Genomic DNA, 288,358 nt, shown 5'->3' on the forward strand with positions numbered 1-288,358 from the left:
GAGTGTGGTACTCCTTGTCTCTGGTGCTTGAGCGGGGAATACATACTTGATTTCTACCTCCTTATTTTTCAGTTGTGTAGTGTCCTTTGTATGTTATTGAAGTGTTTCGGAAAATTGGTTTGCTAATTCGAAATCCAGTAGCTACTGCAAAGTTTTTGACTAGATCCAATGATCAGAATGCACTGTGAAGCTAGCTGCATCCTCTCTATGGTGAGATATCAAATGTATTTATTGTACAGTGTGCTTGGCAATAGCTACAATATAAGTCATTTAAAATAACTGAGCAGTTGTTTTACAGGGGTAAATGTGGTCATTATGAAGTAACGTGTTAGGACATGATATTCAGTGGGACTCTACCAAAATCAACGTTGGAAAGAATAAAGCTGAAATATGTAATTTATTTAGCTAAAAATGCATGTTTAGCATGATAAGGCATTCACATATAAACTACAGATATCATAGATTAAAATATGTAATAATATGTAAATATTTAAAGTTACTAATAACATATTAGCAGTTACATTCCCCCCCAATCCAACCCACTCACTCACCCATGAAACCTCAAACGTGTGATCACCTCATAATTCTGTGACCGCAAACACCCCGATAATCAAATGACGATGTAGTCTTTACTGAGCAGATACAGTACTGCGTGTGAATGGAGTGCGTGATTCATTCCCCTATATGCTAGACTTAGCATTCTCGTTAAATGTAATACATAACAACCACTCTGCAACTATTCTCTGAATGGGACATGGGAGGGAGGGCATGCATCAAATAGTTAAATAAAATAACAATGAGATTATTTTGTGGAAAGGCCATATTATGTGTAGGTTATTGTGATGGCTGTCAGCAAGTCAGACGAAAGCACTGCGTGCTGTTAGGAGCTGTGTGTAGGCAGGTCTCGGAGTCAGATCCTGTCTTTGTTCTATGTGGCAGCGAAGAGAGCAGTGTATGGCAATGGGCTGTATGCGTAAACGACTGGGTAGAATGGTGACTCACAGTCTCGCTGCGCAGAGCCTGAAGCATCTTACCCCGAGGCCCTTTCCCTCCCAGCACCAGAACGCACACGCCAACTTACCGACTGAGCACATCCCGCGATCCCACACACACACACACACACGCGCACTCATACACACACACACACGCACACACACACGCTAACTTACCGACTGAGCACATCCCGCGATCCCACACACACACACACACACGCGCACTCATACACACACACACACACACACACACACACACACACACACGCACGCTCATACACACACACACACGCACACACACACGCCAACTTACCGACTGAGCACATCCCGCGATCCCACACACACACACACACACACACACACACACACGCGCGCACGCTCATACACACACACGCGCACGCTCATACACACACACACAGCGCTCATACACACACACACACGCACACACACACACACACACGCGCTCATAACACACACACACGCACACACACACACACACACGCTCATATACACACACACACGCTCATCACACACACACACACACCACACACACACACGCTCATACACACACACACACGCATACACACACACACACACGCCATACACACACACACCGCTCATACCACACACACACACACGCTCATACACACACACACACACACGCTCATACACACACACACGTCATAACACACACACACACACACACACACACACGCTCATACACACACACACACACACACACACACGCCAACTTACCGACTGAGCACATCCCGCGATCCCACCCACCCACACACACACACACACACGCGCTCATCACACACACACACACACACACACACGCCAACTTACCGACTGAGCACATCCCACGATCCCACACACCCACACACACATGCGCTCATACACACACACACACGCACACACACACACACACACACACACACGCACACACACACACACGCACACACATGCGCTCATACACACACACACATGCGCTCATACACACACACATGCACATACATGCACACAGACACGCGCACATGCACGTACATACAAACATACATACACACACACGCATGCACACAACATGCACTCATACACACACACATACATACATGCACATGTGCGCACGCATATGCACACACACACACATGCACACATATGCACACACACATGCACATGTGCACGCACGCACATCACGCACACACACACACACGAACATACACACATGCACGTACATACAAACATACATACACACACACGCATGCACACAACATGCACTCATACACACACACATACATACATGCACATGTGCGCACGCATATGCACACACACGTGCACGCACACACACACACACATATACACACACACACATGTACACACACACGCAAATACATGTACACACGCATGCACACACATACATGCACACACGTTCACACACACATACTCATACACAGACATGCACAAGTGCACGCACACACACACAAACATGCACGTACACACGCGCACGCACGCACACATATACATACACACACACACATTCACACACACATGCACATGCTCACACACACATACTCATACACACACACACACACACGCATGCACACGTTCACAACTACACACGAACGCACGTACACACACACGTGCACACACACACACACGCACGCGCACCCACTCACACACAAGTAGAACCATACACACATCCACACTCAGACAAATACAGTGTGTATGTGCTAGCCCACATTATGCAAAAAATAAATAAAATAAAAAACCTCACACATGAGTCACCCTACATGCTGGCCCTTGCTCCCCATGCTGGTTGGATTCCGACTCCGTGTTCAGGTTTCTCTTAAGCAAGGGTCCCTACTGCAAAACACAGGAAAACGGCCATGTCCCCGCTCCCGCACAGGCACTAAGCGGACAGGCTTTAACACATACAGACCCATAACAGCGCAGGGGCTATCACATATATGCATTTAGCAGTGGCTGCCATGCTGCCATGGTAACACAGTCATATTACGGATATGTAATGCAGTCGCATGGATTCCTTGGAAACATCTCCCCCATTGCTACCATCGATCTCCGTTTTTGTATTGGTCCTTTATGAACCTTTTTTCCAGGGATGTGAACGCTTGTGGATCAAGACCTTAAAGCTCCGCCCTCTATCCGCCTGTGACCGACCACAAGGTCAAGCCTTCGAGTCGAACCCTTAGCCAAGGTGAGGTGGCAACGAAAACAGATCCCCTTCAAAGAAACACCACCGCAGGCCTCGTCCATTAGTGCCTTTGAAGCAATCTCTTGACTTCTGTTTGTGAAGCCAGCGACCCTAACGCTTTGGTTAAGAAGTGCAAGTGGCTTTTGGATGTAGGTGTCTGATGCTTTTTCTCAACCTCTTCCCTTCTAGCGCCTGCACTTGAAGACAGGAGAGAAAATCCACACCTTTGTGATTTTCAACTGTCTCGCTCTTCAGAAGCACACAGTGTCCAGCAATCTCTTGTGATCCACGTTCTTCCCTTTCCGTGGTTTTCAACACACCTTTGACATGGGGCTACCTCATAACTTCAGGTCCATATTTAGTCTGGCTGCAATGTCTTTCCCATATGGCAAAAAAAATACATAAAATCAAAAATAAATGTGCATATATTGTTATAATATATTTTAAGCTGCTAATACTTGGCAAAATATGTAAAAATTGGTTTCATAAATATTTCATATTATTTCAGTAATGTATTTCCAATGTATGTGACATATATGATAAATATAATCACAATTTATCAGATATATTCCCAAGTATTCCAAATATATTTCAAAATGCATTGAAAAACAAATTAGGGTTGTTTCGTGATTTGTGGATTTTAAAAATTAATTCTGGAAAACAGAACAGAATTTTGTTTAAAGGAATAAAACTACATACACACACACACATATGCACATGCACACACAGACACACATATCATTTTATTTATGAGCCATCTAAAAGAAAAATCAATTTCAGTGTTTCATGTTTGACTTTCAGAGTGCAAATGATAGGAAGTATTAAAATTAAACTTTGACTGTGACTCCTGCAATATTGTCTGTAAGTCTTTGTCTATTCTTGTTATTTTAACACTAGCTTGAAGAGCTGAGAACATGACTCATTTCATATGATCTTGGATAGGTGCAGAATGAAGTGAGATTACAGAACGCGTGTTCTCCATTGTCTTCGCTGCTTCACACAATAACACAAGTGCACGATAATGCTTTATTGGTGTGGATACAAACATTGCTAACTAAAATCAGCGTTTACTTGTGTTCTGTGTGTTTTTTTCTTCTTTTTTAATACGCCGGTTTCGTCGGTTGAGGTGTTTATCCATGAGTGCCAAGGCACAGCATTTAAAAGATTGTTCCTATTGTAGCCTGCTATAAATAGAATAGAACAATTCCTGCATTTGTCAGTTAGGTAGAGAGCAGTCATGTCGTATCTTCTTTGAGCAGGACAGCCTTTTAAACCGAACACAATCCTCTGGTGTATTGAGACGTTTTAATGTATTAAGGCAAATGGATGTTAAGCACCAAGTCGTATTAGGGAAACGACACAATTGTATATTTATCAAATAACCTGCCTACGGCATCGTGATTCCAGATGAAGGTAAACAGTCCATCGAAGCTTTGCCAGCGAATGAAATGTTGGAGAAAATAAGCAATAACCTGTTGTTCAAACTGCATCCTGCGACGCGGATATGTGAATGTCAACGGCAACTCTGCCGCTGTAGTTCAGCACCAAAACGCTTTCCACTGAGCCAGTTTGCCACACAGACAGCCCCTTAAGCAAATCTGACGGAGCCTATGCTTACGATCCTAACTGAGTCTCCGTAGCCAATATCTCCTCAGAGCGTAGAACAAAAAAAAAAGCGCAATCCTTAATACACACTTGGCCATTTTATAAGTTTCAGTTAAGTTTGCTTATAATTGGAAAGCAGCGAGATAAACCAACACACACATAAATACGTGTTGTTGAATAATAGACTGTATGATGTACATTTGAACAGAAAATTCTTCTTAAAAAAAAAAAAAAAACTGAAGGCGGATAATTCCATTGAAAGTATCGGAGATAAACACGCATTTCATCATCCCGCGCGCCATCTGCAAACCTCTGCAAAACACCAAGGTAGTCCCAAAAAGGCGGCGAACAAAGTGCTGGCTCGACGCGATAAGTCGAGTAGGATGTAAAACCGGAGGGTCCAGTTCATGGGAACATCCCTCTGCCTTGATTTTCAATGAAATGAAGGCGTTGGATGCGAGGCAAAGGGGGGAAAAGTGGTACCAGACGCAGGGAAAAACGTCCATACGTGCTTTATCTTAGTGGCTGTGACGTGATATTGCAGCCCCAGTCCTGAAGCTCGGAGAGCGAGCAAGCGAGAGAGCGGTTCCTATCTCTCTCTATACTCAGTATTCAAACATCTTCCCTCCATCAGCTAAGGATTTTTTGTCTGCCTGCTGCCTGTCTCTAATATCTCTGGAGAGAGGAGAAGCTGGGGGTAGAGGACCCATCTTGATACCTTCACTTTCATTTTTTGTTAGGGTATTTTGGTGCAACCCTGTGTTTTCTCGTTCTGCTTACTTTAATTCGCGGCGCAGTAAATAGCTTTCCAACCCTTTTTGTATTTCTTTTTATCGCGGTATTGGTGTGGCGTTCGCTCGAACTGGTTCCCTTTTTGTGGGAGAAAGAAGCGAGATGAGACCGACTGGATCCTAACGTATTTTTTCGTCTATTGACCGTCTTGTTGCACTGGACTTCAATCGTGGGCAATGGGAAGTATTGATTCGCAAGAAGGCAGCACATTTTGTTGTTATTTCTGAAGGATGTGTGCAAGTATGTTGGAAAAATAGCCATAGTTTCCGGAGTGTAAGGTAATTATTATTATTATTATTATTATTATTATTATTATTATTATTATTATTATTATACTGCATCGTGTCTGAGAGAAATCGGAGACCTGGGAGATTGAAATAGACAAGTGCCCAAGACACCAACCTACACCGCGTCGGTTTCTGGCATTTATTTAGCTGGAAAGTTAATATGTTGCATTAATATGTAACACAGGAACATCTGTGTTGCATGGTTCACTGTTTCGGGCGAATAGCTTTAAACTATGGCGATGCAGTGTCTGGGAGTCATACACTATTCTAGGGTTAATGGGAAGTTAAGAGGTGAAATTCTGTGCGTTTTATATAAAAACAGCAAAGAATGGAGTTCTGGCGCCGACTAGGTTTCAACAATTTCGAGCCAGAATGAGGTTTCCTTTCATAATTTTAATACTTATTCTCTCAAAATAACTTATCAGTGATAACATATTGTTCAGCCATTCACCATGTTCTCTTTTAGCTGTGGTGATTCCGTGCGATTTCCTATAGGCTGTGTCCGCGTACACGATTTCAGTGTTGCTAAAATGTCGCAGTAGTTTCAAGGAGCATTCTCGCTTCCTACTCTCAATGCACGCTGAAAATGTGAAGCGATAAAGCGCAACGGATGGATTCGTCAGAATGTGCTGGGAGGCTGCGTGTTGCGCCCCATATAAAACGCGTCTCACATAAAGACGAGAATCGGTCGGCATCGTAATATCGGAACGCAAGAGATACCAAATGTAGACCATTACATTCCATCCAAACACTTGTGCCTCCTGCAAAAAATGCTCAGTTCTCAATTTTTAGAATATCTGCACTTTAAGACACCTTCCTTACACATAATTTCAACGCCTACACGACACAGTGACACTGCGCAGCTGCATTGCCCGCAGGATTAATGCAATCAGGACATCGCATAGCATTCTCTCTCTCTCTCTCTCTCTCTCTCTCTCTCTCTCTCTCTCCCCCCCCCCTCGGAAAAATGATGGTACTTGTCCAAATCTATTTATCAGACTGAGGAATGATGACCAGTAACGAATATCATGAGCTACCTGTTAATGATGAAAAATTCTCCATTATTTAAAAAAAAAAAAAAAAATCCATGCGTGTGTACCAGTGTGTGTTTGTCAAGGGGGGGGGGTCTGGGCGTGAATTAGCACACTACTCGGTGAAAGGGTCTACTTGGTGACTGTGTGAGACGTACTCCAAAATATCTGACAAAATATCAGAATGGAAGAGCAAGAGCAGCTGTCAAATGTTCGTGAAGACAGGCCGAGGGTGGTTCATACATTGCAGCAACAGACAACGGGCAAAATCGGTTTTAAAATCCGAGTTTACATGGCATGGGCACGGACCTTTTATTATTATTATTATTATTATTATTATTATTATTATGATTATTACGCGACGTCAACCCGTTAAAGTAAAAGTAGTGTTCCTAGCTTCGATCAATCAAGCCTAACAAATAACCAGAAATAAAGCTTTACTGTGTTCGTAAAAGCTAATTGTCTGTTTTTATTTATTTTTGTTTGCCTGTTTATTTTTTACATGACAATATTTACTGTACGTACATTTGCAGTGATATGCTATATATACATATATCAATGCCTTCGTGATCTCATATAAAACATCTCTGCCTGGGTCCAGCGGTGGTGACTGTCGATATTGCCCTGCATTCAAATAAGACAGCAAGTGTATTTCATCGCCCAAGCGCTCTCTCTCTCTCTCTCTCTCTCTCGCACACACACTCACACACGCACACACATACATACACGCGCACACTCACACCATTCTATATATGCAGTTAAATTTCTCCTTAAACGTTCTTTAAAAACCGCACTCTCGGCTATATAAAGTTCTCCTGTACAAATGGTAGCTCACAAATCCGTTACTCCCCCACTGGTGGCATGTTTGTGCCCTTCAGACAAAAATCACTGGGGCAAATAATTTAGTGAAACAAGCTATATTGATCTCTTGTCTGGAGTTCTTGAAAATGGTTTGTAATCTTTTTTTTTTTAAAGATTGGAACCACAAGGTGGCAATGTTTGCCCAAAATTAGTTATATTCCTTCAGAGGGAAAAAGGGAGACGTTGGTTTCTGCTACACTGCAGCTTACCTGAGACCCAGTAATATATTCTGTCTAGTAATTGATGGTTTGGGCTGTGGAGCTGTAACATACTAGTGGGACTACGGGCATAAATTGTCTACGAATTAGCTGGTAATCTGTTAAAGGAGCACGAGTTGAATGCAGCACGACTTCTATGCGTATTTCTTGGAAATCCCTTAGTGTGTTACTTGCTTTTTTATCTCCCTTTTGCAGGCCAAATGACATAGGATGAAGGCTATTCGTAACCTGTTGATTTATATATTTTCCACCTATCTCCTGGTAATGTTTGGATTTACTGGTGCCCAAGACTTCTGGTGTTCCACTTTGGTCAAGGGGGTTATCTATGGATCTTACTCGGTGAATGAAATGTTTCCCAAGAACTACACAAACTGTACTTGGACGTTGGAGAACCCTGATCCTACCAAATACAGCATCTACCTGAAATTGTACAAGCGAGATCTGAGCTGCTCAAACTTCTCTCTGTTGGCTTACCAGTTTGATCATTTCTCGCACGAGAAGATCAACGAGCTTCTGAGAAGTAATGAGTCTATAGTATACGTGTGTGATTCCAAGAATATTTATATATTTTTGCAGTACGACAAGAATTTCGTTCAGCTTCGCCGGGTGTTCCCATTCGATTATACTGGATTGATACAAAAGAAAACGGAAGAGGAGCAAAAGTCGGTGTTGGAGTTCTTGGTTTTGAACAAGGCCAGCCCCAGTCAGTTCGGCTGTCAGGTGCTGTGCACTTGGTTGGAGAACTGCCTTAAAACGGAGAAGGGAACCGCGGAATCGTGTGGAATAGTGTATACAAAATGCACCTGCCCTCAGCATTTGGGCGACGGAGAGTCGGAAAATGCGCTCGTGCTCAACAATGTTGTCTTGCCTCTGAATCCCCAAACGGAAGGATGCCTGACTCCGCAGCTACGAACTGCGCAGGTCTGCAACTTAAGCGCTGAAGTGAAACGACCCCCAAAGGAAGGTGAGTACGTTCTCCTTGCCGTTGAGGTTACTTTTTGCCTCTGGTTCGGGCAATGTGTGTTTGTGTGAGGAACAAATGTTTATTGTCTGACTTAACTGTGCACGTCATTTAAAACGCTTCCAACCCCCCCCCCCCTTCTCCCTCCTACCCCTCAATAATGAGTCCACTTGCGAACTGACGAACAAAGAACGCAATTGTCTTTTGTAGAGTGAAACTGTCAAAGGCCTCGTCAAGAAGAGGAGTGGGCGTATATCAGACTCCTGCAGCAGTCCTGCACAGTTTAGCTCGCTGAATATGAACCTCTGAATTTGAATGTTATATTGTGCTTTGGAATGTGACATTGATTGGCATGTTAGCAGCATCATTTTACTCATGATGCACAAGCCCCAGCCCCCTTCCGCGTATCATTAGCTACTCGCCTCGTAGTGCTGGAACATTCAGAGTAACCAGTTTGAGAACTGATGCTCGTATGTGCTTTTACATAATTTTGACGGCACTGCAGCTGAAAAACGGTCCAGCTAGGGCTCTCTACGCGATATCAGCACGGCTTAATACGTCTGTGGAAAGAAGATGCTTATTTCCAAGAGAAGAACATGTTGCCTTTCTGTCTCAGCTGACTTGACACTGACCACGGCCCAGATTCATTACAACCGCAACATGCTTTGTAAAGAATGTCATTATAAATAACGGATAGGATTTTATTTTATTTAGAGCAGCAGAGTCGAGGCTTGATTAAATGAACGCTACATGTTTGGAAAATGGAAAAGATAATAGCCTAATTGCTTAAGCTCTCTCCTCTACTCTAAAGGACAATTACATTGCAGTCTATGTCTTCTGTTACAGTATGTGTGCTATGCCTGTGTGCGTGAGTATTCCACTTGAGAGCGACATAGCAATACTAATAGCTCTACAGACTAAATTTCCATCCACATTGTGAGGTTGACATGTTTGTTGTGCCATATCCAAGTGGATTGCAACAGACCGTTGATGTCATTGTAGAAAACTCCTAAGCACCAATACGCCTATGTCGGATGCATATGATTCGGATACAGACGACTTAGCCTATTGACGTATTAAGCTGTAGATTCTGCAGCCCAATGTATATAAACATCGTATCCGTTTGATGGGCTGTAGATTTAGTGGGCCACAACAATGCTTTTGTTGTCGCTATTGCTCAATACTTGTTCAAACATGTGGGGATGTTGACCAGAAACGCGGTATTGATTTATCATCAAAACTACAGTTCTTTGATGAAGAGCGTCTAATTCGGTGTTCTGTCATTGTGCATGCGCAGTAAAATGCCCAGTGTTAATGCAACTCTAACGGAGTAGGCCTACATGAGTCCAATTGATTTAACACTAAACATCTTACTCTGTACCCGTGTGAAAACATAGCACTCCAGCAAACTTGAAGTAGGCTTGTTTCGCTAAACCTTTATTATATTTCAGGTATTGTAAAATATACTGTAGAGTATAGCCAAAGCATCCTCCTGTTGAGTCAAGGCATGTTCTCGCACAAGCTTGTGCATCATTCGATTTAGGCCTATAGGGCAACTAGGCCTAATATTTTCAACTCGTGGATCAAATTATCACTGTTCAAGTAAGTAAGTAAGTGAGTAAGTAAGTAAGTAAATAAATAAATAATTGCAGACCACACACTGCCATATCTGAAGCTGGGTCATTAACCTCTTTCATTACCGCAGTCACCCGTTTCTTGTGTTTTTGGCGACTTTATTGTGGAACTCTCCAGCCCCCCTCTTTTTCATTACCTGAGACTGATTGGGTCATCTCGCGCAATCACACATGCTCTCCAAGTGTTTAGTATTTACATGCCCCGTAGTCACCTCTGACGAGTACTAATATAGGAGAGGATCTTACAAAGTGGCCCAGTGGGACTGGTAGCCCAGTAGACGTAGCCAAATAAATCCGGAGTTAAAAAAAAATAAATAAATGAAATTAAAAAGTGATTGAGTGTTCTTGTAGAGTTTTGCGGATTGCAAATACAAATGTGTTGCTGACTGATGCGATCCAACGATAATTAACCGCACCTTTAAACAAATAAATAAATAAGCAAGCCCACACTCGCAGAGTGATTACTGTCACGCGGTTTCCCTACTCTGTCTGAATAATGGCACCCTTGGGAAGAAGTGACGGCTTTGTGGTCGGAGGAACGTTGAACCTTACAATTACTCAACTCCAGTTTAGTTAAGGCAATAGGAAGTTCCTCTGTCAATTCTGAATTGAGCTTCCCGATGAAACAAGATTAATAGTCAAGATTATAGTCTTGTAAATTCCAGTCGACGTCGCAATAAATAAATAAATAAATAAATAGTTGCTTATAATTTAGTTATGCGTTGTACCTCTTAGATTTATGTGGGCTAAACATCCGTAGTTTATGCAAATTGTTTGTATCAGCTTAAGAGAGCCAGATTTATTTATTTTTTTTTATTTTAGTATATTTTTCTTGAAATATTAATTGGGGTTTTTTCTTCTTTTTTGTAGTGGCAGGGTTTTTAAATCCGTTTTTCCGACTAGACAATCACTACTGTTTTAAACGAACAGAGTTCATCCGCTGTGACGTATAGCAGCAGCGGAATGGGTGCTTACAGCGAGGCACCTAGAGTCGCTCAACCCTGAGAAGATCTCCATGACATTAAAACAATCCCAGCGTGCCAGCAAGCTAGCTTTCTAAAACGTAAGAATTAAAAGCGTAGTGTAACAATACTCATTTTCCCGGTAAGTCAAAACGACAAATGTCAAATGTTTCATGGAGCGTTTTGACTAATCAAAGGCACTGAAGGTGGACCCTCGTGTTTACTTGCATTAAGATCTATTCAGATAACCGTTCCTGTAATAATAACTCTAAGGCAGCGTCCCTATAATGTGTGACCTTTCTTATTAGTGACACCTGAAATGCAGCTTTCGAATATTGAAGGTCATTTCTCTGGCAATTCTGCAGAATAAAGCCGTTTGATTGAACGAGTGTTTGTAATAGTGGCGCAATTATTGCGAACCGTTCATGCGTTGATGCATTAGTGAATTCATCACTTCAGAGTTATTTTTAGGGTTAATAGTCCATAATGGAGAATGGCTTAGTGTTGCTGATGTAGTCTTACATGATGGCAGAATTGCTTGCAGATTTATTTATTTATTTAAAAGCGAAATGAAAGGCTCCATGTAAATTGCAGAATAATTCAGAAATGTTTGTTAGCCATTATAGTTCAATGCAATAGGCTTTTGCCATCAATAGGAAATCGTTGGGCCAGTTGTCATACGGTGACACATTTAGCTACATTGGCCATTAGAGCTGGCCTTATTTCTGACAGGCACGCAGGCTCTTCTGTGGAAAGAATAATTCGCTAAAAATAAAAAATGAATGCATTAGTAATAATAATAATAATAATAATAATAATAATGATAACAAACCATTTTTAATGGACAGAATCAGCATAGTCCAAACCAAAGGATGCCATGTCTGTCAGACCATGAAAATACGTGTGTGAATATACGAGCCATGACAATACCTATGCTTTTACCAGCCCTGTTCACAAGAGAACCTCAGTTTTGCAGATAACTTAGAATATCATGGAATACAATAACTTAGAATAAAGAAATCTAAGCAGTACGATTGGAGAAGAAGAAAAAAAGATTCTTCTACAGAGAAGAATTTACATTATGTGTGTGGGTGCATGTATGTGTGTGTGTACGTCTGCGGGTGTAAAATGTATTATGCAATTTCTGCAATAAGGGGAATGATTTGTGTAAACATATCAGATCAAAGCAAGGAGTCAGACACTAGCTCTGGAAACCATACCGAAGTGAACAGCTCCCAACTACATTTGACAGCCAAACTTTAGTGGCAGATCCCCAGCGAAGTGAACCAATCAACCGACCAAACCTGTCTTGACTGTATGACTGTACACGGTTCTGTAGTGAACTTCTGCAGTAGATGCTTTTCATGCACCACCATTTTTGTATGTAAGGTGATTGACATGTACTGAATGTCCCATGAGTCATTTTAAACTTCCCCAGATTACTCAGACCCAATCAGTAGCCATTGGGGTCGACAGCAAAACAAATGCTCTTCAATGAACATATATATGGAAATGGGTAGGATTTAAGATTCATCTGCCTTTCCTCTGCATTGTTTTGTTCCAGTGGTGGAAGATTAGCATACAGTGCTGAAGCAGATTAATGACAGGGATACAGTCTCTGACTGAGACTACACTAAATTGGGATGGCTTTTTATGAGGGGTTATTTATCCATGAAACAGAATGTGCACTTTTTTAACGGGGAGGGGGTGGTACCCACAGCCAAGAAGAATATTTATTCTCGATTCTGTTTCTTTCTGACACCCAAAAATAAACCCAAAATCCAAATGCGGCATTTAAAAATCTTGAAGCGACCACACTGCAGGAATTTATTTTGTGTACTGCAGCCTCTTACATTATAGGTTCTACTGTGTTGGCTTGAAAAGATATGGAACACATGGTAAATATAAACTGAAAGTAAGTGAGTGAGAGAAATGGCACTAAAAACTACTTGTGTATTGGATAGGTATTGGATGGCAGTGCTGCCTTATTGACCTTATTTATGATAATTCAAAATGCAGTAATGTGAAATTGTGTAATCTGTTGAATTCTCACTTCTGGTCATACAGTAAGCTCCATAATGTTTGGGACAAAGCCATGTTTGTTTATGATTTGGCACTATACTACATAATTTTAGATTTGTGGTCAAACAATGAACATGTTGAAGATTCTCAGCTGTTAATAAGGGTTTTTTTTAAAAAAGATTTTGGTTTCACCATGTGGAAATAACAGCACTTTTTATACATAGCCCCCCCCCCCCATTTTAGGGCACCATAACGTTTCAGACAAATGGCCTCACAGGTGTGTACTGAGACTGTTATTGGCATTTGTCAGCATAAGAACCAAAGTTGTGCCAATGAGAGTCAAGGAAGCCATTATGAGAGTGAGAAATATGAAGAAAAAAAACACAGTCAGAGACATAGACAAACCTTTGGCTTACAAAAACAACTGTTTCGAACATCATTAAGAAGAAAGAGAGCACTGGTGAGCTCAGTAATCATAAAGGGCCTGGTAAGCCAAGGAAGTCCTCTGCAGTTTATGACTGAAGAATTCTCACCACAATGATGAAAAGCCCACAAACACATCCTATTCATTCTGCTGCTGTTATCAGCAGTTACATCATCAATGAAGACAAGTGAGCCAGTACATGAAGCAGCCATATATGCCCAAACGGAACACCCCCGCCACCATGTTTCACAGATGGGGAGGGGAGGGGGGGGGTGCAGAGCGATCTTGAGCAGTTCCTTTTGGCCTCTACACTTTGCTCTTGCCATCAGTCTGATACAAGTGAATCTTGGTCTCATCTGTCCACAAGACCTTTTTCCAGAGCTCTGCAGGCTCTTTTAGATATGTCATAACACACTGTGACCTGGCCATCCTGTTTTTGCGACTACCTATTGGTTTGCATCTTGAATTGTAGCACCGTTTTCCATACACTGACTTTATTTAGGAGGCCCACTGAAATAGATTTGCCCCCACCCAACAATATTTTTTTGTATTTAGTTATTTCTGTAAGCAACGCCCACCAATTGTCAACAGTTTCTGGTTTGCCGAAATGCAAATGCGGTTCAAAGCGAAAACGCGTTATGTGCTAAAAACAGTTCACTTTGCTTTAGCATAGAATCATATAATAGGTTTTCAGAAGAAAAATCCGGAGCTCTATGATTGTTATTTTGTCCACGAAATGCCACTTTATATCATAATAAATCCATCCAGGAGATTGTTATTGCTGTCGATAGCCTAGTCTAGTTATGGTGTTCACAGGACCGCGGCGACGCTGAACACGTTTTGTTTTAAATTCAGTATTCCTTTTTTCCCTGAAGACTGCTTTATATTCCACATGCCTTATCTCCCCCCCTCCCACCCCCTCGCCACACCACCGCTCGGTAATAAAAATGTTCTATGGGAAACACTGATTGTAGCCTCTGTAGTTCTGTTTGCTAAGTCTTCTGCAGGCAGTAGTCACTGACACATGAAGAATGTTTGATCCGTTAGACAGGTATTTGGGGGGGGTGTTTCTTTATTATGGTGAGAATACCTCAGTCATAAACTGTAGAGGTCTTCCTTGGTCTACCAGGCCCTTTGCGATTACTTAGCACAACTCTGGGTCTCATGTTGAGAAACATCAACAACAGACTCCAAAGGCAACCAAAAGCCTGAAATCAAGACTAGGTACTGAAAGCTTTCTTATACCTGCACTAGGGATAAGAAGCAATTGGGAGCAATTGAACACACCTGACCAATCAGAAACACCTGTGAAGCTATTTTTTTCCCAAACATTATATTGGCACCCTGAAATGGGAGGGGGGGGGGGGGGGGTTATAAAAAGTGATGTTATATCTACATGGTGAAACCAAGATGTATTCAAATACCAAGATGTATTAAAACATTATGGAGCTCATTGTATATTTGTAATATAGCCTGAATTCCCCAGCATTGCTCACAAGTATCAGACCAGAGAGGCCAGATCCATGCAGTATGTGTTATTCAGTCCCACAGCTGATGGTGGTATTGTTGAAGGAGGGGGCTGGGTGGGGCGGCAGTGTAGGATCATGGTTAAGGAACTGGGCTCGTAACCTAAAGGTTGCCAGTTTGATTCCCTGGTGCCCTTGTACCCTTGAGCAAGGTACTTAACCAGAATTTTTTCAGTATATATCCAGCTGTTTAAATGGATTATATGTCAAAAATTTAAGAGCTGTTTTAGTCACTCCTATAATGTGATGTAATGGTCCTTGCATTGACTGCAGGTCTTTCGACCTTGTGTGCTTTATTTTAGATGAAGTTATCGTAATGCCTGGAGAAGGCACAACACATTCTAAATGACTAAATAGCTGGCTACTATATAGTAACATGAAATTGAACATCAAAATGTTAGTAGTTTGACAGGCAATGTAGTAGTAGTAATAGTAGTAGTATCACTAATACTAATCTTAATAATTATTTTAATAAATGGATTATTGTTTATTATTATTCATTCAGTTATTATTACTGTTTGTCATTAGTGAATTTATTTTCCTTAATATAGTTATTTGTATAATTTTTCATTGCTTTTAGAACTGTGTATTATTCAGTTGTATGATGGATAGTGTTTGTGTGCTTTCCTTGAAAATATAAAGGATTAACTCACATTAAATTAGTTTTTCCTCTCAAAATTCATTCACTAAATAACTCATTAAAAACCACATTTACCACATTTGTGTCATAATGGAACTCTATTGGCAAGAAAACACACTGTCCTTGACAACCATACACTGTATTGACGCACTCATTTAATCTAACAGTGACTAGTCTGCTTCTTTCTCTCTCTCCTAATAGAGTTTTCTCTATTACTTTCATCCAGAACCCACTTAGATGTGCACAAGCAAATGTTTCGGCCAAGAGAAATCATAATCTAATCTACAAATCATCCCTTAAAAGACAACAGGGGTCAACTGATGAAAAATATATAAAAATAATAGAAGAATTCACCTAATTCACGGAGTAGCATTATTGTTAACCAGACAGTAACTGTTTCATCTCTCTCTCTCTCTCTCTCTCTCTCTCTCTCTCTCAGTCTCTCAGGCATATACAGCACCCTCTGTTTTGTGAGGCAGCTCCCACTGTACATTAAAATAATACACTTAATCTAATTTTCCTATTAATGGTTTCTGACTAAAACAAATCCCGTTCTGATAGAAAGCCTACTGCAAAAGATGCACGTATGCACCAACCCCCCACCCCCCTCCCCCCTCACTACCCCAAATCCCCTCACCCAGCCAGCCCCTCTAAAGATCCAGCCTGGATCACTTTCAGCTCTTCACGCTGTGCAGTTGGCTGCTGGGATTTAGGAGTTCGGTAAGCTGATCCGAGTCCAGTGTCCGCTGTTCACGCGGCGCAGTCGGACGTCGTGACTGGGAGTTCGGCGAACTGATCCCGAATCAGTCAGCGAGTCGAGGCGGAGGAGGGGCCCCGAGTGAAAGTCGCAGTGGGGTGCGTGAGGAAATGAAAAGGGTTTTTTTCGAGTGCCATTCTAATGTCTGCCGTCCTCCTCCTCCTCCTCCTCCTCCTCCTGCCCAAACCGCCCTCTTCCTTCAGCTGCTCCCCTGCATACTAAGGGCTGCAGCCCGGCCGCGAGCTCTGGCAGCTCGCAGAGCAGCCGCGCAGAATTTAAAGAGCGATGCACTTGCAGACAGCCCCTTATGTATCGCCTACACGACACTTCGTTTCGCAACATTTTACTTTTCAGACATTTTGGATTTTTAACATTTTTTTTATTTTTTGGTTCTGGTCTTACTATTTTCATCGTGGAATGAACTGTGGCTAGACACTGATCCCTTAGCATTAACTGTGTGTTCCTAGGTCATGGTCACAGTCTTGATTTATTCCAGGATCATTACCCGCCTTTACAGAGAACATTATTTATTAATTAATTAATACATTTATTTATTTATTCAGATCCTGATAGATGAAAAGATAAGAACAGATATGAGCGGTTCATATTGAATTCCCCAAACAGCACAGGGTTGTAGACCAGCTTTGGGCCCTCTACAGAATCACCGGTCTTTAACGACTAGCGTACAACGTGAATCTTCCTCCAGTCTGTGGGCGTTCGTCGGGCGTGAATTCTGTGTGCCGCGCGACTTGGGGGGGCGGGCGCGGGGGCGAGACGGCGGCACGGCGAGCCGCTCGCTGCGGCGCTAACCTCGAGGCCGACACGGCCGCCGCTGAGCGCGAGCGAGAGGAGCGTAGACGGACGAGCCGCCGGGACCGGGGCGGAGTCTGTCTCGAGCCCCGCGGGCGTCTCCCCTCCCGTCCCGGAGCGGGCCGCGGATGTTTCCGGAAGCCCGCCGCACGCCGCCATCCATCCTCGCCGCGGTATGTTTAGACTTTCCCAGTGGCTTCCGTCGTTAATATCCATGCATCATGAGAGTTATTAATAGGAGCTGGGGGGGGGGGTTTGGGAGCGGGGTGATGCAGACAACTGAACGCAATCATCGACGACTAGTTTCAGTGCTTAATGGCCTGTGCCGGATGACTAAATTACCCTTCGCTTCGCCGACCGTCTCCCCTGGCGTTCTTTCGCATTTCTCACGCGAGGGCGGGCTCCGTGTGCCGCCACGTCCCGGGCCACGTGGCAGCCGCTGGGCGCCGCTGTGGCGAAGGATCATGGGTATTCGGTTCTCTCGACTAAGAGCCCCCTCAGCCCTTACGTCAGGCGCAGGTCACGGCGTTAGCACGCGTAGCTCTTTTTCAAAAAGTCGTGTTTACGACACGGTGCCGATTTGAATAGGCAGTTTTGGTTTTTTTTTGCCATTTTTTCAATCTCAAATTAATATAATTTATGGAAAATGTATGAGTTGTTATTTACTTGTATGTAACCATATTCACATTTTTTTTGTAGATATCACTGGAATATGTACAGTTTGTTAACTATTTATTTCATTGTTTTTGCTACTTAATATGTTCATGAACACTGGGAAAATGTCAAGCTTGTGGAAATCTGTTGCTTTAGGCACTTTCACACATGCACCAGCACCGCATAACATTATCAGCAGATATTGACATAGCTTGGAAAGAACTAGATTGCCTCATGCTTTAAAAAAAATAAAAAAAATAAACTATTTACTTTATTTATTTTTAATAAGCTATTTTGTGTGTTTACAAGTTGCTTCAAAATAAAGCAGTTAGCTTTCTGAAAATGCCAGGAACAAGCAACAATTTGGCCATGTGGCTGGTTTAAAAGAAAAGGCTAAATGTCACGCACACACGGTAATAAACAAAGGTCATCATAGCGCTGTTCTGTTTAAACTGTCAGGTGCCGCAAAGGGTCCGTATAGTTTACGCCGCCAATTATTTTTGGAAAATGTCCCCACAGTGTACACAATTTACCATTTGTCTCTTTTTTTTAGATGGTTGTTTGCCAAGTATAAGCCTGAACTTTGGAAAATCTCAACAAATCACACTTCTCCTAAATTATTCATGAAGGAATAAATTCAGGGCACACAGCTCAGTGTACATAAACATTGTAAAATGCATAAATGGTTTCAAATCCAAGTGCAGCACAAGGAGAAGTCTACCCTACGTTGCATGCCGTAATTTCGCCTCGTAACAGCTTTTCCGCATTAAATTATGATTGAAAGTTAAAAGTCAGCCAACGCCTTTAGCAGTATTAGGCCTTGCAAGTGCGTCGATGAAGCAGTGTTTGCCTTGTACAAACTTAAAAAACAGGAATGGCGTCTTTTTAAAGGGCTGTGTTCAGAGGTGCTAAGATGCCAGTTACCTTGTCAGCAAAGTATTCTCCCGAGCATTTCAAGATGCTAATTATGTAATGCCAACTGCTTTGTATTTGCTTTTGTGGCAAAATAAATCAATTTCACTTTAATTAAAGGTGTAAAAACTCTGGGGGATATGATTTTTTTTTTTTGTTGCAAAATTAATATTTTTTGATATGTTGATGCAGACCTTTTTTAACAGGAGGCTCGTGTTGATTTAGCCTCTGTGGATTCCCAGTCAGATTGACTAGCGTAAGAGGAAAACAAGCAAGTACTCGTGGTCTTTACCTGTCGCTTGTTAAAATCTTGGCTCGAAATCTAGCTTGCGTACTTAAAAGCAATCTGCAAAAAGGAATTAGATTTAAAAAAAGCTGGTCATCAAGAAGACCAGGTAGCAGCCTCTAGTAATGACTATAGCACTGGCTCCACTGATATTCCCATTAGACCCCGCATATTTCTTTACATTAAAATGTGACATAATTTAACCAAAATATAGGTGCTCATTCATCATTTTGGAGATTTAGTGCAAACATTTTACAGGATATCAGCATAGGATAAAAGGTGTAAAATTAACAGTGAGTCTCCAGTCATCTCCCAACAGCATTTTTAAAACTGGAAAATGAAATAGGAAATACAGTAAGTTTGCATACTGTAAACATAATCTTTTGTACAGGAATTAGGTTGTACTCTACTGTACAGTGGGAACTTTCTAGTCCTTGGTAGACTATATTGTATTGCGAATGAAAAGACAAATACTCATTATCCCAAGAACAGGGCACGGCCGTTTGAATCAGAATGAGCGGGTTAGCCATTGTGAGCAGCCGTAGTGTGTAGTAAATGGCAGGCCCAGAGGAAGGTGGCTTCATATCCACATCATATTCCTACACACACATCGGCGGTAACGGCGACGGCCGATCTAAACATAGAAACGGCGGTTCTTTAATGGGGACAGTCATACCTGCCTGGTTTGATAGATGCTTCACTTAGGCACACCGCATGACACAGGCGACAGGTTAAGATAAAACACATTTTCACCGCATGAGCATAAGTGACACTACGTTATGAATGGCTTCTCGTTTGGGAATTCGCGGGTCATTTTTCTTCCTAAAAATTCACTCTGTGAGGCCCGTATACACCCCTCCCCCCCCCCCCAAAAAAAAAAACAGCATGCCTGCGTCACATGCTAGTTTGTATCAATATACGAATTAGTTCAGAAATGACTAAGCAAAATCCACCCAGGTTTTTAAAAAAAAAAAGTCCAACGGCGTATAAAACAAATAAATCCTTCGCTGCATTTTCAGAATAAGCTGAAGAGGGTGAACGACTTTATAAAACATCTTTGGCGCCATTGAGAGTCTAACAGACAATTTCCGTGTTTGCTGTCGACGCAGACTCGGGTCGGGTCGTAAAATAAAGCCGTGATCTGATCCCGCGGCCCCGGGACAGATGCGTTAGCGGCACTTAGGCAGTAATACCGCACGCAGACCTTCGTTTACGCCGGTATATCTCCTTCCTTCTTTTCCCATTTATTACCGCGTAAATTCTGCCCGACTGAATGGCCGCCAGGGTATGTTGTATTGGCGGCGCTGCACGAGTTTAACTGTGGCTAAATTGCGTCGATGAGTGTGCATTGTATTAATTAGGCGCTGGTTTTCACATTATACTCGGTCTGTTGGGGGCTTTCTCTTAGATGTTTAAGGAAGACTAGGATGGCTGTGATACAGGTGGCATGTCAAAGCCAGGAAGGGCATTGCATTAGGAATTCTATGTGGCATCGTGCAATGGCATCAATGACTGAGATCAATTACTGACACTGTCATTGACTTTTGACCTTCTTACTTAATTTAGCAAGGTATAATATGCTAATATATTTCAATTTAAAAAAAAAACATACAGGAAAATTATTTTGCTGATACTTTTCAGTTTCTGTTATCCTTCACAAATATGCTTGTGTTTGTAGTTTATATTGACAGTCCCTTAGATGAATCCAAGCAAAAACCTCTAATAAAAAAGCCCCTCAGTTTCATTTGAGAGAAAAAGCCTTATAAAAAAAGCCAATGCAGATATGCGCTCAAAAGAGTCCTGCCGTTTAAGGGTTTGCTTGTGGGATCCAGTCAGATCCATTCTGGAGGCTAATTTCTCATGCCGTCTGACCTCAGTGTTGGTATTCATTTATGAAATATACATTTCTTTCCTGTATGAACGGAGTTGCTTTGAAATTGTGAGGAGGAACACCAATATGTTATGCTTTACAGTTGTATGACAAGTTAAAAATCAAAGCGAATCAATATGAAGCGCAGCGAAGGAATGATAAAAAAAAAACAGCGTTTTAAGGTTGGGAGACGTCCTCTGAAGATAAACGCAGTCATGAGAGGCTATCATTTGCAGCTCTCAAAAGGCTGTTAGGAAGATGATGGAGATTGGAGATTCGGGGCTTTTGAATGTAAAAAAAGGACTCTCGAGATCCACACTCCGTGCCTGCTGACATCATTTCAGATTTGCGATTCGCGCTAAGGCTAAGGAGACTTAAGAAGTGCTTCACCTGTGTCTGCTAATGCAAGGGATTAATCCTTAACCCCGGGATCTCACTGTATCAGCCAAACTCGTATTTTTCAAATGAGGTTATCATTTGATTATCTGGAATAGATATAAGACAGTTCTGTGGGAAGCCCTAAAAAAGTGCCAAAATCTCGGTGCTGTGTATGTGTGTGGTATGTTAAGATGTTCTGCCAACCAGTAACTGGTTGCATATATACCATCCCAATGAAGGCGAAGCTGTAATTTTAGGAAAATGGATATCCGCACACTGGATTACAGCTCCCAATACTTTATTGACTAAAAAGCAACGTTTCGACCCAACAGGGTCTTCATCAGACAAAATTTTGACCCTGTTGGGTTGAAACGTTGCTTTTTAGTCAATAAAGTATTGGTGGCTGTAATCCAGTGTGCGGATATCCATTTTCCTTCAATCTTCACATGTACTTTTATCCTGCACCTGGCCTCAAAACAAGTTGGATGTGCACACAGCTACTCTACAAAGCTGTAATTTTAACCTGAGATAAAATTCTGGGAAAGGGTGACTTCTGTACACCATTCAACATTTGTTCTTAAGTTTCGACTTTGTTTTTGCGACAAAACTTCTAGGCTGAATGTGAAGGAGAACATAAATCGGAAACCTGGAGTTATTAATGTGCTTAAAATATTTAAAACGGTCCCTGCGTGAGGTCTGAATGTTTAAAGATGTAAAATCTATTTTTAAGTATGTCGATAAATAAAGAATAATCCGGTGAACTCTGGCGCGGGGGGCACTTGAGTTTAACAGATGTGCCACCACATCTGGCGATTTCCCTAATCTGAGCTTTTCAGGAGCGCAGAGCTATTTAAAAAAAAAAACTATTTTATGTGCTCAAACCTAACCTGTTAATGTCTGGTAGCTTCCTCTTTTCACAGTCTGAATGGGGGGAAAAAGTATATTTATTTATTTATTTATTTATTTAGGCCAGTTTGCTGGCCTGTGGAATAGATAAGTAGTTTCAGTTGGAATAGTATTAATTTTTATTTTACTGTCTGTGTCTGGCCTAAATTTATGCAGTTCTGAGTGTGCTTTGTATTTTAGGTTTAATAATCAAATGGAAACACCATGTGCTTGCTTGTGTTGTATGAAAATGAAAAGGAGCATTGTATTAAGGCCAAACATCCTGTATCATTTTAGGTTGTGCAAACATGCAGGCAAACAGGGGTGCAGGTGCCCTTTTGCAAAATACCATAGAAAGTGCTGTTCAGCCAGAAGAGCCCATTCTATCCCCTCCACGTTGACACGTTTCTGCTAATTCTGAGCAGCCAATCAGGGCAAGGCAGTGCCGCCCCCTAACCTACAAACCCAAACAATACTACTACTACAAAAAAACATCTGTATTAGCAGTGACTGAATTTATATATTACAAAAGTCAGCCCGATACACAAAGACATTCAACTGCGGCAGTTCTCACAAGAGAACTACAGTCCCATCAATTAGATACACTTTGAAAGTGCGTGTTGTATTACATTATTCAGATATACAAACATCTACTTGGACTCAGATGTGACTCTTTTAGTCAACGAGGAACAGAAGTGAACAGCTGCATCATTAATGCTGCCATGAGCGTGTGGAATTCTTGCACGTACTATAATGCGCTAATGAATTTTCCCTCTATCCATCGCGGACATCATTTTTTGTAAATTCAATTTTATATTTTGAACCACGAGCGTTCCCAGCGCTCCATATGAATCATGCCGTACATTATTTAAGCGCGGTGATAAATTCTTCATTAATATTTATGCTCAATTATTTATCTGAAATATAAGTAATGAGCCTTTTTTTTTTTTACATCTGCAGAAGTCTTTAATTCACCGCCCTCTCTCCTGTGGCCATCACGTTTTAAGTATTCGGCGCAGTTAGCCTCTTCAAACGGCAGTAGAACAAACCTGGAGTTTTCTAGAAACCACGGTGCTGTGGCTGTGCCAGCTATGAGAGCCATTACTGCCACCACTGTCTTTAATCCAGATTATAATGCAAATTGATCTCTTAAATTACAAGTCCCGGTGATATATTACAATTTATGAGTCTATTTATTATGCATGAGTGCTAACATCACGTCCCTCCTTAGGGATACCCAGAGCAATCACATTCACCTGTGTCTGAACACGCACACACACACACACATGCACACATATGAACACACACACACACACACACACACATGAACACACACACACACACACAAACACACACACTACATAAATGATGTGCAGCAAAAACCAACAGAAGCCGCATGTAAACTTGCTGCATACTATTTAACTTGGCTGGACAAAGACAATAAGGGTATATTAGCACAAAAACTATCAACATAAATCAATACCTGTACTATATCTATGCAGCTATTTAGTTAATGTAACAACGGAAGAATGTTTGTTGAACAAGCCATTTACCTTTATGTATGATCGTCATTTTTCCTGCTGTCTAGACTCTAGAGCAGCTGATCTCAACCCTGGTCCTGGGGGACTGAAAGGTCTGATGGTATATTTGTTATTAATCAGAGTTTAATTTATTGATTAAAGCAGTTTATTGGACAGTTAACTTGCCTGACCTGGTTCTTGGATTGTTTGAATTGTTGCTGATTTTAAGGAGAAATCAAAGATCAGCAGACTCTGTGGGCCTCCAGGATCAGGGTTGAGAACTGGATGTATTGTTGTAAGTGTACCTAACAAAGGTGACCTCTTTATTTTTGCTTCGTGAGTTATGTGTCAGAGAGCATCTATGTATGACGTTTGGGACAAGGACACATTTTTTTTCTTGATTTGGCGCTGTACTCCACAGTTGTAGATTTGCAATCAAGCCATTCACCTGTGCTTGAAGTGCAGAATTTCAGCTTTTATTAATGGGTACTTTTATACATTTTGGTTTCACCAAATGTAATTTCTCTTGTAGAGAGAGATGTCCTGTCACTGCCTTGATAGAGTGTTTCTCTTGTAGAAATTACAGCACTTCGTTTACATAATCCCCCTCCCCCCCATTTGAAGGCACCATAATGTTTGGGACAAGTGGCTTCCCGAACATTTCTGATTAGTTAAGTGTTTTCAGTTGATACGGGTATACAAGCTTTCAGTATCTAATCTTGATTCTAGGCTTGTTATTGGCTTTGGAGTCTGTGATTGGTATTTCCCAACACAAGGGCCAGAGTTGTGCCAATGCTTGTCAAACAAGCCATTAACAGCAGCAAAAATAACAATCAGAGACATAGGCCAAGCCTTAGGCTTGCCACAATCAACTGTCTGAAATATCATTAAGAATAAAGAGAACACTGATGAGCTCAGTAATTGCAAAGGGTCTGGTAGGTCAAGGAAAACCTTTACAGTTGAAGACCGAATTTTCACCATAATGAAGAAAAACCCCCAAACACCTGTCCAGCACTCTTCAAGACACAAATACGTAACTTGAGCTTCAAAGACTTGTAATAAACGGCCGATCACCGAACCCGTTGAAATGTCTGGCTAGTTGCTTTGGCAGTTTTAGTGAAGAAACTGCAAACCCCAGACCACGCTGGGTAAATCAATCTAACCTTGAAACATTCATATTCGTCTTCTTTAGCCCAAACGCAGCTAATTAGCCACGTTGACAGGAAACACGGATGAACTTTTATGAAGTGACAAACAGGCGGTGGTGCTTGCTGAATGCTCTAACTGCCAGCCAACATCCACGCTTTACAAAACGCAAAGCGGCTGTCCTACATTCCCGAATGAATCAATTCGCAATATAACATCCCTAATGATTAAATATGGTTATATCTAGCATGCGGTTATTCCACGTATTATCAATTAGGCAGAACGTTAATTTGAACCAGAAAACTACTCTCAGGTGTTACACTGTCTCATCTCGATATTGCATCATCACGATCCTTCCCATCAGTCATCAGTAGTGTTCTGTCACTGACTTGATGTATCGTGTGGAAGTTTTGGACTTCAGAATGCAACAGCAGGGGCATAGCAGTGCAGCACAGAAAAAGTGTGCCAATTATATCAAATGAGAACACGAGAGAAAAAGCACTTGTATAACGGTTGAATGTGAGGGTGAGGCGCATATTGATTAGCGATGCCTGATTCCTGTCAGGGGAAGCCCTAACAATCCTTACGCGTGGTTACTGGGGTGAAGGTCTGTGCACTGTTTCCTCAGTGCCCTCAGAGATTAGTATGCAATTTACTTTCTGGTTTAAAGTTGTGACGTTCTTCTGGGAATGCATCTTTCTCCCCTTTTAAAACTCAGTCTTAACGTTCTTTGTTTCTGAGCTTTGAACAGATCTTTTGCACAAAAGACAAACGTTAATTGGGCCAGCACAGAATTAGAGACAAAGAGCGCACAAGCGTTTCTGTGGCAAGTGCGTTGGAAACCAGATTAAGTGAGGTAATGGAGTGTTGTACTGCATTGGGAAAAAGGAAAAAGACTTTGAGAGAGCCCGCGCGTGTGAACCGCACCTTGTTTGCGTATGTTTCACATGCATGTTATCACACTGGCCTTGTCGTCCAACTCACTCCTGGAACAGTCGGAAGGAATTTGAGTCATAGTGTTTATGCAGTGGTTGTATGGGCTACAGGAAGGCATTACCATGATAATAATGCGCAGATGAGAGAATGCATTTTCATATGCATATCCATTTGTGATATCACACGCTTCCCCGTCCTTTTCAATTTATGAGCTGGGGATGAGCTGACAGTCCAAATCAAAGAGAGGGACACGACTGTTGTGTTCTTGTTATTTTTTTTATATTTATTTATTCATATATATATATATATATAATTTCTTTTTTTTTACTTCAAAAGGGATGGTGGGCTGTGTGATTGAGCCCATCTCCACTAACGAGACTCTGAAGATGAAGAGAGCCTGTTCCATCTTTTCATATAAATGAGATTCATTCATTGCCCCTATGTGCATTATGCAAAGCCTCTGATTACAATCAATCTATTTGGATTTTTCAAGCTTTTGTTTAAAACAAAAACAAATTGTATCACACGGGCCAGCCCCGGACAAAGTAACTGTGATACCAAGCTGTGCTGTACCTTGATTTAATGAATGAGACAGTCCAATCTTTTTTTTTTTTCAATGAGACTCTGGGGTTCATTGGTGTGTAAATGAAATCTTGACACTCGTGGTCTAAAATCTTTTTTTTTTTTTAAATCCTTCCCTAAAAAGGAGTTGTTTATTATCCTGAGTCTTCGGTACATATTCCGACTCCATTTTAAAGGAAAACAACCAGTTTCCTTGAACACCTGGAACCTACAGAATCTCTTGTCAGGAGTCCACCCATTCAAGTCCATCACTGTGCCGGTGGACACATCCAAGATCCAGCCGAAAAATGACTCGCGTATTTCTGTTTGAAGTGCTCGAATCGTCCGTAGTATACTGCAACAGATCTGCAACTGGCTGAGCTTCCATGAACAGCATTCGCAATCATTTAAACGGGAAGCAGATAACGTGGGTGTGGTTTCCACGTCAGGGTTTTTAAGGTAGACGGGCCATGCGATGGGCTTCCTGGAACCACGGGCCATGTCAACTTTATGCGTCAAGGCGTAGCCCAGGAAGGGAAAGAGCATTTACATGAACGTCGGCCCAGGAGAAGAAGCCAGTCTCATCCCAAGGGCTGTTTCCGTTGCCATGGCGAGCACGAGAGCCAGTTTATGTTTCAGTGGGCTTACTGGTGCAACTGTCATCATGGATGTATTGTAGTTTATGTGAAACTTTTTTGGGATATCAGGCCTTTTACACACACAAACACACACACACACACACATACAGAATACATTCTGACAATTAATTCATTTAAAGCAGTTAATTTCAGTGACTAACTCTCCCGAAAAACATGAGACATTCTTGCTAAGTATAAGTTAAAAAATGGGTCTGCTTTTTTTATGATGAAATGATGATGAAATGTACATAAGTTTTTATTTTAGGCACACATTTGTGCAGCACACAGAGACTCAAAGATGAAGCTTTGCCTTCACTCTGAAATTGTGTAGGTGCAAATGTGTCTGTAGTCCCCAAACATCGTGAAACACAGCAGTCTGAATATAGCTGTCAACAAGCAAAGCAATCGCAAAAACTGTAAATTCATGACTTCGGCAGTGTGAAAATTATATTGTTATATTATTAAAATACGTAAATATGTGGTTATGAACCAAAAAATAGCTTACAGTCCCTCATGACCACAGCACTCTCAGTATACCTACCAATAGAAATAGCACAATAAAAGTCAGCTTTAAAAATTTAAATTAAAATGGCTTCCTAATCAGTGTAACTGAGGGAATCCCCTTAAAACTCACTGGATTTTAGTCAGTTCGATTTCCTGAGCTGCCCTCTGACCCGTTTGGGTAGTCATTAAATGAACACGTCCGCACCGCCGGAAGATTAAATATATCCCATCACCGTTGCTCGTATTTCTTCTCTTGTTGAGCTAAATTTTATTTATCAGCTTACATTGAAGGAACAGGGTCTGGAGATAACAGGCGAACGCAGACCAGACGGCGTGGGGAGGGGAGAAGGGCGCGGCGGGTCCACCAGACGCACGTAGCTGACGTGGCCGGCGGCCGCGGTGCCCTGCGGCGTCTCTCCGCTCGGTGAGCTGAAGCTGCTCTAGAGGGGATGTTATGCCAGGGCCCTGACTCAGTGCGCTCATTAAGGACCGCCTGCTGAGATACCCATCGCAAGGAGCAGGGAGATCCTCAGCGTCCTGCCAAAGCTCTCATCCGGCCACCTAATCGCAGCCCCCCCACCCCCACCTGAGGGGATTAGCAATGTAAACTCCCTCTCTGCATCAGCAGATGTACTGGGAGAATGTTTAAGGTTTTTCAAGGGTACCGTATGAATGCAAACTAATACTACTACTATTACTACTACCATTACTACTGCTACTGCTACTACTACTACTGTTACTGCTGCTACTGCTACTACTACTTCTGCTACTACTATTACTGCTACGGCTACTACTGCTACTGCTGCTACTGCTACTAATACTACTACTACTACTACTACAGCTACTACTACTACTGCTGCTACTACTATTACTGCTGCTACTGCTATTACTACTAGAATTACTGCTGCTATTACTATTACTGCTACTGCTACTACTGCTACTGCTGCTACTGCTACTACTACTACTATTACAGCTACTACTACTACTATTATTATTAGGGGGCCAAGGACCCCATTATGTTTGCTTGGATTCTTCTTTTGTCCTGCTCTCGCTAAATTTTCGCCACTTTCCCATTCTGAAAAAAACTCCACAATATTTGGCAGTCATGTCTGGTATGGCTGCCAGTTTATTGTGCATTTATTATGCGTGACGCCCGTGCAGCTGACACTCCTGGTGATGCCGCAGCGCCACCTGGAGACGATTACGCCCATCCCGTTTCCCCACACGCACGCACCATGCGTCTCCCTCCTCAATCTGCACTAATCATATCACAGAACCCATAGCATCCTACACACTGGACCTTCCGCCATTTTGAATTTTTATCAAAGCAAAGGGTTTTTGTACTTGTACAATACCCGATTCTCACCAAATTCGCCTTTTGTGATCTACAGCACATTGCTGTGATAAATTGTGAAGGACATTTTCTTACGTCAAAAGACGGCGACTGGACTGTAATTTATTTAGCTAAAATGCCTGACCATGCAAAATATGCGTATGATCACAAATTTTCATCAACTGCAGTGATACTTCGGAGGATGATAGATTGCCATATTGTGGACGATCATGCACTGGGAGCTCTTCTCGCAAAATACTCATTTGCATAGGCTCCATAAGGCCAAAGAATGCTTCCCTCCAAGAGTCCTGAACAGCATGTGCCCCACTGTCCTAGATTCTTAAAGATAAGTAAATATGAATATGCATACATTATGCAAAAGATATCGGAGCAGACCTCCTTTAAATTCAGCCTCTTGTTAATTTTGTTAAACGTACTAATTGAAGAGGGACTCATGTAGGTCGTGTATCAAATTTCATGCCACTACCACCATTGGTGGCGCTACAACTCCATTTGTTTTGGATGGTATTTGGATTAGATTGGATTAGATGACGAAGTACCCCCCTATGTGCTACAGCATACCCTTGGTGCTCGGCCCCCGACATCGCTGCTTTGCTGTTATTATTATTAGTGTTATTATTATTATTATTATTAGAAGTAGTAGTAGTAACTGTTGCTGTTGTGGTTAATGTAACTATTAAATATTAGTAACAGGAATAATAATAATCATTATCATAATACTCATACTAATAAATGTTATTGTTTGGAAATTTTATTTGTGCTGAACATGTAATGTCCCATCGCATGTTTTTATTTCTTTATTTTCCAAGGCCAGGTTCTCCTACATGATCTCAGGGAATCTAAAAAGCAAAATAAAACCTGAACGGAATGGATTTAATCAAAGTGTATTAGGAGTAATGAGCGTATTAATATTTACCATTTGAACTTATGCAGTTGTGCTCAAGCAGTCACTTTAATATGGAAACCAGTGGTATCATTGTGACGCAGCAAATACAGTGACTGTGTATGTTTTATTCATTTCTACAAAATACTAAGTAACAAGCCATAACACATAACATCTTCAAAATGTTTCTTAACAAACAAGCCAATGTGGACAAACCACAAGACGAATGCAAACAAAACGACCTAGGCCTAATCCAAGGCCACTGTAGAGTTAACCCACTTTCCCCTCACTGTGATTAAAATTATTAGGCACTAGTGTCTAATTGCAGGTTAAAAGAAAATAAAAAAAACTCCAGAAGTGAACTATCCCTTTAAGGTTGAATTTGTTTTTAAAAAGGCCAATGTACTGTACAAAATGCGGGACCCGCTATCGAGTCATTACAAAAAGAAATTAATTTGAAGTAAATAAATAAATAAATGAACGAATGAAAAATGTGCAGCCCCCATCGGCACGGCTTTGTTCCGCCCGCTCTCCACGGTCGACTTCACACTTCCTTATCCGGGACGACTTACAAGGCTTGCATTTCGCATTGTGCCGTCAGAAAATTAGGTTAAGTACCTTATTCAAGAGCACAATAGCAGTGCCTCGGAGCTGCCGAGAAATCGGGGTTCAGACCTGCCGCTTCCGGGCCCTGTTCCTAAATGGCTAACTCACCCGCCATTTCAGCCCCTTACAGTTTGCTTCATCTTTCTCATTTTCCCCTCTTACCTGCAGCAAGACAGATGGGTATGATATAGCTATTGGCTTTCAAGTTTTTCAAAGCACACCGTGGCATCGTTGGTTTTATGTTGTATTCGTTTATTTTTTCCAAGAAAATCACATGTATAGGGTAGCGTACGCTACTCTCAAACTTGGGCCAACAGCAACAAGACTACCGGGCTGGTTTCATCCGCAAGGACGTCCTGGCATTACTGCTACAGCTGTCCGAACAGAGCAGTTCACTGTCAAATGACTTTCTGAAAGCTTTTTATTGTAATGAAAAAGCCACTGCTTCTAATGTAGATTATAGAGGTGCGCACAGAGTAATGCATTACTGTACTAGACTGCCAGCATTCGAAGGTTACAAACGATGCAGGATTTGGAAATGGCTAATGTGCCAAAAAGTTCCCGCGGAACTAAAAAGCGCACGGTAAATGTTGCTTTAGGACTGAAATGTCTGTTGCGACTGTAGTCATCCCGTGGGGCTTAAATGACTGGTGCGACTGTAGTGCCTTTTTTCCCCCTGAATGCAGCAGCCACACCCGGTCAGCTGTGCTGCGCATCACTGCCTTCCATGCAGCTGGGAACATGTCTGCAGGTCAAAACTGCCATTAAATGCACAGAAACTGGCTTTCAGCAGCCATTAGGGCTCTGAATCGAGCTGATCAAACCCCGAGGGGCTTATTACCCACAATGCATGAAACTTAAGTCTCAATTTCAGCAGCTGAGGAAGGAAACGCACCAGCACTTTACTGTTGTCAAGAGGTTCTTAGCGTCAGCTCAGGGACATCGAACTGGCTGTGAATAAGTCGCTCAGGCACATTTACCTTACAAAGCCTCTGCAATGAACAGAGTGGCTGAAAACTACAAAGGTATGTTCTGCTATACAAAAAAAATAATAATAATAAAAAATGAAGAATAGATTCGTGGAGGCAATTATAATTCGACCTGTTAAGGGCCGTTCAAGTTATCTGTCTGTCTGAGCTTCTCGCTAAGGACATTTTCAAATGCACTTCTCTTCCAAGCTGATCTTTCATCGCGAAAACTCGAAACTATTACAAAGCATGTTAAACGACCACTTTAAGGTCAACTACTGATCATTTATCTGTATAAAAAAAGACTTCTTTGTATTTAATTTTTCATTTTCACAGTTAGCTTGACCTGAGGGCTGTGCTTCTGCACATCGCAGGCACGTGATTGGCCAGAGGCTCTGCTATTGAGTAATGAGACAGGGAATAACCTGCAGATTTAAACCCTCCCCCCCCCTTGGGTAATGCTGTGGTGATTTAAGGGTCCCTCAATGAGACTCCATGTCACAGAGGGCACTGATATGGTCAAGGTTTGGGTCATGTTTTACTACATATTTTCTCTCTTCCCCAGCGTATATGGTCAGGCAGTCATAATGGCTATGCGGGAATGCTAAATGGATTTTTGTGAGTGGTAGAACGCGACACCATAGCCATTTCCATATTTATTAGCATGACAATGCTATCAGATTCAAGAAATGAAAAGCCAGGCTAACAGCTCAAATCCAGTCTCGCACTTCGGCGAAGGCTCGCGGAGGCTTTGCGGAACGCCTCTTCGGTCACTGACAGATGCATTGTTTGGAGAAAGGCGGCGGTCATGAATTAATGTGATGTCGCGCGCACCTCCAGATCGAGGATTCGTCTGATCGAACCCAACGCGCGTGTGACAGCTCCCATTATCCCCCTCAAACGCTGTCAGCGTGAAACACTGGCATGAATTTGTGAATTCGTGCTTTTTTTTTTCATTTAAGTTATGACCGGGTTAATTATTTCCCTTCCCTTTCATTGATTTCTGTGGTAGATTGTAGAATACCATAGAATACTTCTTTTTTTTTTTCCTTTTTTCCCGGGAGGCTCTGCTTAAACCATTGACCTAAATGTGCTGGAAAAACACATGCTGAAACAATGCAATCATTTCCATTCAGGCAATCAATGAGGTCATCTAACTGCAGAAGCCTTGGAGGTATGGTTACCCATTACTGATAATTTTCCTTGTGAAGGTCCATTATTGGCTCTGTTATGTATCGTGGGCAGTCTTGCTTTGAGTGTTGCCGAGCTAACGATCGGAAGGGGGTTTGGAGTTGTTTTGCCCTTTTTCAATAAAACCTAAGCAGGATAATGAGAGGTTACGGAGGCGGGTTGTCAGGAATCCTTGCCTGCACAGTCGAGTGGCGCGTTGTGTAAAAAGCTCTCATGACTTAAAATAACCTCAAAATCGCGCGCTTGATATGATAGGTGCCCGATATCAGGAGCTTTTCGGTGGGCGTTTTGAGCACCGTGGTTTTGCGGTGGGCCCACGTGCAGTTTTATGTTGTTTTCGTTTCTGGTTCAGTCGTCGGCGAAAGTCTCTTTCGAGGCCTGCGATTCAATCCCGGCAGACTTAAAATGGTGGCTTTGCTGGAGATGTGGATAAGAGCTCCGTTATTTCTCCTTTCCGCGGCCTGTACGGTGGCGCCTCCGAGTATCTCACTCCCGCGGTTTTCGCCCGCGTTCACGGCGTGGTCGTCGCAGCGTATGCTGACGCGCGGAGCCAGATCCGGAAGTGCGAACGCGCGGCGGTGGCGACGGTTTTGAGCGGAACTGTCGCCTCGTTTTGATCGCTTTGTTCGCGGCGCCGTGATGTTTATTCCGCCTACAAATCCTTCAAGGCGAGTCGCTCTCACCATATGGCTAGGGAAAAGAAGAAACACTATAGCTTTGACTTATGGGCGCTATATTTAGCAAGTCGCGTTAAAAACAAAAGGCCCCAGTAAATTCCTTTATTGTGATTCGTGTGTTAAATATGTATGTACGCATTGCAATATACATGGCAGGATTTCTGTTTTTCCCACAGAGGCAGGGATGTCGCAAACATGCATTCTCAAGGGAAAGGTTTTCCAATTCAAGTGACTTGAACCAGTTTGCTTTTATTTTGATTCTTCAGTGAGACGATTAAAATGACTTTTAATGAGACGTGTCGCCCAGACACACCTCCAACCTTTGCCACATCCTACCTTTTCATCAGCCATTTCAACAAAAAAAGCGACAGGGTGCTGATCCAATCACAGGCTGTGGCACTTTGCATTGTTCTCATGTTAGGCCATGTCAAGCCATCTAAATGAATGAATGAGTAAATAAATGAATGTCTTTTGGACCAGCATTGGACTTCAACTCCCATAAGCCCCTATGCTAATATCTTTTGGCACTTACCACCATGGGCTGCTGTAATGCCATTGCTGCCGATAGGTGAGGTGTGACTGCAAGACAGGCACGCGCTCATTTCTTCACACCACACTACATCAAACTGTAGTCTGGTGTGGCGGATAAGGAACAAGGAGCCTAACAGAAGCAATTGGCGCTTTGATTCCCAGGTGGGGCAGTGCCGTTGTACCCATGAGAGAGGTACTTAACCTGAATTGCTTCAGTACGTATTCGGCTGTGTAAATGGATAATGGGGGGGGGGGAAGCGGCGACCTGTGTAAGTTGCTCTCGATGAGGGTGTCTGCTAAGCAAATAAATAACACGGTGGGAAAAAAAAAGAAAGCCTGCTTTTGTCAGCAATAAATTCTTTGTTCCAGAGGCTTCCTCGGCCTGTTATATTATGAAGCTCAAGGATCCCATTATTCCGGTGTGTGAGGAGCCGGTTTAGGGCCCTTCCGCCATGAAACATTAATGGCTCCGGAAAAAGAAACAAAACAAAAAAAAAAATGGAGGGGAGATCAAGCCAGCTCAAACCGAAATTTTATGAAACATAAATAAGTGGACCAGGGTTACGGGAAGTGTCCAAATCAGACTGGAGTTTTGAAAGCACTTTAATAACTAACTAATAAATAAATAAATAAATAAAGTGTTCACTTCTCCATTTCTTCCCCTGTGTCAGGAGTACATCTCTGGAATTTGTAGTTGTTTTTATCACTTTACATCTTTAATTTTTTTTTACCTCAGGCTTTACTCACCACTGACTGCGATTGTAATAAAAATTCATTCGTCTGCTCGCTTTGTGCATTTTTACTTTTTTTTTGGGGGGGGGGGTGGGAGGGCGTAATGGACTGTCATCTCATCTTTAGTTTTATTCCATTGTGTGCTCTCTTCAACGCTACTGATGGTTTTATAACTGGCTTCTTTTTGATTTATACAAGGTCAGACAGACAACAATAACTTTCCTAACTGCGGACACTGTAATTAACAGAAGTGACAGCTTGCTTCAATTCCATTTTATGTATTCATTTATCTGGCAGTGCGATGTAAAATTTGAACAAACATGCTGATGCATATCATGCACAGAACCACACTGAGCTCAGGAGCTAATTTCCATCTGTCATCCCTCGGAAGGGGACATGACAGAAATATCACAAGGAACCGGGATTCTTCACACGTGCAGAACACTCTGACTATGCGTGCGCATGATAAAATGTGAAGAGTATAAATAGGTTGTATTTTTTTTTTTTAAATAAGGGGGACAACACAACTGGCTGTTCAAAATAATGGAACAAAAAAGAAACAAAAAATATATGAGCATATAAATATATTTACATTTTTATTTCATCCCCTTGCTTACAGTTTGAATCAAAGTCCACTGGGCAATATGATGTCATACTGAAATGTACTGTTCCATGTAGAGAGTAATGTTATGTTATATTAAGAGATATTTTAAAGAAATAGATTGTATTATTGCATCATAGTGTGTTCATGAGCGATGTCTTAAAAATAATTATGTATGCTTGCTTCCACTCCCATGCATTGAAATCTCTACAGGTTTTTATGCATAAGATCACCACCAGAGCTCTGCTGTCTTTCCAGACTACCTTGGGAATATGTGGCACAACTTTCTACTGGTTTGCTTCCTACCTCATTCCAGGTTGCAAGGGGGGCACAGTTCTGAGGCCTCCAAACAGGTGTCCCCCAGGATTCAGTCCTTGGTCCTCTCCTCTTCTCTCTCCGCACCAAGTCTCTTGATTCAGTCGTCTCTTCCCTTAGCCAGTCTTATCGTTTTTACACTGATGACACACTGCTTTCTCTCCTTCTCCCCCTCCCTCCTACACTGGTCTCGACACACATGTCAGCTTCCCTGAACGCATCTCAAGGCTGACGGAGAACTATCACCTAAAGCTCCACTGAGCTAAAACGGAGATGCTGTTCTTCCCAGCCAGGTCCCCCTTCTCCTTGGCCTGTCCCTCACCATCGACGACACTGCAGTGCCTCCCTCTTTATCTGCTAGGAATCTTGGAGTGGCGCAGGACAACAAACTGTCCCTCTCTGAACACGTCACGGCAGTGTGTCGGACATGCATATTCTCCCTGTGCATCTGGAGAATCCGTCTCTTCCTCACCACCCACTCAACCCAGCTCCGTGCAGGTGCTGGTCATCTCCTGTCTGTACTGCTGCCAAGTGCCTCTATGCAGGCCAGCTGCATTATATCTGCAAAATATCATCAGACCCTACACACACTAGCCACCGCTATCCCAGGGCCCCAGGCCTCACTCACTCCCAGATTACTAGCCTTTACAGTCAGTGTAAACTTGTAATACAGGTGATTAAAAGACCACTCTGTAATTTTGTTTGCTAATTACGAAAATTAGCTCTGGCTTATTGGTAACCTGGGAAACAATTTTACTCAGCCTCCTAAGCCTTTGTTACTGTCGCCTACTGTGGCGATTTCCAGTGCATCTGAGCCAATTAGGCGTGGTTTATTGGGCAAAGTGATCACTAACTATTCCTCTCAATATTGTACCGAACCAGTGAGTGATGCATTTGTTTCCACGGTGATAAGCTGCACAAGGACAACAAAAAGGCTCAGATATAAAAAAGAAAAAAAAGAAAAAGAATGAAATGCAGAAGATGGAAAATGAACGGGGAGGTTGTGTCGGTCCGACTCTTATTTAAAATACCTTTTTTTTTCTTTTTGAAGTGCTTTTCGTGAGGATCTTTATCATTAATTTTATTAGGAGAATAATTCTGTACTTTAGTATCATATCCTCATCTTCTGCTTGTTGTAAGCCATTAGCGTTTTATTAGCAACCAAAATTAAATAAAACCACAAAATGGGGACGGATACGTGCCTACTCAATCTTTTTTATTTCCTCACAAATGCTATGCATGTATAACTATACGTTGGAACTTCACTCAATTTACTAATTTAACACATGTAAAAAAAATAATAATAATTACAGGAGTGGATATTTCTTCATTTAATATTTAATATATATATATATATATATATATATATATATATATATATATATATATATATATATAATATATATATATGTTGAGTATATATTATACATATGTATGCATGTTTTCATTACAGTTATGCTTGTAATTGGTAAGTTGTTGTATAAGCGGGATTTGCATGCAGTAGGCTATAAAATCAATAAAACAGAAGGATCCTGTAACAATTATAAACTCTCTTTGCATCGTTTACAGTCCCATTCATTACTTCATTGTCTCTGAAACCCTAAACACATTCTGATGGCGCATCTGTTCCCCGTAAATTACTTTTATTTGTTTGCCTTCAAATGATGGGACTGCATTTCGTTTATCACTGACGAAATTTCTTACTCTTCATCAATTATGATTGCGGCGTGGCGTTTTTACGGAAGTCGCGGGGGCAGTGGGTTATTTTAGTCATTTTTAGCTGTTCTGTGACTTTCGCCGTTTTCATTTTGCAGATTTTTCGGATCGTACTTTCTGTGGATTTAAATCGGCAGTTCTTTGATTGGTGACGGTCAACCTTAATGTAGCCTACGGTGAGATTTGTACAGAGAATGAGCATTTTAATCATATTGGTTTAGGATAAAGATTCCTGTCCTTGTCAGTTGTTGCAATCAGATTTTTGATGCTTGTGGAGTGCCAGAGATGGTCCTGGTTTTTGCTCCAACCAAACCTATGACTACATAACTTGATTAATTTGAATTAAACAGATGTAATGAATGCAAGTGAATGTTCACCATTCAGGATATTCAGGCTCCGACTTTTAATCATCCATAAAACTCTTGTTATCAAGCTCAGATAGACCAAAAAAGTGCTCCAGGACCTGGGTTGTCTGGCTCTACAGTGCAGACCAAGGTGCAACTCAGTAATCAGCCCACCTGTTTCACACATGCTTTATTCCAGGAGCTCACATTTCTCAAAAAAGACATCTTTTCTCGAAATTACAAGATTTGTTCTCGAAATTACGATATCTGTTCTCAAAATTATGAGGTCTTTTCTCAAAATTACAAGAAAAGATCTTATAATTATGAAACAGCTAGCGGGGGGCGGGGGGATTCAGAATGAATGCAGTATACTTCTGTTTGAAACAATATAGTGAGGTTTTTGAAACAATGACAAGTATTAAATTGAAATGGAATGGAGTGCATTTGAGAGAAAAAAAACTCCTAATTAGCATGAAACATAAGCTTAAGCAAAATTTAAAAGATGAATACATATGAGCCAAGTCAGTCTTCACAGTTACAGTATGCGTAGGCCTATGAACTCTGAGTTCTTGTAATACTTAACACACCATATGGTATGAATTAAAAATGCAAAAAAAATAAAAGCATAAATAGGATTAACATTGAGTGTAGGCTCTTCACATATAAAATTGTGCAAAAGCTTTACTAGGTCAGTAAATAAATAAACAAGCTAGACTAAGTGAAGATGCAAAGGAAACAACTAAATAAAACTGATTATGTGTTTGTGAATGTGCATGCTTGTGTTCCAGAATGTCACTGTGCTTCTAATGGTCTCATTAGCAGATTGAAAGCTGTGACTCGAGATACTGTATCTATAACACCCTTCTTTTATTTACACAGTGAAAACAGCCATTAAATCCAAGTTTTTTTTTGTTTTCCAGAAAATAGATTTGTCAGAAAATAATGCAGCAAACATGTATTTAACACAAAATTTCACTAAACCCTCCACACCCGTGTACAATATCAGATATTTCAGTCTTTAGTGTGTCTACCCTTGGCCTTTATTACAGCTTCTATTCTTTTTGGGAGACTTGCTTTGAGATTTTTTCAAATAAATCTGCGGGACATTTTCCCATGCTTATAGTGAAACAAATCCAAAGTTCAGTCTTCTTAGGTGTTCTTTGTAGGTTCTGCTTCTCTCACTCCAGGTAACCCCAAACACATTCAGTCTGTTGTTCTGAGAACAGCAGCTTGATCTTTTTAGCAGTGTGCTTCAGGTCATTGTCTTTCTGTAAAATGAATCTTCTCTGAATCGAACGTTGCCCAGAGGGCATTTTGTGATATGTTAAGATTTGTTTGTTTTTACCAGCTTTGACGATGCCTTCAATCAAAACCAAATCACCGACTCCAGATGTTGTTATACGACCCCAAACTTGCACTGATCCTCCACCATGCCTGACCGATGGTTGTAGACATACGTCCGAGAATCTCTAATTGTTTCCACAGGGTACATATTGCCTTCACTTACTTCCGATAATCTCAAATTTAGACTCATCAGTCCATAAAACCTTACTCCACATGTCACGTGTCCAGTTTTGGTGTACTAGTGAAAATCTTCTTCTCTCTTCTTTAATTTCTTTTGTCAGTAGTGGCTTTTCCGCAGCTACACACCTTTCAGACCCATAGCGCTAGGTCGCCTTCTTGCAGTGTTATCTCTGCAGCGGTCATTATTTATCGATAGCTGACCTCCTCGTCGGGGATTATCCTTTGCTTAACCTTCGCTGCTTTTGCCTATCTGTGCAGATTGAATTGAGAAACAAAATTATGATTGTGCTGTGTAGGGTACAACACCAGTGACAAAAAGGATGTTGCGAGCAAGGCTGTTCTTCGAGTGAATATATGAAAATCATTTAAATACAGCTGGCATTACTATATATAGATTATAAAATTGACAATGAACATCCTAAAATCAGAATGCAAGTGACTGATAGTACTCCTGATAGTACTGAAAGTACAGGTGTCTCGTCATGAGCTTTGTACAGGCTACTATACATGACATTTACAAGCTATTTTGTCGTTTTAATTGGGCTGACCACTTGCAAGCTCTGTGATTAGCTGTGAGACTGTTTGTGCTCTTGGCAAAAAATAACGCTAATGACAAGGCTATTTCATCAATAGCTTGCGTCGGCATTGATGACCGAGAAGCAGATAAGCTGTCCCATTGTCTTCACGCCTCTTCATTCTCTCCTTTCCTCCATTTATCTCCTCCCCTCCTTTCCTCCACATACTTTTGGGTAGGAGATGAGTGGTAGTGGGGGAGTGGAGGAAAGGAGGTGAGGAATTAAAAGCACTGTGTGTCCAGAAAACATATAAATCATTTATTAAGACATTATGCCATAGCTGGTTTAAATATTATTCCAGGGAAGTTAAAACATGTTTTTATAGTATGGGCATACGCATATTTTTGTCACATTTGCTACTAGTTAGTAATCACAATCGTAAATGATAGTGGGGAGGCAAAATGTTTGTCTTTCTTTGATTAGGCTACAAAAAGTATACTGAGTGTACATGGTGTACTTCATGGTGTACATTATGAGACATATATTACAGAGATTTCTTCATAGCTAGCTAATGTTAACACATTTAACACATTGGTTTATTTGGTGCATTAGATGTCCATAACACCACAGCAGTAGAACTGCAGGGGATAAAATGTGAACCCGTAGCTACACCTTCTGTAAAATCAGGGATATTAGCAAAGCAATGCTTGCAATGCAATGCTACTGCCTAGTTTTTCCGAAAAGTCATCAAAGCCAGATTTCACTCTCCCTCCGTGGTCCGTGAATAGAATGTTGCCTGCCTGTGAAGCTCGCTGGACCGTCCATGTCAGCCTCATGTTTGGAAATAGCAACTTACGGTATTTACAAAAATTCTGTTTATTATGGAAAGTTAGACTTTGTAAAACAAGTATTTATTTATTTTTGTCACTTCCTTCCAAATTCTCATTGTTATATTTCTCGAAGTTCAATGGAAACAGAAACCAGGTTCCCGATAGAGACCGAGTTTCCTGATAGTTCCAGGTATGGATGGTTCCAGAGCAGTTTTGTGCAATGGAAATGGGGGCTTTGGTATATTTATTGCGTCTTCTGAAAAATGCACACCTATTCAAAAGTTTGCATTTCTTGAATCAGCAAAGTTTAATTTATTATTATACATCTCCAGTCAATTTTGTGGTTTTGTACATTAGTCATCTTCGAGCTTTGTTAGTATTCAAATCAAGATCAAAGTGTGAATAGTATAACAATTTTCCAGCTTGGGAGTTCAGTTCTGTTTGATTTTAATTATCCAAGTCATTCTTTGTTCCATTGTTTTTTTTCTTCCATCTAAGACATCACCAAGATGAACATTCTAAGTCTCATTGTTATGAACTTTTAGGGGTGATTTTTGCAAAAATACTTTCAGTGAGGGGGAGGGCACCTACCATGTATGCCTATGTGCATGCATGCATACACTGCATGGCCAAAAGTATGTGGACACCCCTTCTAATTAGTGGGTTCAGCTACTTCAGGCGCACTCATTCATTGCTAACAGGTGCATAAAATCAAATATACTACATGCTTGATTTTATGCAATCTCCATAGACAAACATTGGCAGTAGAATTGGCCATATTGAACAGCTCAGTGACTTTCAACGTGGCACAGCCATAGGATGCCACCTTTCCAACAAGTCAGTTTGTCAAAGTTCTGCCCTGCTAGAGCTGCCCCGGTCAACTGCAAATGCTGTTATTGTGAAGTGGAAACGTCAAGGAGCAACAAGAGCTCAGCCACAAACCGGTAGGCCACTCAAGCTCACAGAACAGGACCACTGAGTGCTGAAGCGCGTAGCGTGTAAAAATAGTCTGTCCTCAGTTGCAACACTCACTACCGAGTTCCAGACTGCCTCTGGAAGCAACGTCAGCACACAAACTGTTCGTCTGGAATTTCGTGAAATGGGATTCCATGAGCGAGCGACCGTACACAAGTCTAAGATCATTGTGCGCAATGCCATTGTCGGCTGGAGTGTGTAAAGAAACACCCCCACTGGACTCTGGAGCAGTGGAAGTGCTTTCTCTGGAGTGATGAATCATGCGTCACTGCTTCACTGTCTGGCAGTCTGACGCATGAATCTGGGTTTGGCAAATGCCAGGAGACCACTACCTGTCTGAATGCATAGTGCCAACTGTAAAGCTTTGTGGAGGAGGAATAATGGTCTGGGGCTGTTTTTTATGGTTTGGGCTTGGCCCCTTAGTTCCATTGAAGGGAAATCTTAATGCTACAGCATACAATGACATTCTGGATAATTATGTGCTTCCAACTTTGTGGCAACAGTTTGAGGAAGGCCCTTTCCTGTTTCAGCTTGACAATGCCCCTGGGCACACAATGAGGTCCATGTAGAAATGGTTTGCTGAGTTTGGTGTGGAAGAACTTAAATGACTTGCACAGAGCCCTGAACTCTACCCCATCTAACACCTTTGGGGTCAGTTGGAATTCTGACTGTGAGCCAGGCCTTATGCCCAACATCAGTGCTCACTAATGTTCTTGTAGCTGAATGGAAGCGAATGCCCGCAGCCATGTTCCAAAATCGACTGGAAAGCCTTCCCAAAAGATTGGAGGCTGCTATAGCCAACTTTGTAATGTTAGAATGCTAATTTCCCAAGATTTGTGCTTTCAGCAAACATGGACTTATTACCAGGGAGCCACTTTCTCATTTTGGTATAATTTACCAAATGAATTAAAATTGATTCCACAATGTCAGGGGGTAATTTCAGTTTCTGTTTTAATTCAAATTGAAACATAAGCATCTTTTTCTTTTATTTTTCCCCCCATATGATATTTATTGTTTGATTTTTGTTCAGTTAATTTTCAAAGACTCTTTTATCGGAAAAAAGTGTTTGTTTTTATTTGATTATTTAAGTTGACTTGCTTTTATTTTAAAGCTAACCATCCCTACATCAGCAAATTTCAAGTAAAAGCCTTTATCGTATATCAGGAAAAAAAGCATTTCTGTGACTTTCATGTTATTTTACTGCTATTTATTAGAAATTCAGTCATCCCTACACCATCATCATTTTTGTCTTATTTGCTTTATTGCTGTCAGTTGCTATCACCCATCACAGCTATTTTGTTCCTAATCTGCTATCATTTTTTAGTCTCACTAAAGCCGAACTCTTTTGTTTGCTTAGTTGTGTCACTGTTGTCATTGACTGTCGGCATGCAATGCAACTGTCCTTTTATGTCACATTTTTTATGAACATGTAAATTGATCCACAAGGCAACCCTCGTTGAAGAAAATTGCTAAATAATGGAGAGCGACGATGGACAGAAGGGCATTAGAACACATGGTGAACTCAAGCTGGATGTCTTTATACTGCAAAACATTGAAAGACAAATTGATAACACCAGGGTCCTCGCTATGTAGGTAAAAACCAAAACTTGGTCAGGGTTCTTGGGCTTGGGCACTGAAGAATCGTGGTGCTAATGTGTAGACTGATCCTTGAGCCCTGTGGTCATAGTGATTACACATTTTCAAAACAAATGTGTATTAAAAAGTGTCAGACAATGTCGCCGAGAGATATTGGCAATTTGTATATTTGTTTTTGTTTATTGAGTGTGAGAGTGTGAAGCAGTCTGTGTCCAATCATTATCCCATATACTGTATGTGATCCGATTACACACAAGTCCTTCTGCTCATGCAGGTGCAACAGTACAACTTCACGTCTTTTATTTCGTTTTTTTTTTCTTTCTTCTTTCATGACTGCGGAGATGTGTCCTGATGAGCTTTTAGTATGCGCCGTGCAAGTCGTTCCTCGGTACTGAGAGCTCTTGCGACACATCCGACTTAGCGGAAATATGTCACGGTCCACCCGGCTTCAAATTTGAGTCCTCTGTGCGTTCCCTGCGAGATTCTGATGGGCGATGACGGGACGAACTTGCGGACGCGTTCCGAAGCGGTTATACAAAGCGTCTGAAGGTTCATTAGGACGAATAAATTGACTAAATTCCTACACAGGCAGGCTGCAATCGTAATCGTCAAAGCACGCGTCACTGGGGGTGGGTAGTGTGACATTTTATTAGTTTTGAATTAACTGGAAGCCTGATTCCTCTACGTGCATCAGAACAGACGTTAATTTAAAGCGCATACATAAAGGAAATCAGAGTATCAAGTACGAAATTATGGCTATGAAAATGGTTATTTTAATGGGCAAACAGTGGCTATTAATGCAAATCTTTAGACAATTATTCAGCAATGAATTAGAAATTAAATTTCTGTAATCTACATTCATTTTGCTAAGCCTATTATACTTTTTTTGGTCTGAATTGGATCTGCATTTTAATGGCAGATATTTGCACAAAATCACTGTATGAATTTGCTATTTGTTCTGTTCTTCCTGAGCTTGGTGGAGGTTTACTCATTCTGACGCATGTCTTTTTTTTCTTCATCCGAAAGCTTTGATTTTGTGGCTTTGAAACCAAAAAATAGTCATGTGATCTTCACTTTCTGTGTTGTGACTGAATCCCAAATGAACCGAGTCGTTGATGTTGATAAAAATGAATAGCACCATTTCAGATTGTTATTAGCTTTATTCTCTTCTGCCATCCAATAATCAGTCACACAGTTAGGCAGTGCATTCCCTCACCAGCTTGACAGTCTCATCTGTGAATGTCAGAGGTATAATTACAAAATCATAACCTCGAGATAACATGTGATGTTCTGTACTGGGTTCATGTAATTCAAAATGTAGCAGTTTTTTTGTCATTTAAATTTGATATGGACATGTTAATAATCTTGAAACCTGATTACCCCTACTGCATGCACCCTCACCCTCACACACATTAACGCACGTGCATATGCACACACACACACACACACACACACACATGCACACACACGCACAGACACACACAAACACACACGCCTTCACACACACATGCACGCGCACACACACACACACAGAAACACATAAGATGCGTACTAAATGTTCCATACCTCCACAGAGGACTGCAGTCACTGCTCTTGAAAAGCTGAAATCAAACCTGATTATCTGGTTCCGTACTTCAGATACCACACACTTGCTTTTAGGGGACAAACAACATATTGTATCAAAGATTTCCTGTGGTTTGTCATGTTGCATAGCAGCACATTTGTGTTTTTAAGGAGGAGATGATTGAGGGCATAGGGTGGCTTCTGTGTCGACCCTTTTATCCTGCTCTCTGTGCTGCTGTGGGTGTCAAACACCGCCCCCTCTCTTGCCCAGATGGTACTGCAGGAGATCTTGAGCGAGATCACATGCCTCCTAAGGATTCTGGTTTCTATGGCAACCACAGCTCTGATCAGAACAGGCTTGCAGGGGAAGGGGGGGAAAAAGGAAGGGAGCAGCCTTTCAGCATGCAAAATGTTTCAGAATGCTCAACGCTTCAGCCAAATGGGGGGAGTGATTGTGTCGATGGTGTTGGTGCACCGGTACATGTAGTGTCTCTCCAACTCTACACTGGGACCATATTAGAGCACTAGAAGGAGAAAATCTGTAGGCTCTACAAGTTTTTTTTTAAATTTTGTTATGTCTTGACTGGACTGTCCAGGAACTCTTAAGTATATTGCTACTGTCCATATTTCAAATGAGGACTTGTCAGACACCTTACTGCGGGGCTACCTTGAAGCGCATTGCATTTTGGAACACATGAAAACCTGCTTTGTGAAGCACATGCATATTGATACAAACTTGTATTATTATTGATTACATTATTATTACTTGCTGAAAAGGCTAGAGGAGGCTTTCCCCCTTGGCTCTTCAGGATGATTTGGCAGGGTGAGCATCACTGTGTGTGCAGAGAGAATCACTCAGGGCAGGATGAATCTCCTACTAGTCTCCACAGCAATAATGGCAGCAGTTTTAGTGCTTAAGTGTTTCCTACTAGTTTCATTCTTCCCTAAAGCGCACCCCGTAGTATAGTGGGACCAATGACATACACAATGTAACATCTGGTATGGATTTAGAAGTGGGTTTTGCTTTTATGTCCATGCTGCTAAACAAGACATTGAACTGAAATTATATAGTTAATAAATGCCTTTTTATAGGTTTGTTTTCAATTTAATGTAATGCATGACCTTCCCACACAGCACAATTACTGGCAGTATCTTGATAAATCTATATAATGTCACTTTTTTACCCATTTTTACTTGCATGGTTTCAAATTTAGTTAGTTCAAGTCAATATTTCATATCTCAGAGGGGCAATCAATGAAAATCAACAAAATAAACATGCTCACTCAAGCGTATTAACGGATAATATGGTGCTGAATCCCGCAAAGTAGGCAAAGTGTATCTCAGAGGGGAACATGAGTCTGGGAATTCTATAGCTCTGGTCAGATGACAGAAGCTGAAATTTCAAAATGGCGGAGGTGTGCAGCATCCGAACATATTTACATTTGCTTTCTTTAGACCTTCAAGTCAGACTGGTTTGTTCATTGTTATCTGATTATTTTTCCATCAAACAACACAATTTGGTGGTCATGGCAATGCTATAAAATCATGGTAAACGGTGTTTATACATTTTAAAATGCAATAACAGATGGTATGTGCATCTTTACCACCACGGAAAGATTCCTGCAAGTTTGTGTGGCTCATGGTTACAGCACTGCATATGGTACCTGGCTCTTCCTCACAGCACACAGAAGCCATTTATCTTGAAAGGAATTTTATGCCTTGAATCTGGAATGTTCTTTCCAATCAAAAATGTCATAAACGTGCTGGACGCTTGCCCACTAAAGAAGAGGTCAGAGTTCAGTGGGGAGAGGTAATCCAGTCATCGTCCTACCTCCGTTTTCTGCTTGAATGTGTACTTTTCAGAATGCACTTTATTAGTTGTCTTCCATACTCCTTTGATGTGTGAGGATGCCAAAGGGTCAAGGGTAATGTCATAGTACGAAGATACTGAAGTTGGGGGTTATATCGCAGGGTGATGATGCTGATGTCAGGGGAAATGTCACGGAATGATGACGCTGAGGTCAGGGGAAATGTCGCAGAGGGATGATACAGAAGTCAGGGATAATGTCGCAGAATGATGATGCTGAAGTCGGGGAAATGTCGTAGAGTGATGATGCAGCAGTCAGGGGTAATGTCGCAGAGTGATGATGCTGATGTCAGGGGAAATGTCACAGAGTGATGATGCAGCAGTCAGGGATAATGTCGCAGAGTGATGATGCAGCAGTCAGGGGAAATGTCACACACTGATGATGCCGATGTCTGGGGAAATGTCACACAGTGATGATGCGGCAGTCAGGGGAAATGTCACGGAATGATGATACGGCAGTCAGGGGAAATGTCGCAGAGTGACGGTTCTGAAGCGGGGGTAATGTCGCAGCGTAATAACACTGAAGTGCCCAACATTTTCTGCCCCCTTTATGTGTCTCCCTCGCCTCCCTTCTGGTGACACCAGCAAACTGTCACTAAAAGTGGGAGAGAGAACATTAGTCTTGTTTAGAAGTGTTGTCACAGAGTCGGTCCTGCACCATCTTGTGTTGCTCTCAGCACAGTAGTAGAGAGCTTGGCAGATTCCTTGTTGTGTCAGCAGTGATTGAAGTGCAATAATTGCAGCTTTCTTCTCTGGTTTGTGGTGACAAAAGTGGGAAGGGGTGGATAGCAAGATTAGCAGTAAGTGTGAGAGTGCTTCTTGTCATTTGGCAGGAAGAATGCTTCGGCGCGCTAGATGATATGGAGACAGTCATTGAAATATCTGGCAAAATACCATTGTTCGGTTGCGCTGCGCTTTTGTCTGAAACGGCGCCTCAACAACTGGGTTCAATCAGGAATCCGCGGTGGGAATGAAAGGCTAAATCAATTCAGATAAAAGCGAGAGAGAACACGCGGCGGTACGCGGACAATGCGCTTTGATTCTGTGCGTTTATTTGAACATAAAGACGGCGGTGCTAATTATGCCCGGAACGAACACTGCATTATCTTCCGGCTTCAGCTTGCTTCGGGCCGCTCGCTGAGGGCGGAGCGCAGTTTATTTTTCATTAGATTTTTTTATTGTTTTTTTTTTTCTTCCCCCACCAACACAGCGAAGCGAGGGCCTCTGGGTGGGGCGTTCGGTGAAAGCGCTAGTCCTCGTCTCTCTCCACGTTGGAGGCTGCGCTGGTAGACCTGGGTTTAGCCCGTGCCAGGGGCGTGAGTCGGTTCTGCGGTGCGGCGACTGCGCGGCTCGGCCGAGGGGCTAAAGGCTGAAGAGGAGGAGCGGCAGCTGGCTGAACGTGTTTCAGAGATAGACTTACCGGTGCATGTGCTCTCCTGAGCTTAAAGAGGAAATTGCAATTCTGTAACAGATATGATATACATATATGACCTGGGATTCCAATTAGGAAAAAAAACTGTATGATAAGAGCAACAGCATCCCCCCCCCATAATAATAATAATAATAATAATAATAATAATAATAACCTTTTTATTTATCCATTCAATACTTACCTTGTACAGTAATTTTGTGGCTAGGGAAAATGACGTCAGAGCTGAGCAGAGGGTCAAAGTTCACTTTTAATTGTGATTTAATCTGATTTAATCCTTACACTAATACCGGGAGCCCCCACAGAAGGCCGTTTAAACAACTGTGCAGTTAAGACTCTGCGCTCATTTTACGCTGAACTCCTAAAACACACATCTCCGCCCCGGAATCCTGTAAAGTGATTTTCCATTCCACTGAATGCCCTCCAGTGAGCCTGCCACCCTCGGTAATCTAATTTCTCACTGGCTGCCATTTTGAAACACTCCTTTGAGGTGTATTGACTGCAGAACTGGTTACTGGTGAAGCACCACTAAGTAGACGAGAAAAGGTTCGTTAATGAAGAGGACTAGTCATTTCCCACGCCGGCAGCTGTTGATGGCAGAGGTTAGGCCCGGGGAGCAGGGGGGCTGAGTTCGCGGTGATGCCGGATTACTCGATTGGCGCGAAACGGTGTTTGCTGTGCTGCGTTCTGCCTTGTTTAAGGGCAGGCAAACGATCGGCGATGTGGAGCTGATCTCCTGCTATATGACAGCTAGGTTCTTACAGGATAGACGCCTTTGGGGAAAGGGCCTAATCTAATAATACTCATGTGAGGTAGCAAGGTGGTGAGTCAGTGTTAGGTGGTGAATCACTTTCCCCGTGACTGTGGTTGGGGTTCCGGAACAAACTCATAGTAATTTAAGTCTCACACAACCCTCGAAAATATATATTTTTTTTTTGTCTCGCTTTCTCTGTCTCTGGATAAATAAAATACAAAAAAAAACAATAAAAATTCACCAGTGAATTTCTTGATTTATTGGTTAAACATGTTTGGTAAAAAAAACATGCAGATGGCAAACCTCAGACTGTCAGTTGCAAATATGAATCTTGCAGAATTATAGAGAAGCATAAATGGGTTCATTTATCCTCATTGTTTATGTACTGTATCATCTTTTTATTCCACTGTGAATTATTATTATCATTGCTGTTGTTGTTATTAGAGCAGTACACCTACATGTACACAGACCATTAAGATGGTAAAAACACTGGTCCCCTTTAAATCCTCCAAATATGCTCTCTTCACTGAGGGGATCCCCAGTGAGATCTGTATCTCAGATTTGCAATCTTGGGCCATGCCCGAATCAGCCTCCTAACTTCAGTACCCTCAGAATATTGTCTACTAAACATACTGCCTGCTGTAGTTTTTAGTACGCAGTGGGCAGTATGCAAAAAACATCCTCCATACTATTTTCCAAAGGTACCGCGGAAGTGTTGTAAGACGTCCTGCCTTTGTAATAAATAGGCCCCGCCTCTTCCTCTCTGAATTATGGGACCCAAAGATGGCTCCATCTCTTCCTCTTTGATTTATCGGACCTCCTAAAAATTATGGTTTACTTCCTGAAAAGTGTGCTCCTGAATACTCTCAGAGAAACTCTGGAAATAAAAATCTTCTGGGGATTTTAAATACACTGAATTTAGAGAATTTTTGCCTACTTTCTCATCCTGACCTGTATACTCAATTTGCATGCTCAATAGTAGTCAAGGAAGCTGTTTCGGACACAGGCTTGGTGTCCATCCCTGGGCAGTGATTTTTTGAAATAGCTTCATTATGTTGCCTTCTTTTACAACCGCTCAAGTCAGCTTGAGCCCAGCTGATTCTCCTCAAAATATTTACCATCCATTTGTGAGTATTAAACCTCATAATTTACATAAATAAAAATACACATTGGGCTTTGTGTATAAACTTTACTTATAATGCCAGAAGCAGTTGTTTATTCTGGTGCATTCTAACTTAAGTAATCATTGAAAGGGGAGGATTACTAAGCATTTTGTTGTTTTTTTTATTTATTTATTTTTAGAAAAGCTCTTCAGGAAAATTATATTTGGGTGAGACAGGATGGCAAGGATTTTGTTTGAGCTATTTGGAAAATTGGTAGAATTTGTGTTCGGAGTATCTTGCTTCGGTGGTAAACAGTCTGAACAATGCTTGACAAAAATCACCCAAAAATCACCCTGTCAGTGCTGATTCCCATCAAAATTCTGATGTCCCTTTCAACGCAGGTTTGGCAAAATGACATGGCAGGCATTGAATATCTACCCTGACTGATCTCTCATCTCAAATGCGTTTTCAAATCCCCACGTGAGCTACAGAGTTTTTCTCTCTTTTTCTCCACGTCTTTTCTTACTGCGAAAGGCCTTCTCCTCGTCTTCACCATGTCCTGCACCCCGGAAGCCTGTCTGGGTGCATAACTCACTTCGCAGGTCAGGATGTGCGGAGTATTTACAGTTCAGATCACTGCGTGCTGTGAGGGAACGCCCTCAACGTCAGTACCGAGGCTGGCTTTCCACTGGGAACGCCATTATGATACGGCTCGTTTTCCCACCGAGGGTCACAAAGCATTGGGAATTTTGGGCTCTGGTGGGCTTCTGGTCCAGTCCGATTTTGCAGTGGGATCTCTTGTGGTGGATCTGGCCCAGAGTTACGTATTTTAGTGGAGAATATGTATCTAGTAAAAAGACAATAAATTGTTTTGTAAAATAAGAAGAGAAATTAAGAAGAAAAACAGATATTAACAGGGTCCGTTTTTATGATCGCACAACCACGACAGTAATTGAACGTGGTTGCAGGCTCTCTCCGATAAATCTCCTCAGTTTAGCCGACCATTTTATGTCACGGCCATATAAATAAAATGGCACGGGTCAGTGCTTTAGTTCGGCGTGATGGAGGTCATCCAGAGGATGCGACTGTTTATGATTTACGCCCTGAGCGCATCCACGTTTTGATCCTCACCTCTTACCTATCGGAAAAGCGAACAAGTCGGATGCCCAGAACTGTTATTTAGACATTGGAGAAAGAGCTGTTATTTGTATCTGTTTTCCGATGAGCGTTTTTGGAAGCTGTCTGCTTTGGCCAGGTTGTCAGGTGCGAGGCCTGGGGCCGTAGACCCCCAGGGGGGCTACGTTTGAATGGGGAGGGAGAGGCAGCGGCGTTCTGCTTGGCTGGGTCTCCCCTGCCGCCGGGGCGGGAGGGCGGGTGGGGCGGTGGGGGTTCGCCGTGCGTGAGCGCGAGTTAGCCGCGAGCGCCGCTCTCGGACGACCGCGAGCCCCCTCCCTCCGACGCGGTTTTATTTCAGGAGCTCTCCCCCCCCACCCGACGGCGGAGACGCTAACGCGCGGAGCAGGGGCTCGGCGCAGTCTACGCCCCGCCGTCTCCAAAATAAATAAATAATCCGCAAACGAAATCCGTCTGTAAGCAGCAATTATGCCCTCCGAAGACAAGGAAAATGCTCAACTGAGGAACATGAGAATAAAAAAATATTCTGGAATATAAATACACATATATACCAAATGTGGGATTAGTATATTCTTAACTGGAAGTTCTAATGGTGATGTGTCGATCCCTACTGGTAACAGATTCTGTCCGTGATGCTACACAGGCATGTAGGCGGAGTCAAGCAAGGGTGAACAGAATTCCGTGTCTGTAATTTCTCTGAATAGGGACACATGATAGGTCAAGCTAGGTAGCGTTGCTGTTTCATCATAATGTCACCAAATTTCATTGGATTGTTGTTTCCTAAAGACCAGCAAAGGTATTTCGACAAAATAATCAGAATAGCACTCGTGTTCCGTCCTAATGCCGTTGCAGAGTGCACCTGTAAAATGCATTCCGTACATAGTATGCATGCAACAGAAAATGAAGATAATTGTGTATAATTGTATAATTGTAACAATAAACTAAGCTGATTTCTTGTAGTAAGCCAAAATATTCCACATTAGTAAATGGGTATGACTACAAAGGTTTTGGTTGCCTGTGCCTTTAATAATGTTAGGAAGGGCGTGGCTGAGCAGACTGTGCCCCGCCCAGGCTTCCATTTTAAAAAAAAGGTGTAGCAGGTAGTAGAAGAGGAGAACAATGGAAAATGGCTGTTGTGTGTTTTTTTTTGAGGGTGTTTGTACCAGGCCTCAAATGTCAGCTTTCTCAAATAATCTTGAAAAGGAGATAATTTGGAGCCAATACGGATTTGGGTTTTTTTTCTTCTTCTATTCATTGGAACATTGGAATTTTTGGGAATCTTTTTTATTCATATTTTTTTCTTTTTCCCTTGGATTACTCAATTGATGCAAGTTTGTGATTGTGGGAAACTTCCAAGCAGGTCAAAAAAGTGGACTGGTAGGAAAATGGACATGGTTTCCTTATTTTTACAATCTATGATTTTTGTTTATGTGGACATTTAAAAGAAAAACCTGGCTCTTACAAGATTATTTCCAAAAAAAACTGGATGCTGTATGTGTATATATGATCCAGCTCTGTGGCCTGAGACTTCATTCTCTGACTTGTATCTTGTTGAATCCCCCAGTAAGGAACCACATCAACTACATTATGGTCTATGGCTGTGAACCGTTGTTGAACATTAGCTAGCCGACCATGATCAAACTGTTTCGCTTCACTTTTCACTGTTTTTCTGCTTGACAGTAGTCTAGAATCCCCCCCCCCCTCCAAAAAAAGAAAGACCCTGCTATGAATGAAATAGAATGAATGTGGAAGAAACGATAAACTGGGAGGTTTAGTGAGTCACTACTTGTGCTGTCAGATGAAAACCCTTCTCTTTTGTGCTCTGCTTCTTTAAATTGTGAGCTTGTCTATTGTTTAGTAACGTGCACTCGTACGTCAGATTGAAAAACAAAAAAGGTTTTACTTGAGAGAGAACTCCTTGACCCCGCCTGTCTATTCCACTATTGCATTATTATGAATTTTGAAATGAAACTGGTCGTTCAGTGAACGTTTATGTTAAATGTGAACGTTTCATAAACACAAGTCATCATTTGAGTTTTTTTTCAACATCATGAAATCCTTTGAACACGCTCTAATCACATCTCATTGTAGCTGACTGGTTTGGCTTTCTTTTGAAACATCTTTAGCTGATGGAAAAAGAAAATGCTATCGCCTAAACACCTTTCCCTTGAGAACTGAAGCCATTTTGTCTCATATGTCCCAGACGAAGACTGTCATTTTCTTGACGTTAATCGATTTGTATTTCAAATGTTTTTTTTTTTTTTGTTTTTTTTTTTTTATGATCTGCTTCCCTGCATTTGAAAATAAAAAGGCAATTATTCGCTATTTCGCCTTAGGGGAATTGCACCAATGGAAAAAAGGGATAGCAGCTAAACAGATTTTAATTTGCGATTTCTCCTTTAAACTAATGGAGTTCTGAGTCAGTTCTGAAATGGGGATAGAGACTTATACTGTATGTGAAGCCTGATATATAGGTTAGTCGCCGTATACATTGTTTTAGTCTCATAAATTCATTCATAAATAATGTGAGCATGCCTGAAGCAGATGCTGGGTATCTTCTCTGGTGATGCTCTGCCAGGCCTGTGCTGCAGCCAACTTCAATTCCTCTTTGTTTCAGGGGCTTTTTGCCTTCACTCTTGTCTGCAATAAGTTAAATGTGTGTTCAGTTAGATTCAAGTTCTGTGATTGGCTTCAGTGAGCCAAGTCAAAAGCATTAAACTTTTTGGCCCTGAAAAACTCCTGAAAACCAAATTGCTTTAGCACTGTGTTTGGGGTCATTGTCTTGCTGCAAGGTAAAGCGCCATCCATCCCATGAGTTTTGTGGCATTTGGTTGGATCTGAGCAGATTAAGATGTTTTTTGTACACTTCAGAATTAATGCCGTTGCTGTTGTCAGCAGTTACGTCATCAACAAAGAGAAGTGAGTCAGTTCCAGTGGCAGCCATACATGACCCAATCCATAACACTACCGTCTGCATGTTTCACAGATCATGAATGTGTTTGCGTACCATGGTGTGGGTGTGTGTGTGTCCGTGTGAGTGTGTGTGGATGGGTGGGTGGGTGGGTGGTCTGGTGTGTGTGTGTGGGTGGGTGGTGGTGTGGTGTGTGTGTGTGAGTGGGTGGGTGGTTGGTGTGTGTGTGTGTGGGTGGGTGGGTGTGTGGGTGGTTTCTCAGTTTGCCTCTGCACCTTTTAGTTGCACTTCATGGTTGGCCTAACCGCTCTGCTGAGAATGACTTGCAGCTGTTTTCTTGCCTGTCCTTACAATTAATAAATTATGAACAGTGTTGTGTACAGAAATGGAAATGCTGTGAGCCAAAACCACTTCCTGCCAGGCAAGAAGGATTGGCAGATGTCTCTCCTCTCTCCGAGCCATCAGGCCTACAAATCAGAGCCCTTGTGACAGCTGTACCATAATTTAGAAAAGTTTTTTTTATAAATATATATTTATGAAGACAAGCCGCGTTTGCCGCACACAAATCTTTCTGAATAGAATGTTTGAGGCAGCGAAAAGGCTCAGAGGTTTTGTCAGGACGTGCGGTGTGTTGTATATGAGGTGTAGAGGGCGCGTGGTTCGAACCTGTCAGGCATTAGACTGAGGGGATTTTATTGCTGAATAAACAGCCGCATACCCCTGTGTACACCATAAGCTTCTTCCCTCCAACATAAGACACAACCGTAGGACTAGATGTGCAGTTCTTTATGAAACTTTCATCTGACAGCAGCGAAAGCCAACTTTGAGAAACATACATTTGTACACTGCCCTGTGAAGCAGTGACAGGGCTTATCGCCAGGCAGTGTAAATACTCAGCGATGGGCAAGCTTTTTCAGAGACGGGTTAATATGCAAGCGCAGCAAGTTCTGCCACAGTTCTGCAAACTGGCATTTTAATAACTTCATTGCTATTTCATGCGACTCGCGCGCTGATAAGATCACTTTTCGTATCCCGCGTTTGAAAGTTTTTGCGACGTGCTTCCCGTTTGAACCCAGGAAGAACGGTTCACCTGGAACCGATGGGTTTTTAATTGCGCAAAGAAAAGGCCCAATGCGATTGCCACCTTACAGAATGTGAGATTACGTGTCGAAGAATAAGAAAGAGGGGGGGCTCTCAAACATCAGCGAGCAAAAGCTGTTGTGTTCGTCTGGCGCCAGGTAGTACCGAGGTGCCAGCGTTCAGGCGCAGCGTTCAGGCGCAGCGTTCAGGCGCTGCATTCAGGCGCAGCATTCAGGTGCAGCGTTCAGGAGCAGCGTTCAGGCGCAGCATTCAGGTGCAGCGTTCAGGAGCAGCGTTCAGGTGCAGCGTTCAGGTGCAGCGTTCAGGTGCAGCGTTCAGGCGCAGCGTTCAGGAGCAGCGTTCAGGTGCAGCTCAGGAGCGTGTGCCGTCGGAGAGTCAGGTCACGTTCAGGCAGCGTTCAGACGCAGAGTTCAGTTGCGAATAGTTCTGCGCGGCTTGTTCCGGTTTTGAGCTCATTCTTGACCTGCTGGGTTAACTGCATAATGGTGAGGAGTCAGAGGACCCCACACTTTGACAGGCTGGGTGAATTACGTGTCTGTGGGGACTCAGGGGACCCCACTTTGACAGGCTGGGTGAATTACGTGTCTGTGGGGACTCAGGGGACCCCACTTTGACAGGCTGGGTGAATTACGTGTCTGTGGGGGGTCAGGGGACCCCACTTTGACAGGCTGGGTGAATTACGTGTCTGTGGGGGGTCAGGGGACCCCACTTTGCCAGACTGGGTGAATTACATGTTTGTGGGGGTCAGGGGACCCCACTTTGCCCGTAACCGAGCTGTGGAGGGGTCCCTGTCCTTTCCACCGTTCTAACTGAGCGGAACAGAATGTGAAGATCTTTAATTGTTAGTAAATGGCTGATGGAATTGTACAGTAATTACCACTACTTATTTATTTATTTATTTCAGATTTAAAGGCATAATACAGGCATACTATACAGGGTTTTTTAGCCTTTCTGTGGTCTTGTGTTTACAATCAAAGAAGTCTCCTCCTCCGTCTTCCACCCATCGTAAATGCCCCGCCTGATGCTGCTAGCTGGGCAGCTAGAGGTTACATTAATACCGTGAAATGAGCAACAGCGAGTGACAGTAAGAAGGTAGATTCAATTATAGCTGAATTATTCCATAATTCCATTATGCTGAACCTAATAATGGTTTTATCCCTGGGGCTTTTATTTTAAAAATTTCAGACACGGAAGTCCTTATTGTTGATAGCTTCACCCTGCAGGTAAGGTTACTTACAGGTCCAACAGAAAACAAGCCAACTCCACTTCGCTTCTCATCCCCTTGGCAAACTTCAGCTGATGCCACAGAGGAAAAGCAATTACAAGGTTGACTCTAGTTCTTGAACGAGCCATGTCGGCTTGTTTTTTTTGCTTTGCTGCATCTGGGCAGCTTCGCTAGCTAGCTAGCTAGCGAGCGACAAACACCCTCATACTCACCCCTCCCCATACAGAAAAGAGAGCCACGCCCAGCAACATCCCCAACTCATTTTTGAATGAACAAGACCAGGTTAAAACCTAGTATATGGCTCGACTCGACTTCATCACTCAGTCACAGACATTCGCATTTGTAGGGCTGGCCCCGCTGTTGCGGTCTAGCCAAAAATACAGGTAAAAGCACACAAATTTGACGAATGTGCATAAAGACAGAGATTGCCAGTGCATCTTGGATTTACATTAGCATGGTTGTTGTATAATATTTTCAAGGTAAAAATCCTGCATAGTGTCTTTAATTAAAACTCAAATGTTGGTGTGTTTTTGATGGAGAGGCACTTTGAGAGATGAAATTGGTTCATATTAGTGGAAATGCACACCGTGTTAGTTAGGTGGTAATGTGTTTATTGTTGTTCTTTCAGCAGGCTGTGTGTACTGGTGTGTTTGCGTTTGCGAGGGCTACGTTAATTATCTGGTACAGCAGTATTCTATCCATAAATTTTCTCTCTCTCTGTGTAGGTGTAGTCTGGCGTGGGGGGCATTTGAATTAAGTAACATATTGAATATTACGCTGTGCTTTATTAACGGAAGGAATAGAAACAATGCCAAAAATGTACGTAAATCATCAGCGATTCCAGCCAATGCGCGCTCATTTAAAGCAAATCACCGCTCCAAAGTCGTTTTCGAGGTCTGCATAGCCGCGTGCATATGTGTGAGATAATGCAGTTTGCGTACACCAGGCAACAGTTAATCTGAGCAGTTGGCACACTTAATTGCAAAGATGTTCATGGTGTAGTGAAAAAAAAAGGATTAGAGGTATACTGTACGCAGTCACAGTTCTGTTAAAGATTTTCATTTCATAACTCACCAAACTAACAACTGCTATCAACATAAAATGTGGCTCCACTTCATGTATACAAAGCAAACAGGGAATCATAAAGCTGTGCATATAAATTAGATTTGCTATTTTAATATACCAGTGAGCATAGGCGAATGCATATGGTGCACAGGGTAACCAAGACAGCATTTCAATTTGTAATGAGTTGTAGGGGTGGTAAAGATGTAAAATCCCCTGGCCAATCAGGACACTTTTCACGTTCATTTTTAAACAAGCGGTTGTGTAACGTATCTTTGCTTTCTTTTTCTGATATTTATTTTGTATTCTCTCTGCTCACCAGCTATCCTCACTTTTACTCTTTTGTTGTTATTTTGTTATAGGAAACAAAATGTTTAATTGCTTCATTAACGGAATGCTTAATGATGTGGTTGATATTCTTCTTATTCTTATTACTGTACATTAATTCACGAATATATTTGGGGGTGTTTTGTAATTCTATGAAATCCTTAAAACATATTTTGGTCATAGCAGGAGAAACTGCACGTTAACCATTTCCTACGTTTGTTGAATAGCGCAACAGAGAGCAGGAAGCCAACGACCTTCCCAAAGACCAGTTTCCTGTGCCATTACTTTACATTTATTTAGCAGACCCTTTTATCCAAAGCAACGTAGAAAAGTGCATACCAAAGGTCAGTGGAGCAACTACAAAACACAGGTTCGATAAGCTACAATACTCGTTTTGTACAGTTGTTCATAGCCAAGAACACAAAGTCCAGTTCACACAGTGAACGTTACTCATAATGCCCATAAGTGCTTCCCTTAAACGCGTTGGAATGTGTGAGTGGCGTTGTGCGGCGTTCCGCCGCAGCCGAATGGCGGACCCAGGCCCGTTCCGCCCGGCCGGCCCGGAGACCTGACACGCGGAGACGAGAACAGCCTGCCGGCTGCCGCGAGCGTCTTCGGGCGGCTCCGCGCCGCTCCCAAATACCAGCCTGCCCTTCTGCCAGCTGCGCCCGTCCTGGCGCCCGTCCTGGCGCCCGGCTCCACCGCGCTCTCAGAGCGGAGCCAGCCCGCCGGTAGCATTCCCCGCGCCCCGCGCGCCTCGCCGCATTGCGCATGCTGCGCGTGTACGGCTGCGTATGCGCAGCGCATGCGATGCGTTACGTGCGGTGCATGCGCTGCCTGCGTTTACACTGGTTCGAGTTCCAGGGCTTTTGAATGTCAGGGGTCGTGCGCTTCGATTCAGGGGAAGGTTGCGGTATGTCGTGTGGCAGGAGTGCTGTGTGTTTCTCATCTGTTTTTCCGACCTCTGTTTTTCTGGGGGTTTTTTTTACATTACTTTTCCTTCTATAATTAGCATTACCTGTGGCACTTCATCCTGATGCTGTACAGAGAGGAGGGGTCTTAATCGCTCGGCTGGCTCTCTCTCTCTCTCTCTCTCTCTCTCCTGTCTCCCTCTTCTTTCCTCTCTCTCCCCCCTCCCTCCCTCTCTCTCTCTTCCTCTATGTCTATCTCTCCCACTCCTACCTCTTTCCCTCCCTCTATCTCCCTCTCTCTCTCTCGTTGAGTTAGTAGTGTACTACGGCATACTGTCCTCCTCTCTCTCTCTCTCTCTCTCTCTCGTTGACTCAGTGTGCTACAGCGCACGCCTCTCTCTCTCTCTCTCTCTCTCTCTCTCTCTCTATGTTGAGTCAGTAGTGTGCTACGGCATACTGTCCTCTCTCTCTCTCTCTCTCTCTCTCTCTCTCCTCGTTGAGTCAGTGTGCTACAGCGTACTGTCCTTTCTCTCTCTCTCTTCGTTGAGTCAGTAGTGTGCTACGGCGTACTGTCCTCTCTCTCTCTCTCTCTCTCTCTCCCTGTTGAGTCAGTAGTGTGCTACGGCGTACTGTCCCTGTTGGCCGGGGCCCCCGCTCTGATTCCGCCTCATTACCATAGACGTCGCGGGACTTGGAGCGTCCTCCTAGCCTGGCCCGGAGTGCCGACCTGGCGCCTGACCCGCACCAGCCCCTCCGCGGGTTCTGGCCCGGGCCCCACGCGGCGTTCGGTGATGCGACAGCAGCGCGGCACGCTCCTCCGGGGGGGGGCGGGGGGTTGGCCGCCCGCCGCTCGCCGCCTGCGGTGCCCGGAGCGACGCGTTTCCCCAGCGCGGGGGACCTCAGCGTCCGCTCGCGGCGGGCGGGCGGGCGGGCGTCCTCACGCCCAGCTTCCTCTCAGCGGCGGAGCTGCAGTACCCGAGAAAATAAAAAATAGGCGCGAGGAGGCCGTGCGGTAGGATTTCCAATTTGTCTCGGTCACGCCGTATGACCAGGAGCCCCCCCACTGCTCAGCCCAACCCTTGGAGGGAACGGGCAGATGCTTTATAAATCCACACCGCTGGTCTGTGTGTGTGTGTGTGCTTTTGTGTGTGTGTGTGCCTGTGTAAGTGTATGTGTGCGTGTGGTTGAGTGTGTGTGTCTGTGTGTATGCGCCTGTGCTTGTGTGTGTGTGTGCATGCATGCTCACTAATACTGTATTTCTTTGCGTTTCTGCCTCACTGTAGGTCACCTTTATAAAAGAGTGTGAGTTAGTACCTCACCTTATAAGCAAGGTGCTAAAATTGGAAATAAGAATAGACACAACATTTTCCAAAGTTAGGCTGAATGCTGAAATGTTCTATTTTTTATATTTTTTTAATGAGTAAATCTTTCCTGGTGTGAGTGTCCTTGTTTATTTGTGTCTGTGATTTAAGATGTATGTGTGTTTCATGCATGCTCAAAGAGTTCGAATAATCTTAAAAAGGTTTACAGATATCCTGTTTGTAGACATGGTTACTTCATCATGTTCAAGCAAGGTTAAGACTAAACCTTGAAATAAAATTTTACAAACTGGTTTTCCAAAATTGAGGCTCTGAATGCTTAAATGACTTCATTTTTATAAAAATTATTTCTGGTAAGTACCTTTTTAAAATACTCAAAAATTGTGGTAGATAGTTTGTAACATGGTTCTTTTCCGCAAAAGTGAACCATTTACAAACTGGTTTTAAAATTTGAGACTCTGGCCTTTCTACATAAAAATTCATAGGACGTAATCAGGAATAAATTCCAGTTGAGGCACTAAAGCTTCATGGACTCTGTTCTAATAATAAATGCAGTTCAATATTCAGTTGGCTTAATTAATTCTGTTTAATGAATAACAAAGGCTTCTCACTTTATTACATCTTTCCTTTTGCTATCTTGGTTAGTTCATTAATCACATTATACTTCCTGTTCCTCTTGTGTATGCATTTCAATAAAATTGGATTACCTCGGAAAAAAAAGCTTCCACGTAAATGCAGCTCATCCATAAAATCAGATGTCCTTGCACTCATAAAGAGAGCATTGAGGCGAAGCCCCATTCGGCCAAGAGACAACTGACAAAACATACGTGTTTTTTTTTTTTTTTTAAAGAATCCATTAGATGTATTCAGTGACCATGAGGCTTTCAAACTAAATATTTCATGAGTTGTGGTCAAGAGCACAGCTAGAGGCTCCCTGCAATAATTTGGCAAATATTGGGATGTGGGAACAGCTAAGGAGCTAGGGCAAGGGTGTCTGATCTTGCTAGGGCAGGGGTGTCCAATTTTATCCGAAAAAGGGCAGGTGTGGGTGCAGGTTTTTGTTTTAGCCCAGCACCGAGACACCTGCTTCTGCTTGTCCAGGTCTTGGCTGAATACCAGGACTAGTTGATTAGCTGAATGAGGTATCAAAGTGCTAGGCTAAAACAAAAAGCTGCACCCAACACAGCCCCTTTTTGGATAAGATTGGGCAACCCTGACCTGGAGCAAGGACCGGCGGTTTTCGAACACCCGCACCTCATGTTGTCAGAACCTTTTTACTTGTTAATGACGTGTTTGTTCACCCTTGTGAATACAGGCGATGACCTAGCGTGTGTAATTCTGTATAAAGAAATAAAGCCTCGAGATTAGCAATAGCTAGATTACAGAATATCTGGTTGCCAAAAGATTAAAGCAGTGTATGATTGTAAGAAAATTGCGTATTATAACCCATGTGCCAGTAGAAGAATGACCAAGGTAGGGATTATCAGCAATTTAAAAACATTTTTTTTAGGTACCATAAGAATTGCATTACGTTTCTGTACTTCCATATCCTTGTACATTCCGACAACTCCTAGAACATGCAAACTCCATTCCCACAACTATTTAAAAAATAATTCGTTTTTCAAATCTTTTCTGTAGCATGACAAATAATGACATGTGATATCTAGCGTCTAACACCTAAATCATACCCAATGATAACACCAGTGAGGATGCCATCACTGTAATTGACTGGTTCTCTTGCTGGCAACTCGATGAGGTATGCGCAGAATGAACGAGGGATGCACATTTGGTCAGTGGCCGACGATATTAATATTTAAAGATTGTTTCGGGCTCGAAAAGCGGGAAGAGAAATGGTGAACGAGTCGGCGCGGAGTGCATTGTCTGTTTATGGCTTTGATAAATATCTCAGTCGTTGGGTGGGGTCCAGACTTCCTCGCGGTTCTAGCATTTGTATTTCTCTCTGTGTTTTCGGTTATAGCTTGTATATTTCCCATTATCCCTCAGCGGTAGCGTGCGTGATTTCCCATGATTCATTCTTCGGTGACACGCCGTGCGTTTGGAGTCGGGAGGAAGGGGCGTGTCGGAATTTACCGGGATTTGTAACCGGTGAGTTATGCGGTTCCCGGGGCCGCTCCGTACGATGTCAGCGCCTTCGCCAGGATTCCTTTGTGACGGGGAACGTGTTTTTTTTTTGCGGTTGCATAATGCCCAGATGCGCTCCTCCCTTCCATCCGTTTTTAGCTCGGCTGGGAAGCTGCATTATTTAGCCGCGTTTCATGCGGCGTGATCCATCATGCGTGCGGCTATCAAATTTCAGCACTGAACCGAAATGGCCGGGATGAATGCGCAGAGCTCAGTCGATGGAGGGCGGCTGGTAGGGGCTCTGGGATCTGACGTCCGCTTCGCCAACCTAGCTTCTCTCACGAGCGCGGGAAGTCGACAGTCACCGGCGTAGGTAACCGTGACGACCAGAGCACTGGGACTGGACAACCATCTGCGTAGGGAACCATGACACCTAGAGCACAGGGAGTGAACAGTCGTCTGCGTAGGTAACCATGACGCCCAGAGCACAGGGACTGGACAGTCATCTGTGTAGGAACCGTGACACCTAGAGCACAGAGAGTGAACAGTCGTCTGCGTAGGTAACCATGACGTCCAGAGCACAGGGACTGGACAGTCATCTGTGTAGGTAACCATGACGCCCAGAGCACAGGGACTGGACAGTCATCTGTGTAGGTAACCGTGACGACCAGAGCACTGGGAATGGACAACCATCTGCATAGGGAACCATGACATCTAGAGCACAGGGAGTGAACAGTCGTCTGCATAGGTAACCATGACGCCCAGAGCACAGGGACTGGACAGTCATCTGTGTAGGTAACCGTGATGACCAGAGCACTGGGACTGGACAACCATCTGCATAGGGAACCGTGACACCTAGAGCACAGGGAGTGAACAGTCGTCTGCGTAGGTAACCATGACGCCCAGAGCACAGGGACTGGACAGTCATCTGTGTAGCTAACCATGACGACCAGAGCACTGGGACTGGACAACCATCTGCGTAGGTAACCCTGACACCCAGAGCACAAAGAATCAACAGTCATCTGCGTAGGTAACCGTGACACCTAGAGCACAGGGAGTGAACAGTCGTCTGCGTAGGTAACCATGACGTCCAGAGCACAGGGACTGGACAGTCATCTGTGTAGGTAACCATGACGCCCAGAGCACAGGGACTGGACAGTCATCTGTGTAGGTAACCGTGACAACCAGAGCACTGGGAATGGACAACCATCTGCATAGGGAACCATGACATCTAGAGCACAGGGAGTGAACAGTCGTCTGCATAGGTAACCATGACGCCCAGAGCACAGGGACTGGACAGTCATCTGTGTAGGTAACCGTGACGACCAGAGCACTGGGACTGGACAACCATCTGCATAGGGAACCGTGACACCTAGAGCACAGGGAGTGAACAGTCGTCTGTGTAGGTAACCATGACGCCCAGAGCACAGGGACTGGACAGTCATCTGGGTAGCTAACCATGACGACCAGAGCACTGGGACTGGACAACCATCTGCGTAGGTAACCCTGACACCCAGAGCACAAAGAATCAACAGTCATCTGCGTAGGTAACCCTGATAACTGGAGCACAGAGACTTGACAGTTGTCTGTGTAGGTAGTAGGGTGGGCGTTTTGATGATTTTTAGTGCTCGAGTACCTTGGGGGAGTGTTTTAGGGCTCGTTTGCCCCGAGGTGGGGGGGAGGATTTCCATTTTTGCCAGTTCTACCATTTCCACGATTTCCTCCGTTTTTACTGCTTCCTGTGACTTTTCATCAGTTTGAACAGGAACTGTCATCCTTACCGTAGCACTTTCACCATATTATCCCCAAATGCCGAGAGAATGAAATGTTTGACGGCCCGTCAGACGTCAGTCAGAATTGTTGCCGAGCTCTGCTCTCCCCGTTACGGTAGCGCGTCAGTGACAGTGCGCTTCATCAAAGACTCGAACCTCGCAATGTACAACATGCTGTTCCAAAACCAACTCTAACGCAATAAAAACAGACACACGGTAGCTCAGCCCTGTTTTATTGTTTTGGTAGGCCTAATGTGTGTTTTTCAGGTTGCTAAAGGCAAACAGGCATGTTTTCTTTCTGTGATGGACCAAAGTTATTAAATCTGCCCTGCACTGGTCTATCGATGTATCTTACTGGTATTTGTTCCTATAGCAGCAACATCCCACTGCTTTTTGAAAACTTCAGTAACACCTGTTACTGTTGCCACGTTTATGCATGTTATTTCAGTCATTTCTTGCATGAGTTTAATAAATTAATTTTTTTAAACACTGCCACTTTTTTTAGTTTTCCGTGATTTTCAACAACTTTAACGTGACAGACTTTAACCAATATTTTCTGCGACAAAGACCCAGCCTTAATTATATAGCCTGTATTGGTACTGCTTTTTTATTGTAGGCTATATTATAATGATCAACAGCGGTCAAATAACATCGGTGTTGATCAGGTTTGTATCATGAGGCTGACAACGTTGAAAACTCCACCACCACTTTAAAGTCACGACACCTGATATATCTGACATACCTGTGTTCTTGTGCTATGACTAACTGTACGAAATGAGCATGAGTTATTCTTATCGAACCTGCGTTTTGTAGTTGTTCCAATGACCTTGATATGCACTTTTGTACATTGCTTTGGATAAAAGCATCTGCAGTAGTAGCATTGCATCTGCAATGTAGTGTAAATATAATTAGACTGCAGAGTAAGAATAACAAACTGCTAAAGCTGACGCGTAAAAATAAAGAATGAAGCTAAACGGGTCAATTTGCCTGAATTTATTTTCAAGTAATCCCCCCCTCCTGTATAGTGTATAGTGCTCAAGCAGTCCTGGTCTTTCGAGCACTTGCATGCTCAAGCACTAATGCCCATCCCTAGTAGGTAACACTGACGCCCAGAGTACAGGGACTTGACAGCTATCTGCGAGGGTAACCCTGATTCGGACAGTCGGGGGCGAGGGCGAGCTACGTCATTGTGACATCACACCGGCCTGACGAGGGAGGGGCGGAACCCTGCAAGCCGTGCGACAGAAAATGAACCAAGCTGACCAATCACGTGGCGGAATGACAGCCGGGGCGACGGGTGCAGCCGACCAATCGCATGGCAGAATGAGAGCCAGGGCGAGGGGTACAGCTGACCAATCACGTGGCAGAGTGACAGCCGGGGACACGGGTGCATTTAACCAATCGCATGGCAGAATGAGAGCCAGGGCGAGGGGTACAGCTGACCAATCACGTGGCAGAACAAAAGCGGGGGCGATGAGTGCGGTGGGGGTTGGGGGAACCGGGGGCTCCAGGGACCGCGCTATGAACCGTGGCTTTGCGTCGGCGTGGTTACGCTTCCTGTACACGCTCGCCCTGGAGCTGGTGTGGTATCGGGCCGAGCCGCATCACGCAGGCGCGCGGGAAACACTCTTCCCGCCCAGCGTTCTCTGGCGGGACGGCCTCCCCGCGGCGCGGGGGGGTCCGCGAGGGGCGCTCCGGCGAGTTCCGGCGGCTCCTCCCACTCCGGGACGGCTCGGGGACTGAGTGATGGCTCGGCGAAGCCCCCGCCGCCGCCGCCGCCTGTAAATCTCCATCAATGGCCCCTTTCTGCGCTCCCGCCATCCGCCAAGGACGCCCCGCCGAGACGCCCCGCCCCGCCAGATAAATAAAACAGAGCTGTCACCCCGCCCCGCCCGCCAGGCCCCGGGGGCCTTTTCTGGCTCCCCTTCTACCACTTCTTTGTCTCCCTCACCAAAAAAAAAAAAAAAAGGAGATTCCAGTTCACAGTCCCTGCCTCTGGGACCGGGGCCAATTCCCTCTCATCCTTCCCTCCTTCTTCTCTACCCTCCTTCGCTCCTTCTACCTCTCTCTTTCCTGCCCCCCTCCCCCTCCCCCCAAAAAAAAACACGCACTCACACCAGTCCCTCAGTAAAAACCGGCTCTGCTCCTCATTATTCTTGTCACACCCCGCTCTCCTGGCGGGATGGCACCCATTTCTGGTCTTCAGTCGTTAACCCAAAACTTGCAGAGCTTTCCGGAGCTACGCTACACTACGGATTTCGGGTGCTGCTCTCAGTCACGCATCCTGCGCGACAGCTCATTTCCCAAAAAAATAAAAATGTTAATTAAAATGAGTAAATACTAAACTGACAAATAACCCCTTTATCCTCACCCCACTCTTTTGTGCCGACGGGGACGGAATACACATGCTTGGTGGTGGTTGCCTGGTAACAGTACAATGCACAAGTGGCAGTTTTTTTTTCTTCTTCTTTGTCTTTTTTTTTTTTTTTTTTAGGGACCGGACCACAACAACTTACTCTGTCAATTAATAGAATTAGCATCGGTTTGATAACACAAGGAGCTGAAATGAGAAAACAGAGGATGTAAATAAACAAAGCTCCAGCTCCAGCTCCAGCTCTCACTCTCTCTGTCTCTCTCCCACCAGCTCTCTCTCTCTCTCTCACACTCTCCCACCAGCTCTCGCCCTCTCACTGTTGACGCATTCGCTCTGCCATTCACAAACGAACCGTTTTGATTGATGCGTTCGATTATTTATTCATGGCCATCATAATTGCTTCCAATGAAATTATACCTTTCCAACAGTTCTGTTTTGGCATGCACTGGTTGAGTATGATTCATTGATACATTTTAATGCAGTATTTTTTATTCTTTAAAAAATCAAACCGTTCAGTTCTCCTCTAGGTGTCTCATTTATCGTGTAACGTGTCCTTATTCTGTCAGGTTTTTAAAATAAATAAAAAAATCATACAGTGATAATGACCCTAACTTCCTGTGCGAATACCATTCCATAAGCTCATGCCCTGTACTGAATATGATAGACATAAATAAATAAACAAATAAATTAGGCTATGGGCACTGAGGAAACCACTAGGTGGCGCTCCGGGGGGCATGTCCATGAATAGATGTGTGACTGTCCCCTGGTCGGCTCGGAGAGCAGGGGGTGCGATGTCCTCCACGCACATAGAGGCAGCGTAAGACCCCGCAGCGATCAGTTAAAGGGGGAGACGGGCTCAGCTCTCGATTGGCAGGGCATCGCAGAGATCAGCGGGGGTGGGGCAGGCCCGATCCTTCCAGCTCGGAGACACATTAAAGACCCAGCGACACCTCCCCCCCCACCACCACCACCACCACCACCTGCCATTGGCTGTTCTGAGCCACGTTAATAATTTATTTCCACCGCCTAGTTTGGAGGGAGAGAGAGGACCCGCCGGTCGGGGCACACGGAGGTGCCGGGGGATTCGGGGACGGGGAAGAGGCGGGAGCGGGGGGGGGCAGGGGAGGTGGGGAATAACGGGCAGGTGTCATGGAAACGGACGCCTTTGATTCGGCTCCAGCTCAGAGTCCCCTCGGACGCCCCTCTCCCCGCACGCCCCTCTTGGCGAGGGAGAGATGAAAGCTCAACTCTTGGCTGACAGATAAAATGCAAGAAAGGAAAAAAAAAAACAGGGGGCCCCGATTGGCTGATATCGATCCAAACCGGACGTGCCGGTCTGTGCAAGCTGTCGCGTCGGCGACGGGCGAATTTTGGGAAGAAGGCATGAGATATGTGGAGGGGGAAAAAAAAGAGCAAAGCAGTGACTCACGAGGAAGGCACTTTTGTAGTCGAGCCCGGTGAATAATTGAAAGAGACTCGTAATGAATCTGGCATTGATGGGCAGCCCAAAGACAGTGAAAGTGCTGACCGTCCCTGCCTTCAGGTGAATGCATTACATCCCGTCTGTGTTGCAATGCAACAGAGGGGACTGCTGATGAGGCTTGTTTTTTTTTTTTTTTCAGGAGCATTACGATGCTTTTTTTTCTCCGCCCCAGTTCTGACAGGAAGTGAACCCCCACCTCCTGGGACGGAGCGCTAGCGGTGACGGGCGGTGAGCCGCGCGCTCCGACGAGTCGAAACCCAGAACGTCGGCGTTCCGTTACGGGCCGACGGGCCCGGGAGGCGTCCGCGACGGTCACGATCGCGAGCGCTGCGGAGAGCACGAGAGCGAACGTTAGCAATTTTGGCAACCGATTAGCATTCTGAAATGAGGAAATAAGGTGTCACACTGTTTGGACAGGACGCATATATCAGTGTTGACAATGTATTATTAAAAACGGGGAAAAAACACGAGACCACCAAATGCCAGGATTGTCAAAGATGACTCTTAACTGTGAAAAATGAATAACGATTTGCTCATTGATAAGTCATTAGAGACTTAAGAAAGATGAATAAAGCCTGTTATTTGTCACGGATTTCAAAAAAAGTACGCTTCAGAAATAGTTCTAGAGAACAATGTGTCCCTTTTAACTTTCAAATTAATGTAAGGATGGATGTGTTGCCTTCTAAAGTAGATATGCCGTTGAACAGAATCAAAACTAGAGCACATTTGGAAGAACTTTCAAATCCGTATATGTCACGGACTTATATGTATGCATGCATGTATGTACGTATGTATGTATAGACAGTATGTATGTATGTGTGTATATACAGTATGTATGCATGTATGTATCATGCATATGTCCATCCGTACTGTATATCTGTATATCCTCAGCCATTTTATAATTGCATTTAGTGCATGGCAAGTGGCAGAAGACCTAAATAAACCCACTTAAGGGTTTATGTGCGACTGAATTACAGGACTAGTCAGCTGTGGGAATCAGAGCCGGGCCCGTTTTGACCTACTTACTTAAAATAGGTCTTCCGCCAACTTTCATAACTAGTTACGGAGATTCACTGTCAGAGCGTTGAGTGAGGCGGCCATTTTTTTTCCAGCGCAGCCTGTCACAGAAAAGCTTTGCTGGGGATTTTCAGGCCGCATGGCATTGGCCTTTCATCACACTTAAATGCCCCGAACCAAAAGCAATAATTACTGGGGGGAATATTCAGAAAGTGTCCGAACATGCGAGGATATTAATTCTCACCTTGGACATGTTCTCGGGGGGAATAAAATAACGGAAGACGGCGTGTTCGAAAAATAGGTAGGAGGCGTGGCTCGCCGTATCTCAGAAACCGAACAACATGCAGCGAAATGTGCGAATTGGGCCACTGCGCAGTGAATGGAGACAGGCTGTTAAATGGATGTCATTATAATTGTGATGTCCCAATCCATTTATAATTGCTCAGCTTCCTACGATGAATACAAAGTATGCATTTATTGGGCTAGTTATGACAAACAGACAGAAACATTGATATGTCGTGTTACTCCTTTCGATGAATGACAATTAGCGTAGATGTAAAAATGGTGAGTACAGGCAGTTATGACTCCTGGTTTCTAATGGGCTGGGCTGGGCTAGCAGAGCGGTATCCACGTAAGCCAGAAGACTGTGAAGCGCTGCTTGGTCGTGATCTTTTTAAATCGTAGCTGCTTACGCAGTTAGCCTCTCGCTATGGCTATTTCAACATGACCGATTCTCCGGACCAATTAATTCCTTGCTCTTCCAAATCTGTAACGCGGGGAGTCACATGACTGTGACCTGTGTGTGCTGTATGCAGTCACATGACTGTGACCTGTTTGTATTAACCAAAGTCACATGACTGTGACCTGTTTGTGTTGTATGCAGTCACATGACTGTGACCTGTTTGTATTAACCATGGTCACATGACTGTGACCCGTTTGTATTAACCATAGTCACATGACTGTGACCTGTTTGTGTTGTATGCAGTCACATGACTGTGACCTGCTTGTATTAACTATGGCCACATAACTGTGACCTGCGTGTGTTGTATGCAGTCACATGACTGTGACCTGCTTGTGCTGTGTGCAGTCACATGACTGTGACTTGTTTGTATTAACCGTGGTCACATCACTGTGACCTTTTTGTAATGTGTAACCACATGGCTGTGACCTTTCTGTGCTGCCTGTGGTCACATGACGGGCTTGTCACATTTCTGTGACCCTGGCTTCATGTCGTCCCTGCTGTTGCCCTTGGCGACAGTGGAGAGGTGGGGTGGGGAAGGCGAGGTTGACTCATCTGTAGGGCAAGGATATCAGCCCCCAGTTCTTACCTCGCATAGAGAAAGGCACTATTACCTCAACAGATACATGCATTATACTTCACATATACCAATTCATTTTGTGAGTACATATTTAATGTGTGCATGTGTGCGTGTGGGGTGTGATGTGTGCGTGTGGTGGTGGTGGTTTTGTGTGGTGTGGTGTGGCTTGTATTGTGCGTTTGATGTGTGTGCGTGCTGTGCTGTGTTGTTGTGGTGCGTGCGTGCGTGTGTGGTGCGTGTGTGTGTGTGTGTGTGTGTTGTTGCTGTGTGGTGTGTGTGTGTGTGAGTGGGGGGGGGGCAGGCCTCTCGTGGAGCAGTGGTGGGTGAGCAGGACGTGCAGACACATGCTCTCTCCTGTGTGACTCCCTTTGATGTCGCAGCAGGACGGGAGGCTGAAATCAGCATAATCAGCTCTGTGGAAATGAACAGAGGAACATTACAATAAAACTCACCTTATGCCTTTAAGTGATTACAGGGGGGAGGGAGGGCAAAGCGGGGAGAAATTACTGGAGGAATAAATCAGAGAAACGTTGTGACCTGCATGCTCTCCCCCCGAACGCATTAACTTTCACGATCAAACGCGCACATGCATGCACAGGCACACACTCACACGCACACGGACACACACACAAACACACACACATGCGCACAGACACACAGGCACACACACGCACACGGACACACACACATGCGCACAGACACACAGGCACACACACGCGTACATGGACACACACACAGACGTACACACACTCACGTACACACAGACACACACACACACTCACGCACGTACACACAAACCCACGCGCGCACACAAACCCGCACACAGCGATCCCGGCTGTGTTTCTCCTTGACTTAAAGGTCTGCTGTCTGGCCAGGTTCTGAAATAGGTATGTCCTGAAATAACAGCTGCTATGCCTCATTACAGCAGACCCACATCATTAGCCTGGGGGCTGCTACTCTGCCCGAGTCCGACAACTTTGCGTCTGATAAACTAAACTCGCCGGACACATCTTCTCTGATGTTCTCCTTTCTTAAAACAACCAAAAATCTATGATTTTTGCTTCTATGATGGAAGACATTAGGTGGGAAAGTGAGGTTTGGAACTTTGATGGGTATGAATGGAGTGGAAGAAGGCTGTATGTTGGAAAATTGTAGTAGTAGAAAATTGTAGTCATATAAACTCAATCAGACCTTATCTACAACTGCAATGGCTGCAATAGACCGGTCTGAGGAGAAATAAGCCTTGGCTGGGGTGTGTGGTGTGGAGTGGAGCGCTGGAAATGCAGGCGCCGTATGCAGGACGCTGTCTGACACTGGCTGCGGCTGTTGCAGTGGATTCACTTCAGTGCTAAGGAGCATGCTGCTCAGAACCCCAGTTTAACCGCACACAGAGTCACAGAATCCACATCCAGTGATCCGTTAGGACGCCTCATTCTACACGACAGTGCCGGGGATTCAATTGAATGTTTTCACGTGAGAACGAATCAAATCCGATGTCAGTCGCAGCTGGGGGGTCCTGTGGGAGAGGGGGGGGGGGGGGGGATGGGGCTGTTGGCCCAGGGAGGGTGGGGTTCCTTGGCAGGGTGCTCCTCGCCCCGTCCTGACCTCGCTGCTTGATCGGGGGCCTGTTGCCTCTGTGTCTGAGGACAGATAGTGAGCCAGACTGATTGGAGGGGCGTTGTTGTGTTGTTTTAGTAGTAATTGCATTCTGAAAGGCGAAACAGGAAAAAATATGGATTAAAAAAATGGTTGGAAAATAAATGTGCATTTTAAGATATGATGCATTATGTGCTTTCTTTCACTTCATTAACCCGATTGGGAACCCGCTAATTACTCCCCTCCGTAACGATCATTCAAATCGCAAAATACATAAAAACATTTTAAGGAGTAGCGTGCGAGGAAACACTCAACGATTTTGCCGGCAAACCGAGCGGCTCGCATTTGCCGCGGAGTTTTTCAGTGGGCTAATAGCGACTGTATTTAATTTGGGAAAAGATTAATGTGCACAAGAAGCCAGAATGGGTTCGCAGTGATTTCCATTTTGTCTCGATTTGATTGTATCAATTTATTTAAAACAAGGACAGTTTCCCATGCAAGCAAATCTGAGCAGTCGGCGGCTATAAAACATACGCATTTATTACGGTCCTGATGAGAGGAGAGAAATCATACCGAAATTTCAGTTTGTTCCCCCTCCACTGGCCCTGCTGCGGTAGAGGGTGTGAGCGTGTGTGTGTGTGTGTTTGTGTGTGTTGGGGTGGGGGTGGAGGATGGGGGAGCAGTCAGCAGCATTGCCGTCCTTGAACTTGTACAGTTTAATAAATTCTAATTAGGCTTGGTTTAGGGGGGCGGGGACGGCAGGGAGCTCACGAACAGACATATTTTACACTTTGCTGATTGGTGTGAAGATGTACATGCGCGGGGACACTTTCGCATGGAAGGAAGGCTCATTACCCTCTCCTTCTGTGAAATCCCGCGGAGCTGTGAAGGAGGGACGGCAGACAGTCGTCCGCCGCGCGGCGAGGTCTCAGACGGGCGACGGGAGCTTAGCGAAACGCCACCTGTTTTCACCCGAAATATAACGTCAACTCATCGCCCGTTAGCTGAGGTGGGGGAAATGCTGGTTATACTGCTTAATGGTGAAATTGTGATGGTAATGAGAACGAAAAATGATACATATCAGGAGTGTGTGTCTGTGTGTGCGTGCGTATGTATGTATACCTATGCATACGTGGGTGGGTGTGTGTGTGCCTGTCTATTTGTGTTTGTGTGCGTATGTGTGCCTGTGCACACGTGGGTGGGTGTGTGTGCGCTTTTACAGCTGTGCACACGTGGGTGGGTGTGTGTGCGCGCGCCTGTCCATGGATGTGTACAGTACGTGTGTGTTTGTGTGTGTGTGTGTGCGTGTGTGCCTGTCAATGCATGTGTACAGTACATGTGTGTTTGTGTGTGTGTGTGTGCCTGTCCATGCATGTGTACAGTACATGTGTGTGTGTGTGTGTGTGTGTGTGCGCGTGCGCATAAGTATGCACACCTATGCACGCGTGGGCGTGTGTGAACAGAGTTCAGCTCGCTGTCTATCTTCGGTTTGAAGCGGAGGCCCGCGGCTCTCCCTTTATCTCCGCGCGCGTCTGACGGGGACGGGGGGGGGGGGGGGGCGCTAGCTCACTGACAGGCTGCTGATGGGGGAGTGGGGGTGCTCGCTCGCTGACAGGCTGTTTGAGCCTGGATGCTGGAGGGGGGTGGAGGCCACGATAGCCTAGCGCCCCACGCTCTCTCTTCCACGCCGCCCCCCTCCGCCCCCCCGCCCAGCAGCCGTGCACCCCCCCCCCCCCCGTGCGGACGGCACCCATTGTGCACCCGCATAATGCGCTTCAATCTTCTTTAATGTCAGCGTGACAGGTCTGGCTTGGAATGTGAAGAAGAGCCTCTCCGTTCATCGGTATTTTTCCGCCCTATACATTTTCAGCCTGAAAGGAGAATGCTTTCATTCGGCTGATGATGCTTCGCCTTCTTCGCCTTTGGTGTTTTAATGTTTCTTCTTTCATACATGAAAAAAAAAATAAACAAAAAGATTTCAGTTCCAGTATATTTATTTATTTCCGTTCCAATAGTATGCATTTTATTATACATTTCTTCTGCAATAATCTGGGCCTAGTACTGCATTTCTGCTTAACCCTTTGAAGAGTAGGTTTTCTGGAATGTTTTTCTTCCAGAATTCTAAGTCAGTGTTCTAGAACTCCGTTGCTTACCAGCAGCGATTGCTACATCAGCATTTAGAACGTTCGGATGAGGGAAGTTAAAAGGTTAATCTCCCAATTAAAATCGAGCGCCACCAAAGCAACAGTAATGACTCTTTCATTGTCAGCAGCTGGTAACACAGTTTGCTCTTTGACTAAGGAACAAATGCGAGCATATTTGTGCCCGTAATGAGGGAAAGCAGTTGGCTGGAGAAGCGCGGGTGTTCTTCGTCAACTCCAATTCCGAGCGCGCGCTTGCTGAGCGCCGCTAGCGCTCTGCCACACACACATATGGCAGAGCAGCACCGCCGAATCCCGGGGAACACCCTCACCTTAAGTCTGCTGATCCGAAGGCTGATCCGGTCCAAGAACCTGGATAGATGCTGCAGCCGATCGCGTGGATATGGTTCTGAAGCCGGTGTCGTCTTGACATAAATATATCAAACGTGCCTATCCTCTTTTTTTTAAATGTGGCAGTCATTCATTGGCTACTGTTTTCTGACTCGCTCGCACTTCCTGATTTTAATCGGGGAAACGTATAGCGTATAGCATCAGACATTTTGTGCCATACAGCGGTATCCAATCAGGAGGGTGATTGTGGAATCTGTGCGTCGCTCTCCCTCATGGCGACGAGTGCAAACGCTGAACAGTTAATTGAGTGAATTAATGACGTGTATCTGGCGTAGGGCAGGCGTCTGAGATCCGCGCGTTATCAAAACAATTAATGGCCCGTGCTCACACTGCCCTATGCCATCTTCCTCCTCCCCCCACACCCCCCCACCCCGTAATAACCGGGGACCGTCGGCGGGAACTCGTTTCGCGGTTCGTTCGGCCGAGCGCGCGACCAAGGGCGGCGGTTAGGGTCGCGCAGAGAGCGACAGGCCGGGAGGACTCAAACCGTCCTTATAACTTTCACCTTTGACCTTTCACCCCCGTGACCCCCAGCGTCGGCGGCAGGGAAGGTTAAACGGTATCCGTGCGGCACGCGGACGCGCGGTACGTAGCGTCGCGGCTTTTCGTTTATTTTTTTTTCCCAGACTGCTCAGCTGCTCTGACCGATGCGGTCCTGGAGGGCATGGACGATTGTCTGATTATTCTGCATTAAGCGCGGCCTATTTGAGTACACTTGCTGGCGAGGCGGAAGACGCCCTCTCTGTCTCTCCCAGACGTCTCAGAGATTCGCAAATGGTGCGGTTGACATGCGTCCGCCACCCGTCAGCGACTACGCGTCTGCCATTTTGTAACCCACCAATAATCTTGTCCGCTCCATAGCGCTGCTTTGTCTTTGGTTTTACCATAAATTGCACCTGAAACCATATAGAGGTCAATGTGCATTCACATAGCAAAATGCACATTGACAGGGCAGTATTCATTGGCCAACAGCCCCGCAACCCTGTAGTGTTATCCATCCATCGGACTGCATGGTGAGAGGGGCGGGGTTTCACTGCTACTTTGATGGGGGACCTCCCTGGATCTAGGTTGCTGCTGCTGCTACTGTCGGTGAACTGTGTGCACACGTGCACACACACACACAAGCATGCAGATACGCACACAAATGCGCACACACACTCGCAAACACACACGTCCAGCCGCCTTGAAATGTTGCAGGCAATAAAATCCACATGAATGTCCACAATTAAATTTTTTTTTAGCAAATAGTCAACAATACGTTTGTTAGAGTAGTAACAGTGGCTTCGCGTTGGTTAATTATACAGAACACTTTACTCGTGAATCGCTGCCGGTGTTGATGGGAAGCATTGCGGTATATTACCTTGTTTGCATACTATAAAGAGCCTGTTCAGTGGAAAGTTTAACAAGGTGTAAACTGAAATTTTAATGGCTTGTTCACTTGTGTGAGGTGCGCTGCACTTTGTGGGAAACGCAGGCACGAGCTTGGGGAATATTAACCACCCCAGGGTGTTCTGTTTCGTGTGGCACAGGCATTGTGTTTCGCGAAACGCCACAAGGTAGAGCAGGTTGTTTGCGGGATACCAGGGGAATCGGGTTGTGCTCCGGTGGGATATTAAACATGTATACCACATTGCAGCCATTTTCCAAATGACAACGAAAGCATATATTCAAGATTTGCAGAAATAATGAAGAATATGAACAATAAATTAATAATGTTATCTTATTCTCAGATGCAGCCATAGACAAAATACCAAATGTGAACAAACAAAAATAACACAAAGACATACTGAATATCAAATTTAAATATTTTTTCTTCTTTTTTTACAGCATACATTAATACAAGTAGGCATAATATTCAAAGGTATGTTCTGAATAACCTAACTTTGCTTCATAGTCTTCGCATAGTTTTCATTTTAATGACGAGTACTGTGAGCGGGTATAGTCAGTTCCAATGTAGCGTTCCATTCCTCGTGTTAAATTAGCACCCAGCTCATTAATCGCAAAATATGATGAAAATAAGACAATTTATCACATCCAAACTGGTTAATGTTCTATAAATATTTCAGTTGTCTAAACTTTCTTCCTGAGGATAGAGATTTAATGAAATGTTTGGATTTGTGGTGTCAGCGTTTTTTTTTTACGGGCGTGAGCCGAGAGTTTTAATCTGAGAGCATGGAAGGTTTGTTATATTTTCATACATATTTGATGTACTCGGTTAATTGTGTGCTGTCTGCGATATGAGTGACGGTGCCCTTGTTCGCTGTCCTTTTAACTGGCCCAGGGATTGTAAAGCAGTGTCATTTTCATCAAAACTGTTTGGGGACCAAGAGAAGAGAGAGAGATGTAATCTATTATATGAAATAAGTACTTGTTAATGGCATTATAAAAAGCGGCTTTTTTGCTACAATGGGAAATTTCGCTTTGAGGATTTCATTAAAATGCATGAAATTTCAAGATGGAGCAAGATGTCCTTGTTTTTTTTTTCCCCTCTTTTTTTATTTTTTAGCTCGATCCTTTTTTTCCCCTTCTGATCAATTAAAATGCAATTACGTGCTTTGCGGTTGGTTCAGTTCCCTTTGCTTTGAGCTCCATATACTCAATGTTTCGTTTTAACACAGACAGTGAAGCGGCGAGTGAGCTAGCCGCTAAACATTGCCTGAGCTCTAAATATAACCGAAGGTGTCATCAACATCGCACCTCCTCAAATCTATGCTCATTAATGAAGCATGTGATTGATAATGAAACATGTAATGAAGCATATGATTGATAATAAACGCTCTCATGTATTTAAGGCAACACACAAACATTTATGCTTTTCAGTTTCTTTTTTAATTATTCATTTTAAAGATTATTTTATGCATGAAGAGTCAAGGGATTGGGGATAATTATGTAAATCGCATGGTAGCAATTATGTACATTTGGTGGCTATACAGCAAAATATGATGATAATGAAATCACAGTTTCCCATTTGGATTTCAATCTTTTGGTTTGTTGTAGTTCATTGTCAGTCGCATGCCCGTTTCCTGTACCGTGATCAAGAGTAATTTAATGTTTTTTTTTTTTTTTTTTTTAAATAATAATTTTTGTACTTCCTTGTTAAATCCACAAGGGCCTTGAGATGATTGACAGGGAAGCGTTTAAGGTTAGACCTGTCCTGACCGAGCCAAAAGGAAAATGTTTCATTTCCTGTGCCGCTCAGGTAGCCGACATAAATAAATATCTAAAGAAATTTTAATTTTACAATGTAAGTGGAGCCAAAAGGCGTGTGAACAGTAGAGGCTATGGGTAGAGCTCTCACTACCGCTAAACCTGAGTAACGGTAACAACGTACTAAAGCTAGGAGGAAACACATTCAATTCACGTGTTCCAATTGTTCCCACGTATGTTCAGCCCTACCTGCTGCACAGTGCATCACCTAGCGCGGCATGCGAGGTTGTTGAGTTGGAATATAATAACAAAACACAAAAAAAAAAAAAAAACTGGCTCCTGTGGTTTGTGCTGGCTTCGTAAGATTTTGAACGCAGTCCTTTACCTCGGCGGGTAGCATTTATAAAGCATGCATGGTGCAGTCACTTGGGGTCAGTGAAAGACTTGTATTTTTGACAAAATTGTTTCACTGGGCTTGACCATTTTTGCAGTTTCCTCGCTGTGAAAAAATGCAACAGGAGTGTAACTGAAAGTGGGACTATCCGCTATCTCTAGTATGATGATGCAATTTTGAATAATGGCCCCTCCTTCGGCCCTCGTCTCTGCGTTGTGTTACGTAACACAGAGACGGGGTTGAGTTCATACCTGCGATGGGCACCCCTTGTTTAACCTTCCCTTTGAATGCTTTACAGTACCTCAGTGCCACCGGGGATGCGGATATCCCGTGTTTATCTGTGTTTCGCAAAAGGGAATGTTTGTCCCGTGTCTTTTCGAATTACAGTTTCTGGAGATGCGTATCTGCGCTAATGCGACCGCTCTCTTGCGAGTCGGGATAATGCGAGCGTCGCATATTCCCTTTTCCCCCGGCTGACTCGCAATGCTCTTAGGTTGGAGATGAGGAGTGTCAGTTTGAAACAGCTGACACGCTGCATTACGGGAGCCCGGGCACTCTGCTTACGAATAACACCGCGCGACAGCTAAGGTTCTTTTCCTCTCGTTTGACACAGTCACTTTAGTGTGTGCTCAATGTTTTTTATTTAGTTTTTTGTCTTTTGTTTTTGTTGGTTATAGTGGCGATGTCCTCTAGCATTTCAGCCAGTGCTAGCGTAAAGTCAGAGTTTGAGTGCGTGAAACGTGAGGTCTGTTTTGGCAGAACGACCGAAAAAGATTGGAAGCCGATAAGAAATGCTTTTTGATTTTTGGGCGCGGAGGTGAAGGTACTGGAGAACGTGGTGAATTTCTCACTTGACAGATGCGATGCCTGGCATGGTGTGCTGGCTCTTGGCAGAAGATAACTGGCCTTCTTATGGGGCTATGTGTCCTGAATAGCACATGCAAAACAAGTCTGCACTTCGCTAAGCATTAGCAACTCCGCTTACAGTCTAATACCCGCTTTATCTAAAAGAGTGCAGAGTACCAGCAGCAGTTTTCATTGTGTTTTCATTCTCCTGCCATGGTAATTGCTAGTTGTTTAACCATGCAGTTGCAGGGGCAAAAAAAAATAAATGAAAGGCATGACTGACATCAGCCTTTTATGGAATTGACTGTTAGCCTGAGTTTGGAGCTGAATAAAACTTCTTTATAAAATTATTCAGGACTGTTTGAAGGTGTCTTGGATGTAATAACCAAATCTCCACATTCGGCAAAAAAAAAATGTGCTAGTTCTTTCTGTCGGTGGCAATGGTGGACGATAAATCCAGAATGTCGCTAAATTTTAAATCGCCGCGAACGGAAGCGCCATAAAAAGACACTCATTTTAAATAATTGCTGAAGCTTCACATCTGAAGTGATGTGTGAAGAAAACTATAAGGTTCAGAAAGGATTACAGTTCCCCAGGGAGCTATTGCTGCAATCTATCCACCCTAGCTGTGCATGTTGATGGGACAATATATGATGCAATATATGGAATAATCCAACCAACAGAGTGAAATATAAACCCTTGAATCTTCCAGTGCTTTTGTACATTATTGAAGTTACATTACTGATGGCATGTCTTAAAAGCAAAGGCAACCTTCATATGTGTAGTTTTAATCCAGAAAAGCCTCGCATATGAATCTTCACCAGAAACGGCTGTTTAATGCATAGGTCCTATGCATCTTGGTTTAGGTCTCTGACCAGATAAAATTGAGTGTCTTGACTTCACCAGGAGGTTGTGCTGAAATAACAAGAGTCCCTGGTTGGTTTCTTGACATCTGCTTCAATATAGCATCGGTCAGTGGGCCCCATCACTGACTGCAGACTGGCCACGCCTTTGTGGGATTACAGATTTAAGAGCATTCGTGGGATTAGATCATTAATTTGCTTCTTTTTTCCCCCCCCTGTGGTCCAAATATGCAACTGAACATGAAGTTACATCAAAAGGTGAAATTATATTGTATAAAACCTTGATTATTATTATTATTATTATTATTATTATATGAATAATGATAATATTGAGGTAATTATCTGTGCAATATTACAATTCGCATGTAAATGTTCCGTGTATAGTGTTTCAAATGACAGTTATACTACGTTCCTTTCCAAATGAGTGCATTATAATCTCTGCCCACAGTGGCCCATACCTAAACCCATGGCCTGTATTTACAAGAATATTTTGTTGATCCACTCTGCCCTTCTGGTCTATGTCTTTATGGTATGTAAATACGTCGACCAGAATTACTGCCTAAATGAAACATTACTTCCAGCGAGGCAATTGGTAACTGCACAAAAAATGTGTTAGTCCCCGATAAATTGTGTGGCATCTTAGAAAAGCAGTAAATGTATAGGGCGTGCCGTGGAAACGTGAGTTTTCGCTGAAATGACGGCCCTCTGCCGCGCGCTGTGCTTTGACTGGGCTACAGACGGGCCGTCTCTGGGCGCGCAGATGTGCGCGCGGCGTGACTGGGAGCTGGCGATTCCTCCGCAGGGTGCAGCGTGGAAACCCGCCGGCCCCGTCGTATCCCCCAGAGCACTCGGGCTTCCGCAGCCGCAGCAGCGATGCGCCGCGCTCTGTTTTGATAACGTGAGAGCTCCATCTAGGTTGTTCCGAGCGGTATTGCGAAGCACTTTCATTATTTAATGCATAAATATCCTCTCGGTTTGCAGCAAGGATTGAATGCAGCACGGCGATGATTTGCCTTCCACTCTCAATTTTTCTGTTTGTTTCCCATTTATTTTCATTGAAATGCCAAGAGCCATTCCAATGTCGTCTTTGCATTATTCATAATAATGAAATAGAATTATCATATAATTATCATTATAATTATTTTTCCATTGAAATGTTTAACTGAGCAAGTATCGATGGGTAGCTACTTGATTGGTACTCATTCCTAACGACTTATTCAAAAGAGCAAATGCGTGTTCTTGGCCGTATATTCTGTTCAGCAGGCGTTCATTATTCGCTGCCTGCAGGAAGCCCTCCCCCAGGAAGCTTTGAAATAGATTAATGCAGATGTTCTGTGAAAGTAACATTTCTTTGATACTCTTGCTTGCGAAGATATGGGCGCCATGTATGTAACGTAACAGAAAATATGCCTTACGGTGTGTGCCTGTGCTGTGGACAGGTGGGCAGAATTGAGAGCCATTTCCTTGGGAGGGTCAAACTGTTTTCTGTGCTTAGACTAAATGTGCTTATTTGCTCATTTAGTGTGCTGTAGGCTTGGAGGCTGTAGGCTTTGGAGACTGGAACGGCCGGGCTGGGAGACGAGAGGTGATGATGCATCTGTCGCGCCTGTGGTATCTGTGAAAAGGCTGAATATGTGCAATGCAAGAAACTGGATCAATGCTCTCATGATGAAGCCAACTTGTTGTAACCACCTTCTCAGTATGCAGCCTGACACCGAGAATGTGATTTACCGCTTGCGTTTTGCGGAAATGTAGTTGTCCTTCAAATTTGAAATTTAATTGAATGTTGCGATTCTTGCGGCATAAAGACGGCCCGCAGGGCTTATTCTGTTCGGGAGAAAACAGACAATAGGAAGATAGCAGGAGGAGGCAGAATGGTCCATGAGGCAGGGTTGGGTCCCCTGCAAGATGAGCTCGTTTTGTTGGCTGAGGCATTTTTAGCTTTCTGAACAGCCTGTTTGTGTTTCTGCCAATTTCGAAGCTCAAGTTCTTATTGGTCAGGGAACAGCCTGCACTTCCCTGTATGAGTATTTATTTATTTACTTATTCGATGGCTGCGATAACGTTGTGTTCATTGCAGTGGTCAGAAAAATTCAACTTTCTACTTTTTTTGACATTTTGACGAATCGAAGCACTGGGGAATTTGATACTTCTTGTGCTCTGCTTTGGACATTTTCCTGAAGGAGTGGTCCCTTTAAAAAAGTGCAGTTGTGAATACGATACATTAGAAGCTTGCTGTTTCAACACCAGATCCATATACTTAGCTGGAAAGAGAAAAAAATAAACAATTAATGGTAAAGTAATATGAGAAATTGGCTTGCGGATTAAAATATCTATTTTGCATTTCACCATTATTTTTCTGAGCAAATGTGCCCCTATCCTCAGCAAGTTAGATGGATTATTTTAAATACATTTTCAACACTTTATATACCTTTATACACCTTTTATATCATCAGATATTTACTACTTTGATTGCAGGTTAAGTTGTACTCATCATGCAACAGCAGTGCCTGTGTGGATGAACCTCTGGCTATAAGTGGTGCTGCAGTACTTCAGTAATTACTGTACAACTGCTTGTCCAATGGGATAAGTTCTGCTGTGTCATTCACTAGAACTTCATGTGGTATAACACCATCTCAACAAAAACACATTTTTAGCGTACACAATTGGCACATTACTCACACATACAAAGCACTGTCTATAAGACATTGATTAAAACTTGCAAAATCTAGGCCTGCCATTAAAAGTATTGATATCAAAATGAGGCCAAGTTACAGCAAACAAATGGCTATCTTATTCCAAAGCAACGCTACCCAATGTTTCCTAAATTATTGATTTATAATAATTATTGAATTAAATGTGTTTTTGAATCTTACCATCTAAACTGTATGTGTCATGTGTCACGTGTTATTGTTTTAGTATGGGAATTGCCAAAATCTAAAGGACCACCCATCCCTAGTCATGAAACAATATTATGTGGGGTTTGCATGTGAAATGATAATGAATGCATTTCAGAAATATGAACGAGTTTCCCATAAAGATTTTGCAGCTGTAAAAGCAATAGTTTCAATTTTTTGGCACTTATTTGCCAAAACTAGCTTTCACACAAAACAAAGATGGAAACCACAGAGTTTTAAAAACATGTTCTATTGACTGAAGTAGCATCACATGTGCACTTCCTTAGGCTATATGTCCATTTTGCCTGTGTATACAAGTATCCTGCGATCGGCTACTTTCATCTGACTTTTTTTATTAGATTTTGTTATTGGCAGATGTAGCTAAATGTCCAATAGGGAGAATTATTGATTGTGGGGCTGGAGCAGTAAATGAAATCGGCAGTAAAAGGAAGGAGCAAACTCAGAATAACCCAAGTTTGGGGCTCTTCTGTGTTAAGTTGTGTCTGAATTCCGTGTGTTTTCATATGGTGAGAAGGTTAATGTTATTTAAGTTAATGTTCTTTTAAGGGCTGAGAGTCTGTGGTCATTGTGGTTATTTCTGAAGGAGACACTAAAAAGTGCGGAACCCTCAGTGCCGTATAGGTAGGGGGCATGACCCGCCATCCCATAATTTGGCAGATGGCATACCTGCCATCCCACTATGGCTTGGAAAGCTTTATTGTGATAGGGGTGACATGGTTTTAGAGACTGAAATGGTTCCTGGGTAATAAATAAGTGGAAAAACCTCAAAACCTTCTCCCAGGCGACTTCTTGTTTTCAGAATACGGGACCGTCACGAGAGAAAGACGATAATTAGCAGGTACGCCGAGCCGCAAGGTATTTCCCGCCAAACAAGGATTTAATAGAGCATCAGTGTATTGAGCTAAATTAATCACATCATCCAGGATATTTTAAACTCAACTCCCCTGGAATGCGGGTGTGGAGAAATTGCGATATCTTTTCACTTGTGACAGCACGCTACATTTCTGGAATATACAGTGAAGGCTTTAATTTTGTAACTGCTTCTAAATTGGTTTCATTTATATATAGCAACATGGTTTTTTTGCCTGCTGAACTAAGCTACTGTTTGACCTGGATTCAATCAACATTTTGTCCTTGACATTGACTAATGACAGCCCTGTTTATAAGAATAGTTCAACTGTGACCAAAAAATAACATCACCACAGCTAAGGAGAAAAGTTGATTGGAAAAAAAGATATATTTGCGATATTAATTCCTTCTTCTCCCAATGAGAAAAATATCTGAACCATATTGCTATGGTATATATGTCACCATGCTACTGTGCCACCATGCTACTACATCCACCTTATTGCAGAGTAAGAGAGTGGTTCCCCAGTGCCTTGGCTAATTAGCAATCTGGTTCACTCAGTTCTGGCCATCGAGTCATATGAATCCCAGCTCAGCTGATGTGTGGTCCTACTGCATACAAAATGGCTGCCATTCATTACTCATATGTATGCGCTGCATATGATTGGCAGTTGAAGTGAGTCACTGTGCATCATTGCGATTGCATGCAGAAATGAAAGACAATATTGAACCACAATCTAGTATATATATTTTGTCTTCCCGATTTGCCCGACCCAGCAAAACTGTATGCCCAAGCCGTTACTGCTAGGTCAATTCAGGGGGCCAATGATAGGCACGTTCTCCAAATACTGATGCCCACCGGCTGAGTCAGTGTAGGTACTGTGCAGTAGTGTGGTGCTGCAGCAGTGGACCCAGGCAGGTCGCAGGGCCCTGCTTGACCCGAGGAGGCGCTGTTGAGCGATTAAGCTGGAGATACCCTGCTGACTGGAGCCCACCCACCCTTGGGCAAGGTCAGCTAACACTCCCTAGCATTCTGATAGCAGTCAGTGTGGCATAGTCCAGGTCTGGTCCGGATTAGATCTGTATCCGAACGAACGTCGCTGAACTAGTCTCGATTGGCTTAACTGGACACGTCACTCGGGGAGCCATAAATAATCAGGTTTGCAAAATGTCATAATTTCCACGGTGAAACCGATCCAGCTGGCCATCAAACTAGGACAAAATGTGTTTCTTCACCGGGTTAAAGATCTACCAGTGGAGCAGGTTTCCCCGTCTGTCATCGATGACTCTGACGCACTTTTCCGCTATCACACCGCTCTGGAGTGCATTGCCTAGCGCCCAACCACTCAGCTCCACGCCTGTTGTTCCCGCTCGGCGTTACTGATGCCTCCTTGCATTTCCCTCTGTCATAATTAGCTCCGTCAAATGGAAATTACTCTCGCAGAGGACGGAGACGTGAACACTCTCCGTCCTCAAACGGATGCACAGATTATTTTCGCCTGTTGGTCTCGAGATTCAGGAAGAGTCGTCGGGCATGGCTCGTTAGGTACGGCATGCTAATCACGGCTAAATATTTCTCCAGCACTTCCTGTGTCGGGGAAACAGAGGGGCGGGGAGCCAGAGGTCCCGGGAGGGAGCGGGATTGGGAGGACGGAGTATTTTTGGGGGTTTTTATTCTGTGTATTCTATTTTGTTATCTGGGACTCTCCTCCTCGGTTCTCACAGTGAAGAGAATGATTGAGTGGTAATGAAGTTTAGCTCATTAGTGTGTGTGTGTGTGTGTGGGATGGTTTTGGTGGCAAGCAGGTGTGCAGGCCGGCGCAGAATCCTGGAGGGGGGGGGGGGGAGGTGTGAGGGGTGTGTGGAGGGTTGGGTATTAGCTTGACGGAAATCCTTGCAAGTATGGTCTCATTTCATGCAAGGTTAGGCACGTCAATCACCTGACAGCACCAGGCTTTTACTGCCTTTCAATAAAATTGCACATGGAAGGCATTGAGGACAGAGACAGCAGAAGCACTAAACTAGAGCTTTAAACAACTGAGGGTGCTGATGAAAAGCCTTAGGCCTCAAAGGAACTTTAGCGCCTTTGATTTCATAATGAATTTGAATGGAAAATCATCTTTGATATACGATTCCTACTTAGCAGTGTTTGCAAAGTAAACCGTACCCCTACCCCCACCCCCACCCTTAGCTATAGCCACAGCTATAATATACACACATCACAATATTATATCAGTATAACACTGCAAGCCATCTTTGTGAAATGAAAAGAGTTATTTCATACGATGTATGGCTTTGAAAGCAGTATGTCTGGGACTAGGGTTTGTTCCTGCTATTTTTGTCTCAATTCAATTGTTTATTTAACTTGTGGTTGATTTTATTTTATTGTTTCTTCTTGTCGTGTTGAATCATGCACGATTGGTGGGGAGCCAGGTATGGGGGCGGTACAGCCTGTGTCGAGCGATGCCTCCCAATTTTTGCTGCTGTAAGCACAATCCCACTACAGACAATGGGCTGAGAGCTGTATTGAGCCCCAGCCACAAATTCTCAATGGTGCCGGCTATGTCAGAGCCCTGCAAATGGATGTTTTATCTGGGTTAGGAAAAGGGAAAAACATCTGATCACGCTGGAGTCATTTGTGACAGGAATGCACCAGGTTCTGTATACAGACGAGCGCTGAAGATGCTAATATTTTAACTGAGCTCTTTCTATTTTCCATCCATCCATTATCTATACCCGCTTATCCTGATCAGGGTCGCGGGGGGTGCTGGAGTCTGTCCCAGCGTGCATCGGGCGAGAGGCCTGGAATACACCCTGGACAGGCCGCCAATCTATCGCAGGGCACACACACCATTCACTCACATCTTTATATTTTCCCATCACAAAAAATAAAATAAATCAATCAGAAAATCCTCCCCTCCAATCACAGCGAGGGGCTCGGGTGCCGAAGATCTCTCCTCAGCATGACAGGGCCCGCGCCCACACAGCTGTTCAGATGTTTCAACCTGCAAAAGGATACCGGCTTTGCGTGGCATACGTGCATGTGCACGCGCGGAAGATAATCCGCATGCATGTGCGTTTCTGGCGTAAGCCCTGGATGGAAGGTTGAGCCTTTGGTCACCCCGTGTGACGAGCCATCGTTTGTGCTACGGCTGCCCGGCAATGTCACCCCCCCCCCCCCCCCAGCGTAAGAACGTCAGCGGGGTATTAGTAATCAGGCCGCTATTGTTCGTTGGAAAGAGCAGCCATTTTTCAGCGGCGCAAATCCAGAATCCGGAGCGAGAAACGCAGGGCGCTGCAGCTTTTTTTTTTTTTTGCTCACTCCCCCGCGCTGCTCCGCGGTCTTGCATTGAATTGGTTCGGAGGCTGTGAACGTCGGAGACTTTCTCGCATCGCGGCATCCTGTTCAGTGCGTTGGTTTCCTGCGCGGAATGCCGAAAAGTCGCAGGTGAAGCGTCGCAGCGTTCCCCGGGTCACGTATTTCCTTCCTGTGAGCCTTTTCGCCTTTTCGCTCAGCTTAATTAATGAATGACCTTCGGCTGCATTTTCGTTACTGCAATACAGACACTTCAATACAACGTGCTTCTGGTATTGCATGACTTAGGGTCTGCTTCTTCTGCTTGCATCAGAATATGCATTACATTACATTACAGGCATTTAGCAGACGCTCTTATCCAGAGCGACTTACACAACTTTTACATAGCATTTTACATTGTATCCATATATACAGCTGGATATACGCTGAAGCAATGAAGGTTAAGTACCTTGCTCAAGGGTACAACGACAGTGTCCTACCCAGGAACCGAACCTATGTAGCCTATGACCTTTCGTTTATAAGCCCAATGCCCCATATGCATTGTGTTTGCTCCAGCACCGCAGTGCATCCAGCATTATGTTTATAGTTCTCGAGCAGGTGCTATCAGTTTCAGGAGCGCGTCCTTTTAGACCAAGGCTGCCAGTCCCTGTCTGCCGGTTTTTGGAGTGTTTCAGCACTTAAGGTGATTCATTTAAGGCACTGATTGGCTGGAGAAGTCCAAGGCCTGGATTGACTGCCCATTGAAAGCGAGTCGCGGAAACCGCAGACAGCCCGGTCCTCATGGGACCGATCGTTTGACACCCCCCCGTCTTCACTTTTACGACGACAGGATGCTGAGACAGGAAATGACCTAGAGCGGTGGCCCAGGGTTGTCCAATACACTCTCCCAGTGGGATGCACTGCACTTTGTGGAGTTCAGCGTGCAGTATTTATGTGCTTTAACTCTTTAACTTTGAATATTGGTCATAAAATATCTTTATTAAAACATCCCCCAGATCTACAAAAAAAACATAATAAAACATTCAGCAGAAATGAAGCATTTAGGCCCTGTAATAGTCTCTGGTCTCTGTTTCACTGTTTATCACTTTAGCTGTTCACACAAAGATCTGCTATATGATGAAATGCAACGCATAAACTTTTGAAACTTCAGAAATATCAATATCTTTCTGAAGTTTCAAAAGTTCAGGCTTTGCATTTTATTATATAGCAGATCTGTGTGAACAGCTGGCAAACACAAATAGATTAGCAGGTTTATTTATTTATTTATTTGTTTGTTTGTTGACTTGGCAGATTCATTGACTCACATTTGTTGTGGACCTTGACCTTCATCAAAATCTTACATAGTGTAATGATGTGTGTTTGTAAACACACATGCACACTCACGCACACACACACACACACACGCACACACACACGAACAAACCCCTTTTTTTTTAAAAGCTCTTTCCATATTCAGTCTTCTAACCGGCCTTGTCTTTCTGCCGTAATGCTCTACTGTAATATTCCCTACATCGCAGATCCATATGTAAAAATACTCAGTATTGTATTGTAAAAATACTCCGCGCAGTATTGCAGCAAGGTTAGTTCTCACATTATGGCTCATAACGGACAGCGGGCCCGAAGGCTACCCTCTCGCCAGCCTCTTCCCTGCCGTCGGACGGCGGGTGTTTGCACCGCTAACCTGGAGTGGGAAGTGGCTCATGGCGTGTGCGGTATCATCCACCTTCAGCCTCCGTGGAGAACAGCCCGGGCCTCTGCCTGCGGCGCCGCCGCTCCTGATCCGTCTTAGATTGAAACACCCCCCGTGAGCCCCCCTTTTTGTCTTATTGTGACGAGGCGGCTCCGTACCGGCGAGCGTCGCCGCGCCTCTCCGCTCTCTCTCCGTTAAGCTCCCGCCGCGCCGGGCAGGGAAAGGGCAGAAACGAAACGGAGGCTAGCGGAGAGAGAGAGAGAGAGAGAGAGAGCGCGGCGAGCGGCGGTTTTATCGGGAAAGCGATCGCGCGTCTCTTCCCGCGCGGCCGCCTCTCGGCGTGACCGTCGACGGTTACGGCCGCCGCCGCCGCCGGACCGTAGCTCTGATCTGACGGACGGGAGGCTGCCGAAACAGGCGGACGTATTCTCCGCCGGCACGTCTTTCGAACCGCCGCCCAGCTCGCTAACCGCTGATAAGAACCGCTTTAACGCGGAGCTTCTTTATATCGTACCTGATCCTCCAGTATGAACGCGGTCCGGTCCAATCTGCCCCAGCGACGCACTGCTTTATGTCTCTGCACGGCTGTGTGTGTGTGTGTGTGTGTGTGTGTGAGAGAGAGAGTTCCTCTTAATGATCCAAAATGCATGCTTAGAAATGCCATTGTTACAGTTTGCTAGCATTGCAAAAACTCTACTCTGCACCCTTCCAATGCATATTTAGCAGCATCGGCAAATGACCTTTAATGCATGCTAAAGGGTGTGTTTTCCCGATGGTATTGTCGGACTGCAACTGATCGTCGGTGCTAACACTTTCTTTCTAGTGCGCATTGATCTGTTTTACATTACTGTTTTGCACCCTCATCAGTGTTCCATGATCGTCTTCTGATGCATACATGAGAAGTGCCTGATGCAACAAAAGACTATCCCAGCTAAGCCCAGCTAAGCCCAGCCCAGCTAAACCCAGCCCAGCTGAATCCAGAGAGGAAATTACATCACGTCCTGTCCTGTTTTACCTTATCCAGCCTGGAACAACTTTGATCCATACCCCTTCATTTACTCTCTATTTTGTAAAACTTTATATTGCTGGTGGGTGTTTGTGTGTGTGTGTGTGTGTGTGTGTGTGTGTGCCTGTGGTGGAATAAAGCAACATATCTTTAATCAAGTGGAAGAGAAAAGAGAAACGGCTAAGAGCACATCAGAACAAATTGCACGATCTGCATTTTACCGGCGTATTGGTTTCTTAAAAAAAAATTAATAAATAAAGAAACAGGGCTGTTTTTTCTCTCTGATCTAAGCCTTGCGCATTCTAATGAGCTTCGCCGACCCGTCCTGAAGTCTGATGAAACTGTTTGAAGGCAAACATTTCGGCAGGGTGTTGTTAGGAGCTGTGAAGGATACGCCCACTCCTCTCTTGCGAGGTTTTTTTTTTTTTGCGCGCGGGAAGGAGCACCGCGTTCAGCGAAAGCTGCGGAAGAGCCCGGAACGCAGCCAGCCGCTCGCTCGTTGCGCGTCGAACGCCAAGCTCGATAGAGAGAGAGAGAGAGAGAGAGACAAACCCTAGCATGCAGTGAGACTCAGAGGTCACGTGACGACCTTCCACGAATTAAAACCTCTTTCATCTCCCTTCCTTGCCAGTGGACAGAACCCACCGTGCGATTCATTCTAGAGTTCCGGCTTATAAATCCTTGCACGCTTTCGTCTGGAACGGTGCTCCTTCTTGACGACGGGGGAAACCGAGCCAATCGCGGCGTCGGAAGCGCTCGGCCAATCGCCGACAGCCTCTCATCCGCGTTAAAAGGGAAACGCCATCCGGGGTGGGGGGGGGTACCGGGTCCGTGTTTGCCACCGCTGCGTTCTGTAATTCCCAATTAGTGATGCAGACATGGCCGTGTTCTGTCCGCTTCCCCTTTAAGCGGGCCGGCCGGCCGCGCGACCCCTGACCTCCGGGGAGGAAGTGGAAGCGGTGGCGTGCGTCGCAACTTCCCGATTCCACACCCTCACACTCGCTCCACGCTGCGCTGCCTGGTCTTACTGCACTAACAACCTTCTGCAATGTTCCTCCTTTTGTCCCATGTTGCCTGCTATGGGAATATGGTCCAAAAATATCTCTTTTGGGCATCCATGCATTAGACATATTGATGTTCCAAAGGGTATCCAAAGAGGAAAAATATTATTGAAAATTAATGAGAAATTTTTTTTTTTTGTTTTTTATTTTTATTTTTTGCTGCTTTGAAGGTAATGACATAAATTCAAATTTAACATGCACAGCTCAGAATACATTTGTCAAATAATCAATCTTATGATCACGTAGTTATGATAGCTATACTAAGTGTGGATATTAGCGTTTCTCCCAACTATTTTCTATCGCCTTGACTAACTAATTGTTCAAAAGCCCGGATTTGTTATGGAAATTGTGGATCAATAGCATGCTATGCTCATACACCCCTTCCTCTGTAACGATTCGAGATGGCTTATACATTTATTTATTTCTTTCGTTTATTTCTCCTTTTTTTGTTTTTGTGGGGGAGGGGGATGTGGAGTGGAATTAACGTCTTGTTTAAACCAATGTGAGTTAATTTGCATGTTTTGCTGTGTGTCTCAGCTGTGCTTTAAAACGCAATTACTACTCCAACTCACCTGACAAACAGTTGTTTTTTGCTTTTTTTTCTTATAAAGTAAATGACAAGTAAACGTTACCTGTGTGATACCTGCTTTTTTAGCCTTGCTTTGTCGTTTTCTGCGCCCGCCTTGCCGAGGACGAGAGTTGTTTAAAGTCTCTTTTTTTTGACATTCCTGCCTAAGTATAGTTTTCATAAACCTCTATTCTGTCCCTAGAATTTGGAATGATGGGAGAACATACAGTTAAAACACAGCGGCCGAGGTCTGTTCATGAAACAAAGGGCCAGCAGGAGCAAGCTGAATCTGCTAAATTTATGGCACAAACTGGTAATATAATAGTTATATTGTTTCTTTCCTTTTTTTGTTAACTAAACTTAATTTCATCCAAGTCACTTGCATGCTCTTTTCTTTGTAATGCACATTTTTTTTTAGTAACAATGTTTTTCGTCATTTTTATTTTTATTTTTGTTACCTCTTCTTCCCGCTATCTATTGTCGCCACCATAAAACGTGTCGCCCACAAACTGAGAACACGCACTTTCTGCCTCCCCGCAGATGATTTCAATCAGATAAGGAGTGTAATTGGGTTTCTCTGCTTTTTATTTTAATGCGTAAATAATAAGCTGGCCAGTAGTAGAAGTATTTTCCCCCCCTCAATACTGGGGAGTAAAAAAATCCCCCTCCCCCTATAATTAAACTTGCTGAAAGAGCAGTTGTACTCAGAGCTAAAATGTCTGAGTGGTAGGTATTGAGTCAGTGCTAGAACAGTGAAAACGGGCTTAACTGCCAAATAAACTGCTTTTGGAAAAAAAAAATAGATATGTCGAATATTATTAAGATTTATTTAAAAATTAATATTAAAAGAAAACTTGTTTTATTTTATTGTAAGTTTCCTTCAGTTTATCTTTCTTGTATACATATTTATTTATCTATTATTGTGGGATTGTCGTAATTTCATTTGGGGAGATCTATGGGGATGATATATTTTATTATTTTACCTGGATTCAGATAACAGCTTCGGTAACAGCTGTTTTTATTCTCCATGGTTTTAAGTTGCTTCGAGAGAGGAAAAGCTACAAATGTGTGTCCATTTAACCTGAATCCCATTCTCTGTATTTCATGTAGTGAAGCTTTGACATTTGAGTTGAGCTTTTTTTAATTTACGTGGTACAAGTCATTTATTAATGTGCGTTTATTCATTATTTATTTTTTCATTATTAAATCGTCTAATTCACCCTCACTCTGCTGCTTCGTGTGACAAATTGATCCACCTTTCAGTTTGATGTAAGTCTAATTTATGATCAGTCAAAATTAATATATTTTTTTTATATCGACTTCACCCACACCGTTTTTATTTCAGAAGCAGCTTTAGCGACCTAATGCACTCTAAACGCTTCATAAGATTTCAATTAAATGGGAATGTATTCAGAGCTGAACTCACAAAGAAAGTGACGTGTATAATTGCTGCTCTAAGCATAGTGGTCATTTCACAAATGCACAGAAAACCATAAAATCGACTGTTACACTGTTCCAAGGAGGAGAGAAAAAAAAACAGTGTTGTCATATCCGACGCTCATATTCACACACAACAGAAAATGCATATTTAATGGAATTTTCATTATGGACAATGTAAATTCACTGTGAGGCGATTGGGCCTTAGGATTCGATTTTGAAATTACCAAATATGTAATCACCACAAAAAATAATACATTTTTCTTTTCTGTTGTTCGCATTGTTGGGGTGACCACACATGTTTGGGTTTTAGCAACACATTTGGGATATTAATGGCTAGAACTAATTTCCTCTCCTATATTCAGCATATCATATGTCTTTTGAAATGGTTTGATAGTCTTTTAGGCTTCCTCCTTATATTTGAAAGTTGCATATTGATTGTTTGGATTTTATTCTCAAAAAAAAAAAAGAACAACTCTGCCACAGGATGGCTTATACAAAACGTTCAGTTTGCTTTCCCTGGCATTCACTGGTGTTAACGTTTTGTTCCGAAATTGGCCAATTGCTTAAATGTGAGAACTGCATGGAACTTTTAAAGACGTACCAAAACCGCAGTCCCGTTAGCTTGAACCGCGGCTGGACTCGAAATCCTCTCCAATTTGGAATCATGCGTACTAAGATCGATTTCTCCTCGCCGGCGAATATTGCCACAGCATGACACATTCGATAAGGGGATGATTTCAAATTCCACACTCATTGATTGATTTAGTGGGCTTGCTGCAGACAAGGCTATGTGCATACTGCTATATTGGGAATTACAAAGTATAATTCACTGATGCATACATATGTATATATGCGGTGACTCAAAACCAAATGTAGTCAAACTTTTACAGGGTTTTCAAGATGTGTTTGGATGATATATATATATATATATATATATATATATATATATATATATACACACACACACATACATACATACATATATGAGCAAAAATGAGTCCATTGGCAGAACTAAAAATAGCCATTAATGAATAAATAAATATACAAAGAAAAACACCCATAATGTGCATAATGTCCAGCCAGCATCCCTGGAAGAGCACCACGCTTAACCTTCTGACTGGCCTCGTTTTGTCTGCCGTGACGCATCTGTACGGGCACAGCAGTGGCCAGCCGTAGCTGGTATCTGTTGAATATCTTACTGAGGCTACAGCAGAAGTGCTAGCATCTGTGGTTCTGCCGATGAGCTCTACAGGAACACATAGCGAGAGCTTCACACTCCGCTCACACACCAGAGCAGGCCGTATACTGGAATGCTCGCACCCCTATAGTTGGGAAGGTTGTGTCAACGGTAAAACAAACAAACAAACAAACAAACAAAAAATAGTTGTACGAAACCATGTCTTTTCTCTTTTCTTTCAAATTTATGAAATGCAAATTCTATTCAAATTGCTTTGTTCTGCTGAATACAATGGAGGGGTTTATTTATGTATTTTCCTGATATCTCTGCTTGGGAGGAAAATAAATTGACCTCACATATACGTTGGACCTGCGGTCTAAAACGAGCCTCTGGTACAATACAATGTTGGATCATATTCTAGACTTCTCCATAAACTAACTTAGGATATCTCATTTATCCTAGTTATTAGACATCATTTTGCATGTAACACACATATTCTGTTACGTTCTGTTGTGTATGTGTTGGTGTGCATTTTTATTCTTTATTTTGTATTTTGTTTCTGTGCCTTTTGTTAAATGGGTTGCATGAATAATTTAGAGAGACTGAAATTAATTTAAAGCAGATCATTTGAACGCAGTGTGTCTCAGTTAATTAAAAAAAAAAGAAAACAATAATAATAATAATAATAATTACTAGTAAATGTCCTAACACGTAAAGGTCACTCTGTGATCCCAATCTTGAGCCTTTATTGTGATCTTTGAATCATGCCTGTGATAGGTTGATTGATTTTTTTCTTTTTCTTCTGAAATACAGTATCATAAGATAGAGTAGGTCTCAGGGGACAAATATCAGTAAAACATCTCTCACAAAGCTGTTGATAAAATGTGGTCTTCAGAGGAAGGGCCACCTTGAAAGTGTCATGAGAAGTTTTGATCTCGTTGAGGGCCAGAGAAGACTATCTTGTGAGAGAAGAGATATTCCAGAGCCAAATGCCAGGCCCTGCAGTTACTGTAGTCTAGGAAGAATTCCACAGAGTCACACCTACGCACACATGCAAACATACAGAGGCCAGCATGCTTAAATAAATACATATTTTATTGAAGGTATTTTTTATAACAGAGTTAACAGTTGGGGATGTGCTAACAAAGTGTCATTTGGCAATCCACAACTACGTCAAACAGGAGTATCAGTTTTTCTGTGTTTTTTTTTTTTTGTTTTTTTTTAATCTACAATTGAATTTCACATGAGCATACATCATGCATCAGCCATAAATGGGCATGATGAAGGCAATAAGGCATGCCATATTCAAAGATCACAATTTAAGGCGGCAAATTGATTTAGCTAAAGTAGAAAATGGACACTCCCCTGTCTCCACCCCTTTAAGAAAGTGAATGCTGCCCTTAAAATAGCTCCTGATGTGCACCACCTGCCCCAACTCCCCATTGGCTATGCCCCTTCCCGGTTCAGTTAGCCACGCCTTTCCCCATGAGTAGCCCCTCCCCCTGTGCTGTCATGTGACCGCAGCGCTGCGTTTAACTGGTGTCACCCTTCTCCCATACAGGTGACTCTGGTGCTGAGGAGTGGTCCCACTGGAGCTCATGCTCAGTTTCGTGCGGTCAAGGGTCGCAGGTGCGAACGAGAACGTGTGTCTCGCCGTACGGAACACACTGCAGCGGCCCCTTAAGAGAATCGAGGGTTTGCAATAACACTGCTCCCTGCCCAGGTAGTGTTAGCGAGGAGGATCTCCAGCGCTACCTCCCTCTCTCTCTCTCTCTTCACCTCTCACCACCAGGAAAATGTCTTCATATATACCTTCCATTCAACTTTCCCTGTCAACTTTCCATTAATGCCTGATGTATGTTAGTATGATTATTATAGTTATAATAATATGAATTCTTATTATCTTATGACCTTCTTAATTGTCTTATGTTATATGGCTTCTTGTTCCTCTTCTCCTTTATTATTATTATTATTATTATTATTATTATTATTATTATTATTATTGTCAGTGAAAAATGTTTCGTTTTTTGTTTTCTTTGTGTGTTTGCCTCTCATTCTTGGTCTTTATTATATTGTGTCTGTCTTTTCCCATCAGATTTTTTTATTTCCCAGCAAACAGCCACACATCTTCATGTTTATAAGAGCCATTACCGTCACTTATGAGGTGTAGCGTTGTGCGGGTCTCACGAGAGATGGCGGCTTACCTTGGGCCGTAGGCATCGACCCTGTCTCTCTGCGCGCATGCCTTGGCCTTGTGTGCTTGCAGTAAGCCAACAAAAAAGGACAAAAGGCCTTTAATAAAAAATGAAAATATTTGAATGCTAAAATTGAAGTGCAGCATTCACATTTAACTATTGCTCCAGGCCAAGTTATTACTATTTTTTTGTAATATTTTCAAAAGAATACTGTGTGGCCTTATGGTGAAGTGTAAGTATGAAAGAAAAATGAAAAATAAAACTAGTTTTTCTGAAGTTGTCTGCTGAAAGATAAAAATACCGGTCTGGGAACACTTTTAATGCCCATAACTGCCCAATAGTGCCCCACACTGCTCCATACTACCCTTCTACTGCCCCAGGCTACCAAAATCGACCCCATGTACTGCACCGTTCTGCCCCATAGTGTGCTCTCCTGCCCCCACGAACCCCCACACAGCCCCGTACTGCCCCAGAGGGCTCATGACTGTATTTCCGTTTATATTCCCCCCGCTTGCTGTGCAGTAAGGTCCGCTTTGCTTCGCTGTGGAGGGCACTCTCTTTTATTACAAAAATCCTAAAATTGAAAGATACCCCCTCTCCGTGTCCTGCGTCATATTTTCTCAATAGCAGTGCAAGAGCTCATGCTCACAGCCTGCAAAATCCACCAGTGCCAATGCCGGAACTGGGACAGACCACAAACAAAACGAACAAAACAAACCCTGTTGAACTATAATCTCTGAATGTAACGCTATGCTTTCATTGAATGATTAGATTTTTATTATTGACTTTATTGATTGATTTATTGACTGAACTATATCAGGTGAATTCTTTGTTTATTTATTGATGTTAAATGTATTATATACACATACTATATCTACGTAATTAGCCATCAGTGAAATTGTGCTATGGTCCGGAGGATGAATTCCTCAGCTGGTCTGTGTGTTTTTTCACACATTAGGATGAGATGGATTACCAAGGACCAGGTGGATGTCATCATGTCTTAAGGTCTAAAACACAATGATCTAGTTCCATACAATGGAGTGGACTACAGTCCACTTCGAGTTTGTCCCACTTGCTTTTCATTGTGCGATAGCGCCTTCTGTGGTAGACCAGGAAATTGCAAGCTCCCTTTCCCAACCTCATGCAGCGCAGCGTGAACGGAAAATGCAGTTGGCTGGCCGCATTTCAAAGGACATGCCCGCTAGTCCTCCTCCCAGGGCAATACAATAAATGCAATTGTTTGTAGCTTTGCAAACTTGTACGGTGGAACTAAACATCTCTAGACACAAGGGTCTGAGAAACGTGAACAGAGCTTGACAGTTGTGTCTTTAGGCCTGACCTCCTTACCCCACTAGCCAGACATTCTTCTTTTGAGAATCAGAGCATTCCGTGGGGCTTAACAGGTATTCTAATGAATGTAGTTTTGGTAGCAGGCCGTGGGCTAGCAGTGTCACCTGTCTGTTGCTGATGGATTGGTCCTCATAGGAGACGACAGGAAGAAAGTCTGTGACTGCTGTGCTGGAACGGAAGGCAGGAAGGTGAGCACTCAGGGCAGGGGCGGAGCGGCAGAGGGTAGGGGCGGAGCTGCAGAGGGTAGGGGCGGAGCTGCAGAGGTTAGGGGCGGAGCGGCAGAGGGTAGGGGCGGAGCGGCAGAGGGTAGGGGCGGAGCGGCAGAGAGAAGGGGAGGAGCCACAGAGGGAAGAGCCGCACAGGGTAAGGGAAGAGCCTCAGAGCACTCAGGGCAGAGCGGAGCCTCAGGACACTCGAGGAAGGGGCGGGGCCACAGAGGGTAGGGGCGGAGCCACATAGAATCTCCCTGTCGCTGAATCTTTGCACTGCGTCCTCCAGGCGTCTGTGTGGCAGGCTTCTATTTTGCTATTAAGGGAACGACTGGCCCTGAATGGACATTTTTGTTTGACAGAAACTCAAGTCAAATGATTCTTGTCCACAGCTTAATTGGTGACATATTTTTAAATGTTATTTTTAATTTCATTAAACTTAATGGCTAACATTCCTTGCGGATAATTATACCCCATAGGCAGTTCCAAGCTACATGGTGAAAACTGTCAAAACTCGTTAGCATCAATGACACATTAAGGAAACACCATTAATTAATTAATTTGTTGATTAATTTATTTCTCATAATAAGCTGGGAGCAGAACACTTCATCCTTAAGTGGCAATTTTAGTTTTGGAGAGGCTGATGACAAAAATTTTATTTTGAAAGGGTTCGTGTCATGATTGAAATTGCTGTACATTGTGTGTGGAAAAATAACACAATACAAAACCAATCACAAATAAAAGCTCTTTGCACTACAAAGGTCACTGCGGTTAGATTGAATCTGGGCCGTACAGAACTGTCATTGATAATGCAATGAAACTATTTCAACGTTTTTATTTATTTATTTTATCTTATTTTTTTTTCTGGCCAACTTACACTCGCCTTGTTGAACAAACCTCAGCCCACTGAGTGAGACGCTGTGGGTCTGTAATTTCTGTAACAGGTAATACACTATGTGACCAAAAGTATCTGGACTCCACTTAGCCTGGTGCTGCTTTTCATGGTTTGGGCTAAGCTCCTTAATTCCAGTGAATGCGAATCTTAATGCTACAGCAAACCATCACATTCTAGATGATTCTGTGCTTCCCCAACGGTCTTGAGAAGGCCCTTTCCTGTTTAAGCATGACAGTGCCCCCAGGCACACAGCGTGGTCCATATAGAAATTTTTTTCAGGAACGGTGTGGAAGAACTTTACTGGGCTGCACAGAGCCCTGACCTCAAACCCATTCAACACCTTTGGGATCAATTGAAAAAAAACAACTACGAGCCAGGCCTAATCGCCCAATCACTAATGCCCTTCTGGCTGAATGGAAGCAAATCCCTGCTGCTAAGCTCCAACATCTAGTACAAAGCCTTCCCAGAAGAGCGCAGGTTGCTATAGCAGCCAAGGGTGGACCAACTCCGTATTAATGCCCATAATTTTGGATGAGATGTTGGATCTCTGGTGTCCACATACTTTTGGCCGTGTAGTGTATAGTGTCAATAAGATAACGTTGGTACATAACCATCCACATGCATTAAACCAGTGTATATAGCACTATTTATTAATCAATGTCGATGACTAGCACCCCAGCAATAAGTATGGTATTCTGTGAGACTTTGGGATGTCCCTCTCTGTTCACGGTATGTGAATAGCAGACGTGTTTGATTAATGTTGTTTGAGCAGAACTGTCTGTCTTTTCCTCTCTGCCATCAGAGCCCAGAAATGAGGATTTCCTCACCGGACCCCTGGCAGACCCCTCTCCCCACACAGCTGCTTCCAGAGAATTCTATACTGCCTGCTTCCCTAACACACACGCAAACACACACACACACACACACACACTCAAACCCACACACACACACACACAAATGCTCACACGCACAAACACACACGCGCATTCACGCACTCTCACACACACACACACACACACACAAACACACACTTAAACACACACACACACACAAATGCTCACACACACAAACACACACACGCACACACTCACACAAATGCACACACACTTACACACACACATGCACGGACACGCATGTGCACCACACACTAACGTACACACACACATGCACACACATACACACACAGCACACGCATACACCCCACACACACGCATGCACGCACACACACACGCACACACACACACACACACACACACTGTCCAGCAGTCTTGCGTTGACGCCTTTGGGCTAGATGCGGTGCTTTGTGATGTGCACCCCATTACATGAAGGACAGGGTCTCCCACAGGATCTGCTACAGCCAATGAGCTCATTCCTGAGGACATGGCTGTCTGGCTGTCTTCCACCCCTCCTCCCCCTCCTCCCACACCACCCACCCAGTGCCCCGCCCCCTCCCCAGCAAGAAAGCGGTCCAATCAGAAGCGCCGTTTGCTCCTCTCTCCCCCCCGCACAACCCTCACCGATCCCCCCCCCCCGGGCCCGTCCCGAGTCCGGGGTCCTCCGGCGTCTCGGGCGGGCGGCGGGCGAATTCGCGAGGTGGAGGTCGCCCCGGGCAACGGGTGGGCGCTGACGGCGGCTCTCTTGTCGTCCGCAGTGCACGGCGTCTGGGACGAGTGGTCCCCCTGGAGCCTGTGCTCCTTCACCTGCGGCCGAGGCCAGCGCACCCGAACCCGCACCTGCTACCCGCCCCAGCACGGCGGGAGGGCCTGCGACGGGCCCGAGACCCAGACCAAGCTCTGCAACATCGCCGTCTGCCCAGGTGGGTGCCTGTTCTCGCCCCTTCCTCCTCCTCCCCTCCTCCCCCCCCCCTCCTGGTCTCCAGGGTGATTCTCGCCCACAGGGAGCCACAGCTCCCCTCTGGCATCCAGATGGGGGGGGGAGGGGTGTAATTGTGTCAGTTCGGAAAGGGCTGTGGATTTTTCCTCCATTAGGAAAAAAAGAACCTTGCGGGAACTGACAGCCGCGTAATGTTCTCCCTCCTAAGGTGAGTCGGCAAATGCATTTCTGTAACAGACGGGCGAGGAGTCTGAGTCGGGTCGAAGCGATGCATTCTGGGTCCGAATGGCGCCTCGCGTCGATTAAACCGCAGCACCGAGTCCGCTTCTGCGCGCGAACTCTCCCTCTCGTTCGGAAATCGTTAACGGAATTAGCCGTGCCGTTTCGGTCCGTCACGGAAACAGACAGATTCCGTCGCGTCCAAAAACAGCGAGGGCGTTTGTCAGACTTCCTGCGAGACGTAGGTGTTTGGACCGGTCGGAAGATGTATTTACGGCTCGCGCTGACAATGGAGACGAAGTGCGCTTCCTGATCGGGTTTAATAATCAGCCTCGGAGGACACACATTACTCACCGGGCCATCTGCTGAGAGTTTGGCGAGGATTTGCCGAATCTCATCTCTCCTAACAGTGTGTCCCCAAGTTAGAGTTCGCTCCAGCCTATTGCGTTTCTCGTGTGGTTTGCATAGCCGGTCTCCTTCTCTCTCATGTCCTGAGAAATAAGCGCAGAAAAATGTTTGTGCTCTGCGATGATTGTGATGATGCTGAATTGCGTTGTAGGGCTGTCTGGGTGGGGCGAATGGCTGTTTACTGCCTGCAAAAATGCGAACGATCTCGGCTTTCTCCTACATCTTTCTCGTTGTCAGCCATTTTGAGCCTCTTTCCTCCTCCCCTCAGATGAGCTCGAGCGCACACTGAAATATTGAGACGTTCCAACAGGCTGATCGGTCTGTGCTATTTTAGGCAGAGGTACTGCAGCAAAAAAAAGAAAAAAGAATCCGGCATAGTGTGGGGAGCGGGGGGGGGCGTTCAGTGAAGGATCTAAATGCGTTCTTTCTCTCTCCCTTTCTCCAAACCTGTCCCCGTCTGACCCCCCTTGCCTCCGGTTCCTGTGGCCGCTTCCTGTTCCTGTGGCCGGTTCCTGTGGCTGGTTCCTGTTCCTGTGGCCGGTTCCTGTGGCTGGTTCCTGTTCCTGTGGCCGGTTCCTGTGGCTGGTTCCTGTTCCTGTGGCTGGTTCCTGTTCCTGTGGCCGGTTCCTGTGGCCGGTTCCTGTGGCCGGTTCTTGTGGCCGGTTCCTGTGGCTGGTTCCTGTTCCTGTGGCCGGTTCCTGTGGCTGGTTCTTGTTCCTGTGGCCGGTTCCTGTGGCCGGTTCCTGTGGCCGGTTCCTGTGCGCGGTGCCTGTTTGGGGCGGGCCCCGCAGTGGATGGGCAGTGGCAGGAGTGGAGCCCGTGGAGCGACTGCTCGGTGACCTGCGCCAACGGCACCCAGCAGCGGACCAGGCACTGCTCCGCGGCGGCGCACGGCGGCTCGGAGTGCCGGGGCCACTGGGCCGAGAGCCGGGAGTGCTACAACCCCGACTGCACAGGTAGCGGGGGTCACGGGGTCACGGGGTCACGGGGTCACGGGGGTCATGGGATCAGCCAGCTTTTTGGCATCGAAAGGTCCTGAGAAATATTGTCATGGGCGGCGGTATCCGGAATGTGTTGCACAGCCATCTGTTTGTTCTCTCTCCTGGCTGCACGTCAAATAGTCAATACCCAAAATCAGAATTCTCTTTTTTACAAAGGATCAAAGTCAAGATATGTCACAGGCAACTCATCAGTAAACAGCATTTCAAATCGGGAAAAAATATACATATTTTGGATGCTACAAACTGACGCTAAGGACAATTGCTGGGATTTTCTGGCACAGTCTGTGAGAGTTGACTATAAATAGAGTGTAGTGAGTCCTTGCTACTGAGTTAGTGGAGAACCTATTATACATTCTGGTGAAATTAGGTTTTCTGAGTGGGTTCGCTGACTCATTGAATGAAAGTTCTCTCAATATCTCAGTGTTGAATTATAAGCTAAAATTTACTGGAGCAGTGCAATGCTCCTGGTTGTTGGCCATACACAAAGATATACACACAGTTTGAGAAGACATACAGTGTGCACATTATCACACACAATAACACAAACACGAACACACACTCAGCACACAAACACACACGTACACTAGACTACACACATGCGCGCACACACAAACACACACACACACACGCAAACCCACACACACACTCAGCACACACACACACTCACTTACAAACGCACACACACAAACACAGACATCTGTTTAAATATAGCTGGTTAGCAATTCAGTTTTTATCAGTCTTTTTATTATTAGTTCATCTGCCGACACTCACTGGGAGTCAGGCCAAGCAGAGCCCCATCATTTCCTCTGAGGTGGACTGGGGGAGGGGCATCAACCCTACTCTGTTCAGTAGCATGTTGAGTAGTAGGTTTTTTTTAGAGTTAGGTTGCCTTGGTAAGAATTTGAAGTGAGAATTGCTTGTGGGAGCTAATATAAGCATCAGGTGCTTTATCCGGTCATTCATTTCTGCTTTGGTTTCATCTTGTGCTTGCAAGCATATGGCTGGAGGAGAAAAGAAAAACATAATTAGTTGGGCTTTCTGCCATCGAATGCATTTACTTAAAAAAATAAATAAACGCAAAGGACGTTCACCTGCTCACCTGCATGCTGGAGGAAACAGAAAGCACCGCTAGCCGCTCAAGGCCACTTTGAATGAAAACCGTTTTCGGGATTTGGGCTAACAGGATTTCTCCGTATTGTAATGCTATTTGTCCCGAAAAGGCTTTTTCAGTCCCGACACGTCTGTCGGTGTCACATTACCCGGCCTTAAATGTCAGCTTAGCTGTATAACCTCACAGCCGTCCGTTCGCTGTTCTGTCAAAATAGCCTAATTCTGCGTCCTGTTGCTATGGCTGGCTTCAGATAAATCTCTCCCAGTACCGTCGCCTCAAAAGCACGAGAGAAAAAAAAGAGAAAAAAGAACTGAGATGTGATTGTTTCTTTTCGCATGAAACTGGGTGTTGAATTAACAAAGGTGCTGCACGGTTTCCCTCCTTCTACAAAAACGGCGGCCTTGCTTTTCGGTGTGTCCTCTTGCGGGAGCTTTGCGCGGGCGAGGCGCGCTTTGTTATTCCCGCGGCGTCGAGTCGAAGAAGACAGACGCGCGGCGACGGCCGTTGCTGGGCGCGGAGCTGAGGGAGACGAACGGCGGCGGCGGCGGTTCGGACGGCGTCCTGACTTCTCCCCTCGCTCTCCCCCCGCAGAACCGAATCGGACTGGGAGGGCGTTCGAGGCCCCGCTCCTGAAAGAGCGCCAGAGGGGCCCGGTCCCGTGTTCCAGGTCTCGCCCCGCGAAACCGCGCCCGTTTCTAAGCGGCCATTTTCTACATGACTGCGATGAGCCAGAGCCTGTTAGCAACATTTAGCGTGACACCGAAGAGCTGAATGAGTGTCGGAGATCTGAAGACGAGCCTCGGGCTGATGCTCCACAGCGGTAGCTGAACTTGAGTACACACCAGAGGAGGAGACAGGAAGTAGGCGGGATTTGGGTACTGCTACGCGTGAGGTCATAGGTTCTGTTACGGGCGAGCGCTGTGTGGAAATGGGGAGGGGCAGAGGTGAGGGCCTCCTTCCTCTACTCAAGTTATTACAGCTCACATTGTTAGCCTCCATTATTTGCTGTCAGCCTATGGGTGGCCAGCCCTACTCCTGGAGAGTTTAAGGGTTTTTGTTGCTAGTCAGCTCTTAATTTATAGATTTTGACAGCCATTTAATTCAGCTCCCCTGGTTTCTTGTTGGCCACTGACTTCAAGGTGTAATGGAAAGCCAGAGAGCACTGTAGCCACCCCAGCGTTGGTCTATATGTGGATTTTTTTTTTGCCATTGTCCCTTATTGCATAATATCAAAGAGAACATGGCCAATGGAACATGGCCCGAACCAAAGTTCCAGTCCCATGTGGATTGTCACACTGGTGACTGACATTTGATAATTTGATCAGGACACAATTTGCCATCGTCACACCTGGCACGAGCGCTCTGTCTCGAATATCCACCATGCTCTCTTTGCTTTGGCGCTAGATACACAGTAAAATGCCCCGCGTTAACTCAACTCATAATTCAACAGATAATAGAGTGGGACCAAATATCGTTGAATTAACACTGTTTGAGTTGAAACAACACCTAGACATTTCACTGTGTGGAGTAGAGGTCGGTGGAGTTATTTCTGAGCGCGAGCAAATTTGTCAGACTCCCAAAACAAGCGCTTTGTTTTGGGGGCGCCCTCACAAAGTTAGCGGGGTGAAGGTGCGCCCTTGTCGGCGTGTTTTCGGGTGGCAGACTCCCTCTCGCTGTCCCGCCCGCGCGTCTCCGGCAAGGGCGTGCGATTTACCGCCCGGCAGAAGGGGAGCAGCTGCTTTTTTTTCTGATGCGGAATTTTTTACGGCGTTCATTAAAAAGCCGTAAAACACGCCGCCTCTTTTTTCGGAGCTTTCTCGTAAAACGCCTTTTAATATTGGCAAAGCGAGGCGAGTTACTGCTACGGTCGGCGAGAGAGGCCCCTCGGGCGATAAAAATGTGACACTTTTCCGATTATGGCGAGGATTATGATCCTGATTGTATTAATTGCGTCGGGTGAAAAAAAAAAAATGCTCTTCTAAAAAAAAAAAAGAGAAAAAACTTGTTTTTACCACGGCTCTGGGTGAAATACGCCCAACCACAAATTCTTTGCCAACTCTTTGTAGGAATTAATAATGAGCCCCTTCCGTTGCAAATGAGCTTAATTCACAGTCGCTGGATGCACTTTACATAATTGCGAATCGCAATCTATTGAGGGTGACACAAATAACGCTCAAGGTTACGCGGTCTCGCCGAGGTCAGACCGCATTATCGAAATTACAGGTCTGAAGGCTCAAACAGACAAAATGGACCCCGCTGTGTATCGAGTTCCAAATGGGTCCGAAAAAAAGAAGTCTTGCGTAACTCCCGTTTCCTCCTCCAGACAGGAAGGTTCCACGTCTGACTGCGTTTCCCACGCGCGATTCAGCCTCTTTCCCCGAGTCCTCCGAATTCATTATAGCGTGATTTCGGGCCCTTGTTTTTTTTTTTTTTTTTCCTGTTACGACAAACGGAAACCTGGAAAGAAAAAACGATTTTTCCCCGATTCTCCCCTGTTCTCCCCGATTCTCCCGCAGCCAACGGACAGTGGAACCCCTGGGGGCCCTGGAGCGGCTGCTCCAAGTCCTGCGACGGAGGCTGGCAGAAGAGATCGCGGGTCTGCCAGGGCGCGGCCGTCACCGGGCAACAGTGCGAGGGCACGGGCGAGGAGGTCCGCAGGTGCAGCGACCAGCGTTGCCCAGGTAACCCCCCCCCCAAGCCCCCCCAAGCCCCCCCCCACCCCCCCCCAGCCCCGGTAACCGAGCAACAGAGTCCGTTAACTCAGAACTGGCTAAGAAAAGCAGAACAAAACAGGTTCTGCTAATAATTACCCACCGCCCACCCCCGCCTCCCCCCCTTTCTCTTAACTCAGGTGCATTTGTAGCGCAGGGAGGGTTGTTTTAAAATGGCAGTGGATCTGTGGAGGGCAGTCAGTGGCGGGGCGGGCTCACTTATTAGAGTGCTGGCTGGCTGTCAGTGAAGTTCTCTCTCGGCTCTGAGGGATGATTAATTTCCGTAAGTAAGCGATGGCATTGATTACCTGTACTTTGTTATTGTCTCCATGGAGATGATCGCTGTTACCGTGGTGAATTTCAGTCAGAGGGTGTTGCCGCAGTACTGCACTGGGTCTGATTGCTGGATTCGTCTGTCTGCGGAGAGGGTGTCTGAGGGAAGGATATGTCACAGGCAAATGATCAGATGCCGCTTGGGCATTTGCACACACACATACTGTATATATACAGCACACACGCCCTCAACCGAATAATATTTACACATGTACTCTTACACATATGCATATGCAATACAAATACACTCATACACATGCATAAATATAGACACACACACACACACACACACACAGGCAAAATTCTGGCTTCACTCATAAATCTGTTTGTAAAAGTACCATCTACTGCAGCAGATAGTCTAATAAATCTGCCTCAGACACATTTGGACTGCAGTCTCCAACAGTGTGACACGGGGAGATTTAAGCCTTACAGCCAGCGCACAGACAAGCCGTGCGGGGAGAGAGAGAGCGTTCTGTTAGAGCGACGGAGAGAGAGAGAGAGAGAGAGAGGGAGAGAGAGAGCGTTCTGTTAGAGCGACGGAGAGAGAGGGGGGGGAGAGAGAGAGAGAGCGAGAAAGCATTTTGAATTCAAATTTGAGTGAGAGAGCAAGAGCGAGTGAGAGAGGGATGAGAGAGAGAGAGAGAGAGCCAGTGAGTGACAGACAGAGAGAGAGAGAGCCATGTCTGCCTTCAGTTAGCTGCCGTCACGGCACCTCACAGCTACGCCCGGCCCATTTGAATTCTGGGTAAGGTGACCCCGTCCTCCCTGCCTGCAGCCCCGTACGAGATCTGCCCGGAGGACTACGCCGTGTCCATGGTGTGGAGGAGGACTCCTTCCGGCGACCTGGCCTTCAACAGGTGTCCCCCCAACGCGACAGGTGAGCCTCGCCGAGCCCCCCGCCCTGAACGCCGCGCTCAGCGCCGGGGCGTCACACGGGCGCCGTTTACGCCCCAGTATCAGCCACACGCTAACGGACGGGCGTGGCCACTCCCTCGCCACGCCAAACGCACACAAAACAAAAACTCTCAACCGCTAATGAAAACGAAGCGTCTTCCACTTTGGGTCTCCCTATCTGTTGCGCTCTCTCTCTCTCGCTCACTCTCTCTCTCTTTCTCTCTCTCTCCCTCACTCTTGCTCTCTCTCTCTTTCTCTCTCTCTCCCTCACTCTCGCTCTCTCTCTCTCTCTCACTCTCTCTCTCTCTCGCTCACTCTCTCTCTCTTTCTCTCTCTCTCTCCCTCTCCCTCACTCTCGCTCTCTCTCTCTCCCTCACTCTCGCTCTCTTTCTCTCTCTCTCTCTCTCGCTCTCACTCCTGCTCATGCTCTCTCTCTCTCTCCACTCTCTCTCTCTCTCTCTCTCTCTCTCTCTCTCTCTCTCTCTCTCTCTCTCTGTGGTGCGTTCTCAGCCCTTCGCCGGTGAAATTATTCATGTTTGTCTGCGGTAACAATGATGAATATGTACCTGTCATATCTGACTAAAATCCGCATTCACGCTGTGCCTGATTCTAAGTGGTTTATGCCCCGCGCATCAACCGAATTCTCTATTTGCATAACATTGACCCGCTCGGATCCCCCCCCCGCCCCCCCCCCCCGGCCCCCTCCCCAGCCCCGGCCCCTTTCAGAGCGCTTTTGGAGGAGTGCTGAGGAGGGGGAAGAAGGGAATCATTGTTCCCTCGCTCGGCTTTCAGCAGCCTAGCACCACACTCCGGCGAGTTTTAACCCCCGCCCCCCCGACCCGCGGGACCGTATCTCCGAAAAACACCTCTGGCACCTCTTTCCGGTCCGTTTGCCTTCCGACACCCCCTCTGATGATCGGAGTTAAGGAGGGCCATGCCTCCGTCCGTCACTCATTGTGAGCAGGGGGCGGGGGGGGGCGGGGGCGGCGAGTGTTTCTGGGATAGAGAGCGGCGTTTCCGTGACGGCACTCCGCCCGGGCTGCAGCTGGCTCCGCCCCCCGGTTAGAGACTTGCCGCCATTCCACCGGGTCCCCTCTAATTGGTCAGCCCGCGGGTCTGATGACGTGGGAACCTCCTTCTGCGCCGATGACCTTTTCATCGTGCTCCATGTGATCTATGAAGATTCGCTGTATGGAGACTATGAAATACAAATGCAAAATAGGCAAAAAAAATTGTTAGTAGGCTACATTCTCCTCACAAAAATGTCTCACAGAATATACTAATACTATTTTGACTACAAAATACTGTCGTCAGACTGCATGACTACAATATGCAGAATATTTAAATTATATAACAAAAATGGAAACCGACTTTTCAGGAGATAAGTAACAAGTATTTCCAAATCAGGAGCTAGCACGTAAGTGTGGGTCATCCATTAATTTGAATATCTTCCCAACCCAAATTAATACGGTTAAGAATAAAATGCATGACAGGCCTGTGGTTATGGCTAGCACGGATTTAAGAGGTGGCGTAGGTGACTTTGTAAAAGGGGTGATTGCAGGGTACATTCAGTGGGAGGTCAGAGACCAAGAACGCTGAACTTGCTAATGCTTCATGGGCAGCAGTGTCAAAGATGTCGTCGACATGGAGCTCACAGGAAATGACATCATTAGGGAAGGGCAGTGGCACCTGCCCGAGGTCTGCTGTGTCTCTGCATTCATTCAGTGGGCAAGGCAAATAAGGCAAGCTACCACAGACCAGCCTATTCGACGGCTTCAGATCCTTGTTCAGTACCTCTATATGGTTATTGTAGTATTATAGTCATAATGTGTGTGGTGAGGATGTCACTGTTGGGTGAATGTGTGATATCAGTGGAGTGACTCTGTGTGTGTGTGTGTGTGTGTGTGCGTGTGTGTGCGTGTGTGTGTGTGTGTGTGTGTGTGTGTGTGGTGTGTATGTGTGTGTGTGTTTGTACATATAGGTATAATCCTGAAACAACCTGAAATTAATTATCTCTCTCCCTCCCTCCCTCCTCCTCCTCCTCCTCTCTTTCTCTCCCTCCCTCTCTCTCTCCTCCTCTTCCTCTCTCTCTCTCTTCTCTCTCCTTCCCTCTCTCTCCCTCCCTTCTTCTTTCTCCCTCCCTCCTTCTATCCCTCCCTCTCTCCTCTCCTCCCTTCTTCTTTCTCCCTCACCCCTTCCTCCCTCCCTCCCTCTCCCTCTTCTTCTCCCTCCCTCCTCTCCTCTCCTCCCTCCCTCCTTCTCTCCCTCTCTCTCTCTCTCCCTCTCTCTCTCTCCCCGCAGGCACCACTAGTCGACGCTGCTCGCTGGATTACCGGGGCGTGGCCGTGTGGGAGCAGCCCAGCTACGCCCGATGCATAACAAACGACTTCAGATACTTGCAGCAATCAGTAGGTTTCCGCTCGCGTTCGCCGCACACCATAAATTACCCCCCGCGCGGCTCTCCCCCCGCGCCGCGCCGGAGATTAACCGCTCCCGGCCACGCCCGTTTTCCATCTGTTATTGAACAGGAGCTGACCTCCCTCAGAAGGAGCCAGGGCCCTTAATGTGGGGAAATCACTCTGAGTGCTCTCTTTTCCCGGTTATCATCTTCTCCTTCTCTAAACTTTAGGTTTTCCAGGAGCAGTTTCAATACACGGGCAGACCGTGGTCAGAGCGAGGCACTTCTGCTGAGCTAGGGTGACGTTAGGGTCATTGCGGTGACCGGGTATAGTTAGGGTTGTTTGGGTTGACAGGGTGTAGTTAGGGTCATTGGTTGACAGGGTGTAGTTATTGTTGTTGGGTAACAGTGTAGTTATGGTCATTTGGTGACAGGATGTAGTTGTGGTTGTTGGGTGACAGGGTGTAGTTAGGGTCATTGGTTGACAGGGTGTAGTTAGGGTCATTGGGGTGACAGGGTGTAGTTATTGTTGTTGGGTAGCAGTGTAGTTATGGTCTTGGTTGACAGGTGTAGTTATGGTTGTTGGGTGACAGGGTGTAGTTAGGGTCATTGGTTGACAGGGTGTAGTTATGGTTGTTGGGTGACAGGGTGTAGTTATGGTTGTTGGGTGACAGGGTGTAGTTATGGTCATTGGTTGACAGGGTGTAGTTATGGTTGTTGGGTGACAGGTTGTAGTTAGGGTCATTGGTTGACAGGGTGTAGTTATGGTTGTTGGGTGACAGGGTGTAGTTGGGGTCATTGGTTGACAGGGTGTAGTTAGGGTTGGTTGGTGACTGGGTGTAGTTAGAGTCATTGGGGTCTAGAGTTCAGTGGTGCAAAAACCATAGGTACTGGTCTACAGATATGGTGAAAAAAGTGATATGGTCAGATGAGTCATCTGTCACCATCTTCTCAAAAAGTCGATGAGTGTGTGTGTGGTGTACACCAAGAGAACAGTACAGGCCTGAATGCTTGACCCCTACAGTGAGGGGGTCTGGTGACTGTGTTATGCTGTGGAGGGAATTTTCCTGGCATGTTTTCGGTCCGTTTAGAAGGAAGGGTCACTGAAAAGCAATACCAAGTTATTCTGAGTGATCACCTTTATCCTATAATGAAATATTTTTATCCTGATGGGAGTGGTTTCTTCCACAATGGCAATGCCCCCATGCACAGGGCACAAAAAGTCACAGAATGGTTTGATAAGTATGAAAAGAATGTGAATCATATGCCATGGCCTTTGCAGTCACCAGATCTTAACCCAATTGAACACATATGGGAGATTTTTTGAACGTGTCAGACAGTGCTCTCCACCACCATCATCAAAACACCCAATGAGGGAATATCTTTTGAAAGTTATGATGTTTCATCCCTGCAGTAAAGTTCTAGAGACTTATAGAAACTATGCCAAGGTGGTTGAAGCTGTTCTAGCAGCTTGTGGTGGCCCCACCCCTTACTAAGACACTTTATGTTGGTATTTCCTTTAATTGGTCACCCGTCTGTATGGAGAATGGATGAGTGTTGTTGTATGACAGATATATGGAGAATGTATGGGTGTTGCTATAGGACAGATATATAGAGAATGTATGGGTGTTGCTGTAAGACAGATGTACTGTATGGAGAATGTATGGGTGTTGCTAAATGACAGTTATATGGAGAATGTATGGGTGTTGCTCAATGACAGTTATATGGAGAATGTATGGGTGTTGTGAATGACAGATATATGGAGAATGTATGGGTGTTGCTGTATGACAGATGTATTGTATGGAGAATGTATGGGTGTTGTGAATGACAGATATATGGAGAATGTATGGGTGTTGCTGTATGACAGATGTATTGTATGGAGAATGTATGGGTGTTGTGAATGACAGATATATGGAGAATGTATGGGTGTTGCTAAATGAGATATATAGAGACTGTGTAGGTGTTGCTGTATGACACGTATATGGAGAATATATGAGTGTTGCTGTATGACACATATATGGCAAATGAGTGTTATGGGGGCTCTATGAAAGACAGCCCGTAGGTCCATCGCAGGGCTGACTGTGACAGTGTCTCCCCCTCTCTGTCCCTCCCGATGTGGCAGGTGAAAGAGAATTTGGCCAAAGGGCAGAGGGCCACGGCGGGAGATGGGATGTCCCAGGTGACCAAGACGCTCCTGGACCTCACGCAGCGGCGCAGCTTCTACGCCGGCGACCTGCTGACCTCCGTGGAGATCCTGCGCAACGTGACGGACACCTTCCGCAGGGCCAGCTACGTGCCGTCGTCGGACGACGTGCAGGTGGGCGTTGCGTGGGGCGAGGGTGGGGTGGGGGGTTCAGAACGCTCGGAAAAATACGTACAGAGTTTGTATGAGGTGGGAGGAGTCACTGGCATTGATCTGGTATTTTAGGGGAGGGGATTTATGACCTCATTTGTTCACCTTCTATGTTCAAACCTATGTGCAGTGGCGTGTTTAGTAAAGCGAATCAGGAATTGAAATGAAGTCTGCACTGGTACCAATTCAGCACTCATACTGAAGACTGCACTAGTGTTAATGCAGCTTTTAATCGGAGTTGCACTAGTGTTAATGCACTCCTAAAACTGAAGACTGTGCTGGTGAAAATGCACCATTTAGACAGACTTGCAGGGATGTTAATTCAACTTTTGAACGGTGTTGCACTGGAGTTAATGCAGAATTTATACTGAAGGCTACACTGGTGTTGATGCAGCCTTAACCAAGAGCTGCACTGGTGTTGATGCAGCCTTTACAAAGAGCTGCACTGGTGTTGATGCAGCCTTTACAAAGAGCTGCACTGGTGTTGATGCAGCCTTTACAAAGAGCTGCACTGGTGTTAATGCAGCCTTTACAAAGAGCTGCACTGGTGTTAATGCAGCCTTTACAAAGAGCTGCACTGGTGTTAATGCAGCCTTTACAAAGAGCTGCACTGGTGTTAATGCAGCCTTTACAGAGAGCTGCACTGGTGTTAATGCAGCCTTTACAAAGAGCTGCACTGGTGTTAATGCAGCCTTTACAAAGAGCTGCACTGGTGTTAATGCAGCCTTTACAAAGAGCTGCACTGGTGTTAATGTAGCCTTTACAAAGAGCTGCACTGGTGTTAATGCAGCCTTTACAAAGAGCTGCACTGGTGTTAATGCAGCCTTTACAAAGAGCTGCACTGGTGTTAATGCAGCCTTTACAAAGAGCTGCACTGGTAATGCAGCCTTTACAAGAGCTGCACTGGTGTTAATGCAGCCTTTACAAAGAGCTGCACTGGTGTTAATGCAGCCTTTACAAGAGCTGCACTGGTGTTAATGCAGCCTTTACAAAGACTGCAGTGGTGTTAATGCAGCCTTTACAGAGGCTGCACTGGTGTTAATGCAGCCTTTACAAAGAGCTGCACTGGTGTTAATGCAGCCTACAAAGAGCTGCACTGGTGTTAATGCAGCCTTTACAAAGAGCTGCACTGGTGTTAATGCAGCCTTTACAAAGAGCTGCACTGGTGTTAATGCAGCCTTTACAGAGAGCTGCACTGGTGTTAATGCAGCCTTTACAAAGACTGCACTGGTGTTAATGCAGCCTTTACAAGAGCTGCACTGGTGTTATGCAGCCTTTACAAGAGCTGCACTGGTGTTAATGCAGCCTTTACAGAGAGCTGCACTGGTGTTAATGCAGCCTTTACAAAGAGCTGCACTGGTGTTAATGCAGCCTTTACAAAGAGCTGCACTGGTGTTAATGCAGCCTTTACAAGAGCTGCACTGGTGTTAATGCAGCCTTTACAAAAGCTGCACTGGTGTTAATGCAGCCTTTACAAAGAGCTGCACTGGTGTTAATGCAGCCTTTACAAAGAGCTGCACTGGTGTTAATGCAGCCTTTACAAAGAGCTGCACTGGTGTTAATGCAGCCTTTACAAAGAGCTGCACTGGTGTTAATGCAGCCTTTACAAGAGCTGCACCGGTGTTAATGCAGCCTTTACAAAGACATGCACTGGTGTTAATGCAGCCTTTACAAAGAGCTGCACTGGTGTTAATGCAGCCTTTACAAAGAGCTGCACTGGTGTTAATGCAGCCTTTACAAAGAGCTGCACTGGTGTTAATGCAGCCTTTACAAAGAGCTGCACTGGTGTTAATGCAGCCTTTACAAAGAGCTGCACTGGTGTTAATGCAGCCTTTACAAAGAGCTGCACTGGTGTTCAATGCAGCCTTTACAAAGAGCTGCACTGGTGTTAATGCAGCCTTTACAGAGAGCTGCACTGGTGTTAATGCAGCCTTTACAAAGAGCTGCACTGGTGTTAATGCAGCCTTTACAAGAGCTGCACTGGTGTTAATGCAGCCTTTACAAAGAGCTGCACTGGTGTTAATGCAGCCTTTACAAAGAGCTGCACTGGTGTTATGCAGCCTTTACAAAGAGCTGCACTGGTGTTAAGCAGCCTTTACAAAGAGCTGCACTGGTGTTAATGCAGCCTTTACAAAGAGCTGCACTGGGTTAATGCAGCCTTTACAAAGAGCTGCACTGGTGTTAAGCAGCCTTTACAAGAGCTGCACTGGTGTTAATGCAGCCTTTACAAGAGCTGCACTGGTGTTAAGAGCCTTTACAAAGAGCTGCACTGGTGTTAATGCAGCCTTTACAAGAGCTCACTGGTGTTAATGCAGCCTTTACAAGAGCTGCACTGGTGTTATGCAGCCTTTACAGAGAGCTGCACTGGTGTTAATGCAGCCTTTACAAAGAGCTGCACTGGTGTTAATGCAGCCTTTACAAAGAGCTGCACTGGTGTTAATGCAGCCTTTACAAAGAGCTGCACTGGTGTTAAGCAGCCTTTACAAAGAGTGAATTAGAATGCAGCCACAAGGCTCACATGAGTGTAATGCAACCTTTAGGGCGATGGTAGAGCTGATGCTTGCAGTTAAGAGGATGGTATAGTTTAAAAATGCACTATAGTCAAGTGCCTGGTTAACACACAGAGACTGGCAAAGTCCATGTTTTGACTACTGTGTTATGAGTTTGGGCTGTGGTGTCATCCCACATTGTTGTTTACAAACTGCAAAATGCAGTTACAAATGCATTTAAAAGTGTATTTTACTTTTTTGCCACCAAATGCATTGATAATCACTTCAGATGGCTGGGTAATCGTTAATGGATCACGGGTCTCAGTCCTTTTTATAGGCCCCAGAGGCAGACGGTTTGATTGAAAATTCCCATGAGTCCTTGCCTTCAGGACAGTCCATTATGTCTGCATTAGGCCCCGTTTGTGTGGTGACTCTTCAGGTGAGAGCGAGGCTTAGTGCACCGTGCGCGGTCGCTGACGTCTTTCACCCAATCGCTGAGTCACTGCCAAATCCGCCCAATAGCTTTTACGTGTTTAACTTTTTTTTTTTTTTTTTGTTTCGTTTTTTCCTGCAGAACTTTTTCCAGACCATCAGTAACCTGTTGGAAGAGGAGAACAGAGAGAAGTGGGAGGATGCACAGAAGGTAAAATAAAGAAAAATGTCAGACACACACACACATACACACACACATTCATGTACTAATGTGTGCGTAGAGCTTGAGAGAGGGAAATAAATATTAAGAAATGCCTATATGCCTGTATAAAACACAGTAATGCAAAAAAGTACCATTTGATTTTGTTATGAATTTGGCTCTGCACTCCGCAATTTTGGATTTGTTATCAAACTACTCACATGTGGTTAAAATGCATTTAAAGTGTATTTTTATTCTTTTTCGTTTCACCATGTAGAAGTTACTGCACTTTTTTATTACTAGTCTCCCCATTTCAGGGCATCATAATGTTTGGGACAAATGGCATCACAGGTGTTTCTGATTAGTCAGATGTGTTCAAGTGCCTCTTTAGTACAAGTACAAGAAAGCTTTCACTAGCTAGTGTTGATTCTAGCCTTTTGGTTGCCTTTGGAGTGTTATTGGCATTTGCAAACATGAGGACCACAGTTTTGCCAATGACAGTCAAGGAAGCCAGAGACATAGGCCAAACCTTAGGCTTACCCAAATCAACTGTTTGGAACATCTTTAAGAAGAAAGAGAGCACTGGCGAGCTCAGAAATCACAAAAAACCTGGCTCTGTACTCCCAACACAATGCATTTAAAATAAACAATGAATTTATTTCTGTTTATGCTAATTTGCACCATTGCAGAAAATATGTTTTTTTACATTTAGCTGCCTATCCAGTGTACAGTATATACATGCATTGCATCACATATAATTGTGAATATTTACCATGCGTTTTATATTTATGTAGCTGCATTTTTCTTATATTTATCTTTCTCTCTCTGTCTCTAGACATCCACACACATGCTATTATACACAGCATACTTTACCTATATATTCACGTGAAGAGTCATTTTATCGTTAGTATTTGCAGGCAGTCGTCTAATGGCCTAAAGATTTATTTCTACTGCCTACGTGCCTACCTCTGTGCTGTTATATATGCATTGACAGCACTTTATCAGAGAGACAGATGTGTGGCCTGGGTAGTTACCCTCTGAAAGAGGCTGCTGCCTCCCCTGGCACCGTGTGGAAGTGTTCTCTGTGCTCTCAAAAATCTTTGCATTGGGAACCGGGGCAAACTGAAAAAAAGAACACGCAGGGTGTAATACTCTCCAGTTCCACCGGGTGGCAGCAGTGCAACCGAAGCTGGACTTGAGGTCTGCCGGCTGTTCGCGTCAGACACAAATCATGGTATTCAGAGCCTAAACACCCGACTGGTTCTGTGCACCTCACTGTTTTATAAAGTGTACATAATCTAGTAGGATATCCCTGCAGTGCTTGTGGAAAGATTGAAGGTGTTTACATTTGCAGTCCTGCAAATTTTTCCTTTGTTCTTTCTCAGCTGTGAACAGGTTGAAAATCTTAGGAGAGATAGCCCGCAGTACAACTCCACCAGCTCCACAGTATATATAGGTTGTTATTGCAACAGCAATTTGGCTCTTAATGTTACGCGGTTTATAGATAGAAGCAGGACAGCCATTTCTACGGTCCCCAATCCGATAATCTCTTTGACTTTTAATTGGGCTTCTGTTAATTAGCGTGACGAACTGTGTCAGCTGCAGTTTGAAGGAAGCGACAGAATTTCCACGGTGGGCGTGTCTGTCCACGTCCGCTCCGATTTCCCTCCTATCCCCACGGCTGCCAGCCCGCGCACCTGTCATTGGTCATTTTCCTTTCCGCGCCTGACTGGCTGAGTGACCACAGTCCTCTCCAGTCGTCTACTTGTAAGATTTTCTGTCCATTAATACCAGTGTATTAAAAAATGTACATGAATACATTCAGCAGAAAAATATCAGGACAAAATTTTTGCATTAACCGCATTTCAGAAAGCCATTAGCTCAGGTACACAGAGACAAACCCTTCTCAAATGAATAGCCTTTGCTGGGTTCCTCCACCCTGACTGGTTCCCTATCCAGGTGGCCCTCAGCTAAAACCTGGGCCCTGGGCCCTGGGGCCTGGTTCACAGAGCAGGATTACTGAGTTACTGTAGCTGGATAACTCCAGAGAGTAAAACCCGGTACAGCTCCTCTTACTCCAGTCCATGTTCCAGATTTGGGAGGGTTCCGGGTTTTACTCAGTAATCGTGCTTCATGGCACAGGCCCTGTGTCCCCTTCTGGGGGTTACTGAGGGGTAAAGGGGGGGCAAGGGGGAGTTTATGGTGGGGGGATCTGGGGGGAGGGGTGGGTCTGTGCATCTCTTACATTCCATTTAATAGGTCAATTGATTTTGATCTGGATTATTATTATTATTATTATTATTATTATTATTACACAAATACAATTCACGGCACAAACGGAACATTTGTCTCATAGGGAAACAGAAAATTGTAATAGTAATCTCTAATTTGATTTAACAGCCTTTAATGAGCTCAAATTGAATGCCCTCAGCTACAACATAGCTGTTTAAATGAATGAAAGTTCATGTGATTGTTGATGCATCAGTGACGGGTTCCTGCAAACCAAAAATAATGTGAATAGATACTGTATATCAGTATATATCATAAGTCAAAGTAAACGCCAGTGGACACTTGTGGTACAGTGTAATTGCTTTAGTTTTGCGTTAGGTACAGTATTTCAGTAGTGAAATGCTGCAGATGGATCTTCCTTTCCCTGGAGACGGACTGGAAGACGGTAGCCAATGAGATGTTCTCATCGACAGGGTTGCCATTTCCTGGTGCTGACTACATACAATGCAGGGCAAACCTTGTTACCATGGCGAGCAATTCTCTGTCTGTCTCCCGAAGTGCTTTTTCTGCTAGTGGCTTTCCACTTTCTGCTGTTAGGTCTCTGTCCCTGTGTCTGCTCTGTGCTGTACTGCTTTGTGTGTCAAATGTGTGTGCATGTTCGCTGTCTGTCTGTTTATATATGCTGTCTGTCCGCTGTCTGACTGTTTATCTGAGCTCTGTGCTATCTGGCTGTTTATCTGTGCTCTGTGCTGTCTGGCTGTTTATCTGTGCTCTGTGCTGTCTGGCTGTTTATCTGTGCTCTGTGCTGTCTGGCTGTTTATCTGTGCTCTGTGTTGTGTGTCTGCTGTCTCACTGTTTACTCGTGTTCTGCACTGTCTGACTGTTTAGCTGTGCTGTCTGTACGCTGTCTGACTGTTTATCTGCGCTGTCTGGCTGTTTATATGTGCTTTGTGCTGTGTTTCTGCTGTCTGACTGTTTATCCATGCTCTGTGCTGTCTGGCTGTTTATATGTGCTCTGTGCTGTCTGCCTGTTTATCTGTGCTCTCTGCTGTGTGCCTGTTTATCTGAGCTCTCTGCTGTGTGTCTGTTTATCTGAGCTCTCTGCTGTGTGTCTGCTCTCTGGCTGTTTTCTCTGTCAGTCAGTATTCCGAGTGAAAGCCTGGAACAGTCAGCATTCAGATAGTCTAGCAGAAGGGATCATAAAATATGAATAAGTGACTCCTCCCCAAATATGAATCTTGAAGAATAAATAATTGAGAAGTCTCTCACAAAGGAATTGTGTCATCCGGTCGCTGCGACCAGCAGTTGTAGTTAAGCAGTGAGGTTCCTGAATAGGAGATGCCTTTTTTTTTCTTTACTGCACAGGTATATTGGCTGGCTTGCTTGACCGTGACTGGCAAATGCGTTACTCTTCAAGGACAAGCTTTTTAGATTCGGTACATCTGTCTGACCTGGATTACAGTAATTACAGTAATTATAAACAAGAACGGACCGTTAATTCATCCATATACAAGAACAAATATATTCTAATATAGCATTTGATTTTTTAAAAAGAAAAGACAAATGAATGAGTTGGTAACATTTTAAACATCCATCCATCCATGGATGGATGGATGGATGGGGGTAACATTTTAAACAATAACAACTAAATGTAGCAAGAGAAGAAACAGTTCAATAAAGACGAGAAGAAAAATCATTTGGAAAAATACAGCCACAATGAATGTTGTGTAACCATCAGTCCGTCAGGTTTGTCTCGAATGATTGCACCGTCTCTGCAGTTCTTCATGACAAACTGTTCAATGCATAAATAATAAAGATGCAATTTCTAATGTCGGATTGAAATTAAGTTTTTTCCAGCTTCCGTTAGAACCCTCTGGTTTTGTTGACAGAACTTATTTTGTAAAGTTCCAATAGCATGCCTTACTAATTGTTTTTTAGAAGATTAAAAATTTCAGTCAATTCTTTGCTGAGCATTGGTTTTGCTGAGGCTAAATACGTTTTTTTGCTTCTCTCTTTGCAAGTCAACTGTTTGTAAACTGGGGTTAGTCTTGTTGCCCCTGTATGTGTGTCTTTATCCAAAATACAAACACAAACCTTTCTCCTCTCTGTCAGTTTTTGCTGTTGCATGTATGATTGGAACAGTAGCAGGTCATTTCTGAAGCAGAGAATCAGGGACCCATTGTTTTCTGTCAGAGAATCAGGGGCCCATTGCTTTCTGTCAGAGAATCAGGGGCCTATTGCTTTCTGTCAGACCACTAACCCCCGCCCAAACCTGAACAAAAACAACAAAACACTGATGCCTGACATCCTCCAGGCAGGGAGGGGCCCGCATTGAGGGGGGATCTGATTTCTATTTGCTTTGCTGCAGATCATTGTCTTCGAACGGGTAAATGAACACACGACTGCAAATAACTGCCTGATTGATTTTGTCACCGTGGAAATGTCTGCGACCTCTGTAAATATCACACCAGGACAGGCCTGGGAAAAGCTGGGCCGAAAGGCAAGGGGGGTCCTCTAAATGCCAAGGAGGGGGTGATGACATTGGCCATCCAGCAGCAGAAAACATGCTGAAGGGATTTTGAGTGAACCGGGAGGCTGTGCGGCCTTTGGTGCTGTCCATGGTGCCGATAGCGGACAACATCACTGGCTGCTGCTTGCCATTGAAAGATGGGAATTCTGTAGTATGCATGGTGCCTGATCCCAAGCGTACACACGCACTCTCGCTCAGCGGTCCATTGCAGATCAGTGATGACGATGATGCTTCGTGGCGGAAGGGGAGTTGGGGGTGAGGGGCGGAGGGTCAGCGCTGGTGTCACTGATGCCACTTGATATTGCTGTGATACGGCCTGCCCTAGTGACCAGGGCCTGTCTTAGCTGCCGTAGTGACCAGGGCCTGTGTTAGCTGCCCTAGTGACCAGGGCCTGTGTTAGCTGCCCTAGTGACCAGGGCCTGTGTTAGCTGCCCTAGTGACCAGGGCCTATTGTTAGCTGCCCTAGTGACCAGGGCCTGTCTTAGCTGCCCTAGTGACCAGGGCCCTAGTGACCAGGGCCTGTCTTAGCTGCCCTAGTGACCAGGGCCTGTGTTAGCTGCCCTAGTGACCAGGGCCTGTGTTAGCTGCCCTAGTGACCAGGGCCTGTGTTAGCTGCCCTAGTGACCAGGGCCTGTGTTAGCTGCCCTAGTGACCAGGGCCTGTCTTAGCTGCCCTAGTGACCAGGGCCTGTGTTAGCTGCCCTAGTGACCAGGGCCTGCTTAGCTGCCTTAGTGACCAGGGCCTGTGTTAGCTGCCCTAGTGACCAGGGCCTGTGTTAGCTGCCCTAGTGACCAGGGCCTGTGTTCTGCAGACAGGCCTGTTAGCTGCCTAGTGACCAGGGCCTGTTTAGCTGCCCTAGTGACCAGGGCCTGTGTTAGGCCTTGACGCCTAGTGCATGACCAGGGCCTGTGTTAGCTGCCTCAGTGACCAGGAGCTTTTGAGCTGCCTTGAGGCTTAGTTACCCTATACCAGCCTTCTTAGCTGTATAAGTTTTAGTTGCCTCAGATTCAAGTCTTAGAGGGCTATTCATACACTCACACCATTCCTTACTGTAGTTTTTGAACCTTGTCTTCTCTTCACACACACATACAAACACACACACATTGTTGTATAATATGGGCCCTCTCTCACACGCACGCACACACACACACACACACACACACAGGCAGGCAACAAACTGCTTACAGTTTCACAATAGACAGTTAATATTTAAGTAAAGATAAAGTCTTGAGTGGTGTCATTTTTTAATTTTTCCAGATTTGAACTGGCAATCGCCCAGTGATAAGCCCAATTGTGTGACCTCCGCTCTATTCTCATATTCTTTCCAGATCTACCCGGGCTCTGTGGAGCTGATGCAGGTCATTGAAGACTTCATCCACATCGTTGGCCTGGGGATGAAGGACTTCCACAACTCCTATCTGATGACGGGGAACTTGGGTACGGAAACCATGTCTCTGCACAGCCCCCTCCAGACTCTCTCTCTCTCTCTCTCTCTCTCTCTCTGTCCCTCTCTCTCCCTCCCTCTCTCTATGTCTCCCTCTCTCCCTCTCTCTCTCTCTCTGTTTATTCTGGTCCACTGTAAATCACCCGTGCAGACACATAATCCCCACACCTCACGTCAGCATCCCTGTCATCACTAATTGGGGGTAAATGAGTGCGGTGTGGGGTTGGGGGGATGGCTAAATGGCAGTGAATCAATAACATTAATTAAATCAGGGCCTTTATCTTAATGTGCTGTGGAAACCCTCATCTCAAGATAACAATGCACGGCTGTCTGATTATTCCAATAACCAATATGGGCTCTTATTTGGAAAATTGCCCTTGACTTAAAAAGATAATGCTTGGTAGAATAATCTGTATTTTTTTTTTTTTTTTTTTGGGGGGTGGGGGGGGGGGGGGTTAGGTTACTAGAACTTGAATGAATTGATCATGTGAATTTTGAGAAGAACTGTAACACCCTTCATAAAGAAATGATCTTTTAATGGACTGATATGAAAACCATGGTTCTTTGCAGTCAAGGTTACAGGTTACTTTTTTTTTTTTTTTTTCCTTCTTTTCAAAACAGTCACCTTTTGTGCTTGATGTTCAAAAGAGAGATCTACCTCTGGACACACGTAGCAACTTCAAAAAGAGCAGAGAAAAGGGCGGACTTGTTTGAATGCTTAGTGCCTTTTTTCTTTCAGTTTTTTTTCTCACTGTTGCTTTTTGTCTCTGTTGTATAGTTAGAGGCATCAACACATATCAAATGAAGCCGGAGATATGGGTCCTCTTTACGTAGCCTGGTTGGAGTGCTGCATTTTTGCCGACTCTTACACACACAAATAAACACATCAATGATTTCTTTTTTCTCACACAAACAAAACAAAAAACATAAAATGTAATATACCAGCACTAGGGTAGATTCTCCTCAGTACTAGGGTCCTCGTGTCATAATGTATAAAATCCTAAATATGACAGAGAGCTGTTGTAAATCAGGCAGTGAGTGTTACATGTTTTATCAGCCTGATTTACCCGAGCCTGAAATATAACATACATAAATACAAGATTTAATCAGATCAAATCAAAGGAGCAGATAAGCTTCGACAGTTAGAAAGTTGTTCTTTCCCCCCCCTTTTTTTTAATTTGCTAATTCAGCGGATCCTGTCGCGTTGTGTCGCCGCGGTAACCCTCCGGCCCTGTCGCCCGTGTTTGTTTTGTTCTGTCGCCCGGCGACCGTCCGTCTCGCAGGCTCGCGCCGCCGCCCCCCCCCCCCCCCCCCCCCCCGCTCTTAAAGAGGAGGGATGGGCCGTTTGTTCCCGCTGCAGAGCGACAATTAAGAGGGCATTATCGCCGGGGGGGGGAGCGCGCCTTAGATACTCATCGGCTCGGAATGCTCCGCTGACAAACCGCGCCAGATGTTCTCTCGCTAGGACCGCCTGCGCTCGCCGCGGAGCGTCAGCGCGCGTCGTAAAACGACGGGGATGAGAGAGCGGCCTCTTATCCCCGTTAGCTGTTCTAAGCGTTCCCCGGCCGCGCCGCGCATCGCGCTTATGACGTCCGCCTTCGCGTTGACGCGGTCTGGTGAAACTGTAAGTAATGCTGTAGAGAGCCGTTTAATGTGGCTGTTTAAATCAGGAAAGCCACGTGCTCCTACGGTGAATTGGCGAGTCGCAGAGAAGGTGTGGGACCCGTGGTCCTCCTCGTCCTGCTGACGGACGCCCTTGGGATTAGGATTTTTATCAGGATCCCCATTGGCTGATGCAGAACATCAGCTAGTCTTCCTGGGGTCCACACAAAACACAAAAACATTACAGCAGATAAGACACTTGCAGACAAAACAACCACATGAAATAAAAATCAGAATAGTATAACTAACAATATTCTTTCTCGCAAACATATTAATATACACTAAATTCATAAGCACTGAATATACATACAAAGTGAAATTTTGCAACATATTGATATTCCTATACATAAAAAATGTACGAAATGTGGTTACAGGCGTAAGCCCTTGCCAGCTTCTCACAGCCTGACCTTTCTACCTGTTCACTGTGGAAGCGAATTGCAATTTATATGAAGCGGAGTGGAACATAAAGACTGGCTGTGGATACTCAGGACGGCAGGATTCGCTGTGCCGATGAGCACTGAAATAGGCCAGCCTGACTTGTTCATTTTGCCTCGTTGAAAGATCATCCATTTCCACGCTGTGCTGTAGGCTCTACAGTGCAGAGGCTGGTGCTGCAGGGTGCTGAATGGTGCTGTCCGTGGTGCTGAACGCAGGTCTGCACACTCACAACAGTTTATGGCTAATATTTATGTACTTTAATTACAATAAAGGTTATGTTGTGTAGTATGTCGAATTGAAAATGCGCTGTTGCAGGCTATTTATGCTCCTGTTTAAACAAAGGGGAAAATGTAGCATTAGCCACAGCAGACTGATTCAGACACTTTCCACAGAACACTGATTCAGACACTTTCCACAGCACACTGATTCAGACTCTATCCACAGCACACTGATTCAGACTCTCCACAGGACACTGATTCAGACTCTATCCACAGAACACTGATTCAGACTTCAGACACTGATTCACACTTTCCACGCACATGATCGATTCTTCAGCACACCTGATTCCACACTTGCAACACTGATTCAGACTCTATCCACAGCACACTGATTCAGACCTCTACTTCCCACACGCACGATTCAGACACTTCCAACATATTCCTTTCCACAGCACCCTGATTCAACCATCCACCACTTTCACACTTCCAGCACTGATCGATATCACGACACTTTTCCTATCAGCACATTGATTCAGATTCTTTCAACAGCACCCTGATTCACACACTTTCCACCGCACACTGATTCAGACTCTTTCCACCACAGATTGATTCAGACACTGGTTATGCTCAAAGCAGTTTCATTTTCTGCAGAATGGACACTATGAAGAACTGGGGGGGCTAACCCTTTACATCGTCTGCTTTAGCTTGACTAGCGAAGAGCCCAGGGACAGCCTGGGCAGTGTCACAGGCCCCTGTTAAAGGCACCCAGGTTCAGAGATAAATGCTGTCCACATCAGAAAATATGTTTGGCTTTGTACATGAAAAATAATAACATTTAAAACGTTACATTACATTTATTTGGCAGACGCTTTTATCCAAAGCAACGTACAATTAGCGCATACCGAAGGTCATTGGGGCAACTACAAAACGCAGGTTTGATAAGGTACAATACTCATTTTGTACAGCCATGAACACATTAAGTCCAGTTCAATCAGTAAGCATTACTCTGACATAACCTATGCTAAAACATAACTGTTTCCCGAATGACATACGAATGACATCAATCAATCAATCAAATTTTATTTGTATAGCGTATTTTACAGCAGTTTTCACAATACGCTTTACAGACATCATCACTTATTAGTCAGAAATGATGCAATTATGTGACAATATTGCTGATCCAAAAATAATACTGGAAAATACTTTTTCTGCAGTATTCGAGCATGGATTGCTAAGTTGACCTAGCATTCACACACTAATAAATGCAAAAAATGCAAAAAAAAAAATGAAAGGATTCAATATTTCCTCCGAGTGTGCAGGACACAGTGACACTGTTGTCATTAAGAAACTGCAGTGCAGCCAGGTGTCTGTGTGTTCGTGTGTTTCTTTTTTCCACATGCGTATTTGCGCGTGCATATTACAGCTGTGCCTGTGCATTTAAATATTTAAGAGGCGCGTTTGTTTATTCGCAGCTGCATAGGCGCGTTAATATTTCAGATGCGTGTTTGTCCATTAACAGCTCTTCCGTGTGTTTGTGCGCTTATACGCGTCATGTTTATTTCATCCCAGCGCCCGGTGTCTACGAGTCAGATTCACAGATTTTCTTTCTTTCCCTCTCGCCCCCCGATACGTTTCTGCACCCCGTGCGATTGATGAGTCGGGGTTATGCTGCGTTCACCCCAAAGAAATTTCATTTCGGCTTCAGAGGGAATACATGTTCGGCGTTCGCTGTTCAGTGAAATGTGTATGCTTGGTTGAGGAGTATGTTTTTATGAAATTATAGCTTTTCCCTAAGAGGGGCACTTCCGGCTCTAGATTGAAAGATAGGAGAGGGAACTAGAAGACTGATGTATGAATACTGCATACTACAGTTTTTTTTTTGGTAGTGTGGTGAAAAGATATAGAAAGAGCAGTTGGATAGTGTAACGTGTTTCTCAGTATGTAGGACACCTGCTAGACAGGCGTCCAGGTCTGTGGCACTGGAAGAATAGGCCCAGAACAGAGTCAGTGTGTATGTTCAGTGTGTTCAGCTCTCTCTGCAGTCTGTGTGTTCAGTACATAACTCTCTCTGCAGTGTGTGTGTTCAGTGTGTACAGGGCTCTCTGTGTCATACGTGCCTGCAGGTGGACCCACACATGTGTGCGGAGCGCCTGGTCACAGCTCTGTAAGTCAGGCCATATACACACCTCTGGCATCTGGGCTGTCCACTCACATCCTGTTCCCGCACACTCAGGCAACCATGCGGAACATAATTTTATTACTCACAATGCCCATACCGCTTACAGTAAGGGAGTTATAAGAATGGAAGTACGACATACGCTCACACACACACACACTCACACACACATGCGCACGCACGCACACACACACACAACCCCACACACACACACGATCTAACACACACACATACACACACAAACACATGCACATGTACACACACACACACACAGTCATACTGTACACACACACACACACCTCATACCATGTTCTGCAGGGTGTCAAGTTGTCCGTCACTGCAAAATACCCTGCCAAATAAAAGAATAACTGTGGACACTCTGGGAAGGTGCAGTGTTATAATTGATTTCAACACAGAAGACTAAAGTAGCATAATGAAACCCTTTCATAAAATAATAAGCTAGCGTTGTTTCGTTTGAGCGAACAACATGGCCGCCTTTCCGGCAGTTGGCGGCTCCTCCGCGCGGCGGTAGCCGGAGCGCTCGGCGCCCGGCGGAGTGAGATACCGCCATTCCCGCCCCAGCTCTAAGTTCCCGCCGATTCTGCAGGCCGCGGTAAACACCCGGCGTTGCCTCTCTCTCTCTCTCTCTTTCTCCCTCTCTCTCTCTCTCTCTCTCTCCCCCTCTGTCTCTCTCCCTCTCTCTCTCTCTCTCTCTCTCTCTCCCCCTCTGTCTCTCTCCCTCTCTCTCTCCCTCTCTCTCTCTCTCTCTCTCTCTCTCCCGCTGCCTGCATAACCTTAACTCACCACTGCTTTACGGCCCTGAAACAAGAACAGGACGGGGAACAGAGGGGAAAAAAATCCATTAAAAACGACAGGAACAGGAACCTCCCGCCCGGGTTCGTACCGCGAGCGGACGTGGGAGTCACTCTCGCCGCAACGGCTTGAAGCGAACGGGGAGCGGATTCGTTCTCTTTCTGAAGGCACCTTTATCGTGTCATTTATCTGCGCACACTCTTTTTTGACTGCATCTACGCAAGAGATATTCTCAGTCCTGCGTGATGACTGCCGCATTTTCTTTGAATATCGGATGTGAAAAGTGCTTAAAACAATGAGATAATAGAAATATATTTTCTGAGTGGGTGTTTCTGGGAGCTGAACAGATATATGGAATTTTCAATAGATAGATAAAATCTCAGTAGATTTAATGTAATTTACAGAATCTGTGTAATGGGGAGAGGATGTATGCAGGAGTGCTATATATATATATAAATATACATATAGATGTACCACTTTGAGGCTCTTTTATTTACATTGCATTCCTGTGTAACTACCTGGTCAGCCTCGGTAGTTTCAGTTACGCAACGCGTGTATGATGTCACTTCCCTGTCTCAGTCTGATGCTGTGCGGTGCAGCCGACAGTCTGAGCGTCTGCCTTCACGGGGGTCCGTCTGTGTGTGTCCTAGCCAGAGCTGTCACCTCAAAGAGCAAACAGGCCCTGGACAGGCTGGGAACAGGGACGTGACTGCAGGCAGGCACAGTGACTCATCCTTTTTTCTCTGATGAGACACACATACACACACACACACACTGCACACACTGAGACACACACACACACACACACACACTGCACACACTGAGACACACACACACACACACACACTGCACACACTGAGACACACACACACACACACACACACACACACACACACACTGAGACACACACACACACACACTGAGACACACACACACACACTGCACACACTGAGACACACACACACACCTGCACACACCCACACACACACACACACACACACACACTGCACACACTGAGACACACACACACACACACACACACACACACACACACACACACACACACTGCACACACTGAGACACACACACACCTGCACACACACACGCACACACACACACACTGCACACACTGAGACACACACACAGCACACACACACACACACACACTGCACACACTGAGACACACACACACACGCACACACACTGCACACACTGAGACACACAAACACAGACACACACATACATACACACACCTGCCTACCCACACACAGACACACACACACTTTCGCACACACTCGAACACACACACATACACTCTTGAGCACACACACACACACACACACACACGCCGCTCAACAATTTATCAAGATTCCTGACATTTGCTTTTCTCTGTGTTTGGACCCCCCGCTCCTGAAATGATTTCGGTGCCCTTGCCTCGGGCGGTTCCACCCCGTTACTGCTCTCTGGGCGAACACCGCTCAGCGTCAGCGTGGAATTTACTTTTCAATCACTTCGCCCTGTTCCACCTCTGCTTAGGCTGTAAAATGAGGGCAAAGTCCAGCCCGCGCTCAGTTATTATTACATTTCAATTTCTGGGGCCCGTCGGCCGTCAGAAATCCCGCTAACGTACTCCCTGCGAAGCTGAACCCGGCGGCGAGCAGACGCCTCAGACGCAGCGCCCTGCGCGTTTATTAGAGGGGAAAATGATTAACTGAAGAGTGTTTATCAGCGTTCCAGCTAATTTCATCTTCAGTGTCACCCCCTCTCTCTCTTTCTCTCTCTCTCAGGACAGAGGTGAACTTGAAATTGTGTTTTCTTCTCTCTCTCGTCTGTCCTCGCTGAGGATTTTAAACACTCAACGAGGCTTTTCGTGTCATTATTTATAACGCAGTGGAGGTGAAGGTGGTGTGACAGCGTGTTGTCCTGGATAGCCTGTTTACAAAAAGTTGAAAAATCAATTATAAGTTATAAATTACTGGAGCACAATTCCATCGCTTCGTTTCTGATTTATTTGCCCCTGCCTCCCCTGAACTCGGAGTGGATTTAATGTCCTGTATTCTGCACCAATCATAGAGAAGCTCTCTGAAATACCCTGTAAACTGCACTGTGGAGGCCTATATGTGTCCTGTATAGATTTTGTGGGCAATCGAGTCTTTTGCTCCGACACAGTTCACAACTCATTGTACTCAAGTATGAATGAAAAAATGTGATTACTGAGCCAGAATTTAGTTTTTTATTGTGGAAATGATAGATGACAGATTCCCCTGCTGGGCTCACTCTACTCTCCTTCAGTGTGTTTGCAAGGTACTGTGGGACATGCAGTTTCTCTAAGGTTGGGTTTCACATACAAGTATTTGCCTTTAATTTCAGCTGTGAAATGCATGCAACAGAGAGACTGTATCAACATACAGAAACATGTTGAAGATGTCATTAGGGGAGGGGTCATTAGGGGAGGCGGGGATACGAGAGAGAGGTTTCACAGACCTGCATAATGATTGGTGCATTGTGCTGTTAATCAGAGACCAATTTTTTGACCAAATCGAAATGTTTTGCTCTCCACAGCAAAGCAAAATGATCTATTTAAATCAGTGTGTGTGTGTGCGTGTGCGTGTGTCTGTGTGTGTGTGTGTCCATTTGTGTGTGTGTGTGTGTGTGTGTATGTGTGCGTGTGAGTGTGTTTTAAAACCAAAATAACAATAAGTTAATAAAATTTTCTCTAAAAAATGTTCAGAGCCCACTTGCCTCCCCTCTCCTCCAGTTTTCACACAAAGCGGCTTGTGACTAATGCTCCCCCCCCCGCTGCGCCCCACCGCCGAACATCTGGTGCTTTCAGCCCCCCCCCCCCCCCGTGCCCCGCCGTCCCTGTGATTGCGCGCCTGCTGCTGTGTGGCCCCGCCCCCCCGCGGAGCGCCGCCTGCTTTGGGAATACGGCTCGGGCCGAACCGCAGAGCCGCGCCGCGGGCGCTTAGCAACCCGCCCAGAACAGCGCCGCGCTCGCCGTGCGCTGCCCGCCGCCGCCCCGCTGGGTTCCGGCCGGACCCCCCGGACCTCTCCCGCGGTTTCCCGCTGCCGCCCGCGAATCTTCCCCAATCCCGGACCACGCGGGTTTTAGCCAGTGAGGCGGCCGATATGAACAGCAGCATCACGCTTGCGTAGCCTGCCTTCCCCCCGCCCACCCCGGCCGGTATAGATGACCCCATCCAGACATGGTGGTGGTCCCCATTGGGCGGCCGTGTAGTATAATGGGTAAGAAGCTGGTCTTGTAACCTAAAGGTCACAGGTTCGATTCCCGGGTAAGGACACTGCCGCTGTACCCTTGAGCAAGGTACTTAACCTGCATTGCTTCAGTATATATCCAGCTGTATAAATGGATGCAATGTAAGAAGTTGTGTAAGTCGCTCTGGATGAGAGCATCTTCTAAATTCCTGTAATGTGATGTAATGCGTGGAGACGGGCTGGGTATAGATCCGCTCTGTCCAGTTTGGGATTGAGGCGAGGAAGGGTGCCCCTCCTAGAACAGGATGTTGGGTAGGATGCGCTCCAAAGTCAGTGCAGAGACATCGCACAGCTGTACTCTGCCTTCCCAAATGAAACCAGCTCACCGGAGCCTCTGTGTGACCTTTATGGAATTTTCCAGGTACAGCCCCCTTCCGTAAGTGGAACAAGTTACGTGGATGTAATCCATTTGAAATAGTTATATAATCGATCTATACGTACACGCACACATGTAGAAGCTTGTACAGACGTGCACAATGTGCCTACAAACACAGTCACACACCGTAGATACATGGTTTATTTCAAGTTTAATTGTGCATTATTCCGAAAAAAATGCATATACTTTTTACATATAAGTTTTTAGTACGTAAATGTATTGCACATTGTTACATTGTTAAAGTCATTTGTTACTCATGTTATTACACTGCTATTACTATTCTCAGAGTTAGAGCAATCAGTGTCAAATTGTCTCTTCGCTTTTAGGCTTTTAGCATCAGTACGATAGATTATTTACACAATTTACCGTTTCTGGAACAAATGTAGTACCATGTAGAGGACCATGAGCTGGAATCTTGATTATACTATAATAATATACTCTATACAAATAAGATAACTGAACAGAAGAAATCCACATGTGAAGTCTGTTATTATTTATTTATTTATTCATTTATTATTTTGTTGCTGAGTGAACTTGGGCAAACTAGCACGTGTCACATGCTTCCTCTTTCGGGAGTCACTGTGAACACTACCGCACGGTTTCCGCAGTGATATACAAAGCATGTTTTTGCAGAGGACCGGCTTTTTAAAGCCATGTGTTTGCTCCTAATTAACCAAGAGCGACTCCCATTAATAGAGCATAGGCTATTTTATTCTCTAACTGCACTGACCACTGCTCCACTAAGTAATGACCACTTTTCCACCCTACTGAATACTGCTCCACACTACTGACCACTACTCCACACTACTCACCACTGTTGCGCACTACTGATCACTGCTCTGCAGTACTGACTACTGCTTCACACTACTGACCACTCATGCACACTACTGACCACTACTCCACACTACTCACCACTGTTGCGCACTACTGATCACTGCTCTGCAGTACTGACTACTGCTTCACACTACTGACCACTCATGCACACTACTGACCACTACTCCACACTACTCACCACTGTTGCGCACTACTGATCACTGCTCTGCAGTACTGAATACTGCTCCACACTACTGACCACTACTCCACACTACTCACAACTTTTGCGCACTACTGATCACTGCTCTGCAGTACTGACTGCTGCTTCACACTACTGACCACTCATGCACACTACTGACCACTACTCCACACTACTCACCACTGTTGCGCACTACTGATCACTGCTCTGCAGTACTGACTACTGCTTCACACTACTGACCACTCATGCACACTACTGACCACTACTCCACACTGCTCACCACTGTTGCGCACTACTGATCATTGCTCTGCAGTACTGACTACTGCTTCACACTACTGACCACTCATGCATACTACTGAATACTGCTTCCACACTACTGACCCCTTTTCCACACACTGACCGCTGTTTCACACTACTGACCCCTTTTCCACACACTGACAGCTGTTGCGGTCTGTAGCACACTGCTGAGCAGACAGCAGTCCCACACTGCCATGTCACCGTACTGCTGCTCTGACCGCTGTTCCACAGCAGCGCTCGGGTCACCTCACCCCGCACACGCACTGCTCACACACGCTGCCCTACACTGCTCACACACGCTGCCCTACACCGTGCCATCGTGGTACTGGGGCGACCCGCCCTCTGAGTCTGCTCCCCCCCCCCCCCTCCCCAACACTCCCTCCCTGCCCCCCCATGGAGCGCGGCAGCTCCAACAGCTGCGCAGAGAGAAGCGAGGGCAGGTGCCCTTCACCCGACCGTCTCCGGAGCGGAGAACAGCAGCGTGCTCCTCACACAGAACAGCGGCACGCCCGTCTGCGCCGCACACCCAATCACGCGGCCCCCCTCGCAGCCACTGACCACGCCCACATCCTCGCGGCCGAGCCGCGCAGCGTGTAATCGCTCGTGCACGCGCACGCCGTCTGATCGGCAATGTGAGCCGGGGTCAATGCGGACTGTAACGCGGCTGATGTACAGTAAAGGTGGGCCTCGGTCCTTCACATACGACAGGGCTGAATGGACGTCCATTAAATAACCTGCACAGATATGGCATGCCAGCGCATTCTAATCACCAGCTGTGATCGTCCACACCGAAGAAAGCTTAGCGCCGAGTCTTTGATTAAAAGACATCGCTTCAGGTGCGTTTGAGGCATCTTTTGGTGTGCGGGACCTTCTTTTTCTTTGATTCTTAATTTGGCATTTACACACCCAGTTTAAGTCTGAGCGCAGACATTTTTGGAACTTTGCAGCTGTGATCACCGGCATTATCACCAGCTTAGCAATCAAAATATAATTATAGAACATTTGTAGTATATTAACTATTAGATTGCTGAATTTTATTATGTACCTGTACACCATGGTGTTGTCAGTAGTCAGTTTAAACAGGTAGGTCACAGAAAGGTCATAAGCCATAAGGGCTTTAAGGTGGCTCATCCTGTTTGCGTGTATGTAAGTGTCACCGTGTCTGGTGCCCAGTCCCGAGCGTGCCAGTGGTGGAATGGGTCCAGCAGCCTGGCAGGGGGGGCGCGTTCTTGGCTGCAGCGTCTCTCCAGGGAGGGAGGGGTTTGGTCTGATTCCGGAACCAGACTGCTGCCATCTCTCTGCCCACAAACAGAACATCGGGGGGCGGGGGGTAGGATGGAAAAGCTGCAGGCTGACTGCAGAAGCTGCGCATTAAATGCACTTTTCTATCACAACGACCAGCGCAGTTCCTCTGCTGGACAGAAAAACAGTGAATGGCTGAATGAATGCATGCTTACCCAAACTCCTGCAGCATTGAGCTGGACCTAGAGAAACCGCTGAGTGCCCCAACCTGGGAGAGAAATAATAAAAAATTAGGCTAAAAATCAGCGAACTAAGAAGTAGTAATTTAGCATTTAGCTGTTTAGCTGAAAGCGCTTTGGCCTCATTGCTTTTCTGCGAAGCTTCGGCGCACCGTTCGAGGGAAGGAAACGGCGGTGAAATTGAATGTTTGGCTTGGCTTTGTTCAGAGTCGCCGTGAGGACGGGCCGTCTGGGCGCAGAGTTCTCACAGAGGTCAGAGCTTATCCCCACACCCCCAGAATGTTTGCGCAAGTGCTTCCCTCTCGCCAGACGAGCGAGGTCTGTGAGCGAGGAGCGTGTTCTCATTACTGGACGGGCCTCCCGTAAGACCGCTTCTCTCCGGAACAGCAGCTCTGATTGTGTGTGTTTGAGCGTCCGGGGTGACCTCCAGCCACTGACGGCTGATTAGTTAAGCTTCTGAGTCATTATGGACCCCTCGTGTTGAGATAGTGTGTGTGTGTGTCTGTGTGTCTGTCTGTATGTCTGTGTGTATATGTGTGTGTGTGTGTGTGTATGTCTGTGTGTATGTGTGTGTGTCTGTGTGTCTGTCTGTATGTCTGTGTGTATATGTGTGTGTGTGTGTGTGTGTGTGCATGTGTGTGTGTATACGTATTTGTGCTTGTGTGTGCACGTGGATGCGTGTGCATGCTGGAGTGTATACGTACGTATGTGCGTGTGTGTGTGCGTGCGTTCATGCCATGTGGGATATTACAGATAATATCATAATAATATCAAAATGTATCCTGTTATTTCCGAACAGTGGCCAGCATACAGAAGCTCCCGGCAGTCTCCGTGATGACGGACATCAACTTCCCCATGAAGGGGCGCAAAGGCATGGTGGACTGGGCCCGGAACTCCGAGGACAAGGTGGTCATCCCCAAAGGCATCTTCATCCCCCAGTCCGCAGGTACGGTACCAACGAGCGCAGCACCCAGTGAAACCCACCCGCTAGCCCACAGCTCTGTGGCACTGAAACACCATACCCGCCGTGATTTAAGGCTCAACATTGTCCTGCACAGATGACAGGCACAGATTCGGCCTAATCCGAGGACAGGTGTAGTTCTTATGTGCGCAGCACCCTTCCTGGCCAGTGTAATGACTCAGGCCTAATAAGACACGGTTAATTAGGACAGTACATTAACTCAGCACAAATACCACTTATTGGAGGTTTTCTGCACAGTTCAGACGCAGTGCTACGGTCTCGGGGGGAAGATGAATCGTAATTCCGTACTGCCTCGGACTCAATTACCGTGTGTCCACTCCTTTGATGTGCAAACACAAGCACTTTTTTTTTCGACACGCGTTCTTTTTTTCATTAATGAAAACAAATGCGTTTCGTTGTGATTAAAAGTTGAAGACGAATGCTTGTCGAATCCAGGGCATTGTTTGATATTGATTCGCGCGCTTTGCACAGTATGATCGTACACCATGGCGATATAGGTTAATTTGTCTTGCTGCCAGTTAACACGAATATATGCTAAAAATAACAACACGTATCCCTCCGTGTTTTTTTTTTTCCTTTCTTAAAGGCACGGGAGCTGTAAATAGAATTGTTGTAGGTCAACCCGCCCCCCCCCTCCCCCCAGCCATGGCTGATTACACCCAGTTACTTCTCCAAGAATGGCTTTTACAAATTCCTCGCTAGCACTGAATCCAGCTAGATAAAAATAGACTGTCAGACTGTGATATTAAGAGCTGAGGCAGGGCCAGAACACACAGGATTATGTCTTTCTTCTGCGCCATAAATTAGGAGAACACACAGATCAATGGGACGAAGAAAGGTCTGAGCAATGGTCTGGCTTTTTTTCTAACGATGTCATTGGCCGCCGTGCCGGTGTTTTAACCTGTAACGGGCTTTAAACGTTGCCCGGATACATCAAACTCAATCTACACTCTGAGGCAAAGACCATGTCTGGACCACGGGCCTTTCAATGAGGAAGCAGGGAGGCTTCATCCATCGCAAAATAGGCGGAGCTATCCGGTGTTTCCTTTCACTCAGTGTTTTGGACCAGTAATAATACGTTTTTCATTGACGATCAAACGACAGCCCTTCCCAATCACAATTCCTGTCTGTACTGGCCTCCAAATGGTTTAAGGAACCAGTGGTAAGGACAACCGAATCATTTAAACTGAAAGCCAACCTCTCCAGATGTTTTTTTTTTTCCCTCTTCCTCTCCCCCCACATCACCACCCGTTCGTTAGTCAATTCTGATTATGGTTTTCATTTTTTGTGGTAATACGTTTTTATTATTAGCTTTTTTTAGAGACTGTAGCCTGTACATAATCATGTATTTGGAGGCATGCTCTGGAGGAGAACGCCTGCTAATTGACTCTAATGTAATGCAGTGATTAGTTTAAACCCATCGGTGATTGACAGCACATCTTCTCATTATGGAGCTGATGAACCATCGCACTGTGATCACTGGGTCCCTTCTGATTGGCTCCTGTCAGTTCAGGAGCCAATCAGAAGAAGAGGTGCACAGCACTGTTCGCAACAGCTGTGCCAGTGGGTGCCTTCTCACGCATTCCTCATTAACTTCACATTGTTTCATACATTTCCTGCAATAGAACTTAAATAGCAATATTAACTGAAAGCTAGCCTATATTTGTATTTCCTGAGTATTTATTTATTTATTCATTGTATATTTGTCAGTTGGGACTTTTTTTTTTTTTAGCTGCGACCGCACACGCGCATGCATCCATGTGCGCATGCATCCACGCACACACCCTCACACAAACGCGTGACCTCTTCTTTGGCTCATGACCAAGCTTTCCACAAAATCTTGTGCAAATCTGTGAATCCACTCAGGAGTCATGCACCTTTTTGTGAGAGGCCATGCCCATCGCCACGCCCCCTCTTGGTCAATCGGCCTTGAAAATTACTCAGCTCTACCTTCGGTCATGACCAACGTCCATGCCAAATTTCAGCCTCCTGGGGAGAAAACTGTGGCCGCGATGGGGTGGGACACTTTTTGTGAACCGATCGACCGACCAGCAGACCAATAGAGCTGCGGTCGCAGCTAAAAAATAATGTATTGTAATATATGAACAGAATGCAAATTGGGTGGAATTTATTATTCCCCAAGATTTGACCGGCTGGTCTTCTTTTTTAATCAGCTTACAAACTCTCCTGCTTACTGTTTGTGTCTCCGGATGCATATATGAATAGTGTTGAATGGAACTTAATACATCAAAGAAAAGAGCAATTCATTAAATTTGCACATAAGACATTTCCAAACCACAATCAAAAGAAGAAATAAAATTAATCTTTATAGTTCGGGAGAAACACTGTATACCTTTATGAAAGGCCAACAACAACTTTGTGATTTTAAAACATGGGCAGGGCAGTTCCAGCCCTGTCTTTTAATTGCTTATTGACAGTTGCATTATAACCGAGAGAAGGTGTTACACTAAGATGAAAAATGCAGACATTTTATCATGTAACAGATCCATAGTAAACATTTCATGTGCCGGATGCACTAGGTGCTGAATATTAGCCCTATATTAGCCTGTACATTTCCGGTTAGGGACCACAAAAGCATTCTCTATCATTTGCACATTGTGCACATGTAGCTTCTTGGGAACAGAGTGATGTGTGTTTTCACTTATGGGTAAATCAAGATCACGATCAATGTTCAAGTCATTTTCCATATAGCAGGGGATTATTATTATTATTATTATTATTATTATTATTATTATATTGTAATTGTGTCTATGATCTCCATTGTAGAGATGACTGCAGTGTTGTGTTTGCTCCCACAGAAGCAGACGGATCCCCTGTGTTCATCCTGGGGACGGTTTTATACAAAACCCTGGGACTTATGCTGCCGACCCCTAAGTAAGTTCTGCCTGATTATCTTCATCCACACGCCCACACCTATATCAACATGCATACATTGTCATTTTTATCCATCCATCCATTATCTATACCCACTTATATCACGGGGGGGTGCTGAAGCCTATCCCAGCGTGCACTGGGCGAGAGGCAGGAACACACCCTGGACAGGCCGCCAGTCTATCGCAGGGCACACACATCATTCATTCGAACACATATCTGTGGGCAATTTAGAGTCTCACATTAGCCTACCTGCATGTCTTCTGACTGTGGGAGGAATCCAGAGTACCCAGAGGAAACCCACTGGAACACAGGGAGACCATGCAAGCTCCACACAGAAAGGCCCTGGCCAGATTCAATCCCCCGGACCTTCTTGCTGTGAGGCGACAGTGCTACCCTCTGCACCCCCGTGCCACCCTTTCATTTTTATTTATTTATTTGTTTGTTTGTTTGTTTGTTTTGGTAAATGGTAAATGGACTGCATTTATATAGCAGCTTTTATCCAAAGCGCTTTACAATTGATGCCTCTCATTCGCCAGAGCAGTTAGGGGTTAGGCGTCTTGCTCAAGGACACTTCGACACGCCCAGGCCGGGGTTTGAACCAGCAACCCTCCGACTGCCAGACAATCGCTCTTACCTCCTGAGCCATGTCGCCCCTTTTGGCATCGGAATTGCGATGTACCCCACATTCAACATACAACAAAAGTCCAGTTGGAGTTGAAATGCAGAAATGCCCCCACGCAAATGTGCAACTCCTCGCCTAACAAATTTAAAAGGGAACACGGACACAAGTGAGCGATATTTCTTTCATCTTTTCACGAGCGCGGTAAAGCCAGAGCCCGATACGTGTCGATATTTCATTACTGGAATTAATGCCACGCTGCGTCAGCAGCACCTTGTCTCTATCGAGCCTTTTTTTCCGCTCCTCCTTTCAAAGATATTTCTTATCTGCGGATTGTTGCGAGCGAACTTTTTTGCCAGGAATTCGGATTAATTCGCTGCGTGCTGCGGTGCCGTGGTCTGGACGCAGTGCCGTGGTCTGGACGCAGTGCCATGGTCTGGACACAGTGCCGGGGTCTGGACGCAGTGCCGAGGTCTGGACGCAGTGCCGTGGTCTGGACGCAGTGCCGGCCCGTGTACAGCGAGCTGTGCGCGTGTCGGGCAGAGCGGTTTTCTGTTCCATCGAACCCGTAGCCACCGGCACACTGACGCGTGCGCTTCGTTCACTACATCCTGTGAACAAATTTCAACTTTTAATTTACTTTTAAAAAAGGACGAAACACCGGAACGCATTCTGGATTCACCTCGTCTACGCCAGAAAATAATCCAGGATGCATTTCCGTCGGGGTCCGCGGCTCTCACTGAAAACTTAAAATTCTCTTGCGGCGTTCGCCCTGTGAAATGTAATTTTTGGGGGTAAAAATTCTAGGTTTTAAGTGTCACCTTCATTGATAACAACCTGTTGTCTCTCAAAGTGAAGTGGCATTTGTGCATGGTAAACTGTCACTTCTTGTGGGAAACTGTCCGTCATGGCGAAGCTTTGGTTTCTCAGACTGAACTGTCGCCTCAGCCGCTGAGCCGGTGCCCATTAAACTGAAGTAGTGACTATCAAAGTAGCGGGTCCGCTCTAGTGGTAATGTGTCACCCTATCACGTCAAAGTGCTGCCTTTCACACTGAAGTGGAACCTGTTATATTAAAATGCTGTCAATCACAGTGATATTTTTCCTCTGGTGGTAAAGTATAGGTTCACTTTCTCAGCTCAGACCATTAAATGCAGGATTGCTCTCTCTTTTGTTACAGTAATGTGTAGGATTAAGGTGTAGGATTAACCCTCAGCACTGCAGTGTGTGAGATTAAACTCTCTCACAGTAATGGGTGAGATTTCTCTCTAGCATTAAAGCATGGGATTTCTCACCCACAGTAATTATGCTATTTCTCTCTCACACATTAATGTGTGGGATTTCTCTCAGTAATTATGTGATTTCTCCCTCACACATTAATGTGCGGGATTTCTCTCACAGTAATTATGTGATTTCTCTCTCACACATTAATGTGTGGGATTTATCTCAGTAATTATGTGATTTCTCTCTCACATATTATTGTGTGGGATTTCTCTCTCAGAAAAATGTGCAGGATTTCTCTCAGTAATAAATGTGATTTCTCTCCCACAGTAATTTATGGGATTTCTCTCTCACAATGTGCTGGACTTCTCTCTCATACATTAAAGTTTGGGATATCTCCTTCACACCGAGTTGTGTGCAATTTCTCTTCAGAGTTTCACTCTGACTTGTGTGCGATTTCTCTCTTTCACAGTAATGAGCATGATTTCTCTCCCACAGTAATGAGTGGGATCATTCTCCCTGATTATAATGTATTGGGGTTCTCTCTGGCTTCTCCCAGTGAAGTGAGTGCAGGGTTTGGGGTGTCAGTGATCACTGCAGCAGATTTTGGTTCGCTTTGTGATTTTCACATATGCCCCCCCCTCCTTCCCCCACATGGGTGCAGATTCAAGGGGGGAATTGTGCTTGCCGAGGGTGAGGTACTTCTTCATGTCTGACTTTTTGATGTGTTCCTCTAACAAGTCCGAACAGCCAGAGAAGGGGGGGGAGCAGAGCTTAACTTTATGGTCAATATAAAAAAATCCCCTGAAAGAGAGAGTGAGAGAGAGAGAGAAACACAGATAGGCAGACAGACAGAGAGAGAGAAACACAGATAGACAGACAGACAGACGGACAGAGTGAGAGAAACAGATGCTCTTTAGAGAATAAAACCTGATTCCTTGCAAGTTACTTTTTAAAGACTCAGGCTTAGCTAACCTGGAATTATGTCCAGTCTCCCACCCCCTCGTCTCTAGTTTCTGTTATACACACAGCTCAAAGAAATCGCACACACTCCGGTTTTTCTCATTGTACTGTATATGAGTTTTGTCATCTCATGAGTTTGTCATGTATATCGTCATTTCTCATTTTCCTTCAGCCAGTTGTTTGCAGTATTCTCGCTGATTTCATTGACCTGCACCACAAGCAAATGACATGCAAAATTGAAATAAATAAAAATACATAAATTATAATTGCCTTGTATATTGTATAGTGCATAAAATATTTTCATGTTCATTTCAGTTTATGTGTTTATTTTACCATGACATAACTTCCAGCCATTAACCTGCTTTCAAAGGAAACCTGGATTACAATGAAACCATATCAGATTTATGTAAACACCAATCATTTTACACTTTGACAGCATATACACATTTGTGTAAATGTAATGTGTGCTTGTTAGTCTGTTTTTTATCATTCGTATGGCTGAAGTGAAATGAAACAAATTAAAATGGAACAGATGTATTTAACTTCAACCAACTTCCCTTGGCTGTTGCTGTCAGTTGTGTTTCTTAATTTTTATAACTGGCAAGCAACGTTTTTCACTTGTCTTGGATAAAGGAGTTAAATGATGGCACCATAGTTTGATAAGTGTAGCTACACACACACACACACACACAGTACATAGTTTTAACTGATCAAATTAAAAATATTTTGTTTGTAGTCGCTTGCAATATAGCACAATAACCAGCGTGAACATGGGACTTTTATTCTCCATGGCATCCCTATTTCTGACATAATGTGGCTCAAGAGGGTAAATGATCCATCATTAAAAGCTCCTATCTATCCATCCATTATCTATACTGGTCAGAGTCGCAGGGGGTGCTGGAACCTATCCCAGCATGCATTGGGAGAGAGGCGGGAATACACCCTGGACAGGCCGCCTATCTATCACAGGGCACACACTACTGTGCATTCTAAAAGCTCTTAATGAACACAAATTAACAGATTTAATTTGGATTGCCTCTGCAAAGTTGCAAAGAAAACGAGCAGACGCAGTGGGTCTCAGTTTTTGCACGTCAAATGCAGTGACGGAAGTGTGACGGAAGACGCGTTCCTTTTTCTTCGTTTGACAGGAACAACACCGCCGTGAACTCCAAGGTCATCGCCGTGACGGTCAGGCCGGACCCAAGGATGCAGGAGACGCCCCTGGAGATCGAGCTGGCGCACCTGGCCAACGTAAGTCGCCTTACCTCCCTGTCCAACACCCGCCAGTACTGAGAACGCCAACACCATCAGCCACGTTTCCGTTAGCATGGCTAACGCAAGGCAGACGCACTGTTAAAAACGCCATTGCTGCAGTGCCGTGAAGAAGTGTCCGCCCCCTTCTTGATTTCCTCTATTATTGCATATTTGTCACACTGAATGGCTTCATATCTTTAGACAAAATGTAACCGATGCTCGTCACACATCTGCCAAAGTTATTCATGAAGTTATTCGTTGATAACTTCATTCATTTAAAAAAAAAAATTTAATTATAATTTAAAAACTGTGTTTTGTGTTTACTCAGGTTCCCTTTGTCTAATATTACATTTTGTCTAAAGACGGGAAACCATTCAGTGTGACAAATGTACAGCGATAGAGGAAATCAGGAAGGGGCAGACACTTCTTCATGACACTGTATATTCAGACTTCATATGAAAATGGTCTCTCTGCTGTAAGAACTGAGGTTTGATTCCAGGCTTGTGGTACAGTAGAATCACCCTCATATGGCCACTGAAGAGGACAGAAAGTGACCCTATATGATGAGCAGCTGAAGTTGTGTTCAAAAGCATCTAGAAAAATAAATAAATAAATAAGTAATAAATAGAATTTAACTGACGTCCAAAGCCGTTTAGCCTTACGGCACGCCAGATCACAGAACTGTGTGCCAGTCTTAGCAGGACCCAGAACCAGTCTTCAGAACCAGAACAGAAGCCTCAGTCTTCCCTCCTGGCTCATATCAGACATTTAAACAATCAACTCAGCAGAGCACATCCTTATACTGTAAATACATACATACAGCATTTAGAATTGTAGATAATTTTCTTGAACTCAAAAATTCTATTTGCCAAATTCTGTATTTCAGGGAGGCTGCGCGACAGTGTAAATGAACATTAGCTAATAGCTGGACTAAATGACTTGGCACATAGAACGAGATATTGGATGAGGATGTGGCAAAATGATGATGTTGAATCAGAAACTGAGAAATTCTTGAGTTGTGAGAAGAATGTGAGAGATGACGGTGAAAGAAAATGAATGGCAGTAATAACTGAGTAATAACTGTAGGTCATATCTGATCGTAACGCAAGACCACGCCAGACCATGGATAAATTTGCATTCTTTTTGCCTAAGAAAAAATGACTAAACGCAGTGCATCAACTGTTACAGCTATAAAGTAATGTGAACACAAAGGTAACTCTACTAAACTAAAAACAAATAAATAGATAAATAAAACTAAAAAAAAAGATAGTAAGCCACTGAAGGGATACGCGTTGTAAAACTCACCAGTTTGTTAATCAGGAAGAGTGGGGCCCGCAGGACCGTTCGATTAAAAGTAAGTTAGTTATCCACCTCACTTATCTGAAGCATCAATAACTCGCTAACGAGTGGGAGATGCTAATGGGATAAAAGCCAGCTGTTACGGAGTTTTGAGAGACTGCGCAGCATCCGGTGGGTGGCTGCCCACGCTCCGCCGGTCGCCATGGTGAACATAATGGAGGCGCGTGCCCGCTGGCTAAGTGCGACGCCGCTCTCGTGCACGCTCAGTAAATAAAGCCTGATCGACAGCGCGCCCTCCTTTGATTAAAGGACGATGACCATATCTCCGCTTGTCACAACCTCTGGAAGGCGATAGCGGATGCTCTTCCTGTAAGCACCGCGAGAGTTCCTTTACGTGGGGGGGGGGGGGAATGGGGAGATGCCGGGCATGTCAGCTGCTCTTCCGTTTCGCGTCTCGCTTCCTGTACGCTCGGTCCTCGGCCAACTGCGCAGACAAGTTATTTTGACAATGGCAGGACACACTTAAACGGCATTAATGAACAAACAATGGCTGGTAATTGGTTCAATAATTAATTTACCGCCACCCAGAGGGTTGCTGCACTCCCGAGCGGTAAAAAAAAAAAAAAAAGAAAGGAAACGCACGTGGGCTCAGGAAATAATTACAGCGAGAGCTCTTTTCACAGCCCGGCCCTTTCTGTTAATCTGACAGATTAAACGGGAGGCACAGGTCAGGGATATCAGCCAAGGTTACGTGTGAAACAATCAATTATCTCCGGGCAACAAGACGCACAATTCTCCTGACCTGTTTTCAGATGATTCTCAGAAAGGGACAAGCAACTGTTGCAGCCAAACTCCCAAAGTCAAAACGCGTCGATACTGAACCAGATTTTTTTTTGTGTGTGTGTGTTCCAGGGCACGATGAACCCGTTCTGCGCGCTGTGGGACAGCACCGTCATGTGAGTGAACATTTTTTTACTTTCTTCTGCGGTTTTCATTTTATTTTATTTTTTAATTAATTAATTTATTTTTTTTGCGAAGAGCCTGGACTCACTGCCCGACCTCACAAAGGATGACTTTCAGCCTTTGGAAGAGGCTGTGGGCAGTCGAACCCGAGCCCTGTCTTCGTTTTGTATGTGGTTGGACTGGTGTTGCCGTGGTTGGAGTGGTGTTGCCATGGTAACCCTCACCTTCGATTGACTATCCGCAATACATCGACGGGAATGTCCGTCAGTGCTTTCCAATATTGCGTGAAGTGTCACTTTTTAGTGCGATATAGCGGTTTTCAATATATGGGCTAAACTTTCAGAATGCAACTGGTGGTTTGAAGTACACTAATGTCCTATTTTTCATCGTTCAAGGAACTGTGGAATAGAATAGAAAATCCCTCCTCCCTCCAACTATGTTCTCTCCTTATAAAATATTTTACATAACAAGTCATTGTTAATAAAAATATCAGACCTGTTTTATATAAAACATCCAGAAGTGTAGGATTGAGCCAAAAGAACTAGATTTGCAGTTCAAGGTCTGTAGCATTGTAGCATTGATACTGCATTCTGATTGTTCCTGTACATGCCCAACAGTACAATGCAGTGTACTAGTACATCAGTGCATGATGTACAATATTTAGCGGTTTATGTGAGCTCTGTCAGCACTGCAGGCCATTCTCCTGTCAGATGTGTTAAGAAGTGTTAGGTTTACAGCCTCGCCTCTGTCCGCCTGGGTTGTAGGGGTTATGAGAAATTACGCCCACTCTATGAGAGGGCTCATCCAGCTTCCTCCTCTGTACCGAGTGGCTGTCCTTTAATACGGTCCCTTACTTCCGCCCCAGTTGCGATATGCAGCTCTGCTCACGAGACGGTCCGGGGTGTTGTCCTGGATTTTCACGCATGCCCCTTCCCCCCCTTCCCCCCTCCCCCAGGCTTCCGTTTCTCCCAGCTCTCGTTCCTCAGTGGCGTGCCTCCGCTCCGGTGCCTCCTGACCGCTGTCTCCACTGCCGATTTTAAGGGCCTGGCACGTTCGCGTGAACAGCGAATAGCCACCGGGTCACATGACGGGCGTGCTGATTATCGCCGCGTGCAGAGCCAGCTCAGAGTTCGCGCGCGTGCGTTTAACACGCTCCACTGCCGAGCTTTAAACACTGGATGCGGCCCAGGGCTCAGGCGTAGGTGTCGATCGCAGGGGGGGAAGACCAAAGTTAACGCTCATTGTTTAGATGTTCACAGACAGGCGTAAATAAGGGTTAAATTTCCACCTCGAGCACTAGAAGAAAAGAGTTTAAAATCAGAAGGGCCATGGGGGGATAATTACTTAAGCATTAATAACCTCTGATACATACTGAAAATTTCTTCTTAACTCTTTTTTTTTTTTTTTGTATTACTGCATGTACATATACATTAATTACAACTCAATTGAGACGTATCAAAACATTGAGAAAAAATTAAAACATCTGAATAGGAAAAATATTCCGCCTTATGTGAAAGTGGTGATTATTACAGTATATAAATATATATATTCTCGTTTTTCTTGCTAATAAATTAAACATGGCCGCTGTTCCATCGTAATGACTCAGTAATGACTGCTGTAATATGACCCAGTATTAGAAAGGCCTGTCTCCTCATTTAGAAAAATAAGAAAATAAAGACATTAATTTACTTGATTCATTTTATATCGTAAAGGCTGCATTAGCTTGTACTGCTGTGTGTTATTTAACTCTTATGAAACATATAGCATCATTGTGACTAGTATGCACAGGAGAGACAAAATCAATAGTGACAAGAACAAATAATTAATACAGTATATAAATACAGTATATACGTTTTTTGTACCTGACTACTTGGTCACCTGCATTACAGTGAAGAAGTTAATTATTCAAGAAGTCACACACACGCGCACACACACACACACCTCTATACACATATAAATTTTGTCTTGTTACACTGTAAAATTTTTATGCATTATTACTCCTTTTAAGAACTCAAGAAAGTCAATACATTTAGAAAAAAAATATACACGTTTTTTATTCAACTTTTTTTTTTTTAAACGAAAGATTTCTCATTTAAAAAAGTATTCATCCCCCGGAGACAATACTTGGCATTTGGAAGCAATTGCAGATCTGTGCCTTCTCAAGTGTGTCTGTATTAGCTTTTGCACATTTACATTTTGGAATTGTTTCCCATCTTTCCCTCAGATTTTCCCCAGCTGCCAAGTTATTGGCAATTTTCAGGTCGTGGCACAGATTTTCAATGGGATTTGAGCCTACACTTTGGCTTTGATCTTCCTGTTCATCTTCTAAGCCATTCCTCTGTAATGTTTTTTTATTTTTTATTTTTTTAATTTTATTTACATGCATACTTTTGGTCTTTGTCCTTTTGGAGTATGCATCGTGCCCTGAACGCAGTTATGGTAGAAACATGTTCTTCTCAAGTATTTTCCTGTATTTGGCTCCCTCCAGCTTTTTCTTGATGGAAACAAGCTTCACAGACCACGCTACTGAGAAGCTTCCCCGTAGCTTGATGCTGCCAACACAAAGCTTGATGGTAGGGATGGTGTCACCTGGGTGAAGGGTTGTGTTTGGCTTGTGCTTTACATTCAGAACAAAGAGCTGAATACCAAAAAAAAGAAAGACTTATTCCGGTATTTCTCCAGCTCTGTCACTGGGTTTAACACTGGCCTTCTGCAGAAGTGTCTTCCATCTAACCACTCTCCCAAACAAGATCAAATCTGGGAAGCGCTAAAGTGATTGTTGATCTCTGGACTGTTTCTCCTCCGTTTCTGCCCAAGAGCTCTGTCACCCTGACAGCGTTGTCGCCGTGCTCTTCGTCACTCTCCTCTGTGACTGTGGGCCTTCTCGCCATTCCACGTTGCTCATTTTGACAGGACAGGCTGGCTGAGGAACGGGGAAAAATAAATAAAAATCCAGCGAGCACGGGGAGCAATACACGGCTGCAGCCCCAGAAGGCGAGGGCTTTCGAGCGAGATCCAGGACGGATCGATTGCATTCTCCTCGGAGGACTTGCTCCTGTGTCACAAGGGCAGCACCGTTACCCGGATACGACACGAAATACCCTGTACCGTACAGTCCTGAATGGGGGCTAAAATGTCCAACAGAAAGGGGACATGAGTTTGCTATTTACTCCTGTTTCTTCTGCTTCCTCTTACATTCCTCCCGTGAGTTTGACAGCAAGACCATTTTTACCTTACTGGCTCTTCTCGCTGCCTAACTGCCATTACAGAATAATGAGTTTGTTTGTAGTATTTTAGTTTCGTTTTTTTGTTTTTCAAGAGCAATGATGATTCAATGCAATACAATAGCCTAGCGATTATGGTCACTTAGCACAATGTGATGTAATGAATAGAATCATTTAGCCACGGCACCAAACACGCTCCATGCCGAATGTGCAAGGTTTAGCCAGCCGAACGGGTAATTATTCTCCATGATTGCTGGGGTACAATGCCCTTCGTTGTGTAACCACAGCAGAACAATATCTATTGATCAATTTGAAATGAGTGAACTGTAAAAAATTCTTTCCCTGATCTCAGGCTCATAGCTTTTGCAAGGCCTCACCCTTATCTGATTATGCCTGGGGATCCACACCTGTGAGCTCAAGGCATGCTTAACCCTTTGAAGAGCAGGTTTTTTTTTTTTAATTATTTTTTTCTTCAAAATTACGAGTCAGAGTTCTAGAACTTCGTTATTTTCGATCGCCAGTAGTGATTTGTTAAATCAGCATTAGAATGTTCAGTTAAGAACATTCTAATCACATATCTGTGATCTTACACCTTAAAGGGTTAAGGGTGGTCAGGGTTCTATGGATTATTGTTGAATAAGCTTGCCCTAGTCACTCCCCATGGGTCTACAGGTTACCGGTTGTCTCCAGTGAAGGGTGTGCTTCTCAGCTCCGCTGTAGTACGGCAGTGTGGAATATCAGTCAGTCGGCGAGCGCTAGTGTACTGAAAGGACAGCGTATGCAGGTTGTCATGGAAATAAAACACACTGTGTTAGGGAAGGGTCATGCGGTAAGGTGCTCTTTATTACATATAGCATGGAGAGATATCCACAATATGTCAGTTTAGTGCTTCTCTGAAGAAAGGCAACAACCTTTCTGGTTATATATTGCAAATTCACAGATGTTTACATCAACCGACAGCAAGAAGAAGTTGGTGAACCCTTCGTAATTACTTGGATTTCTGCATTAATTACTCATTAGATGTGGTCTGACCTTCATCTAAGTCTCAATAATAGGCAAACACAATCTGCTTAAACTAATAACAAACAAACAATGATACTTCTTGTCAGTACTGAATGCATAATTTAAACTTTCATAGTCTAGGTTGGAAAAAGTATGTGAACCTCTCGGCTAATGACTTCTCCAAAAGCTAATTGGAGTCAGGTGTTCCAATCAATGAGATGAGTTTGAAGGTGTGGGTTGGAGGTGCCCTGCCCTATAAAAAAGGCACACATGAACCATGCCCTGATCAAAACTATTTTCAGAGGGCCTTAGAAGAAGAACTTTAGAGATGCATAAAGCTGGAAAAGACTTCAAAAGTATCACTTCAAAATTATTTCTAAAGGCCTGGGTGTTCATCAATTCACAATAAGACAAGTTGTCAACAAATAGAGGAAACTCTGTACTATTGCTACTCTTCCTAAGAGTGGACATCCTGCAAAGGTCACGGCAAGAGCGCAGTGTGTAATGCTGAAGGAGGTCAAAGAGAACCCTAAGGTAACTGCAAAGGAGCCACAGAAAGCTCTTGAACTTGCTGAAGTCTCTGTTCATGTGTCCACTATAATAAAAACACTAAACAGGAATGGTATTCATGGGAGGACACCACAGAGGAAACCTCTACTCACCAAAAAATATTGCTGCACATATAAAGTTTTCAGAAGACCACCTGGATGTTCCACAACGCTTCTGGGACAATGTTCTATGAATGGATGAGACAACAGTTGAACTTTTGTTTTGTAGAAATGCACAACATTTGGAGATGTTTGCACATGTTTGGAGAGAAAAAGCACTGCACACCAACATCTCAAACCCTCATCCCAACTGTGAAGTATGGTGGAGGGAGCCTCATGGTTTGGGGCTGCTTTGCTGCCTCAGGGCCTGAACAGCTTGTGATAATTGAGGGAACAAAGAATTCAAAATGAAATCAAGAAATTTTACAGGAGGATGTCAGGGTAGCAGACCGTCACCTGAAGCTTAATAGAAGTTGAGTGATGCCCCGAGACACATGAGTATCACAAGAGTAAATCAACAACGCAATGCTTTAAACAAAAGAAAATTAATGTTTTAGCATGGCCAAATCACAATCCAGACCTTAACCCAATTGAGATGTTGTAACATGACCTGAAGGGGGTGTTCATACAAGAAATCTGGGAAATATCAATGAACCAAATCAGTTTTGTGAGGAGGAATGGTCTAAAATTCCTCATAACTGTTGTGCAAGTCAGACTGGCAGGTATAGGAAACATTTGGTGGAGGTTATTGCTGCTAAAGAGGTTAATAGATACAAGGCGTCACATACTTTTTCCACCCTGAACTGTGACGGTTTAAACAACGTCTTCAATAAAGACATGAAAACGTGCAATTGATTGTTATTTAATGATTAATTAATGCATAAATTCTGGTGATTCCAAAGGGTTCACAACCTTTTTTCTTGGAACTCTATACACTTATCATTTTAGATTTGATTCAGTCACATACACATTCTTCTACTTCCCACTGACTCTGCACTGAGTGAAACATCTTGTCAAAACAACTGTCTAAGTGCTTATGTACAAATAAACATTAAAAATCATTCCTTTAGCGTACACAGTTTTCCTCAAGTTGCAGCGCTAGCTGTACAAATAGCAAGCGCCGATGCTGGAGCACAATAAACCAAGTGATCCCAACAAAGTGTGTGAGGAAAGGAAATAGTGAAAGATGATTGGCTGGACAGAAGGCTCTCTGAAGCTCTTGCTGTGGGGTTAAGAGTGTGGAGTAGAGGTCATGGCCCACGCGGGGTCTCATGGTCGACTCCCGGCGCGGCGCACTTTCTCTCCGCTTCATCCCGCTGCCCTCTTGCCGCTCGCCGTCCAAGGCGTCGGCTTGGGCCTCCGCGCCCGGCATAGCAACAACGGCCGGCATAGCAACCGAGCCCGCCCGCGGGAAAACCGACGCTAGAATCTGTCCCATGATTCACTGCAGCATCCTCCGAGGAAGGTGACCTTGTCTTCGGGCCCCGCCCCTCGACCCAAACTCTCTTGCCCCCTCCCCCTCCCCCGCAACATCCCTGTCCTGCCGTTACCTCTACCCCTCCCACTATTCACCATCCACATCGTCTCCTCGCCCCCCCCACCCCCGCCCTTCCCCCACGTCATTATTCAGACGTCTCATCTCACCTGACCCGCTCCACATGCTGATGAGCCTGACACCAATCAGAGCCCTGCGTCCGGCGGGAGGGAGAGGGGTAATATAGATGATGGCGGCGGGCGGTAATGCGGCCATGTTGAGCTGATGAGCTCCGTCCCTCTGCGGCCGAGGACGAGCGCTTAAAGCGGACATTTTGTACTTATGGTTCCAGATGCCCTCATAAACCTCTGTTAGGGGAGGGGGGGGCGGGGGGGACTGTCCTGACTGCGGGCTCATTCGTATTCCGTACAGACGCCCCCGCTGACGAGCCTGGTCTTTGGCACGCAGTGCGCCGCGTCGCTAAGCGCGCGACTGCCGTTCGTTATGTCTCTCGCGCGTTTCACTGGGCAAAATAAAAGCGCGGCGCAAAAACTCTTAATTACCCCCGGAAACGGCCTCTGAATGGCCGCTTACAGGGTGCTGACCTTGTGTGATGTTTGCACGCTAGTCTTTTTTAAAATCAGTTTTTCAGTGTAAGTGTTTTTGACATGCTGTGCTGTGTAGTAGACTCTTAAACATTACATTCAGAAGCAATGCGCTGCTACGATGAGCATATCCACAGGTGACATTGCAATGAGTTATGGTAAAGCCATATTTGACAAGCATGTAACGCACTAACCACAGTAAATCTGACTTCCATATTATCACACTGGTATGCTGCATATGTAGTTGCGTGTAGTCTGTATGTAAGAATTATGTGGTCTTACATATGGCATGAGCATTCAAAGAAGCTGTTATTTAAAAAAAAAAAAAAGTTGAACATATTATTGAGTGTTATTTATAATAAATATTTATGTGCACAATGAATGTTGTGTCTGAGTAAACTGTACAGAAGTTAAAACTTACCTTTGACTTACCTGTACAGAAGTTAAAACTTACCTTTGACTTACCTGTACAGAAGTTAAAAACTTACCTTTGACTTTCCTGTACAGACATTAAAAACTTACCTTTGACTTTCCTGTACAGAGGTTAAAAATGTACCTTTGACTTACCTGTACAGACATTAAAAACGTACCTTTGACTTACCTGTACAGAAGTTAAAAACTTACCTTTGACTTACCTGTACAGATGTCAAAAACTTACCTCTGACTGCCATACAGGCATATGAAAGTAATGCAGTAATGCCAGATGACATAATTACTTCCACTGCTCACTGTACTTCTCTTGAGGGAATATCTTTCATTGTTTAGTTTTACAATTAGGGAATCCACATTAATATAATTTCTGCCAATAATGTAACCAGGCTGTGAGCGGGGTCATACTAGCACTAGCGGTAATTCCTAAATGTAGGGAGCAAAATTACTGCAATGCTGTGTTTTCGCATATTAAACATTTCACCTTTTTAGCCACATTAATTTTTGAGGGGATAATGAAGTTAAATTGCGGATGTCATTTCATTTTCTGTACATTTTGATTAAAGTTGATTTATTCACTTTAATTAATGAACAATCAGCAAACTAGTTCTCCACCTATTAGCAGAGCCTGGCCTTGCTTTAACAGAGCCCGGGGGGGCGAAGACTCAGAATTAAATCTATTAATTAAATCTCTTCTGACCAGCCACCGCTGGACTCAGTGTTTGGTTTGAGGAACTGGTGTGTGACCACAAATTGGGCTTCAGCTAGCTGTGTTTGATAAAGCTAGAATCTGCTTCACTTTTACGTTACATTACATTACAGGAATTTGGCAGACGCTCTTATCCAGAGCGACGTACAACAAAGTGTATAACCATAACCAGGAACAAGTATAACTGTAGGGAACCCTAGAGAGAAGTACCGGGTCCAAGTGCAGGGAACAGCCGCATAGTTCAACTTGGACCCTGAAGGTTAAACTGATTAACACTAACACAAACGAGAACAGCAACAACGCAGTCTATGCAAAAATACAAGCAGTAGTTAAGACAGGTGCATTAACTGAGTCACCTACGAAACAGCTACCTAGTTACAACCCTAAGCTTACAGTCATTTAAGAGATTACAGGGAGGTAGGGAGTGATGAGGAGAGGTGCAGCCTGAAGAGGTGAGTCTTCAGTCGTCGCTTGAAGTGGGTCAGTGTCTCAGCTGTTCTGACCTCCACGGGGAGGTCATTCCACCATCGTGGGGCCAGAACAGACAGGAGACGTGTTCGGGAAACGCAAGTGCGAAGAGGGGGAGGTGCCAGGCGTCCTGAGGTAGCAGAACGGAGGGGTCTGGCTGGCATGTAGGGTTTGAATATCTTGTGGAGGTATGCTGGGGCTGATCCCTTGTCTGCCTGGTATGCTAGGTATGCTATGTCACTTGAATAACATCAAGAACGCTGCTTAATTTAAACGCAGCAGGTGTCCAAGGGACTGTTACTTTCGTAAATACTATAGTGAAATGGCTAACTGCAGTAGCTAGCTTTTAAAAAGCAGCTCTAACCAGCAAAATTCACAGAAAAATGTATTCCCTGCCCTAAATACAGACTAACATGGAGTGGGCCACATAACTTTGACAAAAATAGTTTTAAAAAACTGTAGATATCATCTATTTTCTGAAATTATCTGGGCTGTCACTCAAATTCTTCCAACCCTCTGTATTTCATTCCCTCATTCACTCTCTGACTCGTCAGTCTAGCTTGTCACTGAGCAGATGACCAATCCAAATACAACTGTACGTGTAACCCGTCCAATGATCACTTTTCAACCACCTATGGGGGCGGGGCACTACATTGACAGCAATGGAAATAAATACATCAGCTTGCGCACATATATTAATTGTAGGAACTGCTTTTTAGAAGAAATTACTCAAGCGATACACCTTTGCTGCTTAGACCAGGAATACGTGTAAAGATGGCGTCCTAAATTAATACAATTGCACATTATTTTTGCACCCCTCTACAGTGGTACCCTGGGTCATTGTCCCCCTTTGCCCCCATATAGGATTGGCTCTGCCTGTTAGTGAGCAGTGCTGATGTGTTTGATTAAAACCGATCCAGAAGGGCAGCACAGTTGTGTTAAATGGTGCAAACCAAACCACTGCATCATCCGAAACATATTTAAGTTGGGTCTTGACATACCCTAAAATCTCTCTGCTTCAACTCTCTGGCCCTCATCCTGCATTGAACTCCCACTTTCTTTTTCGTGTCCTTCTTCCTCTCCTCCATCTTCCTCTCTTTCGCGTTCCTCCGTTCCCTGTGGCTGTTCTGCATGGCTGTTTGGTTTGAGTGGAGGGAGCTGTCTCTCCTAGCGACGAGCTCCGGGGTACGTTGGATGGCACGCGAGAGCGGTCGCGGTTCCGTCGGCCTGACCTCGGCTGCTTCCAGCGTTGAGTCAGCGCGCATGTCGCTGCTTAACACCACGGCTCACTTCACACGTGAGGGACCGAGCCCGTCCGTTATGGCCATTAACTTTTCCTTACATGACGATCGGACTGCAGAAGGAAACAAGCTAAAAAAAAAAAAAGTTTAATTCCACCCTGTTCCTGCTATCTCACGTGCGTAAATAAATGATGAGCTTACAATAAGAAGTTAGGCCTGTGCCACAATTGCTTTATGGTGGGGGGGGCGGGGGGGTGCGAGCGAACTGGAGAGAATGATGGTAATGCGTCTAACGCAGGTAATCAAGTCGTTTGTCTTTTTTTTCTTTCTTTTTTTCTTTTCTGCTCCCTTTAATGAAAAGGCCTTTGTCGTTTACTCAGCCGGATCTGCTCATTAACCCGATCTGTCACCGGCTTCCTTCGCAAATGAACCGCTGAATTTTTAAACACGGGAACTTGCGCTGGCTGCTATCGCGGAGAGCAAAGCCCTCGCGGACCAAGTGCACGCATTACTCACACGCAGGTGGAGAAGCTGTCCAGAGAGACGAATCCCTTTTCTTACAAACCGTGCCTGTACTGTTAGAACGTTTTCCTTTTAACGCACAGCTAAACCATTTTATCCAACGAGTATTCCCAAGTCCTAATGCAGTTATGACACACAGCTTTCATCCTTCGGATGTTAACCACCCTGAAGTGCCATTCTATTCTTATATATGTACTGGCATGGAGTGGTTTGTATCTTACATACTGGGATAGCAGGTATGGCATCCACTAAGATACTGCTTGGCAGGGGAAAAAAGCACCATACCTATACAGCACAGAGAGTTTGGGACTTTTCAGGGTTCCCTACAGAAATAACCACAATGACCACAGAGTTTAAGCCCTTTAGAACATTAACTTCTGTTCCTTCTGACCACATGTAAACACACAAAATTTAGATACAACGTCACACATCCACACAATGAAGCCCCAAAGTTGGGTTGTTTAGCTTTTTTTTTTCTCCTTTTTCCTGCCAAATTTCATCATCACAAATGCTCCAGTTTCACAATCAATAATAGCGTTTAGGTGTTGACAGTACCCATGCTAAAACGATACTTTTGGAACCTGAGATAGAATTTGATTTATTTCATAGAGTGTGTTGAGATAGAAGTGTACCGCGTAATTTATGACATAAAACGTTACAGTGTATATGGATGACAAGATTGACGCAGATAAAATGAGCGTAGTGGATCTACATGACGCCCGTCTTAAACCGATATCGTTTAATCAACAAATCCGCTCTGTAGTACCCCCGCGTTCGCGGGACGTCCCACGCCGAGCGCTTTGCTTCGGGAGAGGCTTTTCCGTCGCGCCACATTCACAGCTGCGCTCCCGCTGAGCTGCTCGCGGTGGGCGTGTCGGCCATATGGAACCCGAGACAAACTCCGCTAAATCATCCGAATGGAGACAGAACACACAGTCCCGGATACGGATGGCTCAGCGTCAACCGATTCCGTAAAGAAACAGAGTAATTAGCCACGTGTGATTGAAGAGCGTGCTATTTAATTAGCAAATTGACATCCGCAGGGGGTTCTCTTAGACATATTAAACTTGGTGGGATTGTAAAGGGTAATGCAGATTTGAAGTGGAGTAATAACTATAAGAAAAAAAAAATTAATAAACCAATAATATTAATTTGTGTCTGATTAGATTTTAGATAGCAACATACTTGAAGATTCACAATGTTTCCAGTACAGATAGGTAACACAAGTTACATAATTTATCAAGTACTGTATCCCAAATTTAAGGTCTAATTATATAGGACAATTTTTCCAGACTAGCTTCTAATATGTCATATGGAATCCTTGTACACAGTCTCGTATTAATTGCAATTGAATAGTGAAACTCTATATGATGTTTATATTAAGAACATGGCTGCAATAAGACAATTTAATTGCAGGATTTCTAGATATATTTTCAGTGAATGCACTCATTCGTTGATGTGTTAATTGGTACATTTGGCCTGCATAAACTTCAGGCCATATTTTTATAGTAAGTCAAGTTTTTTTCAATATAAACTACAGTTAGCAATATGGATGTTAGCACTTATCAAAAATGTAACATTTTTGTCACTGGGTCTTTTGTTCATGGTCTGTCTAGATTATGAAAGATTGATGTAATTAAAACACGCCCACTCTGGGCCAGTAAGTTTCACACTTTTATTGTACTGTGGATTTATGTGAACTATGATTAAATTGGATTAAAAACGTAATTCCACCATACCAAATTGTGTAGGAGCTGCTCACAGGGTACAGATGAATTATTGCTTATTTTATTTCATTCTTATTTTATTTATCTTGAACCACGTTATGTTTACATGTTTACAATTTCAAATCATAGCATTTTCATTGCGCCCATGACAACAGTTATAATGGGCTCTTGATTGTTTCTACTCACGGCCAGTCATCCAGAACATTAAGATTCGGTGTTTAGATTACCCAGGGTACACAGAGAGAGACCCCGGACAAGCAGACAGGTGCGGGAGTTGAGTGTGTTCTGTGCGGTCCGTGTGATTTAATTTGGGTCGTCCGTGCGGTTTGCGAGGCTAACGCGGCTCGCGTGGGCAGGGGGCGTGGGTAGGGGTGTGGGCAGGGGGTGTGGGCAGGGGGCGTGGGCACGGGGCGTGGGTAGGGGGCGTGGGCAGGGGCGTGGGCAGGGGGCGTGGGCAGGGCACGTGAGCAGGGGGCGTGGTAGGGGGCATAGGCAGGGGGCGTGGGTAGGGGGCGTAGGCAGGGGCGTGGGTAGGGGCGTGGGCAGGGCTGGGTAGGGGCGTGGGCAGGGGCGTGGGCAGGGGGCGTGGGCAGGGGCGTGGGTAGGGGGTGGGCAGGGGCGTGGGCACGGGGCGTGGGTAGGGCGCGTGGGCAGGGCGCATGGGCAGGGGGCGTGGGTAGGGGTGTGGGCAGGGGGTGTGGGCAGGGGGCGTGGGCACGGGGCGTGGGTAGGGCGCGTGGGCAGGGCGCATGGGCAGGGCGCGTGGGCAGGGGGCGTGGGCAGGGGGCGGGGTTTGTGTGGCGGCCGTTGGGCCGTACTCCAGGTCCAGGGCAGCGGTGTACCTGTGTCTCCTAGCGCCCGGCTCGGCTGCCAGAGCCCTTTGAGTTCAGCCAGCCGCCGAAATCCAGGCCAGCGGCACCTGCCAAGTCATTCCCCTGGAGGCTGCCAAACACGCTGGGGGTGCGGGGGTGTCCGGGTGGGTGCCTCAGAATCGGTCCCCTTGTCTGCGCTGAATGACCTGCTCCCGTGTGCATTTCTGGCACCCTCGGGGCAATGCCAGAAATCTCAGGCTGTCCGTCATCGCGTTGCCGTGACGTCGCGGCTCCTGGCCCCGCCCCCCGCTCTGGCCTACCGACGCTCCTCTTTTACACCGTCTCTGCCGGCTGGGTCCGCTACACCTGTCGCACCACCTCCTTTCGCACCACCTCTCCTCTCGGCCAGGGTACCAGCGTGGACCATAATGCACTCACACTTGCAGCTATAACGTAGACAGGACAAAGTCACCCCCCTGGGCAGCTTGGGTATTGTGTTTTGGGGTTTGGTTTTTTGGGTTAGGACACAGGGATTCTGGTGTCCCTGGAGCTCAGTGCAGAGGGGCGTGTTGAAGCCCTGTCTCCTCTAACACTGGCAGCCTGTGATTATCAGCACACCCTCCTCCTGCTCCTCCTCCTCCTCCTCCTTCTCCTCCAACCACACGAGACCATCTGGTCCCCCAGCCTGTTTTCTCAGAAGCTGTGATCTGTAATCTTGAAGGAACGGTCAATGACCTTTCTGCCCCATCTCTGATAGGCTGTGATCACCATACTGCTGTGTCAATCTTAATATTTCATACTTTGCCCCCAATTATTATTATTCCAATTATATTCATATCACTGGATAAAATATGCTATACAATCCCTGCTATTTCGTAATAGCAGGGATTGTAGATACGTACTTCTTACATCTCAGATTACATTTCCTCTTTTGGAAACGCGGAAATCTACATTTAGTATGTTTTTTGTTTTCGTTTGTTAGTTAGTTTTTTTGGCATGGGCTGGGCATAGAAAAAAAAAACATATTTTGAGGAAAGCAACCCTCTTTTGATCATTTAAACCTTTGGCACGTTAGGCATGCTCACGTTCAAATATTGTTGTAAGTCAATATTTGTCAGTCAAAACTAAAAACAAACATTTCGATTCGCTTTTGTGCCAAAGTAAAACAAAATAATGATCATAAAAAAACAAGTTTAATTCAGCAAAAAGCTTTGTGTTTCTGTTCGCTGGATTAATTATGGCCTTGTTCCAAAACGAAGTAAATCACAGAACAGCAACAAAATTAAATAAATAAATAAATGGCCTCAACTCTCTGAGTGTGTTCAGTTACCAGCAGCTTCTGCGTCAGAAGCGATGTGTGGGGGCCGAACACTCAAAGCGTGAATGCGGCAGTCCAGTTCGAAAGCCGTAAAGCCCGTGGTCTGTGTAAGAGCACCGGCGCGTGACATCGTCTCAGGTTTACTGTAAGCCGATGCCGAAAGACCGACTGTAAGATTGATTTCGCCCGGAGTTTATAAAACTCGGCGCTTACCGACAATTCACCGAGTCTCCGTGGACCACCGGCCGTTGCCGGGAAGCGATCTGCTTCTGTTCCAGGCTGCGGTAGCGCTGCTCAGCGTCTGGCCTGGTCTGTGGAAAAGATTCATTGGCCTGTGGACAGTGAATTAGAGGAGTGCACGAACTTCAGCTGTAATATGATCCACAGGGGATGTGGATGACTCAGTTAAACTGAGAGTCCCAGTAACGGATACTTAAATGAGATTAATAAAGAAAGAAAAAATAAATATTTATTTATTTATTTTATTTTTTATTTTTTATTTATTTATTTATTTATTTATTTGATGCTGATCAATCACCACAGGCAGTTTCATGTACATTTAGAATATGTGCATACCCACACAGTTTTCTATTGGTAAAGGAACTAATGCTCCTTTAGTCACATTTCCAGGTGCACCATGCTTACGAAGAATTAAAAATTGCCATGATATTTCCACAGGGAAATGTGGTGCACTTGCAGTGCATTTATTACTGGAGTTTACGTTGGTATATTTCATGAAAAAAAATGCATTTTGTTTGTGCTCCGATGGAGAATTATGATGAAGAAGCATAACCGTGCCCCCCTCACTTTTGCGAACTGTGGCACTCCACATGCTACGGCAGCTCTCGTTTGTGCAAGTGTGACATCTTTGAAACACTCACCATGATCTTGTCGAGGTGGGGAAACTCAGTGTACTGGAGAGACCGCGCACCTCACCGCGCATCTGTTCAAATTTCCTCAGCGAGAACGGAGCCAAGTTCACCATATGAGCTTCCACGCTGCCCGTCATACTGTACTACCGGCAGAACTGCGACTATGCTGATGTACTACTGGTGGTACAGTACTCTACTGTGTACTGCGCTGCTAAATGTGAACGTGCGATTTCTAAATTGCGCCATTCTGACCGAACACAGACATCCCATGAAATGAACAGAATTCAGACTGAGTGTGACATAATTAGTTATGCAATGAGCTGATCCCGGCTATCGTTGCATATTAAGTATTGCATATGAACCGGGCGGATATGGATGGTGAGGTAGTTCATTCGGCTGAAAGATGGCCCGTGGAATTCAGCCCGCATTATGTAATGAGGGAAGATGGGAATAAAAGAATTCTGGTAATGTTAACAAACTCTTTCATATTAACATTTTTTTATTATCAGTTTTTTTGAAAAACGAATTTGCACGTGTCTGCTGGTGCATTTTCCCCCCGATATTCAAAACTCAAAATTGACGCAGATTCTGCAAAAGTCTGCGCCTTTTATGGTGAAGATACGTAGGCACACGCAAACAAATACTGCTAGTGATAACTCTTAATACTTGGAGAGAGAGAGAGTTTTTTTAAAGTGGGGTAGACACATTAAGACGCCAACTACTCAGCCAGCTCAATTAGTATACGCATCCATATTTTATCATCATGCAATTGCTAAATGGCTGAGTGTTCTCATTTCATGAATGCAAAATTTGCGTTCAACAATTTCAGTGGGATTAGATCAATGAATTGTCAATGGATTAAATCAGCAACCTAGCTGCCCATGGCGATGCCTGTAGAGTGGTTTGGGATCTTGTGCGCTAGTGGACGTATTTCAGTTTGAATTAAATTCAGGGCTTCTCTTGAGCTTTTTTCGTATCTTGCGGCGTGCGGTTAATAATTAATCAAATACTCAACGCATTAGGCCATATTTGTTCGAATGAGTTTTCTGACACGCGATAAGTAGCTAATTAGACGCATTCCATCTCCCGGTCAACTTTTTTGATCTTTTAATCAAATGACGTATTAAGCTTTTGTGCGTTTTTTTGTGTACGCGCAATATTACAAGGTTACTTTGATTCCACGGTTCCTTGGTGCAGAGCAATCGCGAATGCGAGTACACAGTAATAATTCATATGAACCGTTTGTTGTGAAATACATCTGTGCCTCTGCGTGAGGCGCTTGTTGTGGAGCCGTCACAAGCGGCCTGTTTGCCGTTATGACTTATGGCACTTCGCACTTCGATTTTCCACGCTGGTTCAGCCGGCCCCGGCCCCAGCCTTGTTGGTCTGCGACGTGCATTGTGTTGGTGGATAGGGGGGTGCCATGAGAACAGCTTTATTGGTTTCGCTTATCGTTGCGCTGTGTTTGTATCTAAACAAACCAGATAGCTACACACTGGTTTCCCCAGGCCTATGCGTTGTATGTTGGGCAGTTGTCTATTTACTTGACACCGGTGACTGGAAGGCACGCCTTCTCAGCTGGGTGTTGTCATATCTTGCTTTAGGCTAAGGCAACTGCTTGAATGCATCCCTTCCCCTAATGGTAGTATTCTGTATTTAATTAAGACGTGTTAAGACTGGGGTCTTGACTCTTATGCGTTTACTTGTGTATTTAATATAATTTCAAGCTATTCAAAATAATATGAAGGATTTAAAGATTTCGCTTTATTAAAATATATGGAGCAGTTACAGTTATCAGCGATATGATTAATCTTTATGGTAGCATCAATTTTCAAAACCTTAAAAAGTAGTAAAATATTACCTACAGATGTTAACGTTGTAAAATGAAACATGTTAAACATATCGTCATATAAATCTGTATTAACTGGGAAGCAAAATTAAGTCTGCAAGATAGAAATCCAAGGATGTTCAGCTAAAATCTATATGAAACAATTATGCAATAGATGGAAACTCAGAACCTGCTGTATTTTGTACAGGAGGGGTGAGCTGGCTAATTTAATTTGTCGATGCTCCGCGTTATATTACCAAAAATTAAAACACAGTTATTAGAATAACGGGTGACGGTCAGTTGTGTCTTATTTACTTTGACGTTCTCTGCGGGGTTCGAAATATACGTGTAATAAATAGAAGAAACGTGTTTTTCTTTCATTTCGCCTGTGCTATAGAGGGAAAAAAAACTGGCGGGCTGGTACCATCCTCTCGTTTACCATGGGTGGGATGTAATTGTGCTCCTCTCTATAGCAACGGATTTACACGTGACGGATTGAAAGACAGTCATGGAAAAGCGAATTATAAATATTAAAATCGCTTCAAAGTATTTTTGGCTTATTTCTGCCGCAGGATTAAGTAAGAAGAATAAGAAAACATAGCCCGATCGCGTTGTGTGTGATTCGCCCTCCCCCGCCGTTGTAGCTTCAGCAAAAAGGAACAGAGTATCAATCTGATGCTGTCCACCGTTTCCAGGGTGAAATTTTCCCCCAGGAAGCATCCAAAAGCTGCTAATTAGAACAGCTAGGGAAAAGATCAACCGAAAAAAAGGAGGAAAAAGAAAAGAGGTTGGGGAAAAAGAACGAAAAAGAACAACAGATCGGCAGAAAAACTGACGACCTCTCGCATTCTGCCACACGAAATTCTGGTACAGACGATATATTTTTTTTCTTAAAGTACCGCAAGAGCATTTTTATTTAATGTTTCAATATCAGAGCAATGGTAGGTGAAGACGCCGTATGGAGGAATTCAATCAATCAGCACCAGCTCCGACTGGACAGCTCCTTGCTTATTTTCCCTTCGAGTCGTGCCGCTCGGTTTGAATATCTTTTGTATTAAACTGCGCGCTGACTTATCGCATCTTATTTTTCTTAATTTGTTAGTAAATAGACTAGGCACCATGCAGCTGGGGTGTCTCTATCCGGGCGGATTTTAGAAAGCCATGTAAAATCGAGCGCCGTCACAATTAATTCATTCTGCTTTCTTCTTGCAGGAACGATTCTTGGGGAACCTGGTCCGCCAAGGGATGTAAAACCGTGCTTACTGATGCATCCCATACAAAATGCTTATGTGATCGTGTGTCTACCTTCGCCATTTTGGCTCAGCAACCAAGAGAAATAGTAAGTATTGTGGAAAATATTATGGTCGTGTAATGCGAATGAAGACATCTAAACCATCCGGAGCTTTATTACGTGTGTGTGCGCGCGCGCGCGTGTGTGAATGTGTGGCTGTGCTTCGTTTCAATGCTTAAGGTAGCGTTGCTGCGTTTATCTGATGCTGTTCAGGTCCATGTGTTAATGTGCTCATCTTTGTAGGTAATTATCCACTTGCGTGTGTAATTATATGCGTGTGCATGTGTGTTGCCGGTGCGCAGACCCCCCCCCCCGCCCCCTATCGCGTACAATTCCGTAAATGTGTACAATTTGTATACAATTCAATTTCATTACATGTAACAGGACCACGTATTTAGCATTTTGAGTTCTTAGTATTTTACAGTTCTCAATGAGTGTGCAGCATCTGAATACTGTGAGGTTTTCCGTTTGGTAGAAATTGGCAAGGCCGTGTCGTGCATCATGAGTAGCAGTCTGAGGCAAGCCAGGCAGCAGTGTGGCTGTAGAAAGGCTGGTGTCTGCCAGTTCTTTAGTGAGGTGTCACTTTTCACTTTTTAATCTAATTTAGTCTTCCCTTTCTGCCCACTCCTCTGTTTTTTCATCACAATTAGTATTCCCTTGATGAAATGAGAATGATCGATACACGTATCAATACTGATTAAGGCGAGCCGCCCCCAAATGAGGAAGCTTGGAATGTTTATTTTAATGGTTGAATAGAAAGGAAGAGTTGTTTTTTTTTCTTTAGTGTGCAGTTTGTGTGTGTGTGTGTGTGTGCATGTGTTTGTTGGGGGGGGTTGGGCTGGGCATTTGTGTTATTTTGTGGGACTCACATCTCCAGTACAGAAGAGTAGAAGACTGTTGTTTGTGTGTGTGTGTGTGTGTGTGCGCGCGTTTGTAAGCATGCACGTGTGTGTGTGTGTGCATGTGTATACAGTGGGCCTGGCCTTTAATACCTCTGATTACAGTGGGTGTATGAGTGATATGTCAGTGTGAGTTGTGAGACCTGGAGGTGGAGACGGAGCGAGGGGCTGTGTCACATGTTGAATTCTGGGATTGGTCATAAATTTCGGGGCAGAGGATAAAACCACGGGTGATGTTCTACTTTAAGTGCGGCGGTATACCGCGGGAATGCTGAAGTGCTGGGGGTGTGGAGAGAGACGGCCTTTGAAAGGCGCGATCACATCAGATGGACGGTCTGCTGACGTACTGCCGTCTGTCAAGCAGCAGGGTCAAACCGTCTGCCTGACAGGCCAGAAAACATGGTCAAAATAAGCCTGGGGTACCCCAGCTAGCTAAGACTTTCTTACTCTTAGACTAAGACTTTTTACAGTAAGACTACCTAACTAAGACTTTTTTACACTAAGACTAACTAAGACTTTTTTACACTAAGACTAAGACTTTTTTACACTAAGACTAACTAAGACTTTTTTACACTAAGACTAAGACTTATTACACTAACACTAACTAAGACTATTTTACACTAAGACTAACCAACTAAGACTTTTTACACTAAGACTAACTAAGACTTTTTTTACACTAAGCCTAACTAAGACTTTTTACACTAAGACTAACTAAGTCTTTTTTACGCTTAGAGCCATCGTTCTGTTTTCTCTGTTGCTTCTTAACATAGTGCCTTAAGTTCTCTGTCCATATTTATTATCTGTATTTAAAGGCCTTTGAAGCATGTTTTACCTAAGGTGGAAAAAGCATAACCCTATTGTCTTCCATTAAGTTGGTAGACACTAATGGCTTTTTTTGTATCAGCTAGGCCAAATCACATTAGGCCAAATGGTCTTAATTAAAATTCTGCCATATTTTACTAATGGTGTGATGTCCCGACATTGAATAAGTACTTTTGTGCGCTTGGTTTAATATTCATGAGTATCTAATTAATATAGGGTCACATGATAACTGCTAAATTGAAATAATGGGAAAAGGGGATCATTTTGAAGACATTAGTCTTTACTTTTGGCTTTAGAAATGTAGAGTTGCCTGAGAATTAGTATCTTAGAAGAAGTTAATAGTTATTACTTTCCATATTAAATTCCAACTAAAGTCAGTATGACCATTTCCATACTCATGGAGTATAGTCAGATATGAGAGCTTATGATCTTACAAAGGACCTAAAATCTTTCACCAGTATAATAATAATAATAATAATAATAATAATAACAACAACCATGCCATTTGTGACCCAACTCAGATATTTCTAGATATTTAGTAGAAATCACAAAATGAAAAAAGTTGTGGGTGATTCCTGATACTAGCCTCAGTAATCAGCCTCAGTCCCTGGGTAAGGTTTTCCAGCTAATCTAGGTTCATTAGTGATGTCCGTTTGGCTGACAGGCTCTGTGGATTCGTGCTGAAGCCCACAGTTAGTGTGCCTTCACTGTGCCTCTTTCACAGGCTCTGTGGATTTGTGCTGAAGCCCACAGTCAGTGTGCCTTCACTGTGTCTCTTTCACAGGCTCTGTGGATTTGTGCTGAACCCCTCAGTCAGTGTGCCTTCACTGTGTCTCTTTCACAGGCTCTGTGGATTTGTGCTGAACCCCACAGTCAGTGTGCCTTCAATGTGTGTCTTTCACAGGCTCTGTGGATTCGTGCTGAAGCCCACAGTCAGTGTGCCTTCACTGTGTGTCTTTCACAGGCTCTGTGGATTCGTGCTGAAGCCCACAGTCAGTGTGCCTTCACTGTGTCTCTTTCACAGGCTATGGAGTACTCAGGAGTGCCCACCGTGACCCTGATTGTCGGCTGTGGCCTGTCCTGTGTGGCCTTGATCACGCTGGCGGTGGTGTACGCGGTGCTGTGGAGGTGAGTGCACCGTGTGTGGACGAGCCCAACGCAGGTCCTCACACACACAGTATGTACTCATACAGAAGAGATGGGCAACAGTATCCATCTCACAAACACACACATACACATAGACGCACACACACATTCACACACACTCGCACGCACACACACACATACACACACATCGTTTCTACGTCAGGTGGTGAGTTACGTCAGGGCCATGTGACAAAGCGGTTCGATGAAATAACGATGCGATGCAATAACAATCGAGATTAATATTGGCAATTCAAGGATATTTCTGCTGCAGTACATGAATATGGAAGCTTATTACTGAATGTAGGAGGTGACATCAGATGGCTTAAACGAAATGAATCTGGATGAGACGGCATTACCAAATGTACTGAGGAGATGAATGCTGGGTTCGATGGAAGACAAGGGCTGGCTTTTCACTCCCTTTTCCTTGTTTCTTTCTCCCCCGATCTTCAGGTACATCCGATCGGAGAGGTCAATCATCCTGATCAACTTCTGCCTGTCCATCGTGTGCTCCAACGTGCTGATCCTGGTGGGGCAAACGCAGACGCACAATGCGGTAAGTCCACGAGCTTCCTCAGCTTTCCCGCCCGGCTTTGATTGTACCGCGGATTTCGCCAAGCACGATGTGCGTCTTCCTTTTCTCCTTATAGGGTTATTATTACGAAGTTCTGTAACACAAAAACCCGGTGGAGCACGGAGGCCACCTTTGACTCCGCCTGTAGTTAATGCATCGCTGTACATTTTATACAGAATGTGCCTCTTGTGTTCACGCGTACTCGATATACAAGGTATATTTTTCCCTAAGCTTTTTGGTAAAAAAAAGGGTCCTGGGAGTCCAGCAGACGCACAGTCTTGGAGTAACGACTGCTGTCACAGATCCCGGTGCCAAGACTCCCGAGTCTTCAAGTGGCGCCGCAAAATATTTAGATATTCGAGCCCCCTCCTCGGTTCCCGCTGAGGAAAGCGTGCCCTACGCTTAGCTCTTAGCTCTTTACTTTTGAACCGTTGGGAAGGTGCGCCGCGTGCTACGTTCCTGCGTTCCCTGCGTGCTTACGTCTGCTCTGGGCACGCTCAGACGTGTCGGAAAGGTTCGAGAGTGCGTTTTCGGCTGATGGACGCGCCCTGTTTTGACAGTTTGACCGGCGCATCTTGACTAATAATTTACCGGGTGGAATTTCGCGTCCGTCCCTTCGCCACGGCGCCTTGTCGACGGCGCGCCGCTCTCCGTCGGATCCGATCATCGGCCCAGTTTGCGCACGGTTCCGCAGGGGTGGCCCGCGTGGAGTCATGAGGTCCGCATTCCCGTTGCGTTTCCTGTGCGACAGGAAATACCGTCCCCCGCTGTCCAGCAGCTTCAGGTCGGAGCGCCCGTTCGTCTGAAGGACCTACGGCCGCTCCGGCCGCACGCCGTCGCCTCATCGGAGTTCAGGAGGCGCCGTCGGTCGGCCATCGTGGGCGATATCGCGCGCAGCACGTGCGTTACGCTCCCCCGTACGCCAGCCCAAGTCGGGATGCTGTCTAGGTGCTGCCGCCGCGTCTGTAGCCGGTAGGCTAGCGCTCACGTTCTGAGCGACGTGACACGTCTGTGCTTCACAGGGCCCCGGAGGTGTTTTCCGAGGCCGGTTTTTTCCACCCGCCCAGGTGCGGCCTGGGATCCAGCGTGCGCTCTTTTATTTCGGGCTGAAGTGCGACTTTGAAGATTTTTGTCTGGTCGTGAGCTCGCCTCCGGCACCCTGTCCCGTTGGGAGCACTCCGCTTCGTAAGAAGAGAAAACACAGATCATTGAATTTCCCCTGCTACCCCCCTACCTCCCCATCCCACCAATCCCCCGCCGCCACCAACTCGCTTCAGCCTTGGAGCGGTTAACCGGTTTCCCGCTCGACCGTTGGCGTTCCCGCGACGTTCCCGCGTCGTTAGGCCGCTTCGTCGTCGCGTTTCCGCCACGCTTCGGCGGCGTACAGAAAAGCGTTATCCGTCGGGGGTGGGGGGCGGGGGGTGCAGGTATATTCAAGGTGAATTCCAGCGGAGGCCCTGAGGGGGTCATCCCCGCGGGCTCGCGCTCTTGGCCCCGCCCCCCTCTTCGCTGAAGCGAGGCCCGAGAGCCCGATTCCATCACGGTGAAATGCGGTCCGCTTGTCGCCGGCGAAGCCCCCAGAGACACGATCTACGGTTCTCCCTTAGGATTGTGGGAAAGAGTGATCGTGTGACTCGGGGTTTTTAGACTCGATCGCCTGAACTGCCTTTAGGCCTCCTTTTATTCAGAATTACGGCCCGTTTACTAATGTTACATTACAGGCAGGGGTGTCCAGTTAGGGGCAGAATCCACCGATTTGGGAGGTCAGAATTCCGGACGCGGTTCGGGAATTGAAACTTAAGTAAAAGCGAAATAAATAAGGTGAACTCCGAGGGCCTCGGGCCTTGGCATGGTTTTGGAGACGCGTTTCGAGCGAGCGCGCTGTAAAGAAAGATTAACGGGCGTAGGAAGAAACTTCCAGATCGCTTTCAAATAAAATGGAGATGTTGTTTTAATTGGTTTAAAACGGCTGGTGCCTATTAAAAAAAAAAAATCGCAGCGCTTCCATAAACTCAAGGCTTCAAGGGGGTGTCAGCGGAGCGAACTGGAGGCAGAAGTAAACAACCTCGGGGTGGTTACCTTTCTGCGTTAGCGCGGCAAAGTGGCTCTCTCACCCCCATAAAGCCAAAGTCGCTCGCCCCCTCCCCTGCCCTGTCAATCATCCCCTCCCCTCCCATAGAGCAGAGTCACTCACTTCTTCCTTCCCTCATAAATGCCAGAGTCACCAGTCACTCAACTGCTCCCCCCACCTCCTGTGAAACAGTCACTCACCTCCTTCTGTAGAGCAGAGCTGCTCACCTCCTCCCTTTCCCTCCCCTCCTGTAGAACTGCCACTCACCTCCTTCTGTAGACCAGAGTTTCTCACCTCCTCCCTTTCCCTCCACTCACCTCCTTCTGTAGAGCACAGTCTCTCCCCCTCCCCTTCCCTCCCCTCCTGTAGAATTGTCACTCACCTCCTTCTATAGAGCACAGTCTCTCACCTCCTCCCTTTCCCTCCCCTCCTGTAGAACTGTCACTCACCTCCTCCCTTACCTTTCCCTCCCCTCCTGTAGAACTGTCACTCTCCTCCTTCTGTAGAGCACAGTCTCTCCCCTCATCCCCTTCCCTCCCCTCCTGTAGAACTGTCACTCACCTCCTTCTGTAGACCAGAGTTTCTCACCTCCTCTTACCTTTCCCTCCCCTCCTGTAGAAATGTCACTCACCTCCTCGTAGACCACAGTCTCCCCTCATCCCCTTCCCTCCTCTGTAGAAATGTCACCCCCACCCTTCACCCCCACCCTCCATCCCAACAGTTTTGTCAAATGCACACAGTTCATCCGCTCAATTTAACATCTGCCTTAGACTGATCTTAACATGCCTGATGCTGCCATTTTATTTTGCTGATATCTGACCACAGGTGAGCCTGACTGTGGCTAGCATTGGGCCGGTTGCGCTGAGGTATTTATGTTTAAACTGGATCAGATTTATGTGAGCCTCAGATGTACACTACGGTTTCTTTCCCGGACTTTGTTTTAGTAGTCACTCAGAGCTCTGAAAGTCACACGGAAACAAGGGCGTTTCGCGAATAAATCAGCGGATAAATAAGTAGATTGCTGTCATGCGGGTTAGGCTTCGCCGTCCCTGATTGGTGGAGGAGGGCGGCGAAATGATTTGGGTGGCCCGAGCTCCTCAAGGTTTCTGCCGCGCAGTCGCCACACTGCCAACTTTCCCCCGAGGGCAGGAGGAGGACAGAGAGGAGCATTCTGGGATTCACTGCATTCCTTCCCTAAAAAAATTTAAAAAAATAAATAAACTTTGGATGATTTCATTTATCATTAAATTTAGTTTGTTGAACTTCCGCTAATTTATATAAAGGAAATAAAAAATGAAAGTACCCAAATAGGGCACTAGAGAGGAAATGTTCTGGACAGATGCTCAAGGGTAATGGTACAACCAAAGCAATAAATACTCTTATTTATTTATTTATTTATTTGTTTGTTTATTTATTGTTCCCTGCAAGATGATATCCGAAGTTAGATTATGTTTCTTTTTTTAAAGGCTCAGGCAAGGCAGAGCGTGTGACTAAAAGCTAAGACAACGCAAAGCTAAACTGTAGTGATTTAGACATTTTATTTTAGGGGAGTTATGATGGAATGAAATGAAGAACTGATAAAGGGGAGCAATGTTTTATTTCTGTAGCCCAGTCAAGTCACGCCTCCCAAACTGGTCTTTGCCATGGGGAACACCCCACAGTGTGTCTTCTCGAATGTCTTTTCAAAAGTCGGGCTGATTAAAAAGCTCAGCCAATTATTTGGAATCTTGTTGGAGTGCCATAAATCTCGTCTAATCGCGTCTTCAGATGAGTTCAGCATTAGCCTCTTCCCATTGGCTGGAGCTGAGAGTGCCCATTGACTCTCTTTGCCCCTGTTGAAGTGAGGAAGTGAGAAAAAGCTTAATTATTCTCTTTGACTGTAACTGGACCCCCTGCTGAAGGCTGTGAACAATATCTAACGATGTGTATATCTTTAGATATAATAACATGTTTAAACATAGTGAAACCAAACAGACGAGCAAATACACCGTCTTTGCATTGCTCTCTGTGGTGATCGCATGGAGAAGAAGCATCTGTCCCCTGCAACGTCACTTCGTCTGGTTGGGGGGACTTAAAGAGGGTTGGTGTGTGACTGCCACACAGACTCTTGAAGCAGGAACGTTATAACTGCAAAGTACAGCATGTTGTCTTTAAGTTTCACGGACCGTGAGTTTAATAGCTATTTTTGGGTTATTTTGCTTCTTTTTTATTCTTTCAAAAGAGTAAATAAACTGCCGGTACATTGGAGTCCACTGTTGCTTGCTCTCCATTAGCCAGAGCCTTTATTGACAGTGAGTTCACAGTTCACTGGGTAAGAAATGGGGGTGTTTTCTGTGAGCTGGCCTGAGCCAGAGTAGGGTTTGCAGACCATTAAGGGGGAGGGGAGGGGGGGGGGGGGACTTCACCATTTAACAGCTCAGCAGTTCACATTGTGGTGAATATCGATAACGTCCAAAGCAAACACCACAGTTTCAGTTTCACTGGTTTTATTTATTTATTTATTTATTTTACCCTCATTATGTAAAAATATTAACATATTTTTATATATATATATACATATATAATATAATATAATATAGTATAATATAATATAATCCCGCTTCAGAACCACCTGAAGGTTTGCATGGTCAGTGCTCGGAGGAGGCGGTCCGGTTCCCCCCACAGTGAAATCCTGTAGGCGGGTGTTTATTTGTCACGAAAATCGATGCTGTTTGTTCGTCTCGACGCACCCGCGTCTTGAGTGGAAATCAATGGGGGGCCTTTGATAGGATTGATTAAAAGTTTGTGCTGCGGTAAGCGCAAAAACGGAGGCCGTCTGCAGACCAGGGCCGAGCGCGGTGCGGTTCAGCGTCCCTCCCGCCCGCTCGCGCCGCCGCGAACACCGCCGCCTTCCCGCTGCCGCGAATAAATAGCTTACCGCAATAAATAGTGTTAAAAAATGCGAGTTTGCACGACCTACCTGCTTGACCCATTTCTTAGACCAAAGTCTCAAATGTTTATTTAATATATTATTATTATTATTATTATTATTATATTTATTATTATTAGTATTATTATTATTTATTATTATTATTATTATTATTATTATTAACCCACTGCTGGGAGTTGTTTCCATTCAAGAAGCAGTGTAAATTAGCTCAGCGAATGTTACCATAGCAACGGTGTAATCTTCCTCCTCGAATGGAATTTATTCTCGTCTTATTGTCATTCTCCTTTTATTTGGGAGGGAAGGCAGGAAATCAAGACTTTTGTCACTGGATTGCTTTCTGAGATGTCAAAAGCTGAGGATGCGTGCACAGGAAGTGCTGCACAGGAAGCCCGTATTTGGCTTACAGAGAACCGGTGGAACGCTGCGTGAAATGGAGGTGGGGGCGCGGTCAAATGTGCACGTCTCCATCTTCGTCTGCGCCGCCTCTCCCGCCCCCTCCTGGCAGGGCTGCCAGCGGCCGTCTGGCGGGGCTTCGCGGGGGGTCTGTCTGCTCGTGCCCAGCCCAGCTACACCCCCTCCCTAAAAAAAAAAACCAGTTTCCGGAGAACTGGGCCCTGTGATCCTGCTTACCTTCCGCAACAAGCTCGCCTCAATGGACTTCCTGATGTTTGGCAAAAACGCGCTGCGATATAACTGGGTTCAGCTCAGGGAGTGCGACCTTGGAGCTGTCCGTCAGTATGGGAAACGGGGCGGGGCCTGGCGTGCCGTATCCCGGGGAGACGGGCCTCTCTAGCGCTGCTCAGACTGTAAAGCTCTCCGTGAGCGTCCTGGTCTTCCGGAACGTTCCGGGCTGAGCCGGCCAAGCGTTCCAACAGCACCCACGGCAAACATTACCATTACCATTACCCAGCATTTCTCCATTGGAATGGCTGGTGTGTGGACCCGCAGTCCCACTCAAGGGCAGAAAAGGGCCATTTTCTGCGTTTACCTACTGATGTCAGCAAATGAGAAGAACAAGCCTCAATGGTACATATCCACTGTGAATTAACAAGCCGAGTAATTTCCTTACTTACCGTTAACCTTTAAAATTTTTATTAGATTGTTGTTTTTGTATTAATTTGTGTTATGTTAATTACAATGTGATTCTATGGAATCTCGCAGAAATGAAGGAGGAGAGAACGTTGTGTAAGTTATGTATACACATATACACTATATATATTGTTATCTCCGACTATACATCACGTGCATTTGAACCTGTTTCATGGTGAATTACTCTGCACTGATTGTCCTGCCAAGCTCATAATTCAAACCCAGCCCGCAGGCTTCCCAGTGCATTATGGGTAATCACATATACGGTAATAGAGTGTGCTCCTCTATCTTTTTTTGCCACATTTTCAAATGACAAAAATATCAATCTGATGAATTTTATCATCCTTTCATTTATCTCGGAAATAGAAGACGTCTTGGTTTTTTCCCCCCCCCCTGAATTAAGATGGTGGCTAGATTAAACCCGTGCGTCTCATTGGCAAAGTAAGATGCTCCTGGCTTGTGTTGGGGTTTGTAAATGCTTTGCAACTGAAGGAATGCCCAGGCGCCTTTGGCCAGACCTAATGTTGAGTTGATCGGAAGGCTTGTCGGGAGCTATCAAGCTTCCAGTCCTCCAGTTGTTTCATTAGGGGAGTTGTGCAGGAACAAGCCGCCGAATTTGTGTCTGTTGCTCACTGAGTTCTCATTTAGTTGGTTTTTATAACAAGCGCGTGTAGCTTTTGAGCCCACTACGCAGCATAGCGGTTTCCTTCTGGGATCTAAAATGGGATTTTCTAGAACGTACAACCCAGCTTCAGCGGAGAAAGCCCCTTTCAGATGTGCTCTGCCCGTTGTAACAATCCGTTACAGTGTAAAACTCTCTGACGTCTTGCAAATGAAAGTAGGTGAATTTGTGGTCATTTCCTGTCTCTGAGTCGGACCCCTTGATCACGGAATGTTGCACAAGGATGTATTGACAGAAAGAAGAAAACAGTTTTCTTGATATCCTGCTTATATCCCCCCCCCCCCTCTTCCTGATTGGTGAAAACTGTAAGGAGGGCGGTGCCATTGAAAATTAGGGCGGTGTCTACACTGTGGAGAGCTTGTTTCAGCTCGCCCGCTACCCACAGTGCACCCTCGTTTACATACGACTCTGGGCCTCACCTGCGAACCACAGGCAGCTTTACTCACCCATTACCATCCAGGCTCCGGCGTGTTCCATCACGGGTGTACCTGACAATCGGGTCGCCCTGGCAACCTGATGACCATGAAGAAAGGGCCATTCCGAGCCACCGGCGTCACATGGGCTGTCTGAGGCCGGCCGGGACCACCCCTGCTTCCGCGCTGGAATGTTCAGCACTGCGCGCGGCCCGACGGGAACTGGCCGCAATAGGCTCCCTCCGTCGCCATGGCGCTGTAACCAAGGTTTCCTGGGCAGCGAGTGTATTCTTAGCTCCCCAGCTGTTACAGTATTTGAGTAATAGCACAGGCGGAAGGCGGGGACGGAGAGGTCTGGACCGAGGCGAGACGGGGGGTTCGAACAGACGGGGGGGGGGTCTGGAAGGCCTCCGCCTCCCTCGCCGTTCACGGATTCGCGGGTGTTCGTCGTCAAGCAGAAATAACCTCTTTGTTGTTGGGGCGTTCCTTTGGGAATGTTGCGTCTGAGATGTGACTTCTCTGTCTGCTTTTTGTGTGTGTGTGTGTGTGTGTGTGTGTGCATGTGTGTGTGCCTTGTTTGACTTTTGTTTCGGGTCACGTATTGGTGAGCTTAAGCATGCAGTCTGAAGGCGGGTAGCCTTTGAAGAGTACGTCTTTTCAAAATTCTAAGTCAGTGTTCTAGAACTCCATTGCTTTCAACTGCCAGTAGTGATTGTGACATCAGCATTAGAATGTTGCAGTCAAGAACATTCTAATCACATATTTGTGATCTCGCACCTTGAAGGCTTAATGGCTGTTGGACTTACCTGGGCTCTGGCTGGCTGTGGATTCTGAGAGTATTATTGTGAAACAGAGCAGCTTTGGCATGTTCATAGTTTCTGTCCCTGGCTTATTTTATTGTGCAGTACAATAATTTTCTAGCAGATTATCCCATACAACACTCTCGGTCATCCACCACCCCCCACCCCCCACTCCCAAACCCACCCCCTCACGCACACAAACACATACATACTGCAGGATTCTGTCTTCTGCAGGATTGCTACACCTTTAAAAGAATCCAATCACAGAGATCAGATTCTGTCTCCCCCCACCTTCTTCCTGATATCCTCATCCTCATCTCAGAATCGATGCTGTACTTTGACAAAGGTAATGAGGGCTTTGGCAGGGGTTGGTGTGTGCCCAAATCTCATTGGTGTGAGTGTGTGTGTGCGTGTCTGTGTGTGTGTGTGTATGTGTGTGTGTTTCTGGGTGCATAGTTCATAGTAAGTTTACCCTTCCTGTCTGGGCACATGCACTATGTTCAGTGTGTGCCCCCTCTTCCAAGCTGACTGCGACTTTGATATGATTGACAGGCAGGGAGCAAGGTGAACCCTGGGAAACAGAAGCTCTCTGTCACACACGAGCGAGAGCTGGGCACACATTACACCCCCTGATTCATTAAGCCTCGAGTTCCATCACGCCTCAGCACAACTAAACAAATGAACGTGTCCGTATTTAACCGCAAGTTGTGTCTTTACCGAAGCTTATCTGCTCGACAGCTGCGGCTGGGTCTTTGCTGAAACAAATTGTGACCCACTAGACTCTCTTATTGTGATTGAGGGGCTGGCTTTTTTCCCCACACATCAGTGTAGCGGTGGGCTAACAGTAGACAGACGCAGAACAGGGGAAACCAGCACAGAATATCTTTTTTTTTTTACTCAGAACCCGGAACAGGACCGAATACAAGGCCTCCGTCCATCCCCTTTCCCCAGTGTCAGCTCCCACCTGTTCGCAATGTTGAGCCGACAGTCCGTTTCCCCCATTCTCCTCTAGTACGGACGTCAGAGTCTGGCTCGTTTAAAGAAAGCGAAAAACACGATGACAGCATTCAGTCTGCCTCTCCCAGGACCTCTGAATTTTCTCTATCAAGCGTCGCTCTGTGTTGCTAATATCAAAGTTAGACTTTTTTTTCTCTTTTCACGCGCATCAAATTTCACACGTGTTGACAGTTTCAGAGAGTCCTGTCTGTAGCGAAATTGATTTTTTTTTTTTTAAATTTCGCTCAGGAATAAGGCAGCGCTCAAAACGCATTGTTAAGTCATTACAGGAGTCGTTCTATTTCGAGAAACGTGATTTATTTTTGTCTCATGAATTTGCCATGAGGTGTGTCGGGGGTGTTAATTGGAAGCTTTAAAAGAACAGCGCTCCTTCCAGTGGCTCAACACAACCGAAAAGAACACCGCCACCACGTTAATATTGCATAAACGTTTGACATGGAGTATTACACGGTGGCGTACTGTATGTGTCCTCGGCTAGCTCAGAACTGTTGCTCCTCACCCCGCAACGGCACTGAAGATGTATTATAGATGCTAAGAGCGCGGGGGGTCCTGCCGCGTGCTCTCGTCAGCGCTTTGGAGAACGGTTGAACCGCTCGGTTTGTATTTACTGGCTTCCGTCTAACCCCGGCTCTCCTGGCATCCGTATGAATAATTTGTCATTTTAAGTGCTGCGCTTGTTTTAACCCGGTTGTTCGGTGATGGGTGGGGGGGATGGTCTTACACCCAACGAACGGCAGCATCTTTCATAAATATTGATGGGGAGACGGGGAATAACGTCGAAATACTGATGAATCGGAGGCTCCGATAGCAGACTATCCGTTTCACCACTGCTTCAAATATAACTTACATTAATTGATTAAGAAAGATGGCTTGGTGTGAGGGCTAACAACATGTCTTAAATGACCATTAGCGGATATTTCATACAGCACCAGAGAAGCTTTGGTATTTATGAGTGATATGAGAGCCAGTGAATTGGTAATGCATCTCTATGTAGTACGGGGTTTAATTACTGCGTGCTCGCTCCTTTTTTGTGAGGGATGGATAGATGGAAAAGATCAAAGCCGCGTGTTTGAAGCTCTTTCCTTCCTTCGAGGAAGAACCTCACGCGGTGAAGCCGCTCCAGGACGCATCTCACAAGTTCCTGGTCTGCATGTGGGAGTGAAACTGTCACTGGAAAGGCTGAGAGATTTCTAAATGGTTTTGAGTTAGGTTCAAAGGTTGAAGGTTACAGATCATGGTCATTGGTGTCGAATGATGATTCGGTGTCTGTGGTAGCGTATGATTTCTCAAGGGAACTTGTGTTAGAAAGAGCAATGGGTTACTCTTTTTACACCTCCATGTGAGAAACAGAGATGCTTAAAAAATGTCAGTTACCCCATTCATAAGGAAAACATAGTCAAACATCTCCACGTAAGCGCCTTCATCAGCGAAAGGCCGCTGTTCATTCACACCCCTCTCCTGTGCAGGGCTGAGTGGAAGGGCTTCCGAACTCGGCCTTCGCTCGGTCGTCTCTTCCTCCCCTTTCCTCGTTCAGGGCATGTGCGATACCTGGACTTGTCATTTCCCGCTCACCACATTAAACAAACAAAACGTTTTACTCACCCTGACAGCAGCGAGCTGCAAGCAGCGGGTACGAGACTTAGCCTGCTCCACCATATCGCCACTTTGTGGAGGCCAAACCCCTTACTGCCACATCACCAGTCTGTGGAGGCCAGACCCCTTACTGCCACATCACCAGTCTGTGGAGGCCAAACCCCTTTACTGCCACATCACCAGTCTGTGGAGGCCAGACCCCTTTACTGCCACATCACCAGTCTGTGGAGGCCAAACCCCTTTACTGCCACATCACCAGTCTGTGGAGGCCAAACCCCTTTACTGCCTCATCACCAGTCTGTGGAGGCCAAACCCCTTACTGCCACATCACCAGTCTGTGGAGGCCAGACCCCTTACTGCCACATCACCAGTCTGTGGAGGCCAGACCCCTTACTGTCACATCACCAGTCTGTGGAGGCCAGACCCCTTACTGCCACATCACCAGTCTGTGGAGGCCAGACCCCTTACTGCCACATCACCAGTCTGTGGAGGCCTACCCTTTACTGCCACATCACCAGTCTGTGGAGGCCAGACCCCTTACTGCCACATCACCAGTCTGTGGAGGCCAGACCCCTTACTGCCACATCACCAGTCTGTGGAGGCCAGACCCCTTACTGCCACATCACCAGTCTGTGGAGGCCTACCCTTTACTGCCTCATCACCAGTCTGTGGAGGCCAGACCCCTTACTGCCACATCACCAGTCAGTGGAGGCCTAACCTTTACCACCATATCGCTCCAGAAATACTGCACCCAGGCTCTCTGCCTCATCTGACTCCCTGAAATCCGAAAGACGACTTTGAAGGTTGTGTCACATCATATGCCATAATAAGAGTTTCCTGGTTAAAGGTTGCAGGCTCGATTCCCGCATTGGACACTTCCATTGTTCTTAACCTGCATGGCTTTGCTATATATCTATGGATATAAATGTATGTTGTGTAAAAAGTCTGTAACTTGCTCTGGATCAGAGACTCTGATAAATGCCTCTAATGTAAAGAAATGCAGGTTTATGAGTGTAGAGGACTCATTTGTTGGGGATGATGAAATATTGCAGGCTGGGGATTCTGAAGCTTGTTTTCCATTGAAATCTTAAGGACATATTATGCTAAACACTTTTACTCAGCATTTAAGCATTTCAGTGTACCTTCGGGGGTTGAATCCAGCATTCGATGAACTGGACAGAGAACTGAAATACAAATGGAAAACTGAATATTGAAACAGTAGCCCTGAGTCTGTTATAGGTCTGTGTACTCATTCTCCCAGATTCAATTTCAGGAATAATGCTGTGAACTGTTAGGTCATGGAGACAGCACGGCTCCTGTCTAAAGGGCTCAACTCGTTTCATGAAAGCCTTTTTCGGCAGCCTGCAGTGGGTGTGGTCTCAAACAGGAAATGGGTATTCGACATGGAGGGAACGGGCCTGTCTGTCTGTCTCTCTCTGTCAGTCATGGTGAACAGTGAGGCTTGGATTTTTTATTTTTTGGCAAGCACTTCCAAGAAGGAGCCAAGAAGGGAGCCGTCATTATAGACGAAGGAACGCTGAGGAACCGCGGCCCCGCCTTGCAGGATGTCTCTCTCGCCGCTCTCCCCGGTTTCCCTTGTTTGAGACCCTTCGCTGTATTGCGCCTAATGTACTTTTTTTCTATGGGGGTTTTATGTAAAAGGCAACCCACATAGAACGAGCATAACAATGCAGCGTTGCCATGACAACACAATCGGAGCGGTCTTTAAGCGATAGCTGCATAATTCTGACTCTTTGAGGGAAACGAGGGAGGTGGAGATAGCGAGGGCTCGGTCGATCGCTCGCTGAAGAGAGCAGTGAGGAGGATGCATCTCAACAGGTCTGTCCTTTAGCTTGGAGAGGGAGTATAGATGCTCAGAGATGCTGTAGGTCTGTCCTTTAGCTTGGAGAGGGCGTATAGATGCTCAGAGATGCTGTAGGTCTGTCCTTTAGCTTGGAGAGGGAGTATAGATGCTCAGAGATGCTGTAGGTCTGTCCTTTAGCTTGGAGAGGGCGTATAGATGCTCAGAGATGCTGCAGGTCTGTCCTTTAGCTTGGAGAGGGAGTATAGATGCTCAGAGATGCTGCAGGTCTGTCCTTTAGCTTGGAGAGGGAGTATAGATGCTCAGAGATGCTGTAGGTCTGTCCTTTAGCTTGGAGAGGGAGTATAGATGCTCAGAGATGCTGTAGGTCTGTCCTTTAGCTTGGAGAGGGAGTATAGATGCTCAGAGGCAGTGCAGAAGATACAGATCCACAGGTTGCTCACCTGAGTGATGTTGCGGCGTCACCACGCATGACTGTGTTCGGGAGCGATCTTCTGAGCAGTGTGACTTGAGGGGCGACGCTCTGCTCGGCGTGATCTGGCGAGACGCCCCATTTAGAGTGATTTGTGGGCGATCACACGGTTAGCTTCATGCTTGGCCGGGCGGGACACGGGCTGGCTGTCAGTAGCGAGGGTGAGCACGCAGTTCGGTATTGTGACTCCAACCCTTCAGGGGCTCTGACTGGGTACAGGCATACTGAGAAACGCAGCACCATGAAACCACGCACCCCACCCCTCACAACCTGTCCCCACAAACAGCACACCCCCATGCTTATGAAGACTGCTTCCTTAGTTGCTTTATAACCAGGAAGTGCAGTTCCTTAGTAACTTAGTAACTTGGTAACCAGGAAGAGAACTTCCTTAGCAACTTAGTAACCAGGAAGAGTGCTCCTTTAATAACTTAGTAACTTAGTAACAAGTACGAGCACTTCCTTACCAACTAAGTAACCAGGAAGTGCAGTTCCTTAGTATTTTAGTAACCAGAAGGAGTGTTCCCTTATTAGGGTAGTAACTTAGTAATCAGGAAGAGGACTTCCTAAGTAACTTAGTAACCAGGAAGAGCACTTCCTTTTTTTCTCCCCTCATCAGCTCTGCAATGGCTGATGCGGTCTCTACCTCCCTTCCACTGTTTCCATGGTTACTGACACAGTGGGCTCAACATCTCCCTGCAAATTGCCTTTCTAAAGGGCAGCATGCACTCAGGATTTTACTGGAGCCTTCATCCTCTCTCCCTCCTCCGCCATCTTAGTAAGCATGCAGTCCTTAGCAGGGCACCGGGACCAGCCACGCGATCTGAGGTGTGTGTGTGTGTGTGGGTGAGAGAGAGAGAGAGGGAGGAAGAGAAACAGAGAGAGAGAGAGAGAGAGAGATGTGAAAAACCTTTGGTTTCAGGATGCCACCCATACACGCGCATCCCCTCCCGAAGGACAGTGCCTAGTTTCCACAATAAAGCAGCCACTCTGAAAGACACATATCTCCCGTGGAAGTCACCATAATGAGCCGGTTAGCATGAAACGCGCCTCTAACACTGCGTTTGTGGCCTTCAGCGTGCTAGCTGAAGCGCGCTCCCTGTAGCTAGCGTACTCCCAGCAGCCCTTCCTACAGTCTCAGCTTCCACACAAGCGCCAGTGAGCGCTCTCTCTCTCTTTTTCCTGGGGCAGTTGTTTGAACTTCTCCTTCACTGCGCCCTCAGAACAGCATGTCGCATGGAAGAAACCCCTACTCCCTCAATCCCTCTCTTCCTCGCTTCTCTGAGTTCCGCCGTTCCTTCCCTCAGTCAAGATAAGAGTCTATGAGCTGCAGTTGTTTTGTTTTGTTTTGTATTTTGCTAGGTAGAAATGGTGAACTATGGCGAATTTTCAGGGTTCTTTCTTTTAACAGGAGAAATATTTACACCATAATATGTCTATGTGACGTGAGACTACCATTTTCTTTGACTTCTCTTGTTTAAATTGAAATTGATTTTAAAACCAGCTATTTTTCGTTCAGCGAGAGAAGACCTTTCAGAATTTCCAATCAAAGTGCTCCCCAGCGTGAAGACAGACAGCCCTGAATTCGGAGACGACGCAACAGCGTCAGCGGGGTCGTGCTTTTCAACGGCCTTCCAGAATCAATGCGCGCCAACACCCAACCCTGTAGGTTACTGAGCAGGTACCTCACGGCTGTGGAACCCTTCAAAATCAGCAAGAATAATTTATCTTCGTTTTTTTTTTTTTTTAAATGGAAGTCTGTGGACGTCTGCTGTCATCTGTCAAACTCAGTCCGTTAGCCTGCTAGCTAACGAAGCCTAACGAAGGCGCTCCGTGGCTACCGCTCGTTTATTTATTTATTACGTTCGAAATCACGTTCGGCTGCTTCCATTGGTCGTTTCTGCTGGCTTTGATTTTTTTTTTTCCACCTGGTTTCATGCCAGCACTGCTGCGTTTCTCAGTTCCCCTGTTTCTGTTCTGTTTGCAGGGCCCGTTATAAGAGAGAGAGAGAGAGAGGTTTATGTAACGCGGTGGTTATGCAATGCAGGAGTCTGCTACAATAATTAGACTTGAAGGCTGAGCACTGTTTATACCAGAGCAGGGTTTATTTCCCAGAGAGAATTGTATGGGAAATGGCAGACAGAAAACGTACTCTAATTGCCTTGAATTTGGAATTAATGTTGTTTCGTGTCCAAACAGATGCCATTTTTCATCAGTATAAACATGCTCTCGTGAAGGTAATTTGGCTTTATTTGTCTGTGCAAGAGAAATCCAGACCGTGCTCTCTGACAGTAATGGGTCTGATTTTATATGTTACACAATCCACAATATTCTTTCCTTCCTGTACCTGAGGGGGACAAGGCGATGGCACTGTGTATGTGCGTGTGTGTGTGGGGGTGGGGGGTGGATATGGTGGGTTCCAATATGGTGGACTGCACCAACTGGGAAACGGGCGAGATTGAGTGTGTGTGTGTGTGTGTTTTCTTCATGTAGTGTGTGTCTGTGTCTGTGCATTAGCATATTTACTAAAATGTTGGCCTCAGCATAATAACATATCAATGTTGTCTATGTTGTCGGCGTGCCGTGCATATAAATGGATGTATTGAGCGTGAGGAGACGCATTGTTTTATGGGTACAGAGCAGCAGACACGATGGCTGGCTGTTACGACTCTATTAGCCGTGTTTACAGTGCCAGCACACTGCAGACTACGGCGCGCTCTTTCGAAACGGAGAACGGCGGGCTGCAGCGAGTACCTGGCGCTGCGTTGATCCGGTCTTTGTGCGAAACCGACCGGGTAGCGCAATAAGCTGGGCTCTGGAGCTCTCAGCCCGAGCCTCCCGATCCTCCATTAATGTCAGTTCACACGTTCCGGCTTCTTTTGTGTTCGTCTGAGCGTGCTCATTAAGGCCCTCGGGCGTCGGCGCGCACGCTGTGACCCTAAGCGATGGTTTCCGGCTGCGGCTGACAGGCAGGAGGCGGGCATTCTCCTCTGTTAGCGGGCGCCGGGGCCCCCGCCGTCTGCGTGCTCTTTGTCGGGTCGTCGCAGGGATGGACTCCCCCAGCCCCCTTGAAAAGGCCACAACTGCCATCCTGACAGCTGCGGGATTTCCCACGGTGCACTTGAATGTAGTTTCACAGAGATGGGACCTGAATGTAGTTTCACAGAATTGCCAGTTGAAAGAATGCTTCTGTGTGGGAAGACTATTTTATCATACTAGGTTTTCACTGATTACCATCATAATTGAGATCCATGGAATATATATTCACAGCTAGCTGTTTTCCTTATCCATTTAAAAAGCACAGAAATGTAAGGTAACAAGTTAATAAATACAGTGTTCACTGTAGGTGAACAGTCAGTCAGTTTTGAAAGACGGACATTACGTTTAGTGTAAAATGGCTTTGTGAGGACCCTCCATTGGCTGGTTTGGGGCCCGAAATCAGACTTGAGCCTTCCTCATCAACCGGGCATTCTGAGGTGGAGTGACACCCTCTCCCACTACGGGAGGGAGTTTTTAAGTCGGGCCATGATTCCTCAGGTTACCGCTGCATAAGCCCTTCCCTGGAACACGCGGAAGTATCAGCCTCAGAGACGTGGCGCGTGTGGCGTTCGGTCAGCTGTGTGAGAAACCGATTAGCGTACTTAGCAGCGTTTCAGCAGCAGGTTCAAAGAACCGCTCGCCCCTTATTATTAAAACGCACTTCCTCATTGACGCTCCGATGTGCCGTGGTGCTGAGTGCTACTCTGCCTGACCTGGGAGGGACCAGCTGACCCCCCCCCCCCCCCCCCGCTCTTGTGTCCGCAGGGCGTGTGCACCATGACCACGGCCTTCCTGCACTTCTTCTTCCTGGCCTCCTTCTGCTGGGTGCTGACGGAGGCGTGGCAGTCCTACATGGCCGTGACGGGGAAGGTCCGCACCCGCCTGATCCGCAAGAGGTTCCTGTGTCTGGGATGGGGTGAGCGCCCTTCGCCGCCGGGGGGGGGGGGGTCGGCTCGAGCGTCGTCTTCCATCTAAGCAGACGTAGCCTCTCCCTGCCTGTTCACAGGGGGGTGAAAACGTGATATTAGACAGGCCTGAGCAGCCCGTTTCATTTGGTTTTGATGTTGGTTGTCTCGTCAGTTAATACGAACGCAGAGAAAATGGGACTTGAGAGGTGTCCAAATTTGTTCAGGTAATGGAGTAGGGAACGGGTGGTAAACACTCCTGTGTGGGACTATATAAGTGCCTTTGGTGCTTTAAAAAGAATGCTGTGTGTTCTTAATGTTACGCCAGTGGAGGAACTGCCATTTTTCTCATTTCCCCTGTATACGGATTCCAGTGACCCAGTGTGTTAAATGTTTACTGTGTTCCGAGCACCAGGGGCAGAGGAGGGGTGACATGATGAGGGGGTGGGGGGTCAGAGTGTGGGAGTATGCCCCTATACCCCCCACCCCCAACCCCACCCCCCCTGCCCCCGACCACTACGAATAAAAAAAAGCGTTTCTGCAAATGAAATGTGTTTTAACTGGAGATATTAGTAATGGGTGACTGCAAACATATGCCGTGAACATTAACTTCAATTCGGGGTGTAAAAGTACACATTTGTATGAAACCGCTTGGTATGGCTCGCTGCCTGTCTAAAATGATGAACACATTTTTAGGGAGTGCGTGCTGGCTTTCATTTTCAGTGTTTGAACTGTTGTCTTGAACCACCAACATCACCACAAAGTAGTATTAGCCTATTAACCTATATTCAGTTTGAGTGCGCTGTGTCTTCTTTGTGCACGGGACTAGGCAACCCCCCACCGTTACCCCCACCGCCCTAGTCAGAGGGCCCCTCAAAGGAGTACACGAGGAACGAGCTGCTTTGACATGACAACAGCCTCCAGCCTACCAGTCATAATCACGGTGTAATTACTATTATCATGTAAAATCATTTCAGTGTTATATTACCGGTAAAATTAGAAGAGTTAATATAAATAAATGTTATGTATTTATGTGATGTTTGGGTTGGGGAGTGGAGCTGCGGAGCTTTTAGGCTAGAACCATGTCTACAGCCGGGGGGACCACACACTCTCAGTCACTTCAGACATTTCTGAAACATTTCAAATGATTACACAGAGTTCCAGCTCATTCTCGCTGTTACCTAGCAACAGAGTGGTCCCTGTTTGTCACTGCAGAGACCCGAGGATGACAAACATACACTTTTGTAGAGCGAGAGACAGAGAGCGAGAGAGGGAGGGGGGGGAAAGAGAGATAGAGAGAGAGAAATAGAGAGACAGAGAGGGGTGGAGAGGGAGAGAGAGAGAGGGAGCAAGAGAAATAGAGAGACAGAAAGATAGAGGGGGGAGATGGAGAGAGAGAGAGAGAGAGAGAGAGGGAGCAAGAGAGAGGCATCAAGAGAAATGTTCTAGAAAAATTATTCTGTATTAAATATCTTCTGTTGTGGTCCACAGTGTTCACAAGGAGATATGCTTTTGGGCAAATCTTAATTGAAGAAAAAATGAAGAGAATGAAATGGAGATGTTGATATATGTGCAGAAACATTCTTCAACAGGGTATTTGGACATGCTGGTTAATATGAGTAGTGTGGATTCAGGTAAATCTGTCTCCAAAATGATTTTATTTTATTTTTATTTGTATATATTTATTTATTTTTTGCTTGCTGCAGTTCTAAAACAACTGTCTCCAAGCCATGACTGAACAACAATAACTGAAAGGGTGTAAAGCAGAGAAAAACACTTAATGCAAAAATCATCACACATCATACCCACGTAGGGATGCATTGCATCAAACACATATACGTATATACACATATACACCAGACAACATGATGCACATAGAGTACCTGCTATGACAGGAAGTAGAGCATGTGCAAGGGTTTACAATTTTATTGATCATTTTCGACGACGCAACATCCATCCTTCCAGAATCCGACTGGCTCCTCGCATTGCTCTACACCTACGTAACACCCCAGAAGGCCAAAAGCAAGTGATGAAATGGAAAATGGAAAAGTGTCTCCCCATTGCCCGATCCCTGCCATTGATGTTGTTTTCTGTGAGTCAATGAGTCATCTGTCATTATGGCTTCGCTGTGGGGAAAAAAAGAGACTTGCATGAGGTTCTTTCTGTGCAACTCCCACTGAGATTTTATGACCACTGCCTACAGTTTTTAAGTAAAAATGTTGTCGGTGTGAAACCTGAATGAGGACTTAATTAGGTTGTCGCATTTTAGATCATGTTAGCCGCCGAGCTAGCTTTAATTTCCACCCTGTCGCAGCCTAATGTTATGACAGAGCCCGATAGCCTCTCCCCCCCTCCCCCCCAGTGCTAATTCAAAATGTTCAGCCACAGCTTTCAGTCGCTGGCGCTGGAGACGTCTCAACGCAACATGTCCACGCAGGCAGAATTAATCAGCGACCATAAAGGCAACATTTTTAATAGGGTAGATACGGCGGCGCGCCGTTTGCGAAGATACATTTTAATTGCCGTCTTCTTTGTCCCCGATATACCAGAGGGTGCAGGTTTTACTCTCTAATGACGCTTCAATTATGCAATTAGGCTCCTGCGCGAGAACAAAAGCCAGCTGGTCTCACGTCCCCCCCCCCCCCAGGACTAAAGTGCGAACGCCGCTCTGAAATTTTAGCGATGCAAATCGCGAAGGGTTCGGACGGGGAAGCTAACCTTCGGCGCCCGGCCCAGTGGAGTCGCGCTCGGGCCAGGTCGCCAACGATACGGAGCGTCGGTCCTCCCCTTTTCCCGCTAGAGCGCTTGTGACCTTTATGCTAAACGAGCCTGGCGCTCGGGGAGCGGGGGGGGGGGGGCGGTGACCGCAGGGTGATTTACGCTCCGGGGGCTGGTGGAGATCGCCCTGGACCCCGAGGCCCCACCCCCCCCCCACCCCCCTTCAGTAAGCTGATAGCGGTTATAAATCCCGTCCGCGCGGGCGAGGGGAAGGAAGGGAGCCGTTGACATTCGCCGCACGCAGGCCGCGAGCAGGGAGGGAGAGCGGCTCATAACCGCGGTCAATACGCCGACCGTCAAACGAAAGACCGCAAATCAAGCGCGCTCGGGGGAAAAAAGCCTCCCGCTCACGGTCATGTGCTAAGAGCTAGATATAGACCTTTTCCCAAACACGACAGGACGTTTATTTTTCTTCTTTCTCTGGTTTTGTTTTGTTTTTGTTTTTTTGGAGGTGGGGAGGGTGCGGGGAGTGACATTGGGCATCCTTTGAGCAAAATGCCCAGAAAGTGCGTGATGTGTAAAGCCATCGCAGGTGTGGAGTTCAAACACGGAGCTCGCGCTGAAAACTGCGACGCACGAGCGAGGCGGGGCCTGGAGATTCCGGCGCTCGCCCGGTTTTCCGCGGTATCGATCTCCATGGATTTTGCTTAATGACCTGAAACCCAATGATTCGTTTAGCTGGTGAACCACTCGGAGGACTCCGGGAATCTCGTTTCGCCACGTCGAAGAGCTCCAGAGGTCCTCATCTTTTCGGATGGAGGCGACGGGGGTGAATCTCAACCCGTCTGTGGCCTGCCTAACAGTCTGATAACCTCTCTCCTGCAGGGTTGCCCGCCCTAGTGGTTGCCATCTCCATGGGATTCACCAAGGCCAAGGGCTACGGGACGCCGCAGTAGTAAGTCTCCTTCTTGCTCTTTTTCTTTTTTTTTTTCTGGTATCCTTGACAGGCATCCATGATTCATTACCTCACTGTGATTTTGAATCAATCGAGCGCATTTACGATACTCAGCACTGTCCACGTACTGTACGACACAACGAGCCGTTGTTCCTGCTGGCTGGGTGTTCTAGCATCCGTCCGTGGTGGAGGTGCTGATGATGTGAGGTGGTAATCCCATAAACACCGTTACAAACCTCCCCGCGGTCTGGGGCGGGGGGGGGCAAGGGGGTGGGGGGGTGTCATCCGTGTCCAGGTGAAAATAAAATACGCCTCAGGGATGCCAGAAATGAAATTCTTACACAAAACCCCAAAACCTCTTGTTCTGAAATTGCGAACCCCTGTCAGTCCTCTGAGGGTGACGGAATTGCATTTCCCGCACTAGAGCAAACTGGTTAGAGATCTTTAAGTGCGTCTCAAAGAGGAGGAGATGTTTAACCCGCCTCTTCTCGAAAAGACACCCTCTAACCACGTTCAAAACAGGAAGGAAATAAGAGATCTTTGTAACCGAGTCTCCAGGCAAGAAGAGAAGTCTAAGCGCCAAGTTTCTCTGCTTTTGTTTTCACAACCATATCTTGAGAATTGTGTCCCATTGGTAAAAAAAAAAAAAAAAAACATTTTAGCATTTCATCCCTCTATAATCTCTCAGTGGAATGCACCTGCTTTTGCAGAAAGATGTAGTCTGTCTTTTTCGCTCTGTATCTCTCTCTACCCGTCTCCGCTCTCTCTCTCTCTCTCTCTCTCTCTCTCTCTCTCTCGAGTTTGCTCGCTCGCGGAGCGTATGTGGAGAGCCGGAGCATATGGCTGGGCTCCCCAGACACGCGTTGAGCGTACATCTGTATACCCTACGCCCCTACGCCCCACGCGCCATTAATTTAATGTCGGGGAGCTGATTTTCTTTTAGCAAAGGGGAGACGCTGATGTTGGCTGGTGTCGTCTTGGCTTTTCAGCTGCTGGCTGTCTCTGGAAGGGGGCCTGCTCTACGCCTTCGTTGGGCCTGCCGCCGCCGTCGTTCTGGTGAGTTTAAGCCCCGCCCCCCGCGGCGGCCGAAACACCGCCCCTCTGGTTCTGTCTGTTCCGCGTCTCGCGTCTGCCTGTTTCTTGTGGAAGTTTAACTTTAAATTTGTTCACTGCAGGTACTGCTGGATGATAAGATGGGGGCTGAGCATTTTTAGCGTATGTTAGGACAGTGGTAACCAACCTTGTTCCCGGAGATCTTCTGTCCTGCACGTTTTGACTTTACTGATTAGCAGCTCAACAAAGATCTCTAGCTGTTGCTTGAGGCGTGCTTTGTTAGGGTTGGAATGGAAACCTACAGGATGGTAGATCTCCAGGAACAGGGTTGGTTTCCACTGTGTTAGCATGTGTTAGCATTTGGTACATCAACAGAAGGCTCCTGAGTCACTGTCTGCGAACAGGCGCTTCTGGTCAGATTTTGGAGTCCGGCCTTGTCATCAGATGACTGTTGTCAGGGGGACCGCAGTTGGCCAAATCCCGCCGAGGGTTGTGTGGGCGGCGGCGGGAGGCCTGCTCCTCGGCGTACTGCTGCATTGTGGCATTAGTGAGAGCCGTTCCTCTTCTCTGATCGGTGCTAGCCCTCTCCTGTAGTTCTGTGCGGGCTGTGGTATGGAAAGCAGTCAACCGCAGCTGTGTTGGATTGCAGGTGCTTCCGCTGCAGTGCGTCCTCCGAGCCTGAAGGGGGCACAGTGCTGACCCAAAAAAAAAAAACAATTAATGATTTTAAATATGAGAGAAAAAAAAGAGGAAGAAAAAAGAAGTTCTTTAATAAAATGAAGGCGACTAAAACCCTTGAAGTAAGGCTAAGAATGAGTAATAAGTTATCATAGTAACATTAAGTACAGAACCTGAGGGGCACCAATCTCAGAGTTCCGGTCTAACCAGTGAATTGAACTGATATGAAGGGGAAGGAGCTCACACAATTATTCCTTATCAAACTTCTTATTATCACTGAAGGCAGGCATTCAATAAAAATGATTCACACTTACCATTGATAACACAGTCTAAGTGCAAGCACAGTTAGTCGAAGGGGCATGTCTTCACATTTATGTATTTTTAAAAACTCAATGCAGGAAAGCCAACAGCGTTTCATATAAAGATGGGCCAATGCAAAGTCAGTCTGGCAAGCAGTTTGAACAGGAGACGATGTATCATTTGGAGAGCTAAAGTAGACAAAAAAATAATAGCTGTTATTGTACATTCTTAAGTGTTATAAAGTGTCCTGGGTTGCCAGATTGGGAGAGCGCACAAAGGTTGGGTTGGACGGTGGGTGAGAAATGGGCCGAGCTCTTGGGCCCCCGTTGTCAAATTCTCAGAGGAAGGCGACTTTTTCTCAAGACTCACACATGGCGGTCCAAGAAGCAGTCGTGTTCTCTCGGGTAACAGAAAGATTTCAGATGGGTGAGGGGCAGCTCTAGTTTTGGCAGGTTGAGTTTCAGATGCTGATTGGTGGTTTAGATGTCACTCAAAGATCATCTGACGCGCGATTGGATGCGATCGCCGGAGGGCGGGAAGAGGGAAGGGAAAAACCTCGGGTTAAAAAAAACAAATCCGCGGCGCAATAACGTCTGAAGTGGAGGGAGGAAACAGCGACGGCAGACTCCGACCCGGCAACAGCACCAGCTCTTCACACCCGCGGGGAGAGAACTCGCACCCTGGCTTCCACTTCGCGGCCCAGAGACGGCGCGATCGAAAACCTTCGGATGGTTTTTTTTTTTGTTTTTTTATCGCGGAGACCCTTTTTTTTTTATCCGCGGGGCGGGAGAAACGAGCACCGCTGCATGTTAATAACGTGCCAGGTGGCGGGTGTTCAGGAGAGCGGGGGGTGGGAGGAGGGAGGGGGACGGGGGGGCGGGTGGGGGGGGGAGAGGAGAGGAGTGCTCGACGCGCGCCGTAGGAAGCGCTCTCTCTCGCCGCGACGCCTCGACACCTCCGCTTGTTTGGGTATTAATATTTGAGGGTGTTGATTTTTCAGAGAGAGAGAGAGAGCTCTGAACCTCGCACGCCCCGCGCGTGTCACCCACCAGGGAAGTGTGGGAATGCGAGGAAAATAAATAAGTATATAAATAAGAGGAACAGAAAAGTCAGTAAAATGAGAAAGATCCACTGTGCATCTTCCACTTCAACAAGCTCTTTTATTATTATTATTATTATTATTATTAATATTATTATTATTATTATTATTAATAATAATATTAGTATTATTAAGTAGTAGTTGTAGTAGTAGTAGCAGCAGTAGTTGCAGTAGTAGTAGCAGCAGCAGTACTAGTAGTAGTAGTAGTAGTAGTAGCAGCAGCAGTACTAGTAGTAGTAGTAGTAGTAGTAGTAGTAGTAGCAGCAGTGTAGCTGCAGTAACAGTAGTAGCAGCGGGATAAGCAGTAATAGCAGTAGTACTAATGGTAGCAGTAGTGGTAGCAGTAGAAGCAGAAACAGTAGTAGTACTGATAGTAGCAATAATTGACTAAAATATTCTCGTTTGCTGTCGACTGATCTGCAGTTTCTTGTCTGCCTTGCCCTGTGCTCCAAATTAACACATGAACATTGCGATCCTGAAACTCTCTCTCACACCTGCTGTGCCTTCTTCTGATGATGTCTTTCCCTCAGAGTTCCATGCTGACATCGCCATAGAAACCGGCTTGTGTAACAACATCGCTCCGAGCCGTCATTGTCACTGAAACGCTTCCCAGTAATCGCCCAAGCTTCAGATTCACCGAGGACTCCCATTCTGGCCATAATTGTAGGCCACCAATCCCGGCCGGTGTTTTGTCACATGACTCAATGCCATCCGCGGTGTTAGTTGCGTAACGAATGTCATCATTCACACCTGAGATTCTGCTTGGCGTATAATTCGCCGTCCATTTAGCTGGGTTATTTGCTGTTTTGCTATCTCTGCGTCCTTTTTCTTCATCGAGTAACGTGCGCCGAACGCTTCCGCGCGGCGAACTCGCCGGGCCTAATTTGAACGCTAACGCGCGAGACGGATGAATTGTTGCGTTTGACGTTCCTCAAGAAGAAACGGCTCCCTGACACTGAAGAGACCCGTCGACAGACCCGACGGCGAAGCCGCTTTGTTCTCCGCCAGCAGCTCCCTCGCCAGTCATAAAAGATGGCTGACAGAGAATGCGCCGCGAGACGGGACAGTATGTAATTTGGGTTTTTGTTTGTCGCGGGGTGTCAGCGCTCTGAAGGGTTGCGACGTGGGCGTCCGTCGACAGAATGACATCGCTCATTTTTCAGTCAAACCTATTCCCGTATTTATTTTTTTTTTCGAAATCTCCGGAATTCAGACGATTGTAGGGCATTCCCCTAAATTCCACAGGTTCTGATGGGAGGAAAATGAAGAAAGTTACGCTGTCACGTTTTCCCATCACAAGCTCTTCCTGATTATTTTTTAAAAAAAGCACATTTATGTACTAACACGATAATGAGAGGCTGAGAGACACAGTAATGATGAGCTGCTTAATGAGGCTTCCAAGCTGTAGACAGTGGAAGCTGCTGTGTTTGCCCGTCCAATCCGTTACCGTTTAAGAGCGAAATGTTGTGGGAGGGACGGCGCGGTGATGGAGCGGGTAGCACTGTTGCCTCACAGCAAGAAGGACCTCGGCTCATTTTATTTTTGGATTTTTCTCCCCGTGTTTGCATGGGCTTCCTCCGGGCACTTTGGTTTCCTCCCACAGTCATGCAGGTTAGGTTAATCGAAGAGTTTAAATTGCCCCTAGGTGTGAGTGAATGGTGTGTGTGCCCTGCGATGGACTGGCATGCTGTCTAGGTTGTATTCCTGCCTCTTCCCCAGTGCATGCTGGGATAGGTTCCAGCAGCTCCCACGACCCTGACCCGGAATAAGCGGGTGTAGATGATGGATGGATGTTGTGGGAGGTCTGGCGATCCACATGCTTAGTGGCCAGCATCCTAAGACCATGTCCAACATTACTGCTTACACTTTCAGTAAAGGATATTTGTATCATCCATGCATATCAATATTCATGCTATTTTATCAGGATTTCTAAGAGTAAAAAGTGACATCATCTTTTTGGAATCAATACTGGAACCTGGCAGGTCTAGTACTGATGGCTGATTTATAAGGCCTAGTCCTAGACTGCTATTGGGTAGGGGTTTTCAGTTCCTGGATGATGAACAGGCTAGCTGGACCATAGGATCAGGTGACCTGTAAGGGTGTGGCCAGGGCAGGAGGGGGGCGGGCTGCACCTGGGCTCCTGGGCAGTTTAGAGGCTGGCTGTCCTGGTCCCCTTGCTTCTGAGCAGCAGCTGGGTCCTTCTGCGGTCCGGTCAGGCGGAACGACCGCGCCGCACGGTCACGCCCGGAGACCCCGCGCCCCGCGGCGTTCCCCCGGCGATGCGCCCGCGGGAGCCCGGGCACGGTTGCCCAGCAACTGGGGAGATGATGGCAGCGCGATTCGCTGGGGATGAGAGGAGAGAATGCTCGGAGATAAACAACAAAAATGGAATAAATAAAAATATCGGGTCAAGGAAAACCGTCCCCCGGGGGGCACTTTAGCGGGCATGAGTGAGCTCGGTGACGAAACGCCACGGCGACCGGGGCCAGCCGGGCGCAGACGGAGCCGCCGGCCTCCGCCAACCGACGGGCACGGGGGAGCGGTCACAGCCGGCACAGACACCATACAGAATTAGCAGAATTCTGATCTCTTTTCCAACCCGAGACAAACAAACAGCACCAACAGACACGCACAAAAAGACCCTCGCCCGCACGCTGGCGCTCGCACACGCTCGACCCCCGAGGCTGGCACCTCGCCGCTCCGGGGCTCAGGCGTTCGCCCTGGCGGTGCCCTCCGGGCCGGCGTCCCCGGGTCAGTGCCGCGCGGACGCGCCGATCTTTTCCGATAAGCGAGCGGGCTGACGAAACCGGCTCGGCGACTCGGAGAGTGCTAGCGTGCCTCAGAGACGGAGGCTAACGCGGAGTCAGCGCGCGCCACCGTTGATTTGTAAGATAGTCACACGCGGATTGCTCCCCTCGCAGTCGTCCAGGGATGAGATTAGGAGAGAGGGGGAGAGGGAGAGAGGGAGCTCGTGCAGACGGACCACTCTGTGCAGTAATAACCAGCCACTCCTCTGGTGGCTACTAAAATGCTGTCATCTGTGTCCATTTGATACATTTTGTTGGAGTTTCAAACAACTCTACAAGCTGCAGACAAGCAAAGTGGTTTTGCTAATAATAATAATAATAAAAGTCTCCTATTTACATCTTGCATCAATGTACATGTCATTCAAATAGCCATGAAGTACAATGCAAATTATTATTATTATTATTTTGATGTTGTTGCTGTATTAGTACTGTGGACATCCTACACTCTAATGCTGGCATTTCCAGCCAATCAGTGTGTGTCTGAATATGGGTGTGGTCCACTTTTATGAGGAAGTGTCCTGTTGGACAGCATCTGCAAATACCGTACAATTCATCCACAATGGTTGAAAATCTCATGATATTTCTCTGCCGTTTACAGGTCAACATGGTGATTGGCATTTTGGTGTTCAATAAGCTGGTGTCCAGAGATGGCATCCTGGACAAGAAGCTAAAACACAGAGCAGGGTAAGTACACATCCGTGCATTACTATCATCCACCTTTACCTTCCCTCTCTCTTCCTTCATTCCTCCCTCACTCTCCCGCTCTCCCTCCTTCCCTCCCTCCTCCTCTCTTTTGTTCTGTCTCTCCCTCTCTCTTCCCTCCTAGCGCAGACACATGCATGCACCAACTCAAGGACGCGCACACACGCAAATGCACACACACGCAGCCACCACGTACACACACACACACAAACCATACGTGTAAGCACACACGCACAGACACGCGCGTACACGCACGCTCAACACGCACGCACTCTGGGTATGCTGGGTATCCTTTCCTGTACACGTAGACGAGGGTCCTCCTTGCTAGTGAGAGGGGGTTGGCAGTTGGGGCGGGGTGGGGGGGTGGGAAATAAGATTAATATAAATAATAAAAGCGAAAGGGGGTCAGAGCTCCCAGAGAGAGAGAGAGAGAGATGTTGGTGTTTCAGTCTGGCAGAATGAGCGCAGGGAGGGGGAGTATTTTAACAGCCCCGTGTTCAGTCTGTCTGCCGCTCTCTGAGCGGTCTGGGACGCCGCTCTTGAACCCTCTTTGTCTTGTTGTGCGCTGTTTGCAGGCCCATGACCGAGCCCCATACAGGATTAACTCTAAAATGCGCCAAATGCGGGGTCGTCTCCACCACCGCTTTATCCGCGACTACGGCCAGCAACGCCATGTAAGTTTCCCCCCCAGAGCGATGCCTCCACCCGAAAAAAAACAAAAAAAAACAGACGAGGCCAATGTTTGCATGCCGGTCTCTCTTTGTCCGTCCTCTGTGCCTCGGAGAGAGGGATTAGGAAGGGGGTGGGGGGGGGAAGGGGGGAGGGGTTGGCGATAAGAACTGCCCGCGTTTTTTTTTTAATTCTCATCCATCGGGGGAAAAAAGCGCTTCCTGTTTAAAAGCGGGCGAGCTTCCTGCGGCGCTTGTGTCATGTCTTACTCAGCCATTGTTGCATGGAGTGTCCCCGCCCATCACGCGTCACGCCCCCCCGGGGGCTCAGGGCCCCCCGCATCGCCCACTCGCCTCAGCCCACACTCACAGGTAGATCTGCATGGACAGGCCAGGTGCGCTTCTCACATGTGAAGAGTCAAATGCCTGAAATGCCTCTGCTCTGGCAGAAAGAAATAATCTCTCGCTCTCTTTTTCTCTCCCACTCTTACTCTCTGTATCTCTTTCCCTCCCCCTCTCACTCTGTCTCTCCCTCTCTCATCCCCCCTCACTCTCACCATCTCTTTCCCTCTCCCACTCTCCCTCTTTCTCTCCTACTCTCTCTCTCTCCTTCTCTCTCCCTCTCTTTCCCCCCTCTGCCTTCCTTGCTTTCTCTCTCTCTTTCTCCCTCCCCCTCTCTCTATCTCTCTCTATCTCCCTTTCTCTCCCCTCTCTCCTCTCTCTCTCTCTCCCTCCCTCCCTCCCCCCTCTACTCTCTCTATCTCCCTCTCTCCCCTCTCTCTCTCCCCCTCCCTCCTCCCCTCTCTCTCTCCCTCTCTCTCTCTCTCCCCCTCTCTCCCCTCTCTCTCCCCCTCCTCTCTCTCTCTCTCTCTCTCCCCATTCTATCTCTCTCTCTCCCTCCCTCTCTCTCTCTCCCTCTCTCCCCTCTCCTCTCCTCTCTCTCTCTCTCTCCCCTCTCTCCCTCTCTCTCCCTCCCCCTCTCCCTCCCTCTCCCCCCCTCTCTCTCCCCTCTCCCCCCCCCCTCTCAGGGCGTCTCTGTGGAGCTCCTGTGTGGTGCTGCCGCTGCTGGCGCTCACTTGGATGTCAGCGGTTCTGGCCATGACGGACAAGCGCTCGATACTCTTTCAGATACTCTTCGCCGTCTTCGATTCCCTGCAAGGATTCGTCATCGTCATGGTCCACTGCGTCCTGAGGAGAGAGGTATCTCGGAGTCCCGAAACGCTGCGCCTTTTTTTTTTTTTGTAATCTGTCTCTGGCCCCCAGCCCTTATAAATCCTGCTTTTCCCCTCTGTTAGGCTTTAGGTCTCAACACAATGTGAACATAACCTACCGTTATTTAAACATCCTCTGATAGTGACTAAGGTTTTTTTTTTTCTGATCGTAAACATTCCAGTTTAGAGCTGCTAGCATAAAGAGAGGACCGGTTTGTTCACTTTTGGGTTTGGACTTGATCTTTTGAGTTCCCGCTGTCCGACCAGCTCTTTGCCTTCGGCTGGAAAAAAAACAAACAACCGAACAGTAGTTTGCAGAATAAACACCGTCGGTTTTTATCTTTACTCAAAATAATATTTCGCCCGGAGGAGAAACCGTTTCACCTTGGCGGATCGGTGCTGCATAAAATCTTGGCGGCAGTTGCGCCAGAGTGTGATTTTGCCCTTTGCTGTGGATCAGGTGCAGGATGCCTTCAGATGTCGCCTGAGAAACTGCCAGGATCCAATCAGCACGGACGCCACAGGCACGTTCCCCAATGGGCACGCTCAGATCATGGTGAGTTCATTCGGGCGTGGTTCAGCCCATTCTGCAGGTTGGCTTTCGCTTGTTTTCTCCGAGCACCAGACACTGTGTGAGTTACTCAGAGAGCAGAGACTTGTGTTTTTCATCACTCATTAAAGGCTTTCTAGTAAATTAGATTTTCATTGTCTTTTATACTTTAAAATCTTTTTTAAAACTCACCGTTATGAACTTGCTTTTTAATCATGTGTCGTTCCTATATAATAACAATAATGTTATTATTGTTGTTGTTGTTGGTGTTATTCTTCTTATTATTTTATTATTGGCAAAAGAAAAATGCTTGCTGTAACAAAACAACATGTCCTCCAATTTAAAAAAAAATCTGAAGCCCAAGCACGGAGTGGGAGGGCTGGAATCTGCCTTTATCTGTGACATTTACAGCCAGTCCCTTCAAGGTGTGAAGGGGCTCAGCGAGCCTCACGCGATTTGAAAGTTTCAGCGCACCCATACACAGATTTCTCTCTCGACGTTCGAAACGAGAAGAACGTTACGTTTCAGACACACACTGCGTTCGCTTCCTTTCCGGGTTATTTTCCTCAAAAGAAATACATTTCAAAAATCGAAGAAAGAGACGCTCAAAAAGTTCGCGTTTCCCCCGTGTTCGTTAACCTATAAATAGCGGAATGTAAATTTAAAGGAACCTCAGCGCTCTGTCCGTTATTAATGATGCGGCCGTTCGTTACGCCGTCGTCTCGACCTTGCTCCGGCCCTCTCCCCTTTGCCCGATTCATCACTTCCTTTTGATTTAATCTAATCCACTTCCTCCGGGGGGGGGGGACGAGAACCTCAGGGCTTGCGCATTTTTCCCAGAGAGCACTCTGGTTTTAAAGCGTAATTACACGCCGCGTGGCCTGCGCCCTCCCCCCCCCCCCAACCGTGACGACCGATGCCGGGAGGGTTCGGCGGTCGAATGAAGCGGTTCGCCGCGTCCGTCGCGCGTCTTTTCGCCCGAGCTTCCGGGCGTCGGACCGCAGAGGAGCGTCGCTGGCTAGCTGACCTTCTGAAACGCCGTCCCGGGCTCTGGATCTGCTGCGGATCCGCGGGCCCATAACGATTACGATCCCCCGTTTGTATTCTAATGGCCCTTTGATGGACGTCGTATCGCCGGAGCTGTATCACAGACGCGCCCCTGGCTTTAAGGCCTGCGGTAGTCATTCTCTTGTGGTCCCTATTGAGTGGGGCTAGACTGCTGCGCTAGCACTTTAGCCCCCAGCTTTGATTGATGCGTCGCTATAACAAAGCCTGTGGTGACTGGAACCAGGAAGTGTTTCAGAAGTCCCACAATCCCTCCTGATTAAAAGAAGAGGGAGTGAAGTAATTCAGGCACCCTGGGAAGACCCCCTAGGAGTATATTTAATTTAAGGAGAAAGAGAGCCTGGGGTGGGCATTGCTTTTTGTGTGTGTGTGCATGTGTGCGTGTGTGTGTGTGTCTGTGCGTGTCTATGCGTGTGTGTGTGTGTGCGTGTGTGTGTGTGTGTGTGTTTCTGTGTGTATTTGTGTGTGCGTATGGATGTGTGTGTGTGTTTCTGCGTGCGTGTGTGTACTTGTTTGTGTGTAAGGTTGTTTGTGTGTGTGTGTGTGTTTGGGTGTGCGTAAGGTTGTGTATGTGCGTGTGTGTGTGTGTGTTTCTGTGAACGTGTGTGTATTTGTGTGTGCGTAAGGTAGTTTGTGTGTGTTTCTGTGAACGTGTGTGTATTTGTATGTGCGTAAGGTTGTTTGTATGTGTGTGCGTGTTCCTGCGCGTTTGGTTGTGTGTGTGTGTGTGTGTTCACGGAGAAACTGCCAGCTGTGTTCTGACCGCAACTCTTTCCCCCGACAGACCGACTTTGAAAAAGACGTGGACATCGCCTGTCGATCAGGTAGGGAACAGATGGTTTCTCATTAATGAGGTGCTAATTGCTTTAGCTCAGCTCGGGCCCAGAGGACTCTGAAGCGGGGTGAAACCGCTTGCTTTATGTAACGGGATCGTCCGCTCCCGGGAGAGTTCAGCCACTGCAAAGCAAGCGCTCGCCAAAAAACCTCCAGCCTTCGCCACCGTGAAAGAAACCACAGTGGTTTCACCCGGAGTGTGACGCCTTCCCAAGCCCATTATCTCTAAATGTGCCCCGCGCTTCGAAGCCAAAACGTTTGAGCCGGCCTATCGGCTGTCGATACTGCGTGGCGGTTTCTTTCTTTGTTACGTTTTTCTTTCTTGCAAATCCATCGAACAGGAACATGTGAGAGTGAAACCCCGCCGTCTCTGTAAAGGGTATTGGGATGCCTGTATTTAACGACAAGGCCTTGTTGTCACGTTGCATGTGTGTGTGTGTGTGCTGTGTTTGGTGCTAACTGCTTTGTAATCTGCTCTGGTGGTACAGTGGACTCTTCCAAATTTAAATTTTGGTCGTGTAGTTGAGAACGTGTGTTGGAATCCGTGTGTGGCCTCGCCACACGAAACAAAAAACCCCCGGCTTTTTGTTTCGATAAAAAACGCGGGAAATCGCCGGCCTGGCCGAGACGCGGGTTGAATAAAAACGCGTTTCCGGAAAAACGCGGGAGAGCAATCGAGCCGAACGATGGAAACTCCCCGGCGTTCTCCTTTATACCCGCTTCTCAAAGGCGGTCCTGGTTACCCATCACCTTCGGCGGGTTTTTTTCTGTGTGTGAGAGAGAGAGAGAGAGAGAGGAGGTAAATGGAACGCGTGGGCCTGGGGTTTAGAATGGAAGCCGGTGGCCCAGCCGAAGGGCCCCAGACGGGCCCGCCTCCCACAGGTACATTCTGTACCAGCCAGTCAAAGCCCAAAAACCTGCCCGCCAGCACCCCGGGTGACACCCGGCCCCGCCTCCTCAGAGCCGCCGCGAACCTTCAGTACGCGCCGTGCGGCAGCAGCGAAGGTGGGGGGTGTGGCTTTGCCGTTCTTTTTTTAGGGGTTCGTGCTTTAAGTTCTGGATTTGATTTATGGTGGTGGGGTGCGGGGGGGGTGAGATTTAGAGAAGGGGTTGGGTTTTTCAATGCATTAGTGTAATTGCTTAAACCTCAAATTGGTCTATCACTTTAATTATTTAGTGTCAAGATGTGGTTGCTACACAATATATTATATATTTACCGTGTTAAGGTTTTTTTTTTTTTTTAAACGCGTTGGATAAATTGAGTGTGTGTTGTCTGTGATACAATAACAGGCAGGTAAGGCAGACAGAAGGGTTTGCTTAAGTATTCCAAAGCTCACTCCGGTAAATGACTTACTTAATAGAGGGTTTTATCTTCTAATCTTTGGAGCATCGACCGTCAGTAAATGGTGTCCAAAGTTCGACAGTGTGTGATAGGAACTTTGATTCCAATCAAATAAAAGCAGGGTGTTGTGGGTAGAAGCGAGTCAGACAGAATTTTTGGAATGGATTAAAAGGTTGGAGCATCTCAAAGATTCTGTCCGACTTCCCTATACCCAAATTCCTTTTTCTTTTTTTTTTTTTCTTTGTAAAGCCTACCACCGTTAGGAGAGCTTGAGTTACTTGTGTTATTTAAGACTATAAGTGCCTGTAATTCTGTGGGGCCAGGGGTTCAGGATATTCAGTGCCCTTGTAATCATTCACATTAACTGCAGTGTCATGGCAAGAGCATCTGTGCTCTTAGTCTTGTGCACAAATCTTTGTGTCCGTCCCTGTGCCGAGGTTGGGACCTGAAATTAGAGTCGAATAGCCCCCCCCCCCCCAGAGTCACGGGGCACGGGGGGTTGCCGGGCTGACCGGCCTGTTTGGTCCCGGGGTTCCTGCGTACGGACCGCGACCCAGGTTCCGGTGTCCCCGATTGCGGCGGCGTCGACCACGGCGCGGGCGGCGCGTAATTGGCCGCTGCGTCTCCCAGGGCGACGGGTTTTCGTTTTCGCTCGCGCGCCGGCGCCACCTCTGGACAGCCGCGCGCCTGCCTGTGTCGGCCGCGCGTGATTGGCTCCCCTCCGGCGCTGTGATTACACAGCTGGTGGGACTGCGGGTTGATGAGGGGGGACGACGGAGGAGACTGTCGGCTAAATGGAAGACAAAGAGAAAAGAAAACAGCTGAGGTGTTTTCGAAATCAATTCGGTTTGAGGAAAACAAGAACGGTGTTGTTATTTTGCAGAATTAAGGCTCGTATCGCCACTGCAATGCATCAATATGCCTTTTCTCGCTCCTTATTACAGATAACAAGTTCACTCAGTTAGCCGAGCGAAAGACCTCTCCATTTTCGATGTATAAAGAGCACCAAGGGATATTGAAAGTTACTTTAAATCTCTCGCCAGGAATACAGTTTTTTTTTTTCTCGGCAGAAGCATAAATTCAGCGATACCTTTCTTCGGCGCCACAAATGAACTCACGAAACCAAACAGCTTTCGCGGAACAATTGCCCGCGAAGAGCGCTCCGATCGTTTCGAGCCATCGCCGGCGATCGCGGGCGCGGCCTGGTGCCATCTTCTCCAGCGCGTTACCCTCCGCGCCACCGAACCGCACTCCGGCACTCGCACGCTAGGGCGGCGGTGCAGTATAGTGGCCAGGGAACCGGGGCTTAGTTGCAGGTTCGATTCCCGAGTGGGGCACTGCTATTGTGCCTTTGAGCGGGGTGCTTAACCTGCGGTGCTTCACTATATATACGGCTGTATAAGTGGACGCTATGTTAAAAATAATGTGGGAAAAAAATGCCAAGTCTTGAAAGTGACTGGAATGTATTGTAATGGCATGCATAACAACGGCATTCAGTGTGTGTTCTCCAGCGTCTGTTAAACCAGATTAATTTCACACAGCTTTATGAATATCAGTTGATAGGTCTTGTATGCCCTCTGAAAAGCTCCGCTATCTAATTTAATTAGAGGACGTATTCAACATTCCTTAATGAAAGAGGCCATTTTTGATCCCGGGTGAGTTATAGCATCTGGTCAGATCTTAATATCTGTTGCTTAAAATTGCTTGACATAAAGTTATACACCCTAGGGAAGACATTACCTATATATTACCTATTATATTAGTCATCAGTATCATAGGTAGGTTACTTCAGCCAGCAGGCGGTCACATATTGTATACAAGACCCGAGGATACAATTAGTTATAGGTACAATATTTCAGGAGACAGGAATGTACTAGGACATTGCAGACAGTGGTTTTAAGACAGGTGTGTAGTCTGACCACTTGAAAGCCATCTTGTATCGCTTGGAATATAAACAGCAATTAGATTTGATGTACGACAATCAAAGTGAAGTGCGCGCTTCGTGCTTTTGAAAAGGCGCTTCGTTAGTCTCCAGGTGCGGTCGCTGCTCGCTCGCTCTGATCGTCTGAAAGGTGATTTGGTGCAGGCGAGCCCTTCCGAACCGTCGTTTACCTGTGAAAGGTGCGTCCTCTGCTTCAGCTTTCACCAGCGAAAGGATCGGCGGTTGTTTCGTCCTCCAGCTGGAAATGGTCGTTCATTGTACCGTTATCCCTCTTTTGGGGATAACAGGAATTTTAGCAGCCAAATGAGAGCACAATCTTTCTTAGCTATACCCTGTAGTCCATTCACAATTACATTTATTGAGTGTATTACGTCATATTTTCAGTATAATAATAATAATATGGATATGTCAGTAAAGTCATGAACATCAATGACGTGTGGCCAATGTGCTGTGCGTATATTGAAATTAATGTGGAAATTGGAAATGCAGAATGATGAATTGCATTCATATAATGCCTTGCCATATCGTGAGATCAGCTTGCAAGCAGGAAATGGTCCCATTTACCAGGAATATAAAGTATGTGTTTAATGGAGTTTCTTAACGAAGAAACACGTGCAAGCCACACTATGGTGAGTGCGCTTCTCGCAGTTAGAAAGGTGGGGTCAGATTTAATATAAACCGATCCCACTCTTACCAGCCTTTAGATCCTTAGCCAGAGAAAATGGCCGCTCTTTCGCCTGGCTTCTGGCTTGCTCAGATCGGATAGATCGCCCTACCGGCTCGCCGTTTTTTTCTTGCCTTTTGCGACCGAGCGAGATTCGCTGGTACGGAGTGGTAGCGCGGCTCCAACGTTATTTGGCGCGGCCAGTTCGACGGTCGAAAACGAAAACGCGTGCGGGATACGCGCTCAGCGGGCGGGCAGGAAAGACGCGCGCTGCCTGAGGGGGGCCGCTTGGGGAGCGAGGGAAGAGGAGGGAGAGATGGAGGGAGGGAGGGAGAGAGAGGGAGGGGGGGAGGGCAAGCTGGAACCGCTGCTCGTTTGCTGCAAAAGCTGTCAGGTTATATAGCTGTCCGGGCTGGCTCTGAGGGAGACCATCTGGAAGGAGAGGAGAGGAGAGGTGAGGAAAGGAGAGGGGATGGGAAGGGGAGGAGAGGAGAGACAAGGAGAGGAGAGACATGGGGAGGAGAGGAGAGGAGGGAAGGGGAGAGGAGAGAAGAGGTGAGGAGAAGGGGAGGAGAGGAGAGATGGAGACAGGAGAGGAAAGGAGAGACAAGGAGAGGAGAGGGTTCACCTCAGCAGGGCCAGCCTGAGTAATGCGTGTTCCCGGCCCGAGCCAGGCCCGGTTTAACCGCGGAGAACCTCCACGCCACACGCCTCATTTTCCCCTCCACGGGGGGCCTTTCTTTTTATGTCCTCCCCCCCGCTGGCCACGGCGGCTGCAGTCCCGGAGAGTACACAGCGCCGCATGGAAACGAATCGGGGGGTTCGGTACGCGTCGTACAGACAGGGCTGCTGTCCCAAAAGTGAGTCAGCCGGAGAGCAGTGGGGAATTCTGGGTGGTGGAGTTTTTTTATTTATTTATAAAGTGCCCCAGGTTTATGGCAGAGAAACGAAGGCAAAATGCAATCAGCACTCAGCAATCAGGAACAGGAACAAGTATGGTTCAGCTTGACACAGGAAATAGGTCTCTGTGGGTCTGAAGGACTCCAGATCTTCAGCCATGCTGGTTGTTTACCGGGGAGAAGTGGGAGTGGGGGGTGGGGGGGGGGGTCTTTTTAGCCGTCCCGACCTTCCGTTCTCCTCGCCGTTACGTTCGGGATAGCCGCCGCAGCGCCCCCTCGGATTTAGGAGGGGAAGATTAAAGCGCCGTGCAGTGCGGGCTGCGTTCGCCCCGGCGTCTGTCCGGTCACGTCCGCGCTCCCCGCCAAGGTCGGCCCAACCTGAGTATAAAACGCGCCGCGTTCATCATGCAGGACCGCGGTGGGGGGGCGTGCCGGGTCTGGAGTTCCTGCGTGCTCTTTCCTCCTCCGGCCAGACCCCGCGGGGCCCCTCCTGCGCCCGCCCGCCCGCCTCCCCGTCTCCCAGGGAGACGCGGCGGATGAACGACCGCGCGTCCCCTCCGGCGCTGTGATGTCAGGGCTCAGCTCCCGCCGAGTAATAGCATGTGGCAGGTCTGTCCTCCATTACAGGCGTAATCTAATCTCGCTCTCTATCTCGCTCTATCTCTCTCTCTTCTGCTCTGTCTGCCCCTCTGCCTTTGGTGGTTGTTTGGGTTTGTTTTTTTTTTTTTTTGGGCTGTTTGGTCTGGTTCTTTTTTGTTTGTTTTTGTTTTTGTTTGTTTGTAGTCCACCGGAGAAATGGCATTGAGATTGGTTTTGAAACTTTAGAGATATCAAGGTTCAAAATGTTTTTATTACTGGGGAGCTGACCAAGGCAAACATACTGATTTTATCGTTTTTTTGGCTCCATCAACAAAAATAGTTTCTTCAGAATACTCTTAGCCACTCGAACAACGGTCACTGTTACCAGGCTAGGCTATGAACAAACGCAAAGACTGAATAGTTGGCTGGCTCAAATCTAGCCACCAGGTTAACTCATCTGCAGGGCACTGTTTGTTATTGTGTACATTAAACGGTATAATTACATTGAGTGTACGGTTGTTAAAGTAGGAGTCCAGATTTCTGTAATTTCTGTGGTTTAAAAGGGATTTTAAAAAATCTTAATCTCTCTCTCTGCCTCTCTCTCTCTCCCCCTCTCTCATTCTCTCTCACTCCCTCTCTCTCTCCTCTCTCTCTCGCCCCCACCCCCCCTCCCCCAGCGCTCCATAAGGACATGGGGTCCTGCCGCGCCGCCACCATCACCGGCACCCTCTCCCGCATCTCGCTGAACGACGAGGAGGACGAGAAGGGCCCGGAGGGCCTCAGCTTCTCCACGCTGCCGGGCAACATCATCTCCAAGGTGATCATCCAGCAGCCGCCGGGCCTGCACATGCCCATGGGCGTGGGCGACCTGGGCGAGCCGTGCCACGGCGACGGCGGCGGCGACCTCCGCCGGACGGTGTACCTGTGCACGGACGACGCCGTGCGCTCCTCCGACCAGGAGGTGGGCGGGCACGAGCTGGGGGGCCACGGCCAGCAGGGCCCCATGATGGAGCCCGACTACATCGTGATGCCCCGAGGCTCGGGCAGCGCGCCCACGCTCATGAAGGACGACGGCAAGATGAGCATGGGCATGGACGCCATGGCCCACGAGCGCCTGGCGCACTACAAGGTCAACCCCGATTTCGGCATGGGCCCCGGGGGCATGGAGCACATGGCCATGGGCCTGGACCAGCCCTTCTCCTCCACCGAGCATGGGCAGAGCCTGCCCTTCGAGCCCCGCACCGCCGTCAAGAACTTCCTGGCCGAGATGGAGGAGAGCGCCGGGATGTCCAGGAGCGAGACGGGGTCCACCATTTCCATGAGCTCCCTGGAGGTACACGCCACACCCCCAGGGGGGGGGGACAAACCCAGGGCAACCGCTTGGCTGGACTCCGCAAGTCTTTAGCAATCTGTGTCGTCTGGCACTATAAGCACATTATTATTAAGCACATCCTTCCTGCTGTAATGTCCAACTAAACACGTTTCCTGGGGTTCAGTATTCCTTTTCCGGACAGATTCTTTTGCAAAGTCAGCTTATCGTGGGGCTCAAATGCAATATTTGTCCAAATAATTACTGTAGCTGTAAAAGGCTGGATTTTTTAAGACAACGTCTCTGATTGACTTTTAAATAACAGTAAGGTCTGTAAATATTTGATGACACAATTTTTGTTATTTTGGCTTCACGGTCTAGCACATTGGATCGGAAAAGAATGAATGTTTTGGGTATTTACATCCATATCCTGCGATGCCTGTAGGAATTACAGCTGTTTGGTTGCTTAGCAGTGTGTTTGGGGTCATTGTCATGCTGCATTGTCATGTTAAACAACTCCTTGGTTGCTTAGCAGTGTGTTTGGGGTCATTGTCCTGCTGCAAGTTGAAGTGCCATCCAATGAGTTTTGAGGAATTTGTTTGGATCTGAGCAGATAACATATTTCTGTATACTTCAGAATTCATCCTGCTGCTGCTGTCAGCAGTCACATCATAATTGAAGACAAGAGAGCCGGTTCCAGTAGCAGCCATACATGCACAAGCCATAACACCCCCTCCCACCATGTTTCACAGATGAGACAGGGTGCTTTGGATCACGAGCAGTTCCTTTCTTTCACCACTTTTTCGAGGTTAACACTTGTCTCATCTGTTCGGAAGACTTACAGAACGCGACAGTTTTTTATTTCATTTTATTTTCAACGTTAGTTTGTAGCAAACCCTAAGATGGCCGTGTCGTTCTTCTGGGTTGTATCTTGCGCTGAACGCTCTGAGGTTCTGCTGGCATAGCCTTTCTTATATATTTGGTTTTTGAAACATCTATGCCTGCATCCTGCAGAGAGTTCTTGATCTGTCTGACAGGCGAAAAAAGGTTTTTCTTCACAATTCAAAGTATTCTTCGATCAGTCACCACAGTGGCCGTCTGTCATTTGCTATTGCTCAGTTCGCCAGTGCATTCGGGCTTCTTAACAATGTACAAAACGGTTGATTTTGACGCACCCGATGTTTTGGCCATGTCTCTAATTGATTTATTCAAAATGTTCAGCCTCATGATGGCCTGCTTTACTGGCATTTACACATATTTGATCCTCATTTTGAGAAGAGAAACAGACTCCAAATGCAAATGCCAAACCTGGAATCAATTTGTTAGCGTTCTTGTGCATGAACTAACGATGCGACGACACACAGCTGGCCAAGAAACAGCTGAGCAGCCAATTACTTTGGGACCCATAAAACGAAAGGACTATGTACGAAAAGGGTTGTAATTCCTACATGGTTCACCCAGCATGGATGTAAATACTATCAAATTAAAGCTGACAGTCTGCATTTTAACCTCATATTGTTTCATTTGGTTTCAAATCCAATCTGCTGGACTACAGAGCAAGCACAACAAAAAGTTGTGTCACTGTCCAAATACTTGCCAAATAATTGTGATGACACCACCATACATATTGAGATGGGTTCCATAAAACATCTTTTTTTTTTCTTTTAACAGCGAAGAAAGTCGCGATATTCAGACTTGGACTTTGAAGTAAGTATAGTTTTACCTCCTGTGTATTTTTGACTGCCTGAGCATTAGTCTGTGGCCTGGCTATCACTAATCTGCGCGGTGTGTTAAGTCAAACGCAGCCTGGCTAATACTGAACAGTGATGAGTTATCTGCTCCATTCTTTCCCCTGTAGGTACTCGGCTAATACAAACATTAGGGTGCTTACCATAAGTCTCTGTGGATAATTTCACTTTAGAGCGATGGCGTGCGCTGCAAACGCTAAAATAAACTGCTTAGTTCAGTGTATCAAAGATAATCCCTGTACAGTGTGCTTTGATAAACTCTGAGTGAAAACAGGTGTGGCGTTGAATGTAAGAAAATCCCTTTTTACAATTCGGCTCAGAGCAGCTAGTGCGTTCGTAGCCCAATGTGTACCTTGCCCCCGCAACGAGTTTAGCTGAAGTGCTAGCGCTGCCACAAATTTTAAAAAAGCCACCTGTGGTCTCCTGACTGCGGCTTGCTAGTTGCAGAACACCTTATGGGACTGGATCTCCTCCTGATTACATGTATAAGTAAAGCATATAGTTGTGACTGATCAGGTACAGCAGGTCGCGGGTGGGCTGGGCCAGAGGCGGGGGAGGGCCGCGTTCCGGTGGGCAGTTGGCTGATTCTCTGAACCTTCTCCCTCGCAGAAAGTGATGCACACCAGGAAGAGACACATGGAGCTTTTTCAGGAGCTCAATCAGAAATTCCAGACTCTCGACCGATTCCGAGACATACCAAATATGGCCGGCATGGTGAGTAACAGGAAATGGGGCGCTAGCCGAGGGGGTGGGGGGGAGGCCTCGTGCCCGTGCTAACGCACAAACCTGGAAGCATGTAGCTGAGTGGATTAATAGCGATCCGGCTAATGGCTTCTGGAGAATCGGGGAAAAAATCTTTGTTTGCCTTGGAGCATCGGAGAGGTGGGTGTGTGCGTGTGCGTGTGCGTGTGCGTGTGTGTGTGCGTTTGTGTGTGTGTGCATGTGCATGTGTTTACGTGCGTGTGTGCGTGTGTGTTTGTGTGTGTGAGCGTGTGTGTGTATGTATGTTTGTGTGCATTGTATGTGTGTGTGTGTGTATATGTGTGCGTGTGTGCATGTGTATGTGCGTACGTGCCTGAGTGTGTGTTTGTGTGGGCGGGGTTTAAATGAAGGAAATAGCTCCATACATGTGTCTGCATGTCAGGAGCTGCTTCGCTTGTCTGTTGCAATGCACCTTTTGAGAAACAGGCGCGTTAGCTGCGCAGGCTCTCTTCTCCTCTCCCTCTGTTCGGGTGACTAATCCCCGCGCGTGGTGGATGCCTGCGGAGCCGATCTCTCCCACAGCCCGCAGATGAGATGATTGTGCAGGGGGCTCGTTCTTTTTTCTTTCCGTCGAAGATTGCGGTTAATCTGGGCCCTCGTACAGTCACCTGCAGCGTGTGACTGTAGAAAACGTGTGTTCCCCCGCTCCCCCCCGTCGTCGTTGCCCTCACAACGGAACATGCCGCATCTGTCTCCATGGAAACTGACGCATACACCTGCATGTTCCTGGATTTAGTCCATTTTTATTCACACGTAAGAGAATGTGCTCGATGCTGCCTCTGAACGCGCGCGCGCGCACACACACTAAAACACACACCCACACACACACACATACACACACACACAGGCGTCAGTGCCTCCTTTCACTCACTTTTCAATCAGCCCACAGCAAGATGTCATTTGCAGCTTGTTGCTTAGTAACTGCTGCAAGGATGTTTGTATAGAAACGATAAATGTTTCCTCCAACCCCCCCCACAACTGCCACCACCCACGAGAACTCGGAGCAGAGCTGTCAGCAGGAGAATCTGAGCCTATCTGATATTACCTGGCATTCTCCTGAGACTGGCTGCGCAAGAGAAGCTGGGCTGAGAATGCTCCCCGGACGCCGGCCGGCGTAAGAGGCAGAAGCAGGGGCGAGACGCGGCTGCGTTCTCATCGCCTTCGCGGCAACGCTCTGGTCTTATCGAGAGCCGTTACACGCGTGAGTGAGGGATGTAGGGACGCGGTGTCCATGCAGCTGGGAAGGCACCCTGCAGCTGTGCAAACCTGCAAGCTCCGCCCTGGCGCCCTCTGCTCCGCCCACTGCTCTGCATTTCTTTTTCAGCACAGGAGGAAAAAAAATCATAACCTGAATTTCTAACTGTGGTGCTATTTGCATATGGCAAAATTAAATTAGATATTAAGCTGTCTCTTTTTCTCTATCTCTCTCTCTTTCTCTTGCTCTCTCTCTCTCTCCCTCTGTCTCTCTCTTTCTCTCTCTCTCTCTCCCCCCTTCATTTTCTGTTCCTCCTTTCATTTGCTTCCTCTGCATCTCTCTCTCTCTCTCTCTCTCCATTTTCTGTTCCTCCTGTCATTTGCTTCCTCTGCATCTCTCTCTCCCTCTCTCTCTCTCTCTCCCTCTCTCTTTTGCTCTCTCTCTCTCTCTCTCCCCCCTTCATTTTCTGTTCCTCCTGTCATTTGCTTCCTCTGCATCCCTCTCTCTCTCTCTCCCTCTCCGTCCCTCCCTGCTCGCTCCCCGTAGGAGAAGGCGATGCCGAACAAGAACCCGTGGGAGAGCTACAACCCGGGGAGCGAGTACCAGAACTACGCCACTATGAATGTACTAGAGTCCCACGCCAAGGACTCGCTGGAGATGACCCCCGCGGAGTGGGAGAAGTGTGTCAGCCTTCCCCTGGACGTCCAGGAGGGGGACTTCCAGACGGAGGTGTAAAAGGCGGGGGGAAATGGGGGGCGGGGGCGGGTCACGCTTTGCAGGGGTGGGTGGGGGGCCCGGGGGGGTGGGGCGGGGAGCGGGGACGGACGCATTTTGCACTGAAAACACAACGAAAGACTTTCTTTGCAGCCTTGGCATACATATCCGGACTACACTAAGTATGGCAGGGACGTTATGTGCCAATACGTTTAAAAAAAAACAAAAAAAACGAAGAGAGAAAACGAAAAAACCGAGAAAAAAAAACGCTACAAAAAAAATAAAAATAAAAATCAGTGTTTCTTTTGTATTCTCACTAGTGTTCTTAGTGGGGGGCAGGCAGGTGTACAATATTTACCATCACGTGTTTAAAGTACCTGTGGAATGAATGGGTGAAAAAGGTAATCTTTCTAGATGAAACCTCAAAAAGACAACGGCATTGCGTTGTCCCAGCTTCCTGAGGCCCGGTCTTTATTTCTGTGTTCCTGGGCCTGGAAGCACAATGTATATATTTATGCAGGTTTTTAAAAAGTTTATAACAGTCTGTTTGGCCATTACTACACTTTTTACTTTATAATATGAAAAAAAAGGGGCAAAAGGATTTTTTCTGTCATTTAAAAATGAATGTTTGTCGAGCTACATTCTCCATTGCTTTAAATGCAATAAAGGTAATACTCACTTTTATATGAATAATATATTTCACAACTTTATTACTGCAGGTTCCGCTTGAAGGTTCTCAGCAAGCTCTCTCATCTGCAGCCCTGTATAAAATATTTAAAACAAAATGTTGTATGGTGTAAATAAACTTTTGTCTACATATGTTTTACTCGTGCCGATTTATTTTGATGAGAAAAAAACTGCCGACCTGGTGAAAAAAAAATAAAATAAAAATAAAAGAGTTGAAAGAAATGTTAACGTTTGGAAACGGAATGTAAATAAAAGAGGAAATATGTTGTAGTATTGCTTCAGAGGGTCTGTCCACTCAATCTCATTGCACTTGCGGCAGTGGGTATTACAAGCGTCTTCGTTTTTGTTTTGTTAGTGTTTATTTTTTTGTGTTCCGTATCATTTCTCTTTCTCTTTAGTTTAATGTGATGTCAGTGTGTGAGGAACCCGAAACTTACCGTGGAGTCAGAATCAGGAAAATACGGGAACGCACCACAAAACAAACTTTACAAAAGACAGGAAAAGTTTATTGCGATCACACTGGCCAGCAGCAAGATCACTGAAACTCAACACAAGTTTGCACTGTGTTTTCTTTTCTGGTTTAAATAGTCTCATAGGGCCTGACATTACATACAGTGTGCTTTGTTTACAAACAACGCAAGCTCTTATGTCCTGCATCTTGCACCTTACTCGATACCTTATGGCTAAACCCAGGCACCCCTTCTATGTCATACGTCTTATACTAAATCATAGCTCTCACACACACACACACACTCACAGACACACACACACACGCACACACACACACAGACACTCACACACATGCACACACGCACACACACACACTCACACACACGCGCACACACACATACAGACACACACGCACACACACACACACACTACTCTTATAACAAGATTAAACCCATTAAGAGGTAAGGGCCCAGTTTTCTGCTGTGTTTTCTTTCAAACAGCAGGTATTTGGCAATGCTGATCCAGGGTCAGTTTTACAGGCTCAGAGTAGCAGTGCTGATCCAGGGTCAGTTTTACAGGCTCAGAGTTGCAGTGCTGATCCAGGTCAGTTTTACAGGCTCAGAGTAGCAGTGCTGATCCAGGGTCAGTTTTACAGGCTCAGAGTAGCAGTGCTGATCCAGGGTCAGTTTTACAGGCTCAGAGTAGCAGTGCTGATCCAGGGTCAGTTTTACAGGCTCAGAGTAGCAGTGCTGATCCAGAGTCAGTTTTACAGGCTCAGAGTAGCAGTGCTGATCCAGGGTCAGAGTAGCAGTGCTGATCCAGGGTCAGTTTTACAGGCTCAGAGTAGCAGTGCTGATCCAGGGTCAGTTTTACAGGCTCAGAGTAGCAGTGCTGATCCAGGGTCAGTTTTACAGCAGCTCTGGGCCCACACTTACCGTGGATCTTAGATTAGTATCACTGATTCAGGATCAGTTTTACCTTTTCGCTCATTATGGATAAGGTTTGGATATGGATGGGGAAACCTAGTCCTGTGTAAGTCCAGCAGCTCTTTGTGTCCTTTCTATGGCTCTGGAAATCTGTCAGCAAAATGGCCACAGCTGACGATAGAGGCAAACTGTGTGGTAGCTGGACTGGAGTTCCGGCATCTGTAGAAAGTATCATGGCTACACCCTTATTTCACAATGAACATGAGTACAATGCCACAAAATTACATCTGCGAGCTATTGTCAAATACACGTTTATTTAAGAAGTTGCTTTTTTACAGTTATGTAGAAAGTAGATGTAAGTATATACATGTAATTTTACTTGACTGGCCATCTGTAATCTCATACACATAAGAGCAAGGTTTCCATACATGCAAGTGTAGTTGCGGTTTCATGTACACAAGGCCAGAAGATAACTTTAAAATAATATGTGTGCAGTTATGTAAACCATTTGTGACAAGCAAGTTAAAAAGGTGGTAAAAGCATTTTTTTATTCAGCAGAATATGAATGAGTTAGTTAAAGAAGTCACAGTTTCCAGCGAGACATTACAGTTTCTAAATACAGATTATATGCAATCTATTTATTGAACTGTAATAAAAATCATAGCTAGCCTTTGCTTCACCTTCCATATTGGATTGCCACAGCGTATTCTATTCACAAGACCTGGTCAGCACCAGCAATGATCTTTTATGACTATGGCTGCCTTTTTGAAAAAAAAAAGAAAATATCTACCTTTGTTGCCATGGAGACAATTGAATGACTAGCTTTTAAAGTTCCATATCTTTCTTCCCTTTCGTGAACAATATGAAACATAATGATGTCCAAATGTCACTGTGAACCACTGTGGTCATCTTTGTGTTTTATTTTACCAGATGCATTACCTGATTTTTATTAGAGTAGTTCCTTATTCACTGAAAAGAATTGTAGCTGAACTGTATCAGACCTTTTTCTATTATTGATTTAATAGTGTGTATCTTTATATAAGCCTTATTAAAGTGTAGTTATCATTCGTTCAGTAGCTAGTTTACCTGTCAAAATGAATTAAATGCGGCAGGCAGCAAGGATTAAAGCGATGCATAGCATGTGAGCAAAGCATGCTGGGTAGGAAATTGTTGGAGGCATTTGCGTAGAAGGAGGAATGCCAGCAACATGTTGATTCAGTCATCATTAGTTAAGGATCATCAGTGAGAACAGCAGAAAATTTGTATGTGGAAATATTTGGAAATTAATGATTGTATAAATCAAACAAGTGGCATGTATATTTATTCACATTTTAAGCTACAGCATCTAAAAAAAGGGTACATCAATACCATAAGTGGTGTGCGTGTGTGTGTCTGAGTCTGTACAGATAGAGAGAGCGAGAGAATATGAATATTCAATTTCATGTTAGGATATACAAATAGTATTCACCTGGACACGCAGTATATTGTGGAAATACCTGATGCATTCAAGTGCAATTAATAATTAGCATATTACCCGATGGAAATAAATGAACTCTAATTAATCCTGTCATTAGCTGTGAGGCTTAATTGCTTAATCGCTCTGTGTGACTGCGAAGAAAGGAGCAGGTGAGAAGTTAACCAGCCCACCAGTGCGTGTGTGTGTGTGCGTGTGTGTGTATGAGTGTGTGTTTGTATGAGTCTGTGTGTCTGTGTGCATGTGCTTGTGTGTGTGTGTGTGTGTGTGTATGTGTGTGTGTGTCTGTGTGTCTGTGTGCATGTGTGTGTGTGTGTGTGTGTGTGTGTGTATGTGTGTGTGTTTATTGATGTTTGAAATATTCATGAGCATGCTCACATCTCTCTGCTCTTGGCACGGTGCCCTGTGTCCACGGCAACAGGACACCCTTCAGAAAGGGTGAAATAATGTGATGGTAATGCCCAGGTCCTAACGGCTCAGAGGGGATTAAAGTCCCCAAATCCATCATCATGCCTGGTGCCATTCTGGCTCTTTAATGATTACAAATATCGCCCATCGGTGCAAAGTACATTCAGCCTCAACACCTCACATTGTGTCACACCAGAGAGGAGGGGGAGAGGGTGTTAGCATCAGGGATGGATGTATAGAAATGCACCCAAAATAGTGGAGCGAGGGGGGTTACACATTCAAGTGTGTATATACGAGCATGCACGCTCAACTGCTCGTACACATTTATTCTCATGCAATTTTACAGGCACACAAACAGTAAGCCTGCCCACACACACACGCACACACACCACACACGCACACACACCACACACACACACACACACACACGCACACACACGCACACACACCACACACACACACACACACCACACACACACACGCGCACGCGCACACACACGCACACACACACACACACACACACACATGCGCACACACACACCACACACACACACTATAGCTGCTTCGGACACACTAAAATGAGACGTGATTTCTGACTTAGCCTCTCTCTGCAGACAGAGGGCCCCAGTGTAGAGAAAGCACCGACCGGAGAGGCAGCATATAATGTTTCATTTTCCTCCATCCTCCCGCACACGCTGAGCAAGCTGCGTCTTTCAGGGAGGGGCGGTGGAAGCCGTAGATAGCCTCGCCGCAGGAGCAGCGAGCCACCACTGACTCTGAGGAGCCCGGGAGAGAGAGAGGAGAGAGAAGGAGAGAGAGATCGCAGAGAGCTGAAGCCGAGAGAGAGTCGTAGGGAGGGGGGGAAGAGTAGAGGTGAGAGAGAGGGGAGAGCAGGAGCGGACGAGAGGAGGGAGAGAGAGAGAGAGAGAGAGAGAGGAGGGGGGGAGAGGGAGAGAGAGGGGGAGAGGGATAGAGAGAGGGGAGAGAAGGGGAAGAGGGAGAGAGAGGAGAGAGAGAGAGGGGGGGAGAGGGAGAGAGAGAGGGGGGGAGAGAGAGAGAGAGGGAGAGAGAGAGAGAGAGAGGGAGGGGGAGAGAGAGAGAGAGAGAGGGAGAAACGTGGCATCTTTCCAAAAAAGCCTGTAGGAGCAAGAGGCGCTCGGCCAAGAGCGCACACACACACACACACACACACACACACACACACGGCGGATGTTTATACACAGACTCGACAGGCTGAAGTTCCACTGTGCGTCGCTTGAGGAAAGCCTGTTGATTGATCGGCGCGGTCCACCTTAAGAGGCGTATTTGCCTGATTGGCTGGAATGCGTGGCAGCGTTCCGCTGACTCATGCATGGCCGGCCAATTAGCTGATTATGCGCTTGGGTTAGGACCCATGATATTTAAAAAAAAAACCTTTTGTGTGGGTGTGCCTGTGTGCGTGTGCTTGTGTGTGTGTGTGTGTGTGTGTTCGTGTGTGTGTAGGTGTGGGTGTGTGTGTATTTGCGTGCGTGCCTGTTTGTGTGTGTGTGCAAGCGTGTGGTGCATCGCATGTGCATGTCATTGCATGTGTGCTGTGTAGTGTGTGTGCATGTTGTGTGTGGGTGTGCAGTGTGTGCATGATGAGTAGGTGTGTGGTGTGGTGTGTGTGTGTAGGTGTGGGAGTGTGTGTGCATGTGCATTTGCATGTGTGCATGTGTGTGTGTGTGTGCAAGAGTGTGTGCATCCATGCATGCAGGTGCACTGGTGTGCGTGCGCTTTTGTGTGGGTGTGGGTGTGCGTGTGTGTGTAGGTGTGTGTGTGTGTGTGTAGGTGCACTGGTGTGCGTGCGCTTTTGTGTGTCCTTTTTATGAGTACGGCATTCGATTCAGACCCTCGGCTTCGCGTGTGCAGTTGGCTTTTCTGAAAATGCGTTTTCTACACAACCCCCGAGCTGTGATTATTCACATCCATCAGTGTGACTCAGCATCGCAGGCACTGTGGCTTTCCTTGTGTGAGTGTTAGCTTTGATCAAAGGTTATCCATAATGGTGGCTGATGGAGACGCGCTACGCTGTGTGAGGAGCAGGTCTCATCAAGGCCCGTGCAGATGTGCCCCTCCCCCTCCCCTGCCGAGGGGGCCTCTGTTCCCCCGCGCTTCCTTACGGGCCGCCATTCGGGCTCGCCGTCGCGCGGGACGTCCCGCGGCGTCACCGAGTAACCATCTGCTCCTCTCGTCCGAGGAGAACTTTGGGGGTGGGGGGAAGGGGTGACACGTGAACTTGGGGGGTGGGGGGGTGGGGGGGGCGATGGTGAACGCGTAGGACTGTGTGATTCGGACCGAGGCCTGCTCGGATAGGCCTCTAGTTGACACGCGCGACGGCTCCCGCCTGTACCGCTGGAATCTGCTTCGCCACCGACGGAATCGGGAAACGGGATGGAAACAGCCAGTACCCTGTGCTGTGTGCTGAAGTGCATGGTTAAAGATGCAAAACAGCTACGAAAGTGTTCTATTAGAGAAGGACAATGCTCACCACAACAGTATATTATAAGAGAGGACGGCACTATGGACTGCAAATGGAGAACAGGACTGGACCAAGATAGAGAGACATCTCACCACATTTGGTCTAGCCAATAGGGCGAGAGGGACAATGTTAAATGCTGTCGTCAAGTTGAGGATTAGTTGAAATATGTTTGACTTCTGAAGGAAAGCTGCATATTTTATCTAGTGAGAAAGAGGGGGCAGTGGAATGGACTGCCCCCTCTTGACACGCACACGCACACACGCAAAGACCCACACACACACTTCCAATGGCAATCCCCCCCCCCCCCCCCCCCAGGTTGCTGCTCTGTGCTCACTGGGCATCTTGAAGCTTCCTATGGTTTAGAATGGCCAAATGGTGAACTGAATGTCTGACAATGCAACCGTGTCCAATTAGAGGAAGACGATCCACACTGCCACAGCGCCTGTTTAGAGAAATGCAATTCTTACTACAGCGATGTCTCAACATAGAAGGACAATGTTCAATGCAACGGTATCCAATTAGAGCGGGACAATGCCCACGGCAAGTGTCCTATACGAGAAGGCCAACGGTCTCTGCAATAGAATGCGGTTATTATTGCAAGACAATGCTCACTGAAACAGTCTATGGTTCGAGAAATACGATGCTTACTGCCACAGGTTATGGCCAGTAAGGCAGTTTAAAACCTGGGAGAGCTAATGTCACAGAGCGCAGTGAAAAGCGGAAAAAAAACACATAAAGCAGGATGTGAAATAATATAAAATCTCATCTCCGTGGCAACCATGGCCAGACCTACAACTTCCCACCTACAAAAGAAGCAAGATGTTACCAAGGGAGATGAATCTGGCCACGGTCACATGTCTGAGCGTGGATTCCAGACCGAGCAGAGATACGATTGTGAGCACACAGAGTCTAAAGAAGATAAACTGACGATAATACTGCCTTTATTCACCAATGGCCATCCTTCTAACAAAATAGAGTCTGCTTTCAGTTACAATATACAGTGAATTCCATAATGTTTGGGTCAAATACTTTTTTTCTCGATTTGGCTATGTGGTGCAGATTCTCTGCTTTCATTAAAGGCAGTTTTTATAATTTTTTATTTAACCATGTAGAAATGACAGCACTTTTTATACACAATAAAAGCACCCTTATATAAAAGCTGAGAATGTGCACTTTACCCACATGTGAATTGTTTGATTACAAATCTAGAATTGTTCAGTACAGAGCCAAATCAAGAAAAAAGAAAATATGCCTTTGTTCCAAACATTATGGAGCTCAATGTATGCACGGCACAAGAAGGATAGGAAACAATTGCTTTCAGAGACATCTTTTGGTTGAGATTTTACTTGCCAAATGTAGAATTGTATTCTATACAATTCTAGCCTCCCATTCCTCAGCACTGAAAAAAATTGTTACACTGCAAAATGTTGAGCAGTTATGGCTACTCCATAACGATTTTTAAGGAAATGAAAAAAGCACAGAAGTGACCTTTTTTTGTTGCTCAGTTCTGTTGTCAAAGTTGTTTTTGCTCATTAAATTCAGAACAGTGAATTGCGAGTGGAGAAGAGTGTGGTTTTGATCTTAGCTAACAAATACACAAGTACATTGTATTTTCCAACAAAATCGTACTGAGTTAATATGGTTCGTTGTACAGAAGAACCCCTTTAGAAAGAAAGGGTGAGACCATATTTTTCTTTGTGAGTGAAATTGTTTCGTAAACACTGGGTAGGATGGAGGAGATTTACCCCTTGTGAAAAACTCTGGGACGCGACTGATGTGTTCTCTGGCCAAGGATGAAAGCTTTATGTGCACACACACTTTAGTCAGGGATGAGAGGTTTATGTGCACACACACTTTAGTCAGGGAGGAGGAGTTTATGTGTACACACACTTTATCAAGGGAGGAGGGGTTTATGTGCACACACACTTTATCCAGGGAGGAGGAGTTTATGTGCACACACACTTTAGTCAGGGAGGAGGAGTTTATGTGCACACACAATTTAGTCAGGGAGGAGGGGTTTATGTGGACACGCTATAGCGACTGCACCACTTTATTTTCAGTCTCTTTCACTTCTCTTTCCTTCCCCCTCTCCACTCTCTTCTCTCAACTCATTTCAATTAAATTCAGTTTTAATAAGTTTCATTGGCATGGCAATTTATTTAATTGGCAGTTTAAAAAAAGACAGTAACTTAATTTCTTACAGAAATGCTTGAGTAATAATTTTCAACACCTGTAACCAATGGTTGTACAGTAGGTAATCAGTTATATATAATATATTCCTCTCATTTTCAAACTACTGAAATGTACAGTACAGTTAATTGCCAAAAGTATTGGGACAGTGACACAATTTTTATTTATCTGCATACTCCAGCACACTGGATTTGAAATGGACCACTGAATGTTAGTTTAAAATGCAAACTGCCAGCTTTAATTTGAGAGCGTTCACAGCCATACGGGGTGATCTGTGTAGGAATTACAGTTCTTTTTATACACAGTCTCCCCATTTTAGTGGGGCAAAAGTAATATGTAAATGCGCACTTTTTTAAATCCAGTGTACTGACATACATAGTCAAAACTACAGACCTTGTACCGTTGTCCCAAGACATTACATTACATTACATTACAGGCATTTGGCAGACGCTCTTATCCAGAGCGACGTACAACAAAGTGTATAACCATAACCAGGAACAAGTATGTCGAAAACCCTAGAGAGAAGTACCGGTCCAAGTGCAGGGAACAACCGCATAGTTTAACTTGGACCCTGAAGGTTAAACTGATTAACACTAACACAAACGAGAACAGCAACAACGCAGTCTATGCAAAAATACAAGCAGTAGTTAAGACAGGTGCATTAAGTCACCTACGAAACAGCTACCTAGTTATAACCCTAAGCTTACAGTCATTTAAGAGATTACAGGGAGGTAGGGAAGGATGGGGAGAGGTGCAGCCTGAAGAGGTGAGTCTTCAGTTGTCGCTTGAAGTGGGTCAGTGTCTCAGCTGTTCTGACCTCCACAGGGAGGTCATTCCACCATCGTTGTGCCAGAACAGACAGGAGACGTGTTCGGGAAGCGCAGGTGCGGAGAGGGGGAGGTAGCAGAACGGAGGGGTCTGGCTGGCATGTAGGGTTTGAATATCTTGTGGAGGTATGCTGGAGCTGATCCCTTGACTGCCTGGTATGCTAGGACCAATGTTTTAAATTTGATGCGAGCTATAACAGGCAGCCAGTGGAGGGTAGTGAGCAGGGGAGTGACATGGGAGTGTCTGGGGAGGTTGAAGACCAGACGAGCTGCAGAATTCTGAATGAGTCGCCGGGGTCTGATGGCAGATGCCGGTCGTCCAGCCAGAAGAGAGTTGCAGTAGTCCAGACAGGATAGTACCATTGCTTGGACCAGGAGCTGGGTTGAGTAGGTGGTGAGAAAGGGGCGGATTCTCCGGATGTTATACAGGAAAAATCTGCATGCCCAGCTTATTGCTGCGATGTTCTTGGAGAGGGGACAACATCACCACTCCAAGATTCTTGGCACAGGGTGATGATGTTACTAAGGTGGCCCCTAGGAAAATGGAAAAATCGAGGAGGGGAGAGGTTAGAGCAGGAATAAAGATTAGCTCCGTCTTTCCCGGGTTGAGCTTCAGGTGGTGATTGTCCATCCAGCTCTGGATGTCCCTCAGGCAAGCGGAGATGCGGACAGGGATCTGTGTGTCCGATGGGGAGAAGGAGAGAAAGAGATGTGTGTTGTCGGCATAACAGTGATAGGACAAGCCATGGGCAGAGATTACAGGGCCAAGGGATCTGGTGTATAAGGAGAAGAGAAGGAGACCGAGGACTGAGCCCTGGGGAACTCCGGTGGCGAGGGGACGGGGTGGTGATACCTTACCCGCCCAGGCAACCTGGAAGGAAGGGTCGGAGAGGTAAGACTCAATCCAGTCAAGGACTGTGCCGCAGATCCCTGTTGCTGCCAGGGAGGACAGGAGGATGGAGTGCTCCACAGTGTCGAATGCAGCGGAGAGGTCTAGAAGAATCAGGACAGAGGAGAGGGAGGCTGCTCGTGCGGCATGGAGTGACTCACTGACCGAGAGGAGTGCAGTCTCTGTCGAGTGGCCAGGCCTGAATCCAGCCTGGTGGGGGTCAAGCAGGTTATACTGAGTGAAGAAAGCAGAGAGTTGGTTAGATGCAGCACGTTAAAGTGTTTTGGATAGAAAAGGGAGGAGAGATACGGGGCGGTAGTTTTGGATGACTGAAGGATCTAGTGTGGGCTTCTTCAGCAGCGGGGTGATGTGGGCCCTCTTGAAGGATGAGGGGAAGACTTTGCATTTAGCTGTATATTTTTTGACAAGATGCTTGATACATTCTTTTGATATCTTGAATTTTAATCAAGCGGTTACAGGATTTGGCTGTCATGTTGCTCGGGAAACAGAAAAGGCTTGACCGGTCTTTCCATTTCGAGGCGATTCAAACGTACAAGCGAAATGCAAATCCATTTCAGCACGCTTTCTGCAAAGCAAGACGGTAGAGTCTTCAGAAGCCGCCCCCGTGTCGTGTTTAACCGTTGTTTTACAGTTCTGTGCATGTGAACGGTGGATTACATTAATTTCTGGGTTGTTCCCTTTTTTTCCTCTGAAAATAAGTAATAAATTCTGCATTAATTCAGACGAATAAGTCTTGTGCCCACGTCGGCGTCTCGGCTGATCCCAGGACTGTCGGCTCTGTGGCTGGAACTCTTACTTTAAGATCGGCAGTTGGGGCAGGCGGTTCTGACAGACGGTTCTGACATTTTGATTTCCCTTTGAAGACACCATGCAAAGAGCTGGGGTAAATATAAAATTCATGAAGAATCAATTCCACTTTTCCCCAAAATCTTCTGCAGTATGTCAATTTTAAAAGGAGGGGGGGGGGCATCAAATCTCTTTCTGAAGGGAATGGTGGAAGAGGGCACAAGTGTAAGAATATGTGTGCAGTTTATGACAGCCCATAATCTGATCTCTGTTTAATTTGTTTACTATTTGTTCATTTATTTATTTTTTCCAATATTTTCATGTTTATTCAAAGTTAATATACTGAATATTAGGTCATTTGCAATATATTAATTTTTTTAAATCGTTGGTGCTCTAGTTTCATTTGCATTATACAGTACAGTGCAAAGGTTTTAGGCAGGTGTGAAAAAATGCTGTGAAGTAAGAATGCTTTCAAAAATAGAAATGTTAACACTTTACCTACCTACCTGCTGAGTTCCTTCAAAAACTGTGTGCAAGTGTACCTAGAAGAATTGATGCTGTTTGTTTTTCTTCTGTTCATTCACTTTGCATTTTGTTAATTGATAAAAATAAATTATTACCATTCTATTTTTGAAAGCATTCTTACTTTACAGCATTTTTTCACACCTGCCTTAAACTTTTGCACAGTACTGTATTACAAAACTAAAATTGATGTTTCAACCACCTGATGATCCTGTTTTGAATAAAATAGTTACAGTTTCTTTATAGTGACCCTTCCGAATCCATATAGTAATCATTCCTTCTGTTCTTAACATCTGTATACTTGTTTTGCTTGGTAACAGGTGTTTTCAATCTAACGTCATTAGTTTATGAATATCCATGAGGTGTGCCGAAGGACAGAACTTGCATCGATTCTAATATTGTCCTCCGTCTTTTCCCTCAGAAATATTCATTATATGTGTCAAATTGGAGAGTTTCTGCTTCAGTGATTGACAGGAATAACTATCATATTTAATAACACAGTGCTGACTGTGTGGTCAGTCTAACGAATCTGTGGTTTCACACATATCTCTGTCAGATATTAATCTTCACAGAGGCAGTGTTCCAGTTATCGTTGCCATTTTTTCCCAGCCTGCTTGAGAAAAAGAACTGTTTTCACTTTGACAGATCCACAAGCATTTCAAAACAGAGGTTACTAGGGTAACCAAGCAAATAGTCTTCCTTCTTATTGGTAAGTCAGCCAAGCATACACTTTTGAGGTTCTGCATCCCTCAAGTGATCAATGGTAATGAGGCAGCCGCCCAGCCTATTAGCATATCCAAATAAAATGATCGAGTCGTCAAACTGTAAGGTATAGTGTCAGAGTCGGCCACATTGGCATTGCCAAACTCAGTCAAGCAGGACACATCGTTCGTCATTTCCATAAATCTGGAAATTTGGTGATTTACTTTTTCAGACCTGGTGCGAGAGAGGTTTCTGTATGTGTGTGTGTGTGTGTGTGTATTTGTGAGAGAGAGAGAGAGAGAGAGAGAGAGAGAGAGAGAGAGAGAGAGAGAGAGAGAATATAAATAGAAAATATAAAAAACACAAAAAAACAAAACAAAAAATAAAAATGCAAACCACTTTTGAAAGAGACAGAGAGCAAGAGGGAGAGTCTATTTTCACTTTTACATCTTTATTGCACTGAACTAAAAAGGAAGAAAATTAAACCAACATGTTGACAACATCATGAAAAATATTCACACACACACACACAAACACACAGAAAAAAAAGGGAAAAAGCCTAAAACAAAATAAAATGAAAACACAAAAAAAGAGCACACTGTGAGAAACCCAAAGACGCAACAAAATGAACGAAACTACACAATCACAAATCAAAAAAAAAAAAAACTATTGCAGAAAGAAAATCTTAGTTTCAAAACAGTAGTTCTAGTTTCCTCACCTCATTCCCCCTACATAGACATTCCCACACTCCCCAAATCTCCCAGAAACCCGGAACATTGTTCCCCAGTGTTAAAACTGCCAGCTCAGTGGGCAATCGCTTATGAACTAATCCCCTAAAAAACACGTACAGTGTCCAACTAACCTGTACCACCCATTCTATTTCGCAGAGTCAGCCAAATGGCTGTCTTCGCCTTTCGCAAGAAGAAATTTAGTAGCACCACTTTTATCTATTTTGAGGTGCTGTACATTGGCCCATAAATATATAGTGCATGATAATATCTACCACCCGAAAGAGAGAGAGAAAGAGAGAGACAGGAAACAGGGGGAGGAGACAGAGAGAGAGAGAGAGAGAGAGAGAGAGAGAGAGAGAGAGAGAGAGAAGAGGAGGAGAGGGAGGAGAGAGAGAAACAGAGTGGGAGAGGAGAGAGAGAATGAGAGAGAGAGGGGGGAGAGAGGGGAGAGAGAAAGAGAATCCCGCTCTGTCATGCTCAGCCTTGATGTATTTTTCATTGCCGCATTACAAACACAAAGCTCACAAACAGACTCGTTGCATTTTTCCAGAGAGCCTGAAATTGCTGTAGACACAAATTTCCAAAATGAGAAGCGCTGCTCGGAATCGCGGAAGCATCGGAAAAGACACTCGCGCGTTTCCTCCTCCTGACAATAACGGCGCTTTCGTTTTCCACGGTCGGCCTGCTCGGCTACGCGATTCCCCGTCTCCACCTGCATTAATCTCAGACGTGTCACATTTATAAGTAAACACACAGGCATTACCGAAGTGACTTGCTTGCTTCTTTTTTTTTTTTTACCATGTCCTCCCGTGCCCTTGCGATTCTCATGCAGCCCTGTTGACGCACTTCAGTGCATTTTTCATTTTATTTTTAATAAAAGCATTGCTTTCATTTTTGCGGACGCTATAACCCAGAGAGTCGCCAGCGTTCTCCTGGCATTAGTGAACGCCGAAGCGCAGGGGTCACCGCCTCTGTAGCCAGGCGATGCCCCTCCTCTCCCGCACTCCGAGCCATCCGGGCGACTCCCCCCAGCTGGAAAGCGGCTGAAGTGCATCGCTTTCATAAAGTGAAAGGGAGGGCATGAACTGAGTCACACGGGCGCCAGGGTGCTTTCAGAGGTAAAGAACACTCCGCGTCCCTTATTTTCTCATTTCCTGGCTAATAAAGAGTGCAGATTATGCCCTTAGCAGGCGTACAGCAGCACAACTCATTTTTGTTTATCTCGTCCGTGCATTTTATTGCTTTCTCAACAGGGCGTTTAGCATCATGGCATGAACTGATGAATCACGCAAACCCTGTTTACTCTGGTCCAATAAGGACTCTTTGGTGTGTGTGTGTGTGTGTGTGTGTGTGTGTGTGTGTGTGTGCAGTATGTTCACAAATCCATACAGACATGAAAATGCTCAAATGAATCATTCCAACCTAATCTCGCTGCCATATAATTTGGCCTCATATTTCAGATTATTCAATTCACTTTTTTAATGCTTCTTTACAGAAAAATGATCACCTGTCAACCCATCGTGATCCATCTTGGAGACGCATGGTAAAATGGTAAAGATAATAGAGAACAGCCATAGAGAAGGTGACTGGTTGAGGTTTGTACCGCAGGAACACAGAATGTATGCATGTCGTGCTCTGTATAAAATCAAGCTCCAGGAACTGTTGCTGTTAATGAATAGCCATACGGTTATTCCAGTGAGCATTGGTTTCCCCTCACCTGTCTCCTGAATGACCTCCCATGGGGGAAGGAGGTGGGGGGACCTTATAAATGACTCCCCAGATTCTTGGCAGGAATTAAACCGAGTCAAACAAGTCCCACGGCGGCTGTTTGCCATTGAAAGCCTCCGCAGAGAAGGCTTTGATTGCTCCAAAGCTGGATTTTTTTCCCCAAACAATAATTGATATTATCACCCGAATGACTTATAATCAAAAAAATAATTCAGTGATCTTGTAAACGTGACAATAATAAAAGTCTTTATCTGTCTCAATAAAATTATTGAATATCACTAAAGTGATCATTTGAATTAGCCATTCTATAATAAATGCATAAATAAATAAAGTTCAAGATGTAATTTTATCTGAAATTTATTTGTATTATTTCAGTTTATTTCATGGAAAGAAATGAGGCCAACAAATCACACTGCTTAAATATTGTTTAACATTTCATTGGAATTAACTTAAATTACTAAAAAAACCAGGAAGACTACTTGATTTAAGAACTTAAATTTATGAGTCATTTATGAGTCATTCCAAAACAAGATTATTCATCCTGAAGAACAACTTAAGAAAAATGTCACTGTTCCATTCATCATAAAAAACTCTGAAATTCTCTTAGATTCTCTGAGATTAAAGTCAGAAATTTGCAAAGAAAAAGAGAATTTTCTGACATAGAATGTCTGTTTCTTGTCATGCATTATGCCTGCAGTGGATGACCTTGCACTCGGGTTTATCTATCTATTATCTATACCCGCTTATTCCTGGGCAGAGTCACGGGGGGAGCTGGAGTCTATCCCAGCGTGCATTGGGCAAGAGGCAGGAATACACCTGGACTGGTCAGCAATCTATCACAGGGCACACACACCATTCACTCACCATTCACTCACACACTCATACCTATGGGCAATTTAGAGTCTTCACTTAGCCTACCTACCTGGACTGTGGGAGGAAACCCGCACGGACAGGGGGAGAACATGCAAACACCACACAGAAAGGTCCAGGCCAGGAGTCAATCCAGTGCCACCCACTGCACCACCATGCAGAGTTATATGCCATGCAGGAAGATTGAGTAAATTGTAATTGCAAAATGAATGGTGATAGAGTTGCTCAAAATGTCCAAGCCTTACAGTTCTGCGGTGTGCTTAGCAGTAGCTTCAATGTAGATTAGTTATTGAGTTAAGGGTGAATTCACACCATGTGAGAGGCTGCTGTGTGTGGGAAGGAGCCCTTTGCACTGCTAAAAGAGTGCCTTTTTTGAAGATGTAGCACCTATGCAAGAAAAGAACAGTGGAGTATGTCTCATCTGTTACAAAGTTGTTGAAAGCATGCATGCTTGGAAAAGACACTGTAAAGAATTTGGCTTATTCAGAGGAAAACAACATACTGCTTTGGATGTGTTCAGGTTTTCCATAGTATCTCCTCAGAACTTTTGTGATATCTACACAATTTTCTTTTTTCTCAAAAAGTTGCATTTATTCCGTTTTTAATATACATGTAACATGATTTCACAGCTTTGAAATCAAATCAGTAGTTTTAGAGTTAAAATGTTGCAGCAATAAAATAGAGTATAATTTGGGGTTAAAGTTTTTAGAGTGTACAACAGCATGTGCAGGGGAATAAAATTCCACGGCCTCCACGTCACATGACAATCCCTGCGAATCACAAGCTGACTCTATAATAGGCCTGATATGAAAGCACTGCGTCAGTGCCGAACATTGACCACTCACTGGAAACTGGCATTCAAGTGTTACAATTACCTTGCGTATGTGAGATTCTGCGGCAAAAATCAAGTCTTACCTCGATGCTCTGTTTCTGCAGATAGAATTACCAAAGTCTTTCATGGAAAAGAAATAAAAATAGCAATAATAAATAAAAAATAAAAAACATACCTCCTGTTTCCCTGCTTTTTAACAGACATGAACCACCTTATCTTTATCTTTTAGACAAGAAAGCACTTCTGTTTGTGTGAATGTGCTATAAACACAATATCTCCTGACACAGCAGTTCGCAGTCGTTAGATTTCCCGGGCGCTAGGCCTCCTGTTGCTCTCAGCCTGAGCTGGTGGATGTGATGGGAGACAAGAACAGGAAGTGCTGCTGCCACCCCTCCTCTGAACCTGCCCCCAAAACAGCCCCACCAGCACCACATTCCGCCCTTAAACATGAACAGCACGCATCAACTTTTGGACACAGACAACAGTTGTCTTTGTGTTTCCAGAGGACATGTCTAAATGAATTATTTCTTGACAAATCAATGGGATTTTCTTTTCTTCATTTTTTTTTTTTTACTTTTCAGGACATGATATTCTGGCGTCGAATCAGAATGTGCATACAAACAAAGCTCCCCCGAGACCTAAATCCAGACATTGTGATTCGTCCGTTACGAATGTTCTGTGCAGTTACACAAGAGTTGCACCTCTAAACGAAAGAAGGAGCATTCGTTTGTCAGTGCGATGAATAGCAGTAAACAAAGCTAGGTCAGCCATGCTAACCGGGTTTTGAAAAGCAGCGACGTCTCACAGGCTCAGACTCCTTTGTCGAAATTCACATGTAATCCTGTTTGTTCGCCGCGGCGGGAAGGCCGGCGGAGGTGAAAGCGGTGAGGGGTAATGGCGGCGCTGGGTGGCGGGAGGACGCGGTTGCCACGTTGCTCTGGTAAAAGGGCCGGCCTTGATGACAAAGCACGTGGAAGAGCGGCGGGGCAGAGTCCCTCATCGCCGGGAGGCCAGCGGGGGTGAGTGGCCCGAGGCCGGACATCGCTACGGCTACCGAGCGCAGCGGTGACCGCGCTCTGCTCGTTACAGCTTCTGTCAGGAGCAACAGTCTAAGAGCAGTGTGGATCAGTGGTTAGAGCAGCATTATGGAGCAGTGGTTAGAGCAGCAGTGGGGAACAGTGGTTAGAGCAGCATCATGGAGCAGTGGTCAGATCAGCAGTGGGGAGCAGTGGTTAGAGCAGCAGAATGGAGTGGAGGTTAGAACAGCAGTGTGGGGCAGTGGTTAGAGTAGCAGTGTGGAGCAGTGGTCAGAGCAGAGCAGTGCTCAGAACAGCAGTGTTCCACGAAGTGATTTTCATTATTTGACTCTGTTCATCAGTAATATGTTATTTATGCTTCTAATTAATCTTAATATTTTTAACTACAGTTTCAGTGAACTGTAATTAAACTGAAGTCAAGTGATTTAAGTAAAAGCAAATGTAAGAAATACTATTTCAAGCTAAAACTATAATACATTTGACATTCAATTTAACTATTTATATAAATATTTTAATAGATGGAAAGGTCTTAAAATGTATTGTTTTTTGTTTTGTCATGTGTAAATTATGGAGTGTAAGATTTATATTTTTTTGCATCCAAGGTGAGCTGTTTGATTCTTAATGATGATAATATGAGCGGATTATTGTGTGAATGCTATTGAACATATCTCTCTCTCACGCACACACACACACACACACACACTATTTATTTCTATCTCTCTCACACACACACACACTATATCTCTCTGTATCTCTCTCTCCCTCTCCCTCTCTCTCTCTCTCTCTCTCTCTCTTTCTCTCCCTCACACACATGCATACACACAAATAAATACATTATATGTATTATGCACAGATTCTGATACAGTATTCTGCAGCAAAATAAACCCCCCAAAAATAAAAAATAAACTGAAACGAATGCTTAATTGCATGTATGAACAAGCTATGGCCGAAATCCTCTTTTTGATAGCATGTCTTACGTTCTTGTCACTTGCATGGTTATGTGAACATTCATCTGTAAAAAATGTTTTGCTATATTCAAATGTCACATTAAATTCAGCACTGTTTCATCGAAATGAACAATGTGACAAACTTCAAACGTAATTTTGTTTTCAAATTTAATCAGAAATCAAAACAAATTCTAAATTTCAAAAGATGTTTTAATTAGAAGACCTTCATCTCTTGCTAATAAGATTGCTTAAATTATTTATGTACAGCCTTAGTGTTAATTATAACATTTCTAATGACACTATTGGGAAAAAAAAAACATTACTCCAAGCAATCAAAAACTCACAAACAACCAAGGCCCTCAAAACGTAACGGGCAATGAGTAAAAAGACTGGAAGACTGGTGTGGATGACTGCATCCATTGAGCTTAAAAATTCACAGTATTTACAGTATCTAAAATTTCCAATGCTTTTGGTGCATCTGTTACTATGTTTGGATCATCTGAAACTAGTGTTTAGTCTACCTCTATAACAGCCGAAACCACATGGCTAACACACTTGGTGCTTTGCCACAAAATGAAAGATTGCTACCCTGTCCAACTCCTTGTTCAAAAGCAAAAAAAAAAAAAACAGATGCTCCTCTTGGGGTCCTTCGACCGAACACTTTTGGGTCGGTGTTCAGCCCGTTGCAGCGTAAGATGGAGGAGACTCGGCTGCGCTCGTACGGGCCGGCTGAGACGGCCTTCGGAGGCCGCCACGCCCCCCACGCAGGAAATCGCGGCTCGCTCCTTTCTCCACGGGAGGCGCGGGATGCTGAAGGATCGCTGTACGAACGCCAAAGTGCCCCCCCGTTTCATTTTTCTCTTTCTAGCACGATTGTCAATTGCGCAAGGGAAATTCTTCTGCAAGCAAAATATCTGCTGCTTTGTGAGATGAGATTCTCTCTCTCTCGCGTTCTTTCTCTCTGTATATACAGTATACATGCACATAGTACACACACATGCACACACAACATAGCATGCACGTGTAGGCCTACACATACACAGTCATATACAGTATACCTGTATATTACAGGATGCATGTACATATATATATATACACACATATGTACACACATACACACATACTACAATACACATACCATACACAGTGTAGCATACATAGACACGCACATATGCACACATACAAGCAATATTCATATATATACATACATGCATATATATGCTCACATACATTGTGCATACAGACATGCATCTTTCTCCCTCTCTATCTCTGCATACTAGGAGTTTGGTGGTGGAGAGGGTGCAGTTTCTGAGAGCTTGCACAGAGAGTGTGAACCTTGTTTCCCCTTTTTTCTGCTAATATTGCCAGATTAAATTTTTTTTTTTTGCTGCTGCGTTTATTTCCATTCTGGGCAGCAGTTGGTGGTTGTTTGTTTGTTTTTCTGGTTGGGTGAGCCAGTTTTTGGTGGGGATGGCATCCAGGGAGATGCCGTCCCTGTCGATCCGACGCGCAGTGAGGGTTGTGTTGCCAGAGGCGAGCATTACCGTGGAGGTGGTTCTCCTTGTGCTTGAATAAAGCGGCGTTTGTGTTTCTGAAGGAACAATGCTATGCCAATCAGCTGTTTGAAAGTGCCGTTTTTCTTAATGCTGTTTTTTTAAGTCTCACCGTGGTCTGTTCCCTCTACGAGGGTCACAGTCTCGAGAGTACCACCGTTCATTCCCAACGAGAGCTCCAGTGCTATGAAAAGTTCCCGAGTTCGTTCAAAACTGCCAGTCTAAGCTGTCAGGATCCTAAACTAAAGCATCTACAGTCTCTCCAGAGACAGATTTTTAAGTTTTTGGATTCCCCAACCCAAACTTCGGAGATATCTTTCAGTGTTAACCATGAGGAGTGCTGCTACATGGTGCACACAAGCTCAGGGAGTATGAAATGTTTTTTTAGTGTGGGGATGTGGAATATAAGCGTTTCACTTGCCCACATTACAAAAAAAGAAAACTCAGAGGAACACTACAGATAGCTCCTCAGGTCCCAGCGCTGCTTACGCAAGGACAAAACCGGAGAACAAACGAAATGAGACTGCGGGTGGTGCGTCCGCGGGGTTGGACACACCCGCAGGCCCGAGCGGTGGAACTGAGGAGTCGGACGCAGCGGCGGCCGAGGTTTCTGTGGAAACAGGAGGCAGTCAGACTGAGTCAAGTCAGGAGGATTCTAGGAAGGGGGAAGGGGAGGGGGGGCGTGTTAAAGCGCCACCCATCGCTGAAAACAGTACAAATTGGGAGATACTGTAGATTATGAACTGTGTTCCATCTCCTCTGATTTATCGCAGGTTGGTGATTTGTACTCAGTCAAACCGATAAATCATTTCCTTAATGAGACTTTTGGAAAAAAAAAGGTTAATGTAGAGGACCATTTCCCTGATACAGAGAAATTTATCAGGTCATGTGCTGCTTTGAGGAAGAATGTGGGGTGTGACCTTCGTGATGAGAAGAAGCACTTTAGGCTCAGAAAACAAGTCACGTCATTGAGAAAAAAGTAAAAAGTGAAAGAAAGTAAAGAAAAAAAAAAAAGGCCAAATGTAAATAAAGTTTTAGTGATGAGAATGCATCACAGGGTGTTTTCTTTCTCCTGCTGTCTCCTACTGCATGTCTTTCTGGGTTCACTATCGTTTCTCTTCATGCAGAATCTAAGTTGGGTTGTTAAATGTTAAATATGGAAGGGAAAAGGGCTTTAGTCGCTGAAAAAGTATCAGAAGGAATTAGACATAGTTTTCCTCCAGGAGACCAATAGTGATGTGGGAAATGAGCTAGACTGGGGTCTATGGTAGAAGGGGCAGTATGTATTAAATCCTGGAACTAATTTTAGTGCAGGAGTAGCTGTCTGTTTTTCTTCTAGTATAGGAGCAGTTATTACATCCACCATCGAGTTAGTTAAGGGCAGGGTTGTATTAGTCAGGGCAGAAATAGAGGGCAGTGTTTTCTGTTTTTTTTTTTTTTTTTAAGATTTATGTTCCCAACCATGGCTCAGAGAGATTAGCTGTTTTTTTAAGAAGCTGAGGGAAGCTTTATCACAGTGCAGTCAGGGGAAGTGTATTATTATAGGAGGGGACAGGAATTGTACCGTATATTTTACTATGGAAAGGACCAATGAGGAGCCTCATTTACAGTCACCCTCCTGCCTCTCAAGCCTGGTCACACAGTTTGATCTCGCTGATGCATGGACACTTGAGCATCCTACTGCTAGGCAGTACACTTGTGTGACGATATCCGATTTTAGGGTTAGTGCAGCCAGGCATGACTGGATTTATATCTCCCTAATTTTTAGTTCAAGATTATGTAAGACTCTTATTTACCCTATTACTTTTACCATAATCTTACAAGAGTTGATTTTTGTATGTCCCTTGGTGTGACGGCTACATCATATTGGCATTTTAACAATAAGTTAATATAAGATAGGGCCTTCGGTGAAAAATATGAATGCATTCAGGACTGCTGGAGAAAAAAGAAAGGGAGGTTTTGTTTCACTATGTCAATGTGGGGAGGCTAGGAAAGCTCAAATTAGAATTTTTTGCCACCAGTATACATCATATTCTACAGCCATCATTAATGGAGCAGTGCAGAACCTTGAAAAGGACATTGAGAACATGGAGAGTGGCTGGATCGAGGAAGATAATCCGGGTAGGAGCGCCTTTTGAGACATTAACAACAGGAGGTGAGCACTTTGCTGGAAAATTACTGCCTGTATTTTTGCATAGACTGCGTTGTTGCTGCTCTTGTTTGTGTTAATGTTAATCAGCTTAACCTACAGAGTCCAAGTTGAACTATGCGGTTGTTCCCTGCACTTGAAACGGTACTTCTCTCTAGGGTTTTCGACACACTTGTTCTTGGTTATGGTTATACACTTTGTTGTCCGTTGCTCTGGATAAGAGTGTCTCCCAAATGCCTGTAATGTAATGGAATGTAATGTATTAGTGAGATGCCCAGGCCATGAGCATAACGGACATGGATGCCCCTAGCTCTTTTTTTTTAAGAGGGGCAGAGGATGAGGATGGTCTGTCTTCGCCTTCCAGATGGGTGGGTGACCACAGACCCAGGTGAAATGAATGGAATTTTATACTGCCCTCTATAGGGTGGAGGACTGTACCCAGCAATGTGCTGCAGAGCTTCTCTAGGGCCTTCCTCAGCTGGGGCCTGAGGACCAGGCTGTTCTGGACTTCCAGCTCAGCTTGGAGGAGCTTGGAGGAGTTTATAAGAGCTGTTGGCCAGATGGCTTCTGGCTGGTCCCCAGGCATTGATGGGCTGTCCATGGATCTCTGTAAGCGTTTCTGGGAAGGGAGGTCGCACCACTTTTGGCGATTTTTGAGAAAACACATTTTGACAGTTTATTTTTCATGAATAATGTCATAAATGCCACAGTATAATCAAATAACAACATATAAATCAATAGCTTTCCAAAAAATAACGGTTGTTTGCTTTAATACGATGTTAAAAATGAGCCACTTCTCTCGGCATATAATTACTATCATTGGAGGAAAACGCAACATCGTCTGTGCAAGTCTTTTATTCAACAACATGAACCGATTTTTTGTTGTATTTGTACAGTAAAACTAATATACTGTACACATATATATTGCTATGGGATACAACATTTAATGATGTACTCTCAAACCGTTATACGTGACAAAAATCTCAGTTTCAAACCTAGTGGCCCCGTGGCTTCAAAATTCCAAAACTTCTGGGGATATTCTGAATAAGATGGTGAGCACCAGTTTTTTTTCTTGGTGCCATGTTGCTTCTGAAATAGCTGTAAAATTGACTGTAGTCCCTCAGGATGCTGGCAGCTAATGTTTTTAGGACACCTAAATATACAAAAGCATGAATAAACAATAACCAATTAACGTCTAAAACATTTCACAGCAAGATTTTCTTGTAATAAAATGTGTAATAATGTCTTCAATGTGGTGAGATTTTTTATAATGACCCCATTGATTTCAGTGAAGCGTTAAGTGCAGGCACAAATGCTCGCAAACAGAGTAAAATTAGCATAATAATTCCTGACTTCTAAAGTAAAAAAGTAACATTGCTGAACTGTCACTGCACTTTTGAAAGGATTTAATAGCTTTATCTACTTTAATGTATATTTCCTTGTTAAATGACTTGTTAAAGTTAGCCCAGATGCCAATTTTGTATTATAGTTGTGTGTGGAATGCCCATTGTGATTATATTGCAGCCAGAACATTTAACCTCCCTATTCTGGGGTCTACTAGGAGCTGATTTACGGGAAGTGATGCTGGAGCGTCTTCAGGTGTGGGGCTATTACCAGTCTATTTTCAGTGGGCAGCTCTCTCTTTCTTTTGACATAAACGGGATTTGGCTTCTGTTAAGAACTGGAGGCCTGTCACACTCCTGTCAATTGACTATAAGGTACTTTCCAAGGTTTCGGCCAATAGACTGAAAGAATCTTTGGGAAAAACCATTTGTTTAAGAATCATGATGTTATGGATATCTGTAGAATGCATCACCTAAATATTGGCAAAAAAAGGAAAGGACCAAGCTGATCACTGGTGTTTGTTCTCCACGCTCAAGACTTGCAGGATTGCAGTATTTTGGTTGCAAGTGGCCCAGAGACTGTTTTATCACCCAGAGCTCAGCTGAAGAGGCTTAGCATGGCTCAGCATGAGGAGATCTAGAGGACTTGGTTATGACCATCAGCTTTTTTAGCTGAATCCCGAAAAAGGGAATTTTTCTGCACCTATCTGTTGTATAAATCTGTTCTGAAGTCATGGTACGCAACATTGACTCATGAGACACATCACTAGTCCAGGGTGGTGGGTGCAGCAGGAGCTGCTGCCTCACAACCCTCACTTGGAGGTCAGACTATTGCAGTTCACTTTCCTGCATGCTTCTCTGATAAAAGTTAGGCGGTCACCAAGTTAGGAGATTGGAGGACAGTGCACAAGCATGCCAGAATGATTGATACGTGGTCAGAAAGTCTGGTGGAGCAGGTTGTGAAGAGGGTCCCTGCTTCTCTTGCTGGCCCTTTTCAGATGGCACTGCAGAGACTCAAGCAGTATGGCTGGCCAGATTTTGAAGAGGTGCTGGGTTTCCCATCATTGGCTGTAGCTGCAGCTTGCAATAGTCAGCAGAGCACAGACAGTTCCAAATTGTATCTCATCACACCTCAGCTGGGAACTTTCAACAGACCAGCAAGAAAGATCAGTATTTGGCAGCAGTAAAGGTCCATCACCAGGCTGATCTGAGTAGGATGAAGCCTTCCATGTGGCCAGAGGTTTCGGGACCAGATTCTTATCTCAGAGAGTGTCGGTGCTCCCTGTATAAGCTTCCCATAGAAAAATGTACTGCTAATCTACAGTGGAGGCTTGCTCATGGGGCCATTGCTACAAACAGACATTGCACACCTTGATCCAACCGTGGGGGAGAGTAAAAAGTTTGGAGGTAGAAAGTGTGGAGCATTTCCTCTTAAAGAGTAATAAGCTAGAGGCATGCTAGGGATAGTAAGGCGGTGGTGTACAGGGCTAGGTATGGCTTTTTCCAGGGAGCTGTACATAGGTGGGCCAAAGTATACAATAGTAGTAATGAGGAGACTGTGTCTACTAAATGTTATTTGTGGACAGGCTAAACTAGCTACTTGGAAGTGTAAGAAAAACAAAAGGCTTGGGGCAGGAGCAATGGAGGCAGAAAGCATTGTGTGCGGGCTGATAGCAGCAAGGATCCGGGTGGAGTTCTCCTTTTGCACACTCGAGGGAAACAAACCGCAATTTGAGCATTTGTGGGGTGTCGACGGGGTGCTGTGTCACGTGGATGAGGAACGAAGGCTTTGCCTTGGTTTTTAATTTTTTAACATTTGTTGATGCAGTATGGCTGTGTGTGAATCAGAAAACTGCAGACGATCTGTTCTCTCTCTCTCTCTCTGCCTGTGGTGTTGTTGTTTGTTTTTTTTTTGTTTTTTTTTCGATGTTCTGTAATTTCTGTGTTTGAACAATGTACCAATAGAGGACTAAGAATCTAAATATCTCTCTCTCCCTCCCTCTCTTTCTCTCTCTCTCTCTAATTTTAGCTGTCGTGCAGAGCAATCACCTGTGATCATTCTTGTGAGTGTGTGTGTGTTGGGGGGGGGGGGGGGGTTGCAGCAGCAGGAGGGTGTTATGGTGTGCCACTCTTAGCTGATTACCGGGTCGGTGCCCAATGACCAACTCTGCCCAGCGTCTCCATCTCATCAGACTCCTCGTTAACAGGGTTCACTGGCGTGCCAATCACCCTTCGCCTCCAACACAGGGTAGGTAGCGAGACTGCAGAGGGAGGGTGAGATCCCCAGCATCACAATAATTTAACATGCACTGTTTCTCCGGTCGAATTCAGGAGAATTCGAAAGAAAAGAAAGAGAGAAAGAAAATGTACAAAATAAAGCATTTTTGCATGAAACATTGAAATAAAATGGAAAAAACACAACACGGTTTAATTAAAGAGAGAACATAATTAAATTAAAATTACCCACAGTGTGCAGCAACAGAAGTCTGACAGCATATATTTGCCTAAGAATCAAACAACGGCAACAACACAGAACAACAACAGAAAGTGTCTATTCCAGACCTGATGCTTGCGTGTTTGGAAAAGCATATTTCAGACCTGATGTTTGGCAGAGTGTAACAGACCTGATGTTTGGCAGTGTGTGTTACAGACCTGATGTTTGACAGTGTGCATTTAATACCTGATGTTTGGTTGTGTGTGTTACAGACCTGATGTTTGGCAGTGTGTGTGTTACAGACCTGATGTTTGGCAGTGTGTGTGTTACAGACCTGATGTTTGACTGTGTGTGTTACAGACCTGATGTTTGGTTGTGTCTGTTACAGACCTGATGTTTGACTGTGTGTGTTACAGACCTGATGTTTGGCAGTGTGTGTCACAGACCTGATGTTTGGCAGTGTGTGTTTTTCAGACCTGATGTTTGGCAGTGTGTGTTTTTCAGACTTGATGTTTGGCAGTGTGCATTTAAAACCTAAAGTTTGTCAGTGCATGTTACAGACCTGGTGTTTGGCAGTATACGTTTAATACCTGATGTTTGGCAGAATGTGTCACAGATCTGATGTTCGGCAGTTTGTGTCACAGACCTGATGTTTGGTAGTGTGTGTTACAGACCTGATGTTTGGTAGTGTGTGTTACAGACCTGAAGTTTGGTCGTGTATGTTTAAGACCTGATGTTTGGTAGAATGCGCGTTCCAGGTTGTAAATTCATGTTCTTACCTGTGCTGGATGTAAGTCTGTGAATCACGTGTACTGTTATTCCTCACTACGGATTCGCCTGACAGATGGGGAGGCCTACAGAACAACAGACCTCTCCCCAGGCGGTACCAGCAATCCCACCGACCCCCCGCGGAAGATCGCGGCTGAAAACTTACATCCCGTTGTCGACAGAAAGGTTAATCCTGTTTAAACACCGCGCCGTTCCCCTCTCTTAATGTTACCCCTTTTATCATAATCCCCTACAGGCTGTACAAATTTGCTCACTTCAATTTTCAGAAGCATTGATAATGCGCTGGGACCTTCTTGGGATTTAAAACGCATCCGTCAAGCAGACTGGTGAGCCAACGCCAACAAAAGAAGCCCTTGTGTGTCAGTACGTCCTGTGCTTACCATGTAGATGAACCAAGAGCAGACAGTATTCATTGCAATACTTTTCCCTAATGTGGCCGCAATTGAAAATCCCATTGTAGCCCCCTTACCGGTGCCGAGAACGGCAATGAAGAAAATAGCCTTAAATCTTCATATTCAATTTCAAAGCTTTATTGCCTTCCGACAGAAAAGGGGTACATTAAACGGGGAGGTAAATTATGCAAATGTCCGTACTTCGAATGAGAAAAAATGAGGTCAATGACAACTGAATGACAAACGATATGAACTGAAATTGCGCACATAAGATGCGAATAGTGGAAGCTGCGGTCCTCTGGAATGCTGCTCTGAGCCTGAATATGATTCCAATTCATCTGAATATCTGGCAACCCGTCATGCCCCTTACACTTTCTTCACTGCAATAAATCCTGCCTCCATTTTAGAAAGGCAGGTATTCAAATGTTTAACCCATTGACCAGCAGCTCAGTGAATTGGTAATAAACTCTCAGTGGCCACTTTATTAGGTACATCGATCTTGCTCTGGGTAGGGAGCCATTTTGGCTCCAGAACAGCCTGCATTTTTCTCGACATGGATTTCAAAAGGCTGCAGGAAACATTCCTCAGATATTCTGGTCCATGTTGATTCGATAGCATCACGCAGTTCCTGTGGGTTTTTAAGCCCTGTGAACCTCCCGTTCCGCCTCATCCCAAAGGCACTCTATCGGATTGAGATCTGGAGACCGTGCGGGCCATCGGAGTAAATGGAATCAACCGTTGTGTTTGTGGAACCAGCCTGAGATGATGTTTGCTTTGAGACATGGCGCATTATCCAGCCGGAATGATCCATTTGAGAAAGGGCAGCCCGCGATCATTAATGGGTGAACGTGGTCAGCAGCAGTGCTTAGGTATGCTGTGACATTTAAATGATGCTCATTTGATAGCCAATGGTCTGTATGCCCAGACATTTCCCACTTCATTTACAGCATCAGCGCAATGCACCATTGACTCAAGGGAGGAAAGATCCACGCAGTTCATTCTGACCCAACCGTCTGCATGTGTTAACAGAAATTGAGATTCGTCAAACCAGACATTCTTTGATCATCCAGTTTTGGTGTTCATGTGCCCACTGTAGCCTCATCTTGCTGTTCTTAGCTGACGGGAGTGGAACGCGGCATGGTCTTCTGCTGCCGTAGTCTATCCGCTCCAAGGTTCAACATGTTGTCCATTCAGAGATGCCCTTCTGCGCACCACTGTGGAAACCAGCTGTTATTTGTGGCCTTTCTGTTTGAGCTTGAACAAGCCTGCCCAGGCTCTCTGACCCCTCCTGTTAACAAGGTGTTTTCACCCACAGAACTGCCGCTCGCTGGCTGTTTTTTTATTTATTGCACCATTCTTTGTCAACTGCACGCCTTAGAGCTGACTGAAAATCCCAGGAAAGCAGCTGTTTCTGATAGTGTTGATTTCTAATGTCTGCTCAAACAGCAACTAAACCTCTTCACCATCTGCAGGCTTTATATATTGAGTTGCAGCAACATCGCTTTTTTGAGGAGCAGGCTTTACGAGCAGGTGTGTGTGTCTAATAAAGTGGCTACTGAGTGTATATTACCTGAATACATGTTACATGCCTGAATAAATTACTTGAGTGTATTGTGTTTACAGCACATTCATTTAAGAAAGACATATGCTGGAATAATATTCACACAAAAGCTTTTAAAGCATGAATCTACATTTTCTGTAATGTTAACGCTTAGCGTTTCGTGTATTTAACTGGTTCCCATCGGTTGTTCCACAATTGCAGTACACTGTTCTACCATTTCATCAATCGCAAAAAAAAAAAGGTGGCACATAAAGAAGGCTTTTATATTATAAGTCTGAAATGTTGATCGGTCACAGGGTGTAATGTTCGTAAAGCCCTCTTCTATAAATTTGCCTTGGGGAAAAACATTAGTTTTCAAGCAGGCTTCCTCCAGAGAGAATGACCGGTCGAAAAAAATGCAAGAAACGGCACAGGCGCCATCTTGTGTGTACGCAGACCGGGCTAATATTCTGTTCTACTGAATGATGTGGGGATAGGTTTTCCCTGGGGGTATTATCTGGGGGAAAATATGTTCCCCAAATAATGACACATTCAAGGGGACAGATCTGTACACTGTCCTGATTTACGGACCTGGAGGGGGTTTATTATTTACGGATTCCGCAAAGATCCATTTTGCCTTAGCTCGCCCTTCCCAGAAATGAGGACAGTTCCCTCCCCTGCCCTCCGCTCCCCTTGTTCTCAACAGTGAGTTTCATTTGACAGTTGGTCCGAAAAGGCCGGCCCTTCGTGTCGTCTATCGACCCTTCGCCTCGATCCGTGTCCCTCTGCTCCGGGCGCGACCCCTCGTGGGCTTCGCCCCGGCCTTGAGCCCGGCTAACCGGCGCGAACTGAACCGCGCGCGCGCAGGTAAACAGCTTCCTCGCGGCCCACAACACTCGCAGCGAGGAATTCTCAGAGGCCTGGTTTGTTTGGGCCGCAGGTTCACGTCGACACCCCCTCTGGAACTGTCTTTGATTTTTGCCCTTTAACCCCATGTCACTCAGCGTGTGCTGTAGAACATACCCTTTCCTGATGCTAAGTAATTCCGTTTTCTGGTCTTGAGGGCATTGCTGTCTGTCAAGTTAGCTTATGGGTTGCTTCTTGTTAGAAGACCTCTGGCTGTCAGGACAAAAAGCTACCATAGAATGCAGATCCTGAGTCATGAAAGGCTACCACAGAATGCAGATCCTGAGTCTCAAAAGGCTACCACAGAATGGAAATTCTGCGTCAAGGCACAACAAAGCTATTGTGTCTGACAAGCAGATAAAAATAAACAGTTTCTTGTAGCACTCATGGCCAAATAGAAAATGATTCCTAACAAAGGAATAAACACTCTATGGGCACATTGCTATCTTCGCAGCAAATTTTTTTTTTGCCTGACAAAGAAGAAAATATTTTTTTGTGTTATCAGAGTCACATCAACCAAAAATGTAATAAATCTCATATTAATCTGTTTCTATCAAATTCTAAAAAATAAAAATGTAAAATTAAAATCATGGTATGCACTGCCTTTACAGACACTTTTATCCAGAACGACTTACACAACTACTTTTTTTTCTTTCTTTTTTTTTACATTGACATCACATCCATTTATACCGCTGAGTATGTACTGAAGCGATGTAGGTTATGCACCTTGCTCAAGGGTACAACCGCACAATGGCCCTTTAAAAAAATTTGTTGTTGCTTGTTTTGTTCAATGGTGAATTAATGTAAAATACAAAAAATAAACAAACGGTAATTTGTGAATCACGTCAATTATATATTCAATGGTGAGTGTGTGTGTGTGTGTGTGTGTGTTTGTGTGTATGTGAATGTGTGTGTGTATGTGTGTGTGTGTGCGTGTGTGTGTATGTGTGTGAAAACCATCAGTGCAGTCATAAAGATGTCCTGGACTCTTAGGTATTGGAGTACTCATTGAATAATACAGATTTTTGTGAGTCTATTTAATAATAAATATGTGGGGTCTTCAACCTTTCGTTTAACTGAAACATACATAGCCGTAGCATGATGCCTCTCCATTCCTTCGCCGTTCTCTCTGTTCCTCCACGGCTGTGTCTCCCTGTCCCAGCAGCCCCTGAGTGAAAACCGGGAACGTGACGGGGCTGAATGTACGGCTCGCCCCCGACAGCGAGAGTCTCTGAATCTCTCAGGCGTCAGGCTTTTTGCCAACCCAGATACTGAACGGCGAGACCCTTCTGGAAACAGAGTTTTTGCATTGAGCTCTAACCCACTGAAATGAAGTATGTCTGAATCGACACCCAGCGCAGATCGACGATCGCCGTCATTGAACGCATTGAGACCGTTTCGTTATTGTTTCTGTGGCGACACGCCACACCTGTCAGCAGAATAAGCGTGCTGTGGAGTAAATCTGGAGCATGTGACACTAGCTCTATTAATAATATCAGTGTAGCACGCTCACACTGGTCAATGCTTCACATACGTTGCAGGCCAAGGTGTCTGTCACGGTTTCTGTGCAGGGTAGATCATTTTTCTGTGCCTGCACCGGCTCAGTGGTTAGCATTCCGATTAGCCACTCGGCTAATCGTTATTTTGGTGTGTGGGGACGATTAGTTCGAGCTTGCAGATTAGCCACTCGGCTAATCGTTATTTTGGTGTGTGGGGACGATTAGTTCGAGCTTGCAGATTAGCCACTCGGCTAATCGTTATTTTTGGTTCCTGTGGGATGATTGTTCCTGCTCTAACATTCCTTGCATTCCTGCAGGATTACCTCTGATCTGGTTCACCTGTTGGTTGCTCACATCTTCCGCTGATTACCAGCCACACCTGTGGCTGGGTATTTAAAGCGTCAGTAGGCAGTGGAACGGTGCTTGAGTGTAACGTGTTTTGCTCTAGCCAGTTCCCTGTCGCTTTTCTGAGCAAGGTGTAAGGATCTTAGGAACCAAGGAATTTAAAAAGAATTTAAAAAGGCATTCGGACAGTATTTGTCCCGATTCTGAGGTTGGCGGTTTTAAGGGGTTATTGTGTCACCTTCGGGGCACAAACCCTTCTGCCTCTTACTAACCAGTTTTCCCCCTGGTTTTAGTTGGCCTCAGAACATCTTCTGTTTGTTTTTGAAAAGACATTTTCTTTTTCTCAGCTTCGGTTCGAAGTTGTTTATTTTTCATTTCTCATTTCCCTGTTCCTTTATTTTCCTTATATACTCCTTCTTCCTCAGTTACCCGTTTAGGGGTTTATTATTCATTATTTGGGATACGTCCCCTAGGAGTATAGCACCCCCTTCTTATTTCGTCTCTCACGAGACTCTGGTTACTGGAGTGCCCTTTGGTAACTTATAGATCCCCTGTTTGGTCGCGTCTGGTCTTCACCCTTCCCCGCCCTCACAGTGTCCATTGCTTGTCAATGCCGATGAGACTAATTAGACGATATACATTTGGGGTATAGCCGTAGTCTTTTCGCATTGTGCTATGTTTTTGGACTTTGTTGGTCAAGACACCTTTGATTTGCACACTGAATGCAAACTTTGACTTCCATAGGACACTATTTTGCTTAGTTTGATATTGAATCACTTTCAGAACCACTATTTGCTTATATTCCAAATAAATTTGAACAGCTAAAAATGTGTGTTATATATAACGTTAGATATTATTTGGGGTCCAAGCACAGCAGATTCTGGAACTCTATTGGGATTGTTCTGATTTTTTTCTGTTCCCACCCGCTACTCGGGTAAGAAGAAATACCCATATTGGCCAGATGGTGGTGCTATAGCAAGAAAGTGATTTATTTTTACCTTTATTGGACCAGATTTCCTGGCTCACTGTCCCTGTTTTATTTATTTATTTATTTTTTTCAGACCGTTAAAGTCCACCATATTGGATTTTTTGCAATTGAAAACGTTTGGAAAAACCTTAAAAACATCTCTGCCCAGACAGTTTGACGTATCAACATGAAACTTCCATCAATTTGTTCAGTAGATGTTCTCTAAAAAGTTACTATTAAGGAAGTTGATACTATGCAAATATGGCCGTAGTAAGCCAATAAAGACATACGTAGGCATGGCTTATCACAAAAAACTTAACTCACGAACAGTCTGATGTAAATTGATGAAATTTGGCAGGTTTATAGGTACTCACATCTCGAGGCCAGTCTTAAAGTATTGGCCCAACTGAATCACATAGTGGCGCTACAGAGCACAATATATATATATATTTTTTTAAATCATAAATTCATTAGAAATCACTCTTGTATTTTAGACATTTAAAACTTCCTGTAGTGCTCAATTTCCTCTTCTGGAACATATATCTGTACTTTGTGTCACCACCATCTTGGATTGCCACCATTTTGGGAAATGCTATTAGCTATCTTCATGTGACCAATGTGCACACAACTTGGTATACTACAACTACTCCAGGATATTTTTAAATTGTACATAAATGATACTGAAATGCAAAAAAACATGACCGGAGTAAACCAATAAACTGGGATGTGGCTGTGGCTTATAACAAAAAAGCTAATGCCTCCCTCATAGTTTGACATAATGTGATCAAATTTGGAATGTTTCATCTAAGCAATTAGAAGGTATTGACCCAATCAAAACACATGGTGACATTTCAGAGCCCTACATATTAAAAATTCACAAATCCACTATAAAAAATCATCGTTAATTTACAGATGCTCCAAATATGCCATTGAGACTAATTTTCAAATTAGTGGCAAGTGCACATGTTCACTGTGTTGCTGTGATTTTGATGTTGTCCCCACAAGCCAATCAAATCAATGGCTTCTGCTTTGCATTAAAAAAGGTCCTGAATTCTGCAGGGTGCTCTAGGGTGACATACTAATGTGACAACAAGGTGTTTCACATTGACTTGACATAAATGTGTTACAGACTACTTTAACCAATGTTGACATCTCAGATCAACACTATAGCCGCGTTTCCACCGCAGGAACTATACCCCGGAACTAGGAACCTTTTGAGGAACTCAGTGCGTTTCCACCGCAGGAACTAGGGTCTAAATTTAGTTCTGGGGGCTTTGTTTTACCCCCCAAAACGTTCCTGCTCGGGGGGTAGTACTTTCCGAAAGTACAGGAACCTTTTGGGTGGAGCTTGCAGCGCTGAACATTTCTGATTGGTCGAGTACTCGTAGCATTTGTGTTGTATTTATTTTCCACCATTACCCGCCATGTTTGAAAATATGCAGCGGCAAACCAATTTATTTTCATAATAACTTCAAATCAAACTTGTATGTTATGCGGCGCAGTAGCCTACTTTTGGTTATAACCCGTCAACGTCTTGGAATTATAACGTGTGCTCTTCTGTTCTTTTCTTGCTTTAGTATTCGTTTTATAAAATGCTAAGCATTCGTGCTGGGACAGCATATTACGTAGGCTACCAAAACATTCAAACGGATTAATTCGGTTGCTGAATATTTTCTTCCGGATTTTCTTTGTTAGCCCGTTGTAATTGACTCAAAACGTTTGATACATTTATGTGAGGTATGCGGTAGTTCTGCATAATTAACATTGGTGATACAGTACAAGCAAACTGGAAATCACCTTCCGCACTTTTTATCCGGGTAAAATAACAGGTTAATTCTAGTAATCTTCGCTTTAGCTTTTTCAGCCTGCCGTAATTTTACTCAATTTTACTGCCATTTTTCAATTCCACGAAAAGACCAGGAAGACTATGGACTCATTTATGGTGCATGGTTCGCATCTGGAGGCCACACTTCGCTGCTCGGCTACCAGTAACTTCGAAGGAAAGCAAACGGTGGCTGTACCACTACTAATTTACATTTTCACGCAAGTCCGAGTTTTCGTTCTATTCTTGTCATTTTGCGATTAGCCTATATGGAATTGACGACGAGAAAGTAATAAAACAGCAAATTGTTTACAACGTGTGCATGTTTTCTGCTGTTAATGAATGTGTTTGAGAGGATATATGAAAATCAATAAATACAAAAGTAACCATATATAGTCATTGTTGGTAACCCGTTGTATATAAATGGAATAAACCCCTCCGGGCTGTCCCGGTTATTAGAAAATAATGTAGCCTACTTCGGTGGTAGTATGGGGTTAGGCTACAGAAGAAATCATATGACAGATGGACCGACGACAACGTCAGTGGGCTAATTTGCCTAATCTTCGCGGTACTTTAGACCCCGGTGGAAACGCAGACAACCATTGGCTGAAGGAACCTTTTAGTTCCTGGTAAAGTAGTTCCTGGGACTGAAAGTTCCGGGTAATTTTGGTGGAAACGCGGCTAATGACATTTGGACTTACACAAGGGTACCATATACTGGGAGTTTAGTAGAGTAGAGACTCTGTGCTTGTAGAAATACCAGAATTTGGAGGCCTGCAAACAAAAAGCTTGACCTCCCTTTGTCCATGTGTAAGCTGAAGACACACACACACACGCACACACACATGCAAGCACACATGCACCACACACACATACAAACCCTCTGATCCTCAGATTTTCCTCAGATCTGAGGACCCATTGTGGCATAGAGGGAGTAGATTGGAAACATACTTATCAATTTAATGCCTTAAAAGTACTCAATAAAATCTTATATAATAATAATAATTATATCATGAGTTTCTTTTTTTAAGTTTACTGTGGCATTCTGAATGAAAAAGGCAAAAATACTGCATTGCGATTTGGACTAGAGCATTCCAACAATAGTGAGGTCATGTGAAGATGATGGACACATGACTCTCCTGTGTCTTTGACTGCCAAAAAGATTTAACTGTGTATATATATATATATATATATATATATTTTTTTTTTTTTTTTTTTTTTTTTTTTTTTTTTAAAGAAGTAAACCTGGGAAGACTGTTTCATCAGTTGCTCAAATCCCAGCTTTGAACCAAAAATGACACCAAGGATTTTTTCCGCAGCCTTTATGTGGAGGATTAAGGCACCCAAACTTAAATGAATAAGCCCTGACACTTGCTACTGAGAAATTCCGTCTCACCTGAGTTCAGTCAGGTGTTCAGAATGCTGAGCCATCCTTCATTTATTTATTTATTTATTTATTTATTTAGTTTGTTGAATGTCACCGAGACGTCTGAGGATGTTGTCGCAAACAGTTCCAGACATTTTAAGCTGCGGATAATGCTCATGAAAGATGTCACCTCAAAAGGCAACTGGAGTGAATGAGGATGCCTGAAGAATTCAAAACACAGCCAGAGATTCACAATAATCGCCCCACGCTGAGCGCTATATGAGTCAGGGTTTCGTGAACTAGGAAACAAGTAGTGATGGTGGTGGTGGTGAAGAAGAAGAATGTGAAGACAAGAAAGATGAAGAAGAAAGCAAAGGAGATGTAAAAGAAGGAGGAAGAAGAGAAGAAGAAGGAGAAGAAGAAGAAGAAGAAGGCAAGAGATGTAAAAGAAGGAGGAGGAGGAAGAAGAGAAGAAGAAGAAGAATAAGAAGCAGCACCAGCAGTAGCAGCAACTCCTTGCTCTTTGGAAGTCCCAATCTGTCAGTCCGTCTGTTACCTAGACGGTGGGTGGCAGCTAGCTGTCTTCAGTCACTGTAGGGCACAGTAGTTACTGCACAGACCGGCATGCTAAAAGGATCAAAATAAAAAAAGCAGGATAGCTGAGGGATAACTGACTTTGGTGTAAGAGGATTACAGGGAATTTATTTTTCATTAATAAGAGCGCTTTGAGAAGGGGAGGGGGGATGATGGGCAACACTGCACACTTCTCCTGGTCTCTTTACGGGCAAAGCATTGCTCTTGGTGTGGAAGGTAATGGAACATCAGCTTCTATTACATGCCAATAAGCTAGTTTTTGTGAGACATTTATTTTCATACTTTGTGCATCTGAAAGTACATTTTTTCTGAAGCTCTTGCTGTCACTACACGACACGGTATGCCTTCATAGAAGAAGAGCTATGCTTCTCAGCCCCAGTCTGTAACTTTACAAAGCGCTGTCCCGTACAGCCAGGTAGATAAACAGGAAGTGGTGCTTGCCCAGGGCCTCTGTGGTCTGAATAAGTTCCTTTTTAGAGTTTGCATAACCAGCTCATTAGAGCCTTGCAGGTATGGTCTATGTCAGTGGTGTCAAACTCGTTGCCATGGAGGGCCGTGTGTATGCAGGTTTTCATTCCAGCCTCAGATCTTGATTATATAATTAGTTAAATTATTTGCTGAATTAGGGATGCAGGTTTGTGCACAATGGTGACCCGACGTCTATGGTGACCCGCATTGTCTAAATAAAAATTCTTATATTCTGTGCTTCAATGCAGTTAAACGCATATGGCTGAATGAGTAATTGGACTCAATTAAGGCAGCATTAATTGGTTGGAATGAAAACCTGCATACACACGGCCCTCCATGGCATGAGTTTGACACCACTGGTCTATGTCCTGAGGGAATGACTATCTCTGGTCTAAGCTTCAGCAGTATCTTGGGTCAGGACCTCACGGGCACCGTCGGCACTCAGGGTCTCGTAACGCAAATATGATCCAGTGGGAATGAATTGGCGGCGCCCTCGTGACCTTTGGCCTCGGCAGAGATAGACTCCATAAGGCCGCACACACAATATATTGTTGCTGTGCGCAACAACAATCTGCAGAACCATTTGAGACTGTTTCCATGGTGCTGAAATCATGGTGCAATTAAAATTGAATGAATGAATGAATGAATGAATAAATAAATAAATAAATAAATAAATAAATAAATAGGACCACTCAACCACAAATGAATCAAACCTTTACAGAGCCTTTACAAGATTGATTTTATTGTTACGCCCCACATGAAAAAGTCAAAAGGAAGGAGAAGTGAAAGATTCCCACGGGGGAAGTATGAAAGTGGCTGAAATAAACAGAGCTGAGCGGTACAGATTGAAAGTGTGATCTAAACCCTTTTTGTGGAGACGGTTGGGAAAACCACAGGCAGGTTTCCCTCAGCATCTTTACAGAGCATGAAAGATCACAGCAATGTACAACCCCCCACCCTCCCAAAGGAAAAGGATAAAAAATGTCTTCTTTCATTTTCCTAAACTTTTTTTCCAAGATAGAGCTGGCTGAAGGATCATTATGATGCTCAGCCACAGAGTTTCCTTTTTGCAATGACGTTCTTTAAAGACCAAACAACAATAATTTCCCCAAAACACATTCCCCAGTAATTTAATTCCCAAGTATCATTTTGCAAAGCACATTAAATGCAGTGTTTGACCCCTGTCCTGTATGGCCGTGCAATAAGTCCCACATACACATTAGCTAGGCTCTGCTTCCCACATAGGGCACGCAGTTCGTCACCATATCTGACCGCGCTAATGCTATTTAGCGGATATCAAATATTAATGCCATTTCTCCATGATTTATCAGAATACAGTTTCATTACAAGTGTTTTTCATGCAATTCTGTAATTTTGCTTTAAAAAATGCAGTGTCCTCAACAAAAACAAAGATGTGGGTGTGAGAGGTAACTTTCCTCATTCCCCTAATGGAAGTAAGACATTATTTTTCATGGCATTTCTTCTGGTGACAGTCCAACTGAATTAATCACTGATGAAGTGTCGAGAAGCAGAGTACTTTACAACGGAAATAGATCACGCTCTCGTGTACCTTACTTTGGGCTGCAACAGCAACACCGCTCAACTGAAATGGTATCTTTCTCTCTGACACACACACACAAACACACACACTTAAGTAATGTTCTGAAACATCTGGGGGCTGACATTATGAAGTGTTTAAGTGTACAAATGTACAAGTAAAATGCTGATGATGGTTAAGAAGATGATAACCAAACTAGACAATTCCTGCAGAAATTGTGAAGTGTGGTTGCCGCCAATGCAAAATCGACTTTGTGCTGAACAGAGTGAACAGTGTCTGTAGTATAAGCAGAAACAGAGTATTGTGTATGTGCTATAACATCACAGCAACTAGTTAATTTGCGATACATATATACAGAGCTAACTTGACTCTTCATCAAAACTTGATGTGTGCTATGGTGTTCAAGGTGGTTGCTAGGGTTAGGGTTACAGCTAGGGTTATGGTGAGGGTTAGGGTTACAGCTAGGTTTAGGGTTAGTGATACAGCTAGGGTTCTAGCACATCCTCATGAGTAAACGCAAAAGTTCACAGATGTTTTAAAAATGCGAGAGTAAAAATGACATTCCTCCATTACTTATTCAAATACTTGTATTACAATTGTTTTACTTGCACATTTTGTATAAGATGCAGCATCCTCGACAAAGATGTAGGTGTGATGTATAATTCCCCTGATTCTCCTAATGGACACCAGACATGATTGCCAATATAACTGCATTATTTCTTCAGCTGACACCCCAACTGAATTAAAGACGAACTGCTGAGAGATGGAAAATGGAAAATAGATCAACTTCCCTTACAATGTTACCGTGACAACACTGCTCAACTGAAACCTCACATATCACACACACACACACATGCACACGTGTTGTTAATATTATTATTATTCTTATTAATATTATCCATGGTGGAAATTTGGCATATGGCTGTGTAGGGGTACGTGTATTCATGTAGGATGACATACGTGCCATTTCATTTGTTTTTCTGAATTCTAGCACATCCACTTGAGTAAACAACCTTTATTGAAAATGTTTTTATTTTATTTTTTTTGCTTAAGCAAAACAGCTAAAGAGAAGTCAAACTGACGATAAAACACAGTTTTTTTAATGTCTTTATTGAAAGTCGAAAAAAAATACACAAATCAAACGGCGGTAAAATGCTTCCTTTCCCATGGGAAAACTGAACCCCCCGCATCACCGCGCAAAGCAGACGACCTCGGCGCGAGGGAAGACCAGGAAAACCCGCAAAACCCCGACAAGTTTGCCAGTAACGACGCAAAGTTAATCACAAAGACAATGTTAAGGTTACTCAAGGACCCAAGGGCAGAGTAGCAATGAACCATGATCATTATAAAATGACAAAGATGCCTCACCCCCACTCTTTATTGTATTTAATATCACACTTTACTGTCTTTAATACTGCATGTTGTTAATCAAAGGACATTTTCTCATCTGTTCACTAGTGAGAATGAAATAATGTAGTACCACAACGCTGGAGGAACATTTTTCTGTTAAAGCACAACTCATTTACCATTCCCCACCACCCTAACCCAATACTGGTGATATTAGGTATACCACATAGAAAACCCTGGACATAATATGGAAGAAAAAAAATATATAATAAATTAATTAAATAAAACAAAAGTAAACCATGGATATTTAACCCATGTCTCCCAGAGCTAAAATTCTCAAAGGTGGTTTTACTTAATCTGAATATTTATTGTTACATTTATACAAATTTATCATCCTTAATTAGTCACAATAACCCAAACAGGGAATTGAGTTACAAGAATTCTGGATCTTCTCACAGAGCCAAATTTGAAAAAAGGAAAAGCAAATAAATACATTTCAGGAAACCTTCACCTCCTTTGTCAAATGTATTCTCTGGAAGATACCTTTGACCTAGCATTTCAGTAATCTCTCTTCAAATCAGAATGAAGAAGCAAAGTGAGCATATTTACAAACATTTTACAGTTACCAAGAAGCCCTAACTCTGAGGTTCAAAAGTACTGTGGCTTTAAACCGTTCGATAGTTTACCTCCAAAGTTTATACATGTCAATCAAGCCAAAACTTTGCTAGACTGGACTGATTCCAGCAACCCTTCGTGCCGTGGTCGAAGGTATGGGCGCCGGATCAATGCAGGTACTCCTCGTCGCTCACGTCCGAGTCGTCGGCCTCCACCTCCCCCTCGATCACCGACTTCCTTCCTTTGCAGCAGGACACCGCCAGGCCAATCAGGAAGACCTGTGGGCGGGAACAAAGCCAGCATGACCAATCAGGGGGCGAACGAGCCGTGTAGGAACGGGACACTTTGTGAGGTGTCCGTCCGCGGATATTCACTTATCTACTCACCGCGATGAAGGCCCAGTTGCCAAAGTAGTAGACGGTGCTGAAGAACCAGAACTTGTGGAGGAACAGGTAGGACCGCGTCACGGTGCACTGGTCTGGGAAAACAAGAGCGGGAAGAAAAGCGGGTTGAGATCGGACTCGCGCGCCATTCGGAGGGGTTCGGCGCTAAAAGACGACTCCAGACACGCCTCCGCTTCCTTCAGTTCTCAATGGAGATGTCTCACGAGACAAAAGTTATTAATAGCACACGCAACCGCATGATTCAGCCCAAATAAATAAACAAACAAAATACGTCTTTCCGGGAACCACAGAAGTAGATGTTATCGGTGGAAGCATTACACTCGTTGTTAAGTTAATATGAATTACGCTACTTCGGAACGAACCCTCGTAACAAAAAATAATAGGCAGGCAGTTCTTAGGACAGCCAGATTTTTCTCAACTCCAATGGCCCATTAATCCCCGAGAACCTTTTACGGTGGTTTCACGACATCGCAAGAGATTCCAGCTTACAAGCAGGAACAGACACTCAAATAAGTCAACGCACTCGCCCCTTTAAATGGATTTTAAAACAGATTTTTCTTCTGCCGTTCCCAATAACCGACGATAATGTTTGAATAACAAATGCGGAGCGAGCTCGGTGATTAATCTTTACTGCCAGAGAGGGGCATTTTTCAAAGGCGTAAAAACGAACCAAAAAAGCCTTCCGCTTTCTTCCACCACTTGCACTGCCTAACGCACAGCCACAACCATCATGCCCCTGATACCTTGATTACCCTCTACTTAAGCTTTTCTCTTAAAAGTGGGTAATTTTTTTTTGAAGGGATTTTTTTTCCCCCTCAACCAGAAAAAAATAAAATCCCACAAAAAAATAAGAAAACTAAATCAGTCTCACAGGACAGAAACACACAGAGACAGTTTCTCTCCTCAAGGCAATTTGTCTTTCGTTTTCTCTCTTCCAGAAGATCTTAGCGTTCCCCCCCTCTTTGTAGTCCCGTGCTCCGGTGATTGGCGAGGCCCCCCGGGGGACGAGCTCTTTGAAAAGCGCACTCCGCCGAACGCTGGTTAATTCGGCACAAGCCCCGCCCGCCCGCCAGAGACGCCGGCCCTCCGTGACCCCGCCGCGCGCGCTTCCGTGCCAGCCTGGCGGGGGCTCCGCCCACCGGGCCCGAATCCGATTGGCCGCACGGCCCTGTGGGGGCGGAGGGGGGCTGTCCGTAAGCTTTGAAACCGAGCAGAAAATGGCGTGAAATCTTGGAAAGGGGGTCTGAGCCCTGGCGTGACGGGCCGCAAAAGCCGGGATGAGCATCGACAGGAATTCTGGGAAAATCGCTCTCGGTGCACGGGAGGAACCCGTTCTTATTTTCGTTTCCCCCCCCCCGTAGGGAAGCGGGGCTATTTGGCACGGTCAGTTAATCAGGGCCCTGGTCACTACATGGGGAACACAGCTCAGTATTGAGGGCAGTACATAATAAAGGTTACTGAATGTTGTGCACACAGGATACTGCAGCGTTTCTAGAGCCATGAGTCCGTAGTCCACTAGGCTAAGCTAGTATGTGTATTGGAAGGGTCCCAGAAAGGTACTAACTCTATCATTTCGGGTAACGGCATTTAAAAAAATTTCTAATTTGGGTCCCAATATTAAAATGTTTAAGGAACAGAGGGTTATTGTATGTGTGTTTGCATGTAGGACGGGTAATTGTATGTTGCAGTTAGCACGCAGGAACAGTAACTGCACACCATTGGCAGTGGACACAGCTGGTGTGGGGACAGCAGGACAGGGTGAGGATGCAGTGCGGACGCTCGGACCACTTTCTCCAGGGTCCGAGAACAGCAGAATAGCAGCAGCGTGAGCGGAAAGCCAGCGAAGAGCCAGCTTTCCGCCAGGGCCGGGGGGGCTAGGCCGGTCCGAGACGAACAGGACGCGACAAGGTCACCGAGAGCACCGCCGCGACTCTTCCCGCCATTTCTGCAGCCTACAGTGGGGGGGTGGGGGGGTGGGGGGGTGGTGCATGACTGAGCAGCCCTCCTGGGAGATGCACGTGACGGTAATGGCGGTTAAGCCGCGGGGCGGCGGGTGGGAGCGCGACATGTCAGAGAGCCGGGGCCGGAGGGGGGGGGGGGGCAGAGGCCGAGCTTCAGACCGCTTTTTACATTTTTAAATTTTTTTACTGTAGTAACATCCACCCACCCCCCTCCCAGCTGCTGATGATGGAACGCGGCTTCCCACCCATGGCGGTCGCTTCGCCGTGCCACGGGGGGGGGGGGGGGGTCTCACCGGCACACTGCAGCGTTCCGGAATGTTCCGCCTTCGAGCCTTCGTGAAAAAGCAGGACCGCCCGCTCTTATTTTCAGGCAATGCATCGCGTTTACAGCGAGATAATGTCATTAGAGCCCATTCCAGTGAGAATGAATCACAGCGCACAGAGGTTTATTTAAGCGTTCCTCAGGCTGGGAATCGGGTTATTCACACGAGCAGCTATTTTCGGTAACTTGTTAAACACGGAAATCGCTGTGTGTTCCAGAGACTAATTAACTGGGCAAACAAAGCTGCGATTCCACGGAACTGCACCATGATCCTGAAGGACACTTGAAGGTTTCTTCTCCGTGCGGGTGGATCATTGTTTCTTTATCGTAAAAAAAGGCTATTTTTGCATCTCTAAAAAAAAAAGATCACCCATTTCCTCCGAGTCTAGGATTGGCATTTTCCCATGCAAGGAAGTGGACAGCGTATAAAAGGCTAGACTGTCCAGTGTGTGTGTGTGTGTGTGTGTGCACATCCAGTATGCCACCAGCTTATAGCACCTGTGGGATTCCTTTGCACGTACCTGCCCGTGTGTATGTGTGTGTGTGTGTGTGTGTACACATGCACAGTGCCCTCCGCAACTTTTAGCATGCTGGGAAAAAAGGCTATAAAGGCTATAAAAACGTCCTGTGGTTATCAGCTCGATCTTGCACTCTGAATATCAGAGAAAGCTAACCTTTAACGGGTAAAGTTTTTCAAAGAAAAAAACATGTTCTTCATCAATAAATACCTATTTTTCTCAAACATGTGTCACTGTTATTGGCACCCCTCAAAATACTTATGAGCAAAATATAATAGAAGCACACTGGCATTTGAAGTTCACCCGAGTCTTTTGGAACTTTTAAGTGGTCATTAATTACTTCCTGTTCCACTGTAAACACAAGCTGACTCATATGTTAAAGTCCCTTAGTCATCCATCAGCACAGGCAAGGTCAGAGAACACACAAATTACAGGAGACGAACGGGCGCTGACCTTCATAAATCAGACAATGACTCCGAAATAACAGCTAAGTGTCTGAAAACAGGGCGATAATTCTGGAGATGACGGAAGAGGACTCGCGAGTCTTTCCCCCACTTGCAGCGGGGAGGACGGTTCGAAAGCCAAAAACTCTCAAAGGATAACCGTCGACGAAAGTTGGTCGCGTGTTAGGGTCACCCAGCCCCTCAAAACTGCAATCAGACACCGCCCCCCCCATGCCAACAAGCTACCTGGAAGTATTGCTACAGGAAAGCCTCTACAGTCATGAAACCATTCTGGTGCTAAATGTCATGGAAACGAGGTTCTACGGTCAGATGAGACACAAGCAAAGCTTTTTGGTCACAAACGCCAGAGATGAGTGACCAAAAAGAAAAGAATATAACTCTCACTGTGAAGTATGCCGGTGGATATATGATGTGGTTATGCTTTGAAAGGCCATAAGAACCTTGTAAGAATACATGGCGTCATGGTCATACTCGTCAAGTGCCAGGGATTTTAGAGCAAAATCAGGTTGCCAGGAGGATAAAACTGGGTTGTGGTTGGATATTACAGCAGGACAACGCCTTCCTCCAAATCTGCAGAAATGGCTATCTGACCACAGAATCACGCTTTTGCAATGGCTCAGGGCACCCTCAGTACCCTCCCCTAAACCCAACTGAAAACCCACGGGGTAAGCAGAAGAGAAGAGTTCGCAGGTGAAGACCATGATAGATCTGGAGGGGTTCTGCATGCAGGAATGGTCTCAGATCCCTCGCGTTCTCCCAGCCCATCAAGCACAGGAGACGCCTCGTTGCTATTGCCAAGATGACGGACCTACCTACGGCTATCCCGCCTTCAACGAGAGAGCTTCCACCGTTTTAACGCTGAGACTGTGGATATGAACACCTCTTCAGCACATGAGCATGGCGGTTGAGGCTCGTGGAGTTCACGTCTGAGGGAACGTCACGACGATGAGAGTCGCCCAGCGGGAAGAACAGCGCCTGCTCGTTACGGAGCGTGATGTAGCGATCGCGCACAGCCGTTAGCTAATTGCTTCGGCGGCATGCTAAGCGAGTTTGTGCTAACGGTCCTCCAGACTCCACTTAGCGCACCTACATGGGCTTTTCGACCGTGTCTGAGAAACCTGTCGCGTTGCTCAGAGAAACAGCACCTTGTCAAAGAGGAAACTCTTGTCCCTGTCACCGCGAACAAGCAGCAAGTCCTGTAGATGTACAAAGTCACTGCCTCTTAATCAAACATGGCACCTCGTGCGCACTTACTAAAACACAACAAAAGACACTTTTACATGTGTCACAAAACTGCAGAACACATTTCTTGAACTGTATTCACACACACATCCAATTTTGCCAAGCCTATTGGCAGCAGGGTATTTATTAGTAGGATGCCTTTGCCCGGGGACAATTATAATAAATCAATGCGAAGAGGTATATAGAGGCGAGAATAATGATAGAGGTTGCGGGTTCAATTCCCTGGTGAGGTTCTGCCATTGTAGCCTTGAGCAGGATACTTATCCGAAATCACTTCAGATAATATCAAGGTTAAGAAGGGAAACTGTAGGTGTAAAGCAAGATGAGTAAGTGGCTCTGGATAAGAGCCTTTGATGAACACTTAAAAGTTGATGTAAATGGGACAAAGACATCAGTCACAAACCCAGAAGAACCAATAAAAATATGTCTCTCTAATGGTTAAAAAAAAACAAAAAAAAAAAACAGTAGTGAATCATTCTTAGCATGTGATAGCCAATCAGCACCTTTCTGAAGAGAACTCCCAGAATTCCGAAGCAGCGCAAAGACCAGGCAGCAAAGTGGCTATGCCCTAAAGTCCCGGAGGATGGCTTGGGTGAACGTCTGTCACCAAGAGCTGCGTAGGTATAGATGACGAAGGCGTGGCGGCCGCTGGGCATGCTGGGTAGGGAAAAAGGGTGTGTCTAGGCAACTATAACGTCTGTGGCCGTCTATAATTTTAAAAAAGGGAGAAAAGGACAATTTGCCAGTCTAGAGGGATGCGTTACATCCATATGGAGGGAACAGACTGGTCACAGAGGGGACGGGTAAACAGAGTGGCCCTGGGGTGCAGTACTCTTCCTTTCCAGAAAGCGCGCTCTGCTCTGTGCTGCTCTGCTGCCTTGTGCTGCTCTGTGCTGCTGCTCTGCTCTGTACAGCTCTGTGGTTCTCTGCTCTGTGCTGCTGCTTGGCTCTGCTGCTCTGGTCCGTGCTGCTTCTCTGGTCTGCTGCTCCATTCTGTGCTGCTTCTCTGGTCTGCTGCTCCATTCTGTGCTGCTCCGTTCCGTGCTGCTCTGTTTGCTATGTTCAGCCATGCCAGCAGAGAGTGGGCGGGAGGGCAGCCCTGGCAGGACATCCAAGAGCTGAACCCTGCTAACCAAGAGCCAAGGGGGAACGATGATGAAGGGGTCAGAGCAGAGCAGACAGGACGTCGCAATGAGAGGGGAAGAGAGAGAGAGAGAGAGAGAGAGAGAGAGACAGGGAGAGAGAAATAGAGAGAGAGAGAGAGAGAGAGAGAGAGACAGGGAGAGAGAAATAGAGAGAGAGAGAGAGAGAGAGAGAGAGACAGGGAGAGAGAAATAGAGAGAGAGATAGACAGGGAGAGAGAGAGTGAAAGAGAGAGAGATAGCGAGAGAAAGTGAGAGAGCAAGAGAGAAACTGGGTCAGCGTGGCCTAGCTAAGTGCAGTACAGGCTGAACTTGGCTGAACAGCACAGAAGGGGAGTAAATGTGTGTGAACTGCACGCGCTCTCTGTGAGCTGAAGAGGACAGACATCAGAAAAGGGATGAGATTGGATCCCATACACAAACACAGCGGGGGGACTCTACCTGCTGTTCTGTACATCAAACAGCATAACTGCGGCACGCTGGTACACATTTATATCTGAAGCATGACTGGGATCAAAAAATCAATATCCCACTTCTCCATAAGCCATCGCTTGAAAGATGTTTCTGTAAATAGCGCTTCTATAAATGGGTTTTCTAGAAGGGGAAAGAAGGATGAAGCGCAATTTGTTTCGGCTCGCTCCGTTTTAACACGACAAGCATTCTCCGGGCCCGCTCCTCCCACTGACGGCCCGTGGAATACAGAGCCGAATAAACAGCGGAATGAACCGATTAAAAAATGATCAATGATGCATATTTTACGCGGGACTTGGTTCTCGTCGTCGAGCGGCGCGAAAGCAGTTTCATTTTCACAGATGACCTTTTACAGTTCGTGCCGTGAATTCCAGTGACATCACCTAGCCGACGCGCAACAAACGTGTCCATGCCTGGGTGGGCTGCTTATTACAAAATGTAATAAAAATGTAATAAAAGAAATTAAAAGTATCTTTTTTTAAATACAAATTTTCGGTGCCATTTCTTTCATTTCAGAAATTAATTCACTGTGAAAAACGCATCACAATTAAAAATTTGCCTGCAGTACCATGAAAAACAGGTCTAGACGGGAATTTTTTTTTCTTTGTAACAAAAATAAATGACACGCGCTCACAGAATAACCTGCTTACAGAAGATTCCAGCTTTGCTCTTCGTTAAAAAAAGAATCAAATTAGAAAATAAATAAAAATAAATAAAATTTAAAAAAAAACTATTTAAAAAATATTAATAACATGACTAAATCACGGGACCCTCGTCCTCACGCCTTTTTATTCCCGCTGTAAAGTGGCGTTCCGCGATCTGTCCGTTTGCGGTGGGGCCTGGGATCGCTAAGACGTGTAATTTCTGGCTATATCAGGACACCATCTGCAGCGTTCAGTCTGCGGCCCCGCGGTGAGTCCTCTCAAGCCGGGCACCCACCGCACGCGTATCGGCCGCGAGCGCACTACGCGCGTATTACGCGCGTAACTGAAGCGTAGTTGAAGTACTGTTATTACAACGGCAGCGGGCGACGTCGTCTCCACCAGATGCGAACGCGTCGCGTACCGGCTGCGAAGCTCGCGCGACACAAGCGAACTGAAGCGTAGTTTTTCGCTTCAGTTCTATTTTTTCGGCTTGTCGCGCGTCACGATGGCCTGTTTATACACAGAAATATGCTCTAAAATGCTAGGTATACATGCTCTGATTTATATTTCATCCTTATATTACTGGGGGCGTGTCCCTAGTTACCTCCCAGATATTTTATAAGCACCAAAAAAAAAAATACAAGCCTTTTCGTTTTGTAAAAATAAATAAATAAATAAATAAATAACTGGAACCTGGGGAAAAGGCAAACTTAGTTTCGCTGTCTTATTTTGCAGAGGGGGTGGGGTAAATTTGAAAATACACCACAGAAAGACGTAGCCTATCGCACTTGTACTTCAAAGCTTCCGGTGTTCATGGCGTTGTGGTGTTCATATCCCTTCAAGATTAAAACTGTTACTGACTTTTTCATGATTAGCTGATTTTACTAAATCTGATCCTATAAATGTTTTGACGTGAATGGCAAGACAACACGGGAATTCCCAATGGTTGATTACGGATTATTTATTATTATTATGATCATTACATATTCTTCATGAAATTGGCACGCTTGTTAACCAAGCAAATAAATTAATACAGTTTGAGATTGATGGTTATGCAGGCTACGTTGCGATTTAAGTTTATGATAATGAGCTTGAAAGCGTTTACTTTCTCACGTATTTACGAGTTAACGAAATATTACCAAATTAACAAACTGAAAAAGGCCTCTCACCAAAGTATTCACTTAACCCATAATCAACAGTCGTGAACAAACGTGATATACACGATGTAATCCCACTGCAGACTGCGAGAGCTACTAGGAATATAGAGCTTTAAGCAAGCCTTTGCGCGACACAAACGGAACCAGTGGAGACACCCTACGCGTCGCGCCGTGCTGCTTCGCCCTGCTGTTTACGCGACGCATACGCGACGCGTGCGGTGGGTGCCCGGCGTCATGCTGTCCGTCGCGTTGATTTAAACAGGGGAGACGGCCCACATAATAGGCAGGCAGCCAATCACCTTGCAGGTCCCCTTCTGCAAACTGTCACTGGGAACTCTCGGCAAAAAAACTGCTAAAGCAGCGGGCGGTTCCTCTGTAACACAAGCGTTTATTCGTTTAAGAATAGTTTCAGCCCCGCTGATACAGTACAACAGAACAGACAGGACGGAGTCAGCGCACCGAGGGCAAAACAGTCCACAGCGATAACGAGCTTGTGCGTAATTACAGCTGTTACTGCATTGATATTCGGTTTTTATTAACGCTGCATAAAAACATGCAGTAATGGGAATAGAAGGAAATATTCAGCGTTCGACACTCTTAATCTCTCCGCAGCACACACTGTGGTGCAGAATGCCGATAGGTTATCTAAGCCATGTTCCCTCAACTAGTCTGAGAACTTTGATTTTAGCGCAATGCTAAAAACATTTTATTCGTCACTAACTGCTATGACATGGCGTTTTTATGCACAACGAAACCCTAATTCCTCTAGCTCGCTGGCTAGACAGATATTCAATTAACTATGTAACTAACTGTTATTTGAAACTCCTTAGTTTCCTAATGAATTTAGCCACACTTTGAATTAAGTCCTCCTCTAAGTGAAGCTAACGCGCGACTGAGAAATAAGGCGCCCATTGCAGGCAAAGTGCACGCCAAGCTCACTGTCTTAAATCGATGGGTCGACCACAGCTGGGAGGGACTACTAGCCGTTTGAAATATGGAAAGGGGTTCGCTAATGGACAAACCGTATAACTGAGTTTTATTGGAGCGCAAATGGAATAAAGAGACCGGCATTTCTCAATGCACGTGTGCGTTTCCAATCTCTCTGTGATCCAAATATTTTTTTAAAAAGTACTTGTCGGCTCCAGCACTGCAACATCCTTCGTCAATTCTGACAAGCGCACATTCTCCGCCAAAATAGCGCTCTGGCAGCCTCGGTTGCTATTTTATTTTGTTTTATTTTTTATGCCGCGGTCCACCGCCGAGTGCGTTAGGGGAGCGTATTTCCGGTAATTCGCATATTTGATTAAGACCCGCCTACCTTTCTCCAGATACCTCATCGATTTCACAGTTTCACACAGTCTTCACAGTCTCGACAAGACACGACAGAAATTGAATCAAAACATAGACTGCTAAAAACGAAAATTCATCACTTCATTTTCTTGAATTTCCACGGGAAATAAGGACAGAAGGAAGCCTCACTTTCAGAGAGTGGGTCTGAACCTACAGCATGAACGCATAAAAAATAAATAAGAGAAGCAACCTGGTACGCCATCTGCGGTAATTAATAAAACAACTCCTCGCACCTTTGAAGAAAAGGGGGCCAGACATTCTGCCAGACATGTGATCTGATCCCAAACGGAGCCCACCCTGTTCTTCTGTTATTTCCCTTTCCTTCCTCTTTTTTTCTCTCTCTCGCCATCTAAATCTTTCTCAGGTCAGGAGGCTACCTGAAATTGACTGCCCATGGAAAAGAAGAAAAGAAGAGCGGAAAGAGTTAAAATGGAGGCTAGCGGGGCCTGAGTCCAGATAGAGCACTGAGGAGGAAACAAACTGGGATGCAACCATAGCCCCCACCCCCGCCCCGCCATCTGCGGCCCCTCAGCGGCTCACCTGGGTTACGGGCCCCTGAACGCGGCGGGCGGCGGGCAGATGGCTCTCCGCGGCGTTCTGGCCGAACCGATCGGCCCGTACCGCCGCCGACCCCGTTCACCTTCAAGCTCCTGCCGCCGCTCGCCGCTCGCCGCTCTGGGGCCCGAGCTCGCCCCCCTCCCCGTCCCCCACCCCCCCAACACCCAACCCCCGCTGTCACTCGCCCAACACAAACACGCTCCTGTTCCCTGCTTTTTCCCTCTTGTACCTGGCTCTCCGAGCTTCGCGGGAGGGCTCGAGGACCGCCCATCATCCCGCCCCCCGCCCCCCCCGCGCACGCCGGCTCGGCGGGAGAGCGCGCGGACTTCAGCAGCGAGCTTCCTCCGACGCGTCGGGCGCCGTACTCGAGAGCGGAACTCCCCTCGGAAAACGTCAGCGGGAGAAAAAGGAGCCTTTGTGGGAAACCTTCTTTTCGAGCGGCGTCGGAGCGGTTCGCGCACAGACGGCTATCTGAAGACGGGTTCGGCTCATTGTGCTACCAGACAGCCTTGAGGAAAACAAACGGGCTTAACGGAATCCCACTGAGCCCGGCTACCCGCCTCGGCTACATAATGCCGCTAATACTGTCACTTCAAAAGAGGAGTCTGGGCTGAGTGCGTGCTTGTTTTTGTGAAGAGTGTGCACAGTGAGCCTTCCTCTACACTGAATCTTCATGCACCAGTTGCCTACAGCAGGTTTGTAGATACAGCGAGTTCCGTACCGCTTGAGACAAAGACATTTTTTTCCCCCCTTGGTTTGGCTCTGTACTCCGCAATTTTATATTTCAGAACTTTTTATACATAACGCCCCCCCCCCCCTTAATTCAGGGAACCATAATGGGGCATATTAATGTTATGTTAATGTTAATTAATGTTACTTTGTGGCATATCCTTTTCATGAAATGGCTGCTAGAAGGCTGTGACCCATAGACATCACCAGTATGTTCTCTGGTGATGCTCTGCCAGGCCTGTACTGCAGCCATCTTCAGCTCCTGTTCTGGGGGCTAGTTTCCTTAGGTTTCCTCTTCAGCATGTGAAACGCATGCTAAATTGGTTTCAGATCAGGTGCCTGACGTGGCCAGTCAAGAATCGTCCAGTTTTTAGCTTCGCATGTTTGGAATCATTGCCTTGCTGTAGGATGAAGTACGTTCAAGGAGTTGGGAGGCATTTATCGAGCAGATAAGATGCTTCTGTACATTTCAGAATTCATTCTGCTGCTGCTATCCGCAGTTACATCATCAATGAAGAAAGTGAGCCAGTACCTGTGGCAGCCATACATGCCCAAACCGTAGCACCCCCACCACCATGTTTCACAGATGAGGGGGGACGCTTTAGATCTGGGACAGTTCCTTCTGGCCTCCACACTGTGCTCTTGCCTTTTTTCCATAATTCTGAAGACTTTTTTTTAAGGTACTTCTTAACAAACTGTAATCTGGTCATCCTGTTTTTTGCTGTGTTTGGATGTTTTTCTTCATTATGGTGAGAATTCGGTGTGGTCTTCCTTGGCCCACCAGGACCTTTGCAATTACTGAGCTCACCAGTGCTCTCTTTCTTTTTAATGATGTTCCAAACAGTTGATTTTGGTAAGCCTAAGGTTTGGCCTGTGTCTCTGACTGTTTCTTTATTTTATTTTTATTTCTCAGCCTCATAATGACTTCCTTGATTTTCATTGGCACAATTCTGGTCTTCATGTTGCCAATAGAAAACTACAAAGCCAATCAAACGCCTAGACTCAAAACTAGATACCGAAAGCTCTCTTACACTTGCACTAAGGAAGCAATTTAACACACCTGACTAATTAGAAACACCTGTGAAGCTATTTGTCCCAAACATTATGACGCCCTGAAATAGGGAGACTATTTATAAAAAAAAGTGCTGTAATGGTGAAAGCAAAATTCATAAAAATGCCTTTAAATGTAAGCTGATAATTTGCACTTTACCCACACGTGACTTGTTTGACTGAAAATCAGAAATAAAATAAATATATATATATGGCATTGCTCCGAACATTATGGCACAATATCCTCAAAGCGTGCCAGTGTCTTTGCACTAGCTGAGTCTGCCATCATGATTTCTCCTTCTGCTTCTCCAATGCCAGCAGTTAAAAAACTCACTATTTTTAGGAAGCCAGTAGGGCCTTGAGTTTCACACACAATCTGGTGCTATGCTGCTAAATTGGGCATATGACAGAACTTTAGCAATAGACAGTGTAGTATTTGAAACAATTTGCAGATCTAGGGCAATTAAAAATAAAAAATAATACATGCAATAAAGAAGTTTCAGACTGTCACTTATTTTCTACATTCAGAAGCTCTTCTCATGAAAGACTGAGCAGATCTGTTGAAATGAGACCTGCATGTGCAGCCCATTCATTCAATTACTTATGCGTTCATGTGAACTCATATGGGTGCTAGAAAGAGAGATATAGCTGGAAAAAAAACTTACCTTACCTCACCTCAAAAAAATGAAATAAATATGACACTAGATTTAAGATTGTTGCAGAGGGACGAGGGAAACGCCTGCTGAGAACGTTTCATGTGAGCAGGTCACAAGGTTCTCGCCGCAGTGTGACGGTCGCGATTCGGTTTCCGTTCGAGCGGACCGAACGACGCGGCGTTTCGCGTCGGCCCCAAACGTACGACGACTTGCGACACCCGCCACGAAGGGGGAACCGCGAAACCAAGCCACGTCTGCGGCGAAGCGGGAATATCCTCGAAGCACGCCGCTGAGAAAGCGTGGTCATACACAAGCCGCGGGGCGCGCGCGCGACTTGCTTTGAGACGAGGGGCCGCGGAGCTTCCGAGCCTTCGCCGCGTAGCGAGCGGGGGGGGGGGGTGGAGGAAACGGTACGGAAACGCGAGCTCACTCCGAACGCGCTCGCTTGTATCCCGGGCCGCCCGTGACTGAACGTCACCGCGGATCTGAACAAAACAACGGCTAATTGGTCCCGCGCACCTCCTCTGCCTCCGAGCCAATTAAATAACGAGGGGCCCGCGAGTTTCCGGGTCAGTTGGCGCGTCGACGCTGCGGGGGGCCTTCGGACGAATCGACGGGCCGAAATCTCATTCGCCTCTTCGCTCGGAAGCCGGCTCCCCCCGCGGTCGAGCCGTCCCGGGTTCTAATCCAGGCCCCGACCCGGGCCGAATCCTGAAAGTAGGGGGGGGGGGTTTAATTGAATCCTTTATTCAATCACCTCGTGGTCCGTGGAGCCTAACCGCGTCATTTTACCAATCCTCCTCCGTCGCCGTCGCGCAACATGGCGACTGGGGCCCGAATGATTGAGTCGGCACACCCCCCCCCCCCCCCGCCCCCTCCCCCAGGTCTCCATGACGACACCGCTCGGGTGAGCACACGGGCCCCGGAGGCTCGGCTCTGCTACCTTTTTAAACCGGGGAGCTCAGGGGTCGAGCTTCGTTCTGTCGAACCCGGGGCGGAGACGCCGAGCCTTGGCGCCCGACCTGCGGGAGCCGGCGGCGAGCAGGCCCCCCCCGGGGCGGCGGCGCCCGCTGTAATTACCGCTGCCGTTCGGCGAGAGAGAGCGCCAACCGATGAGGCGGCTGGGCCCGCCTTCCAATCAGGTGCGACCCTCTGGGAAAAAAAAGCCTGTGTACGGAGGACGGTGAAAATAACGATGTCTCTGTTGTACACGACGTCCCGTCCAATTAACCGATTACAGGTAACCGATTACTTTAAGCACGTCTTATACAATACCAGGGGACGTGTGAAATTGATACAAAAATGGGACTCTTCTGGGCGAGTCCAGCATAGCTGGGGGGGGGTGGGGGGTGGGGTAGGGAAGAGCTGTCTCCATTAACCGGCGTGTAAGCGACAGATAAGCGGGACCGCGGCGGTCTGGTCCCACTCTCCTCATTACCGCGCGCTCAGGAACCTAGCCGTCAGCGCCTCTCCCGGGGAAACGGGAGCCGAACGCGCCCGCCCCCCCCCCGCACGCGCTCCGTTCTCCGGCCGCGCCCGCCCCCCCCGCACGCGCTCCGTTCTCCGGCCGCAGGAGGGCCTTCCCCTCGCTAACCGCGGTGTCAAAAAAAGCCGCGTTAGAACAGGAGGCGGACCGCGAGCCGCGCTGCGGCTAGCTAACCGCGAGGGAAACCGCGGGGTCGGAAAAGAGTCAACAGGTGTCTGAGAATCTGACTACCTTCAAACGCAGACTAAAGACTCATCTCTTCAGGCTGCACCTCTCCCCACCCCTCCCTAGACTATAGTTTAGCTCAATGTACCTAGTTAGGCTAATATGATCACGTTAGTTTTTATTGTTTTTGTCTGATTCTGATTAGGCAAATGCGATTTCAGTGCTAGTTTGTACTTGGATTAATTGTTTGTTTGGGTCTGCACCTTGAACTAATGCACTTGGATAAGAGCATCTGCTAAATGCCTGTAATGTAAAGGTGTGCCCTGACGCGGGACCAGCCAGCGCGCGCTTCTTTCATCCTGCGCAAAGCCGGAGGAGTCAAGGCTGACGTGTCCCGTCGTTACACCGTGACCTCCGTCACACTGGTGGAATTAAAAACCTTTTTTTTTTTTAAACCAAGAGAAAGCGTGAAGGTTCAAGGAAACGGCACCTGCCATCGCAAAAAAACACATCTTTTCTGTGTGCTTTGATACCCATCCGCACAGAAAAGAGCTTGTTGCTTAGGAACGGAACGATGACCGCGCGCCGAATTTTTAAGGGCACTGCATAGTCTTGCTTTTCAATTAGTGATGTCAGATTTATGGACAAGGTACACAGCACTGCAGGTAGCAATGTCGGTAGCATCAGGTAACAGGTAAAAATTAATCTATGATTTGTAAGGACTGTTGGGGAAATGACACTAGTGACACTGAGGTAGAAGTGTGGACTATACATGCCAAAATGATATCAATAATAACATAAATATGGAATTATATAAATATATAAATAAGTAAATAGGTAAATAATTGAACAAATACGTAATTCATTTTGTTTAGAAATAATTCAATTCACACGTCATGACTGTCCTTTTCACAATAATGTGATCCAATTTAATTTAGTTTTGATTTGAAAATAACATGCTGCGTTTCAGAATGGCTTTTTTCATTTCATAATGACACTTCTGAATGGCTTATTTGCAAATGGAGTTTTTATTTCCAAACTCCTTTTTCATTTCATAATGAGACTTTTCATAACAGTAAGGTCCTCCTGTCAATCAGCACGGGCGGGGCGGGGTCACTGATGGTCATTGGTTGCTCACGCATTCGGGCAAAAGCAGCAGCACAGCAAATAACAATCTGAATGTTAAAATGATTTTTAAAAAACTTTTAATAGCGTTTCCATGAATACAGTAAATACTTATTAGCATCTGCACTTAAAATCGAACGTCTCCATCATACAGCCAGTAGATGCACTGCCTCACCCCACCTGATCTGAATTATAACATTAGATACAGCACAGACAGGAGCATTATTATTATTTAATTCGAAATATATTTATTTATTTGTTTGTTTAATTCCAAAATTACATATATAATTATATAATCTCCACACACTACAATCTCACCGCAGATATAAACTATAGGGAGCATCTGAAAAGCAGCCCCACGCGCATCAGCCTACTCCTACATGAAGTCTCCTGTTGGACTGAGCATGTGCCGGCTTTGTTCCGAGGGTTTGCTCTGACTGGACATCTGCCAGACAGCTGGGGGAATTCTGGCACATAAAATGCAGAATTATGCGTGTGATCCCACACGTTATTACTACCGGGGAATGTGTTGTCCCTCACACGCTCAAATACCCAACAAAAAATTAATTAATACATTTTAAAAATTAAATAAATTTAAAAAACCTATCGGGGTTACAGCTCTACAGTGGCTTTTTCATAATTGTTTACCAATCTACACCTTAATTTAATGCACAAATGCCTAACAATACATAACTGTAGAGACAGCAACTCGATGCAACTATTGCCATATTGGGATTTTCACCCGGCAACGAGGATGTAAATAACCGATCGTTACAATTTCCCCACGGTCATAAAAAAACACAATACAGCTTCATAAAAGCACTCAACAGCCCCGCCGCGAACAACAGGACGATGATTTTTTTCTTTTTAGAAACCCGTAGCCGAATCGACGTTCGCTTCGAGCCGAAGCCGCCTTCACCCGATTCGTTTCCGGGCCGACGCCGGTCGCCTCGGAAGGCGGTTAAAGCTGAGCGTGCTCAGCTGGGGGGAAATCGCAGCCCCCGAGGGTTTCAGTCCGAACCCCGCGTCACTCGAGCAGACAGCAAACCCTCCCCCCCCCCAGCCCCCCAGTCCCCCGCCTAATACGATCCGCGTCACCCACGCCGATCGCTTCCTCAGATTGCTTTTCCCCTCATACGTGCCCCCGAGGCCGGGAGCTCGACGCGACAGGTACAATAACATCGCACGCGCTCAGACGCGTCCGCGTTACACCGGGGGGTGCGAGTGACGGGTCCGTCGTGACCTCGGTAACGACAGGGAGTCACGGCTCCCCCGACGCTCCCCCCTGTCGATACGCCGCGATCCTCGGCGCCGTCGAAACGTCGCGGACCCCCCGCTCCTGTCGAGCCGCGCGATTTTTTTTCTCTGCCGTGGAGGTGTTACAAACTCCGGCTGCTGTCGGGATATCGCTGTTAGCGCTGCCGTCGAGATGCGGCAAACTCTCTGGCTGCCGTCAAGGCGTTCCACTTCTCACTGGCATCTAGACTCTCAGCGCGGTTTCTGCGCTGGAAATCTTGCACCGCATTCGAGACGCATTCTGAGCATCGCGGGTGGCGTGAACCCAATTATGAGGAAGGAGAAATTAAGCGATCAGGGCCTCCGGTCATCCGATACTGCGCGCAGCACACCCTTTATGACGTCCTGGTCAGACTGTGTCTCGTTACCTGTGGCCTGCAACACTGCAGTGAGCTGAGGAAAGACCCTAACAGCTAGGGCAGGTCACACAGGATTCTGCACTAGTTCACCATGCCGTGGATAATGGTCACCGGTGTTCAATCTCACTGGAATTTAACAGGTGGGATACCTTCTGGGAAGTTTTTCCATGCAGTGTCGATTACACGTGGCATGCTCCGGGCATGACGCTGGACAACGGGGCACATCCATGCAACGGAACAGTGCCTTAACAGGATGAGCCACCCAGCAGCTCCAGCCATTGGCACGATGGGCGAGATAACTGCAGGAAACGTCTTCATCAGTGCAGACACGCAAACTTCACCACTTCCTGACCTCGTTCATTTACCGCACGGGCTGTTCCTAAACCAACACCATTCTCTCTCATGCTTCTGCTGTGAGGCATATATAAAACTCACTACTTTGCAGAAGACAATAATAAACTCTACCAATGTTGTTTTTACTTTCGTTTTTATTACAAATGCAAGTAATGTTGTGTCTTTATTTGGTCTGTTTCGAATGAGGACCCTAGAACACGCTGTTCCTCATAGAATCAGAACATCAAAACCCAAAATCTTTGGTACCCTTTGGCTTTTTAAAAGTCCTAGCATAACAATTGGCAGGCCCTGTCGACTTGTCGACAAGAATATTCATGAAAGACAGAAGAGATGATCTTCAGTAGTAAGCGGAGGAGCTCAGCTGAGAGATGACCTCGCAGTTAGACACTGTCCCCCTGGGCACTGCACCTCGATTCTCGTCTGCTTATATAAAAAAGCCCCGGCCCCCCCATCTCCCCCATCTCCCCCATCTTCCCCGCCCCCCCCCCCCTTCCCCCCCCCCTTCCCTCAATGTCATCATCGTCACATACGGATCTGAGATGAAGGCACTGTCTACGATTTAGCCGAAAGAGAAGAATGCCCACTCTATTATTAATTTTCCATTTGCGACTGCAGAAATGTTACTCGCAGGAGACTTGCTGGGCGGTAGCCATGGCAACAAGCTTACACTCTCCAGAAACAAAAGATCTACCGAGCCTGGACCGAACACGGACCAAAACAATACTTGCTGGGCAGAGGTGCAGAGATTTGGATATTTCACTGCCTAAATAAAAATAAATAGACAAGCAAAAGGAGATGAAGCCAATGGCTTTCGCAGATTAAAATTGGAGCCATGCTAAGATACTAGCCTTTTCGGAACAGGCAAAAATAAATACTGTTCCAAAGCAAATTAATCCATTTGCTTTCAGTATTTCCAATAAACATTATGAGTTCCTATAACCATCCTGCAAAAAAAATGGAGAACGGATCTTGGATGTCAACACGAGTCCAGTGCGTCATAGCCTAGCACCTGTTCAGCGTGTCAGACAGACCTTTCCCTTCAAACTAATCAGCTGAAAGCCTCGGCATTATTAATTACATCACCGCGCTCAAAAGACAAATCCGCGAGGCTCGGTACGTGCAGAAGCCGCTCCGCTTAATCGCTGTGCCTCAGCAGAACCTGATCTGAACCGGCAACCTCCCCCTTCGCCGCAGCGACGCACGGGCGGCGCCCGGGAGAGAGCCGACGCAGAGGGGGATCTGGCTGCGGTACGGAGCGATGGAGCTCGGGCCCCGCCCTCTCCCCGCCCACCGCCCCCGAAACGGAGCGGGAGAGGGCGCAGAGAGCGTCTGCCGCTCGCCGGTTTCCGGGGGCAACCCCGCCCCCGTCGCATGTGTTCTCCCCGTGTGCCACTTCCTCCCTCTCCTCCTCCTCCTCCTCCTCCTTGCTGTCGGCCAAGCGACAGGCCGTGAGCCCGAGCGCAGGGGAGACTCCGTGTGACCGGCGCTGAGCCCGGGGGAGCGGGAGCGAGAGCGCTGGCGCCCTCTCCTGGTCGCGCCTCCGCCCACGCGGCGATAGGGACAGACTGCGCTTCTCCCAGCCCAGCCGCCGCGGCCAGCATCGGCCCGACCGGGCCGGCGCACACCTACGCCACACACCGCGCCGGCGCACACCTACGCCACACACCGCGCCTGTTCACTACCGCTACGCACCGCGCCTGTTCACTACCGCTACACACCGCGCCTGTTCACTACCGCTACACACCGCGCCTGTTCACTACCGCTACACACCGCGCCTGTTCACTACCGCTACACACCGCGCCTGTTCACTACCGCTACACACCGCGCCTGTTCACTACCGCTACACACCGCGCCTGTTCACTACCGCTACACACTGCGCCTGTTCACTACCGCTACACACCGCGCCTGTTCACTACCGCTACACACTGTGCCTGTTCACTACCGCTACACACTGTGCCTGTTCACTACCGCTACACGCTGGCCTGGGATCAGCAGTGTGTGTGTGTGTGTGTGAGTGAACTTGTGTGTGTGCGCGTGTGCGTGTGTGCGCGTGTGTGTGTCTGTATGTGTGTATGTGTGTGTCTCTGTCTGTACGTGTGTCTGTGTATGTGTGTGTGTGTGTGTCTCTGTCTGTACGTGTGTCTGTGTATGTGTGTGTGTGTGTGTGTGTGTGTGTGTGTCTATGCCTGTCTGTGTGTGTGTGTGTGTGTGTGTGTGTGTGTGTGTGTGTGTGTGTGTGTGTGTCTCTGTCTGTACGTGTGTCTGTGTATGTGTGTGTGTGTGTGTGTGTGTCTCTGTCTGTACGTGTGTCTGTGTATGTGTCTGCAGATTCAGCCTCAGTGGCCTGGTCACACGCTGCAAGCCTAGCTCTCTGATGCAGACTTTACTGCCTCTGATCTTTCAAAAGCGCAAATCAATCGACTGTGGCTTCCTGCATGCCCCGGAGCACCTCGGTCAGACTCCCCCATTAGCCCCCCCGTATGGTCGGGAAGAACAAGTGGAGGGGGGGCGAGATTCCATCTGCCTCCAGCCCCTCCCCGCAGACTGTGAAAGAGCGCTATCGTTTTCTAAAAAATCTGCACTGATATTCATTTATTTTTTGTAGCACTGTGAGAGCTAGCCGACAGCCAACCTTCATCTGATATGAGATTACAGCAGTGCAGCGAACCACACAGATGTGCTGTGTGCGTTTGCGTGGCAGTGCCTGCTATGGGCGTGACACGTTAGCCTCCGTGCGCGTACAAAACCAACGCACACTATTTTTCAGTGTCCTATTAGGCGAAAGCTACTGGCGTCTACTGTTCCGTCCTGGGCACGCAAACGGAACTGGAGCAGATAACGAGCCGGATCCGGAGTACGCGCCAGGCGCCGCGGGCCATTAGCCCGTCAGGCCAGGGCCTCGTTAGGCCGCGAAGGCCGCGGACCGGTAGCCCTAGCGTACGCTAGCGCCCCGCAGGCTAACACCGCCTGCGGCGAAGCCTTCCGCTCCGCTCTCATTAATCAGAGCGCGCGGGAGCCGCTACGCAGCGCAACGCCCCACGCGAACGCAGCCGAGCCGCTACGCAGCTCAGCGCCCCGCGCGAACGCAGCCCCCCCTTTCAACGCAGCCGCCTCCACGAGCCGGACGGCGGTTAGCGTTCAAACAACAGGCTGCATCTTCACGCACAAGCATTTATAAACAGTCCCAGGTCCAGCTGATGCAATCTTTTTGACAGCTTTTTTTTTTCCAGATAAACCTGGAGGAAGCGCAAAATTCATTTAAAGTACCTGCACTGAAATTAACCTTTCTGCAATAAACACAATTAAAAGTGAAAATAAGAGATCTAGCACCTTCATTTAACCGGGATGGTACTCATTTTAAGATCGGTACATAGATAAACAACAACAACAACACAGGTTTTTTTTTGCAAACAGTGGGTGTAATTTCACACTACCGGACCAATTAGACAAATTACAGATCAAACTTTTTAATCAGACGCGATACGCTTAATTAACCAGCAAGCGCTTCTGGAAGTCTTTAGGCCAGATTTACCAAGGAAACAGTCGCAGCGCTAAAAAACAAAAAAAACATACGCTATAATGTGGCTCTGCTGGAGTCGCAGATACTGAAACATTAATGGCTGTTAATTAATTAATGATTTACTGAGACCGGTTCTATTGATGCAATCCAATAAATTAAACGCCCTCATTCGCAAATTTTGCGGTAGGACACTCCCATAAAAAAGGGTCAGGAACAACATGGGATGCTAACACGTCCAGATTACAAGGCGCTAAGAAATGGGTACGAAGCAACCAGGCCCAAGTATCGAGGGAACCACAAAAAAGAACCTTATATTCGCAGATTAGGATATGTAGGTAACGGTCAACAAGGTACAGTTTCACAACGTCGTAGTATCGCATTGAAATACAACTATGCTATAATGGACTGACATCACATACAAAATAAATAGATCAGGTATAAAGAAACAAACAGCAGAGGGTGTAAAGAAAAGATGGCATGATATAAGGCGGTGTAAAAAAATAATAAGGTGGTGGTCACGCTGATGAATACTTGCTATTGGGCGTTCCCATCTCAGTCACCTGTGGCCAGAACGGGGCTGAGTTGTGTGCCTTTCACAAATCGGGGGGTAAACTGCTGTGCTCCTGCTCACATGATTAAGAGTGCGTCTTTTTGCTGCACGCGTGCACACACACACACACACACACACTCAGTGACAGAGTGGTGCAATATCAGCGGTCTATGTTAAAAATCTTTTCCAAGGAGCACATGAGCTCCTAAGATGAAGAATGTAGGAGCACGCTAACGCATCCCAGTTAGCAGATGCGCTCCGAAATGATTTCTCCAGTGAGCACACGTCCATTTACAGGAAGCAAATGCTCCTGAAATGGAAGCGCTGTCCAGCCCTGAATACGCAGGACTGTCGCACGCTCACACACACATGCATACACACACACACAAACACACACACACACACACACGCACGCGTATCGCACACACACACACACACACACACACACACACACACTCGCACACACACACACACACACACACACACTCAGCGTTCAGGCTGTCCAGGCCCGCTGCGAGTGCAGATCCAGGCTTATCAGTGTCACTCAAACAGTCTCGAGGTCTGCGACTCGTACCACCAGGAAGCCCGCGCGTGCCGCACCGGCGGAGAGCCGCGTCTGATTCCGCTCGGTCCAGAGATGTCAAGGTGAGAAGTGGCGTCAGCGGCGCCTAGCAACCGGCCTCACTTTGGGCGAGACGACCGCCATTACTGCGTCTCGCAGAGAGCGAAATGACTAACGCTCTGACTCACTCCGAGGCAGAAATCACCAGTCACGTCCTTCACAGAGGGGTCCATAAAAGACCCGTTAATATCGGTTATACACTCCAAACCCCCTGGTTTCACTCCCTCAGTGAATATACCCGACTGCAACTCCAGTGGATCAACACAAAGAAAAGACACTCAAACTAAAAATGCGCTCGCATTCTCGCAACGTAAAACACACACACGCTCGCGTCTCCGGCCCTGTGAGCACGCTTTCATACGCCACCGCTAAAACACACACAAGCCGCCATCACTGGCAAAACGAGCATGCTCAAATACCCACGGCTACAACACAAAAACACACAAAGCCCCACTAAAACACAAGCATCACTGGCCCAGTAAACAAAAACACACTCACACCCTGACTGCCAAAGAGACAGGCTGACATCTCTGGCCCTGTAACAATATATGCCAATATTGCACAATTATCCTAGGTCCCAAAAAGAGAGTGAAAGTATCACATGCATGTGTGTATATGGGTTATTTACTGCATGACCATCCCTCTGTTTGTGCCACACCTGGTGTTTTGTTGCCAAAATGCTCTAGTTTTGTCTATTTTATCTGACCATAAAATGCTGTTCCGGTCAAAGTTCCAAGGACATTCAAACTCCAGGCGCTTAAGTTTGCGTCTAGATGACTTTCTTTTGGCAGGCCTACTTGTTGTCATGGAGGTGGTGTCTAACTGTTGTTTTGGCGACCCCAAGATGTAACCAATGTCAAATTTTAACAACTGACTAATCCTCTACACTGTGGGTGGGTCGAAACACACCAGTGACCTCTTCCAGGTAGGGTCATCACAGTTTGAATTATTTTACACTTTTTCATTATTTCCCTAACCAAGTAATATGGGTATTTACAGGTGTTTTTTCTTAAATAAATAGCCTGATTTATAAAGATCAAAAACCTTTTCATTTGCGTGTTCTCTGACCTTCCCCATGTTGATGGATCTAAGGGAGTTTGGCATCCGTTTCACTCCGTATTCATGCCATAATGAAACAGAAGGTCATGGATGACCATTCAAAACTAAAGTTCCCGAAGACTCGAGTGAAGTTTAAAAAAGAAATAAAATAAAATACAGTAAAGTTAAATATGAAAGGCAAAATGCTTCTATTAGCCTAGATTTTGTATGCTCAAAAGATTTTCTAAGGGTGCCAATAATTGTGACAAACAAGTTTTTTTTTTTTATGAACCATTTTACTTCAGTTAAAGGTGAGATTTCCTTTTTATTACGAGTGAGCGATCAAGCGGATAAACAACGTTGCCATTTCACAGCTGTTGTTGCTCATCTTCACCACAGGGGGCAGCACTAATGGAGGACAGTATATCTTACTCAGTACGGCCTCGCGTGGCAGCCGGTGCTCCCGGTGGCGACGCGGTGTTTTACAAACGGCCGGTGCGGAGGGCGGGGAGGCCGATGGATTGAGAGGCCGCGATGTTTGGCACGGGCTGTGGCAGCGGAGGCGGAAATGGATGGAAGGTTCCGGAGCAGCCCGGAGAGAGAGACGTCCACGCAGCACGTTCGCGGCTTTCTCTGAGAAATCGCGCACGGGGAAAACCCCAAAGGGCTCGCAATACCGCAACAGCCACAACAGAACCAAAGGAGTTTCACTACGTTAGCCGCTAACTTTCTGAAATATTCTGTCATGCCTACCATTACAGATCAGTTTATTAATTTACTTACTTATTACTATTACTTAAAATGCAGAATACAAAAACAAGAAGACTAATTAATAAAACTGTGATCAGTAACTAGGGTTTGAACTATAGTTTCAATGTACTGGGTAGACTGATGTCACAACCAGTAACACGCCATTTGTATTGCAGACACTCGCCATGAAAACAGTTGATTCATGCGAGCAGGCCCTGCATATTTCTTTTAAAATAGTTATGATTTATGACGTTCTGTCTTTTCGCGCCGAGTGCGAATTTGTTTTTCATAGGTGCACCTGTGAGCCACACGCGGTCTTATTGTGATAAATTTGGCAATATTTCACAGAGTGATGGCCTTTCGTCTGATCTAAAATATGGGCCCTGATCATAACTAGGTTGCTATGACAGTAACGCCAATGGTGAATGCTGTTTTTCTGAATTCTGTCAAGTGAGCAATAAAGGCAAACTCAGGGCCGGTGCACTATGATCAATGATGGATCCAGACACACTGAAATGGAGCCAAGTTAGAGACCAGCGATTTCAGAACATAAACAGCAATAAAAGCAGACAGTCAACTCAACCAATGAGAGCGTTTCACTGTCCACGGCTTTGCAGTTTTATTGGCCTCCTTTGCTGTTAGATTGAACTGCTAGCCAGTTATGCTAGCCACACAGCCTGACAAATAAGCACGGAACAACCTAATGGCCAAACAGGTAGAGACCCACTGCATAGACTGTGATCGATAACATAGCTGTCAGGTAATACATCCTGAAGTGGTTCCATTAGCTAGTTCTTAGATTACATTACATAACAGGCATTTAGCAGACGCTCTTATCCACATGTTGCAGGAGAGATTCACCAGGCCAGGCTACATTCCTCCGGTCTTCAATCATCCAGTTTTGGTAATAACATGCCAACTGTAGCCTCATCTTCCTGTTCTTAGCTGACAGGAGTGGAACCTGCCGTGGTCTTCTGCTGCTGTAGCCAATTCTCTTCAACATAAACAGCCGTGAGCATTTGTGGCCGTTCTGTTAGCTGGAACGAACCTAGTAGTGCATGAAAATCCCAGGAGGGCAGCTGTTTCTAAGACGCTAGCTCCTCCATTTCTGGCAGCGACAATCATACCAGTCAGATTCGCGTAGATCATGTGTCATGTCCATTCTATTATGTGGTAGAACAGCAAATAAACCTCTTTAAACACCATGTCAGCTAGCTAAGGCAGCTTTGACTTGTGAAGTCAACAAACCAGCTGCAGCATTTCATGAATGCACGGGTATACTGTTGACATGACTAGTGGACTCAATTGGATTTGGTCACTGTCAATTCCTAGCTCTGTATAAGAAAGACTCATATACAGACGCAGCTCTCTTTCACTCGAACACACATTCACACACACACACAGAAAAAAAAGATCCTCATATTGGCAGACAAAAGGACAGCTCTGTCTCCCACAAACAGAACTGTTCACTCTGACTCACTGCTTTAATTATCTATTAAAGGCAATTAGCTACTATTTAAAATTTCACGACTTTCAGTCCCCTGAGCTACGAAAGAGCGCCCTCCTCAGGCCAGAATTTCCTCTCAAAGTCTCCTGCTTCGTCAAGCCCAGCAACAACGATTCCCTCATTTTCATTGTCATTCTATTCGCCATGTGACTCCATAACATTTCAGGCGTCTCTGGGAAAAAAAGCCCATTTTACAGTCTGAGAACCAAATGCGCCGTTTAAAGTATTAACAATCGCGGACTATAAAACAGCGCGGCGTCTGGACAGGCGACTTTCGCGCAAGCGCTCGGATTGATGGGCCGACGCGATGAGATCGGAGGGCTCCGGTGGAACTTCTGTGCTCCCTTTTAGTTTCAGACCACAGGCAAGCCAACAAAGGAAATTGCATTTTAGAAGCAAAGAAGTAAAAGTTTTATGTACTGGCTGCCTGTTAGAAGCTGGAACTCCAAACCTCATAAAGGCGAATTTATTGGCCTAAGAGTTTTGGCTGTACCCATCCAAAAAATAAAAAATAACACTGATTTGAATCAGAACCTCTTAAATCTGAAATAAATAAATAACCAAACAATGGAGGCTCTACAATGTAATAATGGCAAGGACCCCACGGAACTCGTCGAGTCTTTTAAGATTAGAGACACAGGAACATTACATCACAGATCGTATCAGTCTCCTCTGTCACAGGACCCAATCATTGCTGTGCATGTGTGTGTGCGTGTGCATGTGTATATGCATATGCACGTGCATGAGCATGCGTATATGTGCATGTGGATGTGGATGTGCATGTGGATGTCAATGTGGATGTGCATTCACTGCTTTTTCTGACTGGTCCACAGGGAAGTTCAGCCATCACCGGTCCACCAGCAACAACTCTGTATTCTGAGCGGGTCTTCTACCCAAACACTGAGGTGCTCACTGAAACAAAAGCACCATTTGCGTACAACACGCGGTGGACTGGAAACCCACTGCACTGCGACCACAGAACCTGGCAACAAATGCACGGTGACAATTAACCTTGCAAGCGGCCATTATTCCATCCCACGTTGAGCGGCTTAATTAGCTTCCAACCATTTTGCCGTTCGCATTTAACACTTTATTTTGATTCAGTCAGTCATGGACAAGGGCTCATCATCATAGCGCTCCACAGCAAAGCACCATGACCGGCTCATAACACTGAGTCACGGATGGCTCCGCCCACACCGGGGTTAATTAAGTGTCCCATCATTACCGTCGCTAGCGGTTAGCAGGTGTCCTCCACCAGCGCTACGGTGCTCACTTTGTTATGGGTGTGTGAGGTATGCAGTTCATTTGGACACACACACACACACACACACTGGCACACGCACACACACAGTGTCCGCTAGCCAGACACATAAGCGCCCGCTGATTATATGAACATAATAATGTCTGGAGATGAGGACAGCCCATCTCGGCGTGCCAATGAGCCAGACAGCACTCAGAACCGAGTCGAGCCTGAAGACCACACCCCAACGGCCTCAACCTCCAGCGCAGCCAATGCCCCGGAAAGATAATCTACGTATGCACTACCAGCTCTCAATGTGAGGAACAAGATTCCTCATCATCCTCTGCAGCACTTTGACCAAGTTCCACCTAACCCCAATAGTGCTGCTGACAGATTTCACCTTGGACTACTTTTTTTGAGTCCACTATGCTAATGTCTTTTAAAAATGTAAAATGTTAATCAAAAGCCCACTGGGCCTTTGATGTTCCATTCCCCCTCAGCTAGGGCCTACCCCTCCCTAAAAATGCATATGCGCGCACACACACACACACACCCATACACACAACAAACACACACACAAGCGAACACACACGCATACACGTGTACACACTCCCACACGCACACACACGCACAGCCACATACGGACAGACACACACACACGCACACGCACACGCACAGACACGCGCACACACGCACACACACACGCCTGGTCTCACATTACACTGCCCTTCTTCATCACCACTCAGCAGCTTTTCCTGGCGGATAAAAGCCCTGTCAGCGCTAAGCCGCTAGGCCCCGCGCTACGCCACTCATCCCCGCCCTTTCGGAACCCCGTTCAGACAGAGGATATCGGGCAGATGAATAAGTAATGGGCGCGCGGAGCCCTAGCACGTTAGCACGTTAGCGCTCGGGCGGCTATCGTGCTGTAATAACCGCCGACGCCCTGAGAGCGAGAGGCCCCAGCCGCGCGTGAGTAAAAGCTCAGGATTAATATTGATTTGCGGCGTAAATAATGAATGAGGAGGGGAATTACAAAGAGTTTCGTTGTTGTACAGGAGTACTGACGCCCCACATACTGGGGGGGGGGGGAGAATTCACGCCTGCGAGACAGCGAAGCACCAACCTGTGGAATTCGGAAGCGGAGCTGATCTGGACGGACAGGTGGGTGGAAATAGGTTCTGGCGGGTTTGGAAATGCCTGCCTGTTTTTGAAGGTCACGCTCTGTCTTCTCTTCTGGCTATAATGTTCTTTACCAGAGCCCAGACTGGATATGTCAGAAGGCGTTTGCAGCAAAACCGTTCGTCCTAATCGTGGTCTGGGTGTACGTGCAGCTAGACAGCGAGTGTGCGATGGGCACGCGGCTGTACGTATGTACAGTCACAGGGTGTGTGACGGCTGAACGTCTACATGAACTGGAAGGTGTGTGCTGGTGCAGGAGGGTGTATTTTTAAACTGCGTCTTACCTGTGGGGGCGTCGGCGTCGCAGATCCTGGCATTCACCACGGTGTCGTTCCCCTCCCCCGCTTTGCTCTGATCAAACACAGATCGACATTCAGGGGTCAGGATCAGCGAAAACCATCCCTGAGCAATGGGCTTCATTCAAAGTGCATGGTATTATTTTACCACTGTTTCTAACAAATATTCCTTTGAAAGTTGTCACATCAAGAATTGTAAAGTATAGCTTCCTGGGAGGGTTGCTCATCTCATCTGAAAAAAAAATCAATTCCAGGAGATCTACCATCCTGTAGGTTCTAAGGGACAATGGTAAGGCCCAAGGCTGGGAATCAGATCCACAAACTTTACACCCCAAGACTGGTGTGTGCTCTGTAATGACAAAAAGAAACCCCAACACACCACCCAAAAAAAAAAAAAAACTTCCTGAAAGCGATCCTCACCGGCAGGATGTACTTCTGGCTCCCGTACATGACGTACTGCGGCGCCAGGCTGTAGATCACGTAGCTGGAGTGCAGGACGATGAGGAGGAGGATCATGCAGAGGAAGAGCAGGGCCTGCGGGCGCGTCCGTCTGGGGCGGATCTTGAACAGCTGTCAGGGTGACAGAGGGGGGGCGAGGGGGGGGAGCTTTATTCCATCAAGAGGTCCTTCAGAACAAAAGCGCGCAAACATGTCGGGTCATGCGGGTGGGTACGACCCCCCGTCCCCCGGACAATGCGCCCGCTACACGGGGTCACGACCCGGAGACACGGGCCGTAATGGGTGTGAGAGTCCGAGGGGGGGGGGGACTCGACCGGCGGGGGGTGGTTATGGGAACGCTACACGAAAGGAGCGGGCCCATAGGCGCGAGGCAGCCCTACCGAATCGAGGGAAAAGAAGCGGGGGAAATGAGCGTGCGCGAGGCTGCCCTTATCCTTACCCGGATCCAGAAGAACCATATGCCCATGTTCCTGATGCCGGCCATTGACGTCAACACAAAGTACATGGTTATGACCGTTATCAGGATGTAGTCCAATGGGAACACCTGGGAGACATTGGAAAGAAAGGGAGAGCGATGGAAGGAAGGAGGGAGGGAGAGAGAGGAGAACAAGAGATGGAGGGAGGGTGGAGGGGGTGAGAGAGAGAGAGAGACAGAGAGAGACTGGTGTCAGTTAACAGCACCATTTTCAGCTGGTAAAAATTCACTCTCGTAGGCCCTTTTGAAATGCTGGTTTAACAATGAGAGGCCAGACAATGTGGGGGCTAGCGCACTGTGAGTCTAGGTCTCCACCTCCCGGCCTAACCCCGCGTATAATTTAACAGCACCTTTTAATTGATGCAGTGTGCACGTATCTCAACCGGCACGGAGGCGGTGACACAAACGCGACCGAGAAGGTAGCTACGCTAATGCGATTAAAGAAATTTTAGAAAACGGAAGCTTTCCTGAAAACGAATAAGTAAAACGAGTCAGTTTGGAGCTGAGACACGGACATGCTTCGGGGAGCACGTGCAGTGGAGCCTCATATGCCACAGTCTGAAGAGGTGCTGGCCCTTTTTGGTCAGGTGACCCGAAATGCCCGACCCCAGCCGGCACAGGCCAGTTACAGGGAGCGCCGCGAGCTCGCGATGGATAGTCCACGGAGCCAGGATCCGCCGCAGTGGAGACGCGGCCACGCTTCAGGACCCGGGCCTCGGACGCCCGATCAATCCCAGGTGGCAAACGGCAATACCTGAACGAACCCACCTGTCAATCACACCTGGGTCTGGGTTTACGCCACAGACGGTAATGAGCCCAGAATACAAATAGCAGCTGTTGGTCAGATTTATGTTTATTACTTTATTTATGGTAATTAGTCACGCCCTGAAGTTGCTGACTTCTGAAGACATGCACTGTAGCACCACAAATGAGGAGTTCAGGCAGCATTTTAATTTTTCGTCGCTACTTTCATTCGATTTTATCTCGCTTAATTGCACACGGTACAAAAAAACGTAAACGTGCCCAGAAGTTGAGACATTTATATTTTTGTCATCGCACGTCTCTGGCCTCCCTGAGTGAATTTATGAAGTGACGCCGCCCTGGAAGAAGAAGGAAAGTTCTTTGGGGAACTGTTGAAAGTCACGCTCGAAAGGCCCCCCGCCTCCGCGCGGGTGCTTCTGGCTCCCCACCGGCTCTCAGAAATGTTAATGCCCCGCGTCTCTCCGCCAGCTTCCAGCCCATAACTCTCACAACCGCGGCTGGAGCAGACATGCATTTTCAAAATTAGCAAAAATACAAACTGACCTTTAGATTCCCTCCCCCGTCTTGCTGCACAGGACTTTGCTCGTTCTCACAAAATGTGGTGATTAGACGAGGGCCGGAGAGGGACTAAGAACTCCCATTATACACATTTTTTAAAGCTCTCCACTTAATAATCAGCGGAATTAGTGGCCGCCGCCTCTCCTTCCTGCCGTTTCGTCAAGAGCTTTCCCGCGCAGATGGGAAGGGGCCGTCTCTCATTTTAGCGCTGCTAATTTGAGCAGCTAATAGCGCCGCGCGCGAGCGAACTCTAAGTAGGCCCCGTTTTAAAAAACGGCCAGCGTGCGGTAGCCCACGCGTGAGGCCTAACATAACTCTGAGTTTCGGGTTTGGAGCTCGGGACCGAGGAGACGAACAGGAAGGAGACGCTGCGTCCTCACAGATGTAGAGGGGCGTACGCTCTGCTCGGAAAAAAACAAAACAGAAATGAAATGCTTCCGGAACATTCCGCATGACGGAGACGCTGCGTTCGCCGGACTCACGGGCTGCAGGGCCAGCAGGAGCTCGTTCAGGGGGTTGGTGATGTTGGTTCCGAAGACGACGAACCCAGAATTGATCCCGGCTGAGTGCAGGGCCTTGTCCAGGCTGCAGTGGACACAAAGGGAGCAAGGCGTAAAAAACAATGTTCTCAACACATTAAAGCATCAATTTAAACTGCTCCTCGGCTCAGCTAATGCTACACTATGCTAAACCTATAACCCACACAAGCTCTTCTCCACCATCTCCTCCCTCCACCTCCCTCTCTTCCCTTTCTGGAGATGACCTTCTGGCCTACTCTGAGGGGAAGATGGCACGTATCCGAAACCCCTTCACTCATCCAGCGATCCTCCCTACTCCCCAGGGCGAATCCACTGCTAGGCTGTTTCGCTAGACTCTCAAGCATTCCAACTCATGACCACTCATAGTGCAACCACTTGTCCACTGGACCCCATCCTATCTACAGTGCTCCTTGACCCTCATCGGTCTAGCATTCAACCCGGGACACTCAACAGAGACGGCAGTGACTCATCCCTCTCCTCCTAGACCTGTATGCAGCATTCAACATGACCAGCCACAAACTACTCATCTCCACTTTGGCTGAGATGGACATTTGGCTGAGACTGGGACTGCCCTCTCTTGGTTTTTCCCATCTACTGTCATGGTCTGAAGACGCATCTCTTCAGACTGTACCTGCACTAACTATCGCTGCTCTGCAGGGCACTCCCTAAGGGCAATCTAGGATCGCTCTCACCACTTGTATCCTAATTTGTTCCTGTTGCACTTTCAAGTTACACTTGTACCTCCAACCAGCACTTAAATTGCACTTGTATCGTTATCTTGGTGTTGTAGCTTGTCATGCCAACTAGTTTGACTTACCATAACTTTCTGACCTAGCCTATGCTTACTGTGTGAACTGGACTTAATGTGTTCACGGCTATGAATATTAGGCTGTGAGTATTGTACCTTATTGGAACTGTGTTTTTTAGCTGATCCAATGACCTTAGATATGCACTTATTGTACATTGCTTTGGATAAAAGCGTCTGCCAAATAAATATAACGTAATGTAAAACTATATCCCCTAATACATTCACTTCCTCATATCACGATATTCTCTATTTCTCTCTTGCATCTAAGCTCATGCTGTAAAACTGTTTATTGACCTCCACCATCGGCGACCCCCGCTAGCCTAAACCTGCATGTGCGCGCTTACGTAAATCTCTCTCTCTTCAAGAGAGCGGCGGCTAAAAGCCCGAACGCACACGTAAATGGAACTTTAAGTACCGTGGCGTCGTGCATGAAAACAGAGAGAAAAAAATTCTACTTCTAGGCCAATTAAATACAGCACAGGGCAAGACCTTGGGAAACAGGGAGCAAAAAAAAACCATGGGTGGATTAGAGAGGATGAACTAATGTGCACTACATTATAAATGCGATTATGCCCAGCTGTGTTTCCCGGAGAAAAAAACTCAGCCGAACAGCAATTTTGGCTGCGGCGCACGCCGGGACGCTTCCTGTGTGACTCATTTGTCATTGGTGATGTCTGCAGGAGAACATTCCAGCACATTTGCTTTAAGTCTGTAGGGGGGCGGGACCACTGCAGAACACCGCATAGCAGGTGCCGCTGAAGTCTTTTTTTTTTTCTTTTCTTTTCTTTTTTTTTTCCCCGGCAGGAAGGAACTTACTTTGAGATGAACAGGGCCACGGTGAAGAGGACGGCGACCAGGATGAAGAAAATTCCCATTACAATCTGAGGGGGCGGAGACAAAGAGACATGTCAGTCAGCAAAGAAAATGGGTGGGGCTTACAAATCACCAGGACATGTGATGTCACAGAGGAGTCCACTTAGCTCATGAGGTAAAGCTCCATCACATGACCTGGTTGATTTTAACCCCTGATGGACAGTAGATGTGTGACACACCCCCCCCCCCCCAGAACATACCACAGAGAGGGCTCAGACCAATGGCCACATACTGCAGAACACACAAAAACACTCAGGCACAGGGACACCCCATCACCCGGAGACACTGTGTCAGCCCCAGCAAGAACAGCGACTCCAAACTGATCTCAGAACAGCTCCCAGCACTGTCCTCCCTCACAGGACGGCTTCGGTAAAACTGATCCCAGAACATCCCCCGACGCGGAGAGCCCCAACAGGACAGAGCCACTGAACAGATCCAATAACAGCTCCCAGAGAAGACAGTGCAGACATATCTGCGTGAGCTAATTGTCACTATTAAATGAAGTTCCGCCACTGCTCCTGTGCTGTTCCATTAGGCAGCTGATTAAGTGTGATTAAAGTCATCCGGCATGAACTGTTCCGCATTGAGCAGAGCCCAGTTTCACCGCGACGACCGGGTTGGACCAAGCGGCCAGGTTCCAGAGACTGGGGGTTTATGGGAAGGCTGCACCTCATGCACATGAGTTCTGGTACTGGTGTGCTGTGTTCAGACACTAGAGAACTGGTACTGGTGTGCTGTGTTCAGACACTAGAGAACTGGTACTGGTGTGCTGTGTTCAGACACTAGAGAACTGGTACTGGTGTGCTGTGTTCAGACACTAGAGTACTGGTACTGCTGCGCTGTCTTAGGTACGAGATCACTCACTTGTTCCTCTGTGGATTCAATCCACAAAGGTACATGCAATAACTGCAGACAGCCATGTTCTGTGTCATCAGTGTATTTCTATTAGAGGTGCAGAATGGCGCACGACTCCCCAGAAGTTACTGCAGGCTGGCGTCTGTAACATGCGCGGTGCGGTCAGAGTGAGCGTCACGATAAATGCAGGCTAATTACATTAGCCAGCACACCGCAGGGGGGCAGGGGGCGGGCCCCTGAATCACCAGCCAGACTGGACAACGATGGCAGACGCGTTCAGCAAGGAAGCTCGGAACTCTGTCTAGATGAGTGGATCTTCGCCTCACAACGGCATAAAAATGCTGTTTGAGAAACAGCCAATCATAACTAGCGGGACAGAAAGAAATTTTAACCAATTCTATGGCGGCGACCAACGCTGTTCAAGGTCAGTGAAATAAGTCAGTAAGCAATTAGCTGTACAAGACAGGAGCAAAACCACTCTTCATTACATTTTCTTGAAAAAACAATTGCCTTAAGTTCAGTGTTTACAAACAACGGAACTGAACAGCTCACCTCATGAAGTAGTTATCTAATTAGTACTAACTGCATAGGCTTTAAATACACTTTGCTTTGTTTCCACTGTGGTGACATTGTGACAGTGTTTTCATCCTTTTCCATCTTTGTTTCAATAAAGCCATCAGATTCCATCAATATTACTGGCAACGCATGCTTTGCAGGTTCACACCAGAAACATGTTAGGGTTGGGGTATTTTTTGGAGGAACAATCAGGTAGCGTACAGTACGCATGCACATCCTAGAGAGGGATTACATCACTTTACAAGCTGCTTTAGAGTTACTTGGTGTATTTTCTTTGGACCATGAACTCCCAAATGTCCCTTAACCAGTCACTGAAAAAGTGGCAAGTCATCAGAAGCGTGTAAACATCTAAAATATCCTCCACTGCACATAAAATCAAAAACATACAGTAAAACCGAAACAATATCAAAAATCTCCGTAAAGTGAACCATAAAGTTTAATATCTGGTACTACTGTCCATTGTATTATAGCGCTTATAGCATTTTCACTGTTATTTGTACTCGGTGCTCTTTGGACACATTAAACGAAATGCCTGGCAAAGAAACAAATGTTATTCATATGTAAAGCGGTCCTTAAATGGACGGCAGTCTCATAACCCCCTCCTTGCCGTACCACCCCAGATTCGCGGCGTGCACAGTACGCTTCGCGTAGGCGTCGTTGCCCCTGGCGGTCTCCGCAGCGTCAGCCGCGGCGTGACTCTGGGCGTGTTAGCGCACTGCTAAACGCAGAGGGAAACCGCGCCTGTCTTCCCGCCGTGGGTGGGGGGTGGGGGGGGATCCAGAGGTGGGGAGAGAGCGTGCTCGGCGTCGCATGCTACGTCACGCTGCGCTAAGGCTGCATTCACACCAGATCAGGCAATGCGGCACCTTGCCGCAGGGTCGAGCGGCGGTGTGGGCGTGTCACTACATGGCCCGTTTGTGTGACGTCGTGTTGTGAACTTTAACCACCCCCCCTCCATTTCCTGTCCGCTAACTCAAAAACGCAAACCGAAGGAAGCTTCTTGCTATCGTTATTTTGCAGCGTAGACTGCCAGCCAGACGCAGACGTCGAAGCTGGGTACACAAAATAAACCAAGCGAGGACACAACTGGGAGAGTATCATCGTTTGGTCCATGAGCTCCATAGTGCTAGGTACTAACATGCAAGAACTGCTAAATAGCAAACCTTTTACACAGCTTAATTCCGACGTTCGGAATTGATATTTAGCTCGTAGCCTAACTACTGTTTCGGTACTCGTCCCGTTACCCGGTACTGTCAAATCACCATGACGATAATAAAATCAAATCTTAGGAAATGAATCGCGTCAGCAATTCATCTGACGGTTGCTCGGTAAACAGCGGACCGCTACATGGTAATTTAAACAACTTACGTGATTGGCCACTGCAGCGTGACGTCGGGTTGCGTTCCGGCAAAAGTTGATTCTGGTTCAACTTTCTTGCCGCAGGCCGCTTGCGTTTTTTTTCGGCACCCCACGCGGTCAACCACAGCCGCAGCCTAAACGCACTACCCCCACTCAAACGAATGGGAAGACTGCCGTTTTTGCTGCACAACCCTGCGGCAAGCTGATCTGGTGTGAATCCAGCCTAACGGAAACCGGCCGCCGTCTCACCGCTGCGCAGAGGGACTCTAGGGGCTGTCACTAGCGCAGGCTGGTAGCATGGCGGCTTTACCAGGAGCTATCGATCCTGTGGGTTTTCATTTCGACCCTGATTTGGTGCACCTGACTCTACTAAAGAGCAGCTAAACAAGATCTCTAGGTGTGGAATGAGGCGTGCTTTGTTGGGCTGGAGTGAAAACCTATAGGAGGCTAGATCTCCAGGAACAGGGTTGGTTGCCACTGCTGTAGACTGTGGGGCTGTGGCTACAAGGGCTCCTCCCATGAGGTGTGGCTACAGGACCAAGTGTGGGCCTTGGGCTCATAAAAAATGGGTGTGGGCCTTGGGCAGTTTCATTGTTCGAGATACAACAGAAATCTACACTTCAGCGAGTTGTCCTGCTGACCCAAATTACTGATTCTCCTATTGACGTCCCTGTGTTTGTTTTATTTAATACATTAATATCACTCGACCGGACGTGCATGTGTGTGTCCTAGAAAAACAAACTATTGTTGGAATACAGAGCAAAATTCCAGGAAAGTGCTTTGACCGGCCACCCTGGCTGGCACGAAACCCCCTACATTTATCAAAACTGCATCGCTGTGCTCTTTCTCCAAAACGCACAAATCTACACCCTACCAGCCCAGCCCTCTGTACAATTCAGGTCACCAGCCTCACAGGCTCACTGCGGCCTGGTTCTCATAAGAAAATTAATAACAATACCACCGTTAAACTCCTGAATTCATTCATAAGCGTTTCACCTCAGACTGAAGGGTATTAACCGGGAAAAATGAAGACGGCGATCCAGGACTTAAGTAGAAAATTAACGCCTGGCTTGTGAGCGTTGGAGCATGAACGTGAAGTAATGGAACTTCACAGGGCCGACGCCTGCGAGTCCATAAGCTTTATGGTAATGCAAGGCTGCCGTATAGGCGGTCACGGAAAATTCCGGATTCTCACCGCTACCTCTAAAAATAAAAAAAAACGAAAAAAGAGGGCTGGGAAATTGGCTGAGGGGAGTTGGCGCGGGAATGAAAACTCGATTCGAGCGGCGCTTCGGAGTCGCCGCGTTGAAACAAATCGGATTCGCGCCCGCGCCGCGGACCGCGTTACGAGCCCTGAGGACGGGGTTTTCCCAGAGAAACGCGTCAGAGTAACCAAACGCGCGCGGAGAGGCTAACCTACCGATACGCAGCGCGACGGAGCGCCCTTTTAAACCGCCGAATAGCGGCTGAATCCACCCTGGCGCGCATTAGCTAAACAGAGCAAGCTGGAGGACAGAGGAGAGAAAAAAAAAAAAAAAAAAAAAAAAACAAAGATGATAGATCGCAGCTGTATATAAAGATATTCAGACGGTGCGGGCGCCGCAGAGGGAGAGCGCAGCTGCGACGTCTTCGGAATTAAAAACGGAGACGGAGACGGGGTATCCGCACCGGTGAGGATTCGGGCGTGACACGTGGGCCCCCGCGTCGTGACTGCCTGCAATAAATCGGGCGGGTTCTGGCTTCACCGACTGGAAGTTTTACAAAAATAATAATAAAAATGACGATGACGTGCCTGATGACCGCTCGCTAACCGCCGACGCGGCGTTCGATGCGGTGCGCCGACGTGCAGTTTCGGCAACCGAGAGACCGCGGGTCAATAAGGCGGAGATATAACTGCCGGACTCTCCGCTCCGGAGCTTGAGGGCCGGTCCTTTTGTCGGCTGTGCAAATCTTAAAAAAAAAATCAATCGCTCGAGCGCAACTCGCTGGACACGCGCGGGGGCACTTCACCCCCGCTTCGAGAGGGCCTGCGGCCCTTCAGAACGATCACCGGCGTATTCTGCGCCCTTCCCCCGGTACGCCCGGCCATTGGTATTCCCCGGGTCCGCCCGGCCCCTCAGCATGGTGCCTGTTTGCCTGCCGAGCCTCAACATTCCACAGGTACGCCTGCTCCTGCCCTGCTTGATATTCTACAGGTACACTTTTCCCTCGATATTCCACAGGTATAGATTCTGTCTACAAGACTACAGCACACATTCCAAACGTAAGACTTGTATAAATGCATAAATGTAACTTGGAACATGAATATAACTTATGCAGAAACATGAATAGTACATGCATGAATATAACTTATACAGAAACATGAATAGTACATGCATGAATATAACTTATACAGAAACATGAATAGTACATGCATGAATATAACTTATACAGAAACATGAATAGTACATGCATGAATACCGCTCACCTTCACTGGGCGCAGGGCTCCGCCCACCCTGGTGCAGCAGCTCTTCTCCACCACCTCCAGGTGGCGCTCCCGGCGATGCAGCACCCGCAGCTTGGCCTCCAGGTCCTGCAGGGTCCGCCGGTCCCGTGAGGAGAGGGGTCTACCGTCCTCGCACTGCGGCCCAAAAACACGAAGAGAGACGTGGAAGCACACGGATGACCGAGAGAGGGGGCGGAGCCTAGCACAGGGATTACTTTCACAGGGGGCGGAGTCTAGCACAGGGATGACCGTGAGAGGGGGCGGAGCCAGTGCCTCTTCGTCTGCAGTACCAACGTGCCCGTTAAAAGAGAGCCACAATGTCTGCTGTGACAGGAAGAACTGGGTAACAACAGTGATCTGGATTTTATCAACAACCGTCCTTTTCTCAACAACCGCCCTTTTCGGTTTCTTTGAAATATAAATAAGGGGAGTTCATTCTGAAGAGTTGTGAACATGGCACACTGTTTGATAAAAAAAGTTAAAGACAAATTAGGAGCTGGCCCCATAGTATCTTAGTCTTGGCCTCCATCTTGGCTCTGCGGCACAGCCAGTTTCTCTGGCAGGGCTGGTGTGATGAGAAGCCAGAGAAACGGCGTCTCACTCGGCTCTAGAGCCCAGACCTCAGCCAGACGAGACCCAGCTGCTTCCTCACAGTCACGTCCAGGATGTATGGATTACAGCTGTATTCTCCCAGGGCTATAATCTATACATCCTGTACTGATAAATAATTCATAGCTTTTTAAATGAACGCTGCCATGTGACTTGGCAATGGGACTGAATGCAATGCCAGCGTATTCAGGTTCACTGTGACAAGATAGCCCTGACTGTCAGATGAGAAATATCAGATACATAAGCAAAATAGGTGTTATCATTTAGCCTAACAACTACAAGAGCATCCAACACTTAGTCAAGCTTGGTCTTGAAAACTTCAAGCGTCTTCAGCATTTATTTAAACGTCTCACACTGGCCTTAACAGCCAATCAGAGAAGCCGGGTGGAGTAGCCCGCGGTGTTATAGAGACCTGTCATTGGACGGGAGAGGCGGTGAAACAGACCTTGGATTTGAGCTTCTCGATCTGGTGCTCCACCTCCTCCATGTCCTCGCAGTTCTCCAGCCGCTCGTAGGCCACGCTGCGCGTGCCCTTGATCAGGTTCAGCGGGAGCACGGACATCCCGTACGCCTGCAAAACACAGCCAACAGAGCGCTAAAGAGAGGACCACTACTACAGGAAAACAGCATGTTTATACACAGGGTAAAGAGGACCACTACTACAGGAAAACAGCATGTTTATACACAGGGTAAAGAGGACCACTACTACAGGAAAACAGCATGTTTACACAGGCTAAAGAGGACCACTACTACAGGGAAACAGCACGTTTATACACAGGGTAAAGAGGACCACTACTACAGGAAAACAGCATGTTTACACAGGCTAAAGAGGACCACTACTACAGGGAAACAGCACGTTTATACACAGGGTAAAGAGGACCACTACTACAGGAAAACAGCACGTTTACACACAGGCTAAAGAGGACCACTGCTACAGGAAAACAGCACGTTTACACACAGGCTAAAGAGGACCACTGCTACAGGAAAACAGCATGTTTACACACAGGCTAAAGAGGACCACTGCTACAGGAAAACAGCATGTTTACACACAGGCTAAAGAGGACCACTGCTACAGGAAAACAGCATGTTTACACACAGGCTAAAGAGGACCACTGCTACAGGAAAACAGCATGTTTACACAGACTAAAGAGGACCACTACTACAGGAAAACAGCATGTTTATACAGACTAAAGAGGACCACTACTACAGGAAAACAGCATGTTTATACAGACTAAAGAGGACCACTACTACAGGAAAACAGCATGTTTACACAGACTAAAGAGGACCACTACTACAGGAAAACAGCATGTTTATACACAGGGTAAAGAGGACCACTGCTACAGGAAAACAGCATGTTTATACAGACTAAAGAGGACCACTACTACAGGAAAACAGCACGTTTACACACAGGCTAAAGATGACCACTGCTACAGGAAAACAGCATGTTTATACACAGGGTAAAGAGGACCACTGCTACAGGAAAACAGCATGTTTAACACGGTAAGAGAGAACAAAACTGACTACAGGATAACAGCATGTTTTACACACAGCAAGAGACCACTGCACAGGAAAACAGCATGCTTTACACCACAAGGCTAAGGAGGAACACTCTACAGAACAACAGCATGTTACACACAGACAAAGAGACCATCGCATCGGAAAACAGCATTTACACACAGCAAAGAGGACGACTGCTACAGGAATAACAGATGTTTATACAAGGCTAAAGAGTACTACTGTCACAAAAACACTGTTTACACAGGTTAAGAAAGACAACTGAGGTAACTATACATACCTACATACAGCCGAGCTCACATTCTCTCTCTCTCTCTCTCTCTCACACACACACACACACACACACACACACAGGCAATAAAATTCTTGATACCCACAAAACTCAGCACACATACACTCACGTGGATATTCACTCACACACACACACACACACACACAATGCGCATGTCTTTGGAAACAAGGCATAATGACATACCGACACCAAAAGAGTTCTGATTTGCTTGCCTGCAGGCACGCTTGTTGTTAAGACCAGATGTACAGACTATAATTGTCCATCCACAAAGTACTTATTCCTGATCACACTCCGAGGACCACCATTTTGACTGCGGACCCGAGATCTCACAGACGCAGCCTAACAGTGCCCCCTTGTGGCCGCGGGGGGGATCCCGACCGACCGACCGACTCGGAGCGCACTGGAAGCTTCCGGGCCGTCTCCAAACGACCGCTCCAGCGACCGCGCGAACGCATTCCACAAAAAATGTTAAAATTCTTTTAAAATAAAGATATTTCGTAGGGCGGCTTTACAAATGCCGCAGCACGGCTCCTTTTAAAAATAAATATATATATTATAAAAAACTCGGGGCCCATCGATAGCCATTTCCTCTCCAGAGGGAGAGGGCCGCCGTGCGATGGAGCGCCGCGCTTTCTCTGTCGCCCGCGATATGAGCCGCTTGAACTTTAATTAAAAGCGAGGGCCATCTCCAATACCTGCGCTGGGGCCGATCGATGCCGAGCGAGGGCGAGCGAGGGGCGAGCGAGGGCCGGCCGCTCCTGCCTCCGCGCCTCTCTCTCCCCGGAGCGGGGGAGAGCGAGGAGACAAATAAAACGGGAACGCGTTTGGAGCCACCACCTGCGCCCCGCAGACGGACCCCGGACTTCTGTCTGGCTTCGCTCGCGTGAAATTGCGGTTTTTGTCTTTTCTTTCTTTTCTTTGGAACAGACCGGGGCGCGGTGTGTATGCGCAGGGGGGTCGG

General features: G+C 45.9%; 2 protein-coding genes across 8 annotated transcripts in view; one reads left to right on the forward strand and one right to left on the reverse strand.

Moving 5' to 3' along the window:
* The first annotated feature begins 5,168 nt into the window (after nucleotides 1-5,168).
* adgrb3 (adhesion G protein-coupled receptor B3) lies at nucleotides 5,169-207,759 on the forward strand. 7 transcript variants are annotated; one of them, XM_064316721.1, is made up of 31 exons: nucleotides 5,341-5,879; nucleotides 8,194-8,962; nucleotides 91,141-91,251; nucleotides 95,117-95,278; nucleotides 99,856-100,020; nucleotides 101,456-101,620; nucleotides 105,293-105,457; nucleotides 106,596-106,697; nucleotides 109,016-109,122; nucleotides 111,226-111,429; nucleotides 114,529-114,597; nucleotides 120,673-120,781; nucleotides 133,337-133,483; nucleotides 136,339-136,414; nucleotides 140,365-140,467; nucleotides 142,682-142,725; nucleotides 160,724-160,850; nucleotides 163,548-163,651; nucleotides 164,120-164,222; nucleotides 180,930-181,080; nucleotides 184,673-184,742; nucleotides 185,732-185,798; nucleotides 191,278-191,363; nucleotides 191,957-192,055; nucleotides 193,078-193,249; nucleotides 193,721-193,816; nucleotides 195,660-195,699; nucleotides 201,813-202,468; nucleotides 204,116-204,151; nucleotides 204,802-204,906; nucleotides 206,696-207,759. In XM_064316721.1, exons 2-31 carry the CDS (start codon nucleotides 8,209-8,211, stop codon nucleotides 206,882-206,884), a joined length of 4,584 nt encoding a protein of 1,527 aa, XP_064172791.1. In that variant the 5' UTR covers nucleotides 5,341-5,879; nucleotides 8,194-8,208; the 3' UTR covers nucleotides 206,885-207,759. The 7 variants fall into 7 exon arrangements, with proteins under 7 accessions (XP_064172797.1, XP_064172793.1, XP_064172791.1 ...); XM_064316722.1 differs by having other exon boundaries at nucleotides 111,235-111,429; XM_064316723.1 differs by lacking the exon at nucleotides 191,957-192,055 and having other exon boundaries at nucleotides 5,340-5,879.
* Nucleotides 207,760-246,204: 38,445 nt separating this feature from the next.
* The window catches only part of lmbrd1 (LMBR1 domain containing 1), an 84,436-nt gene continuing 42,282 nt past the window's right edge, over nucleotides 246,205-288,358 (reverse strand). Inside the window, exons 8-16 of the mRNA XM_064317081.1 lie at nucleotides 286,036-286,161; nucleotides 284,964-285,116; nucleotides 279,650-279,714; nucleotides 277,969-278,071; nucleotides 276,131-276,235; nucleotides 275,653-275,802; nucleotides 275,221-275,287; nucleotides 247,464-247,555; nucleotides 246,205-247,355 (exon numbers count right to left, since the gene is read on the reverse strand). Of these exons, the coding sequence (XP_064173151.1) occupies nucleotides 247,245-247,355; nucleotides 247,464-247,555; nucleotides 275,221-275,287; nucleotides 275,653-275,802; nucleotides 276,131-276,235; nucleotides 277,969-278,071; nucleotides 279,650-279,714; nucleotides 284,964-285,116; nucleotides 286,036-286,161 (972 nt within the window). The 3' untranslated portion in view covers nucleotides 246,205-247,244. The remainder of the gene's footprint in view (nucleotides 247,356-247,463; nucleotides 247,556-275,220; nucleotides 275,288-275,652; nucleotides 275,803-276,130; nucleotides 276,236-277,968; nucleotides 278,072-279,649; nucleotides 279,715-284,963; nucleotides 285,117-286,035; nucleotides 286,162-288,358) is intronic.

The sequence above is a fragment of the Anguilla rostrata genome, chromosome 18 (genome assembly GCF_018555375.3).
Source record: "Anguilla rostrata isolate EN2019 chromosome 18, ASM1855537v3, whole genome shotgun sequence".
Lineage (NCBI taxonomy): Eukaryota > Metazoa > Chordata > Actinopteri > Anguilliformes > Anguillidae > Anguilla > Anguilla rostrata.

Coding starts and splice junctions, on each gene's coding strand:
- adgrb3 (XM_064316721.1), top strand. CDS start 8,209: ATGAAGGCTATTCGTAACCTGTTGATTTATATATTTTCCACCTATCTC. Junction 101,621..105,292: donor CTACAACCCCGACTGCACAG/GTAGCGGGGGTC, acceptor ATTCTCCCGCAG/CCAACGGACAGTGGAACCCC. Junction 142,726..160,723: donor CTGTGGGACAGCACCGTCAT/GTGAGTGAACAT, acceptor TTCTTCTTGCAG/GAACGATTCTTGGGGAACCT.